This window comes from Oreochromis aureus, linkage group 4, assembly GCF_013358895.1.
Source record: "Oreochromis aureus strain Israel breed Guangdong linkage group 4, ZZ_aureus, whole genome shotgun sequence".
NCBI classification, from domain to species: Eukaryota; Metazoa; Chordata; class Actinopteri; order Cichliformes; family Cichlidae; genus Oreochromis; species Oreochromis aureus.
In genome coordinates, this window is record NC_052945.1 from 32,063,797 (window position 1) to 32,286,217 (window position 222,421).

The window sequence follows — 222,421 nt, forward strand, 5'->3', positions numbered from 1 at the left end:
ATGCGACGTCGCACACTGCGCACAAGCAAACACAAAAATAGAAGTGAAACAGATGGAGTAGCATGGCAGTGCAGCGTGTGATCTGGACACAAGTGATGGAGGCCCAACTTGTAGAACTTTGGCAAGCTCATCCGAGCCTTTTCAATGTGGCCTCACAAAATTATCACGACCGCAACAACTGTGCAAAGAGTTTGATGGACATTGCTGCTCAATTGCAGCTGCCTGGTTAATGTTTCCATTAGCAATTTAGCAAAGTTGATGGTGGTGGTGTGTGTGTCTGTGTCAGTTAAAGACAGAGAGACAGATTTTGTCCTATAAGCTTCATGTTAGGGATGCACAGTGTGAGCACTCAGGTCGCATCAGAGGCCGTATAGTGTGAGACCCTGCATCGTGACCTATGAACTTCTAACCCCTGCGATTCAATCGTGCAGTTTGAGCAGGAGCTGAATAACGCCACTGAAAAAAATCGCACAGTGTATGCCCAGCTTTACAGGGTGGTGGGTCTCAAAGGAAAACTGCTACCCCTGTTGAAGTGAACGACGTGTGGAGTGCAACTGGCTTTGTGGCATAGCTGGCTCTGGCCTTGGACTGTGTGTTTTTTTCTTTGTACGCAAATGGGACACTGGACTGTCTTATCTTTTGTCTTCAGAGCATTGTGTTAGTAATTTACCTTTTAGAACTTTATTGCCTGTCATCTTTTTGTCCACTATGGAGACGGTTGGTCAGACCTAGAATCTTTTTGTGTGTGTTACAGTATGAGATGGCAGAGAATTGTTTTATGCTTTGGAATAAGTTGAAGAACCCAAATTTTGGGAGTTGAGCCATTAAGATATGTGGATATGTCAAATCAAGAATTGAATGGCCTTGTGACGGATATCATACAAAACACTCCAAATGCAGGGGAAGTATATAGTCTTGAAAATCTGAGATCTTGTGGCTAAAGTGTTCAAACTTGGAGGGTCAGACAAAGCCTACAGGAAGTGGATCCTATTGGGCGTGCATTTAGACATTGTCATGTGATACGGCGAAGTATCTATAGTGTTCAGGCCCCCAACCACTTATGTAAGTTCACTGGTTTGAAAGAAATGGTCAGGCCTTGTGTTTAAAAGTAATAACACAACATAAAAATTAAAAGTCCTTCATTCAAAACATTACTGAAGTTAATATGTGTAATCACCATAAGGTAATAAAATAAAAAAAACAGTAACAAAAAACAGAAATTGCTTTATGTATGTTAAATATTTTGGGGGTTCATAGCACATCAATTTACATGTCTTCTACTGTATATACTGCTGTGTTGTTTAATCTTTTATTTTGCATCATAATTTCAATTTATAACATTAATATTGCCAGGTAAATGTAGTCAGGAAAAAATATAATTCATGCCACTGAGGTGTGGTTTTGTTGAAGTAACTGCACAAAATGGTACTTTGAATTTATGTTTAAATACAGGATCAGGAATTCAGTATTAAATAATATGAATAAATATGCTGAACTGTAGTTATGCTTTCTGTTCTCTCAACATGCATTTTAATGGCAACCACAAGTTGATTAGATGGCACTTGGTCCTGCATGGCTGTGTTGATGGCCAAATTAAATACTTATGTTGCTCATCCAATAACAGAGCTTCAAGTGTCTTGTCATTATTTTTGGAAAGAATACAAAACTTTGGTTTGATCAGGTGTGATCATGGTATGGAAAATATACAGGTTGTTCATTTTCTGTTACACAGAAGAGGGGTAGGCAGTGTTATTACAGGTGTTTCATCACAAAACCAAAGAACTAAAAGACTGTGGGCAGAAGTCAACAAATGTATCAAGACACTTTATAAATATTTTTTTAACTTTATGGAAGAACGGGGTATGCTGGAATCACTTAATGAGCTACATCCTTTTTGTCTGCATTATGTTTATTTGCCAAAGATTGAAAGAGCATTAACATAATTTGTCAATCAGTGGAAAAACCATGGTCTCTCTACACAAGGAGGACAGACGCCTCTTCAGCTGTGGCATCACAAACAATGTAGGAATCCAGTTGTTTATAAATGACATTTTTCATGTCGATAGCTATTATGGCATTGATGAAGAAGGGCCATTACCAGAACTGCAAACAAACAATAATGTTATAATTCTAGATATTGACATCAACATTAATGAGACCACAATGAACATTATTCAACAAGTGAATCCATTACAAAATGATGGAAATCGTGGAATAGAAGTGTTTTCTTCATTTTTACACCTTCTACATTGAATCCAATATTTTCTAAAAAAGAAAAAAGAAAAAAAAAGATAATAATAATAATAATAATAATAATAATAAATAATAATAAATTAAATAATTTAAGAAAACATATCTGATCAAAACTAACAACATATTCAAAGCATTTTTCCTTAAAACGACAGCTCTGTTGGCAAGCAGAAACTGAGACAGGCAGAAGAATTAACAGATCTACACAATGTTTGTCTTGTGTAGATCTTAAAACAGCTCTGGCCCCTGTGGAGAATGCTTTTGAGTGTTAGAGTCTGTGGTCGAAGCTATTTTTTGCCAATTTGTTTATCCTCCTGAGCTCTTCAGTAGTTTTTGCCACATGGATATGTTGTACTTAGTCAAAATTGAATTTAGTTGACTCATGGTATGAGTTACCTTATGTGTGCTACTAAGGGTCACTTTTTGCGTTTTCATGGTTTGGTGTGTTTATGGGACTGTATTTAAGGTAGACACATGTAATTAGCGTCAGGTGTTGTTGGTTGGAAAGAGCAAATGGTTTGTGACCGCTGCGCTGTTGTAATTTATAATAAATTATGTTGGATACTAACAGTTGTTGAACAACAAATACAACTGATTGAATGCAATAAAGATATTAAACGGACACGTATAGCTGGAGTTATTGGAATTCTATTCTGCCAGTCTATTCCTTGACAGCTTTTAAGGTTAAAATCGTATCACCAGACCTGCTGCCATATGTTCACTTGGGTGAAGAGAGGGGCTGAGCTGCCAACTGATCACCACCTGGTGGTGAGTTGAAACAGGTATTGGTGGAGGATGCTGGCCAGACCTGGCGCACATAAACTTGAGGTTCCGCTGGGAACACCTGGCAGAGGCCAAAGTGCACAATATCTTAAACTCACACCTCCAGCAGAGCTTCAACAGCTTTCAGAGATTGACTGGAGACATCCAGATGGGTTCCGGAAGAAGGCAGACATAATAATAAACTTGTTATTGTTGCAATATAAAAACTGTACGGCCCAATGAGGGTCATCCTTGGTGTGAGGCAGACTGTTGTGTTCACATCAAGGTCCACCGCTGTAACTTGTAATTTCAACTGCCGAAGCAAAAATTTGAACATGACATAACCTTCCAACATGGTCACCAGGTGGTGCTCTGGTACCTCATTTGGTGAAATGCACTTTAATGGATTAGACTCATATGTAAGTCAAAGATAATGTGTGTTTATTTACTTATGAAGCATATAGGTAAGAACTAACTAACAAAACAAATAAATAAATATCAAAAAATAAACAGTGCATTTATTGTACAATTAACATACATATTGGTAGATGATGTCTATGTCCATTGACTTCACCTACCAGGATTTTAAAAAACCCTTAATTTATTTTTAAATTTAATTTTTATTTCTTTTTATAAATCTTCGATCGCTAGCAGTGTGACTCTAAAGTGCTGTACTGTATGTTTGTAAGTTTTCTCCCCAACAAACACAACAATATCAACAAAATGTTTTGCACCCTCAAAGGCACCTGCGGTAGCCCCCAAACGGCAGAGGAAGATGCAAACCATCGCACAAAAAGTTGGACATGCTAAAGGAAGGTAGAAGTTACCGTATATTTTTCAGGCCATAAGGCACACCGGATTATAAGCGAAACAAAACAGATAAGTCAAACTCAACTCATTCATCTTGCTTCCTCTGCTTCCGTACCATTTATTCATTTAATGTTGAATTCTCTCGCAGCTGCTCCATTCCCATGTTCTGGGCCTGAAAACAAGGTTTGATCTTTGGTTTCATTCTATAATACTGGATTTATTTTTCTACGAAGGTTTGAACTTTGAGAGTGTTTTAACAAGAGAGAAAAGTGTGAAAATGTTCATGCCTGTCTGAGAAAAGTGTATAAAGTGTGTAGTGAGGGGTTTTACAGCCTTAAACTGTCTAGCTTTGGAGCAAAAGTTGCAAGTTCAATTCCCTCCCAGCATCCAGTAAGGGTGCCAAACACCAAGCCCTGGAATGGACATGACACATTTCACTGCATGTTGTAGTCTGTATGATTGTGTATGTGACCAATAAAGCTTGTTTTGTTATAATAATTGTGAAAAATAAAGCTGACTACTTCGTGGATTTATTTTTAGAGTGTAACTCCCGCAATAAACGAGAGACCACTGTACAATGTTTGATACTGTTGACCATAATATCCTATTAGAGCGATTAGAACATGCCATAGGTATTGCAGGTACTGCGCTGCAGTGGTTTGTATCATATCTGTCTAATAGACTCAAATTTGTTAATGTAAATGGAGAGTCCTCTTCACAAACTGAGGTCAATTATGGTGTTCCACAGGGTTCAGTGCTAGGACCAATTCTGTTTACATTATACATGCTTCCCTTAGGCAGCATCATTAGAAGGAATTACATAAATTTTCACTGCTATGCTGATGACATCCAACTCTATCTATCCATGAAGCCAGATAACACACACCAATTAGTTAAACTGCAGGAATGTCTTAAAGACATAAAGACCTGGATGACCTCTAACTTTCTGCTTCCATATTCAGATAAAAAAGAGGTATTTGGCCCTGAAAATCTTAGAAATATGGTATCTAACCAGATTCTTACTCTGGATGGCATTACCTTGGCCTCCAGTAATGCTGTGAGGAACCTTGGATTCATTTTTGACCAAGACATGTCCTTCAATGCACATATTAAATATGTAAGACTGCTTTCTTCCTTTTGGATAATATCTCTCAAATTAGAAATATCCTGTCTCAGAGTGACACTGAAAAACTAGTTCATGCATTTATTACTTCTAGGGACTAGAAGAGACTAGAAAGAGAGAGCATATTTCTCCTATATTGACTTCACTTCATTGGCTCTCTGTTAAATTCAGAACTGAATTTAAAATCCTGCTCCTCACATACAAGGTCTTGAATAATCAGGCCCCATCTTATCTCAATGCTTGTAGTACCATATAATCCTATTGGAGCACTTCGATCTCGCACTGCAGGCTTACTTCTTGTTCCTAGAGTATTTTAATAATAATAATAATAATAATAATAATAATAATAATAATAATAATAATAATTAGTAATAATAATAACAATAATGTATATTTTATTGATCCCCGTGGGGAAATTACTCTCTCTGCATTTAACCCATTCACTCAGTGAAGCAGTGGGCAGCCGCAAATCAGGCGCCTGGGGAGCAGTGTCTAGGGATGGTACCTTGGAAGGGAGAGCCTTCAGTAGGCTGCTGGGGGATTCCCATGATGCACTGAGTATTTCTTCTTCAGTCACCTTTCTCACTCACTATGTGTTAATAGACCTCTCTGCATTCAGTCATACTTGTTATTAATCTCTGGCTCTCTTCCACAGCATGTCTTTCATCCTGTCTTCCTTCTCTCACCCCAACCGGTGTTATGAGACAACTCGGGTGGACCCAGATAGACCACACGGACACATTAGATGACAGTGCAGATGGTTTATTTACAGTTTAGGAGAAACATTAACATAGTTCAGGGATTGTCTGGGAACTGTTGGAGAACTCAAATGGTCTACGGGAAGGAAAAGGAGCAGAGATTAGAGAATGAACTTGGAGAGTGGCAAATGTGGATTACGTGAGGTACAAGACTTGGAGAGCTTACTTGTCACAAATCTTGGTAACAAGCTTAACTGAGCAATGTGAGAAGCTGGTGACTGATGGCAGGTAGAGTGCAGGCTGGTGGCAGCGCAGGCAATCGAGGAAAAGACAAACTCTGAGGAACAAGCTGGTGGCTGTCTGCCAGACCTCTTCCTGTCAGAGTTTGCCCCAGTTTCTGAGTGTTTTTGGTGAAGGAAACTGAATTCACTGACACCTTGACTTTCTTTGCAATTTTTTTGTGACCTACATTTTTAAGTCTTATGATGGTCTGTCTCTCTTCCATTGTTAATTGCCTTTTTCTCACCATTTTTGTAGCAACACACTACTTTCTGCAATACAATACTGTTCAACTGATGCTCACGACGGTATGGTACCACGGTGTGTTCCAACACTGCTTTTATGCAGACAGAGTGGTTGTTTGTAAGTAATCCAGAGAAGTTAGAACATGCTGGCATTTATTTTTATCCTTAAGGCTAATATCCCATATTTAGCATGTTGCACTTGGAGCATATTTGTCTTCTCTCTCTGAAATATTAACCCCCCAAAAAAAAAAAAGAAAAAAAAAGAAGAACCCAACAAAGTATAGTTTTGGATTCACTCTGATATCAACACACTGAGATCCCTACACAAGAATGTGGATGGGAGTTTTGGTACCTACAAGACAACAAGGCCATAAATCAGGTGCTGCTGGTTTGCACTCTCCCTTCTTTAAGTCTGACCAGAGGGCAAAAGATGGTTGCTGTGGTAATGGGGGCGTTGCTGGCAGAAGGCTTATCTCCAAATAAGGAGATGCTCAGAAAGCTGCAGAGAAAGAAATGTGAGCTGAAGTGCTGGATCTCAGCCAAATAAGGAGAACTGTGGCTTTCCTCCAACTCTTGACCAATCACCTTATCACATATGGTAAATGGCCTGTATTTGTATAGCGCTTTACTAGTCCCTAAGGACCCCAAAGCGCTTTACACATCCAGTCATCCACCCATTCACACACTGGTGATGGCAAGCTACATTGTAGCCACAGCCACCCTGGGGCGCACTGACAGAGGCGAGGCTGCCGGACACTGGCGCCACCGGGCCCTCTGACCACCACCAGTAGGCAACGGGTGACGGGTGAAGTGTCTTGCCCAAGGACACAACGACCGAGACTGTCCAAGCCGGGGCTCGAACCGGCAACCTTTACAAGCCGAACTCCCAACTCTTGAGCCACGATCGCTCCGACATATATTACTGTCTGAGTGTGGTGCTCTTTTAGATCATCTGTTTTTAACTCCAACCTTTGATTGCTTGAATAAAGAAGATAAAGTCATATGTTGAGTTTGGATCGCCTTCTCTCATAAAAGGACCCAGCAGAATTAGTAGCCCCAGCTTTCAAAGGCTTGGTCAACCTCCATTGCTTCAGCTTTAAATTGTTAACCCATTTTGTGCTCCCTGAAAAAGGCCATTTTTGCATAGGCATCAGTCAACAGATCTCAGCATAATCAGCTAAAATATCGATCTCTGCTGCACTTGATGTAACATTACTCTGACCACCACAGCCACTGTGTACCAGTCAATTACTGTTCTTTACTTTAAATCTACCACCGTACAGCAAACTAACTTGTTTATCCTGCACTAAACTGCAGAATATTTTCATGCAGCCTTTTAGATAGCATCTAGTCCACCACAGTTTGTTTGCAGCACATTTCATAATATTAAAAAAACATAATGTCACATGTACAGACCCAATATCTGGTTTAAAAACATTCCTTATCTTTAAATCTAACCTCTCTTCTTTCTCTCCTGTCCTCTTTCTTATCTTTCTCCATCTCTGACAGAAGTTAGTTCTCTTTCTTTTCTCTCCCCGTGAAATACAGCAGCTGGATCTTTAGCTAGTAACAAACTGTGTGACAAATTGTTTGTGTGCAGTGTTTGCTGATGTTTGTTGAACTGAAACGTGGTATTTGAATTACCTGACACTTACTATCACTCCCATTATGCTGCCTCCTCTTCAGTACGAGACCCAAAAGAAATATCTCACTTTATAGCTGCTAAATGCTCCCAAATACCCTTCAAATGTTTGTTAACATATCTGCTGTTATCTGTTAAGTAGTGAATCGAGGCCACGCTGACTTAAAAAAAAGATATAAATAAGAGCTGCCTATGGTGACAGAAAACAACATTATGAGTGTAGTAAGAATTAACCCAATGAGTACAGTGTCTGGCTGAAAGCTTAAAACTGAGGTGAAATTTCTTATAAAGTGATCATTTTTCATGGTTTCATCATTGAACTGTTTTTGCTTTGTCATTTATCATGTTCAAATATAAATAATATGAATAGCGACAACAGCTTTAACAAAAGGAAACCAGAAGTAGCAGGTCCTTCTTGCCATTAAAAACGTAGTTTACAACATTTAACTGCTTCATTAGTACAATTAACTCATCTTAGTTTTTACTTTACAAACATAACAACACATTCATGTCTACAAACCAGTTTTGAATGTTGTTGCACCCATATAGGCAAATACGTCCATGCCTCAGTGACAAACAAAACATATTTGGTAAGCAGATGCATCATGTCTTTCATTGGAATGAGACAAGGCCAGTGACCTTGGGAGATTTTCCAGGATAATTCCATTTGTGTGCTTGTGTATCAGCAAAGATAAATTGGCCACACAACAAAATCACTTTATATCTATATCCATGGTGTAGACCAGGGGTAGGGAAATCCAGGCCTCGAGTGCCCGTGCCCTGAAGGTTTTAGATGTGTCCTTGATCCAACACAGCTGATTTAAATGGCTAAATTAGCTCCTCAACATGTCTTGAAGTTCTCCAGAGGCCTGGTAATGAACTAATCCTTTGATTCAGGTGTGTTGATCCAGGGTGAGATCTAAAAACCTGCGGGACACCGGCCCTCAAGGCCCAGAGTTCCCTACCCTTGGTGTAGACTGTGCCACTATTTTTCTCCTTCGACACACGAACTGAAATCAGCTAATTGTAATACAAGTGGAAGTGGAACCTGATATGCGGGATCAGTAAGCAAGCAGACTAACAATTCTAAGGAATTAGACTACAATCTAGGGAACAATCGGTTATTGATTCCCATCTCTTACTTACAGGGCTCATCTGCAAAGTTCCTGAGCGATCTGGAGCTGATGTCATCCAGGCTTTTCTGGTCTTGATCTGATTTAGCTCTTTCTTCACCTGATCAGCAGTCAAGGAGAGAAGGGTGAGAGGTGATGGAGGAGAAACTAAGAGGAGTAAGATATGAGGTGTAATGGAAAGGATGGGTGGTGCAATTGGTAACAAGGAAACTGGGATATGGAGCAGCCTCAAGTGGTATGAAGAGGACCACTTCTTATTCTTGATGGGTAACAACTCTAAGAGATAGATGATTTGACTGGTGATTTGTTTGTTTGTTAAAAAAGGACATAAAAACACCCAATTTTGATAGGTCTTGATGCATTCTCAATCATCCAGGAAAGTAAATCTCCAAAAGTTGAATCTGTTCATCTGGACGTAGCGTTTTGTGGGAGAAACTGTTTATAAGGTTTGGGGAAACCTGCAGTCAGCTGAGACTGAAGAAGTCACTTGGATGAGTGACGAAACGTTTCTCCCACAAAACGCTACATCCAGATGAACAGATTCAACTTTTGGAGACCCAATTTTGATAGTTATCTGAATGTAGGAGGTAATCACTGGAAGCAAGAACAATATCTGGAAGCTCAACTGTTTAACTTAAAAGTTATCCATCAGAATTTGAATGCTGCTGCTTTGCATCTTGCAGGGATTTAAATGACGTGGGAGACAAATTACTATTGGGCATAGGTGGTAGGTTTTGCAAGATCTCTTGACTCTTGAAATTGCATTGAAACCAATATTTGACAAACTTAAAGCAGAAGTACAACTATCAAGCTGAGTTTCAGAGGTATCCTGTAAACATCTGCCAAGGTGAGTGTTGTACATGACACCACATCTTTTATGTTACATATTGTGACAATATTAATGATCTTTGTAAATTTGATCCTTGAAATTTGCTTATCAGTCACATAAAAGTGTGGATGATGCTAAATTCTTTATATTACTGTGTATAAGCACCTCGAAAAGGCCAGTTCTCACCCAAGACTATTGTGTTCTGATTTGTCCTCTGCTTTTAATAATATGCAGCCTCATATTCTGAGTTTGAGACTGGTCTCTCATTTTAAACTTCCAGATCAGCCCTTGGTGCTGATTCCAGACTTTCTTACTGAAACAGATCAACAGGCCCTCTTTAATGGATAAATGTTCAGTAGAATTGTGTCAAGCTCTGGTTCACCTCAGGGCTGTGTTCTGTCACCGCTTTGTTATTACCCACACCAACAGCTGCAGGACTTCTTATGAGAAAAGAATTTTAGTTAAGTTTTCTGATGACGCTGTCCTCTTGTCCTTGCTTCAAGCTTCTGAGTCTGTCAACGATCCTGGTTTACCCAAATTTGTGGTGTGATGATCACTAATCTAGACTTAAATGTGTCAGAAACAAAGGAAATGATTACTTACTTTAGATTCTGTAATACTGAGTATAAAGCCAGTGTTATTCACAACATGGACGCCCAGAAAGTGCAGTCTTGTAACTATCTTGGCACAGTCTTTGACCATCAACTCAAGTTCGATGTGAACAGGGAGTCCATTGTGAAACGGAGTCAACAGAGAATATTTTTGTTAAGAATGCTGAACTTTCTTAATGTTAATAAGAAAATTCTAAGTAACTTTTACTGTTCATGTATTGAAAATCTTTTAACATTTTCTTTTATCTGCTGGTTTAGTGTTTTATCTGTTAAGAATAGAAACTCCCTCAGCAGTATTGTTAATACCTGCTCCAAAATCACTGGGGTCAGGCAGATGTGTGTTCACTCTGGAAAAATCAGGTGATAAAGAAGGCATAAAAAGATGATCACTTCTTGTCATCTGAGTTCAAGAACTTGCTCTCAGGTTGCTGTTACCTTGTACATCACTGTAGAACAAACGGGGATCATTTAGATAAACCTTTCTGTGGTTGTTCATTTTTAAACATTCCTCCTTGTTATTCTATTTCTTATTTTACTTTTAATGTATTTATTTATGTTTCACCAGATTGTTTGTCGAACTCTTCCTGGACATGTAACAGTGTTTGTGATTAGTGGTTGTGTGAGTTTGACACAAAAAACTGCCCCTTTTTGGGATTAATAAATTTAATCTGAATCAGAAAGGTCTGATGAATTAAGCAAAACAGTGAACAGATGACAGTTTTTTTTATTGTGTCCCTTAATTTTATAATATTATACCATTTTGCTGTTTAATAGAAACATTATGATTTCCCAGTTAACGGAAATAATTTACTCTGATTATATAAGTGTTAATGTGCTGAAATAATATATTTATAACAGTCTGACCTGCTGAGACTACATCTGAAATCGATTGCATAGCTGTTTGCCAACATTTTGTTATTAAAGTACATCATTCCTTTACTATTTTATTTAAATGACAAATCTCTTAACTTCAAGAAGTTACATGAAGCATCATATGAGTTGTTTACATTCAGAACGAATCATGGAAAGATTTTCCATGGAATCTAGCTCTGTTAAAATCAAGAAGCTTGTTATTCAGGTTCTAGAGAGACCTTGCACATTTGATTTTAGTTCTTGGTGCTTGTTTAAATCTTTAATGTCTGCTCAACCTTTACTATGTTTCAGCCTTACTTCAGGTAATTAAGAAGATCCAAACAGATATTATGATAAAAAAAAAAACGTGACAGTCAGAAACACATTTCAGTCTCAGTAAACATCATCTTATTTTACAAAGTTGCCAAAGTGACTAAAGACTACAATGAAATATTTTTTTTTGTATTTTATCAGTTTTATTTTGTTAATTTTTGTGTAAGTCAACAAGGCCTTTTTATTAATTTTAGGCTAGTTTTTATTTGTTTTTATTGGTAATGAAGTTATTTAAATAAATGGGTAACTTTTTATTATACAGTCCAAAGGCATAAGTGCCCTTTAATTATGTGTAATTTTAGGTAACAAGTCAGGTTTTTACAGGAAACAAGTACCCTGTATTTTCCAAGGAGAAGGCTGCATTATGGAGTCACTTAATCTTGCCTAACTTGCAGGTTGTCCATACTTGAGGTCTTAAACTGTCAAGCAGTGCCTTGGCCAGCTGCTTGAAGAGGTATACCAGAGAGATAGAAGTCAAGAGAATATTAAGTCTAATTTAAGCATACACACAGACAAAAATGCTCTTTGGTTTTGTTTTTCTGCTGTTTAACGTTAAGGACAGAAAATGTTTAGTGTTAAACTAATTCACTGCAAATTTACAGTATCCCCCAGAGTCTGTCAGTCTTTGCAAGACGTATGAGCTGTAAGATGACTCTCAGGTGTGGGAGGTGTGCCAGTAGGAAAGCAGGTCTAATAAACCTGCATCCTGAGGTTTCTCATGCAGGATTAAAGGAGCCAGACTTTGTTTAGAGATCCAGAATTTTATTTTACACTGACCCTGGGTCAGTGTGTGTATGATACAGTTCAACTGAAGCACTGGAACTAGAAGAACTATAACCAGTCAGCAAATTTATTGGGAATATGTGGTTAACAATAATTATTTTAGTTAACTAGTAACTTAATTACCAATTAGCAATGACACAATATTTCTGTCCTAACATCATTTAAATAGTAACTATCCATCCATCCATCCATCCATCCATCTATCCTTCCATCTTCTTCCGCTTATTTGGGGCCGGGTCGCGGGGGCAGCAGCCTAAGCAGAAAAGCCCAGACCCCCCTCTCCCCAGCCTCCTCCTCCAGCTTGTCCGGGGAGACACCAAGGCGCTCCCAGGCTAGGTGAGAGACATAATCTCTCCAGCGTATCTTGGGTCTGCCCCAGGGGTGGGACATGCCTGGAATACCTCACACAGGAAGCATCCTTGTCAGATGCCCGAACCACCTCAACTGGCTCCTTTTGATGCAGAGCAGCGGCTCTACTCTTAGCCTCTCCCAGATGGCTGAACTTCTCACCCTATCTCTAAGGAAGAGGCCTGTCACCCTTTGGAGGAAGCTCATTTCTGCCGCTTGTATCCGCAGTCTTGTTCTTTCAGCCACTATCCACAGCTCGCAACCATAAGTGAGGATAGGGATGTAGATCGACCGGTAAATTGAGAGCTTAGCTTTACACTCAGCTCTCTCTTCCTCAGTAGTTCATTCAATAGTATCCTATTTTTTGGAACATAAGGCGCACTGTCGATGAACGGGTCTGTTTTCATATATAAGGTGCACCAGATTATAAAGGCGCATTAAGCGAAACAAAACAGTCAGATAAGTCAAACTTTACTCGACCCATTCTTCTCGCTTCCTCCACTTCCGTACCATTGGTTCATTAGTGGTTAATTCTCTTACAGCTGCTCTATTCCCGTGTTGTTGCAGTATATTAATGACTAACCTCATGTTGTGGATGGATTATCTCAGTTGTTCTGACTGAAGTTTGGTCCGTTTACAGCATCCTGCCATGCGATTGCATTTGTCTCTAACCCTCGGGAACCCTCACGTTAACTTTTATTGAGTGGAAAAAAGTTAGCGTTCATCCTCCATCTTCACTGTGTTTATGTTATGCTAACATAGCTGTGTCGCTAGCGATCACGTAGCACATCATTATATACCAGCTAGCCCAACTACAGTAACCCTACAAATGTCACTGCTGTTTAGTTTTCTGTCTTCATCTATGTTGGAAGTGATAGCAGAGCTGTTTAATTTTTTCAGAAACCTCTCAGTCAGCACATGCTATATCAGGTATGGAAACTAGCAAGCTAACTTCCTGTTAATTTCCAACCCAGTTAAATTTAATAAACTCTGTTTTCATGGATCCCTGGATGTTAAACTTAATTGTTACCAAAAGCAGCAACGCTGATCATTTTATTAAAGATGAAGACGGTTAGACGGTTTTTAACTCTCAGTGATGCTGCAGTGTTCGTCTGACTTTGGGACCTGAAGCAGACAGAGTTTTGGGCCCAGAAGACTCAGAGTCTGCAAGGCTCCTGTCTATGGTAGCCATAATGCTCCAACAATCCACATCCATTGGCTTCGTAGCTTGCCAAAGTTGCACTAAAACATGTTTTAAAAGATTTTTGAGTGCCGTGTACCACATAAAATTGGTTTGAGGTCAGTAAGCACAACCAGAATTCATACATAAAGCCCACCGGATTATAAGACGCACTGTCGATTTTTGAGAAAATTAAAGGATTTTAAGTGCGCCTTTTAGTGTGGAAAATATGGTAACTGCTATACAACAATATATGCTAAACTTTACGCACTAACTTTGATCTAGCAGCATAAAGATGGCAAAACATGTAACAATATCTACAAATGCATCTCCAAGCTTTTATATCAGGACTCATTTTACACTACACCAATATTTTTGAGAGCTTACTGACACAGGCTGACTTTTTACAGTCACTATATAAATGCTGTCCATTTAAATCATCTTACCTGTAAACACTGCCGTGTCCACTGGAAGTCAAAGTGGATTCTGTTTTCCCACAGTCCTGTTAGTGATCCTTCATCTGAATGGATGATAAAAACCTTCTGACTAGCTAGCAGTTTTAGAAGACCCTATTGCCCACATATATGGTGCTGATTATCGCTAATAAAGTCCATTGAATGGACTGATAACATATAAAGTGGATATCTCTTTCTTATTGTTAAATCATTGACCTTAACGCAAGCATGTGAGGCCTGTAGTTCTTTTGATGCTGTTCTGGGTTCTTTTATGACCTCACTGATGAGTCATCAACGAACTCTAGGATTAATTTAAATAGTAATTTGAATAGCAATTTAAATAACAAAAATATAAAATAAAATAAAAAACGGACAGGTTCGCCGATGTTACAAGTTTCCTCCTTCCCACCATGGTTAGCTGGAGTTCCATAGCTTTAAAAAAGACTTTGTAATCCTTTCCAGCATGACGATGTCAAAGACTTTCTTTACCAGGTGTTTTGTGTTTGCATGACATGAGGTGTTGCTTTAAAACTGAAGTGGCTTTTTCCATAAAGCTTGGGTAATCATAGTCAATTCATGATTTGGGGTTGGGGTTGCATTTTCACAGCTTTTTTTCCACATTCAAAACTACCTCATACATGGAAATCACATGATGCTGATAAAGAAAACAGCAAAGCGAGTTACCAATTAATGAGACAACTAAAGTTTGTAAGCTGTGAGTTAAAAAGCAAAGAAAAAACAAAAAATGTACATTAAAAAAATCCCAAATGATGATTTCTTTTGAGTAAGAGCCAAAAGAGAAGCAGAAAGGTTGTAAAACTACATTTGAATGCTGGTGCTTTGCATCTTTCTGGGAATTGATAGAGATTTAATTTGGGCATTGGAAGCCAGAGCTATTCAAACGCTTCTAACATAGGTGGAGTCACCTATACTAAAGAAAAGCTTTGACAAGTGTTTCTCAGTACATGAGTATCTCACAGACTTGATGAAAAAGCATAATCAGTAGAAACTGAGCTTCAAAGCTTCCCCATTATCTGCTGCCAAGGTGAGTACTGCTATAGAAACTGATATACAGTGTAATGAATGGCTTAATATGCTGAGATTATATCACCTTTTCATGTCGCTCTTCACTCGGAATGACTGTTCAGTTGTTAGCCAGATTTTTTTAAAAGATATTAATTTAGCCTTTTAGTCATTTGTACCATAATAATTAAGGCATGTGAAATTCTCGTAGGATGACGAGCAAGTGTATTAGGTAAAATATTTCGTAAAATTACTTTGACTAAATATCAGTAACATTTATACAGTACCTGTTCAAACCAAATCTCACCAAAATATCATTTTATTATTTTATATCAGTATGTATGTACATATCTTTATATAATGTAATTTTTCTTGTTTTAATTTGATGTATATTTAGAAATATACATGTTTGATAATGTTTATGATATTTATATTGAAAAGTTATTTTTATTCATTATATAAACTTTTCCTAACATTTCCTAATATATTATGTCCTACATTGTCATTGCTCAGAAAGATATATAGACTACATTATCAGTGAAATGTTGTGGCAGTGCAACAGTCTTCCCCTCTGTGATTCTTTTCCTTTCTCTGGCTGTGCATACCTTTTCATTACAGTGTCAAGGCATCCTGAGGAAGATGTTCATTCTCATCCCTCTGCTGCTTTTTCTTTCTTCTGTGTGTGGGGATCTGTTAAATTTTAAATTTTACACTGATTCTAACATGACAACTTGGACAAAAGCACAGACCTTCTGCAGGAAGTACCACACTGACCTGATCACAATCAGAAATGAACAAGAGAACACATTTTTCAATGGCCGAGGGTGGATTGGATTATATCAAGCTAATACAAATACATGGAAATGGTCCAGAGGAGATGAGATGGCTAGCTTCACCAAGTGGGATAGTTATAGTAAGTAACATGTTTTAAAGCTCAAATACTTATCTTAGAATAACACCTGTTTAGGTGTGAGTGCAAGTTATTGATTCTTATTAGCTAATGGAAGATCAAATTCTTTGGTATTAACACTAGATTGCTTTGTATTGTAAAGCACTATATGTATTTACTTATTTATTTATTTGTTTTTTTTTATACAACCACTTTTCATAGGCCACGTTTTCCCACATTTGGTGGTCCAGATTAGCAACTTCTCAGCATCTTTTGCAATTTTGTTAGATGTCCTGAGGTTGAAATTGCACTGAAAAAAGTATTCGCTGTTAAATACAAGATTTTTACACATATGATAAAAGATCAATACAAAAAGACTTCAGGCTTTTCTGGTAATTCATATCTCTTCTCTGCTTCTTCTTCTTTCAGAGGCAAGTCAAAATGGAGACTGTGTATTTAAGCAAGATGGCGTATGGCGGACTGATCCTTGTGATTCCAATCATTCTTTCATGTGCTATGATGAGAAACTGGTTTTGGTGAAGGAGAATAAGACGTGGGAGGAGGCATTAGACCACTGCAGGTCTCTGGGTGCAGTGGACACAAATGATCCCAACTCTCCCTACAGGAACCATCACTATGACCTGGCCACATTGATCACTACTGGTGACCACACCTACGCACGGGAGAGAGCACAACAAGCTACCACTGATGAAGTTGGACAGATTTCTACAGCTTATTTGTGTTGCTGAGAAACTCATACACCATGTTTACAATTGTCTCTCTGTTCAATGTTGGCAGGTGTGGACAGGCCTGTATAACCTGGCTGGTGAGTGGCTGTGGGTGGGGGGAGAACAGATGCAATATGAAAATATTCCAAGCTGCCCGACTAACGGCTTCTGTGGCGTCCTCGAGAAGAGTGGTACTGCATCCTATGGCATAAGAAACTGTCAGCGGAGAAGGAACTTCTTCTGTTACATAAAGCCGTAAAGCCACTTACTCAAGTTCTGTACTTTAGTATAATTTTGATTTCCTTATTGATGACTCTTAGTTTTGACTGCTCAAAAGTTTGTACTCCAACCCCGTTAACATTTTCACTGAAAATTCATACTTTCATTAGTCATATGTGAAAATAAAAAATCATGACACTGACAAACTTAGAAACAAGTATCTTTACATACAATTATAATTTTGTTTGTTAAACTTTACTTTATCAGAGAATTGGCATTGGCATGTATTCCCTCTTGCTCCCTGCAGTGCCCTCTACAAATTCTAAATTTCAGCAGCAGTGGAAGAGTTATCAGGTGGTACATGGGTTTAATACTTTAAAAAAAATTGTCCAATAATTTACTCAAAAAATGACCAAAAACACTTCATGTAAATTCCTTCATTATTTTTTCTTTGATTCTTTTACATCTTCTGCTTGTGGCAGTTTTGATCATTAAAGGCCACTGGTCTGATGTCACACCCCATGCTGTATGACAGGTGTAGCCAGTGATTGACAATGGCCAATTAATTTCATCGAAATTCTCTAAGTAGTTCAAATCACTGGTCAAAACATCCCTCTGTGTTCCATGAGACTGCAGAGAAGCATTTTTGCATGCACTGCAGTAAAATATTTGACCACCTTCAGAAATCTGCCAAATATTACCTTTTACTGGGACTCCGACATCAACTTTCAGTCAAAGAACATTTGAAAAAGCCTTTAAATGAAACTCCAATGACCAAAGTTAAAAAAAAAAAGATGGTCTTACATTGTTTTGTTCTGCATCTATTTTGATACTTGGTCATATTAGTGAATGGTATATAAACATAAGCTAATATACATAAGTATGTTTGCTAAGCTATCCAGTTTGTTCAGCTTAAGCTAGCACACACAAACTATAATGCAATGAAATTGGGGCAGTAATGCTACATATGTTAATGTTAACTTAACTATGCACAACAAGTTGCACAACAAGTGTGTTGTCTTTGTTATGCTGTTGTCATATTTCCTCATGTTTCCTCATGTGAGTGTTCTGTTTTGTAACTTGATAGTCTGAGTTTTTGTATTGCTGAATTTCCCTCCCCAGTAGCGGTGGCCATATAAAACTTTATGAAGCATTGAAACTTGTATCAAAAAAGCACTCATTATTCCAGGCTTTTCAACACAGTCCTCTTTGGTGCCATCTGGTGGCCAATAATATGAAGCGCACTGACAACTTGAAATAACTTGCTTCATTGTTATTGCCCACTATACAGAGCTGAATTGACAGCTTCTGCCTAATTTCATCATATCGGGCTAACGTTGTGGTGCTTTGAACTGCTTTGTCTATTTGATTAATAAATCATTTAAAAGAATAAACTGTGTGGTCTCCCTTTGCTTCCATCTTCTTGACATTAGTAAACCTAATCAATTAAAACACACACACATATATATATTGAGGGTCCTTCGCAGTATCTTTGCTGTTCTTCAGACTGCACTCTTCTGGACAGAAATCTCGGATATTGTTCCTGGGATTTGCTGGAGCCACTTGCCAGCTTGGGGGTAACTGCACCTAGTGCGCAGATAACCACAGGTACTACTGATACCTTCATCCTCCACATCTTCTCGAGTTCTTCTCTCAGCCTTTGGTATTTCTCCAGCTTCTTGTGTTTGTCCTGATGTTGCTGTCAGTTCGTATAGCTACATCTATCTCAATGACCATCTTCCACTGACCAGTTGGTGTCCAGTTTGTCTGTTTGTGTCTGGAAGTCCCACAGGATCGTAGCTCGACCATTCTCAACCATACTCGGTACAGATGTTCCTGTACACTATGCCGGCCACTTGGTTATGGTGTTCCATGTATGCCTGCCTGCCAGCATCTTACACCCTGCTGTTATGTTAATGACTGTCTCAGGGTCAACCTTACACACCCTGTACCTGGTTGTGCTTAGAGCTTTTTCTGTGCTGCCTTGATTAGTGCCTCTGTGTTGTCTTTTAGTCCAGCTTTGTCGACCCATTGGCAGGATTTCTGGATGTCAGCCACTTATATATATATATATATGTGTATATATCTACTTATATCATATATAGCAATATATGATATAAGTATATACATGTATGGTATAATTGAGACTGATTGACGCACTACCAATGGCTCTACAAAGCTAGACTTCTGGCCTTTGCCCTGTCTAAATAATTTCAGAACCTTTACATCAAAAACAATCAAAGTTTGGTTTACAGCAAACAAACTTTGGATTCATATACACTAAATAAATAAATACATGTCAAGATATATTTTTGGAAAAGTGTTCTGTCAATGCACTTTTGTTTTTATCACATTTTGAAATTAGAGGAAATGTTTGAATATGGATATCTCAAAAACTATTAACAAAAAAAGCTTGAAATACAACAACATTTTTAACAACTATACCTGGCTAAAATGTTAATTTATTTAAATCCGTTTTGCAAATGGAAAATTCATCCATTATACAAAACTGAAAGAAAGAAATATTTATTTATCAAATAAAGAATAAAGGGGTATATAATAATTTAAAATTCAAAACTAATTTGTAGCAATCTATTGGTTTTAAAGAAATATTTAAATGTTTTATATCAAACCAAAACAATATCTACTCATGTCACTGTAGACTTCTTTTAGTAATGGAGACTTACAGATGGCAGCACTGAACATTTTTCACCAACTATTTTGATCAAAACCTTTATTAAAAATATTGTAAAATTGCAGTGACGGCTTTAGACATAAACTGACTCTGGAATTAATACTACCGTCTGTAACCAGGGGATGTTACACCCTGTATTAATGGACTTCCAAAGGTCCACAAAGAAATTTAGCATTTTTAACAGTATAAACTCAGCCACCTACATTTCCAAGCACCTTTCCACCATCCTACCTGCCTTAGTGAGGAATACACTCCATCTCATCAAAAACTCCACTGAGTTCACCAACAAGGTCCAGAAACTTACACTGGATCCAGATAAAACCATAGTGTCTCTTGATGTGGTCTTATGAAGACTGATGAAAATGATACTAATTATGGACTTGCATTAGATGTTACAACGTCAAATTTACTGGTATTTACAAAAGTCTTGCAATGTTTCACACATCTGTGACTCACTGTGTAACTGTGTGGATTTGATGGAAATCATACTCTAAGATTCATGAATTCAATATCACTGTTTAAGGACAATTAAAGCATCTATGTTGACAATATGCGTCCGATCATTGTGCGATCATTGCTCCAAACAATGAAAATAAAAGTGCCCTTCATCTAATTACATTTATAAATGCTAGTCCCTGCATCCTTATATTTTTGTGGGGTCTTCATAATACAAAGAGCTTTGAGGTGACTGTTATTGTGATTTGTTGTGATTTAGTGCTATATGAATATGAGTTTAATTGAAAAATTCAATTCAATTGCAATCATCAATAAAACATTCAGTAGTTTTTTTTTCTATATTGTCAGTACTGTCGCAATTTTTAAAATATTTGTATTACATTCAATTATATTACATTTTCCCAAAAACTCTCCATTTCCTTATCACACATACAAAAACATCCACTTTTATAGTTTGCTTGGTGTAGGTGGTGGGAACTTGCAGCAGGTGCGAACTAAAGGCACTAAAATGAAATCGAGTTCAGCTATTCACTAAAATTATGAAATGTCTTGTCTGTGCCTACATACTTGTCATGCTTCCTGTTTTAATTTGATAGTCCTTATCCCCTGTTCAGAGTTTTGCTTCCCCTTTCTCTCGTTATGTCAAATTAGGTCCAGCTGTGTCTCCCTCCTGTTGCGTATTGCCTCGTTACCCTCTGTTTATATATTGTGTGTCTTTTCCTTTCTTTGGTGTTCGGTGGTCTGTTTACCAAGTGTTAAGTTCATGTATTTCATGGTTAGGTTTTCCTGGTCCAAGTTTCCATGTCCATGGTCGGGTTCCAATGTTTTCCCATGTGTTCAGGTTTTAGCTGTTTTTCCCAGTTTAGGATTTGATCAGTTAGTCTTTTGCTGTGTCCAAATTCAGGGGTAGCATACTTCGAAGGCCGCATTTGTAAGCAATGACATCACAGCGACGAGACGAAGGCTGTCCTCAAAATGCGGCGACAAATGCGTCCTCCTTTTCCCCTGATTTGAAGGATGGGTCGGGTGCATCCTTCGTAGCCCACCATATCCCAGGATTCATTGCGGGTCATACAGGAGAACCATTCGTGTAAATTAGTAAGACGAAGAAGAATTTTGCGCATAACAATGGCGGGCGAAGCGGGAGTGAAAGCCAAGAGTACCTGGCTGCAGCCACTGGGGAGCGTCATATTGCGACCTCCACAGTAACCGGAAACACGTGACTTCAGTTAAATCGACTTTGACAGCGAAAACTAAATTGCGTTTTTGTTACTATTGATGCTGATGAGAAATAAACATGGTTCTAAGTGTTTTTTAACACTCTGGGTTTGTTCAAAAATCACTATCCCTTCAGCTTGTTCGTGGCCAAAAGTGTCCATGTTTTATGTTTTTTTTGCTACTTTTTCTGCATAAAAGTTTTTTCATAAATATAAAATATTTATTATTTTTTACGTTTTTAAACCTTCAAACACCTTTTTCTGGTACAATGCACTTGTTTGAAGACAACCTCAAAACTCATCATTTCATCCATCAGCAGTGCTACTGGAAATTATTGTACAATGGAAAGGTAAACCGCTATAACGAGGTTTACCTTTCGTAGACTCGCTGTTTCCCTGATTTTTTAATTTTTTTTTTACAGCGCATTGTGTTCTGCGATCCGATTGCTGTAGACCATTGTCAATCAATCTCGTGCCGTTTCTCCTGTAGTGCAGCGGTCCCCAACACCCAGGCCATGGACCGGTACTGGTCTGTGAGTCGTTTGGTACCGGGCCGCGAGAGAAATGTATGGTTTTCGGGGTTTTTATCGTTAACTCGGTTTCCCTGGGTCTATCCCGTGTTGTAGTTGTGTGTCTTATTTTGAAATAACTATTTATGCGTTACCATAGCGACCAGAGAGCATTAAAGGGCAGAGAGGAGGATGTTACTCTCAATGTTGTTGGCGCATTTCAGGAGGACGTTCCTAATAAAGTTACAGAATTACACAGTCAATTTGCATTTATTAGTATATTTACAAAATACCACAGTTTTTGTCTTGGTCGTATCATTTTATTTTGTTGTATTAACCGCGACACCTTAAAGGCCGGTCTGTGAAAATATTGTCTGACATTAAACTGGTCCGTGGCACAAAAAAGGTTGGGGACTGCTGCTGTACAGTACATAATACGTTTACCTTGTCAAATTTAGATAAATCTTTGATCGCTAGCAGTGTGACTCTGAAGTGCTGTACTGTATGTTTGTGAGTTTTCTCCCCAACAAACACAACAATGCCGACGAAACGTTTTGCACCGTCAAAGGCACCTGCGGTAGCCCCCAAAAGGCATAGCAAGATGCAAACCATCGCACAAAAAGCACCTGCCTTTGAGAGAAAAGTGTGAAAATGTTCATGCCTGTCTGAGGAAAGTGTATAAAGCATGTAGTGAGGGGTTTTACAGTCTTAAAACATCTATAATAATTGTAAAAAATAAAGTTGGCTACTTCGTGGATTTCACCTATGGGTTATTTTTAGAACGTAACTCCCGCGATAAACGAGGGACCACTGTATTATTAATAGCAGAGTCTGGGACATCTAATTAATTAACATCAACACTGATTATTATGCACTGTTATTTTTTTTCAAGGACAGCAAAAAATATAAAACTGTCTCTCACTGTTCGTTCATTGCCAAAAATGGCCACCTTTTGTGTATGTTCACAAAATGCTATAAAATTTATATTTATTAAAACATTTTTCTACTTTTACCGAATTGAATCTGTAATTTAGTACCAGTCCTTTTTAATCAAAACCAAAATTTTATCTAAATTTATTTTTTTACTCTTTAAATACCAGTTAGGTTATATATTACCAGTAACTTTTCAGATAAAAAGGTGATAAAGTCCTAATGTTTTCCTGAAACTTACTATTTTTTTTTTTTCATCTGAGCATCAGGGACAAGGATGTCTTGCAATTGTTGAGGTCACTAGTGTGCGCCCCATTTCTTCCAGGATCACTCTTCATTTGTAAGTTTTAGAGGACTCCTACTACTGTGAAGTGGTTTTCATGGGACAAAGACATTGTATTCCAAGACATCCGGGAGATTGTAGAAAAGAGCAGTAATGCCCTTCTTGCCATCTTTCCAGAAAAATACGTGATCTGGAAGCTGCTAGGCTTACTTACAGCAGTAGCACTTTCTGCAAATGCATAAACTCCAGGACAAATTTACTAACAGTTTTTGTTGCTGTATGTGCTGCAGCTGCAGCTTTTAATTTTTTTTGAGAGTTAATATTTTGGCTATGGTATCTTGTTATGAAATGTACAACAGTAAAAGTGTTTTTAGCATGTGCTTCAAAGCTAAGTTTGACCGGGAAACTCAAAGCTCAATCGTGCTGGTCCAGTGTTCCGCGACCAGGACGAAAACCGCATTGTTCCTCCTGCATCTGAGGTTCAACTAGCGGACCAACTCTCCTTTCCAGCACCCTGGCATAGACTTTCTCAGGGAGGCTGAGGAGTGTGATCCCCCTGTAGCTGGAACACACCCTCCGGTCTCCCTTCTTAAAAATGGGGACCACCACCCTGGTCTGCCAGTCCAGGGGTACTGCCCCTGATCTCCACGCAACATTGTACAGGCGTGTCAGCCAGAACAGCCCTACAACGTCCAGAGCCTTCAGGAACTTGGGGCGGACCTCATCCACACCAGGGGCTCTGCCACCAAGGAGTTGTTTAACTGCCTCAGTGACCTCGCCCCCGGAAATTGGCGGGTCATCCCCCTCATCCCCAGACTCTGCTTCCTCCTCCGAAGACATGTCAAAGGAGGTCCTCGAAGTATTCCTTCCATCGCCCGACAATTTTCTCAGTCGAAGTCAGCAGCACTCCACCAGCACTATACACAGTGCAGGTAGAGCACCGCTCCCCCTCCTAAGACGCCTGACGGTTTGCCAGAATCTCCTTGAGGCAGTCCGAAAGTCTTTTTCCATGGCCTCACCAAACTCCTCCCACACCCGAGTTTTTGCTTCAGCCACTGCCCGAGCCGCATTCCACTTGGCCTGTCGGTACCTGTCAGCTGCCTCCGAAGTCTCACAGGCCAACCAAGCCCGACAGGACTCCTTCTTCAGCCTGGTGGCTCCCTTCACCTCTGGTGTCCACCATTTGGTTCGGGGGTTACCACCACGACAGGCACCAACCACCTTGCGGCCGCAGCTCAATGCAGCAGGCACCAACCACCAACCAATGGAGATGCCATTCGATCCCTATACAACCATTGCAAGAGCTTAGTTCGCATTGCCGGCAATAAGTCGGACTCGTTCCCGGTGGGTGATGGGCTCCACCAGGGCTGCCCTTTGTCACCGATTCTGCTCATAATTTTTATGGACAGGATTTCTAGGCGCAGCCAAGTGGTGGAGGGCTTTCACTTCGGTGGCCTCAGAATCTCATCTCTGCTTTTCGCAGATGATGTGGTTCTTTTGGCTTCATCGGGTGATGGCCTCCAGCTCGCAATGGAACGGTTCTCAGCCAAGTGTGAATCAGCGGGAATGAGGATCAGCACCTCCAAATCTGAGGCCATGGTTCTCAGCCGGACAAGGGTGGAGTGCCCACTCCGGGTCGGGGATGAGTTCCTGCCCCAAGTGGAAGAGTTCAAGTATCTTGTGGTCTTGTTCACGAGTGATGGGAGAAGGGAGCCGGAGATCGACAGACAGATTGGTGCTGCGGCTGCAGTGAAGCGGACGCTGCTTCGGTCCGTCGTGGTGAAGAGAGAGCTGAGCGTAAAAGCGAAGCTCTCAATTTACTGGTCGATCTACGTCCCTACCCTCACCTACGGCCATGAGCTGTGGGTAGTGACCGAAAGAACGAGATCGCGTATGCAAACGGTGGAAATGAGCTTCCTCCGAAGGGTGGCTGGCCTCTCCCTTAGAGATAGGGTGAGAAGTTCAGCCATCCGGGAGGGGCTCAAAGCAGAGCTACTGCTCCTCCACATCGAAAGGAGCCAGCTGTGGTGGTTCGGGCATGTGACAAAGATGCCTCCTGGGTGAGGTGTTCTGGGTATGTCCCACCGGGAGGAGGCCCCGGGGCAGACCCAGGACACGCTGGAGAGATTATATCTCTCGGCTGGCCTGGGAACTTGGCCTTGGTGTTCCCCCGGATAAGCTAGAGGAGGTGGTTGGGCTTCTCTGCTTAGGCAGCTGCCCCCGCGACCCGGCCCCGGATAAAGCAGAAGAAGATGGGTGGATGGATGAAAAAAAAATCTAGACCTTTGGGAAGTTTCATTCCATTTGCATTAACACAGCAGAAATGGTCGAAAAACAAAAGAAGTGAAGTGGCCACATATGGCCAGCACAGATCCCAGAGGGTTAATGTGTAAAATGTATAAAAATGTAATTGATTACAAGGTAATACATTACTGTTAATATCAACGGTAAGCTTTTTATTTTGAAGTTACAAGTATAAACAATGCTGTTACATTTACACTGCAATTTTTTACTATAAGTATGAACATGGAAACAAGTGAACAACATTTTGAAGTAAGTTTAATTGGAATTCTGTACACTGAAAAAAAAAACCCAACAACACATAAAAAAAAAAACAAACAGCCAGTGCCTTCATCTGTTCATTAAATGTCAAACATCACATTGACCCGTAGTCCCTGCTTTTCAGCACATGCTTTTAAAAAGAGCTCCATGTCCTCTGCAAACTGAAAAACAAAGAGGAGGAAGTCCCTGTACACAAACACAGTGCAGATGACAGGCCAGGCAAACATCTATTGATCTTTTTGAATGCCTTCTCATCATGTGAGCCTTGAAGTTTTTTTTAAGAAGACTAAGATCACCGGCGAGGGCATTTCATTTTCATGGACTTTCCATAAACCGCAGTTTCATTTAGCACAGAGGGTAGAGCATATGAATGTTCTACTGAAGATTCAGAAAATGGTTTAGATACTGTAGACAAGACATTGAGAGGGAGACGGGGCTCTTTGGATAGTGCAGCGAGAGGGAGGCGGGGCTCCTCGGAGAGTGCAGCAGGAGGAAGACGAGGCTCATCGGAGAGTGCAGCGGAGAGCAGTCCTGATAGTGGTGGCTGACTTGGCATTGAAGAATGCTGACATGACAATAAATGCCTTGCCATATCCCCATACCATATAATTGTCATGTTACAGACAGGGCAGTGGAAGTGTCCTGCCATCCTACATGGCAGCCTGCACCGGCATATCATTTTGTCTGCAAGAGAGGAAAAAAACCCCACATGTAATTTAAATGTAGTTGTATAGAATGCGATCAGTTTATCTAACAAACAGATTGCACGTGTTAACAAAAACATCCAAGCCATCCTCAATAATAAAGGCAAAAAGGTATGGATCACAAGAGCTGTTAAGAAATGTACTAAACAAGAAAAAAAAATATAAAAACACACTAGCTGATGAATGCACTGAACTGTACCATGTGAAAAGCAACTTGTAAGTCAACAGAGAGACTGCAGAAGTGCTGAAAAGAAGTCCATATTTATAACTTTAACTATGAGGTAATTTTAATACCAACATACCTTTGAAAGGCAAAGCATTTTTAACGTGTCCATTTATATGCTCCTCAATCTTTGCCCTGACAGTAGGGCTGAAAGTGGGGCACAGAGGGCAGTGAAAGAGTCTTCTTCAACATGTTGTGCATCCTGCAATTCTGGCTTTGAGGCAGAATTCCAAATTGATATGTGCATCTAAAACAGAGAGAAAAGCAGATAAACACTGTATACACATTTGAGTTCAGGTTTTAGTATATATAACACGTTACACTTAGCATGTAATAGATTTGGGGAGAAAATTATTTTTTTTTAAAAACATAGTTTACCAGACACTTTTATTTTTAACATACATATCTATTGACATATAAAAGACAATTTGGCAAAGGCTAACTAAAATCTGGGCAATAAAAAAGCATAGAGCATAGAATAGAGAATATTAGTATTTATAAATATTGTTACGACCCGTCTAGGGCCAGGCCATAACATGAGCGAGGCACTCGCTTCCCCCCCCCGAAGACCCAAGCAGCCACAGGAAACAAGTCCGTTCGTTAAAGTGTGATTTATTTACAAGGTGGAAGAAAGAAGAGGAACAACAGAACGGGAGTGTCAACACTTCAGGGTGAGCCAAGGCCAAAATAATAAACAAAGCAAATCTACATAAATCCCACACCCTTGACCTTACCAAAACAAAGTCAAAAATAAAGACAGAGTCTGACCTCCTTAACTAATTCAAAACAGGAGAAAAAACGGGTGATCAAAAGAAACGGCAGCTCACCCCTACCCACTCCACTTCCAACACTTTCAAGCCGCACTGCAGCCAGCGGCTGCCACAGTTACGCTGCTGGGTAATGAGGAGAGACGCGAGGACCTCTCAAGCCGTAGCGCTCCAGCCTCCTTTTAATGGGCGGGTCCTCCAGCTGGAACCAGTCGCGTCGGGCCGGTGTATCCACGCACCAATCGGAGCAGAGCCCTGGCACAGCTGAATTAACATAACCAGATATTACCTGCCCAGAACAAACACAAGAAAATACAAGTTCGTAACAATATATAAATCGCTTTGTGACGAACTTTTTTACTAATGGCAAATGTACATATGAAAGACTCTGTCCCATCCACTTGCAAGGTTTCCACTGTATCCATGCAGGGTACGTGTTTCCAGCTACTGTGGAGGTCACCTGCATCCGGTTACTGTGGAGGTCGCAATATGGCGCTCCACAGTGGCTGCAGCCAGACCTTTCTCGTGAAAGCAGGAGAGGAATACACTTTGAAATGTAAGTATGTGAAAATCTGGTGCAGTGTTAAAAAAAAAAATCCTAGAAAAACAGTAATATTGCGGCAGCTGGGGCACCAAAATAATAACAGAAAATAACAGAAAATAACTTTCTCATAAAAATATGGTTATTTTCAGTAATGACAATACAGTTTGTTGCCCTAATTTTACATGGGATTTTGCCTTTTTCAAGTGCTTTTAAACATTAAATTAGGAACATGTTAATGTGATTAAACAATGAAATTACCTATAAACAAGGTCAATGAATGTGGCAATATGAATAATAATACTTAAATGTACAGAAATATAGAGTTAACAGTTGGTTTAAATAATAATGGATTGCATGCCCTGGGACAGACTGACAGAGGCAAGGTTGCCATATCGCACCATCAGCCCCTCTGGCCATCACCAGTAGGCGGTAGGCGAAGTGTCTTGACCAAGGACACAACGACCGAGAGTGTCCGAGGCGGAGCTCGAACCGGCAACCTTCTGATTACAAGGCGAACTGCCAACTCTTGAGCCACGATCGCCCTAAGTAGCACTAATAATAAAAATTATTTGATGTAAAAAAAGTTTATGAGAATCATTTTATATATTTTTCCATAGCATTACATTTGAATTTAACAGTTCAATCTTTAAAATAACGGACACATATTTGTGAAATCATGATACATTTGTGAATGTATTTTAACAATCTAAATATGCATATGTACAGACAGATACATTTAAAAAACAAGAAAATTATGTTTTATTACATTACAGTGATTTTACGTTAATTTACATTTGGAATGTGAAATCACAGTCTATTTATGTAAATTTAATGATATTCTAGAAGAACCGACCAAAACTGTACAATACACAGTAAAATACTTTTATATTAGGATTTTTTTTACAGTGTGGTACAAAAGTAAAATTTTTGTAGCTGTTGTGTTGTTAGACTTTTGGCATTTGCTTACAGTTTTTTTTTTATTCAAATAATCTTCATAAACTTTGCCACTAAACTAGCTTGTATGGTGGGTCCCGTGGTTTTTCATATATTGCTGCTTACATACAGCTAATTTAGATTTTTTCGAATAAATCTCTTTTGTAGGAAACAAAGGGCAAGCAGCTCAATTTACTAAAATGGGAGGTGAAAATGGTCATCTCTTCACTGGGATGAAGAATTCAGCCACTGTGGCATAGGTACAAGAATAAATCGATGTAAACATAAATTTCATATAAGAACGGTTTTATTAACCCTCATGCTGTACAGAACCTGGGATGTCCAGACGGTATTCCTCTTGTGTTCTGCTGTGAAAACTTTTGGATTTGGAGATTAACCATGCCATGGTTTTCTGTCTTCTTGCTTTTTTTTTAGTGTAATCAGGACAATTGTGGAGAAGATGGGCCCACAGAGGAAGTCACCCCATTGCAGGCCAGAAAAAAATGGGGTAACTTAAAGAAAAAATACAAAGTATGTTGTTATCAAGAAGATAATTCATAAGAACACAAGTTAATAAATGTACATTTTAGTGCTGTCAGCATTAACTTCGTTAAACCTCGTTAGCGCGGATAGCTAATGTGTTGACGCTGTGCTAACCCACGCATGGGGCGATCCACACTAAATCGCTAACGGAGATTTGCCGCGTTAATGCGGTTATGGCGTTAACGTCATTTTAACAAGGTTAACGCTGACAGCACTAGTACATTTACTAAGAGTTGTGTTGTTATCACTTGTCAACTGTCATTTTTGATTTCCTTTGCCTTTAGGATTGAAGTATCCAGGGTCAGGAGAGGGAGTCAGCCACAGAGGCCTTCCATTAGGCCTCCTGTCCTAATTTTCTCTATCCCTGAGGACACTCAGGACCAAGCACAGCAGTGGGTGACCTAAATGAAAGGGAAGAGGACACTGCTGATGGGGAACGGAGTGAGCCACCCACAACAGGGAGAAAGAGGAGAAGGGATGAGGATGATAAGCTGCTTGACCTCATTAGAGAGAATATGATGCATCAAAGAGGCTGAGGAGAGGAGAGAGCAGGGAAAGGATGGACAGACTTTTTTTTCCCATTATTAAAGGTTGGTCTCAAAATGAGATGTATTTATTGGAATATTTTTGTTACATTGTTATATTTGTTTTGTAAGTTTAAAAGTTTTATTGTATTAATAAATTGATTAAAACAAACAGTAATTGTCATTGAACTTTATTTACAGGTATTTTCAACATGCATAAACATAACGCTAACTTTGGACAATTTTAAATGGATATTTATTCAGTGACAAAGTAAATAACAATAACAATAAAACAAGAATATTTGTAATACACCAACAATATTTGAAGATGGTGTGGGGGGAGATATTTACAGCTATTTACAAGCTGTTCACACAGGATTAACCTGAGCTACCTGTTCCTTTACCATATCTTTAACAACTTTAATAGAATAAAGGAAGTCTCTGGCGGTGTTGCTGGATCTGCCAGAGCAAGATCAGACATGGATGGGGTGCTGCAACTGAGACTTGCGCGTTGTCTTTTCTGGTCAGCGAGTGGAGAATCACACAACTTTACAATGTTTCCTCTCACTGTCCACTGCGTCGTCCATCACAGGGTTTGCAGGGCTGGGTCAAGAGATGGCTGCCACACCACTAAGATGTTTTCAGAAATATGCAAGCAGGAGTTAAGGGATGCTGTATTACTACTACCATAATACTTGAAACTCTTTAGCAGACAACAGTTTGACAAAGTGCTATATTAAAATAATAAAATAAAAAAAACAAAAGACTCCTAGATAAATTTTCACTTGCCTGTTAACAGTAGTCATGGTCTGGTGGTGGTACCTCCTCCAGGGCAGACACCTCAGAAGACAGCTGGTCCCACCAAAGAGCACCACTAACTGCCTCCAAACCAGCCTCCCCCTCCTCAGCCTCTGCTCCATCTTCCTCAGGCCCATCCTCTGGGGCCACAATGTCACCAGCACTGAGGCAGATGTTGTGGAGGACGGCACATGCTGTTATGACCTGTAGTGGTTAAAACAAAGAATTCAGCTATCACTCAAATGTTTAACTTCACCTTGCACCAGTTTATTCAGTCAGTTTCAATCAACTGATACATTAAGGGATTTTAATTCTGTTCAGGTGTCTGCATTAGGGTCCAAACTCTCTGCAGTCCACACCTCTGCCAACACAGTTGTAACAATAATGTACATTAAGACTTTTTCTTCCACTGTTAACAAAACTGCTTGAGGTTGCTTAAATGTAAAACATATGTAAAAATAACCCACAAGGGGTTTTGTTTTGGTTTTAGAGGACAGTTCCAACTTATGGACATGCTGCTGTGACAATCAGTCCGAGAACTTCTTTGAAAAATAAAAACATCCATGTGGTGCTGTGCAGAGTTTGCATTCTGCAATCTGCATATGGAAAGTTAAAGGTCACTGAAGGAAAGATGCACATCTTTACCAAATATAGTCTTTTTTTATATTAATATTGTCTCTGCACACTTACTTTATATGTTGTTCTGGTATGATGAAAGTTACTCAAATGTGTGTGTCTGCATGTTTATGTGTGTTTGTGCATGCACTAGTTGTTACTTGTTATTGTATAGTAAATAAAGATGAATTTTGATCAACGAGTGTTTGATATGTAATAGAGAGGGACCTCATGTAAACAATTAAATTACATATAATGTAATTATTTTACCAATTTTCTGTGTGAGCCTAACATATGTAATGTAATGTGCATAAAATCCAATAATATATATATATATATAATCTAATCAGTAGTTTAAAGATAATTTTAAAAAAGTAAATTAAAGGTTGGTATGATTTTTTTATGCATGAGCATCTGTGCTGCAACTGTAATCTTCCAACATGATCACCAGGGGGCGCTATGAGGTTGCAACAACTGGTGGATCAGTAAGAGACCATTTTGGAGAACAACGTTTTGGTTTTTTGTTTGTTTTTTTTTTTTACATATTTTTTAATTTTTATTCTTTACTTGCTTGTAGACTCAGAATGCATCTAAAAAAAATCCACCAAAATAATTCAAACTGTCCCACTGTCATTCTGAAACACGTACAAAACCAGACATGTAACTCCTGGTACAAACCATGAACCAGGAGTTGTCTTCTTGTGAGAATTGGAGGAACCCAGTATCTAATTTCTAACATTTCTTACTTACACACTTGAGGACCAGCTTATCTTTCCTTAATGTCAATTCCAAGTTTTGGGCAAAATCGCAACGCTTTCGGTTTGTGTATACATGACCAGTGTTGGATGTAACGCATTACAAAGTAGCAATTTCATTTTTGAGTAACATAGTAAATTATCATGTCACTGTACTCCCGCTACAATTTTCTGATTACAGTTTGTGTGTGGAACAAAGGCAAATGTGGAACAGAACAGCGATATAGATTTTGAGGAGTAGCAATATGGATATTACATTTATTTTTATTGCACAAAAGGACAAGTGCAGGCTGGTAAGGTGGAAACTGCATCCAGGACAGAAACAACCACATTATAACACAACTCTGGCATTTTGCAGGCATGTACATAAACAGCATGCTAACCCAAAGCTAGCCAAGAACCCTGAGTGATCTCATATTGACCCTTAAAAAACTATATGTAATGTACAGTTTTCGTGTAGATTCCATGTGTAAATGCATAGGAAATTTGTATCTTGAAATATATATTTTCCTCCCTCAGTTAATGAAAGGAAAAACTTGTGGTGTGCGATACTGCAAATTTTGGTATTGATCCAATACCAAGTAAATACAGGTCCAGTATTGCGAATACCAATATCGGTACCAACACTTTTAACCCAAAAAGGCAGATTATGTAGTCTAGTGTGTCATGACTTATCAGAGGAATCATCATTAATTTGCACATTCTAAACACATTTTAATGATCACAATGTGATTTTTACTTTCTACAATAATTAGTTAACACAACATACCTTTCAGCTTTTCATGTATGTTGAAACTGAGTTTTTTGTAGACTGGGAATATAAATGTGCCTCTCGCTAAAGCACTTTGGGTGAATTTATGCTGTTTAAATCGATAGCTACAAGCACTTGTTTAAGCATCCACAACTCAGGTTATCTATATAATCTACATATATGTTTTTGATACATTTTCAGTTTCATTTTTTATATTATTAGAATTTTTTTTAAATGTCTTACGGCAAGTAAGATTTTCATCACATATAATAATGAAAACCTTATCAGAAACCAAAGAAATAGGAGCAAGAGGAGGCCACATCAGGCCCCTGGACGGTATGTACCACCGGCAGATAGAAGAAGTGGCTGCCATCCAGAAATCCTACCAATGACACAGAGGCACTAATCATGGCAGCACAGGAACAACCTCTGAGCACAAGATCCATGGAGACTGGGGTCTGCCACACCAGACACGCTAGCAGGCAGGGCATACATGGAACGCTATAACCAAGTGGCTGGCATTGTATGCAGAAACATCTTCGCCGAGTATGGCCTGGAAGACCTGAAATCAAATTGGGACACGCCACCTAGAGTGGTCGAGAATGACTTCAGAACTGCGCAGCTACCTCTATAAGTATGTGTGTTTGTGTGTGTATGTGTGCACGTGTGCTTTAATCGATTATGTTTACAAATGTCAAGAAAACACAAGCAAAGGGAGACCACACACACACACAAACACACACATATATATATATATATATACATGTATATGAAGTTTCTTATGTCCCTTCATTTTTTTTCTTTTGTTTCTTTTTGTAACTGTTTTCTGTATCTTTGTTAACATTTCTGCGTCCCTTTGTTGTCATTTTGCAGTAAACTTATGTTGTAGTTTCTTTCATCTGTCTTCTTTTTACACCTCTTTGTAGCTGTTTAGAAGTCTTTTTTTTAAGTCGTTTTTACAGTTTTTCCATGTCTGATATCATTATGCACCTCTTTGTTGCCACTTTTGTAGTTTTATCACTTTTTTTGCTTGGTTTTGATTTCCAAGAAGAAATGTAAACCTGTGTGTATACTGACGTGTGTAAAGATCTGTATACTGTTGCCCCTTGATCGTTATTGAGGGAGCCAGAAAGAGGCAATGAGTGGTGCCTTTCCTGTCCCTGGTTGGATACAAAAATCTGGCAGTTGTGAGTATTATCTTTGTTCCTTTTTAGATTTGGATGCTGACTAAAGCCATGGCAAAGTTTTAACTCTTAACTATGTTTTGAAAACCATGTTGCTGAAAGTAGAATTCACTGTGTGTGTCATTACTGCAATGTAGAATTATATGAGGCGGGCTCGAAGTTGGATTGGCTTAGACGGCTGAGGTCAACAAAGCATTCGATTAAAACTCTGTCAAAGTTCTGCCAAGTGAGTAGATTGGTCAGAGTCTGGCCCATGCAATCCTGAGAGCTCAGAGAATCCACAGCTCTCCTTTTCTGTGGTGATGACACTGCGACTTAGCCAACTCCACTGCTTTCTGCTTCACAACTGGAAAAAAAGGTACACGTGTTTAACTGTGGGGGCACATAGTTGTCCACCAGAGGGCACTTTGTCCTGAAATCCTTTTAAGTTGGAAGACCCAGCCTCAAAGCTACACCCTACACAGCCCCAACAACTGCACAACAATAAAACACACCCACAATACAAGATATATACTTAAGCAGTCCAGCCTAAAGTTTATTGATAGAAAGTAATTCACAATGCGAAGGAATGATAAAAGAAATGCCAGCATTAAAAAGCAGGGAAAAAGTTCTGAAGCAGCACACTCCATTGATTTGATCCTCTAATATTAAGGGAAGTCAATATATTAAACATCACATAGAAATAAAGCAAATGACCTTTCAACTAAAAATACTTGAAAATTTTGTCAATACTGATTATTCAAATAAAATAATTCATTTAGTATACAGCATTTCTTTAACACGACCATTTCATTTCAGGGGTTTAAAAGTAATTGGACAAATTAAATAACTGAAAATAAAATGTTCATTTCTAATATCTGGTGGAAATCTCTTTGCTGGGACTGACAGCAAGAAGTCTTGAACTCATGGACGCCACCAGATGCTGGGTTTCCTCATTTTTAATGCTCTGCCAGGCCTTTACTGCCTTTCTGTCCGAAGTTTAATCTTCAACAAGTGAAATGCAAGCTCATTTGTATTAAGATCAGTTGAGAGACTTGGCCATTCAAGAATATCCCACTTCTTTGCTTTAACAAAGAACTAGCTCCTGGGTTGCTTTGGCTGTATGTTTTGGGTCATCTTCCAGCTGTTTTATGAAATGCCACCCAATCAATCTGACTGCATTTAGCTGCATTTGAGCGGACAGTGTGTGTTTGAACACCTCAGAATTCATTCAGCTGCTTCTGTCTGTGTCACATCATCAGTGTCCCAGTGCCACTGGCAGCCATGTCAGTGCCCAAGCCATCACGCTGCCTCCACCGTGTCTTATAGATGATGTGGTATGCTCTGGATCATGAGCTGTTCCACGCCTCCCCCATACTTTTTTCTTGCCATCATTCTGGTCGGGGTTGATTTTGGTTTCATCTGTCCAAAGAATGTTTTTCCAAAACTTTGCTGATGTTTTTAGATGTAATAATGAAAACTAAGAATTTACTGGACTGATGAAGATTAGACTGAAAACTGGCAAATACACTATGAAAACGATTTGTAACTTAACAGAACTGCAAATGCAAAGAATTTAAAACTAAACACTAATAAATCCTAATCTGAAAATAAATAAACAGAAAATATGTTATTTCTGCCCTTCACATTGATATCACATAACAGTCGAATCCTAAGCATTTAGCTCGTGGGGATTTGTTGTTCTGATGTCAAAATGATTTATAAATCAGAAAATGCAGAAAAAAGTTGTAAACCATATTAGGGGTGGGTTTTGATTATCGATTTATTGATTAAAATCGATTCTAGCTTGGATAACGTGATATCGATTCATTAAAATCCTGAATCGATTTTTTGATATAAATTTATTTTGCCCGAAACGCCAGAATCTCAGGTTAAACCTCACAAAATTTCAACAACCACCAAACAGCTAAAACAGTAAATGAGAGCAGGTACACGGATTCTGCACAAAGATGTAAACACAAAGAGCGGACCCGCCGACGCATCCGAATCAGTGAGATGTCGCCTTTCTCACCCGACGGCACGGACACGATCGGGGCTGAAAGCCGACAGCTCGCTGATTCTGATCCGTCGGCGGGTCTGCGCTTTGTGTTTACGCACTTTTTGCGCTAGATTCTGAAGCTGTAGGTTTTATCTCTCTCCAAACAATATTGACTGAACCAGCAGCAAAAGAACTAAAACTACGCTTCACATAAACATCGTCATGAATTCTTTCTTGCTTTTGCTGTTTTGCTTCCACCACGATAAAATCACACTTCATGCACAGCTCTCTCTCTCCCTCCCTCCCTTTCACAGTGTACTTCAAGAACAGTTTCCCATCTAAAAATCTGTTTTCTGCATTATTCGCTTGCTTGTTTACCGTTGTTTACAGCGCTGTCGGCCGATGTTTTTTTCCTTTTACTTACTTCCGAAAAGAAAACCTTATTTCTGCCGTTCAATAGGTTACTGAACAAATTTAAACTTTCTAATATTATTCAAAATTGCAAAACGCTTACCTGTGTCTCTAAAACCTCTGTAACTTTGCTCTGCTTCACTCCAGCAGCATCAGGTAATGTTCATAAGTTGATTAATGGCTTTCTTTCGTTTTTGATCTACTGCAGAATATTTTTATAAAAATCCCAGGCCAGGGAAATCACCTTCACATTTTTCTGTATTTTATCCTCAGCTACTTTGACACAAAGGCATCTGCTGTGATGCTTACACCTTTGATAAAGTCTCACAAGTGTCAGCTTTATTTTTATAGATATAAAAATATGGAAATGTACTGATACATGATCTGAATTATAATATTTCTGACTGTCTGAGGCAAAATCGAATCGAATTGAATCGAATCGCGGATCGAATCGATTCTAGAAATCAGTGACGATACCCAGCCCTAAACCATATCTACATATATCCACATTAGCTTACATGTTCAGGCTTGTTTTTATGTGTTTGTAAGGGCAGAGGTCGAAGCAGTGCAACTTAATGAGTCTGTAGGGCTCTGTGTGTGTGTGTGTGTGTGTGTGTGTGTGTGTGTGTGTGTGTGTGTGTGTGTGTGTGTGTGTGTGTGTGTGTGCACGCAACAGTGTGTAATGCTTGGGTTGCCACAAACTAATTTGCCAAATAAGCATGCTTGGAATCAGTGCAACTGTTTCAAGGAGTCGTGGTGTTTCTTGGTTAATTTTAACTTACTGTTTAAAAGAATTTAATTATATCAAATTAAATCAGAATGTGTGTTGGAAAGAGAAGAGAGAGCAAACCAAAAAAAAAGTGTTGCAGGAGAGCGAGAGTGGAAAACTATTAGAAGAAGAAGAGGACAGGAACCTTTGGTATGTCAGAGGCAGGCACAGACAGGCTGAGTGAGAGACACAGAGAGACAAGAAGGAAACACGAGAGAAAATGAAGTGATGAGGATTTAAAAGAAAACTGTGGCAGCAGTCTGAATAGAGGCTTGAGCTATATTTAAATGAGAGCTAATATGTTAATATCAAGCTTGATGTGCTGTACTGATTGTTTTTCCCTTTAGCCATTGTTTTTGTTTCCTGATTGCTTTAAAATGTGTTTTAATGCTTAGTTAGCTTTATTGGCTAAAAAATCTCATGTTTAAATGTGTTATGTTAATTAGCTTAACTTAACAACTCTTTTGCAATCAGTGTTGGGGAGTAACGGAATACATGTACCGCCGTTACGTATTCAGAATACAAAATATGAGTAACTGTATTCCGTTACAGTTACCGTTTAAAAAGGTGGTATTCAGAATACAGTTACTTTGTTGAAATAAATGGAATACACGGCGGTACTTCCCTGTTTCATATTGTCGCTGGGTCAGGACTGTTTGGGTTTGTTTGACAGCTACATTCTGTTGTTCCAGGCGGCAGCGTTACGGTTGCCATGGTTACAGGGACGCGCTCTCTCTCTGCGTGTTTCCTGGGTGAGAGAGCGCTTTTTTGTTGTTGTTGTTGTGCTAAGCTAAAAGGCAGAATGCTACAGGCATAGCTCTAAAGCATGTAGCCTGATGGGCAGTGTAGTCCGTGCTGCAGGGAGAATGGACTGCCATACCCGTTATGTGTCTGTGAGCGAGGGAGGGAGAGAAAGGAAAAGTCCGAGCTGTCACGGAGCAAAAACGGGAGCTGGAAGCATGTAAATATAATAATAACCACAGCAGCCAAGAAGAGTGCCTGAGGAGCCCATTTGTAAGTAAGCTATTAAGACTCAACTGTACACTGTGTTCGTGTTTTCCTCCGGAAAAATAAGTTCCGTTGGAGCAGCCTTTCAACGCTCTCTCTGTCTCCGCAAGCAAAGTTGACCCAGACAACAAAGTAAAGCTAGTTTTCGGCTACCAGCCCGACAGGGAACCGGACGTATTAGCCAGAGGTCCCTTTACTACGTTTCGTACTACGTACCTTCAGTAACAGTAATAAATCACAGCAATAGGACATTCATGTAGTTGTAAACAGCATGATAATATATTAAGTATTCCAAAGTATTCAGAATACGTTACTCTCATTGAGTAACGTAACAGAATACGTTACAGAATACATTTTGGGGCATGTATTCAGTATTCTGTAGTGGAATACATTTTAAAAGTAACCTTCCCAACACTGTTTGCAATGTTAACTCCCAGTCTAGGGGTACAGGAGTGCAACATAAGGGTTAAATAAAAAGGTGTCCCCGCCCCAGTCCCCAAAGCCATACCCAACAGCCAAAACCTGAAAGCATTAAATCTGGGGTAAACAAAGGCCAAAATAATAAACAAAACAAGCTATTCCAAAGGAAAGGTGGTACCTAAACCCTGTGTGCAACAAAAAACAAACAAAAGACAAGCATTACCCCTAACTCCCTAATTTAATAAACAAGTGAAAAAGTACAGAAACATATAAGTAGGCAGTTCACCTCTTCTGCTTCAGTGCTTATGTTACACCGCTGTAATGATGGGCCAACTCATCTCGGATGCAACATATTTATTTTTCGCAGAAAACTGTAAAAACAGAAAAATAAGATAAGATAAGATAACCTTTATTAGTCCCACATGTGGGAAATTTGTTTTGTCACAGCAGGAAGTGGACAGTGCAAAAGTTATGAAGCAAAAATTAGAATAAAATAAAATAAGAATAAATACAGTACACAACTGTACAGAATAGAATAAAATAAAATACTATATACAGTAGAATAAAATAGAATAAAATATACAATAAGATAAAAATAGAATACAAATGCTATATACAACTGAGTAAAAAATACAACAATGCCAGGAAGATTATTGCACTGTGACATTAATCAGTTCTCTTTGACGCGCGGGCCGTACGCTGCCTCTTCACTACTGACACTACTTCTTCTAGTGTAGCTAACATTACTTTTTCCAAACTTATACAGTTTCATATTCACATGCACCACTTTTATAAACTGCTTAAATCACAAAAATACATTTTACTGTATGCACAAACACCACAATGAACTGTGATTACCGTTTTCTCTTGTTTTTTTTTCACTGTTTTAATCTATTTATGAATCTGTCTTATTAACTGTATTTATTCAACTCGATCCCTTTCAAATAAACGTTTTTCTTAACATATTTCTACAGCATTCGCTCTCAATGAACTAAACATACAGCAATTCACATTTTTTCTTATTTTGCAAAACATAGTAAGTGTGGCTTTAACCCCAAAATATACCTGTGTGGAGCTCACAGACTTTCAGTACAGTCTAACAACTAGATCGGCAAAGGCTAACAACTGGACCAACTTGGAAATTAGCTCTCTAGCTTAATATTCGCCACAAACAAGACATTATCATCAATCGCCACTGCTGTCTGTCACTTTTATAATGTCTGTTTTATATTATCAACCACCCAGCTTACCTGTAAAAACAGAAAAATGTCAGATTAATCAGTTCTTTTGGCGCGCGGGCCATACGCTGTCTCTTTACTACTAACACGACTTCTTCTAGTGTAGCGTCAGCTACCGATGCGTACGAGACTGAGCACCGTCTGCTGGCGGAACTTACATAACAGTAAAACTGACATTACAGTGGCCTTACCAAAAGAAAGTGTCTTGAGCATAAAATGGGGGGCTACTATTTTCATGTCTCTATCTTTAACATGGTGCCACACTTATTTCTAAGTGGAAAAGAGTATAAACAACACTATATACAAGACTTAAGGTTTAAGTTCACTGGTGCCGTGACCCGGATTTAATTGCTGAGGAGAATGCTTTAAAAAGCATCAATGCTGCATGATTTAGCATCCGCCAAATCTGCAGCAACTGCGCAATGGTATCGTGTCAATAATGATCTCTGAGAAATGTTTTCAGCGCCTTGTTGAATCTATGTTACTAAGAATTAAGTTTGTAAAGGCAAAGCAATAGTAGCAATTCCAAGCAATAGAAACATCAGGAAGTAGGAACACAAGAAACTCAAAAAATACCAAGGGCTGAGAGAGAAGGAGCTGGAGGATGAAGGCAACAGTGGTCCCCTTGGTAGTTGTGGCTCCATCAGATTCTAGGGTCAACATCTAAGATCTCTGACCTGAAGGGCCTAGTCCTAGTATCTAAGATACTGCACAGGATCCTCAAGCTCCCAAACTCTACCAGACTTAAGCAGGAATGACTGCCCACAGTAGGGAGTTCTTCATGTTGTTCATTCACAGATGCTCCTCTGCATACCTTGGTTTTCACAAGTCGTTTATTTGAGTTACTGTTGCCTTTGTATCAGCAATTGTTCTCTGACCTCTAGCACCACCAAGGTGCTCACTGGATTTAAAAAAAACAAAACATTCACAACTCTTGAAATAGTTGTCCAGGAAATTACGAATAGATCAACAGTTTTTTTTTTTTTAATATTTTATTTTTTGTTTTTAAATTAAACAAAGCATGCTTATACAGATTCAACTGAGGACAATTACTACATTTAGCCTTTGTGAACTTATAAGCATGAAAAAAGACACAGAAGAAAGAAAAGAAAAAAATTATAACAATATTAACTAACTAAAGAGTAAAATAAAATAAGAAAATTCACACGGAGTGTGAGGCATAAATTATGATCAGTTAATTTTTTACAAATTCTAGAAATGGCTGCCAAATCGTACAAAAACTCGCCAGATTCCCCTTTCTATCAAATCTTATCTGTTCCACCCTGGCCACAGACACCATCTCATTAAGCCACCTTTTAAAACACGGGGCCGAAGAAGACCGCCACTGTAAAAGAATAAGTTTCTTTGCAGCCAGCATACCCATTGTAATTATCTGTTTTTGTGAAAAGGAAAAAGATTGATCGACAGTTTCTAAAATACCCAGAACATTTTTAGCGCCAACAACCATGATTTGTAAAAATGCATTTAAATGTACCTTTCTTCATCATTCTGATGCTCCATTTGAACTTCAGCAGGTCATCTTGATAACATCTTCATGCCTGAAGAGGCAGGCGTGAAGGCATGCTGCCACTTAGCAGCTAAACAGTTGTACCTAACAAAGTGGCTGCTGAGTGTGTGTGTTTTTTTAAGAAGGAAGAGTGCTCAGAAGGCTCAGTTGTTTTTTCTTTTAACTGTTGTGTATTCGAGGCTACAAGATTGTGTATTAGCGAATTAATGCATTAGTGTGCATTCATGCTAATAAAGGGATATGTGTGACAGTGCCTATTTGTCAGTTTAATTGGTTTCATTTACCATCCATTTTTCTGCGTTTGCAATATTTATGTGTACGTTGACAGCTAGAACTGTGTTGCACATGAAGGTAAAATACATGATCAGAGAGTGTTTCATTCTGCCTTCTCCTGGTTTTCCATCTGGAAACAGAACACCTCCTTCTTTTTCTTTAACCCTGCCCTCTGCCTGATGAGCAACACCCCCTTGGTTGCTCTACCCTCAGCCACCCGTCTCTCCCTCGCTTCTTCTCTCCCCCATCACCTTAAATCTGTAGCATGTGTCTGCATTTGACACCTGATGCTAACTGGGTAAACTAGTGAGCTGAATCTTACTATTTCCACAGCAATGAAACTAGTCCATCAGTCAGACTAGTACCAAGTAAGTAACACCAAGTAACATAATATAGAACCTGTGGGGACCCAGGGTCTGGGTGTGTGAACGGGAGTTCTGGTTTTGAGAATGCAGTTATACAGTGCAACCACCAGGGGACACTAGGACGGTTCAATCTGTCCAGAGATGGTGACATCCTAAATAAAACAACAACAAATAGTGCTATTGACGAAGATTCTGCCATTACCATAGCTTTGTAACCATAGTGTTACAATATGAACATGTAGATAACTGTGTTATATCTCTGTTATTCTAAGTTATTATAGAAAGAATGGGTGGTCTGCATCAATGATGAAGCCATTTAAAAAAAGAAAATTAATCATTATTTCTGTGAATTTCATTCTATGTTAAATATTTCCATTGAAACCAAAAAGGCAAGACTTGTCTAATCTTGTCTAACCTTGCTTTTGTGCATTACTAGTGGTTTGCACTTGGTTGTAAACCATCTGTGTCTCTAGATTGTAGACACTGACAATGATATGTCTACCTTCTTAAAAGTGTTCTTGTCTTGAGTTAGATTTTTTTCAACCAAAGAAAGAATAATTTTATCATCCACTGTAATTTTCTTCTTTTGTATTCCAGGCACTTGGGTGTTGCTAAGCTGTCCAATCGCATTTGGCCATTGCTATGTTCTCTGAAGGTTTTATTTTGGGTTTTCAGCCTAATGATTTATTTAGAATCCAGTGAAGAGCTGCTAAATGCAAGATCAATACCTGGAAAAAAAAACCTCCAGATTTTTTATCTGATTCATTTGTCATGAAATTCCTAGGTAATGCAATACTTTTGTTAAACTCCAACAATTAAAGCTGCAAATCAATCACATCTTGGATTAGTTATCTTTCGGTCAGTGGCACGAGGATAGAGGGTTCCCCATTTTTGTTTTTATGTTAAGCTAACTAGACGTGGCTTCACATTTGCTGCAATTGCTGCAAAAAAGAGTTAAGAGTGGGCACTTTCTTAAAGCACATATCTTTAAAAACATAAAGGCTATCGTCTAATCTTTTCTTATCTCCTATTATCTCCATTGTAACAAAGCAATGCACTTAACAGCATAAATCTTTACTAAGAAGGGATAACCAAAAAAATCATTTCCTTCCTGGCCTTGCAGGTGAAACTGAAAAGCTATGAAGAAGCATTCAGATCTTATAGTAAAACCACTGATTTACAACTAAGAATCTTTTTGATCATCTATGCTATTTTCAAACCACCATGTTGCTACAATGGTACATGGACTGGTTCTTATATAGCATTTTTCTACTCTATGCTTGTTCTCTGTAAGTGCTTTGTATCTAACATTCACACACAGATGGATGCATCAGAGAGCAACTTGGGGTAAGTATCTTGCAGCTGAACAAGCGTGCAGACTGGAGCAGCCAGGGATCAAACCAGCACACTTCTAATTAGTAGATAACCTGCACTACTTGAGCTACAGCCACCCCTACAACTAGCTAAGTAATGGCTGGTATGCATGGGGATGGTCGTATTGTAACACCTTCTGAAAAACAAAACTATCCCCATGATGATGAGTAAATACATTTTCCCTGGCCTACTCGGTTTTTTCAATATAATTCAGTGGGTGTAAAAAGCATAGCGATTGTGAGGGAAAAATACATAAATTTACACTGTTCTTTTTTCATTTTGTCACAGGGCTAGTGTTTTTTTTTCTATATAAGAATCTTCTCCAACATTCACACACACAGAGATGAGATCAGGAACAACTCAGTGTTCACTATCTTGCCCAAGGTTACTTCAACATGTTGACTGGAGAAGCCGGGAAACAAGTTTAATGAAGACCAGGACATTGAAACGTTGGCTATGATTCATATAACATTACAAACACCCACCCAGACCTCCAAAGTCTGCTGCATCATAATACCTGACTGACTCTGTCATCACAGGACAGTTATGAACTGCTGAACTGGTGATCATCAATTATTCAATAAACAATATGTAAAAAAGAAATAGATTTAAAAAACAGAAAACAAACCCTTCAGGAAACTATTGTAGAGGATTTGATCACTGTACATTAAATGTGTGTGTATGAGAACGTGATTAGCAGTAGAACAATGAGTTTTACTTTAGAACAAAAGGTGACTGTGGATTTTTGGTTTTAGATTTTGTGGCCACACGCTTAATGTTGGCTAGAAGGAAATTCTTAGATAAGGAAGTACGCTGAAGATTACAGGGACAGACTAAGACTAACAGAGGGAAAAGAAAAGAAAAAGAACCCAGCCACACGTCAGTCAGTGATGAGTAACAAACGCATTTGTGTGTGTGCCTGTGTGTGCATGTGTAGGTCTTCTGCAGACCTCATCAGCCAGCTCACAACACAGCTGCTCTAATGTCTCTGCACCACGACCAATAAAATACATTAGCATCAACCAATCAGTAGCACTCAGTTTGTGTGAACCCGCCCACCTCTTTGCTCCACCCTCTCAGGGATTTTGTGTCAAAGTCAAATTCAAGATGACTACATTGCAACTAAATGCATAATCTAACACAAATAAGCTTAACAGTGATGTGATGAGGCTGTTGCTGGAGTGAAAAGATGGTCTTTCAGGCAAGTAGCCAGATTGAAAAAAGCATCTGTGTCTGATAAAAACAAAAATTACTTTGCTTGTCTAAGCTCTGGTCCCCCTGCAACCCTGAAGTAGGAAAGTGGAAGAGGATAGATGGTTAAATACAGAGTTTCTAAATTTATTTAACTGGAAAATAGGACTCTGTATCCATCAATATATTGAGTTTTGTCAGTTTGGCTTGTTTAAATTTGAAAACATTAAATAATATAAACTATAAATGGTATCAAAAAGTAAACAATAAGACTACTCAATCAGTTGAAATTGACATTTTTAAATAAATAAATTTTTAAAAAGGACATGGACAGTACACTAATTGAAAAAAAATTCTCTGTATTACCAAACTAACTGACAAAAGGGAGAACCAAAAGTAGGTGTGCCATGTATATACACTGTTCAAAAACCTAAAGGAACACTTTAGATCTCAATGAAAAAAGATCATGCTGGGTATCTATACTGATATGGATGGTAAAATGAAAAGATGCTATATCATTTGATGGAAATTAAAATTATTACAACAAAAAGTTGAATTCAAAGACACCCCTAAAATCAAAGAGAAAAATGCCTGGCCAGTTTTTCTGAAATTCCATTTCATCAACGAAAAATGTTACTCAGTAGTTTGTATGGCCCCCATGTCCTGGTATGCATTCCCGACAATGTCAGGGCATGTTCCTAATGTGACGACAGATGGTGTCTTTGAGGACCTTCTCCCAGATCTGGACCATGGCATCACTGAGCTCCCAGACAGTACCCACATATGGCCTACCATGGGTTCACGGATTTCATTCCAATATCCATTAGCAGTCAGGGTGTCGTTGCCTAGCCTGTAGAGGTTTGTGCATGCCTCCATAAATGTGCCGCATCATTGACCAATGACAAACATGACAATTCATATATTCTATGGCAAATGCCATTCAGGCTCTACACTCAGCACTAGAGGCCCACTAGAGGACATTGAACCACCCTCGTGAAGTCTGTTCTGATCATTGAGTCAGAACATATTCACACCGCTACAAATGACCTGCTGGAGGTCATTTGTAGCTCTGACATTGCTCATCCTGTTCCTCCACTCAGAAAGAAGCAGATACTTGTCCTGCTGATGGGTTAAGGACCTGTCCAGCTCTCCTAGAGTAACTGCCTGTCTCCTGGAATCTCCTCCATGCTCTTGAGACTGTGCTGGGAGACACAGCAAACCATCTGACAATAGCACATATTAATATTCTATCCAAGAGAATTTGGAATTTGCAACCTTAGTATGGTCCAGGTATCAGCTGATGCTACCAGTAGTGACACTGACTCTAGCCACATGCAAAACGAGTGAAAAAAAAAAAAAAAACAGTGAGAAAAGATGAGGAGGGAAAAATGTCAAACCATATCTTTCCTTCTCTCTCACTACCTCCAAACAGGCCTTTCCTCTTCTTTTGTCTTCACACAGCGGTAGCATAGTTTGCACCGGCACTGTACTGGTCAACAGCACCAGTAACAGTCGTCGTTAACCCGAGCTCAGTTCATCCAGTTTAGAAATGTCATGGTGATGCTTTTAGGCTCTAATCTATCTTCCTGACAAAGTACAGGAGTGGTTTGTCCAACCAATTTCATTAGTATTAATAATGTTGAGAAGACTAACTGAAAGCATGCAGTCTTATTCCCAGTTCAAAACTACATCTGACCTCTCTTTCTAATGTATTATTTAATGTTGAGGCCAGTCAAACTTTGTAACACATCCTTTTGAATAACTTCAGACATATGACATATTGGGAGTAACAGCTGAAATAACCTGAACTGTGAATATCCTGTTATGGTTAAAGGCTGGCAACAGAATTGATCACGACTGATGATTGCTCATTGTCATAAAAATAGAAATAAAGAGAGGTGGTCATTTTAATAGATGGAGTAACAAACGAGTTAAAAAGAAAAGAGAAATCTGTCTTCTTTCAGTCCTCGGTCTTCTTGTGGCTTGGAGGGAATTCCTTAGTGTCTCTTTCCACAACACTTCAGGAATCACCAGTAATATATCAAGAAGGAGCCACTTGGCTCTCTGCATCTCTGCCTGGACTGGTAGTAGTCCAGTTGCATGCCTGACCTTTGACTTTCAGAGTTCACCTGGGACAGCCATCACTACTGAAATCTAGTAAATGCCTTTAGTTGACTGTAGTGACAACATTTCCAAAACACTATGCAACAATTGGAGAATGGAGAGAGGGTAAACTTTATGGGTAGATTTTTGCAGGTTACTTGACACAAGTGAGACAAGAGAAATCTGGGTTTTAAACTCTAGCCCTCTGGGTCCAAGATTAAATATGTGACTCAGAATAGTGCAACAATCACTGAGATGGTAAACAGACCGGTTCTTCTGTAGCCCTTTTTCTGCTCTTCCTGAGCACTTAAAGCACTTTACATGTGCCTCGTTCACCCATCCAAGCACTTTTTTCTATCTAAGTGTATTCAAACTCTGATGGATGCAACCTGGGATTAGTATGTTGCCAACTGGAGCAGCCAGGGGTCGAACCAGCAACCTTCTGTCCAGTAGACAACCTGTTCTACTTTCCTTCATAACAAAATTTGGCCCTTCAGAAGTATAACTTTGGATATTCAAAAATGACAAGCTGTGAAAGTAAGCTCATTAATGCCATACTCCAGTCACTTTGAGCAACCCAAGGACATTTGTGTTATTTGATGAAACACTACTTCTCTAAAAGATTATTGTGTAATATTGTTGCCACCTGAAACACTCTTCTCATTATCAAGTTAATAAGAAGAGTGAATCATAACCATGTTCACCCACAAGGCACAGCTATGATTAAATGACATTGACATAATAATGACATAATAAACCTTCTCCTGAATAGTTTTTACTCTATGACTATATTGCTGTGACAACTATTCCATCAATTTTGATTAAGAAGTTCAGAGATTAAGACAAACTGTTGCTAGTTTGTTCATGCTAAAACATGTGTAGGCCACAGGACCCTGGTGTAATTAAAAACGCCATCTTTCTGAGATGGAAAAAACAATTCCCCATATGAACAAGTTAAAGCAAAGCAGCCAACAACAACCTATTTTGTAACCTAAAGCTCCAGAAATCCAGTTTAAAACACCACCATAAAACTTCAAAAACATGCAGGTCCAACCTAAGCAGTTTCTCCTTTTTTGCCCCCGTGTATATACAGCTTTTTTATCCATAACCCCCCGCTAATGTGGCTAAACGCTAACAGAAACCAGCAGTGGGTTTAGGGGTGTGTTAGTTAACGGGCTTTCAGAGCAGCTAATATGGAAAGAAGGACTGTATAAAAATTGCTGAGAGGGAGAAAAAGAGGGACATGAAAAGACGAGAAGAAAGGAGAGGAAGAGGTGACCCGTGGCCCCCCGATGTAATGCTTTAAACCATCAGTGGGGGGGCCATTTAAAAATTGCTCCATAAAGGCATTTAACAGTTTGGGGGTGCCAGCGTGGCGAACAGGTAGCTGCTGATCTTTCAACTTAATGTGTGTATGTGTGTTTTTCCAGATACTACAGCACTGAAGTCAAAGATGGACAACATCTGGTGTTTCCTCAGTTATCTAACTGTTGTTAGAGTCTGGCATCAGAACAGCTGATCTACAGCTGATACAGAAAGATGGTCTATCTGGCAAAGATACTGACTTTTTTCTTTTTTTTCATTGTCTCCACCGCTCTTACTGTCAGATATGAAGTATTACACTTGTTCTTACATTTCACATATATATTTATAGATCTATATATCATGCAGCAACATTCAGGCATGTACACTTGAAGCTAATTTGAAACTATGGGCAAAATATCTCCTGGCAAATAAAGTGGACGGGACCTGCAATAGGCAATGATAGTCTCTTCAGGTGAGCGACTGAAGAGACTTGATTGACATGTGACCTGTGCTCTTATGTAAAAGTTCTCCAGGCTTACTGAAGGTCTTTCAAATTTATTCTGTAAATATTTGATGTTGGTGTCTGCAACATTATTTAATCTGGTTAAATCAGTGAGTTTTTAAACTAAAGCTTTTGGTGATTTGGTTTCTTTTCACACAGTGAAAAAGTAAAAGCAATTTTAAAAAATTCACAGTGAACGTCAAGAGTTTGGAACCACACCACCACCTTAGAAGGGTCTTAGTCCGTTTGTTTTGGTCCACACCCAAGTCCGATTACTGTGTTCATACCACTAAGGGGAGAAACAAACAAGTACCAAATTAACCAGTTTTGTGATTACACATAACACACAACTTAGCAAAGAAGCACTTTTAAAATGCATCTTAAAATGTGAGACATAATACTGTATTTCTGCACCAACAAGCTGATTCCCAAAAAGCTCTTAGCTGAAACCTTTGCATATCTCAACATGGTGTCCAGTGTGTCCTTGAATGTTTGAGGAAACCGGAGAAGAGGAAGGCAAACAAATAAGTGGCAGGTCTAAAAAACCACACTTCAGTCATAGTCTGGACACATCTTCTCATTTAATGGTTTAAAGAGAGATGAACCAGAAGGCCTGGCATCTACAGTCGCCTGACCTAAACACAGTGGGGATGGTTTGGGATAAGATGGACCACAGAATGAAGGCAAAAGGGCCAACAAGTGCTCAGCATCTCAGGGAACTCCTTCAAGACTGTTGGAAAACCATTTCAGGTGACTACCTCATAAAGCTCACCAAGAGAATGCCAAGAGTGTGCAAATCAGTAATCAAAGCAAAGGGTAGCTATTTTGAAGAATCTAAAATATAAAACGTGTTTTAGGTTATTTCACACTTTTTTGTTTACTGTCATGAAAATAAAGAAAAATGATTAAATGAGAAGGTGTGTCCAAACTTTTGACTGGTAGTGTATGTGGAGGAGATGTTCTGAAGACCATTTACTTAGAAAGAAATAGAAAGAGGTAAAGCTGGCCCTTCAGTTGATCCATCTACTGTTTACTGAAACCTCATCAGAAAAGGTCTCATTGTAAAGGTAGATGTGAAGATGCCATTCTAAAGGAAAAGAAACATTGTGAAGAGGCTGAGATACGTGCTTCTTGGTACAGATGGTACCACACCACCTTCCACCTGGTTCCAGAAAACAGACCAAAAGGCATGACAACAGGTGAAAAGACTCAGCTGGAAAGGTTTAAGGAGTACTTTGAGGACCTCAAGAATGAGAAAACTGAGTGACAAGGATAGGTGGAGGATAGTTAGTGTTTTAGGAATTGATAGAGATTAGGAAGGAGGATGCAAGGGCAGCTATAAAGAGACTGAATGGTGGTTGGTTCAGATGACATAACTGCAGACATATGGAGATGTCTCGGAGAGATGCCAGTGAACTTTTTGACCAGATCGTTTAACACAGTCTTGGAGAGTGAGATGATGCCTCAGGAGTCCATCAACTGTAACAATAGCTAAATTATGAGCTTATGTTTATATGTCTGTATTTTTTTTTTTTTTTTTTTTTTTTTGTATTTTTGATTTTCCTAATTTATCAGTTGGCAATCCTTTGTTATGATGAATACTGATGAGAGGAAACAAATGTACACAAAGTAAGAAACAAAGGAAAGAAAGTTAACTGAAGTACTCGGAGTTGCACTGTGATGAGTTCATTTAGTTCTGGCTTTCTCTTACTCCCTGACTTAACAAAAACACACAGAAACACCCCAACAAAGGCTTCTAGTTTCTAATGATGCAGTAAACACACCAGGTATTCCACCACGTCTTTGATCTTTTTATATGCAAGAACCTGTTGCCACCAGCAACACCAGCCACAGTGAGAGTGCACACATGTACAGGTAGTAAAATCAGCTCCAGTGCTTTTTGTTTGATGTTGGTTAGTGCTAACCTGAACACAGCTGGAACAGTAGCACTGATATAAAGATACTAAAGATTTTATCCTGTTAAACATTTGTTTAATATACATTTGCAATACCTAATGCACTTTTTCATTTCCCAGGTTACCATCAACAAGTTGTATAGAGAGCAAAGCACAGCTATCAGTCTTTTATCTGCTTCTGGTTATCCGTAACATCTTTACTTTGAAAAAGACTTTTAAAAAAAACAGCAATTACAACTTAATTATATGTTTAATTGCTGGGGTTTTTTTTTTCAAGTTAATGCATTAAGCATTTCTTAAATCATATTTATTTTAAGTATTGCAAAACTGCAAAGTAGCAGTGACATTCACCAACAAGCTGAACGAGTTCTACGCCCATTTCGAGGTTAGCCAGGCAGCTAGTGCTGACTACAGCCTGAAAACAGAGGACGGTGATGTCATCAGTGAGGAAAGGGGGATCAGCATGGGGTAGCACGACATCCAAGCTGAGAGCGAACACCAGGAAAGTGGCGGGACCAGCCATCTGCTGCGTTGCTGTGCTGACCAGCTAGCAGGTATGTTCACGTCCATCTTCATTGAGTCGCTGGCTACATCTGTGGTCCCCACATGCTTAAAAGATCCACCATTGTCCCCTTGCCCAAGAACAACAAGCCCTCATGCCTGAACAACTATCGGCCAGTTGCACTGACTTTGGTGGTAATGAAGGTGTTCGAGAGGCTGAAGAAGAAGAAGATGAAGAACATCATCTCCTCCTCCATCCCAAGCACCACAGACCCACTTCAGTTTGCCTACCTACCCAACAGATTCAAAGAGGATGTGGGATCCATCTCCCACGGCCTGCACACCACTCTCAGCCACGTGGACAAGAAACAGGGTAACTATGTGAGATTGATGTTTGTAGATTACAGTTCAGCGTTCAACACAATAGTGCCCGGTAGAATGTTCACAAAGCTGAGGGATCTAGGACTCAACAGCCATATCTGTGCATGGGTTTTGGACTTCCTCACTGGCAGGTCTCAGATGGTGAAGGTGGGTAGGTGTGTCTCTGACAGCATCACCATCAACACAGGAGCACCACAGGGGTGTGTACTCTCACCACTGCTCTACTCCCTCTATACTTCAGACTGTGTGGCCACCCATGGCTCCAATACCATCGTAAGGTTTGCTGATGGCACACTGTGGTGTTCGGCCTCATCTCCAACAATGATGAGATGGCCTACATGGATGAGGTGAAGAACCCAGCATCGTGGTGTCAGGTTACCATTGCTGACAACTGAGGAAGTTCAGGGTCTCTCCAGTGATCCTCAGGACTTTCTATTCAAGCACTGTGGAGCATCACACGGAACATCACATTCTGGTATGGGAATAGTTGTGTTCAGGATCGAAAAACTCTTTAGAGAGTCATCCGTGCGGCAGAACGCTGCTGCAGGTCTGTTCTCCCTTCCCTACAGGACATTTACACCAGGAGATGTTGGTCCAGAGCAGCTCAGATATTAAAGGACCGGGACCCATCCCAGTAACAAACTGTTCCAACTTCTGCAATAGGCTGAAGGTTCAGCACCATCGAGGCAAAAACAGAGAGACTCAAGAGGAGCTTCTATCCTCTTGAGTCTCTCTGTTTTTAGGACTCGGATTTAGGAATAAATCTGAGTGCTAAATCTGAACATGCCGCACTCCCCTCATAGCATCATAGAGTCCATAAGTGACTGAAACAGGACCTTATATCATATTCTTGCCACATTCCACAACTTTCACAGTCATATCTCATATCATGTCTGATTAACTATTACGTCACATGCTGCTACACTGATCATGCTGCTTCACTGCTGTGTATATTACTCTGGTCAGTCTGTTGAATTACTCTGTTTATATTACTCTGGTCACCTGTTTATGCTACTGCATTGCTCTGTCAATACATTACTGAGCTAAAATGGCACAAGACACTTTAACATTCCATTCCCACAATGTACATTTCAGGTTTTTAATTTAAAGATTTCCAGACTTTTTTTTAATTCAATTTTCTTATTGTATATAATGTCTCTTTTTGCACAATAAAAGGAGGAGTTCAGGACACATTTCACTGTGTGTTGCACTCGTATGACTATGCATGTGACAAAAAAACAATGTTGAATGTACTCATTTAAAATTGGGCTGCTGTTACCACAGCTGAAGCTTTGAGATTTTACAGCATTTTTATGCTTACTAAAAGAAAACACACTCTTAAATCTCTTAGTTTTTATTTTCACTTGACTTCATTACCCACAATATACATTATCTACATAATACTTTCATTTTACTAATGTTTTCTACTGTTGTCATTTTTAAATGCATTGTGGTTGGCTATATACACAGCCATCATTATTACTTATTTTAGTAAGTTGTGATGGGTCGCTTTATTATCCAGTCTTGCAGTTCTGTATTAGGTCTGCTGCCAAATTATTAAATCATTAGTTGCAGATATTATGCTCATGTGGTAATTATTCATATGATTAGTATATGTAGTCACATTAGGCTAAAACAAATAACAAAAAACAAAATTACAGATCTGTTAAAAATCCAGACCATACTACCTTACACCATTAACTAGAAAATGACAAGGATGAAAATAACACATCCTACAGCTGCTTTGAGCTAAGTTTTACAGGAGTTTTAATAGAAGAGTACCAGTGTCAGTAACGGTAATAGCAGCATAGTAAACGGGTACCTAAAGACACACGTTAGCTCTTCTCTCCTCACTGTACCACTGAATGAAAAGCTTAGAGGCTTTTAAAAAACTCTTCACACTTGCATCGCCAAACTATGGAGAAAAGGGAGTTATAGTTGCTGATAGACAGTCAGATTTATTTCTCAGTGGAAACCTGAAGGATTATTGCCTTTTAGGATAAAAGCATATTTTAACATAACGCCTGCTGTCAGAAAAAAGAAAGAAAGAAAAGACAAGTGGTCATTCAGTCCACACACGTAGGCAAATAAGACTTTTCAAGTTCTCTTAGTCGAAGGACCATTAGTTCCCAACATACGCACATAAATATACACACGCACGCAGTCTCTAATTTGATGTGTATTTATAGTAGTCTGAGTGGCCTGGACACCACAATGGATGGAGGAAAATGTAGAGGCGTGATTACACACTACTATTCCCAGCCCTCCCCCTCCCTTCCTTTAAGTAGCACACCAAGTCTTTACTGTTCACTGCAGTTTTCATGCGCAAAGGTCAAGAAGAAAGAATCGTACTTGATCTCAACATAATTAAATTCAAATATGGACAATAACAATAACAAGTAATGTTAGTTCTACAATGGTAAAGTGGTGGAACAGCAGAAAGTTTACATGAAAATGAGGACTACCATTTTTTTTAACCATTGTACATTTGCACCGCTTCTAGTTTTAGATGATTTAGGAGCTCTCCAAGAAACTTGAGCACAATTTATCATTCCAGCATGAAGTACAAAGTAAGGACCTTAAAAAAATACCAAGCACAAAAAAGATTAAATTTACTGGCATAAACTTCCGGACAAAAGTATTAGACCACACTTTTTTTTTTTTTTTTATGTAGCTGTTTTCCGTCCCTTTGCCTTGACCTTGAAGACATGGGATTCCATTGCTGGTCTGCTCCTGACTCAGTACTTTGATTCATATGGTTTACAGTCCTGTGAAAATGTTCATTCTCACAGGACTATGAACTATGAAAGTTCCCCCTGTTACTGATTCGAGACATTAAGCGGGTAAGTAGCAGCCAAGTGTTGCTAATCAAATTCATTGATTAACTGATCATCACCAACTGCGACTATCTCTATAAAGAAGAAGCTTTGGCAGTTAGAAGGTCTGGAGCATTCAGGTGTGCATTAACACAATGCTGTCAGTGCAATATTTTCAGGAAGTCTCAGCCAGTCAGACTGCGCAATATTCAAATAAAGGCAGCAAAACACAAGAGCTACATTTCAGGCTCTACAGTCCTTCCATGTTAAATGTTAAAGGTAATGACAGTTCAGTTATAAAAAGACTGAACAATCAAAGTGTGTTTCACAGGTTACCAGAAAACAAAAAATCTACTCTCTAAACAGAAAATGATACTTGTGAACAAATCAAGTCTTCCTGAACAATTTTCTTTTGCCAGAAGAGACAAAAACAGAGATGGTTGGCACTGCTCTATATTTAATGAAAGCCAAACACAGCATATCAGCATGGTGGTGGAGGAGTGAGGACGTTGGCTTAATTTGGAGCCATAGTATTGCATTTGACCGCAAACGCCTTTGTTTATCAGTGTATCTTTTTAACATCTAGAGCTTGCCTAAAACTGGGTCATGCAACAGAACAATGATCCCAAGCATGACATGATGACAACAGACAATCAGCAAACAGGCACTCAATCTACTAACGTAATGACTCGGCAGTTTCCACTTCAGAGAAATCTCGGTTAATGTGAAACTTTGGTGAAGAAATGAGCAGTGGAGAGTTTTGAGAGTTTAAAAGATATATTTGTGTTTCCATATAGCTTTATTTTTTTTTTTATTTGCTTTCCACAAAGTTTGGATTAAAACAGATACCGATTTGAAAGATTATGCAAGGCAATATTAATCAAATTAAAAACTCTAGAAGCACACCTCATACCCTTTTTAATAGAAATAATCTACTTACTGTGTGTGTGCACAATTTGCACTCCAACACCTGCCAGGTTCTAGAAGGACACGAGGGAAGGAAGAGAAAGGGCCTTAAATTTCCAGTGGCTACGTTTACTGTGCCTGCAAAAAAATCAGTTATGACAAATTCCTTTCATGTGTTCAAGTCATCACACACACACACACATTTTAAGGTATGATCTTCAGTGAAAAGGAACCAACGCCAGGTATTTTTGGCTCATTTGGAACCATTTTTCCACTTGCTCCTCCAGCAGAATGTGTGTGCATGGACACTGGGACACCGGTGACAGAGAGAATTTCTGGAAAACAGCCCTCTATCATCTCCTCTTGCCAAAAGACTGAAGAGCAGATATTTTTCTCTATATTTCTTTTTTATTCTGTCACCAAAATTGAGCTTGACACACAAGCTGTGCATAAATTTAGAAGGTCATCAATTTCCTGTTGCACCCTTCGTGGCCGTTACTTAACATGCCTGCAACTTACACACCAAGCAATTTTTTTAAGATTTACTAATAACCTACTTATCTAAATCTGGTCACTCCTGTGTACAGAAAATGAAAATATTGATGGCTGCAAAGCTTAAGTGGAGGATTAAAAACCAAAGGGTCCATGTTATATGTATTTAGTATCAGGTCAATTCTACTGGAGCTGGATGTTTGAATTTATTTAGTCATTTCAAATGTTGCAAACTCCCAAGTACTAACATTTAAAAAACGTTTCATTTTCCCCCATATTTTCACACACACATATTTTCACACACACATGCTCCAGCACACTGATCAGTGCACACGCCCTCACGTCAGCTCCATTGTCCATGTGGAGAAAGTAAAAGTAGCAGGTTTTTCAATCAGGCAGTGGGATAATACACACAGACACGCACACACTTTAAATGCATATATACTTTCTTTGTGCTACGCCACTGTATCAATTAATACAGCAAGACTATCACTACAACTGACCAATCAGGATGTTGTGAAGTCAATATTATGGCAAGGAAAGTTAGCAAAGGAAGGGTACCACAACAAAGTAAATATGGAAATATTATTTTCATACTATGATTAAGTTTAGAAGTCTGTACACTGAAACTACCTGATTATGTTTAAAAAGGGGGTCAATACAATGAACTCTATTAAAAAGCCCTTCTGGATTGGTGTTCTGGAACTGAAGGCAGTGAAGGCAAACATTGCCCACGTGAAGTCTCATCCCCCAAGTTGAAAAGTTGAGACATCAGTAAATTGTAACTGGTCCGATACACTGATGATCCTGACAACTGTTAATAAGGTGTAAGAAGAAAACCAAACCATAATATCAGTGTGCGCATTTGTGTTGTTTGCTCCAACACCTTTGTCATACTGTAGTTCCTTTAAGCCTATTCATTGAGCGTGATGAAAAGTAACTTAGCAATATCTTCTTTTAATCTTTTAAAGTGTAAACAGTTTTATGAAGTCCCAACTGAAAAAAAGGAGAAAGAAAAACAAATTCCAGCCTAAGTTTTCATTTAGGGTGTTATCAGAGCTCTGTAACCCTCTCTCTTTGGCTCATTCTAAATGTTCCTTCTTAATTGTCCTTTAATACCTGACACCACATGATAATGAGGCATGACTATTCACAACTTTTTTGGTCACCGTTCTTGTCACCTCTTTGCATCTGTGATCTCAGACATCTCGCAGATGGACTAAACAATAAAATTTTCCCCATTCCACACGTTTAATGCTCATCTGAGACTCCTCTCCTCATCCTCACAATCACACGCACACACACACACACACACACACACACACACACATCTCTTTCAGTATAGCTAAACTGCTAATCATAGGAAAATAACAGGGGCAAGAGCATGATCATAAAACCACATATATTTTTCCCTCCTGCTTTCATAATGTCACATATTACAGACATGTGAAACACCTGCTTCAGAGCACACAAGCGGCACGATGAGAGTGCGAGATAAGAGATAAGGAGAGCAGGGTTTAGGCAGGGAAAGGAGGATCTTTAGGGGATGTGGACAAGCATGTAATTTGAAGGTTTTAAACAGGACAGAGAAGCAGTAATAGAGGAATGTGTTTAAAGGAGTATAATTATTCAGCAATACAATTTCCAGCACATTGCGTTAGCTATTAACACTCAAGAGTCTGATAAATCAGTGAAAATATTAGCTTGCGGTATAAAACAGATTGTTTCTACTGCTTCAGCATATTTGCTGTTGAGCTGTGGCTCTGTTCTTAAGCTCATTCACATGAGTGGCCATCTTTCAAACCATCTTTCTGAGTAAATACGCCTATTTAAAAATCCTACATGACCTCCTTCTCAAGCTATTGCATTACAAGATTTTCAGCAAACCTGACCTCTGAACTCATCAAGGTTTATCAAAATTTGAACCTGTACTGGGTTTTTAGTAGATGCACCGATGTTATTACTCCGTTACTGCGTTCTCAAATGATCAGATTAGTGTCCATGCCAGCCCACACCCAGGTATTAACCATCAGTGAACAACAACTGGTAAGTAATAATATTCAGACATTTGTGTTCAGGAGCAGAAAAAAATTTAAAATTTGTGTCGAGCAAACAATCAAACTGTAATGTTGTATTAGCTATTATTGTATTAGTCCACTTCAGTTGTTTCTTGCACATTCCTGCTCAATTTGTAAATAAATGTAATGCTTAGAAGTTATTTGACAGACATTTTCCTAACCTTGAAGTTTGGTTTCTGTGCCTCTGGAATAAAACTTAAATGTGTTTTATATCTTTAGCTGTTGAAGAGGTTAAATCTACATCTGAACCTTAGCTATTTTGAGGAGCATAGGAACCCTTTCTTTTAGTGATCAGAAGCTGCAGTGTGTAATTCCACAAATGCTAAAAGTCACTTAGTAACAGTTCAATAAATCAGTAATCAAGTAAAACTAATGCATTTTGCCTGGAAAAAAAAACCCAAGCAGGTTATTAGGTTTTATTTCCTAAACCTAATAAAGTTTTACTGCCTAAATCGTCTGCCTTTTAAAGCTGAAAAAAGTCTGTTTATGTTCATGGACATGAACCATTATTAGACTGATTTGATAAAGAATCATGTTTGTGTAAAAATGCCCAGGAACAGGGAAAAAGGGAAAGACTCATATCCAAAAGTTCATTTTGTGATGATTTCATGATCTGCTGCAAGTCTCATTTTTTAAAGTATTTGTTTTGTTTTGTTTGTCTTTCCATGAAGGACAGGTCATCAGTAAATATTTTTAATCTGAGATAAAAGACTGTAGGAAAGAGAGAGAAAGGACAAAGTGAACCTGCAGTAACAGGAGGCAAAAGGAAGAAACTAATAAAAAATACAGTGAACTGCACAAAACTATGCATGTGCGTTTAATTATTTAATTGTGACTAAGCTTAAAATACAGAAAATGATTGACTTTCAAGTAACACACACATTTTTGAATTATCTCTGAGTATCATGTGTGTCAGACGAGTATTTAAGGGTCTGAACTTACTGCTCCGTCTACCTCTGTTAATGAAAATAAACACATGGCAGCTGATTCCAGTCTAAAAAAATTCAGCTAGGAGGAAGGATTGGAGCCTTTTACACACACACATGCACGCACACACACATGCACGCACACACACACACACAATTGCAGTGGACTCAAGTCCTCATGGTAGGGAGTGGTGAAGTGTGAGAGAAACCAGGGCAGAGAGGAGTCGTTTACAGAGAGGTTAACTCTTCATGTTCCACCCAGACTGACCACATGCACATCTATGACATCTGTTATTGTGTTTTTAGTGTAAAAAAGATAACGAGTTAAATTTTGTTGTCAGTGACATTTACATTACATTTGAATATCATTGTAGATTTAAAAAGTAGATGAGGTAGGAGGGTTATATCTCTATCTATACATCTCACTGTCAGGGATAAAGAGCATTACTGAAGCAATAGCTGCGTCTTCACATGTGCCTTTGCACTGTTTGTGTTTGATGAGGCTGCATGGCTAATGTTAGCTAGCGCTGTTAGCGGGCCTACCTCAGAAACTGTAACATAACTTATAACCTGCACTGACAGGTCACCAGGACCACAGAAGCACAGTGTTGCAACCTGGTATTACTTCTGTAGCATTTTCCTCCCCTCACCACCAACTGGTCACTGCTGATTGCTGCCTCTCCCTAAGCCAGTTTCTGGAAGAGGCTTCTTCCTGTTAAAAGGTAGTTTTTCCTTCCCACTGTCACCAAGTGCTTGCTCATAGTGGGGCCATTTAATGTTGGGGATTTCTCTGTAGGGTCTTTACCTTAAAATATAAACCACGTTGAGCCGTATGTTGTTGTGATCGATAAAACTAAACTGAATTGATTTGTGTTTCTCCAAAATGGATGAATTTTAGCTTGTGTCTTCACACATCCACACTCCTCTAATGGTTTCTGTATGGTCATAATTTTTACTTTAACTTTTGGCTGGTATTTGGTATTGGCTGATATTTGGCTGATATTTCTCATATTGTCTCATATTATTGTTTGAATTATTGTCTGAAACACAGAAGAACAAAGGACCGAGGATGCAGGAAAATGGAAAGTTGAAGTATGACAAAGAAAGAGCAAAGGATGAATAAAAGACACCAGAAGTGGATAGTGAGTGATGGCAAAAAGGATAGAGAGAGAAAGCAGAGAAACTGATGTCTCTGGTGAAGGGGAAAAAACGCTGAAATGGCAGATAAAGAAGGAAGGAAGAGAGGGAAAAAGTTGGGGAAAGCCAGGGAAAGACACAAACAGTGTGATGTGTGGGTTAAGAGTGGAAGAGGAGTAGGTGGAGATACAAGTGCCATAAAAAATACAATGAAAAAAATGAGGCTCTGACTAAAGTGGGACATTTGAGCAGGAGAGAAAAGACAGAGGGAGGAGAGGCTGAAAGGTGGAGGAACGCAGAGGGAGGAGAAACAAAAGGAAGGAAGTGTGGAGAGAAAATGGGCAGACTTCACACAAGCATCATTAGAGCAGAAATGCTTCCGAAAATAGGAGATATTATTAAGCTGTTGTGTGAATACAAATAATTAATCAAAAATGATCTTAATTGAGTATATGAAGTGAAATTAAAGTTTTTTTCTATCGCTGGATTGGAATGTATTTCCACAAACTATAAAGATCAAAACACATGACTGTGATATCACATTTAAAGAATGGACCGGAATTAAATTTATAGGTAGGAGTAAAGTCAATGATCAGATTGATTATAGATCAATGTCAGTTTTCAAATTTCTTCAAATGAGTGCCCAGGTTATTTTGAATTGCACATGAACTCCTTTTGTGGTCACCACACATACACACACACACACATGCGCACACACTCTGCAGGCAGTGGTCAAAGGCTCTGTAAAACACTGACATCAATGGAAAAGAATGCAAACCCTCTCTCTCTCTCTCCCTCTCAGCCTCTCCTCTTCTCTGTCTCCTCCCCCTCATGTGTCAGACACACATATTGGTTAGATTAAACTGCCACGGAGAGAACGAACGACAGAGAAAATGTTCTTTTTCCCACATTTGATCCAGTCTCTGTTTTTCCTCTCATCTCTCTTTTGACTCGCCTCTCTCTTGCAGCTCAGCTCAGACACTTGAATCCTTGTAAGAATTGTTTTTAAATTTATCTTTCAGGCATTTTTCTTTAAAAGCAGAGGAAACCAACAGTCCCATGACCTAACAGACCTTGTGTAAGATTTCTCAAATTTGGAGTAAAGTCCAATTAAAATCCAAAGTGGTGGAGTAAAATCACTGGATACTTATTGAGCTACTTTTAGTTTCAAACAACAGCCAGGTTAAAAGAAGAAATGAACTAAACTGAGTTGTACTCTGACAATGTTCCACGTATCTGTCCATCCGTCCATCAACTATCAAGAACTGAAGCCAGAAAATGATTGAGTCCATGAGTCTTACAGTCATTTAGAAAAACACAGTAATTTTTGCACAGTATCTCTAAAATTACAAAAATACCCTGTCTCAGAGTGACGTTGAAAAACGAGTTTGTGTATTTGTTACTCCTAGGCTGGACTACTGTAATTCATTATTATCAGGAAGTCCTAAAACCTGCCTGAAAAGCCTTCAGTTAAAAAATGAAGGCCAAAATGCTGCAGCAAGAGTCCTGACAGGGACTAGAAAGAGAGAGCAGATTTCTCCTGTTTTGGCTTCCCTTCATTGGCTTCCTGTTAAATCCAGAATTGAATTCAAAATCCTGCTCCTCACATACAAGGTCTTAAATAATCAGGCCCCATCTTATCTTAATGACCTTGTAGTACCATATCACCCTATTAGAGCACTTCGCTCTCACACTGCAGGCCTACTTGTTGTTCCTAGAGTATTTAAAAGTAGAATGGGAGGGAGAGCCTTCAGTTTTCAGGCCCCTCTTCTGTGGAACCAGCTTCCAGTTTGGATTCGGGAGACAGACACTATCTCTACTTTCAAGATTAGGCTTAAAACTTTCCTTTTTGCTAAAGCATATAGTTAGGGCTGGACCAGGTGACCCTGAATCCTCCCTTAGTTATGCTGCAATAGACGTAGGCTGCCGGGGATTCCCATGATGCATTGAGTATTTCTTCTTCAGTCACCTTTCTCACTCACTATGTGTTAATAGACCTCTCTGCACCGAATCACACTTGTTATTAATCTCTGTCTCTCTTCCACAGCATGTCTTTATCCTGTCTTCCTTCTCTCACCCCAACCGGTGCAGCAGATGGCCCCGCCCCTCCCTGAGCCTGGTTCTGCCGGAGGTTTCTTCCTGTTAAAAAGGAGTTTTTCTTTCCCACTGTCGCCAAAGTGTTTGCTCATACGAGCTCATATCTTCTTATGTATTAATGTGGATCTACCTACAATATAAAGCGCTTCAAGGCAACTGTTGTTGTGATTTGGTGCTGTATGAATAAAACTGAATTGAATTGAACTGTCAAATGCAAATAGGTAACAGTTAAAACTTTTAAGCTACATAAGCTAAAGCTTGGGATTTATAACTTGTATCATTAAACATGCTAGTACAGGGGGTATGATTATGCTTTTCTTCTACTTAGAGAAATAGAAATTGCTAATGAACCAATAATTTTATCTTTGTCAGCTTCCATATAACTTAAAGGTAACGGCAAAACTGAAAAAGAAGGTCAGCTATGAATAATAGTTAAATCCTCTAACCTGGCTACTAGAGATATTTACAGGGACAACATTTCTGATTAATTAAACTGAGTTGTACAATTTAATTGTAACAACAACCGCTAGTTTTAACCCAGCTTGTTGTTTGTTTATTGACTTGCAAGAGACTAAATTAAGTCACAAGTCGAGTAAATTATTGAGTATGAACTTTCAGCTACAGCTTTTAGCTATCAAAGACATTAGTGTAGTATCTGCTGTTAAGAAAAAAAGGCTTTAATTCAACTTTAACATGAGTGCTGATGTTAAGCTAAATAACGCTTTACTGATTTGTGCTAGCATGTTTATATCACACGACTACATGTAATTTTGTAAACTGTTGCTAGCTAGCTAGCAACCCATTGATTAACTTCAGGTAAAGCTAATTGGTTGCTGGAATAAATAACCTGCAGATACTTTTAATAGCAAAACATACAGTACACAGAGTTGCAGACAATTGTTATCTTAGTGAATTCCTGTTTTTTCTTCCGTTAGAGTCACAGTAATGTTTAGAAGAGATGTACTGATGTTAACATCACAGCTAGAGATAGAGGGGGCAACTCATTTTTAAATGGGCTACTAAGAAAATTTTTTTTTATCTATTTCATAAATTGTCCACTCAGTTTGCCACTGTCAAATGCAAAGTCATGAGTTGCTGATTTTCACTTAACAATCCACAGTTTCCGCGCCTGTGGACAGAGGTGTCAGGACAGTTCACTTGCTTTGTTCCAGTAACACATCAAATCGCAAACTGGTTTATCTGGAAAAATGAACAAAGGAAACAGGAAGTGATAAGAAGGGACGCTGTTGAGCACTGTATGTTAGTGGTTTGTGTAAGCGGGGAGATCTTTTGGAGCACGTTCTCCACCGAGACTATGATTGTTGTTTAGGCTCCAAATGAATAGCTTCTCTTTGTGGGTTGTGCCAGCTTTGAGTTATTTGTTCCTGGTTTACACTGACTGCACTTCCACACGCACTCTGTCGTAGAACTACGCACATACAAGAGGTTTCCCATTAACAGGATTCACAATTAAAATGTAGAATAAATGTATGGGAAACAATCTGCTGCACAGCAGTTGATTCTTATTCTGTAGAATCCTTTGGTGGTGATCTCAAAAATACATATATGTACTGTATGTACAACTACTGTCACAGTACCTGGATATACTAAAGCTGATGGACAGCATGCTTGCTGGATTGACATGTGTCTGTGTAGATCATAGCACTTTTGCACAAACTCCCAGTAACTGCAAAAGCTAACCAAAGATGTATGATGACTTTTGTTTTTTTAGCTCTATTATGAAATTGGTATTTTTCTGTTTTACCCTCACTTCCTCGTATCACTACAGATAAAGAAAACTACATGAACCTTATTTTTTAAATTCTTATTCTATTATTTATGAAAAAAACTTGTACTGCTAGTGTTAAATGTCCAGAGCCTTTAAATAAACAGTGAAGAAAATAAAAGTGCATTCTCCTGCTTTCTCTGTCTTTTCCTCACTGTATGCTTGTCTCTGAGCCAGCCCCTGGATTTGTCTTCAGGTTTTGCAACGTCACCCTGCCACGTCGATGATGGGCTGCCTGCCTCTTGCTTTTTCTAACTGCCTCTCTCTCTCACACGCATGCACACACACACACACACACACACGCACAAGGTCATGAGAGGTAATGAAGCAGGGAGGAAATGGATGAAAATGATAAAATATGGTAGACAAAGTAGTGTTGGAAAAGCTGCTCTGCACGTTAAATATCACGGGGACGTGGGTAAAACAGCAGACGGCTTTAAAAAGTGCATTGCTTTAATTCCTGAGAGGGAACAGAGAGACTGAGGCACCGAAAAGGGAAGAAACAAAAAAGTGTAACACTAGCAGACACAAAGAGAGGGCTCCAAATACACTGAGAGCTGAGTTTACACTGTGACCTGTATGGACAGGGCAGCTCACATGCTCACATGCACTCAGAACACTGCAGGCATCCTGGGGAAAAAAACAAAACATTTTCTGATTAGTAAAATCAGTAAATGATTACACTTGATTCAAACTTCTTAGATTATCACAACAGACTAATAAGGAGGACTGTCACTGATCTATTCATTGCAAAATAAAATTTAGGTTTTTTTAAAAAAAGTACGAAAGCACCTGGAGACACAAACCCTGTAAATCTGGGAAAAATCACACATGTGGTGCTGCTGCTGGCAATTGATTGGCCCAGATTTTTACAATCCTAAATGAGAAATAATGTGGATGACTAACTGTATGTAAAACTCTTAGTCTTTAATAGGAAAGATCAGGTGGATATTCTAAAATACAGCTTAAGGACAATCAATATCAATATGACTCACTAATATCAAGTGAATCAGCTCAGGCTAATTTTTTAGGATACTGTAACACACGTACACCAGTGGGCCACAACAAGGTCAAAGTAACATCCTCATGGATGACAAACCCGAGGTTCCCCAGCAGATCATTGCTCAAAGCATCACAATGCCTCTGCTGGCTTGCTTTCTTCTCATAGTGCACTGGTGCCAGGTGTTTCCCCCGGTAAGTGATGCACACACACCTGGCCATCCAGGTGAGGTAAAAGAAAATGTGATCCTTTTGACCGGGGCACCTTCTTCAAATTGGTCCATGGTCCAGTTCTGATGCTCGTGAGCTGTTGGGACTTGCGCTGGTGGACAGAGGTCCCATTTTACCTGCTTCTAACACATCAACTTTGAGGACAAAATGCTCACTTGCTCCCTAATATGTCCCACCCACTAACAGGTGCCATGATTCAGATATAATCAGTGTTATTCACCTGTCAGTGCTCATCGGTGTATTTAGAAATTCTCTTTGTTTGAAAGTGTCAGTGTGTTGCTTTACAAGTCTCTCTATTTGTTGCCTGACTTCAGTTTTTAATCTTAGAAGAATGTTAACACATAGCTTTTTGTACAGTTAGAATCATCTTAGTACTCAAACACAGCAGAGAAAGGTACTCTAGGTAATGGAGTCCTACACCTATATTTTCCTATGCCATAAAATGAAGGCAGTAGTGAGAAATGCAGCTGCTTAGAGAATAGATACCTTTCCTCTTTAGTGTGCATTTGTACAGGCTGCCATCACCACTGACCTTTTTGCCACTGAAGCACAGGGTTCAGCAGCAGTGAGAGAAAAGCACATGTGATTTCTGTTCCACGAGCTCCAGATGGAACGACAGAGTGCCATTACACACTTCCACATCAGGATTTTTGAGTGTCTCTCTTTTATTATGTCTCTTGGTCACATTTAGGTTCAAACCAAGCAGCACAGAATGTTTGTGACAGTAAGCCACAGCATTGTCTCAAGAGGTGTGGGAATGCTTGGAGCTCAGACACAATTAAAGAAGCACAAAGATTGATCAGTCTTAGAAAACTCCTGTAAAGAGGAATGCAGAACACCTGGTGGTTCCTGTATTTACAGCCAACCTATGAACAGCCTTATGGTGCAAAGCCCCCTCACACTGTGCATGTGAGTGGTAATAGGACAAACACCACAAAATTAATTCCTGAGGCAGCTGGTGAAGCTTTTAGTGTGTCAGAGAAACTGCTCCACCCCCACCAACATTTTACCATCCCTGACCTTTGACCTCTAACAGGGGATGAGCTGTGATGTCTCTCAGACAGACCTCTGCTGTCATGTGGACGCTTGTAGATGAACACACACAAACTCACACACTCAGATACACACAAACCCCTTCATTAATTACATGACATCCCTCAGCTGTTTTAGTTTTTCCAACCAGGACTCCCAGCCTGGAGTGCTTTCCCATTATGCCTTTCCTCATCCTGAAGACACGCTGAGGTGGATTTACATCGCTGCTGTGTCCATCGTCTGGCCGTAACCATGGCAACACTGTGCTAAATGTTTCCAGATGGGTCACAAAAGACATGTTTGAAAAAAAAAATGGACAAAGCAATAGACGTTTGCTGTGGCTAACAGAGGTCAGCTAATGAAGCACAGAATGCACACAGGAAGAGGAGAGGAAGAGACCACAGATCAGCTTTTCTGTTTCAGTACATTTTACAGTATATATGAAATAATGCACAGGGAGATGGATCGTTTAGTGGAAGCAGGTATGCTCCTTATCTGATTATTACAAAAATGTCTTCAATCAGAAGGATTCAGTACTAGTAAATATTACTAATAGTAAAAACAATCAAAATAGACACACAGCTAGCAGTTTATATCTGAACTATTAATCTATGTTGTTAACTAAACATGGGTATGAGTGTGTAAGTTTTATCTGCTGTTTGTGTGGGTCATTAGAATAGGTGTGTAGCCTCAGAGGTAGGATAGCCAAATGCTTCTCTGCATCTTCCTGTTCCTGGGCTGTGGGTTGGCTAGCAGCCAAGGAAAAACATTAGCTAACAGAGCTGTGGAACACTGGAGACTCCACAGACCAGCCTCTGACTCAGGAGGAGTTACTGGATCTGGATGTAGAGGAAGGATTAGCACCGCCCGCTCCCATGTGCTTATTATCATGAATTGTCTCTCTTTTATACTATACAGTGTACAAGTTTTAGAACAAACTCAATGTAGCTTGCCATCACCAGTGTGTGAATGAGTGTGTGAATGGGTGGATGACTGAATGTAGTTTAAAGCACTTTGGGGTCCTTAGGGACTAGTAAAGCGCTATACAAATACAGGCCATTTACCATTTACCATTTACATCACTTATTGGGGTGGAGCCATGTGGTAGAAAGCACAGAGTCACCATAATAGTTAGCAGCATAATTTTAGTGAGGAATGCATAAACCCTTCTGATTATATGAAATGTAAATGATGATGATTCAGGTGTATTAGCCTACTTGAGAGGGGATTCTGCAAACACTATTTAACCCTGTGAAGCCTGAGTCATCAAGCCTGACAACCATAACCCTAACTCTAAGCCTAGGCGAGGGAGGTCAAGCTCACTGACCTATGGGACATCTAAAACCTACTTAGTATGCAGCAAAACTCGTCTTTTTCTCAGTGAAAAGATCTTTGGCTACACATTTCGTGCTCCTGAATATAAAAAAGGAGTGTAATTTCAACAGTATGTGCCAGTTTTTCTACATGATAAAGAAATGTGCCAGCATGAATAAATAAATGTGTGAAATTACAGAAAAGTTCTGGTAGCTCACTGCCCAGATGCCCCTTTAATTATAGTTATAGGAAGTTAATTCACCTTAATTCTCATCAATTCAAGTGTTTATCTAATATTTAATTACTTTGGTGTAATATGCATGTCTGTGGGGGACGTCTTCAGTCAGCAGATAAAGCTGTAACAGCTATGAAAATACTGTTATGTTATGTTATGTTATGTTATGTTATCCCTTCTTTGCCATTTTCTAATGCTGTCCAGTGGGTCAGATTGGGAGTCTTTGCCCGGTAAATTCAATAGTCAATACTTCCCTCCTAAAAATAGCGCCAGGTCATGAGCTAGAGGCTGGGTTAGGGTTAGGTGGCATTTTATTTACATTTTAACCTAAAGTTTTTCTGGACTAACTGATGTTACTTCAGTTTAAAATCAAGCTAAGCCTAAGTCATCGTCCGCAAGGACAAATACATAAAAGGATAGTGCTATGGTCGAGTAGCTAGAGTGTCTGGACCTCAGAATGAGCAGAATGATGCATGCAAATGACACCTGATGAAGCTAGAGAAAAAGAAAACACGTGCACACAGTTCGGTGGGACACTGGGGGCTGGGGATTTACTGCACAGGATATAAGGGAAAGCAGGAGGTTATGACATTTTATTAGCACACAGAGTCAAAGTCATCTGTTAGGTCAGCACAACTATTAAAATAGTGCTAACAATGTTTTTATTTGACGGAAAGGGAACAACATTCACTGATAATAGTATACCATGGGGAAATAAATTATACAGCATGTATGTGAAAGTGTATTCAAACACCTAAAACACTTTTTATTAGTCCACAGTTTTCAGTTAAACTGTTCAGAGTTTGATGAAATGAACAAATAAATGGATCAGCTTTGTTGTGTAGCCATCACATGAACTTACATGCATACTGCGAAAAAAAAGAGTAAAAAGACTATATTAACGTTTCAGAATTGACATTCGTGTTCAACTGGAAAGTAGAGTTTAGCTATGCTGCATGGGTCTGTTATAGGTGAACTACCAGCAGATTCCAACCCTACCCTCATCCTATGTTTGGAAGATAGAAAACATACTTTCTGGAAAAAAAATCTGAATAGTGTTTGAAGCCATTAAAAATGACTTCTTTGACATGATGTCATTGGACGTCAATATTCTAATTGCCCAGGGTTAGAGTTTGGGTTAGTGAGACTGTATCTTTTCCACTGACAACTTAGACCTCAGAGGGTTAAAGGGATTAAGGATATACAGGTACAATTTGCTGGTGGGGATAAAAAGTGAAAGTAACTGCTGAAATATTTTCAACCCTGTTGGAACAGTACTTTTCCCCTCCCAGTGTGATTAATACTACTATAATCCTACTTTAGCTCTTTGAGGTCATCATAAGTTGCACGTTTTTTCTTATTATATTTTCTAAATTGTTCTCCCAAGTCTTGGCACTTGATGTGTTTAAATAGCATTTAACCTTTTGCCTTATGTTTGATTGCATGCTCTGTGTCTGCAAGGGCTAACAACAAAACCAAAAATTGTTGTGCAAATTGGGTCATTTTATTTTAAATAGTGAATTCTCTTGAAAATGCAGTGGTTATGTTCCAATCATGAGTTCGTTTCATATTTTTTAAACATAGCCTGTCTAATTTTTCAGCCATCCACTCTGATGATATCATATAACAACTGAAACATTGCTTTACATTCCTACAGAGTCAGTGGCAAAAGAGAACATGAGCCCAAATCAGGTAGATTCTGTAATCATACTGTACAGTATGCTAGGAAAAAACAGTACATGCAAAAAACTTTTTTACTTTTAAACCATGTCATCAACTTTAGACAGAGGTACATTTGATAGCAGCCGTGTGTTTGGCAGTGTGTTTTTGAAGCAGAAGCAGGAGGCTCTTCATTTTGAATGAAGAAAATTGGATAGCATGCTAGTATTTCATGCTAATTAACACCACTGTATCATTATCATTACACCCTGGCCTAGATATAGCGTCTGTGCCTGGGGGTGGGGCGCTGTGTGTATGTAGTCATATTTGTCTGGGCATGTGCTGGATGCATTAACACGTATCTTACGTATGAATGCAACATGAGGAGCGTGACTTCAAACTCCAAACCAGCCTCCTACACTTTCATATCAAAATGATTCTGTAGGTTCAATATGTCAGTTTCTTTTTTAAGTCATACGCAATGTACATAAGCAACCTGATATGTAATATCTATCATGATAACCACATGTTGAGGATAACAGTGAAAAGTAAAAAAGTAAAAAACTGATACTTTGCAACAACTGTGTAACTGTTCTTTGTGGATGCTTTGGTAGAGTTATTTTTACAGACACTTAAAGCATGAATGAATGTGACTGATTGTGAAATTTGTTTCTCCACATTTAGTGCAGATTGCAATAACATCATCAGATTTTTTTATCCATAATTGAAAAGTAAAACTCTATTATTCCAAAAGCTAAAATCAGATATCAGTGACATTTTACTCTCTTGTCAACATCAGTGTACATTTGTAAACTACTAACTAACTAACTAAAAGCTACAACTAGCAGCAGGTTTGCTTAACTTAGCGCAGAGGCTGGAAATACCCTAGCTTTATCCAGAGCTGGCATGATTACTTCCAGTTGTCTTTTGTTGGTTTCATTTGTGCAAAAACAAGAAGAGGGAATTTTTAAGTTAGAATTTTGCACTGTTTTGTCTTTGACGAGAGTCAGGCTAGCTGTTTAGCCATTGCTAATAATTATGCTACGCAAGGTTCCTCAAAATGCCAAACTAGTCCTTTGATTTCTAACTTTATTACAAGGATATTAGCAAATAAATCTCAAAAGCTTTGGAAATTCCAATGCTAATATACCATCCACTTATATTATCTCATTCTAAATTAAACTTTATTCAAATTTTAACACAGGCTAAGCGTAATCCATATCAGTATAGGTAGACAATAGACTAGAACAGCCTGAGTCACAACACAGGATATTTTCCTTCTGTTGATCATTTCTCTCTCTGCTGTCTGGCAGCAGCACAATGCTCATAGTTTCCATCCTCAGCCTGTCTGTGCTGAGTGTGTGTGTGTGTGTGTCAGGAGGAGGGGGGATGGGTTTGATATTCCTTGCAAGTTGGGAAGCAGAGAAAGTAAGTGGGACAGAGAGACATAAAGTGTGTTAAACATTCCTCTCTCTCTCTCTCTGGCTGTACTGAGTCACTCCTTGGTCTGCTTTTCCATTCCTTCACTCTCAGCTGGTCTTGTTCTCAACTCATTTTCATCCAACCCATCCTTTACCCATTTAAAAAATCTTCATACTTTTAATCCTTTTCTTTATATTCTCCTCTCCTCCTACTTTCAGCACATGGACACTTTAATTGCATGACTGTCAAAACTCGCCAACACATTATTGTTCAGTCCTCAGCATGTTGTGCTTCACAGCCGAGCCAACCAACTCTACAAATGCATAAACCTTCTAAACATTTACTGCAAGCATGTGATTGGCTCCTGATGGGTGATGTCACTCGTACCCAAGGGTCTCCCTCTGCTGACGGAAAGCCTGTGAGGAAGACGTGTCCCGTCTGTTCGTCTGTCTGTCTTTGGTTTTCTGTTGAGTAGAGCCAAACCTTACAGCATCTTTCAGTGAAGCTCACAACCAAAAACACGAGCTGCATGCTGTAAGTCAGCATTCTTGATGTGTAGACCTGTGTTTGTCGTCATGTTTGTGCCGTATTCCACCCTTGGCCTTTATATTTCTTACAATATTTTCCCCATTTCATTTTTTTCATGTTGTCCAGTCTAACACAGGAAACAAAGCAACTCTTTGCCTTAAAGTCAGAAGGTCTGCATTCGGTTTTCTAGTACATGAACGTGAACACCGCTGACTGCAGTCTGCAGCTGTTTGCTGACACCAACATGGAAACAGTGAATAGTCCTTAAAAGTGCAGCCACTTTTCTCCATCTGTTCTTCAGAGAATGAAAACCTGATATGTTTTTTCTTTATTGTATTTTAATGATGTTTGTCTGATTATCCAAGCTTTGGACATCGCTTCCAAACAAAATGCAGCTTCTTTAAGTGCTTTTCATTTCATTTTGCATACATGCTCGTGTGATTTTGACCTCTTTGATTTTTATGTCGCCGGTTTAGGTTTCAGTTATTTCTTGTGGTTAGCAGAGGAGCATGAAACATTCATCACAAACACACACGTATATATTTAGATGCCAGACATGCTCCTCAGGCCTGTCTGAGTTTACCTTGGCAACAGATCAAAAGCAGGCAAAGTTGTATGCGCGTATATAGTTTGTCTTCACAGAGCTGTCTTATTGGCACGATGCACCAATGATGGTTTACTGCTTGCACTGCGACTGCTACTACCACTCATATTACTGATACAGGTACTGTGACTCAGGTGAAATAAATAGTACCAGTGGTGCTATATTTTGGGAAAATTGCTGCTCTGAGTTCGGTTTGACCTCGCTGACAGTGAGAGTGGGATAGTGACATAGAGGAAGAGTTACAGAGCTGCAGGAGGGAGAGAGAGTGAGTCATACATGTGGACGTGGCTTCCCTCTCTCTTATTCTCTCTCTCTCTCTGTCTCTCCCCTCTTTGGCCTCGATCGCTGCGTCTCCTTCCCTTCTCTGCCCTCCTTTTGCTTCCCGAGTCCAAGTGAGGCCTTCAATTATCTGCTTTTGGCAAAGAAAGACAGAGAAGGAGAATTTCTTCATCTCCACTGTGCCTTCTTCTTCTTTTTCTCTCTGTGACTCTTTGTGTTGCTGTCTCTCTCACCCCAGTAAATATCTTTATAATGTTCTTATAAAGGTACAGTTCAGTTCCAGGAGACGGTTTTAATGACAGGTGGCAACAGAGTCGAGTCACCTGCACCTTTCTTTCACATGCACACACACACACACACACACACACTGAATATGAATCTTCCTATAGTGCTTTAATGTCTGGCACTGGTCAATGGACAGATACGCCTCCATTTCCATATTAATGCCCAGTCATCTGTATAAGAATACATGATTGCTTGCTCAGTCGCCTCTGTTTCCTTTCTTCCCCCTACGTAAGTCTTTTTAGTTACGTCTAAAACTTAAGCACAGCGTGGTAATGCTTGAGTTCCTAATGAATTAACACATCTATTCAGTGCTCTCACTGGATGAGCTAAGGTGCTGATCATGTGAGCATTGCTTTCCATTTACCTTTGAAATTAAAAGTTGTTACTCCAACATTGTTGGCTTGCTAGTTGAAAGGCTTGCTACTAAAGACAGCTCATAAGATCCCTTCAGTGTGGAGCGTCACCTACGCTGCATTCACACATATGGACACAAAGGAGGAACATACGTAGTTACAGGTTAGGATTTAGCTCATGTAATTTAAATGCCTATATCATTTAGAAGTGTCATAGTTTCAGTGGGGTTTGTCCATAAAAGCAAAGTTGTATACAGCTGATTTGGAACTGGCTCACACGCTACCTCGTGCACTTAACCCTCACATGTTCAAATCACATGACCAATGTGATGACAAAGCAGCAAGATGCACCATAGATGAGTCTCCAGTCATGTTGAAGGTGCACACTTCAAACCATCAGAGAAAATACCCATTGTTTATCCTAACAGTGGAGTTATGCAGATTTTGCCCTACAGTACAGAAATGAACAAAAACCATGCTTATGTTGTCTGTGATGTGGAGAAATCTGAATGTAAATATTAAAAAAACTTTTTAAGATATGTTATGATGTGATAATAATAATACTGTTAAACTGTTAAGTAATAAATTCAGATTTCTGGTATTCCAGAGAGTCAATTTGAATTGAAGATGTAATGATTTCCTATGAAAAACTTTAATGGTATTGCATGATTATTAAGCATATTATATATTATTATTTATTTAGCCTATACAGTATGCCCATATAGGCCACTGAATAGCTTTTTTAGTATTGTTCAGTGCATGTTTGTATCCACTACTTAGTACCTACCTTTTCTCTGTAGTACAAAAGAGCATCTTTTAATTACTACAAGTCCTTTTGATGAGACACACAATGCACTCCAGTAGGAAAGGCCTATTAAACCCATCAAACGAGCTTAACATAAGCTAACCAGCTGCTGGATGTTATATTTTTATGACTTTCATTTTCATGTTTGAACACTGAATACCAAACTTAGTTGGCGGGGTTCTGTGCAACCTGTTCTGGAGGACCAGGAGTGGCCATGTAACAGCCGCAGTTCAGTTCCTGACACCCCAGCTGAAACACATGATTATTAGGTGTAAACCCTGCGTCCTTACCATTCCTTGCCTTACACACACTTTCAGTAAATCATTAGCCTGAGGCGCCATCACACAAATACACACACACACATATACAGAGGCACACTCTACATAAAACCCTGTTATCTGATTTTTGCCAGTAGTGTAAACTTCAAACAACCAATGGCTTCCGTTCGTAAAGAGCCCATTACACACACAACACACACACACACAACACACACACACACACACACACACACACACACACACACACACACACACACACACACACACACACACACACACACACACACACACACACACACACACACACACACACACACACACATTTTTAACCATTATTTAGACTCCCAAAAGCAGTAATGAGAAAGCAGCAGGTAGACTAACCTTTTCATCCTCTCTCTCTCTCTCTCTCACACACGCACACACACACATGCACACACATGCACACACATGCACACAGACAGGCTGTCTTGCTGTGTGTGATGACAGACAGCTGCGTATTCAGGTTTTTACAGCCTGAGAGGAAGTGTAAAGTCGACAGCAGAGCAACATCAAAGCTGCTGCTACTGTATAGCGACGTGCACGTTAGTCCAGTACACCAGCACTGCACTCACTTCTGCTGTACGTCTTCACTTTAAAGCAAGCAGCGATGACAAATTTAGTCCAAGTCCAGCTCACCACAGCTGTTTGAAACTATTCTAACTGTTGAGGGCCCACGTAATTACACATTGCTGGCACTTTTTTTTGCCATTCTGCCCTCACGTAAGCTGTGCGTATTAGTGTGGAAGTTATTTAGCTATACACAACATATACATACACACACGCACATAAACAAGCAGAAAACACAGTCATTCAAAAAAAATGTATTTTCCCGAAAAACAAATGTGTTTATACAAATCTTTATTGGAACTCCTGAAGTGGACAGACGCAACCTCAGTGGAGAAGAGACTGAAATGCTAAATGCTCTCAGTTCTGTGCCTGTGGAGACGGACCTTAGTTAGTAACCTTAGGATGCGTCGACTAAATGTCAAACCTCAGATTTGAGGGGAAATGTGGTTGGTTTCTATTCTTTTTCTCTTTCTCTTCTTTTGTCATTGAACTTTTTATCTGCTGCCTAATTACTTTGGTGTGGCCGAGTTAGAGGTGTTAGGGAAGCAGCTGTCGTTGAGGGAGTGGTCCACATCCAGCCACAGATAGCGATCACAGCACTGCACTCTGGCACACCTCTTCTGGCAGACCAGTTCGCGTACCTGTGCCGGGCATGGGCTGCATCTGATTCCACTAGATAACCAAGCTAGGCTTGGAGTCAAACACTTTTGGGCACAATACAGACGCTTTAGTGTGAGTACACACTTAGTATCTTGAGATCCTATTAAGTGATGAATGAGAAGAACCAGTGGATTGTTGTGAAATTAGCAGTAATGTGGGACACTTGACCTTCATGATGAACATGGAGCATTCTGCCAATGCGATGTGTTGAGTGTTCCTGCTAGGAGTTGATTGTTGCAGCATCCAAGGTTCACTGTGACTGCATCTGCCAACAGACCAGATCAAGAGGGATTCACATCTGTGTGTTTGTGTGTGTGTGTGTGTGTGTGTGTGTGTGTGTGTGTGTGTGTGTGTGTGTGTGTGTGTGTGTGTGTGTGTGTGTGTGTGTGTGGTTACAGTGAAGGCAGCTCCACCCTGCAGTCTGTCTCTCTGCTAACTGACCACAGTACATTATGAACACAGCACAGTCAGACAGGGAGAGAGAGAGGGAGACAGTCAGTCACAGCAATACACGGAGTAATAACTGCTTCTATTTCAGTCTGTTCCCTTCCAGCCACTGACACACACACACCCTTTTCTTACTCTGTCTTGCTTTCCATTTTCTTTCTTCTCTTTTTTCCTGTCAAAAGCTCTCATTTTGTTTTCTGCATCTTCTTCTTTGTCCTTATCTTTGCTTCCCTTATCCTCACTCTCCTCCTTCCTGCATCACTTCCCATTCCCCTCCTCATCAAACCTACTATTTTTATGCACTCTGCTCTTTCATATCTTTTAGGATTTTTTATTAAAATGCTATTAAATCCATCTCACAACAATAACATTACACTTTCTGCTCTCTGTGTAGCTCAGTGTTTGTTCACATTTAGTTGTGTCCAGCTCAAAATCAAAAGATTTTAGGCATGAAATCAGTGTTTTCTAAATATATACCTTAACATCTTTCAGCACATAACTTTAGACTGTATTTGATTCACCTGCCAAAGATGCAAACCTTTCAGATCACCTCTCTTACATTTATATAGCCCAGCCTGAGCATTCCTTTAAGCACTGCACACACAAACACGCTCAAATGCCAGTATGCAGTGTGCTGCATTATTTTCAAAGTCTTGGATCCAAATTACAGGGATAAAAATATATTTGCAGGAGTTTAAAATGTCTGAAAGAAGGACTAGCTGGTTGAAATTCTTCTCAAGTCAGGCCAGTAAAGACTCAGAGCCAAGCAGGAACTAATTTGAGAGTGTTAATTGTGTTGTTTTGTTGATTTGAGGGTTTTTGAGGTACATTAACTTCTTTAGTCAACCTATACTAAATGTAGCAGATTTTAGGAAACTGTTCCACATAAAATGAACATATGAAGGATTTCACAGCTGATAACTTCATTCAGCCAATCAGCTATTTCAATTCAATTCAATTCAATAAAACTTTTTTGATCCTGAAGGTTGACCCCGAAGGAAATTGGGGGAATTTGGTGGAGGGCATTCTCATGATACCGCAAATATATATACCCGACTGTGTCTTGCTCGAACAGTGGATTTATATAGAACATTATTATCTCTTTCTGTCCTTCCATCCACCTTCTTGGCATCCTGCTGTAGCTTTAAGCAAGAGGGGAATGCCTCACTCCCAGGGGGAAAACAGATGGATCAACACAAAATGATGGTTTAAGAATCCCCCAAATGCCCACAATCACCCCTCCCTGTTACCTGCCTCTGCTGAAAGATGAGCATCAAGAGTGCAAATACCTGGCCTGGAACCCACCTATCAGTTAAGTTTGTTTTTTAATGTTTAGTGGTGAAATATGGATTCACATTTATGTTACAATTATCATTATTATCATATTATTAGTCATTATCTATCTATTGTATATTACTTTAAAGAAAAAAGGCTCGTTAATCCAGAAAACTTTGGCAACAACAAAGAAGTCCAACATTAAAGCAATTAAGAAAATAAAATTAAGTCGTAACAAAGCAGACAAAAATGTAAGAAATACAAAATATAACATGGGAAACTAAAGATTATATGACATCATCACAGCCTGCAGCAGGTTTTGACAGGGCAGTGAAGGCTGTCAAAACCTGCTGCAGGCTTTTCTATTCTGCAAATATGTAGAATATAAAAGAATATAAAATAATCAGTAATATTTGATGATAGTTATGATAGTGACATTTAAAGTGAACATGAAAGGGTCAGACTGTTTCCTTTTTACATTCACACAGCCACTAGTCCTTGCAGGCTAGCATATGTCTTAGCTTTGCAAAAGCTCAATTTTCCCCACACACCCTGAAACACCAAACTAGTGTTTTACAAATTATACACTCTGAAGGCAGAGAAGAAGAAAAAGTAATGGAGAGGACTCAAGAAAAGGCTATCGCAGCAGGCATAGTATAAAGGTACACTAAAGTCACTGAACAATGGCGGTGATGTATCAGTGGGGTATAGAAAGAGACGCATCTTAAATTTGAACTTAACCAGAAACTTCAAAAGAAAACTTCATTTTTTTTCTATTACTTTAAAAAATGGTCAGCATGTAGATGAGGCCAGACATTCAAAGTGAAACAAACACAAATGGTCAGGTTGTCTTCAGTCACAGTATCTTTCTTCATCACTCTTTTTGGTGAGCTCTCCTGATGACATGTTCAAGCTTTCCACTTTATACAATAAACCTTGCCAAATTTACAGAACCAGTCAAATGCTTGTGCAAATATCAGTGGGTGAGTGTGTCCAAAAGTCTGACTCGTACTGCTCTGGGGTGGCTGTAGCTCAGGAGGTACAACAGGTCATCTGCTAATGAGCAGGTCTGTAGTTTAGGTCATGGCTGCTCCAGTCTGCATGCTAAGGTATCCTTGGGCAAGTAAGAACCCCAAGTTGCTTTCCAATGTGTTAAGTTTGAATGTGTATGATAGGAAGCAGTTAGGTGTCGAAAAAAGTGACTGTATGTGTGAATGTGATGTGTAAAGTCTATTACATACTCTTGTCATCTGACTTGTCACAATCGTCAGGTTGTCGGTATATTGGAGTCAATTGAGAACCCAGAGCGTTTAATAAGGACGTGGAAAGGTGCCTTTTGCTTCACAATGAGACACAATGGGATGTGACAAATTGTCAGTATTTTTCGCGTTGGAAATGATAATGCTCTGAACATTTTGTGAGAGATTCTTAGAGTCTCTTTGAGACCTCAATATTTTTTTACTCTTGATGATTATTTATGGCAAAGTAATTTTGAGTTTGGACTTCGAAAATTTGAGTTATTTTTTTAGTTTTGACTTATTTTCTTGAAATTGCCTGCCAAATAGGAAGCTCTGCAGATTACCTTATTTACTGTTGCCCAGAAGCAGACGTCACTGACAGAGCCACACTCAGCTACTGAGCTACTAATGTATACTACACATACAAACTGATGTTGTCCTTTTAATAATGAAGGAATAATGTAGGAAACAAGGAAATTATGTAACTTTACAGACCTTCCTTATTGGAGGAGCTAACTTGAAATTTCGAGTTATGGATGTCTTTTTTTTCAGCTTCCATACTTTGTCGTTTGCTCCAAAAAACAAAGACAACATTCTTTCAGGTATCTGAGAAACTGAAACTTGGGGCCAAAACATCACAACAATTGCAAAATCCTTGGCCAGTGTGGCTAACATTTACATGAGCTTTGATCATCAAGCTAATTTTATGTTAAAATTCTAACGGGACAGTTCACAAACAAGATGTCATTCCTGTTCTAGTTCTCTGAAGCCTGCAGTGGTGAAGCCTCCACGTATTAGTCCACATGGTCACAGAGGTATGCGGATGTCAGATCAGAGCTTCTCACCTCATTGAAGTAATTTAGGAAATAGCAACGCTATCACATAAAACATTGTGCAACGGCAATGACTTCTGCAAGGTCTCTCCTTTTTTGGGATCTGAATTTGGTTCAAACATTCTCAGCTGAAATCCAGGGTTTTTTGAAGGGAGAGAATCCTTAAAGGGCGCCCTTCAGATAGAGAATGAAAACATTGGTGTAACCAGTATAATATACTTGCACTTATATAAAGCTTTTCTAGTACCACTGACCACTTGAAATGCTTAAGACTGTAAGTCAAATTAACTATTATTATTACTATAATACTATATTACTATTAACCATTTCATAGAGCACTTTACTTCACAACTTTGACAAATTTAGAACCAGTCAGCCTAACATCTACGTCTTGTCCGCCAAAGGAACCATCTGGAGAAGAACCACATGGAGGAACATGAAAATGCACAAAAAGGTTCAGCCAGATGGTGGATTTAAAGCCAGAAGCTCATTGTGGTAGGTGATGATGCTGACCACTAAACCACCATGGAGCATCAAATGTATGGTGTGGCATTTTGGGGAAAGCTGTGGGTTTTAATCTTTTAAACTTAATCTTTTAAAGTCTTGTATAAAATAAGAGTTTGAATTTGGTTTATCATCAGTTCTTAAACACTTTTAATTTAATTAAAACAGCAAGAACTTTACATCAATATAGTTGCACCATTTAAGCTTTAGTTCCTCCTACGCCATGCGGTGCATCAGAAACCTAATGCTTTCCATCATTGGCGATCAGCAGCTATTGCTTTGGCTTCATCCCAGTTAACGCCGGCATGCTCCAGATCATCTATTATGGTCCGGCGCCAGGTGGTCTTAGGTCGTCCGTCTTTGTGTTTCCCTCTGTTTGGAAACCATGTCATTGCGACTTTGGCTGGCCAGTGGAGCGGTAGGTGGAGGATGTGTCCCGCGAACCAAAATCGACGTTGAGCAACAGTATCGGCTAGGGGAAGAACGCTTGCTCTTCGTTGGTTATCCAGTCCTGATAGGAGATTTTCAATATTTATCAGAGGACACGTTGTTGGAGCATGTTCAGCCAACAGTTGCACCATAATATTCTGGAAAAAAAAGAACCTAAGAAAAAAATTATTAATTTTTTTTGTATGTTGCAGGAAAAGATTTTTTTCAGTTGTACCATATTCAGAAAAAAAGGGTTTTCCTCCTAACGTAAAAAATCTGGATAATATATTATAACATATCATCCCTGCTTCCAGATCCATCTTCCTACTCCGTTCACTTAGGCTGTTGTAATGCTTTGTATCTTGTATTATTTACTATATACCAGGCCCTTAAAAAAATCATTGGTCATTGTTGGTTTCTCTGGCTTTTTATTAGCACTATTCATGCCCATCGTGTCTTTCATATTAGTTTTTAAAGACCTTTACAATGTATCCAGAGCCCATGGCCTCACAGTTAGCCAGACACCAAATGTCTGAATGTTTCAGCAAAGACTCACTCTAAGGCTAACTAAGATTTCAGTGGTCAGTGAACTTTAGGATCATCTAAACCATAGGTCCTTTTTTGCATTCTGTTTTTTTACTAAATCTCTATCGTATCTGTTTTTACTGATGCCTGCTCTGTTCTGTGCTGGTGTCTTCCTACTGCTTTCCCTGCCTGTATCTTTCCATATATTCCTGCTGAGATTTTTTCTGAATGATTTTCCATTAAAAAGAATTTGACTCTTCATTCCTTCAATGACATCTAGCCAATATTTCCTTTAGTCTCTTCAGTCTATGCCAGTTCACAGCATGTGGATAGTTCCTTCATTTCAAACAAATACTTTTAGTTGATAACTATAAAATTCAATGTAAGGATTTTTTAGAACAATATGTTTGCTCATCTACTTATTCTCCAGTGCTCCAACCAAACCAAAATAGCTGACATAGCTAAGTCACACCATAAGTGTTTGACTAAATCAGCTTTTTAAGCATTTTTTTCGCAGTTCATATATCCAAATCCATAAAGCTGAAATGAAGACAGCACTTTAGTCCACAAATTTATATTAATGTGCTAGCTTTTTTGTTTAACAAATAACTGTTGGTTCTTTTTTTCTTTCTCACAAATATTGTTGTGGTTTTCTGCATTACACAAGCAAACAAGAGCATACAAGACCTTTGGTACTTCAATCAATCAATCAATGAAAATTGATTGAATTCTGGTATTTCTTCAGTTAATTTAGTGTCTCTGTGTGTCCTCACTGAACTTTGGGGGATTATTGATATGATTTCAATCTCTTCTTCTCCCCCTCCCATTCCCTCCAGATATTTCCAGGGTTTCTGTCCAGCTCTGCTCTTCCGGTGATATTTTGGAAATTACAGATTTTGATTTTTTGCACCACCAAGCCTTTATTACCATATAGCTTCACAATGTTCTTTAATTACATTGCACTCATATGTATGGGCTTTGCATGTGTACTTTTGTCTCTGGGGTCAAACCTACTATTGTACTGACCTGACACTCGAAAGATGGTAAACACAGACTTTTTGAAACCAGCCAATCAACTTACAACCAGAGTTCTGTGCATGCAATGTCTGCAAGGAATGACTATTTGGGAATCAAAGTCTTTATGTACATTCTTAAGGGGGGGAAATGTAGATGATTATGCACTCTATAATTTAGGTCACATTACTTTTTGGCTGAGAAAACAACAGGAAAAACACGCACGTTTTGATGGTTTATTGTGTTGCATTTTGACCAGCATGACCCTGTTGGTAGGGGACAAGGGCGTACATGAAGGAGCTGTTAAAAGAAATCCCATTCCATATCTTTAATTCAGACTGCTTTAAACTGCAAAACCTTCAATTATATCTTTTTCTAAATTCAGTTTTACTGAATGTTTCAGATGCGTATGCTGCCATTTCATTCCAAACATCACAAAAGGTTTTTTCATTTCTTATTGCTGTGTTTAGCAACAAGATCTTGTGCTTTTTTTTGGATGGTTCTTTAATTCATGTTTGGCAGATTCAATGTGTTTACTAGTATACTGGCTTGTGCATGTTCAAAACAAGTTAAATTGTAAGAAATAATACAAATCTGTATCTTAAGACTTAGCTAAATATTCACCTCTGTTATCTACCTAGAGAGTATATTTTTATTCGACTTCTAAATGGTTATTTTGCTACGGCTAATCAACTATGCTATAGCTTGGCTAATCATCAGTGTTTCTTGGATTTCCACAAATTTTTGATCCTGGTTAAAACTGTTCAAATTCAAGAGAAGGGCTCTGTTCATCTCTCTTAGTCAGTAAATAAATCAACCAAAGCTATTTAAACTAGAGACCCTGCACACCCTGTGGGACAATAACATTGTAAAGTAAGTAGCAGCCTCATTTTTAGACTTTTTAGTGAAACAAAACAACATGGACCATTTTGAAAAAAAAAACCCTGTTTTACCCTTCTAAAATCCCTACTATCTTTGCTACCTAGTTTTTAGTTTTGGGGGTTTTTGTTTGTTTTGTTTTGTTTTTTGCAGCCACAGAAATGGTCTAAAATAAATGGGGGTCTTTCCGGGATCCTTTTTGTTTCCATGGGTGAGTGTTTGGTTAAGAAAATGCTCCTCAGCAAAAGTATTTTAGCTGCATTGCGATGCTGTCCTCCCATCTAAGTATGTGTTCGTTATTTTGCTTTGGTTCCTTATTAGACTTTGATAGTTAAGTGTATTTAAGGCTGGCTTCTGAGTTTAGAGTTTATCGCTAAAGGGCCAGCCTGGTACACACTGAAGAGATATGATACAGTATCAGTATAAGACTGTTACGTCCCCACTCCCACAGCCTCACAGGATGTAAGCATATAGCTGCAGTACATATCATATCAAGTGTGTTTGAAAGGTACATCAAAGGTGTCATTATAAATCTGTGATACTTTTATATTAAGCTCTTGATATACAAATACCTGAAATCATGTCTAAACTTGAACTTAGTAAAATTGATACCCTTGAGACAAAAAGTACTTACTGAGGCAGTGACTTTGTTAAGAGTCGGCCAAAAATACATATTCTCAAAATCTAAACTTAAGCTTTTAATGTGTAACCTCAAGTCAAACTTTGAGGTGTACTGCTAAAAGGAGGGTGATGGGGTTTTTCATCAGAGACTGGAGCAAATGCAAACTCTTGCAAATGTGTGTATGTGTGAGTTTGTGACACTCTGAGGATTCAATCAGAGCTGGAGGTCGAGCCGGGGAATGATGAGGTGGCGCTTTCCTCCCTTTTATTCTTTTCTCCCTCTCTGTTCTTCCTGAAAGACAGATTGCATTCCATCCTCCTCCCTGTAAAAAAAAAAAAAAAAAAAAAAAAAAAAAAAGCGAACAGGCAGACACATGGATAATATGAAGGTATCTGCAGTGTGTGTGTGTGAGAGAGAGAGAGAGAAAGAGAGAAAGAGAGAGAGAGAAGAGGAGGAGTGAATTAGAGGCTTGCTTGGCCAGCTTCAGACTGTGCAACGTGTCTGATGCTGGTGGATCAGATGGCAGAAAGCTGCTGCTGTGTGTCTCCCCACAGCTCATCTGCTCCATAATGTCTGCTTTCTGCTTAATTACAGCTCACCTGCAGTCGGGCCGGCGCTGCACACAGAATACTGTTGGGGGGGGGGGAGAACCTTCTATATAAACCTGTATTTGGACTGGGGGGGGAATTCAACAGCAAAAAAAAGGGCTCTTATTATTTAGAGCCGATAACAATCATAATCTGTGCGAACCCCACAATTGTGCAGGTATTTCAAAACAGAGGCAGTTTTAGCCCACTGCAGCTGCTCACTCCAAAAATGCTAACATCTGGTTCAGTCATAAGCTATTTTTTTTTACAGTCATCTTCTACACTCATTTATTATTTAATCTGTCATTCAATTGTTCCATCCTTATAGAACACGAGTTAAAATATCAAATACACAGTATGATGATTCTAGTAGATCTTAGTAGTCTTTCCAGCACTTTCAGACATAATTAGAATGGTTGTTTTTTGATGTTTTTTTTGTTGTTTCTTTTTTCAAGTTTGCAGGTAAATTGTCTCTTTAAGCATCTGTTCTTATCAAGTCCCAAATATCACAAAATTATTTATTACGTATTTGTTTTTCTCAAAACCTGTGGAGTTTTTTTGCTTGTTTTTTGTTTTGCTTTGTTTTTTAACATTGACTATGGAGATCTGATTTAACACATTTCTAAGCGTAACTGTTACACAAGATTATTATTATCACATAATTTCACAATTATTACACACGGTACATGTGGTACCATGTTTATGTACCGAGGCTCCAGTTCTTCCAGAACTGAAGGGTGGTCTAGTCTATCCGTACATGCTGAGGAAGAATAAGGACACTCACAATTACAGCAAAAATATATAATGCATTTGTTTACAAAAGTGTTGTGCAGCGTTTCTGTTTCCACTGTGGTAATTAAGGACCCACCAGAATTGTAAGGTGAAAAAAAAACTGTACAATCAATCTTGTGAAAGCAGGTTTTCAAAAGAACCTACCCCGAAGTAAATGATTTTCTGTCTTGCTTGAACAAGTGTAAAAGAGGCTCTAATAGTTCATGCAGTCGGCGCATACACAAAGTTTAGGCTATCCTTATAATGACTAAACAATGTCCCATTGTTTCATGTTTTTTGACACAAAAGAAGTAATCATTGGACTGATTGATCAGCCTACAGAATCTGCTTTTGAAAATGGAAAATCAGAGTGTGTCGAGTTATAGAGAAGTATACTGAACAAACCTCTGCAGCCCATTCTTTATCTCTGCTTTGGGCCTCATAAGCTACCATTAACATACAACAGTGGAATCTGTGATTCTCTAATTGATTTGTTTGTGAGTTATGAGAAAACAATGGAACTTGCACAATCTTAGCTAGCAATTTATGATTTTTGTCCACCCTTAAGCTCATCTACCTTTATTGTCCTTTTTTACTATAATCGGAGTCGTAATTTACAAAACAAACATTTTGTTGTACTCAGCGAGATTTAACAATAGCTATCAGAATTAAAAACTCCAAAGGAAACTGTTTACAAGGGTCTGAGCTTTTATATAGTCAAATTTCTTTTTTTTAAGTCAGAAGAGTCACCCTCTGCTGGCTATTAGAAATAATGCATGTTTAGGACATTTCCACTGTTAATTCCCTTTACAAACCCAGAAGCTACCTCTGTCTTTTACATATATTCTGTGAATTTGATAAGGAAAAAGACCAACAAAAAGTGTGAAATAAACAGGTTGACATGTGAAGTGTTTGAGATTAACAATCTCTTTACTAAAGTTTCCTGGGCTTACTGACGTAAGCATGTATTTCAAAGTTAGGAGAAACCAAACATGCAAACCCCATATAGAACAGGTCTACCTACCTGAGTGTGAATCCAGGAGGCAACAGTTTTAACAAATTAGCCACTATGCTCGGTAATGTTCTGAATGTATTTCCATCAGACCTGAATCAGGTGAAAAAAACAATGAAACAGTTCTGTTCTACAAATGCTAACTTTTCTTGTGTCACTTAGAATCCTATAACAGAAAACAAATCACTTCTGCCATCGACTTTCAGCAGATTCTTTTGGTTATTTATTGATTGTGATCCATCGACTGTCACAAGTGAGCTTTACTGGGACAGTCCAGCATTTTAGTTCTGCAGTATAGTTTGTGGACTTGTAGAAGGCAGATTTCTCTTTTTACACACATGCATAGTGTATTAAAATAAGTCATTAGGTGGACTTTGTCAATATGATGATCTATGTTCCAGTGTGAATGTCTTCCTCCCCCTCACCCCCAACTGGTCTCAGCAGATGTCTGGCCCGCTCTGATTCTGCTGGAGGTTTCCACCTGTTAAAAGAGATTTTCATTCCTCTGTCACCAAGTGCTTGCTCATAGGAGGTTGTCTGATTGTTGGTGTTTTCTATGTTACTGTAGAGCATAAAGCATATTGAGGCCACTGTTGTTGTGATTTGGCGCTGTATAAACTGAAATTGAATCTAATAGAATCAAACTGAACTGAATTGAAATAGTTCTAAACATGGAGCATGTTATTATAAAGTTCTTTGAAAAATGTTAATGAGATTTTCCAAACCTGACATGAAACCTGCACGCTGATCACAACAGAATTTAGAAACTAAAGCACAAGATGCACATACAGCCTGAGGCAAGCATCTGTGAGGCTGCAGCCATGTTCAGGACATGTTAACACTCAAACAGATAAAACTAAAAAAACACTCTGTTAAGCTAAAACAACTGGTTCAAATCTACTACCAAAACCCCGACTCAAACCAGAACTACAAGATATAAAACTGGACTAAAACTGACAGATTCTAAGACATCAGATTGTGAAAAAACCCAGAAAACTGAATCTAAACAGTCTTAGCTTTAACTCAAATCAAAGTGAATCAGGAAGTGGACCACAACCAGGAATAAATTCTGGATTAAACCCGTGCCTGTTGCAGGAGATCCTCCTCCAACCGTCCGATACTCCTATGGATCAGGTTTCCTCCTGCTCAGCCCCCCTCCCCTCCTGCTCCTTCCTTCTCTGATCCAAACTATAACCCTTCTGGTGTGGAGGCATAGAAGGAGGGACCTTCTGTTTTTCCCTTCTTCTTTCTCGCTGTTCTTTTTTTTTTTTTCTTTGAAGGAGGCGTCCATTCTTGTCTTCCCTAAACGTGAGCAGAAGCAGCAGCGGGGTAATGAGGGTGCGCCCCTACAGTCGGTCCAGTCTCCGGTACCTCCCAGTTCTTGAGGCTCCCATATAAAAACCCTTGTGGAAAGTCATTGTAGGCAGTAGGGAGTTTTCTGCTGGGGTCAGGAGGATTGTGAACAGACGAGTGGATCCTGCCCCAAACACCCGTGTATGAGTGGAGTGTAGCAGAAAGAAACATCCCCAACTTTTTTTCCTCTCTTGCCTCAAAGAGTCTACATGTCTAGTGGCATCTAGACATGTTCAGCTTTGTGGATTTGCGGCTGGCGCTGCTGCTCAGCGCAGCAGTGCTCCTGGTCAGAGCGCAGGGCGAGGACGACCGTAAGTTTCATCACTGTTTACTGGAGCTTCTCAGACTTTTTTCCCCTTTTATTTTATTGCATTTTTTTCTTTACTGGGTTTGGAAAGTGGATTTTCTCTGCGTGGCTGGACGGCTTCTGAGGTCTTAGAGAAAAGGAGAAAGGAAAAGTTTGAAGTAGAATTAAGTTTGCTTTGTTGTGCTCTATTGTTTCCAGACAGATAGACAGATAATGCAGGGTGTGTGTAATGCATTGGGCATCTCAAGAAGGCCCCTGTCTCTCCCTCTCCTTGTGTTTGTCTAAGTCTCTCCAACCCCCACCTCCCCACCATGCATGCAGAGCGTGTTGCTGCAAGTTTTCCATTCTCTCCTCCAGGGGAGGGTTATCCAGCTGCATAGGTTTGAACCTCCCTTTACCCCAAAATTGGAGCATTCAAATGCCTAACCCTAACCCTGTGGCATTTTGTCAGTTTGACACCCCTAACTGCGTCACCTGTAGCCATTCAAAAAATGGTTTCCACGAGATATGAGCCAGAAGGCGAAGCCTCTCACAGGCCTGATTGATGTGACAGGGAATTTGCAGCCTGAGGCCAAGTGCTGAGTTGGACAGGTGAGTGAGAGGGAGAGTAGGAAGAAAACAGGGAGCGAAGGAGGAGAGGAGCAGGCGTAGTCTTGTCTGAGTATTTGACCTCCACAGCCTGAGCCAGCTTTCAGCTTTAGAGCCCACAAAAGCTCAGGTGGACTTTTGAGGAGATCATTTTGCACAGAAAGAGAGATCAGAGGGAAGCAGATGCCTCTGTTGGTGCTTAGAACAACCAGTATTCTCCTCTGAGAAGACAAAGGAAAAGCAGCTCAGCTATGGAAACAAGAGCCCAGGAGGCGAAACTCAGTTTTTCCAGATGTTCCTCTTCTTTTGGAAAGGACTCAGCTGTGCATAAAAAGCAGATGTTTTCTGGCCCTCTGAGCTATCTCACAACGCCACCCAGAGGCCGCTCTCAGCACTGCCAGACACATCTGGCCGCCACGTCCCCGTGCCATCCCCCCCCCCCTTTCTTTCCACTCTTTTTTTTTCTTCTCTAATTGCATCCACATGTGGAGTGTTTCCAGCAGTCACTGCCAAGCCTACAGTCTGCAGTCTCCAGCCGCTTCTGCTTTTCCCCTCTGAGCTCAGCACTTTGGCACGCTGGAAGATTTAAAAGCACTCTGAGCAGAGTCCCAGTTTGAGTTTCACTGAGAATCAAATGCAGCCGCCACAGTGTCAGGGTGGAAAATATGACTTTGAGTTGATGTTCAGGGAGATTAAATCCCATTTTACTGCGGGGTTAATCAGACACGGCACGCTGGTGCCCTCTCTGTCACCTCTGACCTGTTCCGGTCTGATTCCAAAGCCCCCCAGTTCCTGTCCACGTCTTTATCACCGCTAAGCTTTGTGTATTTATGTTGCTGCTGTCATTATTTCCTGTGTTTCAGATGTAGATTTTACACCAGTTTAGCAATCTGTCTTTTACTAACATTTTTCTTCAAAAAGTGTTTTATTGAAGCTATTCTTTCACTGTAATTCAAAACTCTCATCTCAGTTAATCAGTCTGAATAAATTTGAGAACAAATCAAATTTTTTAATTTGAGAAAATGATCCACATATTCAGGGTTTTTCACAATTTATTTTTAGCTTCATAATTAAAGCACTTTAGTTTCCTGCCCTAGTTTTAAACTTTACCTGGACTCCCACCAGTGTAGATACTTCTGTGGGTGCGTGTGAGTCTGCATGTGCGTTCAGGTAGCTCACCTGTCTCTTACCGTCCCTCTCGCTCTGTGTCGCCCCCCTCAGGCACGGGCAAAAGCTGCACTCTGGACGGCCAGGTGTTTGCAGACCGGGATGTGTGGAAGCCGGAGCCATGTCAGATCTGTGTGTGCGACAGTGGCACAGTGATGTGCGATGAGGTCATCTGCGAGGATACAACGGACTGCCCCAACCCCATCATCCCCCACGACGAGTGCTGCCCCATCTGCCCCGATGACGGTATAATAACTTCATCTCTTTCTGGACAAAGCACAGATACACAAAACAGTTTTTGCACATCACATGTTCACATTTAAACTGCCCCCATGACATGAATCCATCATCTGTCCTCAATGACATGCCAGGAGTTACTGGTGTCAGTGAGACACTGATTTTGAAAACTTATTTTTTAGGCTCTGTTTGAACACTTAGAGCATTATTATGAGCTTTTCTGGGTGCTTTCATCTGTTAATGCCAAACCTGTTTGCTCTCTGCAGGCTTCCAGGAGCCTCAGACTGAGGTAAATATACATTTTTCACTGACACTTGTAAATAGTTTGTACAACTCCCATGAGATCAGATACACATTGGACACACTGTTTTCTTCTTTTCACTACAGGGAACCGTGGGAGCTCGTGGACCCAAGGGAGACAGGGTAGGTTCACACCCTCTTCTTTCCTTGTTTTACTTGTGGAGTAACTTTTGATTGTGTGGTGAGCTCGAGATCTGTCACTCTAATTCCTGTGTTTTTGCTGGAGCAGATCAGTTACACTGATAGAGTAGCGGAATGTAGCTCCATGTGTTTTAAATCCGGCAGATGTGGAAATGTGACTTAGATGACTTTGAAATGCAGTGAAACTGCAAACTGCTTTTAGCTTTCAATAACACATCATACTTAATCTAAAACCATTTACCCATCTTCATGTAGTGAGGTGGGAGAAAACAGAATCTTACATGTAAAGTTTCTGTAAACTGTAGTTTTTGATTTGTGTTTTTAAATGTCACTGTAGGGCACTGGTTGTCCTTTGTTACATCCAATTTTGATAGTTTAAGTCTTTTTTTTTACCTCACACAAAACATGATGAGGTCAGGTTAAAACCTGCAGAGCACCGTGACTTGGCTTACATTTCAAAATCAAACCAAACATTGTCATGGATAAATATTTTTACCTATATAAGTATAATGTTTGGTTTTTATCAATGAAAAAAACAACTTCTTTATCCATGATTTTCAACAGTGGAGCTACTTCCATTTAATTTGGTGCAATCTTAGGAGGAAATTATGACTTCTGATTATTTATTTGGATTTGATTTGATTGAACCTTCATTGGTCACTTTACAAGTTGAATCTGAGACTGTAAAAGAGGCTCTGTGGATCAGCTGTGTTGTTTTTAATAGTGCATTTAATAGTGTAATAATGATTCTGATGTATTTCGTGGTGCTATTTTGGCTACCGAGCATGATGATGACAAACAGATAGTTTTCTAAGTCAATGGCACTCTTACATGTGTCCTGATATCAAATGACTAGACTGTTCCTGGTTGGTCTCGTGCTCAGCCTCAAAGTAAACTGCACCTTTAATGATTTAAAAGCCTTTGAAGACACAAACATGGAATCAAATATTAACCAAACACATGTCTTCAATGATAAGGTCAGACCATAGGAAATGCACATGACTGATGGTTTAACAAATCAGGTTTCTCTCTTAGAGTATTGGACTGTGGACATCAGAACTTTTAATCCAAGCGACCTTCTTGAGTATGACCCTGTTTTCCTCTATCTACAGGGTCCTCCTGGTCCCCCTGGTAGAGATGGTATGCCTGGCCAGCCCGGACTGCCTGGACCTCCTGGCCCACCTGGACCCCCTGGCCTTGGTGGAGTAAGTTGTTGAATTTTAGTTATTCTGTATTTCACTCATTAAAGGTCAACGGTGGCCGGTCAGTTAGTAACGTAACTATGTCGTTTAATGTATGCAAATGATTGACAGCATGTTAATCGTGCTGCAGCTAGAGCGGAAAAAGTCAACTGTCAAAGCTGAAGCCCAAATGTGATGTGATGGAGTTTGGCACAGTGTCTGTGATCAGAAGGTCAAGAAGTCATTACTAAGGATAGAACGATGCCTCATTTCCTTTTGAAAGGAAAGCAGACAATATTCTGGAAGTGGAGAAACTTTAGAGAGTCAGAGTTTGCTAAGCTACCATTTTTAATTTTAGAGGTTTATTTACATTCTAATATACCCACTGACTCCAGGTCTGATTTAGAAATCTTATCTGACATCTCCAAAGACTGAATTCTGCTACAGGATCATGGTCCCACATGCTAGGCTAGCACTGCATATCTTCATGCCTCTGTCCAGCCTGTTGTTGACATGACTGCTAATATACAAAAAATATTGATTGAAAATATTTTAAATAGTAACAAAATATAATTTATTATTTGCTAATTCATTTTACCATTTGCCTCTGTGCTAAAATGTTAAAAGAACACACTGCCACAATGTCATATTCTTTAATGAGATACTTAGTTAACATTCAAAAGCTAATTTGCATTTCTGTATCTTGCTTAAACATGAGTCCATACTTTTGTAGAATCAACTTCTAATTAAATATTCTATGTTTCAGTTTGCCAATAACTTCAACTATATATGTATATGCTAAAGTAATAACTATAGCATGGATAACATGTATAACTTTACCATTGGTTAGCATGATGCTGTTTTAGATATGGCTAAATATCAAAGTCAAATTTTCCATGATTCAGGACATTAGCATCTATTAACATACTTCAGCATTTACTCCATGTAACCACAGTTCAGCAAACTCCTACAGTCTTCCCTGTGTATACATTATCAGTGACATACTTCTATGCTAATGGTCCAGGTTAAGCTGGACAATTAGAGACTTGACAGTCAGCATTAACATATGTTTGACTTCAGACAAAATGTTCCCTATCTACATTATACAGTATGTATCCTCCAGAGACACCTTTAATACTACTGTTGAGGTCAAAGGTCAATGACTTGATAGCACTGCTCATTTTAGAATTGGATGGTTATGAGTGGCATTAGCATTGAGATTCCATATCGTCTAATCTGCTGCTGCAGTTTTGTTATTGTGTTTGCTTTTATTTGGAAATATGAAAAAATTATGCAATGGGGAAGTGCATGGTAAACGAAACAACAGACAGCTATACTTGATGGAACGTGACACAACTATGCAATGATTTAGATATTTAATTTGGACTATGCCTCAGATGATCCAGAATCAGTGATTCTATTCAACTGGAAAAAGTACATTTAGTGTTGAGATTTGAAATGTTTTGCTTTACTCAGAGCTAACATGCAGCCTATGTCATGTCACAACACAGATGAAATTTAATATTTTTTCATCATAAAAACAATCATTTTGGTATTTTTGTGAGATTAACATGTCTGTGTTTATTTTTTTCCAGAACTTCTCCCCTCAGATGTCCGGTGGCTACGATGAGAAATCTCCTGCCATGCCTGTGCCTGGACCCATGGTAGGTTACATATGTATTTAAATACACTATATTCAAAATATTTCCATGCGCAGTATCTAAGCTTTTCTCTGTTGGATTGATAGGGCCCAATGGGACCCCGTGGACCTCCTGGACCTCCTGGATCTAGCGTGAGTACATGATGGCTTTTTTATGCTTAGGTTAAAAACTGAAACCTGGCATGCTAGCTGGCATGAATCCAGTCCTTCCTTTTTCTACTGCAAATAACGCAAAGACAGTGTTTTTTTCTGATTGATTACCATTAGGCAGTAGTATTGATATTGATTACTGTTAGGCAGCAAAAACATCTTTTATCTTTTTGAAATAAATTTTGAAAAAACTATACAAATTAACAAACTGCTCCTTACAGTGTGTTAAAAAAGTGAATAGCATAAACATATTTGGTGTAGTGATGGTGTTTCTGTTTGTTACCAACTATAGGGACCTCAGGGATTCACTGGCCCCCCTGGTGAGGCTGGAGAGCCCGGATCTCCTGTGAGTATTCAGGACAGGGAAACAAATGCAAGTTGCACTTTGCTGTGATGTTAGCATTCTCACCTTATGTTTGATTTTCACTTCAGGGTCCCATGGGTCCCCGTGGACCTGCCGGCCCCCCTGGAAAGAACGGCGAGGATGTAAGTGCACTGGATTGATATCATATCAGTTCATCTACCTACATATATATATATATCAATCAGTTTAGACTGAGGAATGTCTTGAGCGATCATTTCATCCCCATCTCCCCAACTCTCTTGCTCTCAGGGTGAGTCTGGCAAACCAGGTCGCCCCGGTGAGCGTGGACCTCCTGGCCCTCAGGTACGTTGCTGATTCTTACCACCGATATGTAAAACAAAAACAGAGCTGAGATAATAACTTTTGTCACCTCATGTTTTTTTGTTTTTTTTCCCAGGGAGCTCGTGGTTTCCCAGGAACCCCAGGTCTGCCTGGCATCAAGGGACATAGAGTGAGTCAGAACTTGTGCCACCCCATTCAACTCATATTCAACTCAAAATAAAAAATGTTGAAACTCGTGGCTGGAAACTTCATCTTTGCATGTCTCTTATTCTGTGTAGGGATTCAGTGGCCTGGATGGTGCCAAGGGAGACACTGGCCCCGCTGGACCCAAGGTGACTGCCCCCCCTTTGTTATAAGACTCATTCTCACCACATAAGTGTAGAAAAAAGTCACCCACAGGTGGGCTACTTCAGTTATAGTGCAGTGGTGAGTAGCTGTAATCGTAGCAGTGCTATAAATGACAGTAGTAATTGAAAAAGTAGTTGTAATAGTGGCACTGATATCTAACTCATAATGGTGCTGGTGGTAGGAGCACTAGTGCCAGAATTTGAAGTACAATAAAATCAATTGCATTTAATTGTAATTTTAGACAGCACCATATCACAGCTCCCTTTTAACAGGAAGACATCTCTGGCAGAACTATCAATATGGTTCTCAAATGAGTACCTTTTAGTGTTTAAAGACACACTGAAAAAATTAACCTGTAGATGCAGAAAAATCATTAAAAATGTCTAAAACAGTTTCAGCATTTCCTCCATTATAACCAGTGTATTTTCTTCACCTACCACTCCACCAACAAGTTGGTCATATACAACATATTTTAACCTAAAGCTAAATACTACTAGTATTAACAGTTTGAGTATCAATGTGGACAGTAAAAGCTGTGGCTACAATAATGCTACAACAAGCAGTAGTATCAACCATTTAAACACTAGCAAGTTACATTAGCAGTCACACTGGCTACTTTTTAGTTATAGCAGCTTGATTGGCTAAATTCTGCATTGCCGAGCATAATTTCTAAAAGTTTGATAAAGTTTCTAGAGTTTAATTAATTTTGACAAATGATTCTAATCACCTCGCCGGCCCGTGTATTTCTGTACATTTAGGGAGAGGCTGGCACCCCTGGTGAGAATGGAACCCCTGGTGCTATGGTGAGTAAAACAAGCACCCTGTCTGTGCTACATAATTGCCACCTTAGATTTCTTCTCTTCCACAACTGATTTTGGCTAACTGACACTGTCTTTGTCTATCTCAGGGACCTCGTGGTCTGCCTGGTGAGAGAGGCCGTGCTGGTGCTACTGGAGCTGCTGTGAGTCCATACATTACATAGTCGCAACTAGTGCAATCAATTAAAAAGTGAATTGAGAAACCGATCAACCAATCACGTTTGTCTTTGACCTGCAGGGAGCTCGTGGTAACGATGGCGCTGCTGGTGCTGCTGGACCTCCTGTAAGTCTTTCATTGCCAAAAGCTTCAGTTCTTAAAATCTCAGCCTGGTCAGCGCTGACCCAAAAAGATGCACTATGTATATCTGAGTATCTGTGTTTTTGTTCTTCTCAGGGTCCCACTGGCCCCGCTGGACCCCCTGGATTCCCCGGTGGCCCTGGAGCCAAGGTATAAACTGCTCCTGACACAATCCGCTCCAGTAATCTTCAGTGCTATCCATTTTTCTTCTGAAAAGCAGTATAATCTATTTCCTCTCCTCTCTCGGTTGTGGGTTTACTGTGCCGACTTTAAAGAATTTATTTTCTGAAGCGTGTAGGTAGCCAACACCTACTTTGACCTGACATGTAGAATGCCGGTCAATAAAGATCATCTGAGCTCCCACTACTGTTTGAGTATGAACAGTAACTATTGAGAAATTAGATGGATGGACACTTTTTTTTTCTTTTCTTTTTTTTTGCAGAGTTCTCAGTATATTTTAAAGCTTATGATAGAAATTCACAGTAATTGTCTGTGAATGTGGGACTGGGTCATAGCTGAAGCTGTGGGGTTCTTTTTGGCTGAGGTTAGATGTTGAGTGTCTACTCTAAACCAAATCTTCTGTTTATGCCCACAATTTTATCTTTTTTTTTATTGTCTTCCACCACCAAGCTGTTTTTATTACTAAATAATTTTTTCTTTCTCCCCAGGGTGATGCTGGAGCTCAGGGTGCTCGTGGACCCGAGGGCCCTGCTGGAGCTCGTGGTGAGCCCGGAAACCCCGGACCTGCTGGCCCAGCTGGACCTGGCGTAAGTATGAGTGACTGTAGTAAAGATCCTTGATGAAAACAACAAATGGGCCACAAAAAATAGGCCACTAGTAGCCGATTCATGACGAAATAATACAATTTACATTATCATTTAAATTGTTAAAAGAAATTCTAAAAATTCTGACTTCTGGGACAATAAATAAACTTTCTTCCTTCTCCTCTCAGGGAAACCCTGGATCTGATGGAGCCCCCGGAGCTAAGGGAGCACCTGTGAGTGTCTTTAAGCAAATTGAATCTATTTTTAATACTAACTTATTTTTACTAAAGCTACAGATAGTCATCACTAATTCTACAGCATGACATTAAATGACTGTATTGTTGTGTGCTGCCCCCTACAGGGTGCTGCTGGAGTTGCTGGAGCTCCTGGTTTCCCTGGACCCCGTGGACCCTCAGGACCTCAGGGTGCTGCTGGTGCCCCCGGACCCAAGGGTAACACTGTAAGTAAAGATCTCTTAGATCCAAAAAAAGCAAAATCACCTAAAATTTAAACTTGTTTGTTTTGTGTTCAAAATGAATACTTTGACATAGAAAACCTATAGAGATAAAAACAAAAATGAGATTTGTTTTGGGCATTTGTTGTTTCCTGAAATTATTTTCCTTTTAGATTTATCCAAATAATAGTAATTTCTCCTGAGTTTGTAGTTTGTTTTATTTTATGTTTTCTTGTTTGTTTGTGTCCCTTAGGGTGAGGCTGGTGCCCCAGGATCCAAGGGAGAGTCTGGTGCCAAGGGAGAGGCTGTGAGTTCACCATAGATCATGACAGAGCACACAGCGCTAAAATTATGTGTGATCAGCCTCTTATGCCACATTAAATGTTACATTGCTCTTCTACAGGGTGCTCCAGGAGTTCAGGGACCCCCTGGACCTCCCGGTGAGGAGGGCAAGAGAGGAGCCAGAGGAGAGCCTGGTGCTGCAGGAGCCCGTGGCGGCCCTGGAGAGAGAGTATGCATCTCACTGGATTTCCACTTTATACGTATTCTAGTCTGTAAAATGAAGTTTGATGGCAGAGGTGGTGTTTCAACACAAAGGACAAAAGACTGAAATCTTTATACTGATGGTCATATCTAAATGATTGAGATTACTTGTCTGCAGCTGTAAACATTACAAAGGTTACTTTGATTGAAAAAGCAGATTAATCTCTGCTTGGAATGAAAATATAATAAACACCATTGGGCTCATAAAAATGATGTAAACAAACACTCTAATTAGTGAGGTTCAAAATGTTCCCAAAACATTTGGTCAAGAGTATTACAGATATGGACATACTGAATGGTGCTAGTACTCAAAAGTTAAAACCAGGGCAGCACTGCAAAATTTCTGAATTCAAAGATAGAAACATTCATTTCTGATCCTATAGACAGGGTTAAAACAAGCAATTTGTCAATGGCTGGCAGATTCTATCTGCCATCATTTTCTTCTTATTGTGTTCTCTCAGTGCTCTAAAACATGATTAAATCTATAATTATGTTCATAAGGCACTGAAGCACAAGCACTTGGTTAAAAGCATTGAGTCTTTTGGATGTTAATTTAAGTTAAAAATGATGCCAGAGACCTGAGCCCCAGATCTCTCTGATGGAATTCGACTGTATGCATAATACAGGGTATTAAATTTTAAACCTAAAGTTTGGACACATTTCTGTTTAAACACTTTTTACTGTTCAGAGCTAAGCAAGACATGTTTGATTGTCTTTACAGGGTGCCCCTGGTGGTCGTGGTTTCCCTGGTTCTGATGGCCCTGCTGGACCCAAAGTAAGGAAAATGCACACATACATACAACAGATATAAACCTTAATTTCACCTGCAGGCTTCCATAATTTTGGTTTAACTCATTTTTGAATCTCCACCATTCTTCACCATTCATTTCCTTCTTAGGGTGCCACTGGTGAGCGTGGTGCCCCCGGTCTTGTTGGACCTAAAGGTGCCACTGGTGAGCCTGGCCGCACTGGTGAGCCTGGTCTGCCCGGAGCTAAGGTGGGATAGCATACTGTCTGTCAAACAGTTTTCTGCAGCATCATTTATTCATTATACCCAGTCCCTCCTCTGACCTCTGAACTCTGCTTTGTAGGGAATGACTGGCAGCCCTGGCAACCCTGGACCTGATGGCAAGATAGGACCTTCTGTAAGTTTGTGTGCAGTACAGTTAACCCTAGTTCTTATCATTTATGTCAAGAAATAGCAAAAACCTTAATTAATCTTCCTTAACAGGGAGCTCCTGGACAAGATGGCCGCCCTGGGCCTCCTGGCCCTGGTGGAGCTAGAGGCCAGCCTGGAGTCATGGGATTCCCCGGACCCAAGGGTGCTGCTGTGAGTAGCGTTACAACATCTACACATTATATTTAATCATGCTTAGTAATAGTGGTCATGGTCTCCATGTTTTTTTTCTATAGGGTGAGGCTGGAAAGCCCGGTGAGAGAGGAACCATGGGACCTACTGGACCTGCTGTGAGTGCTCAATATTCTGCTTCTTTGTGGAATTACTGTTTTCTTTCTTGTTATCTATCATCAATGGTAGGATTGTGTGTGTAAAAGCCTTCTATCTCTCTACCCAGGGTGCACCTGGAAAGGATGGTGATGTTGGCGCACAGGGACCTCCTGGACCTGCTGTAAGTAAACAACACTAACTGCCCACACTTCAATATTAACACCCAAGTTTGTGTTGATGGCTCTCTACAAAGTACTTAAAGCTACATCTGTAGCTGCAAGAACAAGTCAGATCTACGCAATGGATTACTGCCACCATTGCTGACCCTCCCTCTCTGCTCATCTTAAGGGTCCTGCTGGTGAGAGAGGAGAGCAGGGACCTGCTGGATCTCCTGGATTCCAGGGTCTTCCAGGACCCCAGGGAGCCGTTGGTGAGACTGGCAAGCCTGGAGAGCAGGTACTGATTGAAACTGAACTATGAGTGGAACAGCATCATTTTCAGTGAATAAAAGTGCTTATTTCTGTATTTCTGCCTTTCCTTATAGGGTGTACCCGGTGAAGCTGGAGCACCAGGACCCGCTGGAGCTAGAGTAAGTTTTTTTATTCTTTGAAGTAGATTGTTGTCCAAAATGCTCCATGTTAGACCTGGAAAACAACTGTTAGCTTGCTAACTAGCCAGCTACTTTCAATATTAGGATTGCTAATAAGCTACTGTATCATTAATAGTGATAGCATCTATACAGATGCTATCACTAGCTTCAACTCACATTACCTGTAAACAAAACAAAGGTACTATAACAGTATCAACATGGTCACAGGAGGAAAAGCCTTGCATTGCCATTTACAAAGTAGCTCTTCGTGTTGATCAGAAATTCTGTTTTACACTGTCATTCATAAATAAACAGGTAAATTAGGACGAAAGCTTCACCTCAGATATGAACCTCCCTTTGGGAATATCATCCAACTAAACTGATCTAGCAGATCTAGTTCTCATGCTTTCAACAAACCATCCAATAACCTCATTTCAACCCACTCTTCTCCTCAGGGCGATAGAGGATTCCCTGGTGAGCGTGGTGCACCTGGGGCAATTGGACCTGCTGGTGCCCGTGGATCACCCGGAGCCTCTGGAAATGATGGTGCTAAGGTGAACACATCTTATATAAAAATTAAGAAGTTCTCAGTTGTGAGCATATTGACTAAATTGCTGAATTCTGTACATCTCTTCCTCAGGGAGATGCTGGAGCCCCCGGTACTCCTGGAGCTCAGGGTCCTCCTGGACTGCAGGGAATGCCTGGTGAGCGCGGTGCCGCTGGTCTTCCAGGACTGAGAGGAAACAGAGTAAGTCACCTTCTGTAGTCCTATTACTCTTAGTATTCAGAGTAGCCAGGATAGTACATTGGCTGTCACTGCCATTCTAGACTGCTATCCTAGGTGAGATTTACTTTAGCAATCCAACAAACACTGATTGGTACTGATCAGTGTTTCTACTATGTGTCCATCCATTTTATTGTCATTATAACACAATTGGGGTGCAAATGCCCGGTGTAATCACTGATGGGCTTTACGGTGACTTAGCAAATGACCCCAGTATTGCAAGATCTGATATACTATGTGAATGTTCGTCTTATTACCAACATCTTTTTTCCCTTCAAACACACAGGGTGACCAAGGACCTAAGGGTGCTGATGGAACTCCTGGTAAGGATGGTCCTCGTGGTTTGACTGGTCCAATTGGACTTCCTGGACCTGCTGGCTCCCCAGGAGACAAGGGAGAGCCTGGTGCCCAAGGACCTGTTGGACCTTCTGGAGCCCGTGGACCCCCTGTAAGCACTGCTTTGTCTGCAGCAGATAATGTTTAATTCAAAGTTCTCAAGTGTGTTAATCTTTGAATCTTTGAATTCATTCTGATTCGTCCACCTCCATCTTAGGGCGAGCGTGGTGAAGCCGGACCACCTGGACCTGCTGGATTCGCTGGACCTCCTGTAAGTAAATTCTACAATAGTGTCCACACTATTTTTCTTACTCTAACACAGAAGTTACTGAAAAACTATTTGGCTTTCTCTTCACAACCACCAATCCACTATAGGGTGCTGACGGACAGCCTGGTGCTAAGGGAGAGCCTGGAGATAATGGTGCTAAGGGAGATTCTGGTGCTCCCGGACCTGCTGGACCCACTGGTGCTCCTGGACCTCAGGTTTACACAATCACATACTCCCAGCATATCCCAGTTCATAAACTATAGCTATTTAGACATATATGTGGCCATATTGTGTGCTACTGTTTCTTTGACACTATGCTGTTGCGTTTCAGGGTCCCGTTGGAAACACTGGCCCTAAGGGAGCCCGTGGACCTGCTGGACCTCCTGTAAGTCACTCTCACTTTACTTTTCAAATTTAAAAAAAGAAAGCAAGTAGTGAAACATTTTATTTATTTTCCAAACACGAACCACCATCAAATCCATCACTTGATACATCTCTGTTTTTTCGTTTTTTCGTTTTTTACTGACTTGATGCAGTATTTTTGCAGCCTTAGTGAGCTAATTGGCCTCTATCTCCCTAGGGTGCTACTGGCTTCCCTGGTGCTGCTGGCAGAGTTGGACCTCCCGGCCCCGCTGTAAGTTTTTGTTAGGTGTTTCTGACACAGTGCGCAAAACCTAGTTTTCCTGGTATTATTTTCAAATCTCCCTGTCCTCCCCACAGGGTAACGCTGGACCTCCCGGACCTCCTGGACCAGCTGGCAAGGAGGGACCCAAAGGAAACCGTGGTGAGACTGGACCTGCTGGTCGCCCTGGTGAGTTGGGTGCTGCTGGACCCCCAGGACCTCCTGGAGAGAAGGGTAGCCCTGGTGCTGATGGTGCTCCCGTAAGTTATATCAACTTTCAGTACATTCTAAAATGCTGTGACACAATTTATAATAAACCATAGCCTGATTCGATAATGATTATCTTCTTTCAGGAATATTATTAAATTTAATTTCCATCCTTTCACTGACTGCACAGTTTCTGCTACCTGTGTCTCAGTGTCTAATTACTTTCTCTCTGTCTTTCACAGGGTAGTGCTGGTATTCCTGGACCTCAGGGTATTGCTGGACAGCGCGGTATTGTTGGTCTGCCTGGACAGAGAGGCGAGAGAGGCTTCCCTGGACTTGCCGGACCTGTTGTAAGTTCCCCTTGGTATTCTAAAACCCAGAATTTCAAAAATTTCAAAATGTTCCGTGGATCTGATAAATCCAGAACATCAAATGACATCATTCTAAATCAAGAAAAAAATCTACTTCTAAAAGACACAAAACAATAACATTTAATTCTCATTTAGCTAAGCAAAAAATAAGACAGACCAGTCTCAGTCAGTTAGAAATATGAATGAGGTTAATATAACTGGACTGACTGCAATTATTGCACTCATAGGGAGAGCCTGGAAAGCAAGGACCTAGTGGCCCAAGCGGTGAGCGTGGACCTCCCGGACCCATGGGACCCCCTGGCCTGGCCGGAGCCCCTGGAGAGCCTGGACGTGAGGTATAAAGTCCCACCAGAGCAAGTGGAGAGCCAAGGAGTGGCTATCCCTTTGGTTACCCTACCCAACAAACTGTGAAGCCCATTAAAGGGCCAATTACATGCCCATGGAAATGTAGTTGCATCTAGTGACTGCTATATTCCTAATAGAACTTTTTTTGTGACAGTATTTTGCTATAAACACTATTTCTGACACATCTCGTTTTGCATTTAGCCATATAAATTGTAATGACTTTAAAATTGACCGTTTTAGCAAACTTTCAGTGAAGTCAATTCTGAAGGTTTTTGTTAAGCTTAACCTGCTCTGTGCCTGTTTAAGGGAACCCCTGGTAACGAGGGCGCAGCTGGTCGTGATGGAGCCCCTGGACCCAAGGTAAGATAAGCTGACCTCACCAACAACACACAGCTATCTTATTTTTTGTTCCATTTGAACTTTGTCTTTAGTGCCAAGTATGTTGGCACTACAAGTTAGCGTGTTAACATGTTAACATGCAACTAAATAATTTATGTAGCATCACAACTTATCTAGCCTAAAGCTAACCTATTAGCCATCATCCACAACTTCTAAAAATGGCGACCAGAGGAAGAAGTCACACTTTCTGTGAGTACTGCTATGATTTGTGAATCCCACCCTGGAGGATATATATGTGTGTTCAGCATATTCAGACATAATCATACACTACTAGAATTTTTAACATAAAGCTTAACTGGCAAATGTAGTCAGATACACTGTTTGAAGCTAGTGATAACCTGATTTTTTATTTGTCCTTTAGGGAGACCGTGGAGAGAGTGGCCCTGCCGGAGCCCCTGGTGCCCCTGGACCCCCTGGCGCCCCTGGACCTGTCGGCCCTGCTGGAAAGACTGGTGACCGTGGAGAGACTGTGAGTGACAAATCTGCTTCAGTAATGTTTCAGCTTGGTCTGTCATGCCAGACAAAGGCAAAGGCTGTAAGTTACTGCAACCCTGTCTCCACATAAAACAAATTATTTTCAATTTTCCAGGGACCTGCTGGCCCTGCCGGCGCTGCTGGCCCTGCTGGACCTCGTGGCCCTGCTGTAAGTAGCAATATTTGTTGCAAAACTACACTGGATGGAAGAGCATGCGAGGAAGGTTAAACCAAATGATGTCTGTCATTTTTCCTTATAACAGGGGGCTCCAGGACTTCGTGGTGACAAGGGAGAGACAGGAGAGGCTGGAGAGAGAGGCATGAAGGGACACAGAGGATTCACTGGCATGCAGGGACCTCCCGGACCTCCTGTATGATATTTTATACTTGAGTCTGCATATACTACAGTCAAAGAAAGTAATGCCATACACCAGCAAACTTAGTTTTAAACTGATTGTCTTCTTTTGTGCACCCATAGGGAACTTCTGGAGAGTCTGGACCCGCTGGTGCTGCTGGACCCGCTGGACCTAGAGTAAGTTAACTTAGTTTGGAGAAGTTGTGTAGTTTCAGCTTTACCTAGTTTATTTTCAGATACTGACATTTGAAATTTCCTGGTATTTGTAGGGCCCTTCAGGAGCTGCTGGTGCTCCTGGTAAGGATGGTGTGAGCGGTCTGCCTGGACCCACTGGACCTCCTGGACCTCGTGGACGTTCTGGAGAGATGGGACCTGCTGTAAGTCTAACAAGCTAACCTTCTTTACATTCAGCTGTTTACTTCAGTTGTGCCAAGTTGTACCTTTAAACCTAGGGTTTTTGAGGGTTACATTTTGCTAAAAGCAGCACATTACTGATGAAGTAACGAACCCACACTTTTTCTTTACCCTTCTCCTTCTGCAGGGTCCTCCTGGACCTCCTGGACCTCCTGGAGCACCTGGTGCCCCTGGTGGTGGATTTGACCTTGGCTTCATGGTCCAGCCTCAGGAGAAGGCCCCTGATCCCTTCCGCATGTACCGTGCTGACGACGCTAACGTTCTCCGTGACCGTGATCTGGAGGTTGATAGCACCCTGAAGAGCCTGAGCCAGCAGATTGAGCAGATCCGCAGCCCTGATGGAACCCGCAAGAACCCAGCAAGAACCTGCAGGGACCTCAAGATGTGCCATCCTGACTGGAAGAGCGGTGAGCAGTTCAATACAGTGACAGGAGAGCTAGTCCGAGGGCAGTCAGATGTAGGCCTAGTGGAATAGAGTTTTGAAGTTGTTTGTGTTTTGCAGGTGAGTACTGGATTGACCCTGATCAGGGCTGCACTCAGGACGCCATCAAGGTCTACTGCAACATGGAGACCGGCGAGACCTGCGTATCCCCAACTCAGCGTGAGGTTGCCAAGAAGAACTGGTACATCAGCAAGAACATCAAGGAGAAGAAGCACGTCTGGTTCGGAGAGGCTATGAATGAAGGCTTCCAGGTAAGCTTCCTAATTTATAGAACCTACCTGTTACCTTTTCTTCTAATCTTCTTTATATTTTCTTTTTTCCATATTTCTCTTATCTCCAGTTCCATTGTGATTTTCCACAGCTTGAGTTCATTCTCTTACCCATCTTTCCTAAATGTCTGCTTCAGTTCCTCTTCTACTCCTCTCTACCCATCTCCACTTCTTCTCACTTTGTTTTTAACCAATCTTTTTCAATACCATCACACTTTAACTCCTCTGCCCATCACAGTCAGTAATTATCCCCTGTTCTCTGTCTTGTGCAGTTCGAGTATGGCAGTGAGGGCTCTCTGCCAGAGGATGTCAACATCCAGATGACCTTCCTGCGTCTCATGTCCACTGAGGCATCCCAGAACATTACCTACCACTGCAAGAACAGCGTCGCCTACATGGACGCCGCCGCTGGCAACCTCAAGAAGGCCCTCCTGCTCCAGGGCTCCAACGAGATTGAGATCAGAGCCGAGGGCAACAGCCGCTTCACCTACAGCGTCCTTGAGGATGGATGCACGGTGAGGAAACATTTGACATTAAACTCAATATGTTAATTATTCAAAGCTAACAGAGATTGGGAAGGGTTAGAGGCTAAAGGTTCTAATCAGCACTATTCTGAATATGAACCCTAATTCTGATTTTCGTTGTCTCTCCTTCCAGTCACACACCGGTACATGGGGCAAGACAGTCATTGACTACAAGACATCGAAAACATCTCGCCTGCCCATCATTGATATCGCTCCTATGGACGTTGGTGCTCCAGACCAAGAGTTTGGCTTTGAAGTTGGACCTGTCTGTTTCTTGTAAAAAGAGAAATCTGGACTTGAAATTGTTGTTGTGTGCGTGTGTGTGTTTAATTTTTTTCTAGCAGTCATCTCTCTCTAAAGCAAAAGCAAAAAAAATGCCCCCAACAAATCATTCTCCCGATGCCATTTTTCTGAAAAATCTGACCCTTCGTTCTTGATTCTACAAGTTTCCATTTGGCCGTTGCTCCGATGGTCCGCTTTGCCTAAAACCTGCACTTCGACGAGAACAAGATGGCGGCAGTGTAGAGGCATCTGCATCGTCGCGTTTGGGACCACTACTTTTTTTTTTTGTTTCTGACTTTTTTTTGTTTGTTTTTGCCATCACCAACACCAAGGATCCTGTAGAGAAGACATTTTGTTTCACTGGCAACAAGAAAATAATATATGCCTCTGTAAAGTGTAAAAAAAAATTGACTTCCCCTCATCATGCGGCCAAACCAGGCCTCTCTGGAGTTTACAGAAACAGACACAGGTGACTTTTGTATTTTTATACACCTCTGCGGTGAGAGGAATGAAAGGACAGTCCCAACAGACAGAACCCAATTGCTTTGTACCACGTTTCAGGTGTTGATGAATAAACGGTGAAACTGACAGCCATGTTTGTCTCTGTTGTTCTGCCCTTCCCCTTTTCCACCTGCCCCTAGACAACGCCTCCTCAAGAGTTATCCCTTCCTCACCTGCTGATGTTGTAGCTGTTGTGATTTGTTTGTTGTTGTGGTCTCTTTCATGTTTATTCCTCTCTATGTCTCCCTTTTTTTCCTAAAGAAAAGCCACATTAAAACCACCAGCAGAGAAACATGGGTTTAAACCTCTTTTTTGGGGAAAAAAACAAAAAAATCCTTATGCCTACCTCAGAAGTGAAAGGAATTCCAGCTCTAAAAAAAAGGGCCCAGTGTTTTTTAAAGTGAAGCCTGCAGTAGAGTTGTGGTGGCCAGTGGGGGTAGTTGAGGTTTGCAGACACTTTAACAGAAGCAGAGAGGGCAAAAGCCTAAAGGTGCTATTCTTTCTTTCTCAGAGGTCTGCTGGCTGCTCAGTATGACTATACTGTTGTGTAGTAGTGTAGCTACGGTCACTCTGGCATAGCAGGGTCCTCCTCATGGTGCTAAAATAAAACCACAGTTTTTTTTCTTGGTGTCCAGAATGAGACAGACTTCTTCTATTTCCAGCTTTGGTAATGTTGGCAACCAGCCTCTTTAAGCCTCTTTAAGCCTCCTTTTTTTTAATGTTTTGAACTTCCCCCTTCACTTTTAACTGTCATCCAGATTCTAGTCCACCAACTATCTGTTGTGGTCTGTTTCTTGTTTTTCTTTTCTTGAAGTTTCTCAACAACAACAAAATTCGAGCTGTGATAAAATGCGCAGAAAGAGAACCATCAGTGAGAGTTTGTGAGAGAAGGCAGACAGACACACCCATGGGGGAAAACACCACAAGGATCTGTACCTATTTTGTATATGTATAATAAATTGAGATGTTTTTAATTATTTTGAATGCTGAAATAAAGCATGTTAAGTGGTCGAACAATGAATCCTGCCTAATTGCCTGACTGACCCCCTGCACTTCTCCCGCCCTCCAAAACAAAGAAGAGACTTGAAGTAAAGCACCTTTTGCCTTTTTTACGACTTGTACAGTAACAGAAAGAGACAAGATTAAAGAAACATGACAGAAAGATTTCTGCCTCTTGTTTAATATTTTGCTAATATATTCCTCTGTAGACAAAAGATGTTACCAGATTTTGAAACATTTTTGAAGGTAGCACCTTGACTTGTGTCTCTTGATCATGTAAGCCTTTGCTTCTCTTTGCGGTTTTGAGTGCTGCCACGTAAAATAACGCAGCTTCTAACTGTGAAGTCTGTCCAACTTACTGGGGGTCAGAAAAAATGAGGAGAGCAGCCTACCTTTCAGTCAGATTTCACATTGTGACTTCTTCGATGCCATTAAATCCATTTAGAGAAATGCACATCCATAATCCGCCAAGAAAGTGTCACCCTGATAGTCCATTTACGAGTAATTCTGTCCATCTTGACAAGTCCCTACAACAATCTTTTACCCCACTGTTTCCACAGCTAGTCAGCCCGTCTGCTCAACTCGCACTGCAGAACTGAGGGGCTTATTGGTGCTGGGGGGACCTGCTCTGCTCTCAGACTGTTGGCATCAACTTGGCTTCACAAAGACACTGATTGTCCACCTTGAGGGAGCCAGGGAAGAGAGGGTAGGTTTGCACTCCCAGCAGGAATCTGGATTATTTCCGCAAGAATTTAGGCCTTTATTTGAGGCCTGGGCAGAGGAATGTTAACCTCTCCAGTTTCGGACAACAGAGGAGGTTCTGTTTGCAGAGAGGAAGCTTCTCTTCAGGCTTGTGTGACTTTATACCAAGGGTAAACATCAGAAGGGTGTGATGAAGCCAGAAAAAAGGAGATAACAGATACAGCTAGAGGATGACTTTTAAGCAACATCTTTGGAGGGACAGTTTCTGTCTGTTCTTTTAGGCACCAGCTACAAAATATATGAACACATAAAATGAAAAGATGCTTTGTAACAGATTTAGCTGCTGTACCTAACTTCCATCTTCACTGTTCTATCATCTAAAGATGGTATTGACATGAAATTCTCATCAATCCAATCCACACATGCAAAGAAATCAAACCACAGATGACCATAAATTATGTGTAATAATGAGGAATGACACAGGGAAAACGTATTGAGGCTGGTAACTGAAATTTATTTAATAGTTCCTATTCAAGCCTTTGTTGGTGAGGATTGCTTCAAAGATCCTCCTGTATGAAGAAACTAGTTCCTCACATTGCTCCGATGTGTGTTTGGGATCATTGTCTTGCTGAAACCTACACCCTCATTTCATTTTCTCATCCTAGTTGACAGCAGATTTTTATCAAGAATGTCTCTGTACATTTTTCCATTTATCCTTCCTTCAATTATGTGAAGCAGAAAAACAGCCCCACACTATGACGTTCCCACCTCCAAACTTTACTGTTGGTATGGTGTGTTTTGGGTCATATGCAGTGACTTTTGACCTCCAAGCATGGTGTGTGTCCAAAGAGTTTAATGTTGGTCTCATCTGACCAGACTTTATTCTTACAGTATTTCTCAGGTTCGTCTAATTGTTGTTCAGCAAACATTAAAATGACTTCAGCATGCTTTTCCTTCAGCAATGGAGTCTTGCACGGTGAGTGTGCTTACAGGCCTTGGTGGCTGAGTGCATCAGAAACCAACAAACAAAAAAAAAATACCACCCAGGACTCTTGAGAAGCTGCAATCACACAGGAATGGGACAACATTCCTCTCTCAAAAGTCCACCACCTCAGTTTCTAAATATTTATGGAACGTTAACAGAAGATGGGATCCTGCATAGTGGTAAATATGGTTTTCCCCCAGTTTCTTTCTTTCTTTCCTTCTTTTCATTTTTTGGAATTTCTACAAAACTTTTTCATTTCTCACAGTTAACTCAGGATTACTCAGAGTAGACTGACTGTTGTTTGACCTCAGTGTGTCACCTTTTGCTATCTTTTCTATTTTATTTACCATTAATTTAATACTTAAGTTAAATTTCAACCTCCAGAAACCCAACCTTATCAGTTCATTTTCATTTATATAGCGCCAAATCACAACAGTTGCCTCTTTTTAGGCATTTTTTATTGTAAGGTAAAGACACTAGAATAATACAACTTTAAAGAGGTAAGAAAGTCATGTTGTGCTGCACACTCTACATTTATTTATACTCGTAGCATCAAAGGTTCAGTACCCTACTAACGCCAAGAAGAGGCGCTAAATAATCACAATTGTGTAAATCCATGCCACCACATGGAAACACCTCTGGGGCTGTCTCTGTATCACACAGTGTCAACAGCAGTTACACAAGTACTCTTCGTGATTCTCTGGCTTTCACCTGCACAATAATGATGCTCAGACTGCTCCTTCAGTTAGCTGCTCTGCCACTATGTCTAGCAGGTAAATTCCTGAGTTCTGTAAGTACTGATTTAAATATTAATGCTTCTAATAACTCCAACTGTGTGCTTCAATTGTGTTTTCTGTAGGGCTCTCATCAAAAACTGTCCATCAGAGTCCTGCTCAGATGTTCAAAGTGGCTGGAAAACAAGTCCTGATTAACTGCAATCACAGTAACAGTGATTTTTACATGATCCTGTGGTACAAGCAGTATACAAGGACGAATGGAATGACTCTCATTGGGTTCGCACGATATGACAGTCAGACTGTTGAAGGCCCATTCCAAGCACTTTATAACGTGAGCGGAGATGGCAGAAGTGCTTCGTCTCTTCACTTTTCAGCTGAGAATGAAGCCCACCCCAGTGTGATATATTTTTGCGCTGCAAGTGAAGCACACTGCTGCATCACCCACGCAGTCTGTAACAAAAACCTCACCACACTCATCTGCTGTAACCACACATTCTGCAAACACTTTGTCAATATCTGATGTCAGACAGCCGATTACTCAGGATTAGAGCAATACTTTTATGCAATGGCGGGGCATGGCATTACCAAAGACAGTTTGACACGTTTGCTCCATGAAAAATCTTCACTCTTCCCCAAACCCCTGCAACTCTGGGAGCCTGACCAGCCCCTGGTGTTCTTCAGATGTTCAAACAATGTCAGTCTTTAATTTTTCACCTTTTTGCCCTCCCCTGTTAGTATCATCACAACGTCACTTCTTAACAGTTAGCAGAGCTTCATCGGGTTCTTGCCATCATACTAAAACTCTTGCCTCGTAGCTACATTTTGAGTGTGTGCATGTGGGTGCAGAACATGGCCAAACATTTCAATTTAACCTATTAGGTGAATAAAGCTAGAAATAAAATTGATCTGTAGCTCATGACACCTTCAACAGTAGAAACGTTTTTGAACAGACCTGCAATTTCAAGACATCAGTTCAATTCAGTTTTATTTATATAGCACCAAATGACAGCAAGTCACCTCAAGGCCTTTATATTGTTAAGGCCCTACACTAATAGTCAAACTCAAAGTCCAATTTATTTATATAGCACATTTAAAACAACAAGTGTTGACCAAGGTGCTGTACAATTAAAATAATCAAAAGAAATGATAAAGATTAAGAAAAGGAATCATGAAGTTAGAAGATTTGAGTAAGAAATAAGATAAATAAAAACAGTACAAACTCATTCTGATTTAGAATCATGGAATAAAAGTGGGTTTTCAGACGGGTTTTAAAAGTGTCCAGTGTTGGGGAGGTCCTGATGTGAAGGGGCAGTTTGTTCCACAATTTTGGAGCAGCCACAGCAAAGTCCCGATCTCCTCTGTGCTTTAATCTGGACCTCGGGACAACCAGGAGTATTTGATCTGTAGACCTCAGTGAGCTTGCAGGAGTGTACCAACCTAAAAGATCAGAAAGGTATGAGGGCGCTAACCAACAACACCTTAAAAACAAATAATAAAATCTTAAAATTAATTTGAAAACTGACTGGCAGCCAGTGTAATGATGCCAGTATGGGAGATGTGTTCTCGCTTGCGTGTGCCAGTTAGTAATCGTGCTGCAGCATTGGACCAGCTGCAGACGACTAACTTGATGACAAACTAACACCAGAGTAAAGACTATTACAATAGTCAAGGTGAGATGAAATGAAGGCATGGATAGCTCTCTCAAAGTCTCTAAAACAGAGAAATGGCTTCACTTTAGTAAGTAGCCGAAGGTGAAAGAAACTGGTCTTGATTACAGCATTAATCTGTTTGTCAAATGTTAGATTAGTTAAAAATCACTCCTTGGTTCCTTGGAAAGGGTTTTTTATTAATTTGTAAGGGATCGCAGGGGTCACAGGGACCAAACACAATCACCTCTGTTTTCTGTTCATTTACGTTAAGAAAATTTAAAGCCATTCATGCCTTAACATAATAATAATAATAATAATAATAATACATTTTATTTATAGGCGCCTTTCAGACCCTCAAGGTCACCTTACAATAACACGAGAACAATAGCAGCAATAAAATATAATAAACATGGCAAAATAAAATTTAGACATGAAGTAAAAAAAAAAAAAAAGAACACAAGCATAGAAGTAAAAAGCTGAGCAAGGTAAAAATGGACTAAGACAGATCAGGTGTATGGGTTTTGAGACGTGATTTAAAAGTGCTGAGAGAGTTTGTGGGCTGGAGATCTGGTGGAAGTGGATTCCAAAGTCTCGGGGCAGAACAACTAAAGGCTCTGAGTCCCATGGTAGTCAATATCCTCCAAACAATCTAGCAAACCCTCAGAGGACAATAGCAACCACTTGGCGGCAGTGCGAAGGGAAAAAAAGCCCTTTTTACAGGAGAAATCTGGCTTCATCTGCCACAGTTGTGTGGTGGTGTCAGTAAGTAGGTAATACCACTCCCTCCAACTCTGACTCAGTTTTCTCATGAACTGGCAGCATATCTTCACAAACGTACTCAACTAATGGTGTAGGGCTGATGGGAGGAGGTTCCCGCCCACCTTGTGATTTTCTGTGTGTTAAGGATGTGGGTGAACAGTATGACTGCAGATCCAGTGAGAAAAACAGCAACTGAAGGCAACAGCACAGATACACCAAAACTAGTTTAATAGTTGAAATAAAGAATATGTTGATCTTATTCCTGATTCTGATTCATAATATTAATCTGGTTTCAGGTAATGGCATGAAAGAGGGATATTTTTGGAATAACCACTACCTAAAACACACACATTCTTCTTATTGCTGTGTGTGTAAAGTATCTCATGGTGTTCTTTGCTGTTTCTTTCACAGGTGTCTCACTCAGTGACCAGGTCCACCAGACTCCAGCTAATATGTACAAAAACCCAAATGAGACAGCCACGCTCAGATGTTTACACACCATTTCCAGCTACAACAGGTTCCTCTGGTACAAGCAGTCACAGGGCGGACAGTTACAGCTGCTGGGATACATGTGGGGAAGCCGTCCCACTCTAGAGGCCAATGTGTCTGCGACCTTGGATGGGAATGCAGATGAGAATAAAAACTGTACTTTAACGATTGAGAAACTCCAGCAGGACAGCAGTGCGGTGTACTTCTGTGCTGCTAGTTTACACAGTGTTATCTATGGCAGCTGCTCAGCACAAAAACCTCACCACCACATATAATATCATCTGTGTATTACTGTTCACACCCCCTTAGTTCTTATTGTGCAGGCAGAAATGTTCCTGGAAGGTGAAGCCTTCTATTTTTTAAATTAGTTTTTAACCATTGTATTTTCATTGTCATTTTCCAGACTCTTCCAGACTTTTTTTTAAAATCTGACTTTTTAGTCTTGATGCAAGCTCAATCATCCAAATAAGGAAATTTCAGGAAGTTGGTTCTGTTTATCTGGAAATTCTGCCAGATGAACAGAATCAACTTCCTGTGATGTACCTTGGCTTACTTTTTCTTGGGATTTTGTTCCTGCAGTTAACGGTCGATTTGTTACCAAACTTTCTGACAGCAACTATGTGGGGCATTCTGCAGAGATTTGCAAAGCAGTGTCCAGAGCCCTGTGCTACACTGCCTTTCCTGTAGCTTCTAAAGACTGGCACATGTTTTGTTCTTTGCGTGACACCTAAGCCAGAGATTCTCATGAACAGCTTCAGCAATAGCCTTTTTAAAGAAATTTGCATGTCAGCCTACTTGTTGGTTTTGCTTTCTCTCACTCTTTTTTGTTAACCTTTCTGACTGAAGGCTTTCTGTTTTTATCTTCCTTCCTTTGTAACTGTTTGCCCTGCCTCCACCTGTGCCCTGTTCCCAACAATGTCCTTTCACGTAATTAGTGTAAATACAGTCTTGTCTTTCCCTTTATCTTTTTTCCCTAGTCATCTGTGTCTGCTCTGGTGTTCTCCTGGTTAAATGTATGCTCCTTGTGCTTACTATAATGTCATCACAACCTCAACAACCACTTAGAGTGGCAGTTGAGGCACATTAGATTTGATGCAGTATCCTGACTGATGGTGTCGCTACCTTAGAATCTGTGACAACATTGAGATTAGACCAGGTGTAATCACTGTGAACCAAGCGCTTCAGGCTGCACTTAAGCTGCATCCACACAGAGAACAATTCCCTCACCATCCATCCCTTTGAAGCTGTTGATTGGTGGTTTGCAAACATTTCACGATACAGTTGGCTAGGTAATGCTCTAATTTATTCATTTCCAGGTGATACTTTGTCAACCTACAGCTTCTCACACTCTTATTGGTAGCTACTTCAATAGCTTGTCTTGAAACTGAGAAAATTTTATCTCAGGTCCCATCCACCTCACGTCGACTGGGATCATTTCATCCACAGCCACCTGAAGTAGCATAATGTCATTCAGTTTCTCCGGTCAGTGGAATATAAACACATTGCATATAGCATAGTAGTTTGACTTTAATTTCTATATATTTATATGTGTATTTATACACTGAAATCAGACATTACATTGTAATCTGTATTTTAACCATGTGCCTGTATTAAAAAAACAAAACAAGCTTGGCTAGTTTAGTATTATTACTAGTAAATATGTACAGTGGCCCTTACAGCTCAAAATACTTTATACTGAACAATGACTCAACTATGATTCTGTCCCTCCTCTGCTCATGAGGTGGCAGCATATCTTTACATACTTACTGAACTAATAGATCATTGCAGACAGGAGAATGTCACCTCCCACTTTAAGACTTTCTGAGTATCAAGGATGTGGCTGAACAGTATGACTGCAGATCCACTGAGAAAAACAGAATTTGACCACATCAGCTGCACAATAACTAAATACTTTAAAATACCCAAGAATGAAAATTTTATTCCTGATTCTGATTCAGAAAATTCATTTGGTTTCAGGTAATGGCATGAAACAGGGATATTTGTGCCTAAAGCATGCACTTTCTTCTTATTTCTGTGTGTAAAGTATCTCATGGTGTTCTTTGCTGTTTCTTTCACAGGTGTCTCACTCAGTGACCAGGTCCACCAGACTCCAGCTGATATGTACAAAAACCCAAATGAGACAGCCACACTCAGATGTTTACACACCATTTCCAGCTACAATAGGATCCTCTGGTACAAGCAGTCACACGGTGGACAGTTACAGCTGCTGGGATACATGGTGGGAGACAGTCCCACCCCAGAGGCCAATGTGCCTGTGATAATAGATGGGAATGCAAATGCAAATCAAAACTGCACCTTAACAATTGAGAAACTCCAGCAGGACAGCAATGCGGTGTACTTCTGTGCAGCTAGTTTACACAGTGTTATCTATGGTTGCCTCTCAGCACAAAAACCTCACCACCACATATAATATCATCTGTGTATTACTGTTCCTGCATCTACTCAGCTTTTTATTTCAGAGGTTAGAACTGGAGTTCTTACTGTAGAGAGATTAATTCCCATATGGAGGTACAGACTTTTATTTTGAAACCGCTAATGTGATTATACTGTTCTTCCCATTATGTTTTCCTTTTTCAAAAAATAATCTGTACATAATCTGTTATAATAATTTGCAGAATTGCAGAAGTAAAAGAAAAATGCCTACTCAACATTTATTTACATTTATTTTTTGATTTATTGCACCAATCCTTGCTTTTTTATATCCATGTTGTAATGCTTTGTATCTTGTTTTATTTAATACAAACATGCCTCTAAAAATAATCAGTGGTAATTGTTGGCCTCTCTGGCTTTTTCTTAGCACTATTCATGTGCAGCACTTCTTTAAGCTCAGCTTTTAAAACCTTGATATGTGACTACAGCCCATGGGCTCATGGTTTGCAAGACACCAAATATTTGAATTCTAAAGACATCAGTGTGGACATCAAGGCATTTGGAATTTTTCATAGCGAGTCATTCAAACCATACAGCAGGATATTAATGGATAACCTCAAGTTGTGAATGAATCAATCTCCAACCTTCCATTTATACCCCAAATTTTTGAAAGAGTAGATGTCAAACAGCTAACTGATCATCTGATCATTCAATCAGGAAGATCTGTAGTCATACATCTATCTGCTTTTTGGGTATTTGGTGGCTAATTATGCTTTACATCGCTTCCACTTTTCCATGCTGTCAAGCTCATTGCTGACATCACTAATCCAGTCACTTTCGTGCCCATCTTCAGGCCAATCAGCCTCCACTCCACATACAGTCTCACTGGACATCTGACGTTCTCCCTTGTGGAACCAACCTGCTACTCACCTCTCCCATATTACTCATGCTCTATTCAAGCTTCCCTCTTCATCTCCACCACTAACGTCTAGACTGCATGGGGTCCTGCCCTGATGAGTCTAATTGCCAAAAGGTTTAATTAAATTCTATATATCAGTGAATCATGTTCAATTCCTTCTGTTGATATTTCCTTACTGAAATGATCTTCTTATGGCCTCTGACAGTGGACTCATCTCTGTGCTTGTCCTGCTAGACCTCAGTGCAGCGTTTGAACTGTTGCCCATAATATTTTATCACAGCAATTAGAGCGTGCTGTAGGTATTACGGGTAATGCACTGCAATGATTTAAATCATATCTATATAATAGACTCAAATTTGTTTGTGTAAATGGAGAGTCCTCTTCACACACTAAGGTTAATTATGGAGTTCCACAGGGTTCAGTGCTAGGACCACTTCTGTTTGCATTATACATGTTTCCCTTAGGCAGTATCATCAGGATGCATACAGCATACATTTTCACTGCTATGCAGGTGACACAACCTTATCTATCCACGAAGTCAGATAACATACACCAATTAGTTAAACAGCAGACCTGAGTGACCTCTAACTTTCTGCATCTAAATTCAGATAAAACTGAGGTTATTGTATTCAGACCTAAAAATCTTAGAAATATGGTATCTAACCAGATTCTGACTCTGGATGGCATTACCTTGGCCTCCAGTAACACTGTGAGGAACCTTGTGGTCCTTTTTGGCCAGGATATTAACTTCAATACACATATTAAACAAATATGTAGGACTGTTAAGTCCAGAATCAAATTTGAAATCATTCTCATCACATAAAAGGTCTTGAATAATCAGGCTCCATCTTATCTTAAAGGCTTTATAATACTATATCACCCCAAGAGCACTTTGCTCTCAGACTGCAGGCTTACATGTGGTTCCTAAGATATTTAAAAGTAGAATGGCAGAACCTTCAGCTTCCAGGGTTCTTGTACTGAACCAGCTCCCAATTTGGATTTGGAAGACACACACCATCTCTACTTTTAAGATTTGTCTTAAAAATGTAGTTTTTGATTTCGCACATAGTTAAGGCTGGATCAGGTGATCTTGAATCTTCCCCAGCAGGCTTAAGCGAGGGGCTTCAAATGATGCACCGAGTGTTTCTTCTTCTCTCACCTTTTTTCATTCATGTTTTTATTCACCTATACATGTAAACATTAGTTGTTAATAATCTCTGGCTTCCACAGCATGTCTTTGTCCTGTCTTCCTCCCCTACCCCGCCCTGAGCCTGGTTCTGCCAAACATTTCTTCTTGTTAAAAGGGAGTTTTTCCTTCCCACTGTCACTAAAGTGCTTACTCATATGATTGTTAGGGTTTTTTCTGTATTATTGTAAGGTCTTTACCCTACATATAAAGCCCCTTGAGGCAACTGTTGTTGTGAATTGGCGCTGTATAAAATTGAGTTGAACTGAATCAACTCAGGTATTAAGGTGTTAAACTTTATTGTTTAACACTTCATGATTACTTTATGATCAGTGAGTACAGAAGAAGAGTTTGGACTGGAATACCTTAAGGTGACTTACTGAAGCTAAGTAAAACTACCAATGTTAGGACATAAGTACACAAGAGAAAAAAATGCAGGTTTTGCTGAACTTACTCTGTAGCACAAGTGTCAAGGCAGACCCACTGTGTTTGAGCAACAGACACAACTCAAAACTATACTAGAGCGCAGTTCACTTTCCATTAACCGGACTTTTCTGTGCATCAAATTATGAGGAATATACAGCAGCTGAACACATCGCTGTGTATCACTCATGATGCACAGGCTTTGAATTATTTGTGGTTTCCTGTAAGGCAAACACCTGTTTCTGTGGCTGTAATGCTTTTATAATGTAGTCAACTACATACTATACTATTTCAACATCACGCAAAGAGTTGAGAATGATGTCACCATTTATCATCGGCACTGTTTCTCTCCTCTGTACTACAGGTATGGTTTTAAGATCTTTATGCCCAGAAATGTATCTTTTTCTTCTTAAACTACATATATTTCTAAAGTTCACATAAAAGAATACTTGTTCATGTGTTTGATTCTAGCTGATATAAGAACTAACAATGTCACACAGACCCCTACCTTACTCCTGAAAACCGGTGACTCTGCCCAGATGTACTGCCATCACAATCTGCATAGCAGTTACTACCATATGTACTGGTTTCAGCAGTTACCAGGGGAGAGCTTGAGGTTGATTGTCCACATGCTGCCTTACAAGGCCCCAGACTTTGGAAACATTAGTCAAAAAAAATCTTCTGCCAACAAGATTGTGAGCGAGAGCGGAGCTTTCACAGTGAAACATCTGGAGCCAAGTGATAGTGGTGTGTACCTCTGTGCTGTCAGCTCACACACTGATGCAGATACCTGCCAGGCTATACCAAAACTCAACAAAGATGACTGAATATTGGGAAACTGTCTGATTTTTCCCTCATTTGTTAAAGAACTGTCATTCTTGGACTTTGTTGTGAGGTAATGAGGGCGATCAAGGTAATGTTTCACCGAAGTTTGCAATGTCCACCCGATAGTTCATTTGGATTGAGGTTGGATCAAATTCATGCCATAAACGAACCACTCTGGAGCTGATTTGGAACTGGATCAAGACCACCTCCTCCAAAGAGTCTGGGTGGGATTGTTTTGGCCTACACCTGTAGATAATGGGAAACCAACTACACTTTCATTTAAACGTACTAAACAGTCTCACAATGTTATTTGGTGCTAAAGCACCTTGAGGTAACTGTTGCTGTGATTTGGTGCTGTATGAATAAAACTGAACTGAATTGAACTGAGATACTGAGACTCATTAGACCCAGCATTGTTTTTCCATATGCTGTTTTTTGGCATCCAATTTTTTTACTCCTCAGCCATAAAGGGTTGATGGGATATTATACTCTCTAATACTAATTATAGGATTTGCATCTACTAGCTATGCTGAGGGGTAGCTCTGGCAGCCGCCAGTATTTTTGGCTGATTGCAGCCTTTTTTTCTTGTTCTGACATGAGCGGCATCTGATGTGGTCTTCTGCCACTGTAAATCTACCTATATCAAGGTGCATATTTTTTGATTTTAACAAGTGGTTATTTGATCTACGACTGCCTTCCCATCAGCTCAGAAAAGTCTGATTATTCTCCTCTGACCTCTGGCATTAACAAGACATCTTATCCCAGGAAACTGCCACTCACTGGATATTTTCTCTGTTTCAGTCCATTGCATTGGGTTCCTGCTGTTGTTTTACATATATATATACATGGAGAGAGAGAGAGAGAGAGAGAGAGAGAGAGAGAGAGAGAGAGAGAGAGAGTTATGCTGTGAAATGCCACATGGTGGAGCCATTCTTACTCTTCAGAACATTTGGCTGTAATCTTTTCAGTGTCATTTTAGATTAATACCAACACCTAATATAAAAATGTACACAAGAATATGTTAAAGTGTTCTCATCTTAAAAAACAGGAATAACAACCAAGAACCAGCTGACCATTTACATGTTAGGAGGTGGAGTCATCCTGTGCATTACCCACACCCCTTTCATCCTTTTTCCTCCTCAGACCTCAGAGACACAAGCTGATGTGACAAAACTGAGGAGCTCTCCATTATAGAAGACATCAAAATGATCTACTTTCTCTTTTTCTTTTTTCTAGCAGGTACTGACTCATATTCCTTCTCTCATTTATTCATTGCAAATAATATACAATAAGAAAAAATGCTCTTATCTTCTCTTCAGATTGCTGTGTGGGTATTGAGATCCATCAGACTCCCCCTGCTCTCGTCAAAAAGCCCAATAACGTGGTGCAGCTAGTCTGCACCTACAATCTAACTGAATACAGAGTGATGCTGTGGTACCAACAGCCAGCTGGCCAGACAGATATGAAATGCATTGGATATGTCAACTATAGGGATGTCACAGTGGAAGAGACATATAAACAGAATTTCATCATCAGTGGAGATCTTAGTACAAGTGATATAAAAAATGTTTCACTAATAATCCAGTTGACAGGAGCTCAAGACAGTGCAGTGTACTATTGTGCAGCTCGTTTTGCACGGTGACACAAAATCTTTCTGGTATTTACAAAAACCCCAAAGCACAGGCTTCCAGTGCTGATAGATTTGTAGATGGCACAGAGGAGCAGGCACCTGTTTCTGTGGCTCTCATTTGGGTTTATGTCCTATCAAGTCAGGCTGTTCCTTCACTAAGAAGTTGTGCAGAAATACAGCAGCAAGATTGCTGTGTGTTTCCAGCAGCATTCTTAAGGTTCCTTGGAAATAATCCTGACAGCTCTTTGTAATACACCTCACTAACATGGCTACGGTGGGCTATTAATGTCTGACGATACTATTTAGTTATCATGCATTAACCAAATAATGACTTGGAATCAGCTGAGACTGAAATTTATATAACTGGGGCAATAGTGTGGAAACAAATGTGACAGTGCAAAATCAGTTAGTAATAGTAAAAAGTCATTTATTTGTTCAATAATTTAATTTTAATATACTTTGTAATTTGTTGTACCAAATAAAACTTAGTTGCTTTGGTATTCATTCCAGGCCATCTCTAGCTATGGGTCGGGATGGACTCCACATTGGCATTTTCTCCAAGCAATTGACTGTTTAAAATAAATCATTTTGTTCAGCCAATGGAAAAAGTAGAATCACACAGCAATAACATAAAAATAAGAGCCCCTGGTGTTGATGAGGTCCGCCCCAAGTTCCTGAAGGGTCTGGACATTGTAGGGCTGTCCTGGTTGACACGCCTCTACAATGTTGTGTGGAGATCAGGGGCAGTACCCCTGGACTGGCAGACCGGGGTGGTGATCTCCATCTTTAAGAAGGGAGACCGGAGGGTGTGTTCCAACTACAGGGGGATCACACTCCTCAGCCTCCCTGGGAAAGTCTATGCCAGGGTGCTGGAAAGGAGAGTTCGTCCGCTAGTCGAACCTCGGATACAGGAGGAACAATGCGGTTTTCGTCCTGGTCGCGGAACACTGGACCAGCTCTTTATCCTCTCAAGGATACTTGAGGGTGCATGGGAGTTTGCCCAACCAGTCTACATGTGTTTTGTGGACTTGGAGAAGGCATTCGACCGTGTCCCTCGGGGTGTCCTGTGGGAGGTGTTGTGGGAGTATGGGGTGTCTGGCCCATTGGGCCATTCGATCCCTATACAACCGTTGCAAGAGTTTGGTTTGCATTGCCGGCAATAAGTCGGACTCGTTCCCGGTGGGTGATGGGCTCCGCCAGGGCTGCCCTTTGTCACCGGTTCTGTTCATAATTTTATGGACAGGATTTCTAGGCACAGCCAAGTGGCGGAGGGCTTTCACTTCGGTGGCCTCAGAATCTCATCTTTGCTTTTTGCAGATGATGTGGTTCTGTTGGCTTCATCAGGTGAAGGCCTCCAGCTCGCACTGGAACGGTTCGCAGCCGAGTGTGAATCAGCGGGAATGAGGATCAGCACCTCCAAATCTGAGGCCATGGTTCTCAGCCGGAAAAGGGTGGAGTGCCCACTCCGGGTCGGGATGAGTTCCTGCCCCAAGTGGAGGAGTTCAAGTATCTCGGGGTCTTGTTCGCGAGTGATGGGAGAAGGAGCCGGAGATCGACAGGCGGATTGGTGCTGCGGCTGCAGTGATGCGGACGCTGCACCGGTCCGTCGTGGTGAAGAGAGAGCTGAGTGTAAAAGCGAAGCTCTCAATTTACCGAGTCGATCACGTCCCTACCCTCACCTATGGCCACGAGCTGTGGGTAGTGACCGAAAGAACGAGATCGCGGATACAAGCGGCAGAAATGAGCTTCCTCCGAAGGGTGGCTGGCCTCTCCCTTAGAGATAGGGTGAGAAGTTCGGCCATCCGGGAGGGGCTCAGAGCAGAGCTGCTGCTCCTCCACATCGAAAGGAGCCAGTTGAGGTGGTTCGGGCAACTGACAAGGATGCCTCCTGGGCGCCTCCTGGGTGAGGTGTTCCGGGTATGTCCCACCGGGAGGAGGCCCCAGGGCAGACCCAGGACACGCTGGAGAGATTACATCTCGGCTGGCCTGGGAATGCCTTGGTGTTCCCGGATAAGCTGGAGGAGGTGGCTGGGAGAGGGAGGTCTGGGCTTCTCTGCTTAGGCTGCTGCCCCCGCGACCTGGCCTCGGATAAAGCGGATGAAGATGGATGGATGGATGGATGGATGGATGGATGGATGGATAAGCTTCTTATCTTATAAGATATTCTACTTTTTCTGATCACAGATACTTATACATATTTGAATGTGAACAAGGGGGTGAACCATTTCCTGAAGGCAGATTACATGTTTACATTTTCTTTTTACTAGATATTCATTTTATTCACCAACATTTTTTTTGTTTTGTTTTGGTTTCACCTCAAATAATGTAACTAATTTGTAATATGCATTTTTAAAGACAAAACATCCTCACTCCATATATAATTATTGTGTTCCTCTTCCTACAGTAATACAGGGAAAACTGCCAAGCAAGCACTCAGCGACAGTGGGAAGGAAAAACTCCCTTTTAAGAGATGCACAGAGATGACTGAAGTGAATAGTCATTGTTTTTAACAGTTTCTTTTCAAAATACGTTCTTTGTATATTATAATGGGGTGGGTCTAGGAGCAGGTCATCTACCAACTGGTTGTGGTGGTTGGGGGTTTGATTCCTGGCTCTATGCAGACAACAGCGCCCATCCACATCAGAGTTTTTAAGGTTTAAACTTTCTTTTTTTGCTTGTTTTTCTGTCAGACCAAGTTAATTATTTCCTGTTAATTTAGTAAGTGCAGTAAATCTCTCTAGTATTCACCAGAATTCCCTTTTCAGAGAATTTTCACTTGTTTTGGGGCACCTCAATATAAAATCTTTTCACAGTACGCTGTCCCCTAAAAATGAGACTTGACTTTTAACATCTTCTAGATTCTACATGAGACAGCTACACTTTAACTGGTGCTGACGTGAGACTTCATTATCGTGGTGAGATGCTGTTGCCGCTGTGTCTCCTCCCTTTCCTGCACCAGACTCAGAGTTATTGTCAGTCAGCAGAAGTGGTTTTCAACATGAACAGTCATTTAATATCACTTATTATTGCACTGTTGGGGATCAAAGGTAATTATTTACTTATTTTTTTTCTGTCTGCTTAATGCAGAAAAAGTTAAAGTTTCATCTCAAGGTTTGATTTAACATTAGTATTTTTTTCTACAGGGGCATCACCAAATCAAAATGAAAATGTTCATCAGACTCCGATTGATCTCCTGAAGAACATAACTGAAGGAGAAAAGCTGACCTGTAAACACAAAGTCAAGAGCTACGACACTATTGTGTGGTATCATCGCCCAGCAGGAGACACCTCTCTGAAGCTAGTTGGTTTTACAAGTTATAAAGAAATTCAGACTGTGGAGAAACCCTATGAGGGCTTATTCAGCGTGAGTGGAAATGGAGAGGTTGAAGCATTCCTGCACTTGGGCAAACTGAGGCACCCTGAAAACAGCGGGCATTATTTCTGTGCAGTTTCTAGTCCCACCACAGCAGAAAAGCCTGAAATTTCTCTACAAAAACCTTTATCTGACCCTGAACACCTGCAGCAAACCACATGCCCACAAACCTTTGCAGACAGTGGGAGGAGCTGAGCTGGAGAAGTTGACAGAAATATAGAGCAAATTCTAGTCCTATTCAAACAGTTGAGTTCAGCAGGGATTCGAGCTGGTTTATGACATTCAACATGAACTGGTCTCATCTCATCATACACATCATCATCTGCATTAAAGGTATTCGTAGAGACTCTCCGTCCATTAGAATTTTGACTTAGAAGTGGTTCCCAGCGGTTTGCTTTTATACTTTTTAATTTGGGTGTTGATAATTGCATTCAATTAATGGTTTTATTAGTGTTCAATAAATAATTTACCAATGATCAGACTTTTTTTAAAACCCTGAAGTCTGAATCCTCAGTTCTAACCCTACCTCGCTGTCCTTTCCCCAGTGTCTTGGCATTCAGGTAACAAAAATCATTGTGATTGAAATATATCAAAAACGGTTTATGTTAATTATATATAGAGTTCTTCTGTTTGTTGTAAGTTTAGAGGTTCGACTTTAGATTATTTCTTGTCAGTCTTATTTCCTACTGCTCTACACTCTTTTTTATACTGCCTAAACTTTATTCACTGTTAGTCATTTAAAGTTATTTATTCACTTATTCAGTCATTGTAATTTTAAAACTGTTTAACTACTGTATATTTTAAGCATTTTTTTAATCTCATTCTTATTGCTGTGTTTATGCCCTGTCCTTATTTTTAACATCATGCTGCTGTGTTGTATCTCAGTTGCCCCTTGGGGATAAATAAAGTCTCTCTGATTCTGATTCTGTCATCAGTGAGGACCACAGAGGGTTAAGCCTTTATTGGAAAATTAAATGCTGCAAAGCATCTGAACTAGTTATTTCCAGTTATTTTACCCTTCCATGGTTAGCCTTCAGCAGAGACATGTTCCAGAAAGGCAGCCACATTAGGGTGATTAGTTCTCATTTTCAGTATTTCCCTCTCTCTGAGTCCGTCTACAAGACAGCAAGACACGGGACAATACAGACCAGGTTCTAAAAGATTAAGAATTAAAATCGCTAATAGCTGTTATTTTAAATAGGGAGTCCAAAGGAATGTACGCACAAGCACAGGTCATTTAAAGAGGTTAAGAGAGAGGGTTAGGGATAGGGTTTATAAACTCTCTGATGTCTAATCTAATTATTCATTATCTATTAGCCAATAAACCCTCTTTTAATTCTTCGTATTCTCAGGTTGAGCTGCATTTTGTTTACTTTTTATTCTAATCCTATAATTATTTACAGAATATTGATTTTTATTTTATTTATATAGTGCCAAATCACAACAGCAGTTGTCTCAATGAACATGGGATTCTTCAAAAGAAATGCCATCAAGTTATAACCTGTCAACTTTTCTTTGTTTCTCTACAGGAGTGTCCCTCGATAAAGAAATAAAGGTTTTTCAAACTCCGGAGCAGCTCCTGAAGCCACCGAATGAGGAAGTCAGGCTGACCTGCAAACATAAAAACCAAAACTTTAACACTATTTTGTGGTATCAGCGCTCCAAAGGAGACACTGCTCTGAAGCTGATTGGCTTCATGTATTATCAGTCTCCAACTATTGAACCATCATTTGTAGGTCAGTTCAACATTAGTGGAAATGGAGAGAGTGCAGTGGATCTTCACATCTTGAGACCGACACACCCTGAACACAGCGCAGAGTACTTTAGTGCCGCAAGATAGCACAGTAATGAATGCAGCTCCTCTCTCTTACAAAAACTGCATATGCTAACAGATACCAGTGAAACCACTGGTATCATGTGATGAGGTTGGAAACCACTGAGATAAGAAGTTTTTTTCCTTCTACGATGTTTCAGTTTAGCCTCCATAACAGTAAAGACTGATAAACAATATAATTAAAGCAATACCCCATAAACCTTTTACAGCTGAGGGGTAATGATGATGTGGTTCAAATTCTGGTAGTCAATAACAGGTAACAGTTTTTAAGCATTCAACACTCTTTGTAGTTTTTAATGTTACTTACAAACTAACTGGACTATATTATAATTTTTGTGCTGATTTGTGAAACTGTAATGGTGAAAATAAAGTCTAATAGAAATGATTATGTGTGTGCTTATGTATTATATTAACATAACTGTGGCAAGTCATGTCATCCTCCAGCAATTTTACTCTGTGTGAATTCAAAGTTTACAGTAAAAGAAGTAAATAATTGTTCCTAAATCAGTCAAACCAGCAATTCAGTGTGAGTTTAACAGCTAATTATTTCTGCTGGCTGATTTTAAAGGTCCAGTGTATATAATGTGTTACTGAAACCCTCCACATCACAACTTCTGATGATAAGAAGAGCAGACCGGACACATTCTGGTGGTTGAGCCTTGTGTTTTCACTGATACGCTTTAGCCTCTGTTTAGTCCAAGTACACAACTCCTGGATCTCGACTCAGGACAGTTATATTTCTCTGTTAACTCAAATGTTTTTAGTTCAGACCTACACCACACAATGAAGAAAAGATTAGGATAATTTGTGCTATTTCTGAGGGTTGTTTGGTTTTCCTTTTAGGATGTTGTAAGCCAGTTCAGATGGGTACCATGGTTTATGCATTTATCACCATCAATTTGGTGCTATATATAAAACATATGTTAAACTAAGGTCTACCTGTTCATACACCTGCAAATGCAGAATACGGGTTCTTTCTTCAAAGCTACAGGCTTTACTTGATTTTGTTTTGTCCTGTTTTGTTTGTTTGTTGGAACGCCTGTAAGGAAACCAATGTGAGGATTAGAAGCAATTTTCCCATGTTGGAATTCGTCCTTGTCACTGTAGACTAATAAAAACAAGAAACATCAAAACACAGGCAACTCAATCCTGAACTGAAATCTGTGGGAGAATTCCATAACAGCAAAAAGAAAGACCCTGCAGTATAACTACCTCAGGGAAAAGCTTTGTTAAGCTGACTAGAGATTCTTTAGATGCAATTTTTATGTCCCTGTGACCACTGAAAGTTATTTGTAGGTTTTTGGGGGATGTGCTTTAAAGTAAACGGCCAGAGCTGTTTCAAGGCAGGGTGGCTTTTGGAAGAACAAATCCCACAGTTGTTAAGTCACATAGTGTGACCACCCAAAAACCGATATGATGGCCCTGCTCTTTCTCATGTTCAAATGCTATAATATCTCCACTTTTTCATGGCATGTAGTATAAGTATGAGCCACGTATCAAAATAAATGATTCCAGAGTCTATTAAAGATTAGATTCAGCCAACAGGTGGAGGTAGAGCACGCAGCATAGAGGCTTGATGAATTAGCACCTCCCCATTCCAGAAACACATGAGCTCAGTCACTCAGAGCAAACATTACTTTTTCACACAGCAGTGATCACAATGTCTCCTTTCATGCACACGTTTGGCTTTCTCTTCCTCTGCTTTCCAAGTAAGAGCCTCAGTTTCACATTCCCTCATACATAAACCTATAACTGTCCTCTTTGTTTGTACTGCAGTAATAATTTTATCCAAACATCCACAGCTCTGGTCACCAGCATCATATTTCATCAGAGTCTTCCTCAGATTGTGAACGTGAGCTCTAAGGTCCGCATCACATGCAGCCACGATGACGGGTCCCGCCTTGTGATGCTCTGGTACCAGCAAAGGACAGGCAGCCAGTCTATGACCCTCATTGGGTTTGGATATGGCACAGGAGACCCGACCTACGAGGGTCAATATAAAGAAGAATTTAAGCTGGAAAGAGAAGACAACTTAAAAGGAGCTCTGGTTATTCCCACAGCAAACCTGTCACACGCTTGTATAGGAATTTCTTTTACTTATGTATTAATCACATTATTTTATTGTATAATGCCTTGGTGCCACTGGATTTTAACATGTCTCACACTCATACAGTAAGACAAACGGTGGGGGTCTAGTAAGGAAGTTGGGGGGAAGCAGACAACTCCACAGGAAGAATCTTTTGTCTCTTTGAGAACTCTGGGAGGTAGCAAGGGAGTGTGAACCTTAAGGTGTGAAACAGCTGTGTACTGCCTTTTGTTCCTGAAGAAGGTATTTAACTGAGAGCCATGCTGGGCTCAGTGAGACTCTGCTGACTGTTTGCCCCGTGATCATGCAGGCTCTCCACCAGCCTGGTTGTCTGTTCTTTGTGTGTTTTGATTAAAGAATGTTAGCTACCGCTCACCGCTCGTCTGCAGGCTTTATTTAAATGGAAAACTTCCACAACACTCTGCAGTGTATTTCTGTGCTGCCAGCGCACAGTGGTGTGGTTTAATACTGCTCCCTCACAAAAAGTCCCTCAGTGTCGTCTTCTTTTCTTCAGCTCTTACGTCAGAGGAAGCATGTCTTCACAGAGCAGAGAAGTTAAGCAGTCAGTCTCATACTCGAAGATGTGGAAGATGTGTTCAGCTGGAATCAAACTTTTTTTTCTGCTCTTATTTCCATGTAATTTTTCTTCAACAACAACCTTCAGAATTTTTTTACTTGTTTTTGTTAACTAGTATTAACCACATTTTAAATCTCTTTCTCTGCAGATCAAGCCAACTGTGTGACATTCCAGGAACCTCAGCCCTGGATAGTCAACGTAGGCCAAAGAGTAGAAATCAAATGCAGCCACGATGATGACAGTTTATACGTGATGCTCTGGTACCAGCAAAGGGATTATGGAGCGATGAGCTTAATTGGATATGGCTATGACACAAATAAACCCGACTATGAGCCGGCGTTTCAGAATCACACCGAGATTTTGAGGGAGACCAGAGTGAAAGGAGCTCTGATCCTCCCCAGTGTCAAACTGTCAGACTCAGCTGTGTATTTCTGCGCTGCCAGTACACAGTGATGTGGTTCAGTGACACAGACTTACTAAAACCATCTTCCATAGTCTTCTTGTCAAGTTCAAGATTCTCCCTTCTGAACAGTCAAATAATTAGGTCAAATATCTGAAGTTATAATTGTGGTTAATAACTGTTTTTATGTTTATTTATCTGTCATTTTTAACACACATACTGAGAAATACATTTATGCATGTTACTTTATATGAATCACCTGCACTTCATTTTGCACAGAATGTTTCTGCCATGGCAAAGACTCAGGAAAGTTAATGCACTCAAATATATAAATATATATATATTCATAAACATGAATGAACATGATGAAGCAATTGTATGCTTGGTAAGGATCGAACTCATACCAGTCAAGTTAATTTCTTTTTTGAAATTTTTTTTGAGCTTCTTTACCTACATAAACTTATTTTAGTAGTGATCATTATTTCATTACTTTATCACTTCTCCTGAATCCTGACTTTTTTTCATGTCAGGATTGTTTCTGTAACTGTGGATGATGAGATGCAGGAATGTAACAACAATCGAGAGCTTTCTTCCTTTCTTTCTTTCTTTCTTTCTTTCTTTCTTTCTTTCTTTCTTTCTTTCTTTCTTTCACCTTTATATTTTATACAAATATTCTAGCTTGCTTTGAAAAATTCGGCCATTCATGGTCATTTTCGGGAATGGCCTAAGACACGATACATTTTACTTTAAATTAAAGCACTTACAGTGTTTGGTTTAAGTAGCTGAATTCCCTGAAGGTCTGGACACTCAAAAAATAGGTTAGCATAGCCATGGGAATGTGCAGGGTGCAGCTATGCTGTGTGTTCCCTTCAGCGGGATGATAGCAAAATTAGCAGGAGACAGCGTATTTCTGCAACAGCTTTGTAGAGATCGACATCTCTCATCACCCAAGTCTAGTTTTTAGAGCTGCCATGTTGACGTGTACAAAGCACATGAGAGCAGGAGGTCAGACACAAACCAGCACAGAGAATCTGCTCTGGTTGTGGTACTCACCTTCTTCCCAGGGCTGCGTCTGGATACCTGTGCCTCCCTGAATCTCCCATCCTTTATCTACTCACCTGCTCATCCTGGCTGATTGCCCTGATATCATTTAAGGCTTCGCTGGATCACTGTACTCTTCTCAGTTAATGTAGCCCAGCTCTCTGTTGTATTCTTCCTTGTGCTTATGGTTCTCTGGCTAATCGCTGTTTCTCCGTCTCCCCCTGTACAGACCTCCCTGGACCACAGCCTGCCTTTCCTGGAACCCTTTTGGATGAGTGAGAGTGTGAGTGAGGCACAGCGTGGATCTTTTGGACCGAGTTTGTTTCTTTCACGAGCTGAGTGAGTGTAAGCATGTCTGTTCTCCAGGCCTCGGCCTGCCCACAGAATCTCTGGACCTCCCTTCCCCCACTGTACATATGTAAATAATCCACTTGCACTTCAGTCCTACCTAGTAATCGTGACAGAATCAGGTCAATTTAAAGAAATAAAAGACCCCACTTTCCAATTAATTGCAATAATAGAATTGAGATAAATGCATGTAAAGGTAATAATTCAGTTCAAATTTATTTATACAGTTCCAAATCACAACAACAGTCATCTCAAGGCGCTTTATATTGTAAATTAGACCCTACAATGACAGTCCCAGAAATAATAATAAAGCAAAGGCAACAAAGGAAAGACATCTCCTACTGTTTTTCTTTTCATATTTGAAGAAATAAAATATCATAAATCACTTGGGGGAGAGAAAGACATTTGGACAAAAATGTATTTGTGGCAGAGGTGTCGTCTCTGGCTCAGCTGCAGGGGAGCAGTAGGGCAGTGAGCTCAAGGGGGCAGTGCCAAGCAGGCTGGAGGGACAGGTGTCAGGGATTTCACTAGCGAGGTTTCTCCCTTTAGAGCAAGGGTGGGCAACTCCAGGCCTCGAGGGCCGGTGTCCTGCAGGTTTTAGATCTCACCCTGGGTCAACACACCTGAATCAAATGATTAGTTCATTACCAGGCCTCTGGAGAACCTCAAGACATGCTGAGGAGGTAATTTAGCCATTTAAATCAGCTGTGTTTGATCAAGGACACATCTAAAACCTGCAGGACACCGGCCCTCGAGGCCTGGAGTTCCTCACCCCTGCTCTAGAGACCTGGGGAAGTGTTGGAGACCATCTGAAAAGCTGAAGTGGCTGCCGAACCTGTCAACAAAGTATTTTGTGCGATTTGCAATAAACACTACTCAAAGTGATACAGTGTGTCGGGTCAGTCACTACAGTATCGTAGCAGACGATCTTGAAGAATGTGCTGCAATGAAACCTAGCCACCAAAAACAAACTTTGCTTGATGTCCACATTACATTGAAAATGGCTGAAAAGTGAAAGGTTATAAAAGTTATCTTCTTAAAACATTGGAAAGAAAAGAAATTTGGTTGAAAAAGAAAAGAACATTCTTCAATCCACTAACTGCATATCTAACTAGGGCCATAGGGCAGCGACTGAGGGGGCACTGAAGTCTTTGAGTAGACAGAGTGCGCTTATATCAGCGCCTGCAGAGGACCAGCACATTCATCTCCAAATTGTTCTAGCTGTGAGATGACCGTGATGGCACAACAACAATGCACTTTGGACAATTAATCAAAAAAAATTTTAATGTTTCCTTCAGTGAATTTTTCAAAAAGCAATGGTGTTACTCTACCTCACAAAGATTAAATATATTTATATAATACTGCTCAAAAGGAATGAATGAATGAACGTGTTCTTCAAACTTTGCCCTCATCAAAAACCACCTTTTGCAGCAGTTACAGTCTGGCAGCTCCTGCATTACAGATGATGTTTTAATGGAATCTGATGACATTTAACCACAAACTTCTCCTTCAAGATGGCGTTCCCGGAGCGTCCTCCCTACCATCAGTATGTCAAACAGCTCCCACAGCAGCTCAGCAGGGTTCATATCCAGAAACTGTTCTGGCCAATCCATTACAGTCAGCATTCTGGCTTAGTGCTTATTATCTTGCAGTATAAAGCACCTTCAGGTGGAATTAATTTGAACTTGAACTGAAGGTTTTCTGCTAATTAATTAGCCTTTTATAATGATTAACTTGAATTAGCAGTCAGCAGCCTCCCCACAGAGGCCACGCCGCCATGGGCAGGGCTGTAGCTGTTCTCAGTGACTGTGGGTGGAGCACTCGTAGAAAACTCTGGAAACATTCAAGCACATGCACATTCCTTTTGAATGAACCCTAATGAACATGAAGCTCTTCTCTCTAGCACTTCTTCTGTTCTCCAGTAAGAACAATGTTGTTTGTTTGTTTGTTTTACTTGACTTGATCTCTACACCAAACCTTTTAATTAACTTTTTTGTCTTCTTCATTGTCCAGGATTCTGCTGCAGTGTGAAAATATATCAGCCACCTTATACCCTCAGCCGTGAAGGAGAGAAATCTGTGACGCTGCAATGTGAACAGGACAATGACGAATATTTATACATGTTTTGGTACAAACACGCAGACTTTAGGCAAATGCAGCTGCTAACGTATTCTATTAATAAAGGTATTCAAACCACTGAAGCTCCATTTAATGAAACAAAGTTCTTCATGTCACGTCCTGAGGTGCGTAATTCTAGTCTGCACATAAAGCGAGTGGAGCCTGGAGATTCAGCTGTGTATTACTGCGCCTCAAGACTGCCACAGTAGCACAGACTCACTCTGTGGCTCATCAACAACCTCAACATCACAGCAGATCAACGACTGACAAGCACCTCACTGTCAGTCTCACCGCAGATGTTTTTTTCTAGTCTTGTTTTTATCAAAGCTCCTGTTTTTACTTTACTAAATGAACGTATGTAATGTTCATAACATGAATGTTTATGTCGTCTTCTTCAGCTTTGGCTTGACTTTAAGAAATCGTCTTTAAATGAAATATTAGATTTGATTATATTTGTATATTATTTGTTTAAAAGTGTAATTTAGAAATGTAATGGTAGTATTTTTCTTAATTTTCTTAATTTCTTAAGAAAAGAATGGAAAATAACGCTCTTGAATTTATTATAATTTCATTTCTCAAGTAGGTAACATGATTCAGATTTCCGTTCAGTTCATTATCAGTTTATTTATAATTTTTCTGTCCTCATTAACGTACATAGATTATTTCAGCATACTGTTTGTTATAAGACTGAAATTTTGTTTATTTATTTATGTAATTTGTAGAAAATTGTTATTCAAAAATCTTTTTCTTTACTTTTTTTACAGCATTTTTCAATCATTTTACTATTTTTCTTCTCTAAAGTATTATTGTGAAAAGTTTTGTTTATATATTTTGTTACACTGTGAAATGAATCAAGCATTATACATTAAATAAGGGCATTTTTGTGCATATTATGTTTGTACAAAAATGCCTTAAAATCCTGGTATATTTACAGCACTAAATATAACCTGAAATAGTCACAAGCAAAAATCACAGGCAGATGTGCAGGTAGTCAAATCATAACTCATTCAATCATATAAAAAGTCATAAAAGGCGCTGCACAAAGATGAAACTGATTGAAAGTAAAAAATCAAGCAAAAAAGTAAAAAATTAATTAATTAATTAAAAAATACGTAACAGCAGCACAAAGACAAAGTAACAGGAGGGAGGCCTAACAAAGACTGGTGACCAGTGCTGAGCAAGTTACTTTAAAAAATAATTAGTTACTAATTACTTCTCCAAGAAAGTATGTTACTTAACTAATTACTTATTTTCAAAAATAATTAATTACTTTATTACTTAGTTACTTTTTTAAAACATGATACACAACCTGAATACTTAATAAAACGATAGAACTTCCAGCTCAATTCTATTTTCTCTGCATAATTCATCGTCAAATCAAATGAAAAAGTCTCTTTTTAAAACTTGTTTATTAGTTTTAATCTTTTAACTTTATGCACATTGCATCATTCTCTTACTGGAAGAAGCTGCATATTCCAGCATAGTAAAACACATTAGAAATAAATAAAGACTCAGCAGCACCTGTCACTCCTATCCAAGTCGTATCACTCTTAAATCTATTGTCACCTGTTTAGCAGGAGTGGGGCCGGTGGAGGTTTGCCCGGTGCAGCAGCACTCATGTCAGTGGGGGGATCCGGGGGTGTCTTTGTGAATTTCACATTCACACGCATGTGGCAGCGTGCTCAGATTTGAAGTTTCTTTTTTTTTTCTTCCCACGCAGAGTGTACAGCCGACACTAATGTTTTTGTCAGTTTTTACAGGATCAAACTCAAAGTAATTTCAGTACTTCTGAGCTTTAAACGCTGCATGGTCTTTCTCTCTCCCGCACTCCATATGAAATATCACTGAAACCCTGGTAGATGATGTCCTTATATATAAATTGTACCTGTTGCACCTCACAATAAATATCCAGTTTTGAAATGATCTTCTTGCTTGTGTATGCTATGATAAAATAAGTACTTTATACTATAAGTGCAATTGTGTACATTACGACAATCATGGGTTAAAGTGGAAATTAGCAAGTGGGCAAAACCTCAGTCACAAATAATTCTTCTGTGGTAGATTTTTCTTTGCACAGAGGCAGAGATCAGCCCGCTTTCTCTGCTGATACCAAACTGCTTCTTGGATTCAGACATACTGAGCTATCATGCCTAACCCTCCACCCGTTGACAAGTGCAAAGGCCTTATTTAGTGAGTGAATGGAATCAGCATTTAAATTGATGTTAGCTGCCCCGAAGGTAACCTCAGCCTGCTCTGCTCCAGTCCAACATAGTGAATGACTGTAAACATCAGCACAAAAGAGAATAAACCAGTATGTGATTAAAACCACTGAAATTTACACTTTCAATTTTTCAAAAGTTACTAAAGTGTGAAAATAATCTCTGATCCTTATCCCTATTTTTTTTCTCATCGCTCATTCGTTCCTCAGTGTCATACTGAGGAAGGATGTTTTTGTTTCCCTGAGAAATAGATCGAGCACACATTAGCTAGCAGACAGACTGCACAGAAACCGTTTGTGTTTGCTGATAAAGAATATTTGCATTTGAAGTGTCTGTTTAAAAAGAACATTAATCTGTGTTTGTTCACTCCTCTTCAGCGCTCGTTTGAGACAGACACAGGGATGTGCTAATGGCGCTGTCTTAACCAAACGCATTAGCAGACATTATTATCCACATTATTAATATAGCCTCTTATTAATACAGCTGGTACACTTTAACTGAGTACAATAAATTAAAAAATATAACAAAAGGGCTTGTTGGCCATCAGATCAAAGGGTTAGTATAATTTCTAGTTTAACACACCAAGCTGTGCACATATTGGAAATGAGGATTGCAGGATTTGAGCAGGTATTCTAGTTGCCGCACGCTGACATGGGTGGGGTAATCCAAAAGTACAAGCAGCTTGGTCCATGTTCTGTGGTTTTACACACATAGTGCTTTAAACCTTGGAGCTTTTTCTAGAAAAATTTAGCTCAGACAAAATTTGATCAGCAGCAGAGGAGCAGTCACTGATCCATGAAGTCATAGAAATGTGTCTGTTTCAGTTTGCTGATGTGTCTGCGGTACCACAAAGCTGATCACTTAGATAAGTACACAGGTGCTATAACAGAGGGAGCAGTGTCCCGTACAATGTAGCTTCTCAGCATGCACATATCTTGCATTTTGCTATTCAGTGTTTCTTTTTCTCTTATTCTTTAAGTGTTTGCTGTCTGATCACAAAGTTGTTTTGTTTAAGAACAAGTTGATCACAGCCTGACCTCTGCTGGCTCAAGTTGGTGTTACATATGTCTGAAAAATCATGCTGATGATGACCCTTCAATGAGCCGGGCCAATCTCAGATTATATTTAAGTCTAAAGTTATACCAGACTGATTTAATTTTGTGCTTAAGCCTGATCTGAGGTCCAACTGCATCACTGTTCAAATTCTTTAAGAAAGGACTAACAAATGTTTTATCAGTTGTCCCACAACTTTATTTCTCATGTCACGTTTATGTCTATATTTTTTTTTATTACAAAATCACATAAGACCTATTTTTTTTCTCATTTACAGACATAAATGAGAAAAAGCACCAAAATCAATCAGGCGTGAACCAATTAAACTGGATTCTGGCACTTTTAGAAATAAAAGATCAGTATTAATATGTTTTATATTATTTTCCATCTAAAAGTTTAGTTGTGGTTAGAAAACTATAAAGTGAATAATTTGAGCCTCCACATCGGTGTGTGTAATTCTGTCACCATCAACAATCTGAAAAGAAAGCAAACAAAATGTGACTTGATTGACTTTGAAAGGGTTTTCCTTCATATCTGATAAGTTTGATCATATACTTGGTTTCCTTTATGTGCATCTAAAAGCCTTGTAGGGGTGTCAAACCATAGGTGTAATCACTGTAATTTGGGAAACATTATCAAAATGATGATGTGGAACTGCTGATTTCCTCCAGTGTTATGCTGACTGGGCGGGAATAAAGAGGTGTGACCAGAGAAGACGTCACCGTGCAGCTACTGTATATAGAAACACGGGCTTTGTTTTCTTTGTGCTTCTTTTCTTAGCAGTCACAGAAATAGCAGCATTCATGCTCACCTCAGGCCTCCAGGCAGCCTGCACAGCTGCTCTCATCCACCAACAGAGAAAGATGGAGGCTGAGATATGGAGATGCTGGGTGGGGGGAGGAAAGACAGCAGCGAAGTGAAGTCAGGTTTTTGTCTAGTGCTTTTTCACTGTGGGGACAGGGGGGGCACGGTGATACAAACCAATAGAGCCGCCGTACAAAAACCTTCTGCGTTTAAAATGCACAGCGAGGAGCTCTGCAGATTACTTTTGACATCTGACAAGCATAAAATGAGCAATATTTTAAAAAGAGCAGGTAGCCCTGCTCTGGAACTGCACAGAAATATCATTAATGAGGAAATTTGTTAAGAATTCAATAACATTTTAAACACAGTGCAGCTTATGAGTTTATTTCACTCATCTTTTTTTTTAAACTAAAAACTCAGTTGGTGGGATTAACATGTCCTTTGCTAAAATTCCAAGTGTTTAGTGGGAAGTTAGTCTTGTTTCAAGTGCCACTTCTGGGCAGTTTGGTTACTTTTTCGCAAAGGATGCATTCAATGTGACGCTGGAGCTGAAGCCTACTTTGGAAGTGGAACTAGACTAACTGTTCTGGGTAAGTTGGGGCCCTCACAACTTCTCTTTATCGAGAAAAAAAACACGTTTGCAATGTTTAGACTATGGCTGAAGCAGTGACCTACAAAATGTGGTCCTTTATATTACTGGTTCAGCTCAGTGCTATTTGATATCAAGCTGGTCCACTGTGCTACTTATGAAGCCTATTTTGGTGCAGGCACAAAATTGACCGTTCTCGGTGAGTAAAACGTCCGCTCGCCCCTTTGCAAGCATTGTAAATGTGTAGATGTTGGAAAGTGTTTGGATATTAGCCTGTGTGTACAAAAAGAAAGCAAATCTGGCATGTTTAAGGTGATTGGAGTAAAGTTCAGTTTACTGTGCTGTTGGGGGGTTTTTTGAGGCTTTTTTCAATGGAGGCACCAGGTCGACTGTTTTAGTTAAGAAATACAGTGAAAGAATTAGAATATAAATTAGATTATAATCTAATGGTGGTTTTATTCATCTGATTTCAAAATACCCAAAAGCCTGAATGACACCTTCAGGTAATGAGTGATTCAATAATAGCCATAAAAATAAACTTAAATTATATATATATCTATATTTATATATAAATGTGTCCTGCTGCTGCCGTGGTTTCAAGGGCAATCCTTAGCAGACTGTAGCTGTCGACTACTGTCGATCTCTGTGAAAAGCTAAATGTCTGAAACCATGACAAAGCTTCATAAATTGCAAAGAGGAGCTCCGAGAGACAAGGAAGAGGTTTTTGTAACAGTCTGAGAGCTCTGTGTTCATTCAGCGAGGCTTATTTCGGAGCTGGAACTAAACTGACCGTCTTAGGTAAGATAATCTGCAGCGACGGATCAAACTACGCGTCTTAATATGAGACAAATAATGTGTGATATTTGTAATTTACTTGTTATGTGGTTTTATTCATCAGCCATAAACATATACATCAAGCTGTTTTTAAAAAGTGAAAGCTATTAAAGCACAAAGTTAGTCTTGTGTCAGTGCTGATTAGTCTTCAGCAAAGTGCCGCAGCTATAAAAGAATTGGCTCTATGCCCAGATTATCTGTGGCTATACGCAGTTCTGATCAGCTCTGTGAGCGACTATTCCCAGTCCGAGGCTCACTTTGGGAGGGGAACTAAACTCACAGTTTTAGGTAAGATGCAAAAATAGAAAATTCTAACAGGCACAAATGTATTTCATCATGTAATAGTCCATAAATTAAAACTTAATTGTAAGTAAGTTGAGTTACTGTAACATCGTTTGAGGTTCCTGACTTTGTCTAAAATCTAAAATCTGTCTAATTAGGTTTTGTTATGAAGGGTAAATTTGGAGAAATGTGAATTTTTCGTAATGAGAAAAAAAGATAATTTCCAGCTGTTGATAGGATGAACAATTTTTACTACGCTGCATATCAGTGTGACAAACTACAACCCTGCTTACTTTGGTACTGGCACCAAACTGACAGTTTTGGGTAAGAAACCTTATACATGTTTTTTTTTTCCACTGCGAGAAACTCTGAGAAGTTCTAATGTAAGTTTAGGGCTGTAAAAAAAGCAAAGTTTGAATGTCATTTTTCATACTTGGGTGTAGACAGAATCACAAAGTTTTAAATGCGTTGCTGTGGATTTGAAACAATGTGCCATGAAATTTATTTCAAATGTCTTCTATATCTAATATATATATGCCGCAAAAGCAGCATATTGGGGGAAAAAAGAGATGTGGCTATCGGTAGCATCAGAAGCTTAATGTTAACACCTTACATCATTATTTATTTCATTTTACTGCCTCTAGCCACTGTACCCTGCAGACATGAGGCCAGTATCTATCCAAAAGAAAATGATGAAGCAGGGTTTTTTTTACAAGTGTTACTTTTTTTATCGTTGGGTATTCAAAATGGGAAGTTAATATAATGAGACTGTTTGGATTCTACTGAGTTAATTCTCTTTGTCCCACAGCACCAGATAGAAACATTGAACCACCAAAAGTGAAGGTGTTCAAACCTTCAACAAAGGAGTGTCAAAATGACAAACACAAGAAAAACAAGAAGACCTTGCTGTGTGTGGCCTCTGATTTCTATCCGGACCATGTGAATGTGTCCTGGCAGATTGATGGGGTGGACGTCAAAGATGGCGTCGCCACCGATCACTCTGCCCACTGGAATGGTACACACTACCGCATCACAAGCAGGCTGAGAGTCTTATTTTCACAGTGGTTCAAGCCAGGCAAGAATTTCACCTGCACCGTCAACTTCTTTGATGGGGAACAGATTGTTCCTTATGTAGGCTGGGTCACAGGCATTCGAAGTATGTTCATTTATAATCCTTAAATGTGTCATAATCATCTGAAATAGTTTGACTTGATTTCACTGAAAGAAATCGTTTTTCTTTTTCTTAGATCCAGGAGCTGCAGCAATAAGAAGTAAATATTATTAATAATATTATTAAAATGAATAACTCAGTGTGCCTGCTCTATACTGAGCTGGGAAAATAATACAAATCTTACAATTTTGTGCAGACAAGTATCTGAAGACCACCCACAATGCCAAACTGTCATATCTGGTTTTGATCATCAAGAGCAGCATCTACGGACTCTTTGTGATGATCCTGGTGTGGAAGTTTCAGGTTGGTCCAAAACGATCCAGCTCCTGTTTGTGCCAAGAGAAGTGGTCGTTATATCTCAATACAAAACAAAAATTTAACAGCACCACGTGCTTCATCCTCCAAAGGAACCTTCCTGAAACAGAATCTAAATGTAATGCAGGATTGATTTGTTAGACTGCCGTAAAAATTGGCAGCTAAGGAAAACACGGCTCAGTTAGTCTGTTTTTCTTGAATATGTCTTTTTTCTTAATAACTTTCACTCAACAATTAAAACCTATTGAAAACATTTTAAAAGCTAATGCTACAAACTAATGAATATAAAGGTATCATTTAAAATAACAAGGTAGGGGTTTTGTTGTTGTTGTTGTCTGAAGTGTATAGATTTATAGATTCTCGATGTACATATTTCAGTCATCCCCAGCAGTATTTTTCATTAAATATCTCAATCAATCACTTTTAAAATTAGTATAATAATATTTTCTAAGTAATCTCAGCAATATACATTTAAAAACTCTGACATTCATTATTACCACAGAAGCTCTGAAAATGATTTTTCTTATAGTTATCATTTAGTGTATCCAAAAAAAACTGCTTTACATCCACGTCATTTCTGAATTTCTTTGTGCTTCATTCATAATTAAAAATTAGTAGGAAGGTGAAGCTTGCCTCCTCTATAGTCAGTTTATTTAGTGAAGACTCACTGAAGACATGAGGCTTTACGTTTAAACCTTTGTTTAAAGAGCGACTCTGTAAACTGAAAACGTGTTTTCTGTCTTCACAGGGGTTTTCAAGAAAACCGAAGAAAGGAGAGCTGAGCTGATCAACTGAGCTGCTTTCTGTGAAAACAAACAAACATTCACAGTATCCTAAAGCTTTGCTTTCCATTTGACTTTCTTGAATTTAGTACATAAATAAGTGGACATCCTGTGCTGTCATTAGTTGTTATTCTGTTAGTTTGTTTAAGTGCTTTGTGCTCAGTTTGCTTCTTAATAAAAGTACTCCTTAAACACACAACTGTTTGTTTCTTTCATATATGACTCTGAGGCAGTTCTGCCAAACAATACAACAAACAGTATACTTATTTTCACAGCTGTCAGGTGCAGTTTCAGGTATTATTCATTTATGATGGCAGGAATATCTGAGCCTTCACTACACTGCATGGCTAGCAGGGAGCTATTTTTAGCAGCCTGTTATCTGTTGGGTTTCTGAGAACTCAACCCTTGTATTTTCCATTTTCTATGAACTCCAACTCAAAAACATTGGGCCATTTTTACTGTGACACGTTCCTCTGAGCAAAACAAACACGTCTCTAAAACCTGTTCAAGATTCAGATCACTTTTTCCATTCTCAGCGAATGAAGCTGTGTTTTTTTTCACAGTGGGTGGAAGGCTATACATATTGAAGTACATGTGTAAAATGTGAGTCAACCACAGCTCGTAGGAACAGGAAATCAATACTCTCCTCTCTCTAGAGAAGGAGATTGAAGCTGTTGTTTTGTGAGGAACAAACCAGGTCATGACAGCTTACGGAGGCGTTGAGAGCAACAGCAGAGCACAGGATGTGGTCACAGAGTGAGACGAGCGAGCGGATTGCTGAGAAGCTTCAGAGGTGCAGACTTCCGCTTCACCGCAACCTTCACAAGCATTAACATGCACCTGTGCACCAGCTCCCCACTCTGCAGCGCTGCACAAAGCACACTAACTGTGTCAACTGAAGCTACGCTGGGAGACAGCAGCTGTTCTGTGTGCATACGGATAACTGCAGCCTTTTATTTAGAGTTTGAGGTCACACAAGTTCATCAGCACTATCAAGCACAATAAAGTGCTCATTTACTTTTTGCTAATCAGAGGATGTTTATGTCACAACAGAGTTTTGATCTCCTAAAGCTGAATGTTCTGATTCAGAAGTTAAGAGTAGTGACCTTAATCCTTTAATGCTCATAACAGCATGTTGTTACATAACAAGAAGGTAACAATAAACTACAATGATTATAATAAAACTATAATATAATAAATAGTTTCTTTGGGCTTGACTTCCCCTCAGTACATAAAGCTAACATCTGTCCATCCACTTTCTTTTGTTAGTCTGCATTATCAGATGAAGGAGTATTTCACACACACATCACACCCTTTATATAAGAGCTGTCTCTATCTGAAAGTAAGATCAGATCTAACTTTGTTAAAGTATATTTACCGTTAAAACTGGGATCCGCCTCTATCGCCTGATAATTGCTCACGTTTTTAGACTGCGTGAGAAAGACTGAACTCAGACACACTGACTGTAGATGCCTACAACAGGAGGTGGCTATTGGATTACATTAAAATAATACATTAAAATGTCCTTTAAGAATTCACACTCTGAGGTGCTTTTCCAGTTTAAATATGATTGTAGTTTAAGTATGACACTGGGATGGTATTCACTTTGTGCTATTTTTACTCTTACTGGCCACCAAAGTGCTTTGTAATAAAATCATTATTACTGTGTATGTGTTTTATCTGAAAAAAGATTAGCAGATGTGATAGTAAAATTAGAAAATTTATCACAGTTCAACACTGGAGTATCATTTTATGAACATGTTACCCTTCAACTTACTACATTTAGAGTTTTGAGCGAGTGTTTATAGATTCATAATAGTTCAGTTGTTTAACTAAACCTGATTAAAATATGTTTTTGATTCAGTCCACAGGTGTAACAGCAGACACCCGTCAGACTTAGTCACAATTAAACAAAGATGTTAAACATGAAAACCTGTTGTTTTATAAAAGTTTTACAGCCTTACTGGGTTTTAACCTCTTAGAACTTGTCCCGCAGAGACATCTTGCTTTTGTGTATAACATGACATGAATGTATTTAAAATGGTGAGATATTACAGAAAAATGGTAATTAGCCTGAATGATAAGATACTGAAGAAACAGTTTTATTATTTAAACCAGAGTTACGAGATCAAAATGTGGAATGTCAGCATTATTAGAGGGTACAAGAGATTTAATAAGATTAAACACTGAAATAAAAAAGTATGAAACTACATTTGGGTTTCAATAAAACACAAGTTATGTGATTGCAGTAAATTTAAAAGGGTTTGAGGAGATCCATGTTCATATATGTGTTTGTCTACAGCTTATTAAATGCTTGTAAACTGTTTATTTTTTCAGCCATATGAAACAAAGCAAGTGTTGATGGGCTTAGTGTAGGAACAACTCTGACTTTTGGGACTTCAGTGCTGTGTTCATCTTTCAGCTGTGACTGATGGGAAATGAAACAAGCTGTACATGAATAAATTATAAATATTTTTACCTTAATCAGAGAGTGCTAGTGTTCCTGAGAGTAACACACCCAGGCCTGCTGGTCTTTTAATTAAAGAATGCATGCAGCCATGCATAGGATGCATGTACACTATATCAGTGTCTCCATCTGCTGGGCAAACCATGCCACAACATAAAGAGCTTAAAGGCTACTATAGACGGTAAGTTTAACACATAAAACAAAAATCAGCACAAATAGTTTTCGAATATTTTAGTGAGTTAAAATGAGCATGATTGATTTTATTGGCACATTTGGGGATGAAGGAACAAAGTGAATCTTAAATATTAAAATGTTTCTTAAAGAAGAAAAGCTATCAAGCTCCAGAAAATTACACTAGAATAAATGCAGACACGACTGCCACGATTAATCCAGGACGATCCAGCAGAGCCGCAGAGTGATGGCTAACAGAGACAGAGTGATGCTCCAGGCTGCAGAGCCGGTCAGCTTGTTCCTACTGTGACCCAGAAGGGCACGAGCTATACTTCGGTCCCATCATGGACACACCCTCACTTGCCAGCAGCATGCCAGAGAAGACGATTGATTTGGAGTTCGTGTCTGTACGAGGCTTGTCTGAATCAGGCCTCTTACACTGACACTGAGCATCTTGTCACTTTCTTTAATACATATTAGTCTGTTATCCTCAACAACATAGTTTACATTAAAAACCCACAAGATGAATTCTGCTAGTATCACTTGACTGAATGAATCTACCCATGCACTTACATGTGCTTCTAGGAGGCTGGAGCACAGCTGGAAATAACTAAGCCTCATATATCATATGAACTGTTAAACACACTGCACCCTAGGAAAACACCAGCAAATAGAAAAATGCTGCAAGAGCACAAAAGTGTATTCATTGTGTTTCCATAAAAAATACAATGGAAGCAGAAATTTAACAAAATCAGACCAATCACAACATTTTAGGGACCTGGAAACAGCTATCCATGCCTTTGCTGGACGACTGCAACTCTATGTGTAAAGCAATGCCTAATTCCACTCCCTCCCACAGAGAGTTCCAAACTGATCAACTCTTAACAAAGAAAGACACTTCCCTCCTGTTTTAGCTCAGTTCTTCACCTGGATTGCAAACAAGTGTGCCTTTAAAGCACTTTGATTCAACTTCTGTTGTTTTTAAAATGTGCTATATAAATAAAACTGACTTGACTAATCTTGTCTATTCTAGTCAGTCCCAAACAAAATGTTAGCATCTTCAGCTCTGCCACCTCCACCTGTCGTTTTTTTGTATCTCATAACCATCTCTAAGTATTGATTTTGTTTCATTCAGTCCAATAATGTAGGCAGACCCTACAATATTCTATGTATTATTGTAGGGTCTACCTTACAGTATAAAGCACCTTGAGACACTTTTCTTGTGATTTTTGTGCTGTATAAATAAAATTGAATTGAAGTGAACATTAGGAACACCCTATTCACCTAGAATGTCATTTTAAATGCAGCTCTCATCCAGCAGATAAAACGTCATTATTAGCTCCCAAAACTCACTCTGCTTCGTCCTTTCTGTCAGTCAGATGTGGAGTGAATCTCACTCTAATCCCTATTGTTCCAGCTTTAAAACCTGTTACCTAAAAGTCAAAGAGAGGTTGACTGTATGACGTCGGTTCATCAGTTCATTGCTCTAGATTTTACAGGTCTACAGTGAATGGGCTAATAACTGCATATTCACTCTTTATTTATTCAGTTTTTAACATAACACTCATGGAGTTTGACTTGATCAGCGGTGGCATTAATGCATAGGAAAAACAACATGAGTCCATGACTCCATCAGTCACCAGTGTTTTTCATTGTTATCAGGGGTTAGATGGTGAGGAGATATCTGGAATAATGTGTATGTAAGCAGACAGTTTGGTCCATAACCATGGCTGTATAAAGAGAAACTTAACTTTATAAGTAGTGCCCCATTCACTGCACTGTCGAAAACCCTCCACACAGCTAAACAAAGCACCATATACCAGACATTATACAGCTCTTGCAGAACTTCCATTACTTATTCAAAAGAATTCAAATTTAGAAAAATTATATCTAGTGGGGTGAAAAAGCTGTTCTTTCCTTTAGAATTTGGAAAATACTGTAGTGCATTTGTTATGATCTGAGTGTTTCAAAGTATAAACAGAGTAAACATACCTGGGCTCGGTTCAGTTAGGAATAATTCAGAAAGCCTAAATGGGAATTTTTAAATGTTAAAAAGAAAACACACACATGTGATTTTTCTCATAAAAACAGACACTGGGCATAACATCGACAGAATTCATAACATGATGAATGCATAAATTGCTGTCGCCCACTTGGCAGCTAAACATTGGCTTGGTTTGAAGTGTGAGCAGTTAGCATGTACCTAAACTGGAGAAATGTATGTTCTGCTAACTCCAACATGGTCTTGTTCCACTTTAGCTTGCTCGATATTATTAATAACTATTATCAATTATTATCAGTCTAAGTCCACTGAATATTTGTAGAGAGCTGTACAGTCACAGAGGCTAACAATAAGCTCAGTGCTGGATCAGTAGACCCTTCCAAACTGTGGTGCTAGCTGCTTATTAAACCCAAATTTCTCATTTTGAAATAAAAGCTATACCCTAGCAAACATTTCAATATCTAGTCCTGGTTGAAAAATATTACTAAAATGTCAGATGAAATGACATTAGGGACATTATCACAGTGTCAGTTTGACATATATTTTGAATATCACAGAGAATTTGTTTGTTTCTATTATCTATTTGGTAATGAGAATAAACAAAATGTAAAACATTTTACTGTTTCTCAACAGAAAGAATGAGCAGATATCTCATTGATGTCTCAACCAGTGTTCGGCCCACTTCTTATCTTGTTAAACTAACTAACCGCACATAGGAGCAGCAGCATTCCTGAGTTTATGATGCTGACATCTCAGACAGAGCGAGCATAATCACATGATGTAGAATTTAGAAATATAAAATCATAAATAGCTTCACAGTTTTATTTCTTTGCCTAAAACAGGCTCCAGTAATACTAGTCTGTGTACATGGAGCAGACTGACGTCTGATCACAATCAGTTCTACGCATATTAGTTGTTGTTGTTTGAGAAAAAACAAAGGTAAACACTTTTAATCCTTCTTTGGAATAATCTGATTTGCATTTCTCGAGTTGTAAGACGCAGGTCTGACCCGACCTCTACTGTGCTTGGAAACAAGACTGACATCCATCTGTCCACTATTCTGTTTTTGGCACGGTACCACGATCAGCTTTAATCAGAGGTGAGGTTGGGGTTTCAACCCTGTTTGCTGGGAACAATTAAACTGTGACAAAGTTCCCAACACTAGTCCTAATAGTTTCATTACTAAAAGATTTTTCAAAAGGACAGAAAAACACAACAATTAAAGAAGAGATGGATGAAAGGATGGCAGTCTACTGCTGGAGGCCAGACAGCTCTCTTTCTCTGCCTGTTTAATACCTCCAACACACACACACACACACACACACACACACACACACACACACACACACACACACACACACACACACAGAGTTAATAACTGTATTCCAGATCAGCAGTAATCATCTTGACATCTTTGACCTCTGTGGGACTTTGTCCTTCTCTGTTCTCTTTCCCTCCATCAGTCCTGCAGTAATCCCCTGTGGAGTACAGAGACATATGGTCCTCATGACCCCCTCTGTCTCTACCACTGACTCTTCGTCTGACTGTCAATCAATAGGTTCAGACATTCCTAGGTCTTCTATGGTGATAAACTACAAAGAACAAAGAGCATATTCAAGAAGCTTTCTATTAAATATTAAATAATTTATTTGCAATTTTCTATTTTACATTACGAGTTACACACATGTAAAGATGTGTTTTGTGAGTGAACAGACTTCCCTTGGGTGTTGCATAAGAAAGGAAGTAAAGATCTGCTAAATTAAACGTCTACCACAGCTGCCTGCTGTGGTGATCCCATGTGATTAAAGAAAAGCTCAAATTAGCGTAGGTATTATAAAATAGGTGGAAACAAGATGAGTGAAAGGGAAAGAAAGAAAGCACAACAGAAGTCAGATTATGTGTGAACAGATGATTCAGCTTTATCCACACAGGGAGCGATTCACAGTGATGTGGTGAATTCAAGAGACTACAGGTGAATGAAACCTCGGCAACTGTTTATATAAGTCAAACATTTTTTTACTCTTCGAACTCCACATTATATGTAATGGCCTTTGGCCTTTACCAAAGTATGGCTTTTATTGTGAAAAATCCCATTGCTGACAATGGTCGTTCTTAAGAATTTATCGAAAGAACCGCATTTTTACAGCAGTTCACTGGTAGCAGCAGATCACAGTTGCAATATTAAATTTGAACAGATACTCCAGCTCTTCTTCAATTTTAATTCCAACTCTGTTTTTCACTTTTTTGGAAGGAAAAAGAAATCAAGTACTATCCATTTGTGGCAGCAGTCAGGAAGTATGTGCTAAAAGCATTTTTGTAACTAGAGGAGCCAGAAACATCTGCTTATCCTCTCACAAATTTTGCCTCAGGATGGAGGGCTCTGAGTTTGGGTCTGCGACTCGGTGTCCCAGTTCTTCCCTCGGTTCCTCTTCCTGTTCCTTTCCGCCATCACCACAGCAGCCACCACGGTGACAAGCACAGTGACAGTGATGACGAGTACAGTAGCAGTCTCAGCCACGCAGAGTTGGCTGTCCACCCAGGCCAACGAAGCCCCCATCAGCTGCGGAGGGTCCTGGCATGTCACGTTGCGGTAGTCATCAATATGGAGGTGCCGGACGTGTAGGATCTTACTGAAAACACGATGCAGCTCACAGTCACAGCTCCAAGGGTTCCCTGGCAGGGAAAGAAGGAAGGCAGGTACATAGAGTTCAATTAAACAGAGAATGCAAACCTTAAAATTGTGTGTCAGTGTTGAGTCAGAACCTGATTGCAGAAAAGGTGGTGTTGATCAACATCATCTATTTTATATTGCATGATAATCAGTCCAAAAGTTTTTAACATATTTCAGTTTGTTCCGTCAGTTTCTGACATGAAGAAAAATGTATGAAATAAAATTAAAGTATTTCTGTAGACCTGACAGCTGTATGTGTGTTGCTGTTGTATGAAGGCTGATGAAGGTCTTAAATTTGAGGTTATGCAGGTTGTTTCCCTCCAGATCAAGAACAGCCAGGCTGTACAGAGGTGCCAGGGCATCAGTATCTATCTGAGAGATGTTGTTGTTGCTCAGCTGGAGTACCTAGAAAGACAGACAAACAGGTACTAATTAGAAAGGCAGACATACAGAATAGTGAAGTCATCAAAACTGGTGTGCCACAGGGATCTGTTCTTGAGCCACTTCTTTTTCCAATAATTAGACAATTCTTCCAAAGCAGCACATTAAAGTGCACTTAAACATTAATAGGTACCTATATCAGAGTACTTTATGTTTTATAATCAGTGATAAATTTCAAAGTCATCATTGTTCAGTGTACCAAAACACTAGCTTTCTTATGTACAGATGAAATAAGACTATTCATTTTTTTAAAGATTCATTTACATTATTATCCTTTCTAGAGTGTAACTCTACAACAGTGAACAATCAAAACAACTTTCATGTACCCTTGTATTTACCAGTTTAAAAAAAAAGTCTGTTCACCTCCAGTCCAGGCAACATATCCAGGCTCCCTTGTTGCACCACAGTCAGTTTGTTGTTATGTAGATAGAGTTGTCTGAGCCGGGAGAGGCCTCTAAACACGCCCGGGCCAACAGACACCAGTTTGTTATAACTCAGGTCCAGCTTCTCCATGTTGTCCAGAAACTCCAGGCTGGCAGCAGAGAGAGACAACGAGAGCATGAGACAGTGAGAAGATACTGTGAGAGACAGGCAGGGGGAAACTCTGTGCTAAATGCTGCTGTCTGTAACTGTGTTCGCTGGATGTAAAAGACAGGCATTCATAAGACAGCTCCTGGTCTTTTGGATCACTTTAAAGTGATTTAATACAAAAAGAAGAACATATTCCTGTTAAGTCAGACGATAAACAGGAATATGGAAGCTGATGGAAAAGTGAGATGGAGTTTCACTTCACTCTGAGGACCAACAGATAGCCATGTACCTGTATCCAGATAGATAATGCAAGTTGTTGTGCTCCAGTCGCAGTTCTTTGAGAGCAGGCAGACTGGATGAGAAGTCCACAGGGAGAGTTTTTAATTTGTTCCAACTGAGATCCAGTTTCTCCAGGAAGGACAACGAGAAAAATGCCTACGCAACGACAAAAAGCATCAAATACTTGTGCTGTTTCAACTTTCCTCCAGTTTTTATATGATATCAGTAACTGGCAGTGATGCAGTGGTAAACACATTTGCTTGCAGTCCATGTCTCTCATTTCTTGTTCCTCATTTCTGTTATTTTCTGTAAATGTGTTTTTTAAATGTGAAGTATTATTTTTTATCCAATTAATATGTTGATTTCTAGAAAACAAATTCAAAGTTGCAATTTATTTTCTGTCTATCTGTGAGCAGCAGATAGATAGTCAGTCACAGGCAAAGAGGCAGGGTACATCCTGGACCAGTACCAGCCTGTTTCAGAGCTTTCACTTAGGCACAGACAACCATCCACACTCACATTCACACCTAATGCCAATTTGGGATCACCAGTTTAGCTAACATACTTGTCTTTGGCCTGTGGGAGGAAGCCAGAATAACAGGAGAGAAGCCAACCCAACCTTGGAGTGTTTTTCATGCTTGTGTTAATTTGCTTTAGTTACATATTAAATCTCTAAAATACGTCTTCGTATTATCTTTACAACTGTAATTGTGCAACATTTTCAGATGCATAAATAGTTTTTCCACCACTTTGTTCTTACCTGTGGTTGGATTTCCTCTATCTGGCTGTTGGTGAGCACCAGCACCCGCAAGGACCACAGTCCTGTGAAGGCTTGGGTGCCTATCACACTCAGATTGTTTCTTCCTAGCTCCAGCAGCCACGTGCCGTGCGGTAGGCCCCTGGGAACGTGCTCAAACCCACAGTCGCGGCAGTCCACCAGGTCAGCATGCTCATAACAAATGCACTTGTGTGGACACAACTTTGAGCACTCAACACATGGGAGAAGGGACTGCGAGGAGTAAATGGCAAGAAGGAAGAAGAGATGGGTCGGGGAAAGAAGACTCATATTTCCCAGGACAGCTGAAGGAGGGTCAGGAGATTTTAAGAAGCAGAAAGCTCACTGAAGGGCGGGAGTTTAATTCTGCTGTTCTTTTTCCCAAACCTTGCAGTCCATGTCAAAGCAGCCAAAGTAACTGGCAATAGAAAGAAACAGAATATATTTTCTATATCAGAATATAATACTATACTCAGTATTAATAATAGTGTGGTCTTCACTGGCTCGCTGTTAATCCAGAAATGAATTTAAAACCCTTTTCTTTAACTGATAAAGCTTACAGATATCTGTGAGCTTCGTGAAACGGACCCCCTGATCCAGCTCTCCCTTATTAATGCTGTGATTGGCTCAGGCTGCTGTGGAGAAGCACAAACCTCCACCAAGGTAGCTCAATGTCTGGACAGCATTTACTTCTAAGGGAAGAGTATTGTATTTTATATATAAGCATTATGTAGGATCAATAGATAATATGTGCTGATTTGTAAATAACTGGACATGAATAACTTGAGTTTATTATATAATATTACACTACAGTATATTTGTAACTAACTAGGCAGCTCATTTCTCCTGATAATGCTTTCTTTAAACATGTGACACATTTTGGGGTCAACTTGGAAGAAAGGCAGATGTGACATGTCAAAGTGAGGTCAGAGGTTAAATGTGATGTGACATTTGGACGCAAACCATAATGTGATATTAAGAATCCCTGTGTATCCCTATAGGCCTGTATGTGGTCAATACAGATAATGGCAGTAAGAAACATAGTTTTAAAAGCTCTATATTATCATTATTATCGCTTTGGCGTTAGGATCAGTCTGTTGACCTTGAACGTTTAAAGGTCAAATGTGACATGATCAAATTTTTATACAGTACTTACTATTAGAGATGGCACGATACCACTTTTTTATGTCCGATACCGATACCGATATCATAAATTTGGATATCTGCCGATACCGATATGAATCCGATATTGTGTGTTTTTTAATCAATAAAACTGTTTTTTTAATATCTTGCTGCATTTTGTATAAGTTCATACTCAAGTTTAAATAAACAACAACACTAAAGCTATTCTGTTATACCTGTGTGTAAAAATACACTGCACCCAAAATATTTCATAGTTCAGCAACACCGATCAATCTAATAAACCTTACCTAACTTAAAACCTAACTTAAACCTACTCCATCCTCCCTATTCTGGTATTTTAAAGAGTACTTAGCAGAAATATTAAGCAACCTAACTAATAGGGTTGCAAACTCCCAGCAAAAAAAAAAAAAGGGAACCACCCCCACCCTCCACCTCATGATGCTTAATCGATGTAATCAACTTTAATTTGATGCAGGGTGAAAAAAATGCACAGAAACAAATTATTTTTCAAGAATAATGAAATAGATTCAACATCTTTCTTCAACAGAATTGCAGAATTCACAGACGGTACCTTCCCAAAGGAAAAAGTACTATAGCTTACTAGGGTATATTAGACTTAACAGTTACTATATGCAGTAATGGACTTCTATACATTTTACATCAGATTAAAACTTTGGGTGTAAGATTCAGATAATTATTTATTAAAAGCTAGACATTTTAAATGAGAATAAGAAAAGTATGTCTTTGTGCCCCCTTTTCCCTGTTCATGCCCTATCGGCCCCCCTGGCTAAATTTTGCTAGATCCGCCCCTGCACAGTTACCAGCCGTCAGCTACTTAGAAAAGGATCCTGGTGTAGAAAGTAATATTAAATAAATTCTAACAACAGCTTATCAAGGTTAAAGGTGCTGCTGTTGTTCAGCCGCTGGTTTCCTCTTTCTGGCACGAAGTGGGCCAAAAACAAAGAAGAGAGACGGACTCCCGACAGAAAAGCCGATCAGCTGATCATTAAGCAGTTTCACGATTGAAGTAGCGGCAGGAAGGTGAGGGAGAGAGAGGGAGAGAGAGGCGCAGTCGCTCCATATATCTGTTGTTAAGCTTAACATGGGAATGCTTTACAAACATTCAGAGATGAACTTACACACTTGCTTTACTTCTCTCTGGGATAACTTCCTCAGAGATGAAATGCTGGTTTGGTAGCAAGGCTACAAATACACACAGCCGCTCTATCACATGAGCACACTGCTGCAACGTGCTACAGTTATGAGCCCAGTTACGCGGTGTTGCAAGTTTTGTGAGGTGTTTTTTTTTATATTTAATGGATCGGATTACATTTTTTATTTTTCACCGATATCCGATCCAGTAATTTAGGTCAGTATCGGACCGATACCGATACGTAATATCGGATCGGTCCATCTCTACTTACTATATATCGATAACATATTATATATGTTGATAATTCACACCAAACTTGTAAGAATCAAAGTTTCTAAGGCTTTTTGCCAATTTTCCAACCAATAAATCACTGAGTTCACCTTGATGACCTTGGTTGATGAAAGATGAATTTTCGTGTATTGTTAACATGACCCCGCTCCACACCCCTTTCCACAGGTTTTATTAAAGACAGAATGACATGCACACATGCAAACAGTACCAAAGACATTATGGCTTTGCTGGAAGTAGTACGCTATATTAATAAAGCACCTTTAAGATTAGAGACGAGCAAAAACGAGAACCGTAACACAGTAAATTTAAAAAAGAGAAGCAAATGTGAAGTTGCACACAAAAACTTACAACAAGTTTGATCAGTTTTTTGTTTGTTTGTTTGGGTTCCTACTTGTCCTGACAGAAATGTTTGGATCATTAGCTGTTAATTGTTCCACTGTACTCATCAGTATACTGTACAGTTTATTATATCAATTCTGCCTGCTGCAAATGAAGGCACAGTTTATGACAGCTGAATTTGGATGCTTGGAAAATAAAACGTAATGAAAGTTCTGAAAAGATACGACATGATAAACATGGCTTTTTTCTTTCTTTCTTTTTAAATCTCCAAAGGACAGCTTTACCCAACAGGCTGTAGGACTACAGGGATATGTCTTTATCTCGTGTCTCCATGCCTCATCCAGATATAATTGCATAATCAGACCATGAATGACACTGCTATTTTTTACAGTATCAATTTTTATTTTATTTATTAGCATGTAGTTTTCTAATGCTTTCTAAGATTTGAGGTAAAAAAAAAATAAAAAATAAAAAAATCTCCAAAATAAAACAAATTAAGACAAAAAAAATCAATAAAGCTAAAGATTAACAAGTGTTTTGTTTGTTTGTTTTTATCAGTTATTTTAACGATGGCTACCTGACTCACCCCTTCTGCTGCTGAAGAACCAATATATATCCATGCTTGCTCCTCAACGTCTACATGCCCTCCGGCTTTGATGGATGATGCTGAGACAACAGGCAGAGGATGAAAGGAGCGAGAGAACCAAAGACAGGACGATGACGACGACGATGATACTGATGGAGCCTTCCAGTGCAGTCAGCTGCGTTAATAATCCTCTAATCCTCTCCAATCGCAAAATGCTTCCTCTCGCTCACTGAACTCGTCTGATGTTTGTCATCGTGTTTCTCTCTCTGTCCACCCTCCCTCTGGTTTCCTTGGCATCGCTCCATCTGTCCCTTTCACCGACTTAAATATTAGATAAAGACCTTTAACACTTTGAGAATATCGCGTGTGTGTCTCTGTGTATATTTTTGTGCGTTACTTTATTAAGTAAGTAAAAATGCACACAAGTAAGCAGAAGTGCAGATTCACCTACCAAATTTCACTTAGGCTATTGTTTATTACTTTATACAAAGAGTCAGCTGTTTCTCCAGCCTCTATAGCTACAAAAAAAAAAAAAAAAAAAAAAAAAAAAGTTATATAAAAGTATTGTACTGTGTATTTTACAATTTTGTACTGTTTTTCTAGAATATCATTAAATTTACATAAATAGACTGTGATTTCACATTTCAAATGTAGAATAACAAAAAATCACTGTAAATGTAATAAAACATAATTTTCTTGTTTTTTAAATATATTTGTCTGTACATATGCATATTTAGATTGTTAAAATACATTCACAAATCTATCATAATTTCATAAATATTTGTCCGTTATTTGAAAGATTGAACTGTTAAATTCAAATGTAATGCTATGGAAAAATATATAAAATGATTCTTATAAACTTTTTTTACATTAAATACTTAGGGCGACCGTGGCTCAAGAGCTGGCAGTTCGTCTTGTAATCAGAAGGTAGCTGGTTCGAGCCCCGGCTCGGACAGTCTCGGTCGTTGCGTCCTTGGGCAAGACACCTCACCCTACCCTACCACCTACTGGTGATGGCCAGAGGGGCCGATGGCGCGATATGGCAGCCTGGCTTCTGTCAGTCTGCCCCAGAGCAGCTGTGGCTACAACTGTAGCTTACCTCCACCAGTGAGTGAATGAATAGTGGAATTGTTAAGCGCTTTGAGGGTCTCGAAAAGCGCTATATAAATGCAATCCATTATTGTTATTTAAACCAACTGTTAACTGTATATTTCTGTACATTTAAGTATTATTATTCATATTGCCACATTCATTGACCTTGTTTATAGGTAATTTCATTGTTTAATCACATTAAAATGTTCCTAATTTAATGTTTAAAAGCACTTGAAAAAGGTAAAATCCCATGTAAAATTAGGGCAACAAACTGTATTGTCATTACTGAAAATAACCGTATTTTTATGAGAAAGTTATTTTCTGGTATTATTTTGGCGCCCCAGCTGCCGGAATATTACTGGTTTTTTAGGATTTTTTTTAACAGCGTTGCAATGCCAGTGACTACTTGCAAATTTAGCCATTTAGCCCCTATTAGCCTCAATATAACAACTGATAAGAACTTCTAGAAGTTGTTGCAGTCATTCATTCTTATATTAGATAAATTAGAGTTGAGAAGTATAACATGTTAATTTATTTAAGGCTCATAAATCAGAGAGGAATACTCTGGTGGTCTCCAAGGTTCATTTCCTGGGCCTTGCAGCACAGATGCAGCTTACAGTTCTGAAAAGACAAGCATTTGCAGAAGCTCCTTAAACTGCCATTCTTTTTCATGGCCAGCAGGGGGCCAACTCCTGTGGTTAAATAGTTAAGATTGTATAAACGTCTATAAGACAAGCCTTTAGCTCTCTTTGGCCTAAGTACACTTTCCCCATGACTTTATGGTCGTTTCTTTTTAAATACAATATGGTTTTGTCAATCAAAGTCTGATTTAGAGTCAAAAAAGGACAAAGCGGAGTAAGCTTTATCATGTGATTAACAACATTAGGTTACTAGGATGGAATGCCTCAATTAGATCGGCCCCTAAATAACCACATCTGATTTCAACACACACCAAGATGGTGATGGCAAAACATTTATTTTGAGGGTTCACAAAAAAAGGTGTCCATTTTTTATATACACTCTACGATGTTATAGTATCTACGCAGACGCTGCTTGATTTATTGAGACAGCAATTATGTAACTAATTTCTACTGTTCAAATGTCTTGAACCACAGGTGGTTAGTGGTAATTTGTCATACCTCAGCCTTCTCAGACTGTTTCCCTTCCTTAAAATCGGCTTCTTGACAGTCCCTCTTCCATCGAGACTGTTTCGGATGAGGCTTTGGTGAGCTTCAGAAATTACAAGAAAGCCTTGCTCCTTGGAAACAAAAGGAAAAGAAATGAGTCATGGCTCAACATTTTGGCACAGCGCTGTAAATGTGCTGTCAAATTGACTATGTTTTACTTTACAGAATAAACAATAATTCAGTGCATAAGTGAAGAAAAGCCACATAATGTTGAATAATGTGTAATGTTGGAATTTACATTTGCATTTATGAGGATTAAAATGTTTTGTTCTTGTTCTTGTTTGTGCACAACAGTTTCATCACATTATGCAATCAAAAGAGGTTAAATACCCAGCATCCATTCACCAGGAGGACTGCACAGTCCCTGAATTCAAGGTCATTATAACAAGCTGCACTGCTGCAGTGATGTTATTGGGCCTACACAATAATCTGTACAGACATATGGGTTTACCTGCTTTTTCAGATTTTTGCTTTGTTTTGTGTTAAGCCTTTACTGAAGTCAAACAACTGAGAGTAGGCAGAAAATGAAGAGGATAGAGAGATAGAGGGCATGGGATCAAGAGATTAAACCCAGACTCAGAGCAACATGGAGTGCTGGATATTGTTCATGTATAACAATCACTTTTTAGTTTTTAGGTACCCATGTTAGATACAAGACAACAAGGAAAGGAGCACGAAGATAGCCTCCAAAATTACTTCCCGATTCATTGGGGAACCTTCACAGGCCAAATGGATAAGGAAGCAGAACCATCAAGTTTCACAGACTGTATATAAATTAATATGTTTTCTATCAACTGCTGGTTTGTCACTAGTTCTAAAGGCAAAGTGGCTGTTTGATAAACCAGAAATAGATTAGAAGACATCATATTAAAAGACAATATATAAGATGATCACAGTTTCCAATACTTCACACTGCTATACTTGAATGAATAAACAGACTGTCAGCCTGCTTCCAATATTAACAGCAACACAATTGATACATTTACATACATACACTATATTTTTTAATTTGGGGGTCTATGAATCTGACCCTAAAATTGAATCAGTATAACACTAATTCTATTCTATTTGATTGGCTCAGCACGATCACGTAGGATGTGTTACAATGTACTTGATTGGTCTATTTGTTTCTATGTTATTTGGACGCGGTGCTTTGTGTGACTGCTGTATGTATAGAAAAATGTAAAGAAAAACCCTGCGCAGATTAAAATCGACGATACGTCAAAATCAAGTAATTAATGTGAATTCGTAAATAAATAACGGAAATAAAAATGTGTTTATACAACTGTTATTTCATATTTGTCTAATAACTGCTCTCTTGGCTCTCTCCCTCTTCCTGGGGGGGATTTTTAAGGTCAATTGCACTTTTTACCTGTATAAATAAAGGATATAGCGTCGCTTTTGCAAAAATCTGGTTGCAGCTTCTACCTTGTGACTGGTATAATTTTTGGGGGGCTAAAAATTACTTAATATCATTAATGACAGATATGTTTGAGAGCTTATAGGCCAACAAGTTATTTACAACGGTTTAAATAAAGGCAGACTATCATTCTTTGGCTCAGCCTGGCTGCGTCCACCTATCGGTGGCCTAGGATCTAGATCATAAGTTGCTTGACAGCGAAACAGCCAATCACGGTAGAGTTAGAGGGTCCCTCCTTAGAGTCCGATGGAGCAGTCGCATACGCTTGCGTGATGACGTTGTTGAAAAAAAATAGAACGTGTGTAAACGGAAATGGTGAATTGTTGTGGACAGTACACGTTGTGGGGCGAGAGAGGAGAGAAATGGGACAAAATCAGACTCCGTCCTAATGTTTTGCTCAGCGCTGCCGTGTGAGGTAGAAGAAGCCTGAAGAGAATCGACGCTAACGCAGACCTGCTGGCTGGGAGCTAGCAACCAGCAGAGGAAGGTACGTGTGACCACAGAAATAAAGTAGTGAAAAGCAAATGCTAACTCCCGCTGTCAGTACTTCTTACTGTTTAGTCTGTTAAACTATGTTAAACTGGTAATAGCACCTGTCCAGTGCCTTACTTACCTGGCGTTAGCACTGAGTAAGATGCGACACTGGCTGGTGTTTCCCAGCCGTCATTTCAAAACGTCACTGACATATTAAGTGTTTCACAAATGCTCATATAGGCGGCTTGCGTTTTTGAGACTTTGCAGTGTTGCACTGAAGACACCTGTGCCGTTTAACGAGAAATGCAGCCTTCAGGGACAACTCACGTTTAAGTAGGTCATGCCAGCTTTGCACCTTGTACCTCGGTTCTAAGTTCATGCAGCGGCTGCCTGTAACTGTCATGTTGCTTACTGAATCTCTGTAAGGGAGACAAGATTAGTGTGAATCACAAAGCTTCGATAGAAACGTCCTTATTGTGCTCCAGCCACCTTAAAATATTCCCTAGGGCTTATTTGGGCAGCAATTTTCAAACTTTACTTGAATAAATTTTAGTTTTAGTGAGCACAGGGACATAAAAACTGCTCAATTGCCCCTCAAACGGGATTAAAACTGCTTAAACGTTACTGACTGACAGATTTTAAGTTAATATTAGTCGTGAGATTCCCAAGAAAGTGCATTTTAAGCTGTACCTCAAACGCAGCACCAAATGGTGATTTTCTTCTACCATGCCTGTGTACAGCCTGCTTTGAGCTCTGTATTCAAAGATTGACAGAAAGTTGGATGTGACGGTGTTTCCCTGAGGTCAGCTGCTTCCACTGGCTGCTGGTCCTTGAGCTGATGTAAATAAAGCGAATGTTTTGTCACATATGAAGTGCTTTCAGTGTAGTTACAGTAAGCCAGTAAATCCTTATACAGATGGAAGAGTCTCTCAGTCTGGACTTGAGTGCAGACTGAGAGACAGTAAAAGGTAACTGTGCTGTGTTTGTGCAGCAGCCATGGCTGAGGCCGGAGCCCATCTCACATCCACGGCTGTCAGTGAGCAGCCGTCAGTGTTTGAAGTCCTGGCACAGGAGTCTTTGATGGAGGCGGTCAGACCGGCACTGAAGCATGCAGTCAAGGTGAGCACGTGTGTGTGTGTCGGGGGCGTACTTATACTTTCCATAGATTTGTGTTGGGTTCTAACAGCCTCGCTCCTGGTGTCCTTTCCAGGTTCTGGCAGAGTCCAACCCATCCCGCTTTGGCTTCCTGTGGCGAAGCTTTGATGAGCTGTACCTGCTGCTGGACCTCCTCCTTCAGAACCACTTCCTGTCTAACTGCAGTGCCTCCTTCTCTGAGAACTTCTACGGACTGAAAAGAGTTTCAGGCAGGCAGAGACTTCCTGTGCGCCTCGGGATGACCAGGGCATCCCGCTGGTGGTCTCTTCTTCTTCTGTGCCTGCTGCCATACCTGCAGGCCAAGCTGGAGGCCAAGTTGGCACGGCAAAGGGATGAGGAGGATTTCTCCATCCGGCTGGCGCAGACGAGGAGCCAGAGGCTGTACCGGGCGGCCGTAGCAGCATACCCGTACGTCAGCTCAGCCTGGCAGACCTGGATCTTCTGTCAGCAGCTGCTGTTTGTCTTTGGAGTCTCCAGGACCCACAGTCCTCTCCTGTGGCTGGCCGGGGTCAGACTGGAACGACTTAATGCTCAAGATATCAGAGATATGGAGCGGAATGCCAGGACTCCCGGGAGACCAGCTGGTGGAAGGTACAGCTGGCAAACTCCCTGCTGTCTCTGTTTTTACCCACAGATGTGCTTTGTACCCGGATAGATCACCAGTTGCAGATTCTCACCTGAAAGAAGTTTTTCATGCAGCCTGTTTAACTGTATGTTGCTGATACAACGTTCCATGCATTAAAATGCATTTAGTCAGTGATGCAAAAACCACAAAACTGTTGTGTCCTTATGGTCCAAGCCTGGTGGGATGGCTCAGATCCAACACATTAGAAAATGGATGTTTTTCATAGAGAATTTTCAGACAGTGAGATTAATTTCACTTTGTTTGGCCAAAGGTTTAAGTACTTTAAACACTTATCAAGTTTAATGTTTGCTGATGTGCGCTGTGTGGCTTTATTTAGGTCATTTGGTGAATTGATATGAGGGCACACAAACATACACTCTGTGATATTTTTTACAGTTCTTGAATGACGCATGTCGTAAGAAAACATTGCTAAACACCCACAATGCAATGTTTCTCTGTTCACAGCCTGATGCAGAGAGCGTGGTGGATGATGTCACAAGCAGCGAGGGGCATGGCTGTGTCTGTCTCCTCTTCCCTCTCTATGGGGGTTTTCTTCCTGCAGTTCCTGGAGTGGTGGTACTCGTCTGAGAACCTCAGCACAGTGAAAGCTCTCACCTCCCTGCCTGCTCCTCCGCCCCCGCTCCACCTGCAGCAGGATCAGACCGGGCTGGGCTCAGAAAGCAGGAACTGTTGTCTGTGCAGGAAGCCCCACACCAATGCCACCGTGCTGTCCACCTCGGGCTTTGTGTTCTGTTACCGCTGCATTTACACATACGTGAAAAGTAACCACCGCTGCCCGGTCACCGGATATCCCACCGAACTGCAACACCTCATCAAGATCTACTCACCAGAGAGCTAAAGCAGTCAAAGCAGACAAGTTCAACTGTGAGTGTGTGAGAGAGAGATGATAAACAGACACAATATGAAAAATATATTTGAGGGATATTCACAGCTGTTTTCATTTTTCTATACAATAAACTGTAATAATGTCCTTAAAGTTTCCGAAAAAACTAATACAGTAATTAATTTTTTTTACTAATTTTCAGCTCTTATCAAAGTGAAAATTGAACGATTCAATAATAAAGCCTAAAAAAAAAAATCTAATAAGAGTGTAATTGTTTTGTTTTTTGAGGAATTTGCAGGGTCCCTCAATTTGGTCACCAGTTGGGTTACTGGTAACAAACTGGCTGCTTTTTAGCAGCTCATCATTCCAGTTGTAGGACCAGTTTTTAATCAGATTTAGGCCTGTCACAGTTAATATAAAAGCAGATCAGTCGGTGGGTCTTTTCCTCAGAAATGAGGTGCACTGAGAGGCTGAGTGCAGACTACAGAACAGCCAGTTAAACATTTCAATTTTCAGTCCTCACTACTAAAGTTGTCATTACTGATAAACATTTCTGTGGCCTGGCAAAGGTGTTTAACTCTTACATGGTGGATAATAAGATGCAGCTTCATTTTTGTGGCCTTTCAGAACTTGATTAAAAAAAAAAAAAAATTGTAACCAAGCCTTGAAGGTTGCTCACAGGCAGCAACAGCAGGCCTCCTCAAACAAACTGCTGATGAGTTAGAAGAAAAATAAATATACTAATGAGTAAGGTTAGAGGAGCAGATGCATTTTGAATGAGCCTAGAAAGCATTTGTGTGTGTCCTGTTTCCTTTTTGCCTAAGCTGATCTAACAAGTGTAGAGATTTAGTGCTAAGATAACAGTGTACATAATGATGATTAATTGAAAAGTTTGGTCAGAGGGTTCTCCTCGTACACTGTATGACTTTTCAGCAAGCGGCCAATAGGCTGTACAACCCCGAGCACTTGCTCCACAGGCCACTCGAAAGACAAGTCGATCACTGCAGACCATCACATAAAAAAAAACCAACAATAAAATTCAGTCTGTGGCTAATTTCAGCAGCTGTTTTGTTAAGGCTTAGTTAGCGATGGACAGATGTTCCAACACAGACCTCATCTTTGCTAATTTGAAGTGGACTTGTGAGTCATCTTTAAACCGTTTTACTGGAATGATATGAAACAATATGACTCGCTGTGTGGTACAGACAAAAAGCCTGAGCTTCAGTTTTGGCTTACTTCAGCTGGATAATCACGCTTGCTAGCTCAAATATCCTCACTTTTGGCTCCAGAAAATCAAGACGGTCAAGAAGCTAAACTGAACAAAGAGTTCAAAAATACTGCCACTCGCCAGGGTAACCCTCAGCCTCCTAGTGGACGCACCTGTGGTATCAATTTGAAAAGCTGAGCTGTTTTGTCTGCTTATTCTGTTGGTTTTTGGTTTTTTGCCCTTTTTCCCCGTCCCTCTTCCCCGCTGTTTTTCTTTCCCTCTTTCTTTCTCCCCTTTCTTTCCCCCAGTTAAGTCTGTCCCGTATTCAGCAAGTGAAAATAAAATAAACAATAAAAGATGAATCAAATGGACCATTACGGCAAGGCTGGGATGGTCAATTTGGTAAAGTAAATCCGTTGGGCATCTTTCTTCGCCTTTAGACAATAATTCTGATGGCAAAAGAACCAAACGGGACAGGTTAAAAAAAAAAAAAAGAAAAGCTGAGCTGAATTCCTTCAAGAGTTAGTGCCAGTTGATCACATCATGATGGCAACTTTCAGGCTTTACAAACAATCCATAGTCTGTATACAGACAGCCTCTTGCTGTATCAATGTTGGTTTGTAGTCTGAGACTAGAAAAGCGCTCTGTAAGTTTCACATCATGCACAGAATACAAGTTACTGCACAGACCGTCAGTGAATTGCTTTATTGAGTTTCCAGACAAATTTAACAACAGGCCCACTTAAAAAAAACAACAAAAAAAAACAGAGAAACAGGTAATCAGGGTCAACATCACAACATTACGGCGAGAGTAATAAAAAAAAAGGGCTTCGTTAAAATGTCCACAAACCCCTGAAATGAAACTGAGCGTGAAGATTCACAATAGTCACCTTCCCTTTTTAGGCTCCTGCAACACAATCCATCAACAGCAAATCAGGACGAGGAGGGGGACAAAAAATAAACAAAACAAACAAACAAAGAACCAAAAAACAGGCTGAAACTTCAAAAAAGGGACAAGTATCATCATCAATAATAGTCACAGTAATAGATTGCTCGAATAGCGTGTATTGCACATGTGTACACATATATGCACTTTATATACATGTGAGTCAGCAAGAACTAGACACATGTTATATCGTCGCAACAGGCAAGAATCTGGAGAAAACAACAGCACAGACAGAGAAGAGTCAGGAATGTGCTCGTGATCAGTTTCAACAAAAATGGCGTTTCCCAAAAAAAAAAAAACGTTTCAGGCGCGAGCTGAAACGAGTGAAAGGTAACAGAGAGAACGTCTCCCCTCAAGAAACAGGAGGTAAACGAGGGAGAGAGGGAGAAGGCGAACCTCCTCTGCCTCCGTCCCACCCAACAGCCCAAATATACCTCTCTCCCACCCCCCGCCCCTGAACACCGCATGATAGCAGGACACTACATTTACACCACAGTATCAAACATATCAAGAAATACACAGTATCAACTCGTAGCAAAATAGTCCGAGTGTGTGTGACTGTGTGCGTTTCACCTCAGTGTTGTGTGGGTGGCAGCAGCAGTAAAGCTATGTGGCCTCCAGGCTGGGGAGGTGCCCTGACAACGCAGACCATCTCTCTGCATCAGCACGGTGTTCTGAAAGAGTTCTCCATTCCCTTCCCTCTTCTCTTTGGGCTCTTCCAGCTAGCGCAATCAGCCCTGTGCTGAGGCAAGATCCCAATGTTTCCCACCTCAATCTGTGCTCATGAGTGTCCTTGACACCAAGCAGCAACCACTGCAGCTGAAGAGTTTGGCTGTCTCTTGGTGACGTGCTGAATCAATGCAACCACAAATGGTTCATTCAGTTTTTTCAAATTAGACCAAGTTTGTTCATCGCATCTGTCGACTACGACGACACAGAGGAGCTCACTGATGCTCGCATCTTGTACAGCAATGCTAATATGAAAGTTGGGTATTTTTAAAGACGAACATAAAGTTTAGAACTGTTCAGAACCATGTGTGAAGAAAGGGATAAAAGTTTGTCGTCATATAATAACGGGGAAACTTTGGAAAACTTTGCTGGTGTCAAGTTTTGCTTGCTTGGCAATTCTGTTTCTAGATCCAACTGAGTTTGCAAGAAACCCATCTGAACAACATCTTGGGAGGATTTTCCTGTTATTTTTTTTCTGATTCTTTTAAATCTTTGATTTTTATTGTGGAACTAATAAAAACCACAAAAGAAGTCTGACCTAGCGAGATAAGGTAGCTTTATCAAACTGTATCTCACAATCACGAGCTCTTATAGGTTTACACGTTGATTTGTTGGGTCAAGTGAAGGCTTTTTTTTAATGTTAACATTCTTGAAAATACCTGAATTGTTATCCAAACTTGATTTACAGGAACTATTTTTTCCCTTTGTGAATGCAAGAACAAGGAAAACTGGAAAAATTGTGTGCATTTCCAAATCAAAGGACTTAGAAAACCAATATCTGATTTATTGGTTGTTTCCATTTTATTGGTTTCACTTGTTTGTGTCTCAAAAGGAAAACTTAGAAATTAGATTAGTTGCTAATTGCTGTTACTGAACCTTTTTTTCTAATTATTACATAAAGCAAAACTACATTTCTATATCATCTTTTCTAAAATGAAAAACAAGGTCTTACTGTTTAACTACATCAACTCATTCAGTCTTTTCTTCTTCAGTGGTTTAATAGTTTAGGCCAGCGGTCCCCAACCCCCGGGCCACGGACCAGTACTGGTCCATGAATAGTTTGGTGCCGGGCTGCGAGAGTTGAGGCTCAGGTGTGAAATTCATGGCTTTCAGTTTTTTTAGCGTTGTTTTTTTTATCGTTTTTATTGTTAACTCGGTTTCCCTGGGTCTTTTTCCGTGTGTTATGAATTCATCTTTTTTGGGGGGGGGGGGTACCAGTACTGGTTTTATTTTGTTGTATTTATCCGCATCACCTTAAAGGCCAGTCCATGAAAATATTGTCGGACATAAACCGGTCCGTGGCGCAAAAAAGGTTGGGGACCGCTGGTTTAGGCCACAGTGGCCATGATGCCCACAAGATGCTAGTCTAGTTATTGAGGGAATGGAAGATCCTTTAACAAAGTGAATCTTTTACTTGTTGTTGCTCATTTTTATAAATATTAAGGTATTTTTCATCTGAACCAACACCTGTGGTAGTTGCTGCTTGCCTTCAAAGTTCTCTATTTGCTCCCTTTGTGCTTGCATGAACTCCAGTCGAGCTCAGAAGCTGACCCCGTGCAGCACTGCGGTGTCGGGTCATTAATCCAGCTCTCGCTCACTCTACGGCCCCCACGAACCCGACGCAAGGCGCTGCTATTACTGACTGCGCGTTAAATGGACAAAATGCCCTTAGTGTTTACAATAGTACAAAAAGACTACACTAAACCACCTGGAAACACAGGTCAATAAATCAATCAATCAATACTGCCTCTCCATTCCACCTGACAGATAATATACACAAAGAGCACTCAACCACACTGTGTAAAAAGGTACAGAGAGTTCCTCAGATCATCTGTTGCTATGGCCTTCTCGCTCTCTGTTCCCGCCACTGTGGTATTGCTTTAAACGGACGAGACCCAGAGGTAGCAGCGTCGGCTACAACACCGCAAAGGGTCCTGGGAAATGAAGTTTAGTGAGGCTGACGATTACGTCGATCAGAGTTAGTCCCCTGACGTCCCGGTATAGTGTTTCTGAGTTGAGTTTCAATAGGTTTTCATAATAGGCCGGTCCAGCTCTGAAGCTTCTGTGACTGCTGAGCAACATGTGATTGGTCAGAATGTGAAAGTGGTGGCCAAACAGCAGTCAGCAGGCTTGAGCCTGAAGTTGGGTAGGTTGAGTTTTTGAGACTGAACAAACTTCCACAATTTCAAACATTCACTTTAAAGATTTCATGAGTGGTGCAATCTGACTGCACTTTTTTAATGATGATTTCTGAGGATTATACCATGTAACAAAGCACTCGCTCATTCATTACTGTACTGAAAATAGTGGATTGTCGACACTGATCCAGGAACAGCACACGATGCATTCTCAGTCACTGTCATTGTTGTCACAGAATGGAAGCGAAATTTGTCTTAAAAGTTTTAACAGCCTTCTAATCCACTCTGTTCATTGGATCTAAGTCACCATGATATACAGTCGCGGTAATAAAAAAGTATGCCCTATTTAAATTCTACTGTTTCACATATCAGTACATAATCAGATAAAGTGCAACCTCAGAATCACCCCAAGGTCAGAGAAACTGAAATAAACCCTACCCCAGGCAGAGCACCTCGGGTATGAACTAAGCAATGTTGTAAAGAAGTGCTGTTCCTCCAACAGTGTAAGGTAATGATAGTCATACAGCAGTTACTGCTGCTTGTGCTTCTACAAACTACTGAATTATCCCAGCTTTTATTTATCTGACTTTGTAATGACCTCATTTAAAGACCTGGTAATGACTCAGTCATTTTGTATTATGCCCGATACTTAAAACCTTAGAATAAACAAAGCATGTACTTTTTTTTGACTCAAACTAGACTGTTAAAAAATCTGAGCAATGCTCTTAAGTCTTAATTTCAAAAAGAACAAGCTTGAAATGAGAAATCATCTCGACACGAGAATACAACTAAACAATATGAGAAAACAGAAAATGAATCTATTAGGAAATTCTAATTCTAGGCAGATCTCCCTGTGATCTATTGATGTAACAGTGATATTGATAAGTCTGCTGAGTTGCACATTTTTCTGCCATCTTTGGCTACAACAGCTGTGTAGCTTTCAGCCTGGATTATATCTTTAAATTCCTCATATTTGTTTAGGATTATATATGCAGGATTATATTTGCTCCTATTAGAAATAGACACATTTAGACCTGTGTCTGTCCACCATTGGACAACTAGTGCTAACAGGCCAATGTGAACATGCACAAACTGAGAATCTTGCAGTTTTACTGTTTAACAGCAATTCAGACAATCCAAGTGTCAACCTGGACTTTTACTGCTAACCCCGGGTCTGCAGGCCTGCAGCTTCCTGATCTGTCCTCAACAAAAAAAGGTCTTCTCCATTAAAGTTGGTGCAAACCACGTCCAATTATAGCTGAGGAAGCAGTTTTTCCTCACTCTCAGTACTTACTGCTGCTCACTTTGTCTTACTTCACCTTGATTTTAATCAGTTTGTAGTGAGTTTATTCAAGTTTACTGTGGACAGCTGGGGATCAAACACCAATATCCCAGTCCAGCCTCGTGGTCTAGCCTCTGGCTGATCCCCTGGTCCTCACCTTGACAGACCCTACAAGGGGCAACAATGACTTCTGAACCCATCACTCAGCCAAAGCCCTCCACTGTGGTAAGGTGGTGATTATGCTTTCTGGGTGAGGTGTTTTGGGCATGTTCAACTAAATGTGGGGCAGAACCAGGGCATGCTGGAATGGGAACATCCATTTATCACACCAGAAGAGATGGAGGGCGTGGCTGAGGAAGACCGTCTTGGCATGTCTGCTTAGTCTGTTGCTGTGACCGCTAGAAAATGGATGGTAGTGAGTTTAACGACATTTAAGAGGTCTGACTGTCATCCAGCGAGGCTGTTTTCAACACTCCTGCTGTACCTCATTTCACGATCCATTAAGTAACCACCATCGTTTCACTGCTTCCTGGAACAGAGCCGATACAAACCTAATGTATCGGAATTACAGGGCTCGTGATTTGGTACCATTGTGTGATATGTAGAATGAATACCAAAAGCTGTGGAGGAGCTAGCTCCATTTGGACTACAAAAACACATCATCACTGGACCAACCTATTTTACTCAGCCATGACTTTTGACCTTAATATCACCTTTCTGTAGTTGCTGCTGTTTGCCTGAGGAGGGCAGCGCTGGTCCTGCTAAAAGAACTAGAGCTCACTGATCATCCCCCCTCCAACACAACAATATTCAGCCATCCTGAGCATCTGTAAACAAACAAACAAACAGGTCGTGGTCTGATCGCATCAGACCGTGTGCTTACTTCCTGTCAAACAGCCAAACCTTTTCAAACTTCAAATCTTCAAATAGAATATATTCAGAAATCCAATCTGATTGGATAAAACACTGTTTACATATATATATTTATATAGAATATTATTTTTGCTTTTTTATACAAAAAGAGAAAGTCTTTTGTGGTTTTATACATATGTGTATGTACAGATATAGAAAAGTGACCACACCAAACCTGCTGTGATGTAACCATGGCCAACAGGACAGGAGACTCTATTTACACCAAACAGGAAATATTACAATTCTTAAAAAAAAGAGAGAGAGAGAAAGATAACGTGGGACGTGGTGGTCACTGCGGTGTTTCAAAAGTACAATCCCACAGTCCCCTCCTTTAAAGAAGAAGGTGCAGGGTTTAGGTCACATGACTCAACCAACACAAATGATAAAGAGAGAGAGCGAGGGAGAGAGAGGACTGATGGGTGTTGCAGTTTCATTAGTTACATGAATCCTGCTAAAGCTGATCTGATCCTGAGACGCTTCCACCAGATTCCACAAAAGTCTGATTGAATATTATTTTAATGTTACTATTAATATTCAACTGAGATTTTTACTGGAGACTTCTAGTGTGTGAGGATGGCTTTAGAGGGTTTCCTTCCCTCAAAAATGTGAAAAAAAGCAAAACTCAGTCTTTTGGAATATAGCCAGATATTAAAAAATAGTCAATAAGCAGAATATGTATTTACATGAGCTCATGAGTCTCTCTCTCCATCTCTCTACAGGCTGCTAAATAGTGAGACTGGGACAAACTAAGGCATCCAGATGAAGAAACAAGGACTCAGAAATGAAGTGACCAACTGGATCAACAACAGCGTGTGTGTGTGTGTTTGTGTGTGTTTAAAAGTGTGCTTCTTCAGTCCTGATTGGCTGGTTGCTGTACTGAGGTGCTGCGGTGGTGGTTTGTGTTTTCTGGACTTAGTTTTAGTTTTTGTGGACAGAAAAAAAGGCACCTAGTTCCTCCTCCTCCTCTGCGAATATTAAAACCGGTTATTTTCTCCCCCCCTCCAACGGGCAACCCTGCGCTTGGCACACCAAGAGGACCAGTCGTCCGCTCGGTGTGCGGCATTTAAGATTCAAGTTTTTCCACTGTCATCGTCCTTCAGTGGAAACAAAGGCAGGGATGGAATAAAAAGGACACGAGAATGATTGGAGGGTGGAAGAGAACATTTCAGTGGTGCTGTGTACAGGTGGTCAAATATTCAAGGGTACATGATGTGTATCCTCGTCCGCGCTCCCTCTCTGCTGAGCCCCACGGAGGCGCTAACAAGTCGTCTGCGCCCCGTTGCATGGACGAAACAGTAGAGAAAAGAAGTGCATCCATGTTTTCGCATGACACGGTTTCTCCTCCGTTAAGTTCTCCTTTGCCAGTTGGAGTCCTCCACAACAGCACGACTGCACTCTGTGTGTGTGTGTTGTGTTTACCAATGCACACTCCATGGAGGAAGAGGAAAAGGAAGAGAAAGAGAGGTGCTAGAAGGAGGTGGAAGTGGAAGTTTGGTGTGCTTCTTGTTTAAGCTCCTCCTACAAAACGGGCTCCTCTTCCATTGGTTCCTCTGTGGACCTGAGAAGGGTCAAAGCCAAACAACATAAATGAAACATAAACGAGCCTGAGAGTTTGTTTGAAAACATGATTCATTTCATTTTATTATGAATTACAACACTAATGTTTTTGGATAACATGCGTGCTCTCCTGACTCTGTAGCATAAAGGTTTCACTGTGCGCTGCTGACCTGCTGGTTTCTGTGCTATCAGGAACAGAGCCTGGCTGCTCAACATCAACGCTCAGAGACGCCATGGCGCTGACCGTTTCCGCCTCATCCTTTTCTGACTGGCCTTGAGCCCCCAGGGGGCCGTCGAGTAGCGAGTGTCCACTAGTCTGAGACAAACTCTGGAGACAGGACCAGTGTTTACCTGCAGTGAGAGAAAGAAATCAGGAAGTTGAGAAGATACCATCTCATGGGTTTCTGGTGGTTTAGCGTGCGTTTCTTACTCTGGATCTCTATTACTCTCTCCAGGGAGGCGTAGGCTTTTGGACAGGGCTTCTCCTGAGGCCACTGGAACATAGAGTCACACTGACGGAGACAAAGAGAACAGAAAACCAAAAAATAAGTGGCCGACACTTCAAGTAAATCTGCTAACCAATGAGGAGTTATGTTCTCATCACTGAATCACAGAACAGGCTAACATGCTTTATTCTCTTTATTAGTTTTTTTAGTTAGTGGGTACTCTGGCTTCCTCCCACAGTCCAAAGAGATGCACTACATGGTGTGAATGTGGTTGTGTGCGTATCATCTTCATAGCTTTTGTCCCAGTAAGAAAGCTACAAAGCAGATTTTCCATAATTTGAGTGAACTTATTCGGACAAAGCAGTAATCACAGTGTGCGCTCAGTCACCTCAAACCATCACAAAACCTTGTAAACACCGCTGTTGTTGTTCCATACTGTTGTAGCTAACACCTCCAGGTTGTAAAAGTCTAAGGTTAAGACATAAATATTAGACTCTTGACTCTCACCGGGTCTCCCAGGAGCGCAGAGACACAGGCCTCCGATGCGTCACAGATAGCGGTGAGGTCATGACCGCCCTCCAGCGCCATAACAACCCGCCCACCCGCCAGACCCATGAGCAGCTGCGTTAGCTGACCGAAACCTGCCAACACACAACCGTCACATGTGAGAAACACTGCATGTGAACCATAGTCACATAGACTCCTCTGAAGACGGCTCTGTAGAGAGACAGCATTTGTCTATTTTTTTTAGTGTTGAAAAACAACTAGTTTTGGTTGAAAAAGAAGAAAAGAAGTTGAGCAAAAACCCCAAATTAAAACAAACTAAAGGTTGTACTCACACTTGGCAGAGACATTGTAGCCTCCCAGAGGAGACTGATGACCCTCCACCGCATCGAAGCCTGCTGACACCAGGACCACATCTGGACTGAACTGTTGAGCGATGGGCATCACCACAGTCCTACACACACACACACACACACACACACACACACACACACACACACACACACACACGTTTTTACTTCACTGGATGCAAATACATTTCACCACTGGAGATTTTTTTTTTTTGCCAACAGAATTTGATTCCACTTATGCTGCAAACCTGAACTAACACCATTCAGATGCATACATGGGAGTACAAACATCATGAAACAATGAAATCTCCACGTTGAAAAGGTTTACCTAAAAGCAGTGAGGTACTCCACATCACCCATCGGGGGATCTACTCCTCCGGTCCACGCTATGTTCACATTAAAACCAACACCTGCACCTGATCCCACCTGCAGACAGCAGGACAAACAAGGACACAGCAACAATCATCATCACGTGTCTTTAGCCATTCTTTTTGTAAACTCTGCTGTCTTTGCATTTCAGTCAGTTTCACTTTGTGTCTGTGAGCCTCCAGTTGTCTGTCTGCCTGTTCATCATCAGTTAATCTCTCTCTGTCTTCTGTTGCTTTCCTGCACAGTTCTCAGTCACTGACCTCCTGCATCCTGCAATCAGGTCTTTTCTCTCCTGTGACCATATTTGCCATTTAAACTCAAATAGCCACCGGTTCTCGTTGATTTGCCTCTTGTTCGTTCCTGTGCACTACATTATGCAAGTGGAGATCTTATTGGCTAGTTTGGTCAGCCAAGATTGAAACTTTTGGTTTGTCGAATCCTCACGACCACAGAAGGACCGGTGGGATTGTGTGATTACCTCCTCCGGAGCTCCGCTGCCAGGAAAGAAGTTTCCATCATCGTAGCGATGGAGGGAAATGTAGAGGACGTTGGGGTCACTGTAGAAGGCCTGCTGAGTGCCGTTGCCATGGTGAATGTCCTGCAGTGACATATCACAGTAGCGTCAGAGAGAAGGTCAGAGGGAACGTATGGTACAGACACAGTGGACACACAGGGACGGGTTAGCCTTTCACTCAGATTCATTTACCTTGTAGTTTAACTTTTTAAAACCTTTTAAAAAATCAGTTTTCCCAAAACTCTCAGGGATCGTCAAGATGCTGTTTTGGTAAATGTGAGACAAGCCTTTGTTTTCCTTTTGCTCTAACTGTTTTTCACTGGAGTCTTAAACCATTAGAAATGGCATTAGGGTACATTTCCAGACTGAGAGATGGAGAATACTGCAGCAGCTTTCTGAGAGTTAAAGGAGGATAAATAGAAATGACTGTGTGATAATATTGTGTGAATGAAAGGACCAATGCAGAGGGTATACTGACGCTATAACTGATGTCTTGATTCGGCAGGTCTGCTAGTAATCAGGTCTGGGTGTGGCTAGCAAAACTGTACTGTGATATCCTAATGAAATGTGGTGAATCACAAATAATTCATAATTTAACAAAGATACAATGAGTCCACAATCACTAGGCCACATACATATAAGGTAGGTTTGGATAGCTTTTCTTTATCCTTTAATATATGAAATCATTATTCAAATAGTGCATTTTGTATTTACTCAAATTATCTTTGTCCAATCACTTCACCTGCAATACTGAACAGTCACATTTAACCCTGATCTTACGCCAGTAAGCCTAAATCCTGCTTCCAGCTGCATCATTAATGCATTCATCTTTCAGTACATTGACAGATGAATGTATTAACATAAATCTGTTTCACCCAAGAAGCACTCATCTGTTCAGGGGGGAAAAATTTTGAGTAAAAATGAAGTTATTATTACACTTTTTATTAAATATGAAATGCCTAAAAATGTATGTAAATATAATGTTTTCTATAGTCATAGAGAAACTCTGTGTGTGTGTGTGTGTGTGTGTGTGTGTGTGTGTGTGTGTGTGTGTGCCATGTTTACATATCTTTGTGGGGACCAAAAGCTAGAATGTTCCAATACTTGTGGGGACCAACAGCCCATCCCCACCAGTTTAAGGGCATTTTTGAGACTCAACATGTGATTTTAGTGTCAGGGTTACAGTTAGGTTAGGTTTAGGTTTAGGCTGAGGGTTAGGCATTCATTTTTGATGGTTAGGCTAGGGAAAGCATTATGTCAATTAGATGTCCCCACAAAAATATGAAAACATGACTGTGTGTATGTGTGTGTGTCTGCCCTCTCACCCAGTCCACAATGAGGATCTTGCCCACTCCAAGTTTCTGCTGCAGCAGCTTGGCAGTAATGGCGACTGAATTGAAGAAACAAAAGCCCCTGTGCAAACACATTAAAAAAACATATTAGTCAAGCTGAAGATGTAGTCAGAGAGAAATGTAGTCAGAATACTGTGACAGGTGTACTGACATAGCCGTGGACTCCTCAGCATGGTGCCCTGGAGGACGAACAACTGCGAAGCCATTCTAGAGAAACAAGCACAGAGTGAGGGGACGCACACACAGCATGATCTCACACTCACAAGCATCGGTGAAAGCCTTACCTTTAACTCCCCTGCAGCCACTCTGAAGGCCAGCTCGATGACTGAGCCCACCGCCATGCGCACTGCAGCCGATGAGTGCATCTCATTCCACACTGTGTCACTGTCCACCTGCAGGGGGCAGCACACAGTTCAGACCAGGGCTAGCACTAACACAGGCAGACAGGCTAGAAAGAGAGAATCTCACCCCTATTCCTCCACAAGGAAGAACAGCGTACATCTTCTGGCTAATCGGACCTGGAACGAAAATCAGCAAGAGTCGAGGTTACGGCACATATTTACATGAAGTACTCGATACATTTTTTACAAGTGGAAATAATAATAACAGACAAACAGTAAAGTGGGTACGACATCAACTCAACAGACTGGCACACAGGCAACAGCCAAACACAGGATGGAAGGACCATAACTGGGTTGTCAGAACACACACTCACTTTAAGCTCAAACTAAGTTGACTTATTTCAAACTATCATCACAACATCTGAATGTTATCAACCTTTATGTGATTACAAATGATGTTTCCTAGGTAAAGTACTAAGTTACTACTGGGTCCCGAGCTTTTTTTTTTTTTGCAGTCACGATGCTGGCAACCCTGTGACATTACTGTCTTATTCTTCTCTGTGGAGTAACTGAGAGGAAGCTGGATTTGGGTCTCTGATTGATGTATTGCTTCATTTCTAAGAATTAAAAAGGAACATTTAAAGAAGTGATAAAACTCATGCTAACTCGTACAGCAAAAGTTAAGCCAGGGCTGCACTTTTCTCTGCAATGCAGATTTACTTTAGTCCAGCTTCAGTGTATAGAAAGTGTAGACAGACAGACAGACAGACAGGTACCGAGCAGCTTCTTGTGGTCCAGTTTGTGCCGATTGAGCGGACTGGTTCCATACAGCAGGGTGTGGAACTCTGAATGGACAGACTGGATCTCATCCAGAGACGCTTTACGCCCACGAATCCTCTGCTCACACACAGACAGAGAGTAATATTTGCATACAACAAAATCACCTTTGCAAGAAATGACAGAAGTGCTGAACCATGACTTGCTTTTACACAGTGTACAAATCAATAAACTGAATTGAACTAATCCTTGCAGGCTCTGCCGTGAGTGTGAAGGCCTTATCTGAAACTTAAGAATGTGTGTGTACCTCACAGCGGCCCAGCAGGCCTGTCTCCTGCAGTCTGGACCAGATGCTCTGAACTCTCCCAGCATGCTCTGGGTGGATGTGAGCGTTCCCACACACACACTGATGTTTCAGCATCAGACTGTCATATACAAGCCCTGGAGAGGAAAAAGATACACACAGATATGGCAATGAAATAAAAGCCTGTACTTCAGCTGTAATACCCAATGATCACCACAAGATGTCAGGAGCAGCTACCAATTACATATATTTGTGTGCTGCTGCATAACGTCTGTTTTTATATTTATAAACTGGAATTTAACACTGGTTGGTCTGTTATGGATTAGAAAACAAAAGATCCACTTTAAGCATGAAATGAGGCAGAAAACTGGTCACAGCAACACAATAAGAACACAATCTATGAAGATTTAAGATTTCGAAATTTACAGCCGCAAGTTTACTCTGAAATATCTGTCAAAGAGAGACAGGTCACCTTAATCACCAGCTTTCATTAACAGGATTAATATGAGCATGCTCTCTGGAGCCTCTGTTTTCAAGCTTGCTCAACATTTTTCCAAAGCCACATCCGTCAGATCTGCCCTCGTTTAATCATGGTCAGCCACAGACCCCATCTCAGGCTAAGCTCATGTTAACGTGAACTACTTTTCTACATAAAAGAACTGGACTAGGAAAACAACAGCACAAAACTCATGGTTTGGGTCTTTATTTTGGTACCAAAGAGCTAAAAGCTAATTTAATACCAGAATAAATCTGTTTAATAACAGGCACAGTGTGAGGTGAATACGGATTACTTAATTCAAACTTGGAGCAGAACAGGTCATTATTGTGACGCTCCCTCTCTCTGGCTTTGAAAATGCCAAGAACGCAGCTTACAGTCTGAATAAACTTTATAAGTGTGCCAGCTGCACAGTGTGAGCTGAAGTAATTCTAGGTGAGGCGATTAAAACGTGAAGTGCTCAGACTCCTCTGTGTAACAGTTTAGTTTACAGTACTCATGCAAAGAAGTCTCATATGGAGCTGTTGTCCTGTGGATTCAGAGCATGCAGTACAGAACAATCTGTAACCTGCACGTTCTCGACAGGCGCAGATGAACAGCACATCAATGCAACATAAAAACAGGAAGAGCTCTTACTGGAAAATAATCAAATATAAAACAAGGTACGAGTGATGGGCTCATGCGCTGTTCATCTGAACCGTCAACCGGAGAGAGTCAGATCCCTGTTGCTAGGCAACAAGTATGGAGGCCTCCAGTAGGCAGACTTGACACCATCACATTCTTATCCAATGAGAAACCAGATGTGCGCACGCACAACCACGTAAGAAGCGCAAACACAGAAAACTGACCGGTAGTGAAGAGGTGTTTGATGGGATTAACGGCAGCTGCAGGAGAGGACTGCGCTCTACCCAGGGGTCTGTGGGGCAATGAGGACTGGAACACGCCCAGCTGCTGCAAGGCCTGATGGGACAGGGATGGAGGGAGAGAAGAGACAAAAAGTAATGATTCACCGCAGGAGGATGAATCACAGATCAGCTCATTCACTGCAGCGATGGAGGAGGATGTGTGTGTTTAAGGAGAGCACACTTAAAACCAGTCCTGTCTCTCTGTCTCTGCCAACGCACGCACACACACACACACACACACACACACACACACTGAAATCACTATTCAAAATATTGTATCATTCACAAAAATTGTGTTTCGTTTTCATGACATTTGGACTGACTGTCCTGAAATCTAACTGATCACCACCCCCTCATAGTGTGTGTGAGAGATTTCAGGTTTGTGTAACCACTCCACACACACACACACACACACACACACACACACACACACACACACACACACACACACACACTTGTTGATGCCGCAGTGACATCACCAGCTGATGACTCAACCACTGGACTCACCGCTGTGTGTGTGGATGTGTGTCCTGTATGTCTGTATATCTTCGAGTGTGTGTCTTTTAGTGTCCACCCACACGTGATGAGTCACCCGGATCGCAGCAGGGAGCACAGCAACACTCCCTATATATAGACACCACAGAGTGTGTGTGTGTGTGTGTGTGTGTGTGTGTGCATCATTATGTTGAGGCTGGGTCAGCTTGAAAGCTTTTGTCTTTCTACCACTGTTCAACAACGTGCCCCAAACATCCAACCTGATACTTGAAGTACTGCGCAACAACAGGTCCTGCAGCAGAGGATGTGAACCCCTGCAGAGCCCTGATCTCATCATGCAGTCTCCCAGGAAGCATCCTCCCTCTGATTTTGCATATTACTGTATACACTGTATAAAAGCAGTGATGTTGTTCATATTCAAACGCCATCTTTTTTTGTTTTGGTTAAGCGTCTGATTTCTTCTTCTGATGATGACTCATCGAGTACTGGTGCAAAAATAAATGAATAAATAAATAAATAAAGCTGTTTCTCCACAATCACAGCATCCACTTTAACCCTCCTCTCAGTAAGTACCACCCACAGTGAACACGGGTCAGAGGTGTCATGGGGCTGGAGAGAAAAAGATGACTGAAAAACACAGTAAAGAGTGCAGGTTAAATGCACTTAAACTCAATGACCACTAGCACGCACGTCACACATGAACCTTTACGGTCGGGTCCAGAAGTATTTAGACAGCAGCACAATTTCCTACACAAATGTTGCCTCTGTACTAAATCAATGAAATGAAGCAATCAAGATGCGTTGAAGTGGAGACTTCAGCTTTAATTCAAGAGGCTGACCACAAATCTTGCATTAACCATTTAGGAATTACTGCTATTATTATACACACTCCCTCCACAGGCTTAAAAGTAACAAGAGCAGTGTACCATAACTGAGTATATCACAAACCTTTTAACACTTGGAATTATTTGCAATCCGCAACTGCTTGAAGTCTGCAACGAAGCCAAAGCCAAACCAAAAACTGAGAGTTCTCCTTCTGTGGCCTCAGTGTTGTGTGCTCAGGTAAGCTGGTAACCAGTCAAGACCTCTCCATGTTTTGCCGAGGCGTTTGTGTTGGACCATTGCAAGGCTGAACTGTGAAGCACTATCCTATCAGTTTTGCAGCATCTTGTTGAAAGTACAGTTTGCACCAGCAGTCACATAATCAATAAACAACAGTGGTGCGGTAGTGTCTGTGCCTTTATATAAAATGTATATAAAAGATGGACACGGCCTCTGTGACACCAGCCACTGCTCTAAGAAACATTAAAAGTGAGGCTATGATGAGCACTGGAAGGATCTGACCGTTAAACCGAGAAATACAACAGTCACTTGTCAATCAATAAATATATCTATGATAATGTATTCAATAAGACCTGAACTGAATGATTGTGACCATAAACTCATCACAGAAGTGTTTACAAAAAAATGTCTGCACTTCTTTAGAGCTGGTGAAGTCGCCCCCTGTTGGCCATTTGACAAAAGGCAGGCTTTGCCTGTTGAGGCTTTACTTCTTAGATATGAAAGGCAAGTCCTTAATGCTACCATGTTGGAGAGGCAATCAGGTATATGAATAATGATGCTTTCTTGTCCTTGTTCATGCTCTTATCATGTTTCACACTTGAAAGGCTGTTCTAATCTGGCTGTTTGTGCTCGTCACTGTAACCACTCACTTTGAGGTTAAACTACTTACATTCACTAATTGTAGATTTAAATGTTCTCGACTTTACTCAATGTTATGAAGGGCTTTTGTTTACCAGGGATACACTTCTGTGATTATCACCTTTATCTGCCACGTGTAGTGTCCGTGGTCTTTTGGTGTTGCTCAGCTCATCCTTCTTTTTTTGGCGATTTAACTGTTGATACCAAATTTTGTGTGGATTTTAAACCTCCTCCTGGCATCGAAGGCTGATTGTGGAACGACATATTTAGAATACCAGATGGCAGACTAAATAGGAAAGAATTAGAGTTAGCATCACTGATCCACTTTGAGCAAAGTGATCCTTACGTTCAGTCAGAGTCCTTGAGCAGTGTTGTGCTCACACACAGTTAGACGTCACTACCCTGCACACTGCCAAGTGGTCTGAGCATCACATTGTATAAGCTGGCTCTTCAAGAACACTTGGCCTCGTCTAAGACAGACAAATATGCTTTGTCAAATTTTTGAAAATTCAATGTGCGTTCTTTTTCCTGAAAGCAGATAAGACACGTTATGCAATCAGCTCAGCCCAAAAGGAATACTCTGGAGTGATACGTAGATGTACTGCAGCTCAGAATTGCTATGTGTGAAAACAGTTGTGCGTGGGTGAAAAACACCTGAAGCCACCTCAGCTTTAGACTGAAGTAAGAGGCCGACCATTAGCTGGGATGAGTCAGATCACTAACGCAAAGCAACCGCTGTAACAGAGCAAACGCAGCGAGATACAAAACAGCAGGAAGGCGGTCAGTGATGCATTTGTGTGACTCATCCCTCTGTGGGATGACGCTGTGGAACCAACAAGTCCTGAGTTTTAAGACAGACCGTGGGCTTTGAAGGAGCACCTGTTGGACACCTTGTCATTATCAGATGAGCCCAAGCACTCACTAACTGACCACACCCATTTACATGAACCAAGCTGATTATCAATGATGCAAAGCTGCACTGTATTCACACACAAACCTGACTGTAACTCCCTCTCTCCTCTTCGTCGCCCTCCCTCAACTGAATGACATCTTCATCCTCTTCCTCTTCTTCCAGCTCACTCTCGGTGCTCTCCCCTTTGATATGCACGCTTCCACGCTCCTCCTCACCCTTCACGTGCACGCCGAGACGCTCAGATGAAGGCGTGCTATCATCAGACCCCTCCTTCTGAAGCCTGATTGGATGAGAAGAAAGAACAGAGTGAAAAGGTGTGTCCAGGAGCCACATATACATGCTCTGAGAGCGCACTCTTCCTTTACGAAAACTAGCTTCTGGGTCAGATTTACAAAGCAGGGCAACTGATCGAGAACCTGCAACTGAACAAAGCACCAAGAGCGTAAAGCTATTCGAACAGGCACAGCCGGTTCATTTCAATAATGATGTTGGCATGATCTACCAAGAGCGGCACAAATTAGCAGGCTGGACACAAGTAGATCCTGGTGACAGAATGAGTCATCTATTGTTGTTGTAATCTGACAAACATAACAAGCTCGAGTTTTTCAGTGTTTCCTTCCAGGAAAAACAGCAATTCAGAAAAATGTTTTGATTCAAGAGCAAAATCAAAGGAAACTGAACAAGATCCGTTCGGGTCTTAAGACTGAGTCTGAGGGCTGTTTCAGTTCAAACATTTCCACCTTACAGACCTGAACTCTGACAGGTGACTGATGGGATGTTTAGGGAGTAAAATATCTACATCAATAACAGGAGCGACACACTTTATGTTGTTATGTAAGTCATAGAAAATTCCTAAAAGTTTAATTGTGATGATGAAGAGCTCTATAGCTGAGGCTTTAACGCTCTCTGCAGTTTTCACTCCCAACGTTTATAACCAAAAACACTGCTCACTGTTTCACTCACTGTAAACTCGACTCTCTGTAACAGATCCATGACCTGTATGTGTTTAGCACCAAAGCACTTGGGTTCACAGTTTGAGCCATCCATTAAGAGCTTGTTCCGCTAACAACCATCTCAGCTAAGCCAGGAACACCAGCTAAAAAAATGTGTAGAAATAATGGCAGGCAACCACAAACCTAAACTGTGTTGTGAGTCATATATATATTTCTCAAAACTCTGAGCTCAGAAGAGGAAACTGTGATGACTACGTCAGCCAATAGGATCAGTAAAAATGTAAAAATAGGAGCAGCCACACTCTTCATTTCTACAAATATATAATAATATATATATAAATTTATATTGTTATTAACCAGACTAATAACGAAGCCTAAATAATAATAAACTGAATTAATGTTTTTATACTCATATTTGAGCCGATGGAGTGGACATCTCTGAGAAGTTAGACATTAACAGAACATTCACTTTTTATATTCAGGAATTGTATTTTTAATTTCAACTGTTATTTGCAATCTTAATTAAAAAAAAATAACAGCATGCTTTTCAGCTTTTTTGTAAAGCAGTAAATCTGAAAATTAACAGATAACAACAATAATTCTATTTAGCATTAAACAGCTTCCACATACTGCTGGATGAACCATTACTGAACACAAACGAGGATTTTGGCATTGAGATAAACCTTACATTACGCTGTGGGCTAATAAATTTGTTAAGCACTGTGTGTCACACAGACACACACAAGCACACAGAGTCAGAAATACTGGCACACCTGTGAAGGCCCACCCCTTCATCCTCCTCCTGCATGTCATTGGTCTCTGTAAGCTCCTCCTCTGTTTCCTCTGGGTGAGTGGGTGGTGGCCTAGGTAAATCTGCCCCCTTTGACAGCATCTACACACACACACACACACACAAAGATTATGTGAGAATCTGCACGTGTGCTCATCTGTGTGTGTGTGTGTGTGTGTGTAAATGTGTCTACCTTGTAATGCTTCTCCAGGAAGTGATGGTGCTGCTGTTGAACCACCAGCTGCTGCAGGGCCTGGGGGGACTGGGGCAAAGGTGCGCTCTGCGTACGAGCCAGCGGCCGGTGGCGAGGCAGCTTGTTGACAGCCCGCATGCCACCCGACACACCTCTCTCTGCCGTAACCAGCGGCGATTGGCTGTACATGGGCACTGGACAGGTCAAGGGTCACAGAAAAAGGTGATGAGTTAGGTGCTGTTGTGAATTTTTGTGTATGTGCTGTGTGTGCGATTGTGTTTGCACCACCTAGCATAGCAGTCTGTTGCCTAGCCTGCTCCAGCAGTAGTACGTGTTGCAGTAACGAGGAATGGGCTGAATGAGAGCTGGGGGGCGGAGTCTCCACATCATGTCCCACACCTGCAAAGAGATATTAAATCGTAACTCGCTCCAAAGAATTCATTTTAAACCAACTACAGTCATTATGCACTTTTATGACTGGTGCACAATGACTCACTAAACTCTGATATGAGCAGCGGTCCAGCTCACCTGCTGGAAGGGAGGACGTGGAGAGAAACTTTCCTGTTAGAGCTCCACCCCCCCGCAGCGACTGGATGGCTTGACGCTCTGCCTCTTGCTGGGCAGACAACTTCTGGGAGGGCTTTAGAGGGAGTATTACCATAGTTACCACACAGACACATATTGACAGGCACCTTATAGAATAGTGTGGCATTATTTCAGCTGTTCAGCTTTTTGCTTAAATTCTCTCCTTGAACAGGAACTGTTTATTTAACACAGAACTCACAGAACAACAAATCTATAAAATGCTGGATTCCTTCTTATGGTACAGATTTCCTACAGTGGTGCAAACAGAGCTACCAAAACTCATCATGAAAATGTATCCAAAGCCAAGACCAAAGAAGTCTAAACACCATGTTTCGTTGTCTCAGCATATTTTACCTTTATGAAAATGCAGGAATAACTAGCTTTACACTGCAACAAAAGAACAGGACTCTTTATTGTTTCCATGTATTCCATATGAAGCAGCCTGTGGATATCTTTCCACTGGCTTCATGTAGAGATGTGCAGACATCAAAAAACCCACTGGAAAAAGAGCTTTTAACCAAATCATACATTTTAAGGATAGCACTCGCTTACACGTGCAAGCTGAAAGTGATCTCTCACCAAAATCAACAGTCATGGAAATAAAAAGGCCTCCTTTGGTTTACTTCTGTGTGGAAAACTACACACATATAGAAAAAGAAGAGCCACTGCTTTATGGATCACGTAGTGTAAGTGAGTAAGACTGACTGCTTTGTAACAAAAGTGCACGTCAGTTAGACGAACCACCTGAGTTTAAAAAGCAAAGCGACAATGAGGCGACTTCTACGCTCACAACAAGGAGGCCAGTTGTAAAGAAGTCACTGGCAAATGACTGATTGACACCCTCGGCAAGCCCTTTCCCAATTCATTTATACAGCTCCATTTAACAACAACAGCTGGCACAAGATACTTTATATTGTTAAGTAAAGACCCTGCAATGTTAGCAAGCAACCCCAGCAATCACACCAATCCCACAACTGTCTATGACTGAGCATTTGGTGACAGCGGGAAGGAAGAACTTCCTTTTAACAGGAAGAAACCTCCATCAGAACCAAGCTCAGAAAAAACAGGATATGCAGATACTTATAGAACTACAGGTACATCCACTGTGTAACAGTGTGCGTGGCGAGTCCATCGGTGTGGGGGTGTATAGTGTGTGTTTGTGTGTTCTTGTGTCAATGGATATATGCACCACAGTGACTCACCGTGATGTGTGTGTTGGCAGGGAGGCCCAGCGAGATATTCGGCAGGGAGGGTGAGGTGTAGAGACTCAGAGGACTCAATGTCCCATCAGCCCCCAGCGTCTGATGGAGAGACCTCAGCTGCAGAAAAATAAACAAGCAAGCAGTTTTTAGTGTCCTGCACAGGGAGGAAACAGCAGCAGTTCAAAAGTTGGTCTGTGGTTCAGTACTATGGTTTGATGCCGCTTCATATTTGCAGTCATCACAGGTACACAGTTTGTCAAATTTAGCACATACTGGGGCAAAACATAATTAACTACTTATTCTTGTTACCAGACCATTTCCTGGAAGTTTCTTGGAGGAGCACAAAAACAGGAAACTTCCATGGCATTTGTTCCACACTCGCTCAGCTTAAATAAACAGAGCAGTCTTGTCAGCCATGAAGGCCTTTAAACATTACTCCATAGAGCCTGCTTAAACATGCATTTGATACAGTTGTGCCCAGTATATTATCCATATTCAACACCACCCTTAGAAATATGCCTCTGGAATAAAATGAAAAAATGAAATCAAACTGTCTTTGGCCATGCTTGACTTTAATCTCTAACTAGAGCCCGACTGATATCTCAGTATCAGTGTTTATAATGCCCAACAATTGAAAACTCAAAAAGTAAAGAGATGGGAAACCATGTTATGAGCATTGATGTTGGATAGTTTGACCACCAGAGGGCGTTCTGTGTACCCACTTGTAGCCAAACACAACAACCAGGTAATCCAAACGGCATCGAGCAGAGTGTAAATGAGTAATCCGAAACATGATTATTTAACTGCTTTGTCATATTATCTTCATAGAGACTTACAACGAAAACATAAAAAATGTCAGGCGAATCATTTCATGTGTCTTTAAAGTCATATATTGAAATAACCAACCAAAACCAACCAACTCTGCTGAGGCTACAACTAAGGTTTGTCTGTTAGGTGAACTCTGGATATCATCTCAGTATGGTTTGTCTCTTATCAACAAAACAGCAAAACCTATTGCAGATATGGCACATCTGGTGGTGTACCACAGGGTTCCATTATGGGATCTATGTAATTCACATCACACACTCTACGTTCCCAAAAATAAGGGCACAGGAAAAGTGTATTATTCCACTGAAACCCTTTAACACTAATCACTGTACCTCATTCATGAGTAGTAAAGGCTACATACTTCAAATTCTTCTTGATTTTATTCTCCAGTATCGAGAATCAATACTCTGTCAAATAAAAAAAGAAATTATGTTAAATTATAATTTTACATTTAGATTTGTAGGTTTTGCTTTTTTTTCTTCAAAGGTAAATAAAAATAATTGTAGACATTGCTGAAGTTTGATCTTGTAGGGGTGGTGCAGATCCCTCACAGCAAAACGATTCTGAATTTTCTGTGGCCTTTTTTAAATGTCTCTTTTTATTCTGTTATACTATTGTGAAACTGTAATTAGAGGTTCAAGATTTGTCTCTGTAAGCACAAACCACAAGGATACAAATAAAATCCCCCCTCCAGGGTGCAGGGAGTACTTTAGAGTTTCCCTCCAGTGACTAGCTCTGAACCACTAAAGGTACAGTCAGATATTTATAAGTCAGTATTTTTGCAGCCCTATTTCTGCGTCATAGTGAGCGAGCAATTTTATCTTTGACATTTGACAAACAATAAAAATTCCAGGATGTTTTCTTTTCCAAGATTTTTGTTGAGTGCTAAAATGGTTTATACTTTGGCTGTGAGCCAAACAGCACCAAAGTATGCACAGCAAACACAACGTACAGAACAGAAAACACAACTACACACAGAAACACTCTGCAGATACAGCAAAGAATCCAACACAGGGGCAAAGTCAGAGTCCTGCCAAAGTTCAAGGTGATTAAATGCTGCCTTTTGCTGCTCAATCATCACTTTCACACAGCTGCTTACATGTCGTCTGTTACAGTTTCCCCCATATCGTCATTTTTGATTCAGTGCTCCACACTGAACTGCAGGGGGCAAACTCGAGCTTCGTGTCGAGTTTGAAGAAATGAAAATGAAGCCAGCCTATGTGTGTGTGCGCGTGTACCTCAGTCTGTATGTTGGGGACTGATCCAGTATTGCCGTTGGCAATAGCTGTATTGGAACTGTTGGGACTGCTGGGACCTGACCCCGGAGCACTGTTACAGAGAGAGGAAACTGGTGGAGAGACACAGACACAGGAATAAATGAGCAGCAGAGGAATTCATTTTAAATTTCTGATTAAAGCAGCTATTCACACTAAACACTCTGCACCTGAGAGCTTATTTGCACTTTGCACATCTTCTCAGAATGAAAACGTAAGCGTCTCTGCTCACCTGATATCTCTATGGCTCTCTTCTTGAAGGTGCTGATGACAGTTCCGTCCTTCCTGCGGAGGAGAGGGGAGCTCCGCCTCTCTGCCACTTTTTGCTTCAAGCGTGAACGCACCTTCAGGTTAGGCTCAGAGACTGGACGAGTAAAGAGAGAGGGGAGATAAAACTGCTCAGCTCAGAGACATGAGTGTAACAGACCATTTCCTGTAAATACTAAGCTGTGCTCGGAACGCAGGTGAAAGAAGAACTGTTATTTTGTCGGCTGCTGATCTGTCTTGTTTTCCTTTTTCATTATAGGTCAATGGTAACATGCAGTGGTTTGTTTTGGCAGAGGACTTCAGTGATATTTTAAGTCACCTGGTGACTTGCCAACAAGATTCTATCAGGGCAGACCGAGAAGTCTGCTAATCCTACATTACAATTTGGCTGGGTCGTTTGCTAAATGAGCAGCCACAGTGGATTTCAAGCTATTTTTGGTGTATGGGTCAAGGTGAGGATAATAAACAGTAGAAGGGAAAACATGAAGTTTTCAGTGCCATAAACAGTATCTGGATCCAGAGGGATAATATGTCACTGCTTACCCGGTGGCATCAGGGCAGGCAATGACAGCTCTGCCTGGCATTTGTTATGCTAAAAACCATTTTCATTATTGCGAGCCAGGCAGCAGAACCTGGACACGGTATCCCGGGACACACTGGAGTATATTTACAAAGAGTGAGTTTAATCTGGTCTATGTGATTTACACAAGTGCCACTGAAGAGCACCTGTGTCATGCACATCTACAAAGTGTTCCTGCCTCTATATTTGGACGACTGGCTAAAAGGAAGAACCCTTTAGAGCTGAAAACAACACAGCATGGATGCTTCTATCTGCAATTGTAGTCAATTTTCCATCTAGCACAAATTTGAACCTCTTAAAATCTGGCAGGTTGCTGGGAGGTTAGGGTACGTGCACATCTACATGGCATAACTGAAACAGAAACCCTGTAAAAGACAAACTGTGAAGCCATGATGCACGAGAGAGAGCATGTAGCTAAAATACAACCTTGTGCTAACCCTACACTGAAACTGCTTCACCCTGGTGCTAGCTAGGTTGCAGACTATGATTATAATTCAGTGTAGGAGCATTAGAAGCTGGGTGTATGGACATGTATATGATCAAATCATATACACACACACATATATATATATATATGTGTGTATAAAGATACATCAGAGCAGCCTCCTACTATATAAAGTAAAGCTAAAATACCTCAGACCTATGTGCTGTGCACGAGTGACAACTACAGTCTTTGCAGTCATGAGCCGGGTGGTGCAGATTCAGTACGGAGGTCCTGCCACATGTCACACCCAGAAGGGAACACACATCCATGTGAGCTTCACGTAGCCCAGCTGCTGCGCTCTTGCCTGTCTTGGAGTGTTGTGGGCGACCTTTGTATGCTGAGCATTTAAACAATTTAACTACAGAGGCAAACATGTTATCCGGTAACTGCTACTTCAGTTGAGACCACAACAGTCAAAAGAAAATGATGTTTCCATCTGCAGCCCTTTATATTTGGCGGCATCTATTTGAGAACCTCCACTTTCCATGTGCACACATGAAAAGCCTTAGGCAGGGAGAGCAACAACAAGATCCCACCACAGGACAGATGACGACAGATAGGACAATTCAGAAATAGCATGAAAGAAAGAGCTGGGGTGGAGGTGGGCTGCAAACTCCCTTCCAGATGTCCAGCATCTGTGTGCAGGTTCAAGCTAAACACAGCTCCCTGTGTAAGAGTTACCAACTGTAAATCGTCAGCTGACGTGGGGATCAGCTGACGTGGGGATCAGCTGATGTGCTCTGACTGTGACCGAGCTTCACTTTGTGGGCTTGTCGTGCATCGATTTGTAGCGGACGGTCGGGCCCTGTTAGAACAGACTCAGACTGTGTAGATGACTGTATCATTGTTTGACGCCCCTTCATAAGTAAAATGAGGTTTTCTTCACCTCCACTGATAGCTGCTGAGTAAAATGAACCTGAGACGTGCCCACAGTTGCTTTGCATGTAGCATATCACAGCTACATTGTTATGTGTGTTTTAAACTTTCTCCATCAGCGAGTCCGCTAGGGTCCGTCTGGTTCGACCACTGAGCGAAATTTACTTTACTCACTCCGTCTTTCACAGAGACTTTTACAATGCACCGACTACTCATGCACCCAGGCAACAGACTGCAAAGTATAATAGGAACAACTGCTCGGCCATCGGGACTCCACCTGTGTTCATGTGTGGATCCACCTAATAATAATAATGATAATAATGGATTGTATTTATATAGCGCTTTTCGAGACCCTCAAAGCGCTTTACAATTCCACTATTCCTTCACTCTCACATTCACACACTGGTGGAGGCAGCTACAGTTGTAGCCACAGCTGCCCTGGGGCAGACCTAAACACCTTTAATATAAATGAGATTCTTCTGGTAGGTTGGAATTGTCAGTTGCATTGGGGAGTATCTACACACTTTTGATCCAGGTCCAGGTAAAGCAATTAGTCTGCAATACTTATTTCACAAGTAAGTAATTGTATGAGAATACTGCACCACCTTTGCATACCTTATGAATGGTGTACGTGCAAACACACACACACACACACACTCGTACCCGTCTTGCGGAGTGGGAAGTCGTCTTTGCCCTCATAGTTCCCCAGGAGAGGGGGCAGTTTATAGGAAGGAGGAGTCCCCGGTGTGTTGCTCTGCGGAGGCGAGCTCTGCTCCAGGGAGGTGTGCTGGGCTCCCCTGCAGACACAAACACCCAAACAGAAGGCAGATCAGCTGCCTGGGAAAACCCTTTTATCGTACCATGAGACCGAGCGCTGAATGTCATTTTCTGCCCAGGTTCTTGAGGGACTTGTACGTCATTTAGTCATTTCCTACACTTCCTAGAATGCTGCGTTATTTCCTTTGATTGTCAGTGTGGAAACATTCTCTCTGTGCTTCTTCCTTTAATTTCCTCCTGTGTTATAGCTGCTGCAGAACGGGTCTGAGTAAAAGCTTATGACACTGAAACCTGACCTTTTCTGTTGTTGTTGTAGATCAGTGAACATTGCCGGTTGCTTCTGGCCCTGCTGATTTTAACAGGACGTGGCATCGTGTCGTCTGCGGCCCTTTTCAGACAGGGAACACATTACGTACATGGGAAGTGACAGCTTTTTGTCATTCAGGCGTAGGTGTCTGATATGTTAGCGTGTGTTATGGAGATGTGTCTGAGGTGTTGGAGCAATATTTTTTTAACATGATTCAGGTGATTATCCACACATCAGACTGAAAAAAAACATACATCACAGAACGATGGGTTTGTGGCTGAGCAGTTATTAATAGCAGAAAAGGAAAAAGAGCTCAGCTCACTGGAAATACAAAGCGAGCAGTTTTGGGATCGACGTTTTCTATAGGAGGATCAAAACTGGAAAATCTTTGGTCTGCTCTGCTGTAGGAAAACTGAACATGTGACGCTTCTGTTAGAACAGGTGATAATGAAACTTTAATAGCTGTCATAGACAGCGCCTCATTAAGATAACACAACCAAACTTTAATTTGGAGCACTCGAAACTGCTGGAGTTTTATTACAGGCGGGAACTTTTATTTAGATAAACAGCACTAAAATACTCAAGAGGCAAGTTCAACAAACTGGGAAACATTTACTAAAATAAAAAGGGGGGAAAGTACACGACTCTCTTCCCACCCAAATTCAAAAATGCTACTGCTGGTCTACATAAGAGTCCCCTCAACTAGGGCTGGGTTTAAAAATTGATTTTCCAGATTCAAATTGATTTTAGCTTCAATAAAATAAAGTAAATCCTGAATCGTTTTTTAAATACATATGTATTTTGCCACAAATGCCAGAATCTCAGGTTAAAGCTCACAAAACTATTTCAACAACCACTAAACAGCTAAAACAGCAAATGAGAGCAGGTAAACGGATTCTGCACAAAGACGTAAACACAAAGCGCGGATCGTTCACCCGACGTCACGTACACGGACACGCCGTCAGGGCTGAAATCCGACAGCTCACAGATTCTGATGCTGCAGGTTTTGTCGCTCTCCAACCAAAATTCACTGAACGAGCAGCAAAAGATCAAAACTACGCCTCACATTTGATAAACATCGTCATGAATTCCCTCTTACTTCGGCTGTTCTGCTTCCACCACGATAAAATCACACTTCCTGCACTTCCTCTCAGTGTGCTTCAAGAACAGTTTCCCATCTCAAATCTCTGTTTTCTGCATTATTTGCTTGCTTATTACGAACCAGTCTACTGTTGTGTACAGTGCTGTACAAAAATGACCTCCGACAACAAAGCCTGATCTCAATACCGAAGAAATGTAAATTTTTTAAAATTTATGCCAAATTGCAAAACGCTTAGCTGTGTCTCTAATAAAGCCTCTGTAACTTTGCTCTGCTTCACTTCAGCATCATCAGGTAATGTTCGTATGTTGATTCATGGTTTTCTTCAGTTTTTGATCTACTGCAGAATATTTTTAAGGTTATCTGCTATAAAAAGCCAGACCAGGAAAATCTCCTTCATGTTTTTTTCTGTTTTATCCTCAGTTACTTTGACACAAAGGCATCTGCTGTGATGCTTACACCTCTGATGAAATCTCACAAGTGTCAGTACTGATAAATGATCAGAATTATAATATTTCTGACTGTCTGAGTCAAAATTGATTCAAATCAAATCGATTATTGAAATAGAAATCAATGCCCAGCACAACCCTCAACGTCTCTCTGTTGCATTCAGGAGCCAATCTGAATGTTTCCTCCTACAGAGCATCGCAGGCTCCCTTGCATGGTGTCCTAAATTCTTCATCTTCACCCTTGAGCTTGGTCACTCAGCTCTAACAGCGTTACATTATTGTTGGAACCATGAGTCCGGCCTGTGGACGGCTGCACCTGCACCTGTGAGCTCTGCTGTGACCCTGTTAAAGTCAGCTGAAGACAGATCAGTGTCCTCGGTGTTTGAGTGACGTGTTTTGCACCAGTTCGGTTTCTTCTTTGCTGTGTACGTTGTTGTCTTTGTAACTTCTCTTTATCTAATGTCCATGTTCTTTAATGATCCGAACAGTATTTTTGCATTCTCACGTTTTTCCTCAGTCTTTCTTTCACACTGTTTGCATTATTCACAGCGTTTTCCATAAAACACTTTGTGACTCGTGTCTGGAAAAGTGCCACATAGATAAATATTGCTTACTATTGCTATTGCTGAGCCATAGTCATTGCTTGTGCATCACTGCACCATGCACACACAGGGTGTCACAGTGATTATGTTACCATCCAGTGACCTAAGACATGACTGTAGTACATTAACTGTATACTGTCAATTTAATGAGATAGAGGTACTCACCAACTTGCATCATGTGCCCTCAAATACTACATATAACCATGGTAACGAGGTATAACTGTGTAAAACCAAAGCAACATGTGTTTTAATGCTTATTTCTCTACATCAAGACAACAAAAACACAACTTTATGATATCGTGGGTAAAGCAGTGCCCTCACACTCCACTCCAAGATATCTCTCAGGTCCTACTTTGTTTTATTTCTGTGTTTTATTTTCATAGCTAAGTGTGTTAAGTGCATGTTATATGAGGCTCTGTAGTTCTGGTTCAGAAGGTCAAACCATCAGTGGGAAACACTTTACAATTTCTACACACACACACACTCTGAAACAGGTTTGGTTCTCACCAGCACTTTGGGGAGAAGGAATGGTTTAGTCCGCCAGAACCAGGTTCCTTCTTACTGAGAAGGAACTCCTGCAGCTTCAGCTTCACCTCTGTGCTGGCAATGGCACCTTCCAAAACACACACACAAACACACAAAGCAATCAGGCCACTTCCCTGTCTGTATGCAAACAGCCTGTGGTCTGCGAGTAGCAGCAGGATGACCTACTCTCTTTGCCTTTCTCCTTGTTCCTCAGCAGCAGCAGTTGCTGCTCCAGTCGTTGTTTCTCCTGCTCTTCGTGTCTTTGCTGCTCCAGCTTCCTCTTCTGCTCCAGCTCCTGCTGTCGTTTGGCTGCCAGCAGCTCCTGTTGTTGCTACACACAAACACACACACAGGTTTTTGAATGGTTCCTGGAATAAGGCAACAGAAAAGAGAGCCGGTGCTTCAGCTCACCTTTAAATGTTCCTGCAGCTGGACTTCGTGTTGTCTTGTTAGCACTTCGTGTTTTTTCTGAAATTCTGCAAATAGCAGCTGTTTCTGGAGCTCCTGCTGCTGCTTGAGGAGAATGAGTTCCTGCTGGAGCTGCTGCTCTCTCAGGGCTGTGTCCACCACTCCACCCCCGGAGAGAGACCCCACCCTGGGCTCAGTTCGCAGGTCCACCGGGCCTCCTCCTCCTCCCGGGCTTTCTCCTGGACTCCCACCTGGAAATGTCACAAACAACATGGCATCAACTTTACCCAAGTGCACAGCTGAGCTTCTGATTCTGCATGTCTGCAGTCTGTTTTGAATTACTGCATTTTTTCCATTTCTTAATTATTATTTTTTTTATTTCCTTACAGCAAAAGTGTTTAAAGAACATTACAGCAGCCATTACACTGGACGTATTTAAAAGCTAAAATCTAAACTGAGATCTTTTATTTATTTTATGAAAAATATTATATTCTGACAGCAGCAACATGTTTCAAAAAGTTAGAAGGTGAGAAACTAAAGGCTGCAAAGGTAAATGTTAATAAAATGAGCTGGAGCAACATTTTGCATCTGATATTGGTTTATTGGCAGCATGTCAGTAACAGAATTGGGTCTTGTATACTGTATAATTGTGATAACTTTGACTATCTTATCATCTACAGCAGTAATATCAAAAGATTATGAAAATCTGAGAAATCTCTGTGCAAAAAGGATAAGGCCAAAAATCAGTCTTGGATGACCCTGATCTTCAGGTTCTCAGGCAGCACAGTGCACCGTCCCATCCACAAACTTAGGTTAAAGCTCTATTGTGCAAAGAAGAAGAAGAAGCACTATGTGAACATGATCATTAAACACCACCGTCTTCTTATTTAAAACGGACTGAGGCAAACCTTTCTGTCTTCAGATGATTAGAAATTTGAAATTCTTTTTGGCAAAAACAGAAGCTCAGCCCTCCAAACTAAAGATCATCAGTATTAGTGCTCACTTCAAAGGATGGTATGAAGCTTGCACATCTGTAAATCATCAGTGCTGAAAACTATACACAGGTTTGAGAGAAACTTGTGCTCCCATCCAGCTGATGTTTTTTTAGGAAAAGCCTTACATATTTCAGCAAGGCAATGCTAAACTGTACCCTGCATCTATTACAGCACCATGGTCTCATGGTTGCTTCATTAAACTGTGAGAAAACTATAAGAAAGAAGAACCAGGACTATCTATCAGGCAGGAGTGGCACAACATTTCTCCCCCTGAAGTCCAGCAAATGGTCTCACAGATGTTTACAACCTGCTAAAATAAGAAGAGATGCTTTGGAGAAGGTTTTGTTTGTTATCCAATCAGGCCTGTGCTTGAAATGTAAAGACTAAGCACAGTCCTGATTGGCTGCCTCATACCTGCATACTTTTTTGTGCTCTGTGTGAAAGTGACCTCTGTAAACACTTTGAATATGGCTACGTTCACACTGCAGGCGAAAGCGCATCAAATCCGACTTTTTTGACCCTATGCGACCCATATCATGGTATGACAGTGTGAACGGCACAAATCCGATATTTTCAAATCCGATCTGGGTCACTTTCGTATGTGGTACTGAATCCGATACATATCCGATGTTTTAGAAAGCGACTGCTGTGTGAACGGTCATGTCGCATTAAATCCGTCTTTTACGTCACTGACACAAGACAGACGCCAAATTGGACAGACGCAAAAATTGGGAAACGTAAAGTCTGAAGTCTTTATATTAAGGGCCATCAGTCAAACAATATTGTTTGCTCTGGGTCTAAACAGAGCGCGTTGTGTGTGACATCTTCTTTTGCGCATGCGGGCCGCTTTGAGCGTTCACACTAGAGCGCGTTTGCAGTCGCATTTTATTTGTAGTGTGAACAAGCAGACAAAAAAATCAGATTTGATCAAAAAATCGGAATTGAGCATTAAGACCTGCAGTGTGAACGTAGCCTATGAGCCCATGTTAAGCCCAGTTTTGGTTATTCTGATATTACTAAAGAAGGATTTTACACTTTACACCGGCTAATGAATGAAACGTCGTAGTCAGATCCCCCCTCGCTCATCACAGGGGTTTGTAAAAACCCACAAACACCAACTCTGATTTGAAAGTTTCGTACCAGGACTTCCCAAACCGGTGGGTGACATCACGGGAGCTACATCCTTCTTGCACACTGTCCATGATATATATGACATACATAGCCATAGGTATGTATATCATTCACTGGGGTGAGGCACATTAGGCACACTGTGAGTGTCAAATTTGAAGCATCAGACACTTCACTTCCCACATTCTGGTTATTTTTTAAAATTTGTACCACCACACACACACAGACACACACCTCCCACTTCAAGGACTCTTAGAGGACTCCCTACTCACCACCTTCTCCACCACTTCCTCCTCCTCCTCTCTGCTCGCTTGCTGTTCCTACTGGGCTCTGCATGCCTGATGGGAGGCTGCTCTTCACCTCCACTACTGCAGGAAAGACAGCGAGAGAGAGAATAGAGAAATGAGTGATTGATTAGTGTGGAAAATGTCAGGGACACAGAAGATTATTGCATCACTCATCCCATACACACCCACATACAGACAGCTTCCATGTCATTCAGATGGGCTGTGATAGTGTTGTAAGAAAAGTGAGGGGGACAGTCCTGCTGCCTAAAAATATTCACAAGCTTAGCATTAGCCTAGCAGTGGGTAGCACTGAGTTTCAGTGCTTTAGTCAGCCTTTATTCAGCATGGCTACACTAAAGGACACTGCAGTAACATGCTAACATGTGCTTTACACACTAATAGTGACAGATTATTACAGTAGTACAAGTAGCAAGTAAAGAGACAGGAACAGAATTGAGTGTTTTAGGCGTCCACCAGTAACACTTGTTCTTAATTGAAATGCCAGATTCGTATTGATTTCCTGCTCCAGACAAAGCCTAGCTAAGCCTAGCAGCTGATTTTTTTTAAGTGTGCCAACAGACTATGACCTCTGATTAATAATTCCGAGCTGTGATACTGATTAATTGGTCACTTTTGTAAATATAACCTACAAACAAAACCTGCTCTTGGACACTGGCTACTCTCTTAAAGGCTTTTTCACAATAACTTAAAAGGACGGCTTCATTTTAACAGAAAAGAAGCATCATTCGTGTGGGTACAGAAATGTACTCTGTTTAAGCTGACTGTCGTCACTCGCTCTCTGCATTTGTTGTAATGTACTCTTCTTCTTTTTTTTCACAAGTACATTTAAGCTACAAGACTCAGCAGCGCTTGGATCGGAAGGTTCCAATCAGCTTAGCAGCTCCAATCAGCTTATACTGATCACTTGTGTGTATAAGTGAATGTTAGTGAGAGAGAAAGAGGGAGAGTTCGTATGATCTCATTTGGACTGATTCTTTAGTTTTGGCTCTTGGAAGTGCAGAGAAGCAACAGGTTAACACTGGGGATGGGGATGGCGAAGGTCCTGCGTAGCTGTCCAGGACTTTGGGAGATCAGATGACGTTTTAACCATGTTGGACTCAATGCACGCACCCATAACAGTCTGTCTGCTAATATTTACTTAGATCATTAGCCCATGTTTATATTTTAGATAAGATAACCTGTAATTTAGATAATGATGTGCACTCCAGGCTGCTGATATAAGATACCTGGAGCAATGCCAGATGAACTGTGAGCCTGGCAGTGGAAAACTCTCCCTTTCTCACTTTGAATGTTTGAACGTTCCCTAAATGTTTTCATAGACTGTTTGTGTTTTTCCCTTACAAGAAAAAGAAGTGTTACATTTGCACCAACAAGCACTGTCACCATCAACACACAGTGTGTATGCTGGGATGGAGAAGCTGCAGATCCGCACCTCAGAGGGACTGAGAAAGACGCAGAAAACATTCTTCTTCTTCATAGATTAATGTCCATACCAGTGAAGGGGGTGTGAGATAAAATGTGAAAGGTAACTTTAATAAACCAATACAAATCTGTTTTCTTACTTTCTTCACTCCCATATGACGGATACTCTGGTCATTTGTAATTTAGTGCTGGGAGTAAAAGATGAGAGTAATGAGAGAGAGGGGCAGAGAGGTCCTAGTATTCCTGCTCCATCAGCAGCCATCACTGTGTCCAGGAGAAGGGCTTTGCTCTCCTGGTGACCCCTGCAAGAGGATCAGGCTACTTCTTAGAAAACGCCACACACTGCAGCACGCTGTGACGTCAGGACATTTCCTGTCTGCAGACCAGGGAGGAAATTTAATTAGGTTTTGCCTACTGTGAAGTCTGACCTTTGACCTTTCTGAGTTGGACCGATTGGTCTCTGATGTCCGACGCTTCCCACGCGGCTTCTAAGCTAATCAAACACGAACATCCACAGTAGGGCCAAGCCTGTTAGCCCTGTCCTGGGAGATTGTGACGACTTTGGCTTCAGATCATAGCAAAGCTGAAGAGAAACATGAAGTGGATCTACAACGAGTGAACAAGTGCTTCATGACACAGGTATATAAAATCAGCAGAAGCTTTTCAGGCTGCTGGTTTGTGACCAAAAATGCCCAAAAAGTGGGAGCTCTGGATAAACAAGTGTGTCTGTGCATATGTGTGCAGCCGTTCACAAATTACCTAAACAAATATTCTGGAGTTTCACTGTGACGCACGTGTCTCCCCTTCCACTACAACACACACTCTGTCTGTATATGTGTGTGTACGTGAGAGACCGGTCTGTGAGTGTGGGTACAACAGTCCGTTTGGCAACAGAGCAGCATTCCACAGCAGCCAGCGTCTGACGTCAAACTGAAGACATTTATAGTCTGGTAAACACACACACTAACGTACAGTCTGACACAGAGGCAGGGCTCAGGCAACATTTTAGTCAATCATCCAGTATCAGCTTCTAACTGACTACCGCTCACTGCAGCACCACGCAGTCATTCATGCACCACGGCAGATGCAGTAAAAAAGAATGAAAGACGGACTGTGAGTCCACTTCGTCCAGTCAATGTATCTGGATGGAAACGAGGACAGACTGGTCATTATACCCTGGCCCTAATAAGTTACACAGGCACACTTTCTACACAGTGACTAGGTCAAGAAAATGAATGAACCTCATAAAGCCAGAGAGCTTATTATAAAGCAAGCTAAAAATGAAGGCGTGAAGAAACATGTTTGGTGAACTGAAAGAAAAACAAAAACCAGCCTTCTCAAAAGGAACTCCAATTAGCTGAAATAATATTCTGTACTTAAAAAAGATCCAAAGTTAAACAAAAAACTGAGGAAATGTCTCTGCCAATATGTTTCACTTAAGCCCCAGATCTGTTAATAGTGCAAGGGTTTTTATTTTATTATAACCCCACATCTAAGAATCTAAATTCTATTAAAAAGACTCTAAAACTAATAATACTGAACTAAGACCAAACATTTCAAAAGATAAAAAAAGAATCAAAAAATACATGAAGTAAAAAGTAAACTGAGGGTAGTAAATCCACTACAGAAACTCCATGAAACTAAACTAATTCAAAAACCTTTTTTTGAAAAATTAAACTCAAATAGAAGTGAAAAATGATTACTATTCTTTTAATTACCTGTAGTCTTAGTAGTTAATTGAGTAATGCTAATGTCATAAAGTTGGGGAAAAATGTTTACAGGAAGGGAATGCCATCATACAGCTCACTGTGTCTGAGCAACACTAAAGAAAGAAACACAAAAAAATCTATAGATATTTTTCTATTCATTTTAAAAGCTGGAATTAGTAAATATCTTAGCAAAAAAATATCTCTGCCAAGTGTGTTTTTATTGGTTGCCCACACTTTCGCTTAGCTTATCCCTTTTAGATAAATCTATAAATAGATCACCCATCCAGTTTTTTGCTGGCTTGCTTCAATGGCAAAAATTAATAAATGGTTAAATCTAAATGTTCATCAGTGGCATTCAATCAGGGCAAGCAAAGCCACCACTGCTTGTCCAGTAACATGTAAAAAATAAACATCAAAATTTCTCCTTGCATCTCAAAGAGTGTTCTGTCCCATGAGCTTCTCTCATTGCATGTGTCCATCATCCTTTAAATTACTGTCATCATGCAGTCACAGTTAGTTGTTAACTCTGTAAGCAGGCTTAAGTCTGCTTGCCTCCCTAGAATACATAGCACCAGTCGATTTGATGAGTGTGTGCATATGCCATTAACACTGGCTTGAGCTGGGCAAGCTAGGAGGACTGTTAGTTTGTGCGTGCACATTGTGGAAAAACTTCTGGTCTTTGAGGGTAGATTAATAGTAGATAGACAAGCTAGATAACCTGCTGCTGGCTCTGATTTCACTGATCGGAGATCAGGTACTATCTGTGGTTGCATGGAAACAGAGCTAGCATTAGTAATTTAGCAAGAATTCAGAATTTTCCATGTCCTCTTTATTAAAACAACAAGTTGAAGTGGCTAATCAATGCGCCACAAATTGCAGTATAATTAATGGATAAGGACCAAGAAAACAAATGCAATGATTGTTAGCTTCAATCGTCCAACGCTACGTCCATAAACGCAAGTCTGTACACTGTGTGCATCCGTCCATCACACAAGGACGCACTGAAATCACCAACACAAGAGATTCCGTTTGGCCAAAGATACTTCAGGAAAATTGTCAACCTACTAGATAAAAAGATTAATTAAGAGAAAAGTAGAACAATGTAAACAGGTTTGGAGATTGGCCTATAATGTCTACGTCAGCTGGGTCAAGTGATGGCTTTTTAAGTAAAGGTTTAATTACTGCCACCTTAAAGGCGTGTGGTACACAGGCCAGTAATAGAGATAGAGACTGATTATATTTAAAATTGAAGCATTAATTAATGGTGGGACTTCATTAAGCACTTTTGTAGGAATGGAATCTAACAGATGATGATTTGGAGGAAAACAATTACTGAAGTTAACTCGGAAAAATGAATCAGAGAGAAAGAGTCTATCAGTACTACTGAAAGTATCTGCCTGTAAGGTGGTTTTGAATATTTTTTGAATATTTAATATTTTATTTGTGAGGAAATGAATGAAGTCTACTAGTTCAGGTCAAAGGAATGCTTGGCTCCGACTCTTTGTCAGCCTGGCTGCAGTGCTACAGTCCTACAATCTAGTAACTGGGAAATTCCCACTACTGCCTCTGACAGGAATACCTCATGTGGCTGCTTTAAAGCAACTGTGATCCAGTCAGTATCCAGACAGAGTCAAAGATGCTTTACTAAGTGTTGGCCAAGATTTGTCACTGCAAATATTTTGAAAATGGCATGATGTATCCCATCAGGGATGTGGAGTTTGAAGTCCAATTTGGATGACTTTACACTCCTTCTCTGGTTCTATCACTCATTTTTCACACTGGTGCTGCTTCTGCTGCTTCTGCTGGGAGGTATTTCTGGAAACCAATATTTTTCTTTTCTCCTGCTTTCTTTCTCCCTGTCTTGTTCACTCTGCATTGCTAAAAGAAAATAGGCACTATGACGTCAGCCCTGCAAAACACTCTAAAAAAAGCCATGAGACAGAGAGACAGAGCAAGAGAAAGAAAAGGCAGAGGAAGAGGGAGAGTGAGGTAAAAATAGTATAATGGCTGTGTGTACTTTAGACAAATTAGAAGCTTAGAGAGAGGGAGAGGAGTCACATGTGTGGTGTTGCTATAGAGACTGATGGGTGGGTTAAGCATTATGGGATGGCAGACTGTAGGTCATCCACAGTGGATCTTGTCTGTTGTGTTACACTGGGTTGAAAGTACTTGAGAACATCTGGTACAATTAATTGTGCCACAGAATATACGTAGCTTTAAAGATGCACTAAATTATGTTTTTATATTTCAAGTTCAGGGTTCAGTGGTCACGTACAATGTAAAGGGAACCAGTAACAGTAACGAAACCTCAAAGAATTATCACCCCCATGAAGCAGGCCTCCTCAGCGTTTAACACTGTATATTTCGTCATTGTGTTTTTACACTCTATAGCTTTCAGTTGAGTCTCACGGTTGTGATCTTGCTTGGTCATTTTAGCATCAGACAACAGTTTACAGTACAAAAAGCTCTCATTGAATGCTTACAGTTAAGCAGATGGACAAGTTGAGAAAGTATCGGATGAACAAAGCAGAGCACATTTCCTACAACTGGCGGTGGAGACCAAAACAGACAGTGGTGGATATAAACATGACTGTACAGATGCGTCCACACAGACTAGCAGTGATTATAGTGTGGTGAACGTCAATGAATTTAAGCTACTTACAAAGCCAAAATAACCTTTAATGACACATAGTGGGCAGGGACTAATTTAAACTTTCAACTTTGAGACAAGGGATTGGATCAACTACCAATAGGAGAAAAGGATACTGCTGACGGGTGGTAAATACATTACAGGGTTATCTATACAACAGGAGCCTGTAACATCCACTTGCAGCAATAGGTGACAGCAAGCTCTTACTTAGGTATAGAATGTCATACAAAGTTCATTATTTTCCACAATTTATAAAGGTGAACTTCTACTTTGAGGTTACATAAAGTTCCAGCCTACTAGAGCAAGAGATACACGACAGTTCTCTTGCTCTAGTAGAATACAAACAACCACAATCAAGGGAAAACTGCCGACTTGACAGTTGTTCAGATAACAGTCACTGACGCTTGCAACAATGAGAGAAAGCCACATTAGGTCATTGCTGAAAAGGCTGGATACACAGGATTCACAGAGTGCTGTGTGAAAGTATGGAAAGTTTACTGGAAGGGAAAAGTGTGAAAGGAAAAGATCCACAGGGAGCCTGAATTACTGCAGTCTTGAGACGATGGTCAAGAAAAGTTGATTCTAAACTTAGGATGGACTGAGGCTGTTGCCAGTGCATCGAGAACCACCGTGCACAGACGTCTTCAGGAAAAGACGCTACATCTGTCACTTTCCTAAGATTAACCCACTACTGAACCAAAGACTTGAGAAATGTCTTACCTGTTCATCAGTGGCCCAAAGTCTTTTCAGATGAAAGTAAATGTTGCATTGCATTTAGAAATCAAGGCTCAAGAACGTAAAGGAAGATATCCCAGATATTCCAATATCCCAGTGTTTTAAGTGCAGTGTGAAGGCTCCACAGTCTCTGTGATGCCATATCACTTCATGCTTTAATCTGCAGACGAGCTTTATGGAGATGTTTCTTTTTCTAGGTATTAGCACTTGTCCACAGTGCAAAATGAAACTGGCCAACGAACTCACCTGACCTGAACCTTACAGAGAATCTCTGGAGTACTGTCTAGATGAAAATGACAAACTCCCAAACTCGAAAATCCAGAAAAGCCAAAGGCCACTATCAAAGAAACCTCAATAACAGCTTTGCAATGCCACAACTACAATGCACTGACGCAGTAATCCACAGTAAAGGAGTAACGGAGTAAAGACATGGGTGTACAGACAAACATATTTTTGAACATTTGGGCCATTTGTGTGTTGTAATATATCTCTCGAAATATTCTAATAATCAGAGAGGCTGGCTTTGATTATACGCTATAATCAAAATTCAAACAAAAGAAGACTCGATATATTTCAGGGTACAAGTGAGATCAAAGTTCATATGTTAAGTTCTTTTTCGTGACATTCTCTTCTTTGAGAAGCCTAAGATGTGTGAATGGTTCACCAGTTATAATGATATAAACAAACAGGTGTGTTGTGATCAGGTGTGTTGATCTGGGAGTTGTTTTTATTTTGCAATCTACGAGAAAATTCATTACTTCATTTAAAGGAATTTTGGGCCCCTACATATCTAAATCTAACAAATCTTAAGCTACTTCATTAACAGCATTTTCAATCTCTGCAAGTCTTTAATTCTGAACACACACACACATGCACACACACACACTCACACACACTCACACAGCCAACATTGTAACTGCAGCCAAACAAAGATTAGAGTCAATATACATCCTCTTTGTTCCAGCCTGCTGTCATCAAGCTACATTTCAACACTGCTTTACCTCATTTTGGCACCATTGTTTGGCCAGTTCTACTCTAACTAAACCTCAGAAAATCCATTTTATCACCCATGTTTCCTACTAGTGTACATTTGTGTTTGGCATTATAGGAGTAGCCAAAAATAAATAATTAAAACACTGACAATTTCCTAAAGATCACCAAAGGATTCCCAAAGCTAACTTTAAATCTACAGAATGAGACGGAATGACAGAAAGTGTGTCCAGACTGAGATAGCTAAAAAGAAACCATCTGCATAAACTACAAAAATACTCAGACCCTTTGCAAGAGATAAAGAGAGAGTGGTCGGGGCTTTCTGCCCTTCTTCTCTTAGAAACATGAAGAAGAGCGAGAGCTACTCTTTTGCTTTAAGAGTGAAATATTCTTCTTACAAAGAAGACTGAATCTCATCTGTCTTTGACCTTCTGTCAGGCTCGTCAACTGCACTTTATTTCTAAAAATCTGATTCCTTTTTTCTTTTTGTTTTAACATAAAATGTAGAGCTTACTCTTTCAATGTAAAAAGAGAGACTTTTACACATATTTTGATTTTAAAAAAAAGAGAGTTGAAAGTTCCAATTGTAAGAAAATGTCTAACTGTAGTGCGGGGATAAACTATGGAACCAGGATATTTTGTGAGGTTGGCTATCTTTTGTGTTGTAGCACTGATGCCTAGCACAGGAAACCTGCACACAGTTATTCTAATTAAATCTATGATTTCTAAACACATGCATCAATATTTATCCTCAATGTGTTTGCTCGAGAAGACGATACAGACGAGATGTTAGAAGTCACGTTGAATCTAAAAATATGTGTATGATGTATCTGTAGAGTGCACAGTTTGACGCAAACTGTGGACACCGAGCACTTATGGTACTCAGGTACCATCGTTTCCTCAGCGAGCTGCGAGTGCTGCTGTTCCAGCTGACAAACTTCAACACAAATACCACACAGGCGTTCCTTATGAGAGAAAACGTCAAATTATTCATCAGTTTTAATCAAACCTCCAGTACACCGCAGCACCCCCACCCCCTCCCTCCCACCTTCCCTCTCCCCCCACCCCTACTTTCCCATAGATGACTCACCAGCGGTGGGCATGGCAGCGCTGGAGCCCCTGTTGCCGCTCAGGAGCTCCAGAGGCTGATGGTGGCTGTCTGTGTTGCTGGAGGAAAAACAGGACTCAGTCTCATAGATGGTCTGCAACATGGCGCACAATCCTGACACGGTGGGATGCAACAGCATGCCAAGGCGAGAGCCGGCGCTTTATTTTGTTAAACCAGTCACTTCTTCATCCGAGACGCAGGCATGCCGTAGACCCATACAGTTAAACTAAAAACTTCAAAACTAACTTCTGCGGGAAACGGCCGCGAATTACAAGAAAAGAAAATAATCGAACACCTCTGTGCTTTTCTTGTGTAATCCAGTCTCCATCGGACTCCTGGAGCTTCTGCCGTCTCTGACTGCTCGGCTCGAGTTGTGATGACGAGCGGGCGACACTTTGAGCAAACTCCTCCTTTCTAATATCGTCGTCTCGGCTGCAGCCCACAGAAAGCCTCCCCTCGGCTGGGCTTTGCAGATCAATCAAAATGTCAACAGCCAAAGGAGACCACCTGAAAAGTGTCTGTGTAGTCTTTTGGTTTATTTCACTGTATCTACATCACCTGGAGTCCTGATCCACGCAGAAACACAGTGCTGGCTCCAGTGCTGTTGGGATGTGTAGCAGATGGAAGGAAAAGAAAGTTTGTTTCATCCATTCAGCTGCGAGGGAAAATCCAGTCACCCACAGGCTGTGAGAGCGAGGAGCGACCGACGAGAGGAGCTCCTGCAGCCTCGTCAACACAATAAAAATACAGACAGAGGAGCAGCCGAATTCCCCAGCTCTGTGTGCATCAAAGAATCCTCACGCTGTTCTCCTCCTGGCTGACGAGAGGGAGGAGGAAGAGAAGGAAGAGGAGGAGAGCAAGGAGGAGGAGAGGCAAGGACGTAAATAGCTTTGGGAGAGCGCTCCCCGAGGTTCCATGTTTCCAAAATTAGAATGAAGCACTGAGAGAATGACAGAGAGAGAAGGAAATGGAAGAACGCTGGGATGGCGAGTTTTTAGTCCTCACTGAGAAAATGGGCAGCAGGAGAGGAGATGGTACGCTATCCTCTTATCACAGGACAGAGGACAGAGGATAGTGGAGCTCCACACAGCGACCACAAACAGCTGCTGGTCAGACGGCTAATATTCACTGACTGAGAGTCACTGATGAGTGTGTGTGTGTGAGAAACGCTCACTGAGCTACTGAATGAACGTCGACAGAGAGACAGGAGACAGAGGGAGGAGGGTGACCGAGAGAGAGGCTGAAAGTAGATCACTGGGTGGAAAGGAAGTTAGATGGATACAGAGAAAAGTCAACAACAGCTCATTTTACTTCATAGAAGGGAGAGGGAGCAAGGACACGAGAAGAGAAGAGAAGAGAAGAGAAGAGAAGAGAAGAGAAGAGAAGAGAAGAGAAGAGAAGAGAAGAAGAGAAGCATTTACAAACACAGGCGATTGGGGTGGGGGAACGGTGCTGAAAATAGCCTGCCAGGGTAGAGGAGGAGCTAGAGATAAAAATAGACAGAGAGAGGGGAGAGAAGGAGAGAAGGAGGGAGCAGTAAGCCTGCAGCTCTGGGGTGGGGATGGGAGGGTGGCGGTGGGTGCTTTCATGTTTCTGTGCTGTGCTTGCCAAATACTGTATGTCAATCAAAGAGTGTGGGTGGGCACTGTGGACCTCTTCTCGCTCTGCTAGGTCCACGACCCCCCTTTTTTTTGGGTGCACAAATTGTGGCCATGCAGGTGTTTATGTTAACTAGCGGCGGGCACTGGGGGATGGCACAGTCAGTGTAAGATTGCAGTGTGATATCAGCTCCAGGCATCCACAGTGCCAAGAGGATAAAGCCTACTCATCTGCTGAATGGTCATTTAGTGCCACCAGCTGGCCAAAGTCTCCACCTGACCAATAAAATATGTCAACATTCAGCCAAAGGATTGGCCAACATTCATATCTCCCAGAGGAGGAATCCTGATAACTGTTCCATTTAGTACCACCATCAGGTTGGTGCTGCGAATGGTTCTGCAGCTTTAAGCTGTACTTGCTGTTAAATTGCATTAACAATATTGTTAATCATTGTTTTTGTGAGGCTTCATTCACTTAACCCTTAAACAAGTTTTTATTGAAAAGAAAAGTTGAAGCCTTTAAGACACTTGTTTGAATTAGCTATAACAGTGTTTTACCAGTGGTTGTATTAAGATGTTATTATTTGATGGCTACTTAACTTTTCCTATTCACTACCACCATTTCTTTAAGAGCATCTGCCACTTGCCAGGCTGCCAATACGTCTGTGGTCTTAAGGACTTGCTGGGTTAAACAAAGAGTACGCAGCCTCACTTGCACCACCTTGTGGTTAAAAGCTGGTAGTGAAAGTACAGCCCAGATCTAGTTAGGCTTCCATTAAAATCTCTTAAACACAATACAAAGATGCTTTGGACACAAACTCAGGTTTTTCACATTTTGTTGAAAGATGTCATTTTCAAAATGGAATTTAAAATAACTATAACTACAAGACTGTGCATAAGTCTTAAGTCACCTCTGATTTCTTCCCATTTTGCTTCCAGTGAGCCAGACCTTTTTTTTTTCTTATATTCTGATCCTGAGCAGTCGTTCTCCAGGCTTCAGAAGATCTGTCAAAATTTTTCTTCTATTCTTTCCGACATTTTTCAGTCCCGTCCTGACTGGACCGTTTTCAGAGAAGTGCTTTTTTGTTAGACTATTTAACACTGACCTATTCAATTATACTGGACCATTCAAGCATGTCTACACATATAGACACAACTCATCAAAGACATCATCTTAGATAGTATCTTTAGGTAGTCTAAAGCCACTGTTTAGTATTACACATTACAAATGAAACAAGGAAAATCTCTTCATGTTTTGTGTGTCTGAAAGAAAAAAGGACGTCAGCCTATCTATGGGAATATCAGGTATTTAAATTGTGTCATGATGGGTTTTTTAAAAAAAAGACTGGACAAGAAACAGTCTTCTACATCACTTTGCGCAAACACCTCACTTCTAATAGAAAAATGTCAGAGAGAATCCTGCAAAGACTTCTTTGTAACTAGAAGCTACACGGCTCACTTTGCTGTCAGCGTGGATATTATTCATTGAAACTGCTCTTTATAGTATTTGTTTGTTCCATTCAGCATTCAGTCATAACAGAAGCTACACATTAAGAATAGGTTTTGGTCCTTGTAACAAAATATAATGGGGCGTCTCTGCTGCTGGCAAATGCAGAGTGCAAGGATTAGAAAAACAAAAGAGGAGAACAAACCGAGCTCTGTGTAATCAGTGATAATACATTTAACAGACGAACAAATCCAGCAGACCAGCTCAGGACTCGTCTAATTCATGTATTTGTCTGCTTTTCATCTCTGCGTTGACCACTGTCGCTGCTGTTTCCTTTCCAGAAATGTTTCTTTGAATCATTTTATCATCACTTCTATCCCACCTCCTCCTCATCACCTTCATCTCCCTCATCATCCTCACCTCCTGTGTAAACAGCTCCCTGTGTCCTCCAGCAGATCTAAGGCTGCCTCAGTATGACTCACAAGTAAAGACTATATACACAGCAAAGGGAGAAAATGTAAATACAGAAAGTTAATTTGAAGTGTCCTGTCTTGTTGCACACCGAACAGGCTGCTGTGTTGCTGCTCTGTTATCCAACACTATGATTATTTATTAAAGACTTGTGCTGTTACCTTAAAATCAGCCTTTCGTGTGTTTATGGTAGCAGATGAAAGGGACGCGACTGTCCAGGCAACATGTCTGACATCTCAGTGGTCTAACATACCAAACACATCTACTAAAGGTGAGTGTGTGTGTGTGTGTGTGTGTGTTTGTGTGTACTGCAGCAGCTTGGCGGATGACTCATCTCTGCGTTTCTATTTGAGGCGCATCAACCCCTGGAGTCACACTGCTGTCTGTGCGTGCTCGTGTGCGCGTGTATCTACTACATCTGTATCCATGACAACCAAATTACAGCCAGTCAGTCACCCCATCACTGGGGGGTGACAGACAAAGCTGTCAAAAAAGCCGTGGGAAGGACGCACAGGTACATACTACTCACACATATACAAACACGAACGAAGTTAACCAATGCGATCCAGCACATGGAGCAAAGCAGGAGTCAGAGCTGTCGTTACATTCACTGTGAATGAAAAATGTCTCCCTCACCTGACTAACGCCATCAGTAGCAAATATCAAGCATTTTTTAAAATCATGAGGACTGTCGGCAACTCGATTTAAAGACTCCAACCTGGTCCACTCAGATTTCTGACATAAGTCATGTGTCCCAGCATTTAGTGCCCTTAAACATACGCCTACCAGTGATGATGTAAAACGAGGATGACTCACAAGTGTTCAAAAACTTATTACTTTCGTTAAAGCACACGTCTGCAACGACACCCAGAGACTTGTAATATATTAATATATGCTTTTCTTTCCCAGCATGCTAGCAGCTTGACATAGGAATAGCAATGATGGTCAGTTCTCCACATGTGCAATTACCACCATTTACTACCTTTAGTCTATAGTGCAGAGGATGAATTCTATCACGTGTGCTGACCCCCTCACCTTTCCTCTCGTACCATCATGACACTGGCATTTTTGCTGCCATTCAAATTATATGCATTAATAAATCCTTCTGCATGCTCTGGTGTCATTGTCAAGGCTGAGTTTTCATTTTTGTTTATAGTCGAGATGAGCAATAAATGAAAAATGAAATGAGCATGTGTGTATAAAATAATCAATCAATAACTGTAAACTGTTCAATAATCAAGGTTTTGATTTGAGGCCCTACACTGAAGTTACACTCCACTAGCTAAACAAATTAAGCAAGCACATTTCAAGAAAATGACTTTTCATCCTTTCAAAGATCATCTCTCACCCCAAACTACTCTCACTTGACTGCACATGCTCAATTTAGCATGTTTTGTACAATGTAATGATTTAAATGCTGTGGTCGCCTTTGGATTTGCAGCTTGCTCCGGTGACCGTGCCATCAGATCCTCATTCAGTTTTGATTTCTTTCATAATGTGCAAAACTAAGATGGTAAAGAACCAAATATCAGCTCTGAGTTAACAAATAGCATTAGTGTTGTTTGTGCATCGTTAGAAGAATGCTATTACAATACAACTTATAATCATCTGTCCACGGATTAGTCCCATACTTTCCCCGGTACAACAGCTGCACCATAACTCATCAACTGTTAAGCTTTACTTTTTTTTAAAAAAGCGGCGTGCACTTTAACTGCCATCAGCGCTCGAGTCAACCATGTAATTGTGCCACTTTTAGTAATACAGTCTCTGGCAGGATGACAGGTGTGTGCAAAATGTGTTTTTGTTCCATTAGATGTCTCAAAAAAGCAGATAAAAATAACTTATACACACTTTATACTTAATATAAAGTATACTGAATAGAGAACAAAATACTGCTGACCTGGCCAAGAATGACACCCCATCCCCAAAACACCATCATTAATCCCAATGAGGATCATCTTGTGTCATCACCAGTGTCGAGGGTCATCATTTGTTCCACTTCCGACCCTCTTTTATCAATATTTCAATCCATTCAACTTTTCATTAATGCTTTATTTGTCTTTTCTTTTTTCCTTTTTATTCTCAGTATAATTATTAATATCCAGCAGTAGTAGAACAAGAAAGTAGTAGTAGTGTAGTTATTACTATTGTTGTTATTATCATTATCATTAAACTTAAGTTGTTATTATTATTTATTGCTGTCTTACGTAGCAACACAACACAATGCATTTACATACATGTAACTGACGATCATGTAACATGTAACTCATGTAATAATGGATTGGATTTCATATAGCGCTTTTCAAGGCACCCAAAGCGCTTTACAATGCCACTATTCATTCACTCTCACATTCACACACTGGTGGAGGCAAGCTACTGTACTGTACTAGCTACTGTAATGAAAGATTGACACCGATGCTAGCCACCAAATGCACAGACTGAGCTACAAGCTGTGTTTTAACACAGCTGTTAAGGTTCCCTAACAGTTATGTATTCACTTTTATTAAATGACAACCAAATAAAATATTTACATTCATTTTACTCAGAGGAGCATGCACTTTCAGGAAACTTGTTCATTAAAGTAGCAACATTAGCATGTTAGCAAAAATAGCTTCAAATGGAACTAATTAATATCTTAGGTGATCTTTACCATTGCTTAGTATTCATGCAATGAATGTGAATGATGATTATATGATTTACACTGACCGAGCAGGTTCTATAAGCAGGGCGAGGTGTCGATTGACTCCGGAGGGTTTGTGCAGCTCAGAGAGAAAAAGGCTAACTGAGCAAAATCGTTCTTTCTGAAAAGTATTTTACGATTTCCTCTAGAAAACGATCAGGTTGACGTGTTCTGATCTGTGTGGATGATAATAATCATCACAATATCTGCGTAACAAAGGCAAAAACCAACATGATGTAATTATACACTATACTGTGACATGTGCATATTATCACCGTTATACTAAACGAGGATGGGAGCACCCCTCCTAGGTCTGTTTTGCTGGTGTAAACACAGTATTGTTTTGTATGTTTAACACACACAGTATATTGTTGTGCAGATGGATGAAACACAGTGTAACACTCTGTAACTGGATCTAGCTTGCTCCTTATGCTAATGCAACAGCCAGTATACAAATCAGTAAAAGTAACTGTTCAAGATGTACCTACAAACATGCTGCCCAGTATGGCACAAGCTCTCAAACCAACACAGCTCTATAAAATAAGCTCAAGTCTTGCAGGGCTGTCAGTTCTGACCTGGCCAAATCTAAATTTTGACCTGACTTGAGAAAACACGGTAGATAAAGCACAGAGCGAGCTGCAGAGGTCTTTGCGCAGACACTTTGTCTGGAGTAAGTCAGGAGTAAGTCACACACACTTAGCACTGTCAGGCAGCTGGAGTAAAGCTACCTACAGTATGATGACATGACTGCTTTTGATACTGACAGCTTAGATGAGCCAAACATCTGCTAGAAAGTGCTGCTGAAGCATCGAGCCTTTTAGTCGTACTCACAGTGTTTACACAGCACTCAGCACCTTATTGAGCCAGCGCTCAGTATAATTGACCTGAGCTCAAAGCGCAACAACAAAATCACACTGCACAGTAACCCAACCACAAGAACAAGGCCAAAGTTTGCATTGCTCATATGGATTTATCAGGGAGCTTAGAACTTTGACACATTAAACACAGACACTGTATGAAAAAATGAATCCAACGTTAGCAATAAGAACATTCACCAGTCCAAACTGGGCAGTTTTACGCTTCCAGGATTCAGGACCAATGATGTTAACTATTTACATATCATGCTGTTTGAAGAAGACTTACCTGAGGGGTGTGATGAATTCATGAAGGCTGAACCTGGACTTCTTTCCCCTGCCCTTCCACTGTGTGTGTGTACGTGTGTGTGTGGGTTATAGCGGGTCCTCTGAGTCGGCCATGTGTAGAAGGACAGACGGATGATTCAGACCTTCTTCTCGACGTCTTTCTGCAAAAGACAAAATTGCCTTTCTTCAGCATTCACACTCAAAACAACCGACACCTCAACCAAACAGCTACAGCCCAGTCACAGCGTAGCAGACGAACTGGGACTGCAGGTTGATTTGATCCTGCTCGACAGTTAACTGCAAAGATTACCATGCTTAATGTCTCTCTTGGCTTCTGTTCTTCTGTCTCCCAGAGCTCAAGTCAGAGCAACAGTATAGTTGGAGTTCTTTATTTCACTACTTTTCACAGATGTGTCCAAAAGCCTGAGAACGCCTGTGAAGATGTTTCTATTGGCACACGTCAATAAAATATTTCATTAAAAACAATGATGCCAGCTTAAACATTTTAGTGTTGAGTTAAATCTCTGAAATCTCCCTATTTGACAGCCTTTTATAGCGCTTGCTCACATCCAATAATCCAGCTACTTATACAGACTCTGTCTTATTCTTACAAACGCTAGCAATATATGTAGTAATAAAATCTTCAGTTTTATGACAGATTCTCCCGTCACCTCTATGCACTTTTGCCAAATATAAGGCCTGGGGGCCACAATTGGCCCGGCAAAGACTCCAATCTGGACCGCTGGAAGGCTTAGGACACTATGAACCATCGCATATACTTTGAACTTTTAGCTGAACTGTCACAAGTTCTATAGGTTTTCCTGCTGATAAAGAGTCCATCCATTCATACTACACCAAACTCACAGAAAAACAATTAAATCACACAAGACTTTTTGCACTATCTACTACAGAAATGTCTGCTTTTATTATAGTGGGTCCACATTTTTTTAAATGCAAAAAAAAAAAAGCAGTGAATTAACAAAACTTTATAAATTTTCTGTCTTTTTGCACATTTATCATGTAAAGAAACTGAGACGTGCAGTTGAAATCACACTTTGTTTGTCTTATATTAAAACATTGCAGGGATTAAATGTTCAGTTACGTTTCTCTACACTGACAGAAAAGGCTGTTTCATTGGTCCTGCAGTCTGTGGCCCACAATATAAAACTAGTTTCACATCCCTGCTCTAGATATGACAATAAGATCACAAAGAATCATGAAGTACAATCTGATATGATGACATCCACACTGGCTATATGTCAGACTGTGTTCTGATCGAGAATAATGAGCACATTTGTTTTGTTTTATTATTTCAAACACAGAGAAAACCCGAGGCTCACTGATGCTGCTTGATCCTCTGGCTCCACCTACTGGTTTTGTACTGAAAAAGGATTTATGGAAAACATACTGACACCCTAAATAGTTCCCAATAAAGTGTGTAATAGGTGTGTGTGTCTAAGTGTTGCAGCTAAGTCCCTGGCTACTTAGCTGTAATGTGATTTAAAGTAATGCATTTATCTTCCATTCCCTACACCTCCTCCATTCTTTTTGTGTCACTCAAACCACACACACACTCATTTGTTCTTGGACACATCACACACACACCGACACAGAGCAGCCGTGGCGGCAGCTGTGTGAGGACTGCTGGCTCTCAGCCCAAACACTGATAGCAGTCGATTAATGCTTTTAACTGATGGAGGGGGACATCTCAGCGTGGGCGGATTCTTCATCGCTGTCATAATGTCACGTACATCCAACATTTACTCGCCTGTAGCTGCAGCTGAATCGGCTCAAAATAAACCTTTTTAACACATGTAGTCAACTAACCTGTTTGTACATTATAATGGCTTTGAATGGTCGAAGTACACTGGACTGCTTTTCAGACGCAGGTAAAAACAAGCCTACGTGTGAGTGCCTACATATGCCCACAAATTCAATTTAATTCCTTTATATAGCACCAAGTCACAGCAACAGTCGCCTCAAGGTGCTTTATATTGTAAAGACCCTACAATATTACAGAGAAAAGCCCAACAACAAGCAAGCACTTGGAGACAGTGAAAAGGAAAAACTCCCTTTTAACAAGAAGAAAACTCGAGCACAACCAGGCTGCATCTGAGCTCATGTGATCTCAGACAGGGTCAGACCTGGGTAGTACTTGGAATTGGAGACTGGCTGGGAATACACATAAAGCTGGAATAATTGGTGGCCCAGCGGAGCACTGGCTTTCAATGTCGCCTCACAACAACAAGGTTCTTAAAAGCCTGTTTTTATTTGGAGTCAGGAGACAGATACCTTCTCTACTTTTAAGATTAGACTTGAAACCACGCATTTAATCATTAGTTACTATTAATGTCTGCCTCTCTTCCACAGCATGTCTTCATCCTGTCTTCCTAAAAGGGAGTTTTTCTTTCCCACAGTCACCACAGTGCTTGATCACAGGGGGTCATTTGATTGTTGGGGTTTTCTCTGTTTTCTTGTATTATTGTTGTTGTGATTTGGCACCATATAGTTAAAATTGAATTAATTGAACTGGTAAATGGTAAATAGTAAATGGGCTGGTTCTTATACAGCGCTTTGAAGCTGTTTGCCAGCACTTTTCACACTCTCCCTGTGTCTGCATGGGCTCTTTCCAGGTTCCTCCCACAGTCCAAAGACATGCCTGTTAAGTTAAAAGCTGATGCTAAACCGGTCATAGTTTCTGCCTCTCTGCGTTAGCCCTGATAGTAGGACTGGGCGATATGACCCAAAATTCATATCTCGATATTTTTTTAGCTGGATGGTGATATAAGATATATATCTCGATATTTTTTTAAAGCCATAAAGTAAGAACAAAAAGAGAGTTCTTAGTCAAAGCTGTGTCCCAGATGTCACACAGGCACTTTTATTAACATACAGCGTAGATGTACAAAACTACTCAAAAATAAATTATGAGCATTTATTAAATAATGATGCTCCATAAATAAAAGAAAACAATGTTGTTTTTGTGCATAACAAAGAGCTCACAATTGTGCAGTCAAAATGTAAACTAACAGACGCTGAGCATAATAACATAGACAGATTTCACAGCTGCTCTGTTCCCAACTTCTACTGCGTGACTGACAGCCTGGAGTTTGAAATCCGCTTCGTAACCATGTCTCTGAACAGGTGCCATTAATGGTCCTTATACACACACAATACGGTAATATTACCTTGAAGCACAGTACGTATCACTCCGCGAGGCTCCAGACTACGGTAGCCGTAATGCTCCAACAATCCATCAAGCGTTGCAGCTCCGTAGCTTACCAAAGTCGTACTAAAACATTTATTGACGTATTGCTGAGCGCCGTGTATCACATCAAGCATAACCAGAATTCATACATAAGGCGCACTGTCAACTTTTGAGAAAATGAAAGGATCTTAGGCTGTGCAGCCCCTGTGGGCTGCATGGCGTTAGCATGGTTAGCTTGTTAACACGTTGACGCTGTCCAGCCCCACGCACGGGGCGATGCGCGGTAACTCGTTAACGAAGATTTGCCGTGTCTATTTTGTCGTTGCCTGCAGGTGAAGCGATGGGGGAGGAGGGGGAGTTGTGTTCAGTGAAGGAGAGGCGAGGTCGAGTAACGTTGCGTAGAGACAAAAGTGGACGAAAGAGAGGCAAACCTGCGGCTCCACAACTATAATTATAACGTAACATAGACTATATCGATATAAACGATATTGTCACATCTTATATCTCGTATAAAAATATATCGATATTTTTAAAAAACTCGATATATCGCCCAGTCCTACCTGATAGGATGATCAACTAACCAGGGTGTACCCCAGTTCTTAGACTATGACAGCTCGTGCAGTCTCCACCCTCTGTGAACCTTTACCACACAGCAATCTATACTTTAGTCGTGTAATCCATTAGAAATACATTAAAATCCTCAAACACCACACCCAAAGTAAAGAGGTCCAGATTAATAACAAAGAAAGGAGAGGCCAAGCAGATGCCACCTACTGCTGCCTGTGTTACACACCTGTCAGTCAAAGCAGCCACACCACCAACTGTTGATGACTTAAAATTTACATTTAAAACTTCAACCAGATTTGTGTGAAAAGGGAAATTAAGCACAGAAGCCAAAACCACCCTAAAAAATATGTTTCTAATGCTGTAAAGTTGGCTACTTTATGATGGAAGTCTACGGGGACTGATTCGCTTTTGGAACCGGCCTCAAGTGGCCATTAAAGGAGCCGGCTTCATGTTTCAGCTCTGGAAGCTGAAAAATGAAATACCTCTGAAGAAAACAGCAGAGCTGAGCACAAAACTGAGACATAAATCATGATGAAAATAAATGATTCATCATCATTTCCTTCTACCACCTTAACAATCCCACCGACTGAATAGCTTCAGCATATTTAAGAAATACGACCTGTATGTTTGTGATTTTTAGTTCAGACTTTTTAAGCAGTTAGAGGACAGTTAAGTGTTAAAAAGGAGCTCAACATATTGACCTAGCACTACAACACAATGGAGATCAGCTAGAGGAACAGATGTTTCCCAGAAAAAGCTGCTGAAGAACAATCATATGACCTCCAAATAAAGTCACTATTGCTCTTATCGTCAACAATACGACACAAATGCAACCAACATTACTGATAGCAAACACCAATCACTGATTTTGAAACAAAATGAGTGCATTTACGATGATGCAGCTGTGGACGGATCATTTCCCAGCAGATATGTAAACATGTTAAAAGAGGAAAAACACAGGTGTAATTAACAGCATTAATGAGCCAGGTCCTGGGTTTGCTGGTGCACGTGGGACATCGCTGAGAGGCAGACATGAGCAGAGCTATTGTTGAAATTAGCAGGAGCAGCTGCGCTTTTCCAGCTCTGAAACACGTTGTTCTGTTGGACACTTTAAAAACACTCACAGCTCACAACGGCCGCTACGCAACACCAAACTACTGCTGTGCTGCAACACAGGTGCACTTCTTTAATCACAACTGAAAGCACAACAATGCAAATGATAATAATGAGCTGCCTCTTTACACAGAGGTAGGCTGGTGTTACTTACTAATAACGACCGTGCACACTGCAAAAAAAAAAGTGTCAGGCAGTGGAGAGAAAACAGGCCAGGAATGAAAAAAGAAAATCGACGGCTCGCACTCTGCGGGGGCCCCGGTTCTCACCTATTATGTTAACTTTGTTTCTTGTCGCTGTTTATTTTCCTTTTAGTTTACTTTCAGAAAACTGTAACTCTGTATAATTAGCTCTCGCTTTAAGTCCAAACAATTAGTGCAGCAAGTGTGAAAATAATTAGTCAGAGGGTCACAATTATTTAATACGATTAGTCACAGCCTGGAAAAACAGTGGATTTGTTCAACTTAAAAAATCAGCTGGATCTCCTTTAGCTTTCTATTATAATTCTATTTAATAAACTAAACAAATAGATAAAGGTGAAGTGAACCCTCCCACAGCCCTGGTGGGGAATGAACATGGACTTTTATGGAGGAACGGGATGTTCTGACAGGCAAAACGAGAATTATTGCAAAGCTTGTGTAACACGCGACAGTTCGACAATATCAAAAATCAAACACAACAAGTGAAACATTTCAGCCTATAATTAGCTTGGGACTGACTGTGTTACTGGCTGCTGTCCGACTGGAGGAAAGCTGCCTTTGCAGCTCTCCTCCAACTTCGCTAATTCCTGAAAGAAGTCACAGGATGTCAGTGTCAGGGCCTATATAATGGGATGAAACGCTGTGGGTGTCAGCATGTCTGCGTGCCTCAGTGAGTGTGTATGTGTGTGTGTCTATACTCGGGCTAAAGAGCTAACTAGCCATGACAGACTAACCTGCTGGCCAACTGCTCCATTAGCCTAATAACATGCGCGCACACAGACACACACTCGCATGGGGAGGTCGGGAGAAAGAAAGAGGAAATACGTGAAAACAGAAGAGCAGAAGCTGCTGCTTCAGTGTCCAAATGTTGCCCGAAAACCAAGAAACATAAATTACTCTCTTTCTCACTCTGCCACCACCTCCTCCTCCTCCTCTTCACACTATCATTTCCTAAAATACCTGGCCCCTCCCAACCTGGAGAGGAGCAGGAAGTGCTGCCTGGCAACCACGGAGCTGGGTGCCGTGGTAACGGTTCACCTGAACGCCTCTTCCCTAAACAAACAGCAAGCCTGAGCAAGGGAGACAGGGGGAGCAGGATGTGGAGCTAATGTCAGAGGCGATCTCTTGCAGGATTTCTTTGGAGTCCCTTTGTCCTGCTTGCTCTCACCTGTTCTCTGTCACACACACCAAACTGGTGGACCATGACAGCATATAACACCGGCCCCACTGCCTGCCCCCCCACCTCGAGTCCAGCACACTCAAGGAGAAAGGAGACAGCAACTCCAACGCACAAACACACACATGCTGTAGCTGTCCTTACCAAAGTGACCTTACTGTATCATCACATATTTAAAATAACTGTTAAAGCTTCAGCGACTAGCTCTTAATCCTAAGGGAGTTAATAATGCGCAAACATCCTGACTGTTACAAAACTGATGCTTTACAGCTTTTCTATCTCTTAACATAATAACTAGTCCTAACCTGAACACGACAGGGACAAACACCATAATCACACGTTTATACAACCATTAGTCATTCCTTCCAGGAAGTACAAAGGAATCAATCCTTCATCTTTTACAAATATAAATAATGGTCCTGACAGTCGAGTGTTATCAAGATACTTCTCTATATTCCTCTGCTCCACTCAGTGTTACACTGTCCAGCAGAACAAAAACAACAAACCCTGACTGCTATTTTGTGACCTATTTGAATGATACTGAATCATACTTGTTATTAATCTCTGTCTCTCTTCCACAGCATGTATTTTATCCCGTCTTCCTTCTCTCACCCCAACCAGTCGCAGCAGATGGCCCCGCCCCTCCCTGAGCCTGGTTCTGCCAGAGGTTTCTTCCTGTTAAAAGGGAGTTTTTCCTTCCCACTGTTGCCAAAGTGCTTGCTCATAGGGGGTCATATGATTGTTGGGTTTTTCTCTGTATGTATTATTGTAGGGTCTACCTTACAATATAAAGCCACTTGAGGCGTGTGTTGTCATGATTTGGCGCTGTATAAATACAATTGAATTGAATTTGTTACAGTGTTGACATACTGCTTGGTTCACTGCAGGGCCCTTACAGAGAGACGTAATCATCACAACAACCTGTCACTAAAGAAGCCTGTGAAGTGGTTGAAAGCTCTAGAAATAGAAAGTGAGCAGCATCAAAGTTGGAAGGCAATGCGAAAGAGTAACAGAACAGAGCAAGAATCCAATTATTATGATCACTGGAGGTCAAAATGAATGGCACATGATTATCAGTCTTGCATAACTAAAAGGCTGGCCCTTCACCTCCAAGATCTGACCTCTTGACTTTAGAGGAAGGCCGGAAGGAAGGAAGAAATATCTGCTAACATGATGGTAGATTTCACAAAGTGTAACAAATTCTAACCAAACATGAAGGCACATAATCGATATAATTTAAGTCAAATCACTATTCTGTTTTGTTCTGATCTGAGTAACTGAGTCAGGGCTACTTGTATATCTAACTGAGACTTTGTGACACTGTGACACTGGATGACCGGCCCATCCAGTGTCACATTTCCCTGCTTGCAGGATCATCGAGTCACAGTTTTCAGACTGTCATCCAGAGGGTCACTCTAACCAGAACCTGCAGCGGGGGAGGAACTAGTTCATGTGATGCTATGCTGAGTTTATCAAAGCTGCCAAACAAAGCACAGTTCAAGGCTGTTCCCACACTGCAACTGATTCACACACTGTTTTGAAGCTGACTGGCGGTCACCTGTGGACATTAAAGGCTCCGGTTGCCTTGGTAACTCTCTAATGTTTTTACTACCAGGTCACATGTCAATCAGCTATACTCTCAGTGGTAGTCGCTTCAGTTGCTCAGCTGGAAGTTGAGGAAAGTTTATGTTGCATCCTGCTCACTTCATGTTACCAGCAGTCACCTGAAGTCGCTAAACATCTTTCACTTTGTACAGTCTCTGGTCATGACATCACTGAAATTCACTTCCAGTATGGATGCATACCAGTCAAAGTCCAGACCTAAATCAAACTGAGATGCTTTGGCATGAACAGGCCCTTCTTCCTCAAAAACCCTCCAATATGACTGAATTAAATATATGTGCAAAAAAGAGCGGGCCAAAATTCCTCCACGGTGATGTGAAAGACTCATTGCCAGTTATCGCAAATGCTGCCAAGGATAGCACAACCACTTATTAGGTTTAAGGGATTTAAAATATTGTGATGATAAAGAAAATTCTTGCTTGTTCCTTGTATTACCCTCTTGTTACAAACTCTTCGTGAACATCTACAAATCAGATGTAATGGGTAATTATGCATATTACCTACAGTAGCAGTCAAGAGTTTCGACACACACTTAGAGCAGAGCAGTTAAATACAGGCAGTATGTATAATTACCTGTATGGCATCCAGTTACCTTGGATTCCCATGAGAATGCAAATCCATAATGACAGGGCTTAAGCTAAGTGTTTATTGTCAAACCAATCATTGTCCTATAAGAAACTACTAGGCTGTTTTAGGTAACAACAGCAAAACAAGACTGGCAGAAGTTAAATAACCTCACCTTACATATAACACCTTTTCAGTCTTACCTTGGACTGGCCAATATGACCTCATGAATATACACACAGACATAGCTGGGACCTTTCTGTGTGGAGTTTGCACGTTCTCCCTGTGTTTACGTGGTTTCTCTCCGGCTACTCCGGCTTCCTCCCACAGTCCAAAGACATGCAGTTAGTGGGGATAGGTTAACTGATGATTCTAAATCACCCATAGATGTGCTGGGTCTTCACTACCCTTAGATTGGGTCTGCAGTCTCATCACTGATGAGGCTGCAGACCCTTTTTGGATTTCTTTATTTTACTGTTGTTAAAAGTCTAATATTCAAAGCCAGCATCAGCAGTAATAATGAATCCATCAATATTGCAACATCACTGTGTGCAGTTTACCCCAAGGTATTAAAGACATGACCTCACCAATAACTAGTAACTAACAAAATATTACTAACTAAAGACAGGTAGCATGGTAACAATTAAAAAAAAAACATCTAATGGTAGCATGAGTGTCCCAGGTTTGATCAATGACCATTACCAGAACCAATAAAACTTTTTTTCAGGCTTTAGGGAAGTGATTTTTCTGTCCACACTCAAACACACTGTGACAACTGCCCATCTTCTAAGGCCCATTACCCCAAATGATGGGTTAACAGGGACTATTTTCACAAAAATCCCTGGAAGTAAACCATGCATACAGATGAAAGCATCCGCTTCAAAGACTTTCATACTTGTGCCGTGTTATCTGTGTGACCTGAACTTATTCCTTCACTCACTGCTCTTAACACACTACCCTCTCTGTGAATGTTGTTTTTCATGTACCAATGGCTTTTAAAATAGAAAGCCAGTCATTGGTTAATCTCTCTCTCACACACACATTGAATACATGTAAAAAAAAAAATGAAGCCCTAAATCAACCTGTTATCATTTTTTTTATTTCTTCCAGGAAATACCAATTAAGAGGAAGCTATGATCATGTAGCAGTTTTTATGAAGTAAATGAATAAGGGGCACATTGTCGGGTCCAGTTATGAATAGAGCAATTATATGAATTTGAATCATTAAACTAAGGAAGAATAAGAGTACTGATAAGAGTTAATACAGATAAGCATTACCAGTACTGCTACTATTCACTCCTTGTGACATTCATCCCTACCCGTGAAATGTGTTCTACCTTAGCCTGTGCTTTGAGTTGCTGGATGATCTATGGCCAAACAACTCAGCCTCTAGGTGTTTTCACAACAGCTGATGCTGACGCACAAATTTGTGCTCCCACTTGGGAGTAGGACCAATACTCAGCAGAACCATGCAGGATCAGTGCAATGAACTTTAATCCCTTTTCAAGTGGTTTTGGCATGCAAAGCTTTTGGATTTTTATCACCATAACCGACCTGCATGATTTGCGGATGAGTCCCTAGTCATACTGGTCACAAGCATTAGTGATGAGTGCTACAGTCCAATACAACTTCAATTTTTCAGATTATTCTTTGTTTTAAATAGATTATGGTTTAAATATTGCCAGAGGGCAAAATAAAAGTAGACTCATCTAGTCAAACTGCAAATCACTAACTTTCCAGCAGAGATGGAAGGAGGCGGAATTACAAATCTAATAATAAAGACAGACTGGTTGTCTTATTGTGCAAAAAGGAAACTAAAACCTTGATGTTCAGAGAATTCCATACACGATGACTATTTGTCATTTTGGCTTTCACATTAATATAAAAGTACTAGTTTTTGTTTCAGCTCCGTTGGAACCATAGACAGCGTATATACCAAAGCCAGTGGGGGCACTTGTCTATCTTTACATGCCGAAAACAAAAGACACAAGCACAAAAAAAACATGGCGACGAGAGTAACTGCCCTGCCTCGTTGATAAGAAAAGCAGTCAGGCATAAAAGTACTTTGTGTTGGAAGTGGATGACCAGGACATGCTAACTGACACGAGGCAGTATGCAAACAATCCTACTGTGTTTTTTGGACAAAGGAATGAAATGCTTCTAATTTAGCAAAGCACCTGAAAAATCAGCATTCAGATCTGTTCAAACAATTCAAGGTGAACGAGTTTCAGTTCATATTACCAACATCCAAAGTATTATCTGTCTTATGTTATCCTCAAATATACATTACCATTTTGTTTGAGACAGCTGTGAAACCATCTATGTCTTCTCAACAGAATATATCATTAACATTTTAAATAAATGATGTAAGTAATTTCAAATCACTTTTTAATGAAAGAGTTTAAGTAGATGGGATACTGGTTTTGTTTTGTTATCAGATTAGGTATCGAGAATCTTGTAATTCTGCTGGTATTGGCAAAGACTGCTAACATTCAGGTATTGTGGCATGCCTATAATGCAGTGCTATGAGCAACTGTGGGGAAGAAGAACTCTGACAGCAGGAGACCTCCAACAGAATCAGGCTCAGAGTGGGGGCAGCATATCTGCTACACCCGGCTCAGGGGTGAGGAGAAAGTGTGGCTGCAGGTTAGCTTGTTGGGTGTGTATTTGTGGCACTCTGTTTGGGACATGTCACGTATTCTTGTTTTGTTTTTTTAAATTTAAGAGTTCCCCTACAACCTACGACAGCCTCCCCTACAAACACAGACTGGTGACGATGTGACAAGATGTCCCAGCACGTTACAGAAAAACATAAATATGATGCTTTTTACTGACAGAACTATGATATTTTATCAGCATTGGGGTGATGTTATTATGTTATGCTATAAAGTGTTGCAATTTTTTCAAACATAAATGTAAAATATTCACAAATTAGTTTTGTAACGTTGCTGCAACCAGACCCTGGGCTGCGATTTTTACATTAGCACTACTGGGACTAAAAGGTAAAGCAGACATTAGAGATCAGCACTGAACATTACTTCTGTGTGGCCCTAACCACATTTTGTTTGTATGGATCCAGTGTAGTATTATAAATCTTGAGTATGTGATACTTCCATAACATCAATGATTACATGGGCTGTCAAACATTACAAAGCTGCTTCTTGATCCAAAAAAGGGAAGAGAGAAGGACTGAACACTCCAGATTTGACTTATGAGGCGCTTCACTTGCAACTTTGCAACTTGCAAGTTATCAGGTTAATTGAAATCTCCATGAGTCCTGTAAAGTTCTGCTTAAAATCACAGAGGCGGTTAGCATTAGGTAAGCAAAATAACAGAAATAGTGCCATATAAAAAGCACTTTACAGAGATGCGTGAGGCTTAACATTTTAATGTAAATTACTTGAATTACTTCTATATTTACTTTAGAGCCCTTTAGAGCCATATTGTTATAATATTACTTCATTGTATGCTTTTAGTTAGCATGTTGTTGTTAAATTTAAAATATAAGTAAGGTTTATAAGATGTAAGCAGGTTATGACTATTTGTTAATGCTAATGATAAAGCAAAACCCCTGACAGACAAGTCTGGTGACTAGCTTGATTTACAGCACACTTGACTTTCCATTCTGTATTCTCACTGCAGAGACTTACAGGTTAAGAGTCGAGACTTGCTTGCTTGTGATTTTCACATGTGACTTTCTGCCAACTTTAGTTACCCCTCTTATTCTTAAACTGACTTGTCTTACACTCTCTTGTGTTTATGCTTCTTCTCTCACCTAAAGAGTAATTTAGTGAGCTCCATAATAAGGATTCATTACTCATGAGATGACACAACTCCTGAACTGCAGCAAGATGGCAAAAATGCGCATACAAATTAGACATTTTTAGGCAGTATATGACTCGACAATGATGCTTTAATGGCACTGCAGATGCAATAAGATTCAGGGGAAAAACTGGATAGCCTCATCATTAGTTAGTGTATGAATGCATGTGAAGACTTCATACCAGCAGTGGCAGTGGTACCCATAACAGCTACTAGTAGCAGCTGTTATGTTCTTCATTGGTAGCCCCTGGCAAGTAAAAGAACCATATTTGTAGTTAATTGGTGCCCACTGCTAGCTCTTAGTTTATTAACTTGTGGTTGTCAGCTGTTTGTTCTGAACTAGTTAGCTGGAAGCTATCATGTCACTCCTGGCACGCCGCTAGCGCCAGTATGAAGCTGTAATAACTGTTACCTGTTTGCTAGCTAGTTAGCTGTTGTATCTGTCAGGTGTGAGCTTGTGTATTTTAGCTAGCCTTAGCACTAACTACACAGTTTCCAAGTTAGCCTATACGTTAACTGTACGGCAGAAGTCAGGACAACGTTATAGCAAAAGCACAAAATGTCACATCTTAGCTCTGCAGCAAAATAAGATCAAATAAATGTATACGCATAATGTTCTTGGACGGTCACGCACACACGCACGCGCCTCAATCTCTCGCTCGCGCTCTCCCTCTCCCGCTTTCTCTCTCTCTGATAAAACCCCACGGTACCGTGGATGTCGGCGGCTCCTCTTGGAATGTGTATTAGCGCAGAGGTCGCTTCCTCCCGGCTTTGGTTTCCGCCGAGGCACGGTGTGTCCCTCCGTGGAGCTCCTTTGCGCTTCTAATTCACACGAAAACGCGTAGTTTAACAAGCGGGACGCGTCTCACCTCCTACCGCTTCTCCTCCTCCATATTTACCGTCTGCCTCTCTCCCTCTCTCTTTCTCTCTCGCTCTTTCTCCCACCACCAACAACAACATTATTGACGTCCTCCTCTTGCCACGTGACCAGTCTGCTGGGGCTAAAAATAGACTCAATAGAAACCAATGGAGGCAGACAGACAAGGCAGAGGTAGACAGACAGACGTAAAGTTTGGCTTGTTTGCCTGCTTCACCTTACTTTGTCACATATTCTTCGTTAGTACAGGAAACTGGACAGCGTCTTACTTTCGAGCAACAGATAACACAGGAAAGACTTTCTAAGAGTATTCCCTTTAGTTGCGCAATTCATGAGCAATAAATGAGCTGGCTGCCAGGTTTATGAACTTGTGAAGAGTGCTAAGATTCTTATCATCTATCAGGTTTTGTTTTTTTGTTTTTTTTTGCTTTATTCATGAGCAAACTCTCTACTCACACTGCAGGACCTTTTTTTGTTATTTTTTTAGAGCTCCAGTATGGCGATTACACTAAGTTAACCATTTGATTCCACAGACATCGCTTTAAAATCCAGACATGTTTGAAAACGTTCTATAAAAGGTTAATACAGAACTCTTAGTGATTTGATAGTATTGTCACATCCAGGAGACCAGGATCCAAGTAGAAACTTGGAATACATTGCCAAGTGTCCCTGTCATAAGATGTGTCCAATCTGTTGCAGGGCTAACTGAGAGGCAGACAACCCCAAGGCTTACAGTCACAGGGAGAACATGGAAACACCACACAGAAAGGTTTCGGCTGAATTCAAAACAGGACCTCCTTACTGTGAGGTAAGGCCACTGCACCACTTTGCCATCCAGTGCTCTTTGATCTGTTTTTTTTTTCAGCTTCTTGTTTTTTTTGTTTGTTTATTTGTTTTTTACCACATCATACAACACTAATTATACATATAATGATACTCAATGCACTGTGTTTGCAACAGCATATATAATTTACAACATCAATATGTTGTAAATTATAGATTCACAGTTTATAGCTGTTTTACACTGACTGCCCACTGTTAGTTACACCATGCTAATACCAGGTTAGACTCTTTTTGCCTTCAGAACTACCTTAAGTCTTTGTGGCATACATTAAACAAGGTTCTGGAAACATTCCTGTGAGGTCTGGGTCAATATTGATATGATAGCATCAAACAGTTGCTGCAGATGACATCCATGATGTGCCACCATTAATTTCTCAGCTCGTCATTTAATTTGTTTTTAAGTGACTGGTGAATTACAGACTTTATAAACACAGCAAAATTAAGAAACAAAGTGCATTTCCAACAGAGCTGTTAACAAAAAAAAAGTGTTTTGGTAAAAATTATTATGAATGGCATAATCTTTGTCTTGTCCTATTGTGTGCGTCAGTGTGCGTGTGAGTATAAATGTTAGGCAAAGTGCTTGTGTGAATGGGAAAATAAGACTTGTAGTAAGAAAATGCTTTGAGTGCTCAAATTAAGAAAAAGTGTTTATATATGTATATACACTAGGACATACATCCAGAGCATACATCCAATAAGGGTCCTCAGGCTACGCCCATGCTATCAAAGCCTACATCGAAATCTGAGCGAGAGACATATAGCTGAAGCCATAATGGCTCAGATGTGTCCCAGGTTTGGGCCAGGTGATAAAGAACCAGGATACACTAATGAGAAGTGGGCTACTGGAACAATTAAAGCATAAGTGGACAAGGGATGGGACTAGTCAACTTTTGGAATCCTACTACACATGTAATCCCAACAAAAGTGGTTACTTGAAGAGGATGTGGGATCTTTGAACTCTTTGACACCCAACATCTAGACTAACATTGAAACACTAAGTGTAGCTCAGTGTTCCAATCGGAAGAAGTAATAGCTATCATAACTAAAGATTGATGAGGTTCAATACAAATGCAAGGAGGAACCAGGATGATGATATATCGCCTTATATATATATATATATATATATACATATATATCATCCCCACCCTCTACATTGGGTACCAAGCTCCAAGAACAACTGGGTGTGTTGAAGGTATCGAATTCAAGAGCAGCTGAACTGAAAAAGAAAATTGTGGCTAAGCTGGAAACCTGGCCCTTGTGGTTGACTACAAAGACTACAGAAAGTATCCTCTGAAAGTCTACTAGAAGATATGAATGCAGCATTGCAATCTCTACTGCGATCATCACTGAAACCAACCAGATGATCGACACCATGTCAACAGTGACTCCTGAGATGTTTGACTACAACATGAACAAGGACAAGGAACAGTACTCTCCTTGAAAAGGGAGACTAGAGGTCAAACGCAAGGTTAGTACAGAGGGAAGTTAGCCAACTATCAGAACTGAAGAAAGGCATGCTTAAGAAATACAACAAGCTGGCCATACCTGAGACCTTAGAAACTGCCAAGCAAAGACTCACAGTCTTGGCTAACCACCCGAAAAAGTATACCAGAGAAATAGTAGCTGGATAAAAAAAAACAGATGTCCTCCACTGAACCATCCAAAGTATACTCTCAGTGGCAGGGAAACAATATAAGAACAACGCCACTAAGCCTGGAGACTGAGCAATGCTGTAAGGATATATGG

The 222,421-nt window shown here is 40.4% G+C and overlaps 5 protein-coding genes and 3 long non-coding RNA genes across 11 annotated transcripts; 5 read left to right on the forward strand and 3 right to left on the reverse strand.

Moving 5' to 3' along the window:
- Positions 1–27,976: 27,976 nt before the first annotated feature.
- LOC120439799 lies at positions 27,977–30,114 on the forward strand. The gene is made up of 3 exons (XR_005612777.1): positions 27,977–28,094; positions 29,451–29,546; positions 29,843–30,114. It is a non-coding gene; the product is annotated as an uncharacterized LOC120439799 (long non-coding RNA).
- Positions 30,115–86,523: 56,409 nt separating this feature from the next.
- On the forward strand, positions 86,524–105,714 carry col1a1a (collagen, type I, alpha 1a). The gene is made up of 49 exons (XM_031741873.2): positions 86,524–86,776; positions 88,582–88,773; positions 89,031–89,053; positions 89,152–89,187; positions 90,318–90,410; positions 91,982–92,050; positions 92,134–92,178; positions 92,489–92,542; positions 92,629–92,682; positions 92,810–92,863; positions 92,958–93,011; positions 93,121–93,174; positions 93,949–93,993; positions 94,098–94,151; positions 94,247–94,291; positions 94,403–94,456; positions 94,975–95,073; positions 95,259–95,303; positions 95,432–95,530; positions 95,778–95,831; positions 95,928–96,035; positions 96,789–96,842; positions 96,966–97,064; positions 97,159–97,212; positions 97,299–97,397; positions 97,481–97,534; positions 97,642–97,695; positions 97,863–97,970; positions 98,059–98,103; positions 98,559–98,657; positions 98,744–98,851; positions 99,174–99,335; positions 99,441–99,494; positions 99,599–99,706; positions 99,823–99,876; positions 100,072–100,125; positions 100,212–100,373; positions 100,563–100,670; positions 100,919–101,026; positions 101,343–101,396; positions 101,797–101,904; positions 102,025–102,078; positions 102,173–102,280; positions 102,388–102,441; positions 102,534–102,641; positions 102,806–103,085; positions 103,181–103,371; positions 103,662–103,904; positions 104,047–105,714. Exons 1-49 carry the CDS (start codon positions 86,695–86,697, stop codon positions 104,191–104,193), a joined length of 4,344 nt encoding a protein of 1,447 aa, XP_031597733.2. The 5' UTR covers positions 86,524–86,694; the 3' UTR covers positions 104,194–105,714.
- Positions 105,715–121,356: 15,642 nt separating this feature from the next.
- Positions 121,357–123,422, forward strand: LOC120439957. The gene is made up of 3 exons (XR_005612872.1): positions 121,357–121,437; positions 121,534–122,096; positions 123,293–123,422. It is a non-coding gene; the product is annotated as an uncharacterized LOC120439957 (long non-coding RNA).
- A 2,778-nt stretch (positions 123,423–126,200) lies between these two features.
- On the forward strand, positions 126,201–138,415 carry LOC116321920 (immunoglobulin lambda-1 light chain-like). Its single transcript, XM_039611437.1, has 7 exons — positions 126,201–126,319; positions 126,409–126,709; positions 136,217–136,272; positions 136,757–137,104; positions 137,196–137,219; positions 137,316–137,422; positions 138,183–138,415. The coding sequence occupies exons 1-7, from the start codon at positions 126,217–126,219 to the stop codon at positions 138,219–138,221; spliced, it is 978 nt and encodes a 325-aa protein (XP_039467371.1). The 5' UTR covers positions 126,201–126,216; the 3' UTR covers positions 138,222–138,415.
- Positions 138,416–144,680: 6,265 nt separating this feature from the next.
- LOC120440092 (slit homolog 3 protein) lies at positions 144,681–151,286 on the reverse strand. Its single transcript, XM_039611739.1, has 6 exons — positions 151,066–151,286; positions 147,539–147,971; positions 146,789–146,934; positions 146,332–146,500; positions 145,770–145,932; positions 144,681–145,529 (listed from the first exon to the last, which is right to left on the reverse strand). Exons 2-6 carry the CDS (start codon positions 147,842–147,844, stop codon positions 145,222–145,224), a joined length of 1,092 nt encoding a protein of 363 aa, XP_039467673.1. The 5' UTR covers positions 147,845–147,971; positions 151,066–151,286; the 3' UTR covers positions 144,681–145,221.
- Positions 151,287–152,690: 1,404 nt separating this feature from the next.
- On the reverse strand, positions 152,691–154,792 carry LOC120439727. The gene is made up of 3 exons (XR_005612703.1): positions 154,717–154,792; positions 153,297–153,415; positions 152,691–152,778 (listed from the first exon to the last, which is right to left on the reverse strand). It is a non-coding gene; the product is annotated as an uncharacterized LOC120439727 (long non-coding RNA).
- A 237-nt stretch (positions 154,793–155,029) lies between these two features.
- pex12 (peroxisomal biogenesis factor 12) lies at positions 155,030–158,122 on the forward strand. Of its 2 annotated transcripts, none has more exons than XM_031741866.2 (4): positions 155,030–155,251; positions 156,233–156,357; positions 156,449–156,984; positions 157,484–158,122. In XM_031741866.2, exons 2-4 carry the CDS (start codon positions 156,235–156,237, stop codon positions 157,875–157,877), a joined length of 1,053 nt encoding a protein of 350 aa, XP_031597726.1. In that variant the 5' UTR covers positions 155,030–155,251; positions 156,233–156,234; the 3' UTR covers positions 157,878–158,122. The 2 variants fall into 2 exon arrangements, with proteins under 2 accessions (XP_031597726.1, XP_031597725.1); XM_031741865.2 differs by having other exon boundaries at positions 155,031–155,251; positions 156,230–156,357.
- Positions 158,123–162,948: 4,826 nt separating this feature from the next.
- hdac5 (histone deacetylase 5) lies at positions 162,949–219,914 on the reverse strand. 3 transcript variants are annotated; one of them, XM_031741855.2, is made up of 29 exons: positions 219,666–219,914; positions 206,683–206,842; positions 190,694–190,789; positions 188,302–188,549; positions 188,077–188,221; positions 187,873–187,978; positions 184,795–184,928; positions 182,157–182,288; positions 181,889–181,998; positions 179,823–179,939; positions 178,564–178,675; positions 178,324–178,434; positions 178,036–178,229; positions 177,826–177,944; positions 176,184–176,379; positions 172,934–173,045; positions 171,593–171,726; positions 171,285–171,405; positions 170,636–170,685; positions 170,452–170,559; positions 170,319–170,374; positions 170,141–170,228; positions 168,780–168,899; positions 168,261–168,358; positions 167,918–168,036; positions 167,586–167,719; positions 167,063–167,144; positions 166,803–166,983; positions 162,949–166,633 (listed from the first exon to the last, which is right to left on the reverse strand). In XM_031741855.2, the coding sequence occupies exons 2-29, from the start codon at positions 206,702–206,704 to the stop codon at positions 166,594–166,596; spliced, it is 3,285 nt and encodes a 1,094-aa protein (XP_031597715.2). In that variant the 5' UTR covers positions 206,705–206,842; positions 219,666–219,914; the 3' UTR covers positions 162,949–166,593. The 3 variants fall into 3 exon arrangements, with proteins under 3 accessions (XP_031597715.2, XP_039467001.1, XP_039467002.1); XM_039611067.1 differs by having other exon boundaries at positions 219,825–219,882; XM_039611068.1 differs by lacking the exons at positions 206,683–206,842; positions 219,666–219,914 and adding an exon at positions 199,326–199,431.
- Between the last annotated feature and the right edge of the window lie 2,507 nt (positions 219,915–222,421).

Bases quoted from the DNA above. Each gene is read 5' to 3' on its own strand.
- hdac5 (XM_031741855.2), bottom strand. From the start codon at position 206,704: ATGAATTCATCACACCCCTCAG. The intron at 187,979-188,076 runs GTAGGTCATCCT...GTGTTTTGGAAG, and splicing joins CAAGGAGAAAGGCAAAGAGA to GTGCCATTGCCAGCACAGAG. The intron at 170,229-170,318 runs GTCAGTACACCT...GTGTTTGCACAG, and splicing joins GCTGAGGAGTCCACGGCTAT to GGGCTTTTGTTTCTTCAATT.
- LOC116321920 (XM_039611437.1), top strand. From the start codon at position 126,217: ATGTCTTCACAGAGCAGAGAAGTTAAGCAGTCAGTCTCATACTCGAAG. The intron at 126,710-136,216 runs GTGATGTGGTTC...GCTGCATATCAG, and splicing joins TTCTGCGCTGCCAGTACACA to TGTGACAAACTACAACCCTG. The intron at 137,220-137,315 runs GTAAATATTATT...AATTTTGTGCAG, and splicing joins AGGAGCTGCAGCAATAAGAA to ACAAGTATCTGAAGACCACC.
- LOC120440092 (XM_039611739.1), bottom strand. From the start codon at position 147,844: ATGAGTCTTCTTTCCCCGACCCATCTCTTCTTCCTTCTTGCCATTTAC. The intron at 145,933-146,331 runs GTGAACAGACTT...CTGTCTTTCTAG, and splicing joins ATATGTTGCCTGGACTGGAG to GTACTCCAGCTGAGCAACAA. The intron at 145,530-145,769 runs GTCTACAGAAAT...TTTCCCTGCCAG, and splicing joins AACACACATACAGCTGTCAG to GGAACCCTTGGAGCTGTGAC.
- pex12 (XM_031741866.2), top strand. From the start codon at position 156,235: ATGGCTGAGGCCGGAGCCCATCTCACATCCACGGCTGTCAGTGAGCAG. The intron at 156,358-156,448 runs GTGAGCACGTGT...TGTCCTTTCCAG, and splicing joins CACTGAAGCATGCAGTCAAG to GTTCTGGCAGAGTCCAACCC. The intron at 156,985-157,483 runs GTACAGCTGGCA...CTCTGTTCACAG, and splicing joins GGGAGACCAGCTGGTGGAAG to CCTGATGCAGAGAGCGTGGT.
- col1a1a (XM_031741873.2), top strand. From the start codon at position 86,695: ATGTTCAGCTTTGTGGATTTGCGGCTGGCGCTGCTGCTCAGCGCAGCA. The intron at 97,213-97,298 runs GTAAGTTTGTGT...CTTCCTTAACAG, and splicing joins ATGGCAAGATAGGACCTTCT to GGAGCTCCTGGACAAGATGG. The intron at 97,398-97,480 runs GTGAGTAGCGTT...TTTTTTCTATAG, and splicing joins CCGGACCCAAGGGTGCTGCT to GGTGAGGCTGGAAAGCCCGG.